General features: G+C 46.9%; 2 protein-coding genes across 6 annotated transcripts; one reads left to right on the top strand and one right to left on the bottom strand.

Annotated features, from left to right (window-relative positions):
• The first annotated feature begins 97,409 nt into the window (after window positions 1-97,409).
• Window positions 97,410-218,352, top strand: STX18 (syntaxin 18). Of its 4 annotated transcripts, none has more exons than XM_069495591.1 (11): window positions 97,410-97,660; window positions 169,733-169,800; window positions 185,589-185,704; window positions 187,375-187,452; window positions 187,618-187,684; window positions 199,672-199,787; window positions 202,060-202,148; window positions 212,727-212,785; window positions 214,284-214,353; window positions 216,972-217,052; window positions 217,788-218,352. In XM_069495591.1, exons 1-11 carry the CDS (start codon window positions 97,493-97,495, stop codon window positions 217,881-217,883), a joined length of 1,008 nt encoding a protein of 335 aa, XP_069351692.1. In that variant the 5' UTR covers window positions 97,410-97,492; the 3' UTR covers window positions 217,884-218,352. The 4 variants fall into 4 exon arrangements, with proteins under 4 accessions (XP_069351692.1, XP_069351693.1, XP_069351691.1 ...); XM_069495592.1 differs by lacking the exon at window positions 212,727-212,785 and adding an exon at window positions 193,740-193,792; XM_069495590.1 differs by having other exon boundaries at window positions 97,439-97,660; window positions 187,375-187,473.
• A 1,381-nt stretch (window positions 218,353-219,733) lies between these two features.
• NSG1 (neuronal vesicle trafficking associated 1) lies at window positions 219,734-245,552 on the bottom strand. Of its 2 annotated transcripts, XM_069496040.1 has the most exons (5): window positions 245,480-245,552; window positions 244,940-245,093; window positions 241,239-241,355; window positions 228,801-228,911; window positions 219,734-220,428 (listed from the first exon to the last, which is right to left on the bottom strand). In XM_069496040.1, exons 2-5 carry the CDS (start codon window positions 245,066-245,068, stop codon window positions 220,228-220,230), a joined length of 558 nt encoding a protein of 185 aa, XP_069352141.1. In that variant the 5' UTR covers window positions 245,069-245,093; window positions 245,480-245,552; the 3' UTR covers window positions 219,734-220,227. The 2 variants fall into 2 exon arrangements, with proteins under 2 accessions (XP_069352141.1, XP_069352142.1); XM_069496041.1 differs by lacking the exon at window positions 241,239-241,355 and having other exon boundaries at window positions 219,736-220,428.
• Between the last annotated feature and the right edge of the window lie 42,806 nt (window positions 245,553-288,358).

Raw genomic sequence — 288,358 nt, 5'->3', positions numbered from 1 at the left:
ATAATGTCTGTTCCCCACCCAGCGCAAGGCTCATGGCTGACACCCCATAACAAAAGATCTATTAACAAGAAAAAAGTGCAACAATTTATTTAATATAAGTTTTACGTGACATGAGAGCTTTCAGAAGTGAAGACCCAAAGAAAAAGGAAAACCACGTATTTTTATGCTTGGGTTTGATAAAGAGGGGACATCGTGTGACTGGACAACAAGGGGCATGATCTAATGGTAACAAACTGGGGGTGGGGTGTAGCCACAGGACCAGACAAACTGGGTCTACTCTGTCGCCAACAAAAAGCCGAGTTATCTTGCAGGTATAGCAGAGCCGAGAATTACAAGTCTTGTAGCCTGGGCATGAGCAATAGGAAAAGCTTTGACCTCTAAAAACACCCAGAACCAGTGATTTTTCTCCTCAGAACCAAGAAGACCAGACGTCGCCAGAATCTTCAGAAGCGAGGAGCCCGCTGGCCTGGAAGACGGGAGCTGAAGTCTGCCTCAACACACCTTGCTGCAAATGGTCACATTTGAAGGCCTCTGATCAGACTCTGCCAAGCCAACAATCCTAGATCCCTCCCCTCGCCCTCTGAGCCCAGAACCCTGCCCCAGCCTCCAACCTGGGAGACAGACCGAGCCCACCTCCGGTCTCCTTGCCGCTTGGTCTCGCAGTAAAGCCTTTCTTTCCCCCAAAGCCGGGGCCGCAGCATTGGCTTCTGCGCACAACGGGCAGCGAGCCCGTGTTCTCGACTACAGGGGACTCAGCAACGCCTTGTAGAACTAGAAAATATTGTAAAGGGCTAACAGCCTATTTCAGCTTCTGTATCCATGGCTTGCTTGCTTGTTGCTTAGCTTGGCATAACAGGCTTCAGAAAAATTGAGAAAAACAAGGCCCCAGGGAGGAGACCGCAAGTTACTTCCCGATAGAGGACTAGGAGTCCTGGGGCTCCAACGGACCAATTAGATAAAAAGGGCAAGGCATGATCAGTGTGTGAACAGCTTGTGTGAGGCATGTGTTTCCCAATATCGCTTGTAAACCAGGGACCAGAGTCTTGTAAACAGCAGAGAGTATAAAAACTCACCTTGTACCACAAGGCGGGGTCCTTGTCTGTGGAGAGGCCACTGCATTGGTGCTCTGGGACTTGGACCCTAGCTCGAGCTAGCAAATAAACTCCTTTGCCTTTTGCAACCTTGGTTGTTGTGGCTTCCTTGCTCCACGGGCCGAGGGGAACCGGCTCTAACAGCCTGTGTGTTCAGCTTCCTCTTGGCATCTGTGTCTTCATTTCTTTCCTCTGCGTCTAGGGCAGGACACCTGTCACGTGAGTGTCTTATGACCTGCTTTCAGGGAGATGGGTTGGCGAAGTCTCGCATGGCCGGCTCTCACCCAGAGAGTACCCTTCCCGCTTCTGCTGTGTTCTCAGTTTCCAAGGTGACACACTTTGGGACGGCTGCACCGCAGCAGCATCATGGAGAGTGGGGACAATGTCTCCCAGAACTTTGCACTCACTCTCGGTCAAAAGTGAGTGGCCACCTCTAACACACTTTCAAGACCCAAGTCCAGGTAGAGCTCCCCTGTCCCCCACCCAGCCTGTCTCAGGGCCTCTTTGTGTCCTCCAGCCCCTCACATAGCATCTGTCATGATGTGCTGTCATTGTCACCTCTGGGCACCCAGCCCTTTGCCGGCCCACAATGCATGGGATGTGTGTTGAATGAACAAACGCCTCAACAAATAACAGTGCATCCCAATGCACCCCTAAACCCACACCCCATACAAAACTCAACTTCACCTCCAAGGTCATAGATAGCCCCCACACAGGAACAGAAATAGGAGAAAAAACCAACATGGCCTGCTGTCCCCTAAAAGAGCAAAAGTAAATGAAGAGGAAAATCCCCATGAATTCCCTAAGTTGGGCCCCCTTTAAGCCAGACATACAGTGTGAGCCTTTGCTCTTTGGTGTGTACGTGTAAGAAAAACATATTTTGTCTAGTTGTAGAACGTTTCCTCTTTCATGGGTTTCCAAAGCCACCCATCAGCCTGCGTTTTTACTGTTTGTTTTCCCTCGAGCGAATATTGTTGCTGGCAGAAGTGGAGACGCAGTTAACTCCCCGAAGGCAATTGGCTTGGGAGGACCAAGAGGGACCCACTGGAGAATGCCATAACATCAATTCTGGGAAGAAAGTTCCAGGTGCAGGTTGGTGTTTAGCTGATGGGAGGATATCACCAAGTCCTGAATCTAGCAAGAATCTTTCTAAAACTTAAACAGCCAATAACTTAATCTTTCCCCAGTGACCACAACCCACCCGAAAGGGAAAGTTGGAACTGACCTTGTTCTCTTGGGATAAAAGTCACACGTTTGCACTGAACTCGCTGAGCCTCAAATTTGCTGTTCTCTCATTCCTTCTGCCTGAAACTACAATCCTACCTGCCTTGGCCCTGACACCTTCCCCTCCTACTGGTCTCAGCTCAAATGTCACCTCCTCAGGAGGCCTTTGAGCCCCATTCCAGCTCAGCCCTCCTGCAGGCCCCATGTTGGTGGGTCCCCAAGTGAGGTGACTGGATCTGCCCTAGCCACACCACACCCCAGCACCCAGCACTGCACCTGGAACAGAGTGAGCGCTCAATATCCGGAAAGTTAAGCAACTTGGCTGTCTCCCTGGAGCCCCTGGCTTAGTGAGAGGCACACACAGACCTGAGAGCAGAGACCAAGTATCGCCAACCATTCGGTTTTGGCTGCTCTAAGAGAGTCCCAGAATAATAGTAGCTTAACAAGATAGAGGCTCATTTCTCTCTTATTGGGGATCAGGCTCCCTCTGTCTTCTTGATCTGCCCAATAGGAAACTTTCACCTCATGGCCCAAGATGGCTCCTTCAGCTCCTGCCCTCACATCTACCCTCCAGCCAGTGAGAAGAAAGGGGGCATAGGAAGGACATGCCCTGCAAGACATACACTTTGCTTCCGCTCTTGACCCATTGGCCAGAACTTGATCACATGGCCACACTTGGCTGCAAGGGAGTCTGGGAAAGTAGTCATTAGCTGGGCAATCACATGCCAGCTAAGAACTCCATCACCATAGAAGAAAGATAGAATGGGCGTGCGGGGACAGTGGGCCAGCCCTGCCCCCTCCAGGCATCCATCATCCTGAGTAACTAACTCTCACTATTCTCTCCTCATAAACATTTCTCTAGCCAGTCACCACATCCTTGCCCTTTGAATTTAACCTCCCAACGGATTGCTCTGGCCCTGCCTTCACTCCCTGGGTGGAATGCTGCAGTTTCTCCTCCCGCTCTGGTCCTGCCACGTGCCACGGCCACGCCCGCCCCCAACCCATCCTCCACATCTGAGAGTCCCTGTGATACAACCTCGTCGTGGGCGATTTGGAAATACCTATCAAAATTGCACATGCACATAGCCTTTGACCCAGCAGTTTTATTTCTGAGAGGGGGTCCTTCTGTGCTGTTTGTGTGCAAGCAAACCGCCGCTCTGCGCGCTGGTGGTGGCATTCACCGCAGTGCTGTTTGCGATAGGGAGTGACCGGAAACAACCCAGAGTCCACTCCCACGAGGCTGCGACTAAGCCCTGGCACACCTGCACACGGACCCACCTACTACTTTAAAGAAAAGAAAAGAAGCGTCCTGCATTCTGTTAGGAAAGGGTCTTCTCCGTACGCTGTTAGGAAGGAGAGTGGCGGTTGCCAGGGGCTTGGAAGCAGGAAAGGCAAGAGGGAGTGACTGCTCGTGGGAACATGAGGATTCTTTTGGAGGTGACAAAAGTATTTTAGAATTAGACAGTGGTCATGGTTGCACAAGTTCGTGAATATACTAAAAAAAACCACAGAACTATATACTTTAAGAGTGAATATTTCACTGTCCAGTGAAAAATCCAGGTGTAAAACGGCACATAATATTTTGGGTAAACAAGGAAAATAAGAATCTTCATTTGTAATTAATTGCTTCACGTGAGCTCTGAAGGGCGACACAGAAAACCAGCTGGGAGGCGAGTGGCAGAGGCCGCGGGAGTCGGAGACGTTTCACCCCTCGCATTTCGTGCCTGTGGGTTTGCGAGCTACGTGGTCGTAGTGTCGAGTCAAATGTTTTAACTTCAGCAATGAGCCATGCGGTGGCTCCCCACGGCCTCCAGGGTCCAGTCCACGCTCTCGCGGCCCCAGAACAGCCCGGTCTCTGTCCCGCATCCTGCACAACCCCTGTCCCCTCCCCACACGACCGCACTGTGTTATCATTCTCTGTCCCTTTGCTCCCCCCGTTTCTTCTAACCTGAATGCTCTTCCCCGAGCTGTCACCCCGAGGAGCCCCCAGGACGGCCACAGCTGCAAAGTGGGCGGCCCCTGGCTCGCCCTTCATGGGTCGGAAGCCAGGCTCTGCTGCTCCCTGGCGGGTGATCCCCGGCGACCACCTCCCTGAGCCTCATTTGTTCGTGTGCAAAACCACATATCAATTTAAAAAAATAGAAAAATAAAAAGAAAGTAATTGAGAAAGTCTTTTTAAAAAAATGGGGACAATGAATGCCACCCACCTCGTGTGAGAAGCAGTGTGTGCCCGGCACATGGCCAGGGCCCCGCAGTGGCGGGCCTTGCTGTTGGGTCCAACCGCAGCGGTAGAGAGAAGCAGGGAAGCGATGGGAAGAGCCTCTCCTCTGCCCTCTGTGTTTCTTGGGTCTGGACACACTAGACACTTGTCTTCTAACCTCCTTTCAGGTGAGGCGTGGCCAGGTGGAGGCTCCGGTTGCCACTTCCGGTTATCTTTCGGCTGGTGTGGAGGGCCCGGTTATCCGCCACCGCACAGCAAACCACCATAACTTGGTAGCCTAGAACGGCCTCTTTAAGTTGCTTATGCTTTTGTGCGCCGGGCAATTGGGAAGAGCCCGCTGGGTTGCTGTTTCTGCTCCATGTGGCCCCAGCTGGGAGACTGCGGCTGGAGGACCCACCTCCAGGACGCCTCCTCACCCCCATGTCTGCAGCCTCAGAGCCCCTGAAACCCCTCCCTCCTGGTGGCTTTTCCTCCGTCCAGGCTTTCTCATGACATGGCAGCTTCCAGGTAATCTGACTTCTTGCCAATAAGAGGCAGGAGATAGAAGTTGTTGCCGGCCAGTTAAGGGCCACACTTGGAGCTGGCACACAAGCAATTCCATTGTATTCTAAGTAGTCATAGGCTCTTCCCAGGCTCAAGAGCATGGAGAAACAGCCTCCACCTCTTGGTGGGGGATTGTCAAGGGTACCTTGCATAAGAGCTTGTGCGATGGGAGATACTGTTGTAACTACCTTTGGAAAAGCATAATCTGCCACACTGGGCAGCAGGCTTTAGGGGATTGTGGGAAAGCTTTGACTTTCCCAATGAAAGGCTCCAGGTGTTGCTGGTGCCGCACCATTTCCCCTTTCTTCCTTCCTTGAATAGGGATGTGATGGTCAGAGCTGCAGCAGCCATATTGCAGCCATGTGGAAAAGGCTAAGAGAAAAACAGGCATGGCAGCCCGACTCCCTGGAACTGCTAAATCAACACTAGTAATTACCTGCCTCCAGGTTTCTTGTTACATGAGAAAAATAAATCCGTTTATTCCAAACAGAATTCTAACTGATACAAGCAAGAATTTTGAAGTAAGACAGAATGAGTTTGAATCTCAGCCTTTTTAGGGGTGGGAATCTTTGCTTTCTCTACTTCAGTTTCTTCATCTATAAAGTGGGAGCAACAATACCCGCCTTCAGGACTCTCATGAGAACCACATGGGAGACACATGTGAAAATGCAGGCCCTGGACCCCTTCCATCATGCTATCCCACCATCTTAGCAGGTAACTTGCAGACTCAAAGTCATCTCAGGGTGCAAGAGGGCTGCGGAGTTCCAGACATCACATCTGCATTCCCAGCATCTGGAAGGAGGAAGGAAGGAATGGTAGATAGGGATGAGTCAGCTTCATTTAAGAATTCTTTCTAGAAGTCCCACTGACATTCCGCTTTCATGTCATCGGCCACATTTACTACAAAAGAACCCAGAAAATAGTTTTTTAGCTGGGCACTTTGCGGCCCTCAATTCATCGTGTCCTGTTACTAAGGAAAAGTGAGAGAAGAGATGTGGAACAGGCAACAGTCTCTGCCAAGTGCTGTGCATCGCCATGAGACTGTTTTATCCACCTTAACTTCCTCTCCCACTGCCTCCCGCCGCCCTGCAAGCTCCACTCCAGGCAGGCCTGTCCCCTCACTGTCCTGCCCGCCTTGTGCCGTCCCTTTCCTGCCTGGGTGGGCTTATCCCTTCCCTCCTGGGGGCCCCAGCGTCTCCTCTGCAAAAGAACTGGAGAGGCCTGCTCTGACTGAGCCCCCACAGCCCGCCAGCCAGCGGCAGTTCCCTGCTCCCTCTGCCCGCCCCACGCGGCCCCTTCCCCCGTGCTCAGCTTCACGCGCACGCACGGCTGGAGACTGGCCTCCATGGGAAACCAAAGTGCCGGCAGATGCTCTGCTCCCAGCCTGCCTTGCAACTAGGAGCCAGCCCTTCTACCAGGTCTGCTGACGGAGTCCTCGGTGAATGTTTTCCAGGGCCAGGGGAAGCGTCTGGAAAACATTTTCCTCCCTGAGGAAAGAAAGAGGTGCGTTCTCTGTCACCTGCTTCCCGTTGTACTGCTGTTGGGTGAGGAGGTGATGCCCAGAGTCAGGCAGCCACCTGGTGAAGGTCAAGAGAAAGTCGGAAGAAACCTAGAGAGGCCGAGCCAGGGCCTTAATGAGTTCGGGCGCTTGGACCAGTCAGCACCAGGGGCTGCGGCGTATGAGCACTCAATCACCCTGCCGCACGCATCTGACTCAGAGCGTCTTCACAAAGTCCGTGAGGTAGACAACACTATGACCCCCCTTCACAGATGAAGAAACTGAGGTTCAGTGAGTACCCAGGCTCACGTGGCCCACAAATAGGAGAGGTGAGACCCAAGTTAGCCAAACACCCAAGCTCAAGCTTTTAATCATTGAACAACTCCGGAAAATGGAAATTCAAAGACACAAATACATCAAGTGATAGGTCTGGCCACTGTCAACATGCAGACTGTAGTTATTGTCATTGTTAGTGCTGGCACACGGCTCCGTGGCGGGAGGAAGGTCAGACAGGGGCGGGTGCACTCCTGCGAAGCCTTCTGTCTTGGTCTGTCTCTGCTTCTGTCACCCAGCATCCGACACGGGGTAATTTACACAGAACGGAAATGTGTTTCTCACAGTTCTGGAGGCTGGAAGTCCAAAATCAAGGCACAGGCAGGTTCAGTGTCTGCTGAGAGCTGCTCTCTGCTTCCGAGATGGCACGTCGTTGCTGTGGCCCCCAGAGGGGACGAACGCTGTGTCGTACGTGCTGCAGGGAAAGGGAGGCAAAGGGGAGAATGCCGTGGAGCCTCTTTCATGAGGCACTGAGCCCATCCCGGGGGCGGAGCCCTCACGACCCAATCACCCCTGAAGGCCCCACCTCTTACTACAATCACAGTGGCCACTGAGTTTCAATATGTGACTTCGGGGGATACGTTCGGACCAAAGCATCTTCTAAGGCCAGATTACCACTCGGTTACTAAGACCCACACTGGTTTGCAGTTTCATTCCCTTCCCTAGACCCCCTGCCGTTGTGCCCACCCTGGACAGTTCAGCCTGCTCCTGTCACAACAAGCTCTTCCACGTGTCCCTACCTTCGCTCACCCTGACCCCACACTGCCTGCACTGCCCTGCCTTTTTTTTTTTGTTGTTTAATATGGAAACTCCTATGCATCCTTCAATTCCTAGGTCAAATGGCCCCCCTGTTAGTAGCCTCCCTTCACTCTCCCTCCCACTCCTGATATAAGCCTCCTGCTCCTACCGCCACCCCAGAGTGCCTGGAGAGGGCCTAAAATGTGAGTGCCTGTCAGGTCCAAATGTAGTTACTGCCAACCCCTGACTGTCCACCGGCTGAGACCCCTTTTCTGATTATAGAGGTGACAGCCCAGCATGAACCTGGGATGAGCCACCTCCCCAAGCAGTCTCACTAGTTGGGCCAAAGTGGAAGCCAGCCACCCTCCAAGCTGATCTGCTGGACAAGGGCCAGGGGCCCAAAGTCCCCCCCCATTATCACCCTGTCTTGGGCCCATGGATCCGCCCCCTCCTGTCAATCAGAGCTTACCGCTGCCTTGGAGCTGGGGTTCCAGAGGGAAGGATTAACTTAAAAACCAGTGAACACACCCAAACCTATATATGCTCATCTGCTTATGTAAAGACGGCACTGCGGTACTCAGGTGACCGGAGAGCCAGATACGGGGGGAGAGCAAGGCCGATCTTCACCTCACAGCAGACATCGAAATCCAGACAGCTTGCAGATCCAAGCGGGAAGGGTCAACGCAATGCTTTCGAGGAAGCATAGGAGAACATCCTCATGATCTCAGAGTATTTCCTAAACAGGACACAAAAGGGGCTAACTTTAAGGAAAAAAACCGATAAAATGGGATATACTAAAGTTAAGAACTCTACCTTTCCAAAACCAGCACTGAGAGTGTGTCGGCAGCCGACAGCATGGGAGAAGACATTCTCGATATACACACCCAACAAAGGAGTGGTGTGCAGAATATGTAAAGAACTCCCATAAGCAAATAAAAAAAAGATGAACAACCCAATTATTTAAATGGTCAAAAGACTTGAACAGTTACACAAAAGGGGATATGCAAATGGTCAGTAGACACGACAAGGCACTCAACTTTGTAGCAGTCATTAGGAACACGCGAATGAAACCACAGCCTGATGCCATCCCATCCCAGCAGCCCGGCCGAGACGAAAAGCAGGCACGATGCCAGCTGTGGGTGAGGATGCAGAATGAGCATCTCCCACAGCTGCTGCTGGACGTGGAAACAGCTGCAACCACTCTGAGGAGACGCGGGGAGACACCTGCCAAAGGCACATACTCCACGGCTCCGCAACGCCACGCCTTCGTGCGGTTGCCAGATAAAATACAACACACCCAGTCAAATTGAAATTTCAGATAAACAACGAATAATCTTTTTAGTGTAAGTATGTCCCAAGTTTAACTTGCTAAATCTGACAACCCTACTGTTAGTTCTATATCCAACATATATATGTCTGCTTGCCCAAAATTGTGTACTAGATAGAACATTCACAGGAGCAGTATTTGTACAGCCCCCACTAGCAAGCACCCAGATATCATCAACAGAGTGACGCAGGCGTCCACACAGTGGAATTCTACACGACAAGAAGAGTGAGTGATCTACAACTGCACAAAACAACATGGGGGGATAAATCTCACAAAACAACGTCCAGTGAAAGAAGCCGGACCTGGAAGAGAGCGTTCTGCACAACTCCATGGACACGACACAGAGAAGCGGGCAAAGCAAACCCCCGCAGCTGGAGGTGGGGACAGCGGCCGCCCTTTGGGGTGGCAGGGACACTGCCCGCCGGAGAGCCCGTGGGGAGCTCTGGAGTGGGTGTGTTCAGTTAGTGACGTTAGAACCGGTTCCCCTCGGCCCCAGGAACAGAGAGGCAGAGTCACCGAGGCTGCAAAAGGCAAAGGAGCTTATTGGCTAGCTCGAGCTAGGGTCCAAGGCCCAGAGCGCCAACGCAGTGGCCTCTCCACCAACCAGGACCCGAAGCTTTTCTACTTTTCAGTAGGTTCCACGCACTGGGCACACCATCCCCCTCCCTCCCTTAGTTCATTTGCTCCTTCAAAAGTGGCTGATCGTGTTGGCTCCTGATTGGTTGGCTCCAAGGTCATGTTGGCTTCTGATTGGTTGGTTCCAAGTCCGGGGACCTTTTAGTTGTTATCAGCGGTATTTCCGGGAAGGGGAGGACCCCAGTCGGAAACCGAAACTTAGGCCCATTCCGGGAGGTTCAGCCTGTCATGGAGTCACTCCTGCTCTCCTTCCTGTTCTACAGTGAAAAGTCAGCACACTGTACACTTCCGGTATGTGCACCTTTCGGTGTGTATATTTCAATTAAAAGGCTTTTTGTAAGTAAAAAAAGAACCCTGCTTGTACAACAGGCTCACAAGTCCTGAAAACTTAAGTTTGCACAAGGAGAAAGACATAAGGAAAGGACAATGAACCTTAGGGGCACCGAGGTTGTGGGCACAGGGCTTGTTCGATGTCCTTTCGACTCATTCATTCCCCTTAGCCTTTTCTGTACTTAAGTGACAAGGCTGGAAGGATGTGGGCAGTGAGCACCCGGGCACCCCCTTTCCCACCGCGGCCTGGGGCAAAGGACGCGGACGCTCGCTGAGCACGCTCAGTTTGACTGTCAGCGGCCGCATTGTCACACCACGGCGCAAAGCAATACAGTTTTATTAGCTCCATTTTACAGATGAGATGTGGAGGCTCAGGGAGAGAGAAAATAATTTGCCCACGTGCCGCGGCAGGTAAGTCTGTGGCTCGTGCCTCAGCGGGTGCTCCCCTGATCCAAACATCGCCCACCTCACGCTCTTCCGCTCTGTGCAAGGTGCGCAGGGAAGGGGACGGGAGACCTCGGGTCGCACAAGTCCACTCTCAGCTCACACCCATTCCGAGGATCCTCTAGGTGCTCCGCACCCAACAACAAATGTTTTTCATTCAGCAAATGTTTCTGGATTATCTTTCCAGGTGCTGTTTTAGGTGTGGCGCCTGCGAGGTGAGACCACGCCCTGCCCTCGAGGAGGCTGCCCGGCTGGAGGAGGTCGGCAGGAGACAGGAGCGGGTGGAACACAGAGGGGTGAGATGCGTGGGGCTCCGACTGCGGTGCCCAGAAGGCTCCTCTGACGCTGTTACTGGGAGCACCACGGGTCTCTGGGAGTGACGGACCATTCCAGGTAGCTAGGACAGCAGGTGTAAAGGCCCTGAGGCAAGAGCGGGTTCTCTGTGTTTGAGGAAGAACAAAGAAGTCGAGGGGGCCAAAGCAGAATGTCAGAGGCTGAGCACAGAGGGGCCGGGCCTAAACCCATCCCAGGCCGTGGCAGGGACGGTGCTGTATTCTAAGCCGATGAGAGCCACTGACATTGAGCACTGGAGTGAGGAGTGTTGGAAACTGACCCAGGGGACTGGATGCATTTCTTGAAGCTGCCCTGACAAATGACCACAAACTGGGTGGCTTCAAACAACCCACTCTGACTCCCTCACCTTTCTAGAAGCCAGCAGCCCAGCACTGAGGCAATGGCGGGGCTTGTCCCTTCTGGGGCTCTCGGGAGAGTTCATCCCAACCTCCTGGCTTCTGGTGACTTCCAGCAACCCTGGCATTCCCTGGCTTGTAGATGCATCAGTCCAATCTCAGCCTCTGTCTTCACATCCCTCTGTGTCCCTTCTCTTCTCGTAGAAGGACACTTTTCATTGGCTTGGGGCCCACCCAGGTAATCCAGAATGTTCTCATCTCAAGATCCTTCACTTAATTACATCTGCAAAGGCCCTTTTTCCAAATAAGTTTACCTTCACAGGTGTTCTTTGGGGACCACCCTTCAACCCACGGCACGGGGTGGCCAGAGGGAGCCCAGGGGGTGGGATCCTAGCACTTCGCTAAGGAGGAGGTACAGAGAATTAAGGAAGAGGGAGATGTTAGGGTGTCTGTCAGGTTGGGCTTAAGCAACTGAGTGGATCATAATGAAAACAAATCTTTATCCAATTCTATACCACAAAACTTACCTTTCTCCCCAAAAGCGATGACCTCAGTTCCAATTACCCCAGGGGCAAAGCCAACCTCTTCAAAGCCGGGTCTGGTTCTCTGCAGAGCTCCAGGAAATATGAGAATCTCTTCATGTGATTGCTAAGTAATTGCTTTTCAACTATAAAAGTAATTAAGAAATGGCACCAATTTCCCTAAGTGTAATGTAATTAAATCCACTGGCTTGGAAAATCATTTGTGATAAACTGAAACAGCAAAAGATTAAGTCGTGGGAATTAGGGAAATGTCTGACAGGACGGAGTGTTCCCAGCCTCTCCCCTGGTGGGCTTAGGACGCGTTGGCAGAGAAGGGGGCGCAGAGGATGGGGAGAGCAGGTGCCAGGGCGGGGTGTGGAAGCCTTACCTCGGGAGGTCCACGGCAGCTGGGACTCCGGTCAGGAAGGCGGCTAAGGAAGCAGGAAGGATGGTGGGGCTCAAGGAATGAGGCTGGACCATGAAGCCAGCAGGCGAAATCAGGTCAGGGTCGGCCAGGAAGTTGCAGACAGGTCAGGCGAGCAGTTCAAGACTAAGACTTGGCCAAAAGGCAGGGGTCGGAGGCCTGTTTTTAAATGGTTCTCGCTGCTTGTGCAGAGTCCGTTGTTTAAGGGAGCCTGGAATGCCAAGTAGACAGATTTCAGGCATATGCTGAAACTAGCCCCCCCCCCCCCCCCCCCCCCCGTTTGTGGGTGGGCGTGGCAGAGAAAGGGCTTTCGAGCCAGGCAGAGAGCTCAGGGTTTAAATCCTGACTCCCCTACTTTGGTATCTTGAGCCAGTTGCATAACCTTCCTGAGCCTCTGTTTCCTTTCCCTTAAAAAGGCAATCATCATTCCTAACAGGCGCGTGGCTGGAGAGGGTGCCTGTGGTGGACACAGGCCCGTGCAGACGTCCTCCTGGACTACTCGGATGGGCCGCCCCTGCTCCCTCCCTGCAACCTCCCTGAGGGGACTCCCCTCACACCTTGAGGCCCCTCTCTTTGCACTGGTTCCCTCCCCTTGAAGGAGGCTCCTGCTCTTTGAGCCTTGGTTTCCTCCAATATAAAAAGAAAAACAAAGTTCCTCTCTCATGGGGTGCAAGGAGAATTTAAAAAGCTAAAGCATGAAGTAGTGCTGAGAACTCAGCTGGCACAGAGCTCTGCTGGTCTGCAGGGGTGCTCAGCTGCTGTTACTGTATTATACCAAGAATTTAGAAAATAGCAACAAAAGAAGAAGTAAAAATCACCCTAAAAATCCCACCCAGCAGTAACTATTATTAACAATGGGAGAATAACCTTCTTGGCTTTTAATATTTAATAAATGCATGGAGCTAATTTTTTTTTAATTTTCAGGAGCTGATCATATACAAACTGAGAGAATCTGGGTTTTTTTTTTTTTTTTTGGTTTTGTCTTTTATTTTTTATTGAGATAAAATATACACATACAATTTACTATCTTTAACAGCTTTAAGTGTACAGTTCAGTGGTAATAAATACATTTACACTCTTTTCTTCCCTTCACCCGCCTCCCCTTCCCTCCTACCCTTCCTGGCCTCTGATAACCATATTCGACTCTCTGTCTTCATGTGATCCACTTTTTTGGCTCCCACATATGAGTGAGAACATGCTACGTCATATAACAATATACGAAGAGCACCTTTACATGTTATCACACTTTCTTGCGTGTCATCCTTTCAGTGGCTGCCAAGTCATCCGTGATATGAGCACACCATTGTTTAATCCATCAGCTATTCCATTGACCATCGGAAACTATAGGCTCCATACTTCCTTTCCAACCAATTCCCACCCTCAGCCCCCCAGTTCTGGCCCAAGTTTACCCCTCTCCAGTTCTGCCTACAGATCTTCATCAAGGTAAAATCTAGTTCCAAACACATCACTCTTGCACTCAAACACCTTCAGTGGCTCCCCAGTGCTAAGAGTTAAAATTGTATCTTCTTTCCCCAGCAGCCAAAGCTGTTTATAAAACGGTGTTCCAACCCTACTTAATTCCTACATCTCCTTGTCATACTCCACACACCACCTGAAAGACCCTTGTCACTCTTGCTGTCTCCAGAACTTATGAGGAACTTCTTCCCCCATATCTGCATATCTCAATCATATTCATCTTTCAAAACCCAACCCAAGTTCATTGTTTTCCTCAAAGTCCTCTCTGCTGCCCCATTATATCACTTAGGATCAGAGTCAACTGGGAGGAAATAAGACCCAATATCACTGTGACCCGAACAAGATAGAGGCTCATTCTCTCATGCATAAAAAATCATCAGAGATAGATACATAATCCAGGCGCTTATGTGGTAGCTCTCCAGTCACTGGGGACCCAGGCTGCTTCTGGCTTTCCTCTCTGCCATTCCTAGGGTGTACACTTATCCTCAGGGTCTAATGGGGTTGCCAGAGCTCTAGACATCACATCCACGTTCCCGCCTGAAGGTTTTTGAGTGAGATGGAAAGCAGAGTATATGCTCTGTTTTTCAGGCGGCTTCCCAGAAATACTGCACAAGACGTCTGCTTGCTCTCATTAGCCAGAACTTGTTCAGTTGGTCACCTGGCTCCAAAGAGGCTAGGGATTGTAGTGATGTGCCCATTACTAAGAAGGAACGGAGAGTGGACACTGGGAGAAATCCCAGCCCTCCACAACTAGAAATAACAGCGCCTTCTTCTCATGCATCTCACAAGCACCTCCCATAACACGGAGCTCTCACTCCAGGAGACAGTGGGGTAGAATGAAACACACAGGCTTTGGAGTCAGACAGACCCAGGTTTAGATCCTGGCTTAGTCACTTTCCAGCTGGATGACTTAGGAAAGTTACTTAAGCTCTCAATCTCTGTGTCTTAAAAATTAAAAGGGCAGTGGGGGCGGAAGGCAGCAGTTGGGAGAAGGTGCTAGAACAGAGTCTGTGTGTAGAGTACCAGGAAAGTGCCTAGTACAGGCCTGATAGACAGTCATTGTCATTCTCTTCTCCTTGGCGTTGTCACCCACATCCCTGTATTCTACCTGCAGCACTGAGTGTTCTGACGTCCGAGCACCCAGCATCTGGTAGGGCCGATCAGTAATATTCCCTGCGTTAAATTGAATCAAATTGGCCCCACCCTTCTCCTGGGCCTGGTCACCCCACCTGCGCCAGCGAGCTCATGGCCACTGGGATGCAGCGTGCGGTGCTGACTCCGCAGGTCTGCACGGGGCCCGGACACCTACATTTTTAATCTCTCCAGGATTGTGAATCACTGGATCGCTTGCCTAACGTCCCTCTACCTCTTATAAACTCTTAACAGTGCTGAGCACGCAGCAGGTGCTCAGTAAATGTTAGCTGTTATTACAGTGGTGGTTGGATTTACTGCACCTACCGTTGCTGAGTAACAAATGAACCCTAAAATGTAGAGGCATTGCACAACCATTTTATTACACTCATGGTCCTGTGGGTCAGGAGTCTGGGCGGGTTTGTCTGTTCCCCAACATCTGGGACTCGGCTGGGAGACTCAGCTGGTTGGGGGCTCCACAGCGGCTGGGGGTCATTCTCAGGTGTCTTCACTACCATGGTTGGCAGTTGATGCTGCCTGTCAGCTGGGCCCTCACCTGGGCTGTGGGTCGGAACACGTGGCCTGTCCGTGTGGGCTGGATTGGGCTCCCCGACAGCACGGTGGCAGGTCCAAGTGAGCACAAACCGAGGGAGCAAGGCAGACGTCCGCAGCATTTTATCAGCTAATCTCTCCTCGAAAGTCATAGTATGGCCTCTGCCACAGTCACGAGCCTGCCCAGGTTCAAAGGGAGGGAGTACAGACCCCGCCACTCTGTGGCAGGGCGTCGAAGCCACATTATAAGAAGAACCTGTGGAACAGGAGATACCATTGCAGCCATCTGCAGAAAATACTAGCTGCCACACATCATCGTAATAAGTAGCAGTAGGAGTCATCGTCATCGTCATCGTCATCGTCATGGTCTGTGACCACCCAGGCCAATACAACTCTGTGCTTTGGAGTCGAACAAATCCCAGATCTACCACTTCCCAGCCGGGTGACCTTGAATGAGACCCTTCTTACCTCTTCCCCTTTTGTTCTGAATTTGTGACAAGGGGGGAGACTTCTTCCCCCCCAGGGCTGTTATGAGTCTTAAAGTGAGAGAACGTACGGAAAGTTCCTAGGGCCTGGCGCCGGCACGCCTGGGGCTTCCTCTCGGCCCTGCATCCCAGGGCTGCATTAGAGCCGGCCCCGCCCGCAGGCCTTCTGCACCCCTGTGGGGCATTCGGTCAGGGTCAGGGCCCATGGGCGCGGGCAGCAGTGTGCGTCCAGGCATCTTCTTTAAAGGACCGTCACAGGCTCTGAAAATTCCTGGGATGGCCAGTCTTTGAAGTTACCGCAGCGGTCTGAATCTCGCCGGGCGTTCATTTCAACTTTCCCCTGAGAGTCCAGTGAGATGTTTGGTTGGTGATGTGGCCGGAAAGATCCACACGAGAGACGCGCAGTATCTTTCCCCCTGATTTCCCAGTCCTCCAAGGAAGGGCCGTGTTTGGTTTGAAAACAGAGAGTCTTATCATCACGCAGGGCCCGGACGAAATCTCTCCCCTAAAGCTGAGTAAACAGCTCCGGGCTCCACTCGCCCCCTGCTCCCAGCTCTTGAAACCCCTTATCTGGGTCCTGCCCGCCCTGCCCCCACCGCAGGCTGACCTGACACCCCTGCTCTGAGGCATATCCTGCTGCCCATAGGGCTGGGAGACCTGCACTCCGGGCGCCGGGCGCCGTCTCCTCCTGTAGGAAGAGGCAGCTGGGTTCCAGCCTCTTGCTGCTCTTTGCCTGGTCTGCTGGCCCGCAAGTGAGGCCTCACCAAACCGTGCCAGGGTTGGATGAGACGGTTTTATGGCAAGTGCTGGCACAGCCCCGCTCAGCTGAAGAGCGTATGGCAGAGTGGGATCCAGGGTTCGGCTTGGTTCAAAACCCGTACTGGCCACCACCATTACTGCTCACATGCTGGGTGACCTTGGGCAAGTTCATTAACCTCTCTGTTGCTCAGCCTCTTTCACTGTAAAGAAGTGATGAACAGATTGCTGCAGAGATTAATACAGTGCTTGTGTACTGTGCCTGACACATAGGCACTTAATAAATGGTAGTTACTTTTTGTTACTATTATTATTTTTATTACCATTATTAATTATTAATTCAGTACATTGTTCTATGAGGAATTTTTTAATTATTACTAGTATTACTATTATTAATTCAGTGCATTCCTCTAGGGCAAGAGCCAGGTCTTTAAATTCATTTATTCCGAACATTCCATGTATACACAATGATGCTACTTAATGTGTTTGTAGACGGAATCCTATAATTTTTAAAATTTGTTTCTGTTTTTTTTAACTGATATTTTTATGGAGATCATTGTGGATTCATGTGAAGTTGTAAGAAATAATGCAGAAAGACCCCTTGTATCGTTTGCTCGTGTGTGCCCATGGGGGCGCTGTACAGAGCTCTATCGTGACCAATATTGGCGCTGATTCAATATCCCAATCTTATTAAGATCTCCCCAGTTTTATTTGTACATTTGTGTGTGTATTAAATTCTATACAATTTCCTCATCTGTGCAGGGCTGTGTTTCCACCACCACAGTTAAGACGCTGAATGGTTCTAACACAAGAACCCCTTGTGCGGAATCTGATCTTTTGAAAGCTAGAAAGGCCTCTTGTTTGAGTTTATGAGTCAACACAGCACATAGTTTAAGAAGGGCCCAGAGATCTGCTGACCTGGGCTCAAATCCTTGCTCTACAGTTCACAACTGCGTGACCCCGGGCAGGGCCTCGGTTTCCTCATCTGTAAAATGGGAAAATAACAGCACGCACCCCCCAACAAAGTGTTGCATAAACTAAGCTGTTAGTGCAGCACTGAGACCAACATTCCGGAAGCTATAGTGAAGAGAGGCCTCAGGAGCAAAGATACTTGCCCAAGATCACACCCCAAGTTGGGGCCCCGCTGGACAGAGCCCAGGCAGACGACTGCAGTGAGCTTCTTGACCACGCAGGCCCGAGTGCAGCTCAGCGGTCAAGAAAGACAGGCCATGACCTTGGTAAGGACTGGTAGGGATTCAGTGACAAATACAGGTCGGGCAGCTGGCACACTAACAGCACAGGAAGTGTGTGGTTTTCGTTAATGTTGAGCCAGTTGCTATTACCAGTTAGTGGCTTGGTCTTAACTGATTTTTTTAAGTAAAATTATGGTAGGAGACCCTCTGGGCTAGGACAACAAGGGTGGCAGATGTGTCAAATTACAACAGAGTATAAGGGAATCGTGGAAGGTTATCACGGAATCTGAGTATGTTTTATTAGAACGCTAATAACCCACCAAACTACACACGACCTCAAACAACCCAGCCCTCCGGATCCGCTTGTGTTGTCAGCACAGGGCAGCATCTCAGCCCTCTCCACCAAGTCTCCTGCCTTCCGTGGCGGGATTAACTCACTCTCCAGCACCTTCCTTCCGTGGTGGGATTAACTCACTCTCCAGCACCAACAACTTCTGATCCTGTCCTTCGAGCCCACTGTTAAAATGTCTTTTTGAAACAAACACAGGTTACAATTTTCTTCTCTCTCTCTCTCTCTCTCTCTCTCTTTTCTTTTCCCCAAGATCAAAGGAGGCATTTGGGCCTTTAAGATAACATTCATTCGGAGAGAGATGGTAATATATAAGATTAATGAAAATTAACATAATCCCTCTGAGTAGAAGAGAGCCTTTGTTCAGTCGTTTGTCCTGCTGTTAATTATGCGTTAGGTGGTGATAAATGCCTTAAATCAAGCGATGCCTTGAAAACCATTTAAATGATTTTCACCTAATTAGGTTCCTTGCCTTGCTCTGAGCAGGGGATCCCTCCCCAGCCGCCACCCCTCCTTCGGATATGTCACGTGCCAGGCGGATGAGGGACCCGAGCTCCAGGAGGAATCTTTTCTGTCCCGGCTCTACCGACCCCAGTGGGCCCACTGTTGTGATTTATTTTTTCTGAGTTGCTTTGCAGCTCCAAGATCAAAAGAAAATTTATCAGTTTCTGTCTCTCTTCAGCCTATTCCAGCCAGACTTTGTGACAAGAGCCTATCAGCCTTAAAGTCGAGAAGGCCCCGCACGGAGAACAGACAGAGAGAGAGAAGGGCCCTGGTGAACTGTCACTGTCGGATTAGGCGGCGGAAATTGCTGTGTGGCACCCAGCCGGCCTTTGAAGGGGGCTGGGGTGGCAGCAGCTGGGAGGAGGGGAGAGCTGGTGTGTGCCTCTCAAAGGCTCAGGGGTCACAGATTCATAAAGGCCCCCGACTTTGCCTCTCCCTCTGAAGCTGAAATATCATCTCTGGTTTTAAAGAAATGGGTTAAAGGTGCACTGGCTATTCTGGAGGGAGGGGCTGGGATGGAGGGATGAGAAACAGCAAAACCTCCCAGAGAGCCCCAGTCCTCAGCCAGAGGCATTCCTGGGCCGGGGGTCCTGGTCACCACAGCGTAAGTTTGGGAAGTGAAGAAAGGAGCTTCGCGTCCAGCATTGAACTCCAGCATGTTCTGGCTCCAGCGTTTCTTGCCAGGAAACAGAGACATCTGCAGACAGCTCGTCCGGAGGCGAGGACACCGTCGCGGAGGGCTGGCCCCGCACAGTCGGTGCGGGGTGAGATGCTCCCCTCCACACTTCGCTCTCAGGCCCTTGGTCACCCTGGCCCTCGGTCGCCCAGGCCAAGCCCCGCCACACACACCTACAGAGTCCTGGTGTCTTTCTGTTCCCAACAGACTGCCAAATCACCAGGTCAAAAACCCTCTCTTGCGGGGTTTTAACCTCTTGCCACCCCCTCTGAAGCAAGAAGATACGAAAAGGAAAATGAAACAGAATTCCTACGAGACACCTCTTCTATGCTTAAAAGAAAAAGATCCAGTTCACACGTGAAGCTGGAATCTTTATTGGAGCTTTTCCCGCCTTTCATCCCAAGCATTTCATTCATTTACAATAGAGAGGTTTTCAGAAGCCCCCCGAAGTTGCAATTATTTGGACATTTTGGGAACGCGTCTGTTAATGATCTGTGATCCGGGGGACTTATTTGAATTAATTATTTTTTTAAAGGGCAGTTTGGTTTCCCATTAAGGGGCAGACCCTGAATGTCACAGCCTCTGCCTTTGTGGGAAATGAACTTTTTAGAGGTTCCAGATGACGCCTGGCACCAGAGCGGGCCAGCCAGAGAGGTCAGTTAGCCGGGATGGGTCCCCAGACCAGCCCCCATGTCACCGTGGCAGGAAGCGGTGCCCTCCCGAGTGAGGCATTTCAGAAATGCCTTTGAGACCCGAGGCCAGGCCAGGCCTCCCTGATCCCTCAGCAGGAGCTAGTGGGAGGCAGAGCCAGTCCCAGAGCCCCCAGAGCCAGAGGCTACTCCCCTAGTCCTGCTTCCCAGCCAAGTGCTCCGCCCTCCCTGAAGCCTTAGTCATTCTGCTCTTCCCAGCACTTTTTTCTGTTGTGGTGGTAATGTATACATAACATAGAACTTCCCTATCCAGAACTTTTCTCATCTTCCCAAACTGAAATTCTGTCCCTATTAAACACTAGCTCCCCATTCCCCCTCCCCCAGCCCCTGGCACCCCCCATACTATTCTCTGTCTCTATGGCTTTGCCCATTCTGGGGATGTCATACCGTGTTTGTCCTTTGGTGACTGGCTTATTTCACTTAGCGTGATGTCCTCAAGGTTCATCCACGTTGTAGCATGTGTCAGAATTTCCTTCCTTTTTAAGGCTGGATAATATTCCATTGTATGTATAGACAGACCACATGGTGCTCATCCATTTGTGGGACACTGAGCTGCTCCCACCTTTGGGCGAGTGTAGATGACGCTGCTGTGAACACGGTGAGCACACACCTGCGGGTTTGCTTTCGGTCCCCTTCGGTGCACAGCACAGGTGGAATTGCTGCAACATGGGATAATTCTAGTTTTAATTTCTTGAGGAAGCGCGGTATTGTTTTCCACCGTGACTACACCATTTGACATTTCCACCAGCAATGCACAAAGCTTCCAGTTTCTCTGATCCTCGTCAACGCTTGTTATTTTCTGGTTTTTTGATACTGCCCATCCTAATGAGTAGGAAGTGGTATCTCATTGTGATTTCCCTGATGATAGTGATGTTGAACATCTTTTCATGTACTTATTGGTCATTTGTATATTTTCTTTGGAAAAATGTCTATTCAAGTCCTTTGCCCATTTTTTAACTGGGTTGTTTATTTTTTTGTTGTTGACTTCTAGAAGTTCTTTATATATTCTGGATACTAGATCCTTCTCAGTTACATGATTTGCAAATATTTTCTTCCATTCTGGGGGCTGTCTTTTCACTCCATTGACAGTGTTTGATGTATGAAAGTTTTTCATTTTGATGTAGTCCAATTTATCTATTTTTTCTTTTGTTGCCTGTGCTCCTTAGTCACTCTTGCCTCAAAGTTTTTACCTGTTCTCTCATCTTGAAATACTCAACCTTCACCTATTAGCTGGACTAACTCCTATTTACCTTCAAGTCTCAATTTAAATGCCACCTTCTCCAGGAAGCCTTCTCTGATAGCCCCAGACTCCGATAGGTACCCTTCCTCTTGTGTTGCCATGGGGGAGGGGCTTTCCTCAATCACAGGACTTACCCTAGTGTTTTACAATTGTCTGTTTACATGTGTGTCCCTCCCACCAAGACACATATATGCCACTGAACTTGGAGTTCTTTGGGATAAGGGATTACATTTTCTAGTTCATTAACTAAGCACAGTGTTTGGCATATGGGAGCCTCTCGCGGTGTTGATGGAAATAAGCTAATTCTGTGGCTTCAGATATTTTTCGTTATGAAGACCTTCTATATAAAGTAGTTCACATAGCTTCACCTGATAGAAATTATAGTTTCACGTTTATGTTAATTGAGAGTATCTATAACAAAAACAGTGAGGTTTTAAAATAAATATGTTTCTACTTAGTACTCACAGCATCCACACTCACTCCATCCACAACAGGCCTAGGCTGGCATTGGAATCCTAAGACTCCCACAGATTGGGAACAACCACCTATTTTCCTATTTTATTAATGGAAAAATTCTTTTTTTCCTTTTCCTTTTCTTTTCTTTTTTTTTTTTTTGCCCCCCCACCCCATTAATGGAAAAATTAAGTGTCAAAAGTGGAAAGGGAATTGCCTCAGGGATTCCAGCAATGATATGTCCCGAAACACCAACTGCGAAGTCCTGCCCTGTTCTCTCCACAAGATAGCTAGCTTTGCTGGACTCTGGTCCAGACGTGAGATTTGAAAGCTGTGGGGGCTGTGGCATAGAAAGCGTGTGGCGCCACCAGTCACTTCTTTTCCTGGACACACCAGGCCCACACTTCCCAGCCTGGCTTGCAGTTAGGTGGAGAGTGTAGGTCTGAGTTACGGCCCATGGAATCTGGCAGGGCGAGGGTAAGCCACTCAGCCCTGGTCCTCACCAGGCCTCCTTGCTAAGCTCTGCCTTCCCCTTCCCTTCCAAGGTGAACTTGGCAGCCACGTGTTTACGATAATGATGTCCCAAGATGGAGGAAGCCGGGACCCCAAATTACCACTTGCAGGAGAGCACCGCCATGGGACACAAATGAGGAATAAACCTCCAGTGTGTCAAGTCCCTGAGGTTTCTGGTTAATTTGTCACCTTGGCACAGCCTAGCCTCTCCTGACTAATGCAGCTGCTCCGCAAACGAGTAATGTCTGCTAAGAAGGTGCCAGCAGGTGCCAGCCTCCCAGCCCAGTGCTCTTTGCAGCACACCACCTCCCTCGGCGTTAGCCAATCCGTACAATGGGCTGTGAAGGCTGCTGACACCGTCTCCTGTCCTCAAGCACTTCATAGTCCTAATGGGGGAGGCTGACAAGCAAAGCAAAGGCTCGGGCACAGGGACAGGAGTGAGCCAGAGTTCAGAGGTTACAGCGCAAGGGAAAGGCAAGTTCAAGTGACAAACCAGAAGGAGAAAAATCTGCCCAGATACTTGGGTTCTGGAGTCCCACATAGCTGGGTTGAATTCTTCCCTGAACCACCTGGCAACTCATGCCAAGTCCCTGGGCCTCAGTTTCCTCATTTGTAAAACAGGAAACTAATAATTACCAATGATACATATATAACACACCACTCTCTGTTTACTGGAAGAACTGAATGAGATGTGTACAGTTCTGGTCTTGAACTCCCGACCCCAAGTGATCCTCCCGCCCCGGCCTCCAGAGTGCTAGGATTACCAGCGTAAGCCACTGCGCCCGGCCGAGATGTGTACAGTTCTGTAAATTCTGAAGTTCTGTATATTAGTTTTGTAATTTTATGTCTCAGCTGCCTCCCAGCTCAGAGTGTGGGAACTAGAACCAAGTGTTAAGGAGCAAGAGAAGCTTTTCCCTCAGGAATGAAGAAAGCAAACTGTGCCCCACAGTTAAAAGTAGCTGTGATGGTCTCTATTTCATACAAAGAAACTCTGGCTCAGAAAGGTCCAATCACTCAGCCCTGATGACAGTTAATAAAGGAAGAAGCAGAGGTCCAAACCCAATGCTCCTGCTTCCAGGTGACAGGGATGAGGGGTCTCTGTGCATCCAACATTTCCCCCAATATATAGCTCAAAGGAAGCTCTTGGGGATGTTCGTTGAACCCCTTGGCCCTGGCTACCTTTGACTTCATCCCATTCCCTGCACTCCAGCATGTCCGCCTCCTTGCTCCTCCTCTAATATTCCAGGCACACGCCCACCGCAGGGCCTTTGCACTTGCTGTGCCCCCTGCCTGGAATGCTCTTCTCCCAGATGACCTCAGGGCTTGCCCTCTCACTTCATACCTGGCCCTGCTCAAATGTCATCTTCCGGAGAGGTGGACTTCCCTGTCTAAAAGACAAGCCCTCTCCCTGGCTCTGTGTGTTTGTCTTCATAGCTTTTATCACTATTGTGTGTATTAGAGTCATTGCAGTTTGGTTGACCTTCTGCTTCCTTTTCCTGCCATTTCAAAACAAGCACCTTCAGAAGAGAGATTTTTGGTCTCCTATATTCACTGCCATTTCCCTAACATACAAAACAGCACCCGACATGTGGCAGACATTCAGTGAACATTTTCCAAGAGAGTGAATAAATGAAATAACGACCAAATGAGCCAACTGAGAAAGGCTCTTGTCATGAGGCAGGTTCCGAGCTGCCTTCCCGGTGAGCAGTGAGGCAGAGAAGCTGAGCTGGCTCAGCTCGAGCTGGTCTCTGCTTGAAAGAAAACCGGCATTTCCTTCTCTCTGTGTGTGGTGAACGCATTGGGCCCCCTGGCAGACTCTGCCCCATTGCCTCTGGTTGGTGAGCTTGGGTTCTGGGTACAGTTGCTATCTTACACCCAACTGAGCTGCTTAATCTCCTGTCCCATAGCCTAAAAACAACTCCCCAAAGTGCCAAGAGGTCCCCTCTGTCAAAGAAACTAGGTAGGCATTATGTTTGGACTTGAGTACGCTAGAGGCATTATTTTACATTATCTGCAGCTTGAAAGGAGAAAAACTATTAGATGCAGGGCTCTGAGATTTTCTGAGAAGAGCTTAAACCATGGTGCAGCAATTGATTTGAGGCTGGTGAGTCTATTTGCAACATAAGTGAACAAGCTACATCTCCTACGAAAATACCTAGTACTTTAATGTGCAAATAACATATTTAATAGCTTGATGTGCAATGATATACATGCTTCGAGACTGATGGTGACATTCTAGAGAGATGTAGCAGGAATTCTGTATTTAACAGTGAATGAAAATCCAGAAGGAACTGGTAGTTACTATTTCTTCAGGAAGTTTCTGCCCCTCTCAGAAAATGTGGACAAAAGGCCTCTGTAAAATTCAGGGTGAACCGTCCCCTCCTGTCTGAGGAAAGCCCCTCTGCGCCCCGGGCTCCCGTGGCCATGGAATGTACACAGGCTCACCTTCCCAGCAAGACACTTGCAACTGCAAAGTGCTCATTGTGATCTCAGTCTTCTGTCCCAGGTGTACCCAGTTAAGTAGTGACTGCGTTTCTTTTCATTTTAACCAACGCTGAATCAAAGTATTGGGTCTCTACTTCCATTTCTGACTTTGAGAAGATCATTTCTATGAGTGCCGTTGAGTATAGGAGGTTGCTGCTTAAACTAAGCCAAGGGACAAGGCTCCATTAGCAATGGCACACTGATACAAACTTGTCCTCATAATCCCAACCCACCTGCGTTTCCGCAGGACTTGAACAGCAGCACAGAGCTCTCTCCTCCATTCCTGCATGGAACCTGCACACAACAAAGAGGTGAGCCAGAGAGGAGATACATGTGCTCATTTTGCAGTTATTAATTCAATTTGACTGGTGTTTACTGAGCACCTACTGTGTGCCATGTCCATGCCTCAAGGAGCCACAGGCTAGTCATAGGAAAGATACATACACGGACCCTGGCAACGTGATAGGAGAGAGAAGAGCTACCATTTGCTGAGCACTGTTCCAAGTCCTGCACGTGTGCCAGCCTGTTTTAATCCTCATGACAAACTGACAAGCTAGATCCTATTAGGACCATCTCCATCTGGCAGCTGAGGAAGGCGAAGTCACTTGAAGTCACTATTCAAATCCTGAAAGTCCATCCTGGAGCCCACACTCTTATCTACTCTGGTAATGCTTCTGACACAGGAAACTCTGCATGGCCTCTGAGATGGCAGCTCCCACAATCTCAGTGGGGAAGGAGCAGCCAGGAAGGCTTCCTGGAGGTGGGAGTCATGAGCTGAATTGTGTAGGTGGAGGAGAAGTCAGCCAAAGGAAGAAAGGTGCTCTGGGCTGAGGAAACAGTATATGCAATATCAGGGGGTCAAGCCACTTAGTGTGACCCCCATCTTAGTGTGACCTCTGCTGCTCAAGACAGAGGAAGGTGGCAGATGAGACATGGGCCTGCGTCCACTCGCCTGGGACCATTCTGGGCCACTTCATGTTCCTGGACCTCAATGTCCTCACTACTCAAAGGGAGTAGCTGCTGTACCTACTTCATAGGGACAGTGTGGGGATCAAATGATAAAACAGAGCAAAAGCAATTTTTAAACTCCATCTAAGCAATTTTTGCAAGTGGAAGAATGTTTGTTACCGTCTGCAGATTTCCACTTTTTGATACTTTCACAAAATATTGCCTTCTTGTACTCTAGGCAATGTTGGAATAAATTAATTTACTCAACAGACATTTGCTTCACTGCAGAAGGAAAGGGAAAAGGGGAAATCAATTCCATTTTCAATACCATCAAAAAAGAATAAAACGCCTGGGAACAACTTTAACCGAAGAAGTGCAACACTTGTGCACTGAAACTACAAAACATGGTTGACAGAAATGAAAGACAACCTAAATAAATAAAAAAGATAGTCAATGTTCATGGATTAGAAGACTTAATGTTCAGATGGCAATATTTGCCAGTTAATTAATGCCTATCAAAATCCCAACTGCCTTTTTTGCAGAAGTGGATACCAAAATTCATATGGAAATGTAAAGGACCCACCCAGACTAGCCAAAACAAACTTTAAGAACACAAAGAGAACTCACACTTGCCAATTTCAAAATTACTACAAAACTACAGTAATCAATATGAGGTATCTAGAGTAGTCAAATTCATAGAAACAGAAAGAAGAATGGTTGTTGCCAGGGGCTGGGGGAGTGAGGAATGCGGAGTTATTATTTAATGAACAGAGCATTTCTGTTTTGCAAGATGAAAAGAGTTTTGAAGATGAATGGTGGTGATGGCCACATAACATGTGACCGTACTTAATGCCACTGGACTGTACACGTAAAAATTGTTAAGAGGATAAGTTTTATGTTATATATATTCTACCACAATTTAAAACAAATAAATCAAAAAAAGAGAGAAAAAAACTATAGTAATCATGACTATAGGGTACTAATATGAGGATAGATATATAGATCAACAGAATAAAATTTCGAGTCCAGAAATGAATTCTTACATTTATGGTTAATTCATTTTCAACAAGGATGCCAAAACTATTCAATGGGGGAAAGAATGGTCTTTTCAACAAGTAGTGCTGGTGAAATCGTATATCCACATGTGAAAGAATGAATTTGGACCCCTACCTCACACCATAAACAAAAATTAACTCAAAAAAACAAAGACCTAAATGTAAGAGATAAAACTATAAAATTCTTAGAAGAAAACATGGGTATAAATCTTATGACTTGGCTTAGACAATGCTTTCTTAGATATGACACCTAAAACACTAGCAACCAAAGAAAAAAATAGCTGGGCTCAGTGGCTCATGCCCATAGTCCCAGCAACTCAGGAAGCTGAAGTGGGAGGATCACTTGAGGCCAGGAGTTTGAGACCAGCCTGGGCAACACAATGAGACCCCATCTCTAAAAAATAAGAAAAATTAGCCAATGGTGGTGGTATGTGCCTGTCGTCCCAGCTACTCAGGAGGCTGAGGCAGGAGGATCACGTGGGCCCAGGAGTTCAAGCCTGTAGTGAGCTACGATTGTGCTGCTATTCCCCAGCCTGAGTGACAGAGTGAGACTCCATCTCTAAACTAAAAAAAAAAAAAAAAAAGAAGAAGATAAATCGTACTTCCCCCAAATTTAAAACTTTTCTGCATCAAAGGATACTAACAAGAAAGTGAACAGACAACCCACAGAATGGGAGAAAATATTTGCAAATTATCTACTGATAAGGGTCTAGTATCCAGAGCACATAAAGAACTCTTACAACTCAACAATAAAAAACACTTTTTATTATATTTATATAATAATAGGCAAAGGATTTGATTAGACAGTTCTTCAAAAAGGATATGCAAGTGGATTGTGTAAATAAACACAAGAAAAGATGCTCAGCATCACGACTCATTAGGGAAATGCAAATCAAAACCATGACGCGATAACACTTCATACCCAGTGGGAGTGTGGCTGTAATCACCAAGACAGACACTAACAAGCACTGGTGAGGGTGTGGAGAAACTGGACTCCCATGCATTACTGCTGGGAACGTAAAATGGTGCAACTGCTTTGGAAAACCACTGGGCAGTTCCTCAAAAAGTTAAACATAAGAGTAACCATGTGACCCAGCCATTCCACTTCTAGGTCTATACCCAGGAAAACTGAAAGTGTGTGTTCATGCAAAAGCCTCTGTGTAAATATTCATAGCAGCATTATCCGTGATAGCCAAAAAGTGGAAGCAACCTAAACATCCGTCAATGGATGAAAAGGTAAATAAGACGTGATACAGCCATACAATGGAATATTACTCAGCCACAAACAGGAATGAAAATCTGACACTTGCTCCAACATGGATGAACCTTGAAAACATCCTGTGACATGAAAGAAGCCAGACACAAAGGAGCACGTATTGCCTGATTCCATTTATGCGGAATGTCCAGAGTAGGCGAATCTTCAGAGACAGAAGCCGATTAGTGTTTGCCGGGGCTGGGGGAGGGGGAATTGGGAGGGACTGCTAATAGACATGGGGACTCTGGGGGAGCGATGGAAATGTTCTGAATTACTGACGATGATAATACAGCGTGGTGAATAGACTAAAAACAACTGAATTGTACACTGTAAAATGGTGAATTTGTGTGTGTGAATTATATTGCAATGAAGTTTATTCTAAAAACGAATGTGGGAAATTGCAATACAGTGTGATTGGGGCGCTGGCAGGTCACTCAGGGGAAGAGCCAACTGAAGGGTAGAGCCAGCCAGAGGGCAGGGAAGCTTCCTGAAGCCGGTGACATCTGAGTTGCATTTTGAAGGATGAGTAGGAGTTTATCAGGCTGTGGGAACAACCTAAGCAGAGACATGTATGTTCCCAGACGTAGCTACTCAGCATGGCGGGGGAGGGTGGGGAGGGAGGGTGTGGCTAGAGCACCAGAGGGCAGGGAGGCCCACCAGAGGTCAGGGAGGCCCACCAGAGGTCAGGGAGGCCCACCAGAGGGCAGGGAGGCCCACCAGAGGGCAGGGAGGCCGGGGAAGGAGCTGTCCCACTACAGAGACCAGGGACACATCATCCAGCCCAGGCCTAACCTCTTGCTGGAAGCTTTTACACGCTTGTGATTTTTATTTAATTATTTGTATAACTCTGCAGTCAGGGGGTCTTTCTGCTAGACTGTCAGCTTCGGGAGAGCAGCCTGGGGTCTGTCTGTTCACCACCTTTGGCCCAGCAGCCAACCCAGTGCAGGTCGAGAGGGAGCCTGGCAAACTTTGGCTCCCTGTCGGCCTAGATGTTCTTTGGGCTCTCCTAGCCCCCAGTGGATCTGGGTGCCCGCACTGCAGGTCTGGCTTTGTTGGCGCATCATTAAGGCCGTTTGCTTCATGGAGGTGGACTCTCATTCCTAAGGCCTGACAGCACAGGGACTCTGCCGCAGGGAGCCAGCCCTGGACCCTCTCAGCACTTCCTAATATGCAGGCAGGAAGTGAAATTCTAATGGGATGCAAGAACAAGGCAGATGCAGAATTCTCTAAATCAAGCCACCGCCCCTCCGAGGTCAGGATCCCCTGTCCTCAGATTCTACAGCCACCTCCTGTTGAGCCACTCAGGGGGCGAAATATCCCTGACTTGTTCATGCAGAACATTTGCCTCCTAAGCAAACATCAATCAGGAAAAAACAGCCCAAAGTTAAGTACACTGACCTCAAGACAAACGTAAGGAAGCTGCTGTGTTTGGGTGCGTGGATGCTGCCTTTCAGAGGGAGGTAGGGAGGAGGCCCAGGAAGGTCCCTGCTTGCTGGATGCTTTGTCAAAGCCGCTGTTCATGCCCAGGACTGCTGGCTGGGGGCCTGGTGGGCTCACAGCTCAGGAAGCCCCCAGCCCCCACCCACGCACCGCAGGAGCAGGGCTGAGCTCGGCACAAGGAGCACCATCGCCTGCGTGGGCCGTTCCCTCTGCCCAGGAGTCTTCTGGGCCACCCGGTGCGGCCGGACGTTCAGGCCACCAGAATCTGGCCCTGCTCACTTAGTGACCAGCCCTCACTGAGCACAGGTCCCCCATGGGGACAGGGCCCACAGGGGAGCCAGGGCTGTGCTGTGCTGGGCTGGGGCCCGAGGGGAAGGGAGACTCAGACCGGAAGGGTTGGTTAGCATTGAGGGTGGTGTGGCTCCTCGGGTGCCGTTCCACCCCACGCAGACCCTGCCATGTACAAACAGCGACAGCTGCCACTTTCGTGTGTGTCACCATTGCACACCATGGCACATTCTTATGCCATTCTCCCACCAACCCTCTAAGGTTGGTGCTATTACTATTCCCACTTTTCATATAAAAAAACTAAGGCTAAGCAACTTGCACCAGGTACCACGTCCAGTAAGTGGATGAAGGGAGATTCCAACCCAGGTCTGTCTAATTCTACAGCCCCTTCCATCGACCACTAATGCTGCGCCGCCTGCAAGCACAAACCACGGTCCCGTGTGCCTGGGACTGACGGTCTGCCGGGCGCAGGACACTGTCAGTGCTAAGACGGGCAGCCCCAGGCACGCTGGGCTGAATAATAGCACACCGTCCTCCCTCCGCCCCCAAAGACGTCCCGTCCTAATCCCCAGAACCTAGGAATGGCAAAAGGGACTTTGCAGATGTGATTAGATCAAGAATCGTGAGCGGGGGATTATCCCGGATTGTCTGGGTGAGCCCAGTGTCATCACAAAGTCCCTCATAAGAGGGGGACGAGAGGGACAAAGTCAGGAGAAGGACATGTGACTCGGAGGTGGAGGTTGCAGTGATACAGTTGTGGCTTTGAAGATGGAGGAAGGAGCCCAGCCGGTCTCCAGAGGCTGGGAAGGTGAGGAACGGGTTCTCCCCGCGGCCTCCAGAAGGAACCGGCCCTGCCCACAGTGTGACTGTGGTCCAGTGAGACCCACATCAGACTTCAGACTCCCTGAACTGTAAGGTAATGAATTTATGCTGTTTTAAGCCAATAAGTTTGGGGTCCTCTGTTACAGCAGCCACAGGAAACTAAGCCAGACACCCCAGCTGCCTCTAGGCACTGGCCTTCCCACTCTGTTTTATTTCATTTTTCTAGGAGAAAGAGCAAAGGTTTGCATATGGTGTCAGAGCCTGGAAGACTCCTCACTCTCTCATACACTGTCCTCCGAACGCCTCTGGACAGCAAGTGTGGTACCTATTATTATGAAGACTGTTTACAGATGAAGAAACTCGGGGGGAGGAGATTAAGTGGGTGGGTAAACGCCACGTCCCTGGATCGCACAAGCCCCCAGTTCCCCATATACAGCTGGTCCAGCTCCGGTTCCAGAATTTCACCCCTGGGCCCCATCCTAGAGCCTGGGGTCCTTGTCCTCATGGACTGATCCTGCTCATTCATTCCTCCATTCACTTTTTCAGCAAACACTGAGCGAGCCACTTCTCGGTGCCAGAACAGCCCAGACACTGGGGACTCAAAGATGAGCACAATTACGTTTTGCCCACAAGAAGCTCATAATCTAAGAGGCCAATGGTCTCCAAGGGCGGGGGGAGGGGTGGAGGGAAATGCACTCCAGGGGACACGCAAGATGATGCACTGGGGTGTGGGAAATGTACAAGAACCTCTGCGTATGCTTATTTGTAGCTGATGGGTCGCAAGAGCCAGGAAAGCAAGCCACGCTGTATTGAATAAGAGTGTTGATGCTGGTCCCAGGAGCTCACTGTGTGTCTGATGGATTCACGTAAGCATCTGGCAGGAAGAATGAACACCCCGCACCCAGGCTGGGGATGTTGGGGGGATGATGGAGGCTCACCTACTAGCCTGCTCAGTGTTGTGTCCTCCTGAGGTGGGTGTGCAACTTTATATTATCTAGTTAGTTACATGGATGCTCAAGTGGACCCACAGCTGAACAAAATTCCTGCAAAGAGACCATGGATTGAAGACAATACTAAATATGGAAGCTAGAGAGGATGAGAAAACAGCAGATTTGATATTTCTCCTTCTCCAAGCATGAGCTTGTTGTGATCCCTTAGGTAAAAACATTGACAATCTGATCAGAAGCAATGGAAGTCAGAGAAAGAGAGAGAGAGAATTCATCAGGAAAAGGAGTTAAATATAGGTTCATACCCAATATCATTAACAGAAATCCTGTCCATAAATATCATTGTGCCTGGAGATATAAAATATTATATGAAGTAAGATATTTTTAAGCACCCAAAATATTATTAATAATTTTTGTTTTATTATAGTACTGTGAATGAATAAATTTTTAAAAATATGTTTTAGTATTTTTAAAAATTCTTTTTATAATTTCTATTTTGTGTAAGATTTATAACATTCATAATATATTAGCAGCTATGATATATATATATAATATAGAGATAAATGTATGGAGTGCATGCTAAATATCTTGATGGAGTAAACCATTCTTTAAATGGAACCAAGAGCAAAAGAGGATGAAAGGTATGTCGATAATGAAGCAGATAACAAGTTATAGGTCCCAGTTAAGCAATGCTAGCTATCTACTCTCTGTCTGTTCTTTTCTTCTTTACTAAGATAGCACTGATTTTTCTTTCTGGGTGTCAATGTGTCTGCTAAAATTCTGTATTCCCCAGCCTCTTTTGCTGTTAGACATTACCATATGGCACACTTGGTTTTCCATTACAATGCAACAAACCAACCCAAAACCTAGTGACTTAATATTTATTTTCTTTACAAATCTGAATGTGGGCAGGGCTCAGCAGGGATGGTTCATCTTGGCTCTACAATGGCATCAGCTGGAGCAGCTCAGCTGGGGCTGGAGGATCCATTTCCAAGACAGTTCACTCCTATGGCTGGCTGTGGGGTAGACAGTCTAGGGGCTTAAGTTCCTCTCCATATAGGTTTCTCCACAGGGTGACTTGGGGTTCCTCACAGTGTTGTGGGGAGGTTCTAAAAGCATAGATTCCAAGAGACAGACAATGGAAACTGTCACTTTCTTAAAGCCTGGACCTAGAAACTAGCATAGCATCACTTTTGCTGTATTCTGTTGGTCAAGTAGTCACAGAGCTCACCTATATTCAAGAGGAGAAGACATAAGCCTTACTCCTTAATGAAGGCAGTGGCCACCTTTAATCTACCATTACATGTAAATAGAGCTTGCCGGGGAGCCCTAGGAAAGCTTTCACATTCTTCTTTACTGTTGCTTCCTTGAGTCCTAGAACTCAAATGGGAGACGAGGGGTGGGACACCCATCTGGTAACCAGGAAGCAACTGTGTTAATGGTTGCCACATACTAAAGATGGTGGAGCAGAAAGACAGAGGGAGCCTGCATCTCTGGGAGCAGGAAGGAGCCACTATACTAGTCAGAACTGCCCATTTCTAGACTTCTTGTTATATGAAAAGGCATAGACTTGGTTAAGAACCTCTAGTGACATTTCTGTTTCATGCGGACAACCACAGTCCCTAACTCAGTGTGCAGTGTTCAAGGTGCACAAAGGAAAAAGGATGAAAGGACCTCATAGAGAAGTGGAGTTTGAGTCAAGTCTTGAAAGATGAGTAGAGACAAAAGATTTCCCATGGGCAAAGGCACAGAGGGGCACTCTCTCATTCTCACTGAATCACTGTGTGACACCCACCTTCAGGGACTCCGCACTTTTCTCGGGCCCCTGAGACTTAGAACCTGGACTTTGTCCGACTAAGTAAACCATCACCTTCTCCCACTCAATGCCCCCACGCCCACTGCTGCTGGGTTCACTCCCACCTCTTCGCCTCACCCCAAGCCTATTTTAGCAGCTATGTACTGGACAAGGAGTTGTTAGAAGGGATGGGGCAAGAATTGGGCACTGCTATGGTCTGAATGTGTGTGTCTCCCATTTCTGTGTTGAAATCCTAGCCCCCAAGGTGATGGTATCAGGAGGTGGGGGGGCTTTGGGGTGATTAGATCATGAGCAGGGAGCCTTCATGAACAAAATTAGTGCCCTTATGAAAGAGGTTCCAGAGAGCTGCCCTGTCCCTTTCGCCATGTGAGACCCAGCAAGAAGGTGCTGTCTACGAACCAGGAAGTAGGCCGTCACCAGGCACCAAATCTGTCAGCACCTTGATCTTAGACTTCTCAGCCTCCAGAACTGTGAGAAATAAATTTTTCTGGTTTATAAATGTACGGTATTTTCATTAGAGCAGCCCAAATAGACTAGAATAGTCACCTTCTAGGAGCCAGGCCCCAAGTTCTGTGCTTCATACTTGTTATCTCATTTATCCTTGCAACCACCTTGAGATAAGGACACTTGTCCCCACTTCACAGGGGCCAGGGAATGGAGGCTCAGAGAGATTAGCAACATATCAAGGCCACATAGCTAGGAATGGAAGCAGCTTGGCATGGAGTTCAGGTCTTCCCTGTCCTTTCAAAGCATGCTTTCGTTCCAGTCCCCCATTCTGCTTTCAGAAGCCTTGGTTCAACTTCCAGCAGAGACACCCCCACTCTATGTGGCTTAAATAAATTGATTTCACCTCCTTGAGCCTCAGTTTGTCCATCTCTAAGATGAGAGGGTTCTGAGGGCTAAATAGGAGCTCTCAAAGGAGACTTCTACCGTCAATATCCTTTGATCCTGTGCAAGCTCAGATAACATCAAGGTTTATAAAAACAAACCCTCACCAAACGAGCTTGGAATAAAATTCCAAAGCAACATAGAGGGGGGATAAGGGCTGTAAATCCACAGGATGCCAATTCCAAGTTGAATACAATTTACAAGAATATGGTTCAAATATCACAAGGTCAAAACAATTTTGATCTTTCCAGTATTTAGAAACATACCTCACTTCATAAACCTATCCAATCCACGCTAGGCCATATATATACAGGAGGGCCCATTTTAAAATGGCCCTATTTAATTTGATGTGGCTTTAAGTGAGGTCTGTTAGAAATGTGCTACTAATTTTGGACTTTTGTGTTTAGGGGGAAATGAGATTGAGGCTTAATCCAATTTTCTAACACCCGAAAACAGCTACAAGAAAAATAGGCATCAAGGAACAATGGCAACAGTTGCCTAGAAAAGGTTCAACGGCCACTAACTTGTCCTGCTGGAATGTTCCATACCAATAAAATGTTAGCCCCAAGCATGAGGGAAAGTCAAGCCATCAGCACAGCTCAAAATGCCGCAGGGAACTTCAGGAGTCAAGTTAGCTTTGCTTGTGCAGCTGTCCTCAAGATATTCTTTCTGGAAGACATTTCTGCTCTACCTGGCTGCAGGCAGGATTCTCAATATGTATTCACCTGATCTTAGAACTAGATGGCCAGTGATAGCAGCATTTGTCATTTGTCGTACAGCTCTCAAGGCAAATTCTTTGGGTTGCCTAAATGCCGCTTCCCCGCTCTTCCTAGGCCCTATCCCTCGGCACTCTGCTAAATCCAGGTAGGTCTGAGCTGAACGTGGTGGCCCCATCCTCCTTGTCACAGATTTGCTAAGAGGTAAGCGTGTGTGGCACGTGTGGCAGACTGTGTTTTCCAAGAGTGGTTGCACCAGTGTATATCCCACAAGACACATCTCCCATGGTGAAGTGGGGGTCTAGGTTGCCTCCCTTTGAATTTGGGTGGGCTTGTGTCTATGGAGGAAGAATTCGATGTGACTTCTAAAGCTAGGTCATCAAAGGTAATCCAGTTTCCACCTGGTTCTCTTGGGATACCTGTCCTCGGAACATAGCCACCATACTGCGCGGATGTCCAGGTGCCCATGGAGAGGAACACACAGAGAAGAACCAAGTCCTTGGCCCACAGCCCCAACTGAGCTCCCAGCCAAGAGCCAGCACCAACTTGTCAGCCATGCAAATGAGCTATCTTGAAACTAGACCCTCCAGCTCCCAACTGAGCCACCCAAGCTTATACGTGGAGCAAAATCAAGCTGTCCTTGTTGACCCCTAACCAAAGTGCAAATTTATAAGCAAAGTAAATGATTGCTGTGGTTATAAGTCACTAAATTTGGGATGACTTGTTATGACATAGCTATAGGTACTCAGAACAACATATGATCTGTTCCAGCAAATAAGAGGAAGACTGATAGGGCCCATCCTGGAAATATTTCTTTACTCTTCAGAAGAAATGTCCTTTCTTTGCCTCTAGACATAGGTATGTGAGAAGCTGATGTCTGGAGCCCCAGCAGCCGTCTTGCATCATGAGGTGAGCCAGTGAAAACACCAGGGGTGGCACAGAGGCAAAGTGGAGAGAACCCGGTCTGTGATAACGTGGGTGAGCTGCTGGATTAGCCAAGCAGGGGACATCACTACCTCCAGACTCCCTTTTATGTGAGACAGTAGTTAATTATTGGGTAAGCCAGTTGAGGAGGGGTATTCTCTTACTTGTAGCTAAATGCATCCTGATTCATGTAGTATGTACTTTATATCTTCTATTTATTTGTGACAACAGTCCTGAGATGTAAGTATTAATACCACCAATTTTTGGCTGAAGAAACAGGCTTAGTGAAGTTAAGTAGCTGCTCCAAGGTCATCTACCAGGATTGAGGGAGCCAGAATTCTCACCCAGGCGTGTCTGACTCCAAAGCCCGCGCTTCCCTGCCACTCACACACCCGTGTCATTGTCTAGTGGCACAGGCACTAACCTGGAAGTCAGCGTTCCCGGGTTGAATTCAGACGGTCCCCAGTCTCTGTGTGACTTTGAGAAATCACCTGAACTCTACGGGCCCCTGTTCCCTCATCTTTAAGCGTTGCAGGGCTGCTGAGAAGTTCAAGGGTCCCTTTCATTTGCTATGGCATGGACAGCATTCGCTCCCTTACAGAGATGTGCTTTCCCTCCCTCTGCCCCTGGGAACCAGCCTGGAGCGGTTCTGCTGTGCGGCTCCGGCTCCGGTCGCGAGAGCAGGAAGAGCGCGTGCCCTGGATGTCCTCGCCAGACAGGAAGGAGAGCAAAATGCAACCCATGTCGCTCTCTAAGAGGAGGGAGAAGGAGGTGGGACAGAGAAGGGACAGGCCCATGACCTTGAGGTCAAAGTATCTAAATAATGTTGGGAAAACTGGACATCAAGCGCATGATCTGCTTGCCCAGGCAGAGCCAGAGGAGGCTGCAGCCCTCGCGGAGAAGCCGCGCGTTGCGCTGGGTGCCACATCCCACGGCGCCGAGAGCGGCGGCGCGGCGTGGGCACAGGGCACGCCGAGATGGGGGCCGCGAGGAGGCGCTGCTCCGCCCCGTGTGCGGCGAGGACGCAGGTCCCAAAGGCCCTGGCGAGGAGAGGACCAGGGTGCAGGCAGGGTCCACGCGGGATAGACGGAGCCACAGAATGCAGAGACTTTGAGGGCACAAGTAAACGGCCAAGGCCCTTTGCACTGAGTGTCCGGATGAGGCCCAGAAGGCAGGGGGACCCAGCTGCCCCTCACAGGACCACACGCACAGGCCCAGGGACCAGGCCACACGAGCAGAGCCGAGAAGACCCAGGAGCAGCTGCTGCCCCGTGTCTGCCCCAGCTCCGCGGGTCGTGCAAGCCCTGCCCCCAAGCCCCGCTGCCCCCACTAACACAGGAAGAGAATCTGCAAGTGTGAGCACTTTCCTGCCAGAAACTTCCTTCAGCTGTGTCCAGTGACACACACCGCTCCCGTCTCGGCCACTCCCGGCAGCGCGGAAAACACAGATGCTCTGTTGTCTCTGTGCGTTTGAGGTGGAAATCTGTGACGCTGTTCCACTTATTCTTGCTGTACCTTATTATCTTCTTGTTTTTATTGTTCCATCTTATCTGTTCTGTCATCAAGCCCTCTGGCCAAAAGGACGACTCCTGTGAAAACCCATTTTTCAAAGAGTTCAAATGGAGGAGAGAAGTGCAGCCGAAGAACTGGATTTTCTCGCAAGCGTGCAGATACATCGGCATTTTAAGGAGGGGAATGGCGGAGGTTTGTGGTTTAGGGAAATCTGGAGGTGCAAGGTGAAGGCTCTGGGGAGAGGTCGAGATTTGAGGCACAGAAACTTATATGTGAAATGGTCCCCAGGACAGATGGCAAGGAGCCTGGACGCCGGCAGCAGCCCTGCGGGAAACAGCTAAGATATATTGCAACAGCAAGCCCTGCCTGCCCCTAGTGCTGACTTAGCAGCTGCTCTTGGGCAGGAACCATGCCCTCTCTGAACCTCAGTCTCCTCTTCTGTCCAATGGGGATAGTAATACCTATCCAGCAGAGATGTCAGGAGTGTTAAATGAGATCACAGCTAAAGCACACAGCACAATGTTTATCCCATTACAACTGTTATTTCCTGCCCCCAGCTACGTAAAGACTTGTTTTCAAACAGCAGTGGAGATGTCCAAGAGAGGTACACTTGTCTCTACTGCTGTTATGAAAACAAACAGAAAGCCTCTGTACTCCAGTTGGAGAAGAAATTACCTTTGAAGCAGCAAGTGGGGATCTGCAAGGCACAAGAGAATTTCATTACAAGTCTAGAAAAAGGCACTCAGAAAGAAAACCCTTCACACGAGGGGCCTTCCAACCAGACCCAGATGTGTCTTGAGAACAACGGGACTGAAGAATTAGGCCAGACCCAACATCACCAAACTAGTGCGTTTCTCTCCTTCCACCCAACCGTGAGAGGTCAGGCAGGCGCCTAACTTCTCAGGCCCTTGGTTTCCCCATTCCGAAAGGGGAAATGCCTTTCACGTTAGCGTGTTGCCGTGGGACCTAAGAAATCCTAGGCATGGAGTCCCCTGGGTGGCCTTGGGCAGGTGATTAATCATCTAAAGCCTCAGTTCTTCTCATCTGTTAAATGGGCATAGTACTTCCTTTCTGTCCTAAAAAGTTCATTTATTCTTCTAAGTCTGAAGAATAGAGCAAGTCTCTGCCAGGTGTCGGGCTCAGCTGGAGATGCCAGGTTTGCCACCAGAAACACAGACATCGCAGTTGCGGTCATGGAGTTTAAAATCTCAGGTCAAGTTCACCCGTGAGAACAGCGCAGACTCCACAGTGCAGAGACAGTTGGATGTTATGGGCAAAGAGGCTCTGGAGCATGGCTGCCCAGGTTGGAATTCTCATTCTACAACTAGCTGGCCAATTAACCTTTGGCAATTCATTTAACCTTTCTATGCCTCAACTTCCTCATCTGTACAATGGGGATAATTCTAGTTCATCAAACTGTGGTGAGAACTCGTGGAAGGCCCTTCAATAGTGACCTAAGTGTCCTCTCTCCCAGTCTGAGTTTCTAGTGTAAGGCCCCACACAACCTGGCCCTAGTCCCCTATCGTCTCATTCCCTGATCATTTCCAGCCATGTAGTCACCCAAAATCTAGTGACGCCAAGCTGTTTCAAGGATCCCCATTCCTGCTCAACTATTCCCTTCATTCAGATTATACATCGGTATCACATTCTACCTGGTGAAATCTCCCTCTTCCTTAAAGCCCCACTTAAGCATCACCTCCTCCAGGAAGGCCTCCCTGATTTCAAAGTCAATAGCTTCCCTCTCTCTTTCCATTCTACGGTTAGTGAAGGCAATCTGCAAATTTCTAGTGGGCACAATGTGAATCTTAGTCACCTCTGAACCTCCCTGGCCATTCCCAGGGCCAGGACATGTGGCTGCTCTGTCAGAGCTTAGAGAACAATGAACAGATGCAGTCATAAAATTTCTCATGGAAACATGGGCATGGGGAGTGTCTGTGAGGTGGGCAGGTGATTAGCTCCATGTTACAGATATTGGAGCTGAGGTTCTGTGAGGCTAAGATGTTTACAAATGCTGACGGTCGCGAAGTAGTGGAAGGACAAAGTCCTGGCACTCCTAGTGGTCAGCGCTGGAACAGCGGTATGCATGTCGGTGGGAGCCGCTCTGCGTCATTGCCCCTCAATCGAGCAGCTGTGACAGTTTGTAAATATCTTTCACTCCTTTTCCTTTTTTTTTTTATTTCAGCATATTATGAGGGTACAAAAGTTTAGGTTATGTATATTGCACATGCCTCCCCAACACCCTCCCACCCCCGAGTCAGAGCTTCAAGCATGTCCATTCCCCAGATGGTGCGCAGCGCACCCATTATGTAGGTATACACCCATCCCCTCCCCCACATCTGCCCGACACCTGATTAATGTTATTCCCAAATGTGCTCTTAGGTGACGATCAGTGAAACCAATTTGCTGGTGAGTACATGTGGTGCTTATTTTTCCATTCTTGGGATACTTCACTTAGTAGAATGGGTTCCAGCTCTGTCCAGGAAAATGCAAGAGGTGCTATGTCACCATTGTTTCTGATAGCTGAGTAGTACTCCATGGTATACATATACCACATTTTATTAATCCACTCATGGATTGATGGGCACTTGGGTTGTTTCCACATCTTTGTGATTGTGAATTGTGCTGCTATAAACATTCAGGTGCAGATGTCTTTTTTATAGAATGACTTTTGTTCTTTTGGGTAGATGCGCAATAATGGGATTGCTGGATCAAACGGTAGGTCTACTTGAATTTGTTTAAGGTATCTCCATATTGCTTTCCACAGAGGTTGCACTAGTTTGCAGTCCCACCAGCAGAGTATGAGTGTTCCTGTCTCTCTGCATCCACGCCAACATTTATTGTTTTGGGACTTTTTGATAAAGGCCATTCCCACTGGAGATAAGTGATATCTCATTGTGGTTTTGATTTGCATTTCCCTGATGATTAGAGATGCTGAGAATTTTTTCATATGTTTGTTGGCCATTTTTCTCTCTTCTTTTGAAAAACTTCTATTCATGTCCTTTGCCCACTTTTTGATAGGGTTGTTTGATTTTTTTTCTTGCTGATTTTCCTGAGTTCTAAATAGATTCTAGTTATCAATCCTTTATCGGATGTGTAGCATGTGAAAATTTTTTCCCATTCTGTAGGTTGTCTGTTTGCTCTCGTGACTGTTTCTTTGGCTGTGCAGAAGCTTTTAATTTAATCAGGTCCCATTTATTTATTTTTGTTGTTGCTGTGATTGCCTTAGGGGTCTTCTTCATAAATTCTTTGTCTAGGCCAATGTCTATAAGAGTCTTTCCCACATTTTCTTCTAGAATTCTAATAGTTTCACACCTAAGGTTTAAGTCTATTATCCACTGTGATTTGATTTTTATGAGAGGTGAAAGGTGTAGGTCCTGTTTCAGTCTTCTACGTGTGGCTATCCAGTTTTCCCAGCACTATTTATTGAATAAGGATTCTTTTCCCCAGAGTATGTTTTTGTCTGCTTTGTCAAAGATTAGATGGCTATATGAGGATGGTTTATATCTGGGTTTTCTGTTCTGTTCCACTGGTCTATGTCTCTGTACTTGTGCCAGTACCATGCAGTTTTAATAGCCACAGCCTTGTAGTATAGTTTGAAGTCCTTGAGAGAGCTATCAGGCAAGGGTGTCCAAATAGGGACAGAAGAGATCAAACTCTCACTCTTTGCTGATGATATGATGTTATATCTAGAAAACCCCAAGGATTCAACTAAGAGACTCCTGAAATTGATAAATGAATTTAGTAAAGTCTCAGGATACAAAATCAATACACACAAATCAGAGGCATTCATATATGCCAATAACAGTCAAACGGAGAACCAAATTAAGGACTCAATAACCTTCACAATAGCAACGAAGAAAATAAAATACCCAGGAATATATTTAACTAAGGAGGTAAAAGACCTCTACGGGGAGAACTGTGGAACACTGAGGAAGGAAATCCCAGAGCACGTAAACAGGTGGAAAACCATACCCTGCTCGTGGATCGGAAGAATCAACATTGTTAAAATGTCTAAACTACCCAAAGTGATCTACAGATTCAATGCAATCCCTATTAAATTACCAACATCATTTTTCACAGATATAGAAAAAATAATTTTACGCTTTGTATGGAACCAGAGAAGATCCCATTTAGCAAAAGCAATTTTAAGCAATAAGAACAAAATGGGAGGTATTAATTCACTCCTTTTTCTACGCACAAATAAAAATATAATACACACACAGAACTCTTCTTTTTAAACAATGGCATTGTATAGTTCATATTACTGGCCAACTTGGGGGGGGTTATTTGTTTGATTTTTGTTTGTTTTACTTAATAACATGTCAGGGAGAGCCCTCTAGATGGTTATAGAGAAATCTAATTGCTAAAAGATTAATATTCCCAAAATGTATGTATGATAACTTGTTCAACCTTTCCAGTCCCAATGGACTTGCAGATTTCTTCCAGGTTTTTGCCACCACAAACAGTGCAGCAATAAACATCCTGTTCCTATGTCTGCATGTTCTGGGGTTTTCATTTCTGTGGGATAGATTCCCAGAAGTGGGATTGCTGGGCCAAAGGGCATGTGTATTTCTGAAGGTTAATAGATACTTACAGATTACATTTTCAAGAGGTTTTGGCAATTCCTAAGGACCCAAACATGAAGTCCTGGTCCTGCAAATGCAATACGGTATCAGAAAGGACTTTCCTCCCTTCGGTAATCACAAAACCAGCCGGACGTCTGGAGAGGGGCCCTTCTCCTTTGAACCCAGATGGTCGGGTTTGCAGACAGTGTGGAGCATGCAGACGTTGAGGGGTCTCTGCCGAGTGGCCAGGGGCAGGTCACTCAACCTCACTGAGCCTGGGTCCTTGTCCACGGAAGGACCCAAACCCGGCCCAAATCACTTCGCAAGCACCTGGCTGGAGTGAGCAGACCCGGGAGGGCACGTGGCACCTTGGGCACCTGTTCCACCTGCTGGGACAGAAACCGCACCGACGTCGCTCATCTTCCTGACCACACTGCTCTGGGGGCTGCGGAGGCCCAGCGTGGGGCGGCTTCGGGCCACGTGGCGCTGGAAGGGCTGGGCAGGGGGCTGGGCTCAGCAGGTCTGTCCTTCCTTCCGCTCTGGCTGGGCACACCCTGCTCTTCCCACGAGGCCGGGCAGTGCGGCCCTTGTTGGGGCGCACTTGCTCTTCCCCCCTTTTCCCTCCCACCCACACCCACCGCACCCTTCCAAAGCCTGGGCTGTCATCCCATAGCCTCTCTCCTCCTGGTCACAGAGCTGGTGAGTCCATCTCTTCAGGGCAGCAAGATAATAATAATATTAATAATGATAATGATAATAACAGTGGCTAATGTCTGCTGAACATTTACCATGTGCCAGGCGCTGTGCTAGCTCTTAATGTGTATTAATTCGTCTACACCTCACATTAACCGGTGAGATCCCCTTTTGTGGGTGAGGAAACTGAGATTTGGCAGCTGGCTTGTGTCCTTTAGCTCCTGCTGTCTGGGTCAATCCCTGTGACTCTCATGAGCCCAGGACCTGCCTAGTGCAGGCGTCTGCGTGCCTGTGGGAAGAACCTGGGCTCGCCTACGTCCACCTGGGGAGGACAGACTGAAGCGGGGCCCAGCAGCCCAAGCAACCCAAGGGCCCAACGTGTCTGTCCCAGTCTGCCCTCCCTGGCTCCCAGATTCCAGACAGAGTCAGTTTGCTGGGCAGGTTCAGCCCCATCAGATGCCTGCCCCAAACCGTCCGTGCACGCGCGCCTGCTCACGGACGCTGCCGCCCGCCGGCGCCGCTGTGTGCGGGCACCGGGAGACGGGGCTGGGGTTAAGCCCGCGCCTGCCTCCAGCGAAGTCCAGAGCGGGAAGACAGTGCCACCACAATGCGAGCCCAGACAGACGCCCAGCCCGGCCCGGGAGCAGCCCGGGAAGACTTCCAAGGGAAGTGAGGTTCCAGGGAAGAGGCAGCAGGTTGGTTGCTCCTAGAGGAAGGCACAGCAAGAGCAAGGGCCGGGAACTTCCTCAGGAGAAGCCCGTTCCTAGTGGCCGGCCCAGCACTGGACGCGTGGCTGAGGCCCAAAGCCCCGAGCAGGTGCTGTGATTCCTCAGTGCCAGCCCCAGGCTCAGGGAGGGATGACGCTTTTCACTCCTTGAGCCTGGAATTAGAATTACAGTCACGGCTGCGCCTGACATCTGCTCAAACCAATTCGTTATCATTAGGAAATGAATCCCTAATGAATTTCTGCAGCCATTAAGTCTGATTTATAGTAATGGTGATCACCCTTGGAAGCACACGCTTTATCCCTTTAATTAATAAGCCCCACTTATCAGCAAGCCTAATGATCACGGGACAGAAAATGGAAGAAAGCCTCCGAACTCCAGCCCAGCTTCCCCGCCACACCTTTGGGGATGGGGAGAGAAGGGCCGGGTCCCCTGGAGAGGGCTTGGAGACCCCTGTCACCTGCCTGTGAGGGCCGGTACTGACCCTAACCCTCTACGTGAGCCTTCTGCGCCAGCCAGACAGCTGTGCTCCCACGTCCCAGGGCGCCGGCTGCCCCACGGGGCAGGCCCTTGTCTCTCTCTCTCGAGTCACCCCACAGCCTGCCTGGCCTCCCGCCTCCAGACTCACACTGCAGTCAGGGCTCCTGTCTGGATTCTAGCCGAGCTGAACAGGCTGCTCCCTGCTCTCATCCCCACAGGGGTGCATGTGTGCTCTCGGGACAAAGTCCCCGTCCCCATGCCCCTGCTTGTCCAAGAACCAGCCATCCCCACACGGCCAGCGTCCCTGCCCACAGCATTCCCCCTTCTCCCAGCCACCCGGGCCTGGCTCAAGTCTGCACCTCGTTGCGAAATGACCTTCCTCCCTTGGCCTCGTGCCCTGCTGCAGCGCTTCTCCTGTCCCTCTGCTTCCTCCCTAAGCAGCTTATGGGAAAGGGTCCGTCTGTGTATCTGGGCGGAGAGGCGGACAGTTGGACACACCAGCGAGTCACCCAGAACCTGATGTGAGATGGAGCCACCATCACATGTGTGAGGCACAGTGGGGACAGGGGCGGGGCACCAGCAGGTGCTTTTCAGATGATGGGACACCTGAGCTGGGTATCAAAGGTGAATGTTATGATATTAACGTGAATAATGGTGAATATCCACCATTATTAGGCATTCACTAGGTGCTGGGCACTTTAGAGTATCTCATGTAAGTGTCTCATCAATGCTGAGAGCTAAGTATTATTGCGCCCATTTTACAGGTGATAAGAACAAAGTCCAGAGAGATTAAATGCACCCAAGTTTATGCAGAGCCCAAGAGGGGCAGAGCTGGATCTTGGCCCCCGCATATCTGTCCCAGGGTACACACTTCCAGCAGTAAATACCACGTCTCACTGGTGTTAATGATGCCCTTTGTTCTAAAGCAGGACATGGTGAGGCTCTGCCTTCATCCTCACAGACACACAGATCAGCCGTATCAGGCGGCTCCCTGGGGCCACGACTGAGGCTGCTGCAGCCAGAAGCAACTGGCAGACACGCGTCTCCACCCACGAGAACAGCTGTTAGACTTCGTGTCTTGAAACACCTTGTCCCAGTTTGCTCTGGTTGCCATAAAATACCACAAACTTGGTGGCTCAAACAATAGGAATTTATTTTCTCATCATTCTGGAGGCTGGAAGTCCAAGGTCAGGGTGCCAGCATGGTCAGGTCCTAGTGAGGGATCTTTTCCTGGCCTGTAGGTGGTCACCTTCCCATTGTGTCTTCACACAGCATGGAGAGAGCGCAAGCTCTCTGGTGTCTCCCCTTGTAAGGGCACTAATCCCGTCACGAGGGCCCCACCCTCAGAACCTCATCTAAAACCTAACCACCTGCCGAGGTCCCACCTCCAAATACCATCACACTGGGGGTTAGAGCTTCAGCATATGAATTTGGGGGAGGCAGCCCAGCCCACAGCACACCTGAAGCCCGCTGGTGGCACCCGGGTGAGATCTGGCTTGCCTACAGGAAAACGCTGATAGGAGAGGGGTGGTGGAGCTGGATGAAGAAGCCATTTGTGGGATTCAAATCCCGACTCAGCCTCTTCTTCCAGCATGGTGGTGCTGGGGGGCCTCTCTGTGCCTCAGATTTTCCCATCTAGAAATGAGGATATCAACAGCGCCTGCCTCGAAGAGTCCTGGGGAGGACTGAATGAGATATTTGCAACAGTGCTTGGCCCATAAGAAGCATTTGGAGATGTTAGTTGATATTATATCAGCAGGAAAATCCTACCCTCAGCAAAAAGAAAAAAACAGGGAAAAAAACTCAGACTTGGGGGGCCTGAAGGGTGAAATGGGTACAAATAGATCTAATGAGAGAGGAAGGCAGCAGGCTGATTGGAATTTGAGATAATAACCTGCGTTTTTTTTCTCCCTATCCCTGTGATGAACCACCTGGTGACAGGTCCTGAAATTCTCAAGTTCCTGCTCCTTCTGGAAGCCCTGATTCAGGCCTTCCTCCGCACGTGCTTCAGGCAAGGCCCTGCCCAGCGCCCCGGCCTGCCCTCTGTGCCCTCCCCTCCACGCTGCAGGACCCAGCCGCACCCAACACACTCGCGCACACACACACACACTGTTTCCCTTCTCTACTTCACCAGCCCCAGCTCCAGTTCCCCACAAGGACACACCTCCAAGAAGCCTGCTTTGGCACCCCCAGACTGTGAGCAGCAGGTCCCCTGCCATGGGCTTCCGCAGCCCCAGTGCCAGCCCGTAGCCTTGAACTTACTGCACTGCACTGGCGCTCTGATTCGGCTGTCCAGGACGGTGGCTAGAAACACAAACTCAGAAACCCCACTGCCTGATTTGAACCGACTTCCTACTTTCTAGCTGCACTGTGGTGGGCAAATTTCTTTGAGTTCCTGTGCCCCATCCATAAATGGTGACATACACAGGGGCCTCTACACCGGGACCCTGTTAGGATGATGTGGGTTAATGTGCACACGACACTTAGAACAGTGCCCAGCATGCACCCCTGCGAGAGCGCATTGCTATTTACAAAACGCCAGCCCCGCTAACTTCGCCTGCACATCCGCACTGCCCAGCCTGGTGACTGGGACTCAGTAGGCGCTCAATAAATATTTGTTGAGCTGAATTCCCCCCACAAAATGGAAACAGAGCTTGGCTCACACAGAGAGCGATCACTCATATTACATATTAGGCAATTTTTCCAGAGTGCATCATGCCAAATATTGTACATTCTTTATTGCAGCGAGGGCGGTGATGTTCATTAAAGGGTAGCACAGTTTCATTAGAAACACTTATTTTGGGAATTTTATAACTCGGCCACAAAAATTTACTCCAGGCAAAATGCTAACTTTTGTCTGGAAGTAAATGGGTTTATTTTATAAATTTTTATGCATTTTCCACACATAAACAAATGGCCAGATAAACCGTTCTTTAAGGGAAGGGCTGCAAGAGGAAACCTTGATATCCTGGAGTATGAGACATAAAGACTGAAACCATGGGGGTGGCGTGGGGGGGAGCGTGTGGGCCGGGGGTTCTCCACGGGGACTCACGCGCCTCTTCCCTGAGCCTCCACGGTGTCTCTAATGACACCATGGCCACCGTTTTTGAGGGCTTCATCTGGCCAGCCGCTGTTCTGAGTGTTCTGTGTGTATTAACCGCTTCCTCAACTTACCTCTCCTTCTAAAGGATGGGTGCAGTGGGTTGAATAAGTAAGTGTCCCTCCAAGTTTATGTCCACTCGGACCTCAGAATGTGACCTTACTTGGAAATGTGTCTTGGTAGATGTAATCAAGGGAAGACGAAGTCACACTAGTCTAGGGTGGGGCCCATATCCAGTGGCTGGTGTCTTTATAAGAGAAAGGAGGAGGAGATTTGGACACAGGGACACACGGAGGGAAGAAGGCCAAGTGACAGCGGAGGCGGAGGCTGGAGAGCCGCAGCTACAAGCCAAAGGACGCCAAGGATGCCAGCAACCAAGGCCGCCGGGAGAGGCAGGGCAGAATCCTTCCCTGGAACACATCCCTGCTGATGTCTTGATTTTGGATTTCTGTCCCCCAGAGCTGTGGGAGAGTGAATTGCTGCTGTTTTAAGCCTTCCAGGTTGTAATTTGTTAGAGCAGCCACAGGGCACTAATTCAACAGGGAAACCAAGGCAAACCAGGGTCAGATGAGCTCCCTGGTTCCTCAGCCAGTCGGCAGTGCTGAGACTCACACACAGGCCGGGGGTCCAGGGCCCAGAGGCCTCTCCCCACTCCCCGCCCATCAGGGGGGAGAACAAAAGCAGACATTCGGACCTGCTCAGCAATGAACAATACTCTCTCAAACAACTTCATCTCCTCATATTTTCCTAAGGTCCTACAGTAACAAATAAAAAAAAGAAAAAAACACCAAAAAACCACAACAAAAAAATCCACTTGAGGACTTTTAATTCATACCACAGGCCTGTTTCTAACCACCCAACAGCTCCCCCTCACTCCTTTCTGCAGGTCCTTGCACACATGTAATATCAAGAAAACAAGGTCACAAGGCAAAGCTGGAACTCTGCCCTTTGTGCTCAGGCGTGTGAGTCTCGCTCCTTCCTTCCTGCACACCCAGCGGCAGGGCGTGTCCACGGAAGGACGGCCCAGCAACAAGAGACTCCTACGTAGCAATTTAAACAGTTGACATCAGCTCGTGATTATGAACAGGGAAAGAGATGCACCATACATGATAAGTGAAAATGCAGGTTACAAGATGGTATGTTTCGTGCACATCGCTCTTAATAGAAAAATAAACAAAAAGGGCATATATGGGTGTGGACGAGCACACAGGACAAAATGGGAAAAAGTTGGCACAATGTTAATAATGGTTAGGTTTGAAGACAATAAGGGTCATTTTTGCCCCTTTATGCTTATTGTCTGAGTCGTTTCCAAGGAATATGCATTTACTTTGTAATAAGAAAAAGTAACAGTTCTTTACATTCAGGGAGGGAGGGGAAGACTGCAAAAGCCAGCGTATGGCGTGTGACTTCTGCTTCTGCAAGATGGACACCAGGAACCTCCCCAGCTTGCGGCATGTCACCTAGCAGTGCCCCCGTGCAAGAAAAACTTCTCTTAAGAGTTTCAACGGCTCAGACTGGATCTGACTTCACCTCCCCCTTGGCTCCTGCACCTTCCAAAGTCAGCATCCTCTCCTATCTACAATGCAAATAAGTTCCTCGGAGTTAATCTGAACCTCCTGCCCTGATAAGCAACAGGAAAATGAAAAAAAAAAAAAAAAAATTTAAATATCTACTAAAATCCAGCTGAGCAAGTACTGGGGACTGAGCATGTACAGTTAAAGCCCATGAGAGGGGATTCTCGCTAAACTGCTGGAATGCTCCAGAAGGAGGAACAGTGTCAGGCAGTCACCCTTGCAGGGCAAGGAGACCCCGTGTGTGCCCAGTCAAGAAGGAGACTGTGCTGCCTTCCTGGGGCTGCTGCAACAAATGGTCACCTACTGGGGCTTGAAACAACAGACGTTCATTCTCTCGTGGTTCAGAAGGCCAGATGTCCGACCCCAGGATGTCCGAAGGGCCACACGGCCTCTAAAGGCTCCAGAGGAGAATCAGTTCCTGTCTCTCCCAGCTCCGGGCAGCTCCTGGCATTCCTTGGCTGTGGCTGCATCACTCCCATTGCTGTCTCTGTCCCCGCGTGACTGCCTCTCTCTGTACACCTGTGTCTCCTTCCATAAGGACACCACCACTGGCTGTGGGGCCCCACCGTATTCCAGGATGACCTCATCTGAATTACATCCGCCAAGACCCCATTCAGGTTCTGGGACACGAATTTTTAGGGTACACTATTTCACCCAGAGACATACCCAAGTTTCTGAGACCTTGGCTATTCTTGGCCCACGCTGAGATTGTCTATCCCAAATCCCACATCCTAACCGTGTCTGGTATCGGATCCAAGTGTCCCTCTGAGTAACTGCTTAATAACCATTTATTGAGCACGGCCATAGAAGAACCGAGTGGCATTGAGCTGAGACATCTGCCAGCCCATTTACTCACTCTGATGGCTAATTTTATGTGCCAACTTGGCTGGGCCCTGGATGCCCAGATAGCTGGTCAAACATGACCCCTGGGTGAGTGTGCGAGGGTGTCTTGGGTGAGACCAGCATTGGAGTCAGCAGCCTGAGGGAAGCAGGTCGCCCTCCCCAGTGTGGGGGGCCTCGTCCCGTCACTTAAAGGCCTGACTAGAGCAAAAGGCTGAGTACGGGAGAAGCCTTTCTCTCTGTCTGGCTGTCTTCTCTGGCCTTCGATCTGACTCAGACTGGAACTTACACCATGGGCTCTGCTGGCTCCCAGGCTTGGGATTCGGCCCGGACTACAGCACTGGCTCTCCTGGGTCAGGACCTCCCAATCCCACAGTCACACGTGAGCCGATGCCTTCCTTCATAGGAAAATATATAGGACATCATGTATGCTGGGACCACAGGATATGTAATACATAACAGAAGAGTCATATCCATTAGGATATGCATTGTGCATATGCCACTGGTGCTGTTTCTCTGGAGAAACCCGACTGATCACTCAGGCGTGAGGAAGACAGCCGTAGACTGCGGTCCCCAAGCCCCGGGCGCAGCCCCGTGCAGTCCGTGGCCTGCTGGGAAACGGGCTGCTCATCACCACCTGAGCTCCACCCCACCTCCCCCGCCCACGACACCCACTCCGTGGTCCGTGGAAAAACTGTCTTCCATGAAACTGGTTCCTGGTGCCAAAAAGTTGGGGAGCACTGCCATAGACTACTGCAAACAAATGCAAAAAACCTAAAAACCAAACCAAAACAAAACAAAAGAAAGGATCTAAAAGAGAAAAAAGTGGGGGACCTACAGACAATCTGGAAACAGCGAGTCTTGTTTACACATTTTTGGGGTAAACTGACCAGCTGGCTTCTCACAAGAAGTTGACCCCCGCCCACGTAGACAGATTGGGGGCGGCAGAAAACCAAGCCAGCTGTTTGCCGGATCCTCTGGACAGCCTTGGGTGTTTGGCTGCCGGCACAGGCGACAGGCAGGGCCGAATGGGGCCTCCTGCTCCTTGGTCTCCCCCTCCGCTGGGCCAGGGGAGCAGCACCCCTCCTGAATGAGCCTTCAGCTCCACCGCGTGCCAGGAGCTGGGAACAGTGTAGTGACAGCACAGCCCTCGGCTTCAGAACCGCACCCTCTAGTGTCTTGATGACTGTCACCTCAGTCAGCCAAAGCACTGAGTCTTGGCCCAAGTCGGACAGCGTCAGGTGGCAGAGTGGACAGCAGCACCCAGGACCTCCTGTCCTTGCGTAGCTCCTCTGGGGTGTGTGGCAGACACAGCCTGACCTTTGGCACCAGCCTGAGCTGGCTTTGAGCCCCAGTCATAGGAAGGCCCTGAGAAGTTTAGCGTGCACAGGTGACCAACTTATTCCACCTGGCCCAGGACGTTCCCAGTTTTGGCACTGAAGTCCTGTGTCCCGGGAAAGCTGTCAGTCCAGCCCACACATAGGAAGCTTATCACAGAGAGAGGGGATGCAATCAGGGTTGGGCAGCGGGAGAAGCTCAAGGACAAGGCAGGTGCAACCATGGCCTTGGGTGACCCTGGGGGCTGCTTCTGGAGCTGGGATGGCCCCTCAGCATTGTCCTTCTTTGAGCCATGCCAGCAGGGCCTGGACACCCTCCCCTTGCTCTGTCTGAAGCAGGCTGCCCTCGGAAGGGGTATGACCTTAGGGGAGGTGGCTATCTTCCTGCAAGGCACTGACCGTGAGCTGACAGCAGCCAGGGCCACAGGCCTTCACCAGGCAGGGAAGGGGTCTGGGCAGCTCATCGTGTCCATCCCGCTTTTACATATGAGCTGTGGATCTTGGGCAGGTCACCCAACCTCTCTGAGCCCAATTTCCTTAAATGAACATCATTTTATCATTTTATCTACTTCAAAGGGATGTGATCATGAGAAATCTAAAAAGTATAAGGAAAATGCTTGGAAGATCATAGGACTCGCAAATGGGGTCATTTCCCTTACCTCTGCCGGACTCTAGGACCTAAAGCGAGGACGCCAGTGAGCACGGTTGGACTCGTTTGCCACAGTGACGGCAACGGCAGCGCTGATCTTTCCGGGACCCTTACCTTGCACACCTGCACCATTCTATGCACTTTACCTAGAGCTCTTGCAACTCAACAACAAAAAGACAAAACCCAATTTAAAATGAGCAAAGGATGTGAATAGATGTTTCTCTGAAGAAGGTACACAAATGGCCAAGACACAGGAAAATATGTAACGTCCCCAGTCATCAGGGAAATGCAAATGAAAACCCACAGTGAAGTTCCACTTCACACCAACCAGGATGGCTATGACTTTTTAAACAACGGAAACTAACAAGTGCTGGCAAGGATGTGGAGAAATTGAAACCCTCCTTCGTTGCTGACAGCAAAGTGGATGGTGCGGCTGCTCTGGAAACCAGTTTGGTGGATCCTCAAAAAGCTGAACACTGAATTACTGTATGGCTCAGCAATTCCACTTCTAGCCGTACACACAAAAGAACTGAAAATAGGTGTTCAAACAAAAACTTGTATATGCATGTTTATAGCAGCACTGTTCACAATCGCCAAAAGACGGAAACAGCCCACGTGTCCATCAGCAGACGAATAGGTAAACAAAACGTGGTGCGCGAGGGCACTGGAGTACTACTCAGCCACACAAAGGAACAAAGCACTGCTGTGTGCTGCGACGCGGGTGAGTCTCGAACACACCGTGCTGAGAGAAAGAAGCGAGATGCAAAAGGTAACATCTGGCAGGATTCCATTTACATAAAATGTCCACAATGGACAAATCCATAGAAGAAGACAACAAATGAGTGGTTTCCCGGTGCCGGAGGAGAGAGGATGGGAGTGACTGCCTAAATGGTACAAAGTTTCTCTTGATAACAGAATGTGTTGGAACTGAATAGAGGTGGTGGTTGTATAACATTGTGAATGAATTGAATGCCACTGAATTGTATACTTTAAAATAGTTAATTTTACATTAAGTGAATTTTATCTTAATTAAAAAATAACAGGCAGCATTTGCAATGCCAGCTCTGATTTTGCACCCCCCCCCCCACACACACGCAGGGGTAGAGGCAAATTGGGGCTGTTTTGCATGGGGGAATGTTGGGAAGTCAGGAGTTAAACAATGATGAGAAAAGCACCTGGCTGAACCAAAGCCTCTTAGCCAAGGCCACCCAAGTGTGGTTGAACAGGCTGTGCACTGCACAACAGGAACCATTCAGCGGACTAAAATCCAGCTCATATCCTGTTCCCGAGCCATGTGCCCTGGGTAAGGGTGCATCAGCCCAGAGCTGTCTCCTTTTCCTAATTCTTACAGAAGTACCCTGCAAGCTGTGGCAGCCCTTCTTTTAGCAAGCCAACCTTCCCCAGCTCTGCCCCACCACCAGCCAATCAGAGAGGACTGGGGGAGCCTCCATCTGTGTACAGCCTGCGTTCTGAGCCCTGAGCCTCTCCCATTCCTCACTTCCAAAAATACCCTCACAGGCTTACCTAGAAATAATATTTGACCAAACATCTGGACCCCGCATGTTGACGCATAAAATTAACCATCATACCAGGACGGTTCTTGTCTCTCTTCCATAATTAATATTGAGACTCAGAGAGTGAACCCCCACCCCCATCACTCAACGCAAGCACACAGGTCACATGCTACCACTGCCTCCCAGGTACCAGCTATAAACGTGTGCAGTGAGAAACGATAGCCACTCCAGTGTGATGAGAACATGAAATGACATGATGTGCACAAGTGTCTGTCACTCCCTCACTCGCTCATTCACGCATTCCACAAGCATTTCTTGAGCATCTGCCTGCACCTTGCAGTGTGCTGGACACTGTGATAAACTAGAACTGTGTCCCTCAAAGTGGGATCTGGGGACCAGCAGCATCAGCATCACCTGGGTGCTTGTTAGAAATGCAGAATCCCAGAAACCCTGCCCCAGACCTCCTGAATTCGCATTTTGCCAGGATCCCCAGGTGATCCATTCACACAGCTAATTTCAAGAAGTGCTTCGTGAGGGAGGTGGTTCTCAGCCAGGGCTGCGCAGCAGAATCACCTGAGATGCTGTTAAAACTAGAGGTGCCAGCCTCTCTTCCTCCATCCCACTCTCAGATTCTGATTCAGTTTCTTGAACTGCCCGCCCAGGGATCCAGCTGTGCAGTTAGCATTGAGATCTTGCCTAGCTCCTGCCCTCTCAGCCTTCTGCCTGGTGGCAGACCTGGCTTTGAACTTGTATCACGAGAATCCCTAAACATAAGAAACAGGGGGGAAAAACTGCAAGAAATGAACCACAGGTTGTTCACCCAGAGCTTGGACTGTCAGCACAGACGCCGGGAAGATGGTTTGCATTTTACAAGTTTTTTCAGGTCATGGTGTAAGAGATGGAGTGGGTCAGGGTAAGGAAAGAGGGGTTAGGAGACTGTTGGAACAATCTGGGTGAGACTGATGGGGTCTGTTGGAGAAGAGACAACAGACCCCAGAAATGTTTAAGTGGTGACCCTCGCAGAGCCTGACATAGTGGAGGCAGAGAGAGGAGGGAACCATGACAATTATGACAGGTGACTGGGGTATCATTCCAGGGAGGGCAGAGGATAGTTGTCATGCAGACAGAGTTGGCACATGGACAAGTTGAGTTTGAGGGGCCTTTGGAACATCTGAGGGGTCAGGAGTCACAGGTAATGAGATAGGCAGGTCTGACCTTCAGCAAAGAGGTGAGGGATTGAGACGCACAGCTGGGAGCGTGAGGAAACGACCTCTCGAAGCATGGCAGCAGCAATCTTTCTATTGCGGATGTCGGGTGCCATGTTAGGCTACGCTCTGCAGGTGCACCGGTAGGGGTGAACTCTCACCCCTGTGTGGGCCACAGCGCATCTGGCTTCCTGGAGAAACAGCGTATTTCTCGATCAAAACCTTGGACCTGAGCAGGCATGCCCGAAGGGAAATCAGCAGACATCCTTTTTCTGTGGTCTGGAGTCTGGGAGGAAAGGGTGCCCTGGACAGATGCTTGCTGTTACGTGGTCACATGAAGTATGCACACGCCCATTGCCCGGGGACCCTCACCTGGGTGGAAACTCCAGAGAAACCCTCACTCAGGACCTAAAGGGACAAGACAGTCTTTGAAGCATCATTTATGGCAGGGGTGTTGGAGGTAATCTGGGTGACCAGCCATCGCTGGGAAGATGGATGAGAGAACACGGCAGACGCCCACCGTGGAGTGCACAGGTACCGAATGAACAACACGAGACACAGAACACGTTCTTTAGTGCAGTAACATTTATGAAAACTAAAAATCCACGAGCAGTGTAAGGTTTCTGGATGGTCGGCGCCAGAGAAAGAAAGATGAGCAGAGCTGAAAGGGTTAAGCAATGAGGATTTATTGGAGCGCTCCTGGGTGAGGGTAACAGGTCCCAAGGGAGGGGCCCGGGTGAGGTTCCCAGGTCCCGGGAGAAACCAGGGACTCAAGAATTCGCACCCCCAGGACTGAGGCAGGGGTTTTTATAGGGGGGAGTTGGGGAGGGCTTTTTCTGGGAACGGCGGCAGGTGCTATTTTCGGCCCAGTGTCTAGGTCACAGAAAGCAGGATGTGGTTGAGCCCGGGCTGGGGTGTTCAGCTAGCAATGACACGATGTAACTCTGAGGCAGGCTTCTGCCTACCACTGCAGAGAGTAATCTGCCTTTAGCAGAGCTTCTCTTATTTTATTGGGGAGGGGGTTCCACCACCAGCCTTACAAGCAGACCAAACAGCACCATGCACTTTATAAGTATGCGTCAAAATGCAAGGATACTCATCAAACATTTCAAAGCAATCTCCTATGGCAGTCCTGAGGGAGAAGGTACAAAAGAGAATTCAAGTATAGAATGGAGGTAAGAAGAGAATCAATGAATATAGCAAGAAAGAAGCCTCACATAGACCAAGGATGGAAGTATACCTCGAGTTGAGGAGTAAGATGAATTAATTCTTCACTTCTGATATCCAAAGATGAAACTAGAGAAGGGGTGGGGCCGTGCATGCTCTTGGCGAGCTAGTGCTTGACCTGTGGTTATGGGGGAAACCAAAAAGGAAAGGTCCATGAAAAGTCCCTGAAGTCCCAGGGACCCTCATGAAGTGGGACAGCCCTACCAATCCTCGAGAGTAAGTTGGCTCACATAGTAGCAGTGTCTAAGATGGTGACCAGCGATCCTCACCTCCCAGCGTTCATGCTATGTGTGGTCGTCACCATACTGAACCAGGGCTGCCCCTTTGTGACCAATCGGAAATGAAGGAAATGGAAATGTGTGACTTCTGAAGTTTGATTCAAGGTATTGCAGCTTCGGCAATGATTGCTGACTCTAGGGGAAGCCAACTGCCAAGCCACCGGGACTCAAGCCGTCCTGTGGAGAGGCCGGCATGCAGGCATAGGAGCTGAGGCCTCCAACCGACAGCCAGTAATAACTCAGCCATGTGAGCATGTCACCGTGGAAGTGGACCCTGCAGCCTTGGTCACACCTTCAGATGAGGCTGCAGCCCCAGTCGACACGTGAGTGCAGCAACAGGCAGGGTCTCCAGTGAGAAGCACCCACCCAAGGCCGTGCTGAGTACCTGACCCATGGGAACTGTGGGTAACATAAAGGATTATGTTATACGCTGTATTTGAGGTGGCCTGTCACACAGCAATGGACAATGCTTATGGCTCTCTCTGTGCATGCCAAAGCCAAGTGTTCACCTTCCCTGGTCTCACTGTGCTGTCCTCTTTGTGTGTCCCCTTGTATGTATGTAGCAACATACGAAGAAAGCTTCTTCCTGTCTCACGAGTGCTGTAGGAAAACCAAAGGGAAGGATTTTGTTCACTCTCAGTAAGTCAGACGTTTGCAAGAAAGCAGGTCCTTCCTGATGTGCCCCAGAGGAGGGAGGAGTTAGAAAGCAAGAATTTCAGAGAAAATACATCTCAGACAGGGACCCCATGGCCAGCTGTCCCCTCCCACCAGGAAATTCTCCTCTCAGCACTAACCTGGGAGATTCCTGGTTTTGTTTTATTCAGGGAGGTAGCACTGCCTCCCAGGTATCTCTGGCCTTACAGGGACAGAAGAAACCAGGTGGGCGGATGAACCCACCCGGGAAGACAGTGCTTCCAGCGAGCAGAAAGTTCCAGCTGAAGCTGGCGCCCCAGGGAACAGCAAGATCAAGGAATCCCTGGGGCCGGGGTGGGATGGAGGTCTCAGCAACAAAGGGAAAATAGTTTTAAAACAGAGCATTTTGTAACAGACAAACAAGAGGAATAGAATTGATTTACTCAAAAAAGACAAGTGTGGAGAAGACGGCCACCACTGCAGAGGTCCAGAGGAAGACGGAATCCTGCACGGGTCCCACAGATGTCCCGCCAGTCACGCTCAGTCCCTCTGCAGCTCCGCCGCAGCCCACCACTCGGCAGGTCCCTGCTTCACGAGAAGGCAGAGTCACTCCCCCGTTCTGTCTCTCGTCCTGGGGCAAGAGACATCTCTGGAAATTGCTGCATGCATGGTTTCAGCAGAAAGATGGGTTCTGTCTTCAGTCCCCATTTTCCCCTTCCCAGCTGACATTCCCTTTTGTCTCTGCCCACTTTGTCTTTGTGTGAACGCCGAGATTTCACCGAACATCCCCAAAAAGAAGGATTGCACGGCGACTCAGCTCACTGTGCTGAAATGTCCCCAAGGAAATGTACAATCATCTTCAGTGAGTAGAAGACAATGAGGAGGTGTCTTATTACATAATTGAGGAGACAATGTCCTTTATACTCAGTCTGGTTCACTTTTCACACTAAATTAATCTTAATAAGCATCTGCTTCGAGTAAAGGAAGTTTTGTGATAATTCAACCGTGACCTCTGTAGAAGTCCAAATGATTTCACTTTAGTCCCTCAGCCCCGAGTATCCTATTGAAATGGTCGTCTTTATTTCATGATCATCAACATGTTAACATGAGCTGATTAATCCCATCAACCTAACTACACAGATTGGACGCAGCCCAGGGCTACGACATCATTAGCTTTGGGACTGAGCGCACAGGATCGCGGGCTGGGCCGGTCAGCTGGGCCCACAGGTCATTCGATCCGGCATCCCTGTTTCTGAGAATTAAAAGCAGATTCTCCCTCTGGCTTGTACTCTGGCTCCAAGATCCAGGTACAATTGTCCCAACAATGGCCCCACCGGGACCACACGGTACCCGCTGAGCCTGCATCCCCACAGGAGCATTGGTGGCCAGACCCCCGAGCACTCGCCAGGACTTAGCAGCCAACACCCTGTGGGTCCCGGCGACCACCAAGATCTCTGCAGCCTCTCTCTGCCCTCCCCCGCTGGAGCACACCTCCCTCGCAGACCTGCCCCAGGCCGCCCACACTTCTTCCAGAGCAGGAGCCCAACAACCCAGACATTGGTGTCCCTGCCACTTGGCAACCATTCCCTCTCTCCACACTTCTGTATCCCAAGGATCTTTTAGGAAATTTCGCTTCCCATAAATATGCAGGCTAGGTGGGAAAGCCAGTCAAGGAATTCTACCATCTCTTAGCCCAGTGGGTCTCAAAATATGATTCCAAGGCCAGCAGGATTAGCATCACCTTGGATGATGCTAACCGTAAGAACTGCACATTCTCAGGCCCCTTCGCAAACCTGCTGAATCGGAAAGTCTGGGAGTGGGGCCCAGCAAGTGGCGGTTCAATAAGCCATCCCCCTGGTCCTGAGTAGGCCAGTGCCAGCAACAGGGACATGATCTAAGTGACTAGGTGGCCTCCGAGGTCAGGAGAATAATGGCTTCCAAAGATGTCCATGTCCCACTCCCAGGAACCTGCAAATACATTAGAATACGCGGCAAACGGGACTTTGCAGATGTGATCGTATGAAGGCTCTTGAGATGGGAGATTATCCTGGCTGCCTGCCAGGGCCCAGTGTCAGCTCAAGGCTTGCAACAAGAAGGCAGGAGGATTGGAGTCAGAGAGCTGTGAGGATGGCGGCAGAGGTCAGGGAGGAGAGAAGCTGCCACACTGCTGGCTTTGGAGAGGGAGGATGGAGCCAAGAGCCAAGGAGTGTGAGCAGCTTCTAGAAGGAAAACACAAGTAACAGATTCTCCCCTACAGCCTCCAGAAGGAACACAGCCCTGCAGACATCTTGATAAGGGTTAGGGTCAGGGTTAGGGTTCCCTAGCTCAGGGGAACTGACTTCAGACTTCCAACCCCCAGAACTGCAGGAGAAAGCATTTGTGTTGTTTCAAGTCACTGGTGTGTGGTAACTGGTTACATCAGCAACAGGAAACTCATACAGACACTTTCTCCCTCTCCTGGTCTTCAGTCTGGAGCAGAGGAGGCCACAAGGAAAACGGAGCCGGAGCCAACGGTGACCAGCATCAGCGTTGAGTTGCTTCTCTTGCCACCAGCCCACAGGCCCCAAGGCCCTGTCCTGGAGCCTGGTGCCTCAGCCTGTCCACCGGGCACCAGGAGCTGTGACACAGTCTTCTTAGGGCTTGCCCTTTGGCTCACGTTGGCCAGAGTTGGCGTGTGTTGCTGATAGCCAGAGGGCCTCACCTCTTGCCTCTAGAACTGCACATTTAAAAGACGATGGGAATAGGCAGTAGCTAATGCTGACTTCAGTGCTTCTAACGTGCCAGGCACCGCCTTTATCGATCTAATGAGGTGTCCGAGCTTTATCTATTTAATTCCACAGCAACCCACTAAAGTAGACAATATATGGTTCTGTAAGGGAAGAAAAATAATTTTTTCTTCAATCCTCATAAGTTCTTATTTGGAACAGACCCTTGTAACGAAAGACCGACTAACAAGAGAAAAACCAACGGAGGTTTAGTAGCATGTACATTTCATGCATGGGAGACACCTGGGGAATGAGCCACCTTGGAGAGATGGCTGTGAATTCCAGCTTACACAGCACCTTCCACAGAGAACAGCAAATGTTAAGGAAGTGACAAGACAAAGGAAAAGGACTTTGAGTCTCTAGGGGCGGCGCACCGGTGGGAGGCAAATTAACTGGCAGATAAAGGCTGGTTGGCAAAGCCAGAGCTGGCGCCACCTAAAAGGCAATAAGGGTAGGTGGCGATAAGGGTCTGAAGTCGTCTTCAGCGGTTACCCTTTGTTCCTCCTGGAGGGGTGGGAGCAGGACACCGTTTGTCCTTGTAACTCTCCGTCCTGCTTTTAGGCAGAGGGAGGGCAGAGGGCTTTCCCGCACCCACTGCTTCTTACTTGCCTTTGGCTCAGCAAGCTCGCAGGTGTTGGGTGGCATACCCTGGTCCCCTGTCCAGACAAGGAAACAGAGATGTTAAGGGCTTTGCTCAAGGTCACACAGCTCTCTCTGCTCACAGAGCGCAAAGACCACCCTGCAGTCGGAGCGGTTGGTGGTGTTTCTGGCTTGGTTGTTGGAGGCTGGGGGCCTTCGCGTACCACCTTCCTCCCCATAAGATGGGACCATGCTACTCAGGACAGGGAGGCATGAAATGAGATGCTATCGTGTGTGTGAAAGGGCTGGCAGAGAGGGGACTCCCAACGCGTGAGCAACCGCAGCCCAGCCAGCCCCTTGGCGGCCCCAGCCCCAGAAGGCTCGGGAAGCTTCCTGGCAACTTCAACCCGCGGTGAGAGCCCGCTCCTTTCATGAAAGCTGTTAGTTTTGTGGCCTTATTGTTTCGAACTCCATCCTAGAAACAGAAATGTTTTTTTCCTTAACATTTTAAGAACATTTCACTTTAATTTTTATTCTAAATTATGACTCAGATACGAAGACATGAGCTACTTTGGTCTTCCTTACATTTGGGATTTGAGGCTGGAAAACTGTGGTGTTAGTTGCAGAGACTTGGTCCAATTCTTTCAAGTTTTCTGTGCGCGCGTGCACACACACACACACCCCCCAGCTTCCAAAATGAAGCCAGGTGGGGGCATGGGAAAGTCAAGAGACCAAGCAAATCAGGTCTCCCCAGTGCAGCCCTGTCTCGCCGCCTCGGGCCCACGACCTGCCCTGCCCCTCAGGCCACCGGGGACCCACCGCACACACATGGCTTCGATTTCTCCTCCTCGGCCTGGCACAGAGATTTAAACACAAATATCCTGTAAGAGGAAATGAGTTGGTGCTAACTCCCTGACTCACAGATTTGCCCCCTTTTCTCTGATTTTAGCAGGGCGTGGAGGAGGCCCCCCAGGGGTAGGGAAGCGCACACTGGGTTTGGGGGCAGGAGACCTGAGTTCTTGTCCTCCGTCTGCCACCAGCTCACCACGTGATCACAGGCAAACCATCTACCCACTCTGGGCTCAGTCTTTATATCTAAGGAAGAGAAAAGTTATATATTGCACTTAGAGGAGATCCCAGTTAGAACCCCTGGGTTACTGCACCCCGTGGGCTATTCATTAACCACGTACTACGTAGGCACAGAAGCCACAGGTGTGAGGAAACACATCCTTCTAATGAGGAGCTCATCTGGGGCTCAGGGAGGCAGTGGGGGGTTGTCTCATCTTCGGCCTCAGTTTGGTCACTGACTGTAACCTTGGATAGCCCTTGTGTTCTGGGCTGCGCTGTGTCCCCCCAAAATCCATGTGCTGAAGCCCTGACCCCCAGTACCTCATAATGTGACTGTGTTTGGAGACAGGGTCCTTAAGGAGGTGATTAAGGTTCAGTGAGGTCCTGTGTAGGGCCCTGATCCAGTAGAACTGGTGCCCTTATAAGAAAAGAAAGAGACACCAGAGAACTCTCTCTCCACATGCACGCAGAGGAGAGGCCATGGGCGGTCTCAGCCAGGCAGGCAAACACGGCTTCCTGTCTTGGGCTGCCTCAGTTCCTCAGATCAGATCACTGGACTTGTTTGTTTGTTTTTGTCTCAAGGATGTTTCAGAAGTCTGACAAAAACACATGTGCAGGTAGACACTGTCTTTGCTTGCAGTTTCAGAGGCCTTCCCCGCCCACTAATGCACACCGTGAGAGGGTCCCTGGGCCCCCACTGGGCTCCGAACCTCCTCCAGTCTCAACACCTCCCCAGCCTGGTCACGCGCAAGACGCACTGCGCTGACACGGGACAAAAGGCTCCGCCTGTCTACTCTCACCTGGGAGCTTCCTTTCAGGGCAATTAGAACAAGTGCATGTCCTGAAAAATCAAATAACACTAGGGTGTTCTTTCCTTCATGGTCCAGACAAACCAGTAGCCTTTTCTCATCAGGGAAGAGAACCTGTATTGAGTTAGAAACTTTCTAAATGCAAAGTCCTATGCAAAACCTAATTCAGACTTTTGCTTCAAGATAAGTAGCTGGTATCAGACTAAGATAGTCATTGAGAACAACTATAAAAGCTGAAAAATTTCTTTAAAAGGGGCTGTTTGAAGACACCAAAATATATCCCAGGCAGACAGGACTTGAGGGATCAAGACCCCAGAGAAACACACTGAGGTCCCTGCTGTATCCCCTGCGGGTTTAACCCCTTGTGGTGGATGTCACAGTGTGCGTCAAAGGGGCCGCTGGAAGCCGTGATCTGGAGCGCAAGGCAGCGTCTTAGTAGGGTAAGAAGGATTGTGTAGTCCACTCAGGCTGCCATAACAAAGATCATAGACTGGCTGGCTTAATAACAAAGATTTCTCACAGTTTTGGAGGCTGGAATTTGAGATCAGGGTGCCAGCATGGCTGGGTACTGGTGAGGGTCCTCTTCAGGTTGCAGACCACCAACTTCCTCGTATGGTGAAAAGGGAGCTAGCTGGCTCTCTGGCCTCTTCTTATAAGGGCACCAATCCCATTCATGAGGGCCCCACCCTCATGCCCTAATCACCTCCCAAAGGTCCTATCTCTAAATACTATCATATTGGGATTAAGGTTTCAACATATAAATTGGGGGTGGAGGGAGCAAACATGACTCCATTGCATTCTCCAAACTCCCAAAATTCACGTCCTTCTCACGTGCAAAATACGTTCATTCCATCCCAAAAGCCCCCAAAGTTTGAGCACATCCCGGCATCTCTAAAGTCTAGAGTCCAAAATCTTATCTAAAGATACGAGTGAGATAGAGTCCAAAATCTTATCTAAATCAGATATGAGTGAAACTTAACATACAATTCATCCTAAGGTAAAATTCCTCTCCAGCTGTGAACCTGTGAAACCAAACAAGTTATGTACCTTCAAAATACAATAGCAGGACAGGCATAGGCCAGACATTCCCATTCCAAAAGGGAGAAATAGGAAGGAAGGAAGGGGTAACAAGTCCCAGGCCAGTTCAAAACCTAGCAATGCAAATCTCATGAGATCTTAAGGATGAAGATAATCCTCTTGCCTCAGTGTTTTCTCTCCTGCAGGCCCACTAGGGGAGCAGTCCTGCCTTCCAGACACAGTGGGGCAGAGCCGCTCCAGGACTGGTCTCTCCCTGCAGCTCTGCTGGGCAGGAGTCACACCCCCAGGGCTCTGCAGGGTGGCCATGTCCCCACAGCTTTGGGTGGAGCCACTCTCAAGGCAGTGATCCCCTTTCAAAATTGAGGAGGCAACCCTCATAATCTCTGTGTTGCCTTTGGGATCATTCTTTCCTTGTCTTTAAGAGTAGCACACATTCACAGCTGAGTGGCTCCATGGTCCCACTCTGTAAAATTCAAGAAGTCTAACAACCTTCCTTCACTTTGTCCCATCTCCTTCCCCTTTTGTTCAAACTGACAGTTTCCTGCTGGGGTGGCTGACCAAGTCCATGGCTCACACCCAACTAACCTCCTTATCAGAGGGTCACACAGTGACACCCTTAGTGCTCTTTTCCAAACATGCTTTCTCATTTTCTGCAAAATGAATAAACTGAGAATTTTTCAAATCCTTAAGTTCTACTTCCTTTTTGTTTCTCAATTCCATCTTCAAGTTGTTTCCCCCTTCTCACATTTTACTATAAGCACTCAGGAGGAAGCAAGCCACTCCAACACTTTGCTTAGAAATCTCCTCAGCTAAATGCCTAATTTCATTGTTCACAAGTTCTACCACCCACAAAATGCTAGAACAAAAAGGCGATTTAGCCAAGTTCTTTGTCACTTTATAATAAGGATTGCCTCCCCCCTCCGCCCGCCATTGTCTAATACACGTTCATTCCCATTGGAGACCGCATCAGAATGGCCTTTACCATCCAACAGTCTATAAATGATTATTTGTGCATTCTCTAAGAAGGTAGAGGCTTTCTCTGTAGCTGTCCTCTTTCCTATCTGAGCCTTCACCTTCAAAGTCTTTTCATGACAATCTTGACTCTAGCGTGTACCTCAAAACTCTTCCAGATCCACCCATTACCCAAAGCCACTTCCACGTTTTAAGGATTTGTTACGGCAGCAGCCCACTTTGGGATACCAGTTTTGGTCTTCATCATTTCAGGCTGCTACAACAGAATATCACAGACTGGGTGGCTCATAGACAACAGGAACGTATTTCTCACAGTTCTGGAAGATGGAAATCTTAGATCAGGGTACAAGGTGGTGGGGTTCTGATGTGGGCCCTCCTTTGGGCTGCAGACTGGAAAAGTTAGAGCTCAGGGATAGCAAGCAGCCATGACTGAGGGGACTAGATACCAGAGAGTGGGCAACCACAGAGAAGTGAGGACGACAGTCTGCACTCAACTTCTCCACAAGAAATATACTGCATCCTAAATATGTAACCACAGGGAGAGACTCAGAGAACCCTGCTAGAAAGAACTTCTAAGAGGCTAAAAGCCAAGTAGAGAATTTGGCAGTCTCAGGGGATTGGGGAAACAAAAATTGGAGTTCAGGGTAAATCAAGGGTGAGGGTTCCCAATAAACACCTCAGCCTTTCAGTCAAAACCCTACAAAGGCTAAGAACAAAAATCAATGCAAATAGCCCAGCTATGACTAGATAAAGATGATTTGGTCATACTCTCTCTGCCAGGAAGAAGAAAATTAAACGCTTTTTGAAAGAATATGATGCCACTCATAAGCTCTACAATTTTTCACATGTAATTTTCAGTATACAATACAAAAATTACCAGACAGGACACACAACATGATCAAATGTTAAAAATCTAGTGAAAAACAGAATAAAAACAGACTGCAGAGGAAACAGATACTGGGGTTTCCAGACATACACTTTAAAATAACTATGATTAATATGCCAAAAAATAGAGGAAATGATAAAAATTAGCAGAAACTGGCATCCATTTAAAAATAATCAATTAGAAATCCTAAAATTAAAAAAATATAATAGAAAGTAAAATTTCAGTTGTAGGTTTAGTATTTCTATCAAAAGAGAGTACAAGTGAACCAGAAAATAGGGGTATAAAAATATTCAGACTAAAGCAGAGAGAAAAAAGAATAAAAATATAGAATATTAGATGCATATGGGACCAGGTAGAAAATATGTAACAACATGTAATTTGAGTCTCAAGAATAGAAGAGAGAAAGACTGGAGCATTTGATGATTAATTTTGTGTGTCAGCTTGACTAGATTACGTGACACCTTGCTTAGTGCTGTGTTGTGAATGCTGTGTCACCTACAAAATTCGTATGTGGAAGCCTAACCCCCAAAGCAATGGTATTGGGTGAAGCCTGTGGGGGTGATTAAGTCGTGAAAGTAAAGCCCAGATATGGGGCAAGAGGGGAAGGAGGAGAGGAGGGTCTTGAAAGCTGTTAGTATCAAACATAAAGCTATAAAGTCAGACTCTTATCATAGCAAGTCGTAGCCAATACTGAAAACTAAAGACAAAGATAATCTTTAAAAGATACTTTATCTTCAAAAAAACCACAATAAGACTGATGACAGACTTCTCAACAGAAATGGTGGAAGCCAAACAATGGAATCTCATCTTTTAAGCAGCCAAGGAGAACTCAACACCCAGTGAAAATATCTTTTTTAAAGGGAAGGTTGGGAAGGACAGGGAATGGGGAAAGGGGAGAGATGTTGATCAAAGGGTACAAAGTTTTAGTTAGGCAGGAGGAATAGGTCTTAGTGATCTACTGCATAGAATGGTGATGATAATAGATAACAATGCACTGTATATTTCAAAATCGCTAGAAGAGTAGATTTTAAATATTCTCATCAAAAAATAATAAGTATGTGAGGTGACGGATTTGTTAGTTTGATTTCATCATCTCACAATGTGAACATGTATCACAATATCACATTGTACCCCATAAATATACACAACTTTTATTTGTCAATTAAAAATAAAATACAATGAGGTAAGAAAAAGATATTTTAGACAAACAGAAACTTTAAAAACTTGATGCCAGAAGACCAGCACTAAAAGAAATATTAAAGGAAATGATCCAAGACAGAAGCACAAAGAGATAAAAAGAAATGAGTAGTAATGGGAATGGTAAATATATGTGTAAATATAAGTAAATACTGACTAATGAAAACAAAAGAAACAATGTTCTCAGAGAATTAAAATATATGTAGTATTAAATACAGGATGACATAGCACAGAAGTCAGAAGGGGACAAACGGGCTTACTGTGTGTTAGCCCCTCGCTGTGTCCGGGAAAATAAGATCCAAAACTAAAGGAGGTGCAACAAGTCAAAGACAACTGTCCTACTCTCTGTGGGAACAGGCATAACCCCTGGATGCATAAGGAACAAGTCAGCAGAGTGGGGAAAATGGAAAATCTTCAAAAATTGTTTACTCATCAAAAAATTGTCAGATATTTAAAAAAGCAAAACCCAATTATATTGTGATTATAAAAAACATGTACCTTAAATATGAGGAATCTGAAAAACTAAAATTAAAAAAATAGGAAAAGCTGATGTAACTATATTAACATATATTTAATAGCAACATAATTATAACATATGCACAGTTATAACAACACATAGTTAATGACAATACATTAAGACAAAATTTGTTACTAGAGATGCTTTATAATTTAAAGAGTCATTAAACAAGATAATATAAAAATTTTAAATTTATATGCAGTGAAAAACAGCCCCAAAAACAACAAAAAAGAGCTGCTAGAGGAAAAGCGATATCATCAAATCTATGATCCTAGTGGAGATTTTAAGATACTTCTCTCAGTTATTAAAAGAAAAAGCAGACAGACACTCAGTAAAGACATAAAATATTTGAACAACATAATTAATGAACTTGAGCCATCAAAAATATAGAGAGCAGGGCTGGGTGCTGTGGCGTATGGCTGTAATCCTAGCCCTTTGGGAGGTAGAGGCAAGGGGATCACTTGAGGTCAGGAGTTTGAGACCAGCCTAAGCAAGAGCGAGACCCCGTCTTTACAAAAAATAGAAAAATCAGCTGGGCATGGTGGCACATGCCTGTAGTCCCAGCTACTTGGGAGGCTGAGGCAGGAGGATCGCATGAGCCCAGGAATTGGAGGTTGCAATGAGCTATGAGTACAGCGCTGCACTCTAGCTGGAGCAATAGAATGAGATTCTGTCTCAAAAAAAAAGAAGAAAAGAAAAGAAAAGAAGAAACAGAGCAACGCAAACAACTGCAGAGTACATATTCTTTTCAAGAGCACACAGAATGTTTACAAAAATAAACCACATACTGTGCCAAAAGCAAATCTCAACAAATTTGAAAAAATTATCATCATACAGATACATTTGCTGACCACAGTGAAATTAAGCTAGAAACCAATAACAATGCAACTAGGAAAATCCTAAATATTTATGTTTATATAAGTATTTATAGCAGCATTAATCATAATAGCCCAAAGTGGAAACAAACCACATGCCCCAGAACTGGATAAAAGCTAAACAAACGGTGGTACACCCATACAATGGAGTACGACACAGCAAGAAAGACCAAACGACTGCTCTGCACACCACATGGGGAGTCTCAGGCATCACGTGGAGTGAAGGAAGCCAAACACAAGCCAGAACATGCAGTATGGTTTTGTTTATTTACAATTAAAAGCAAGCAAAACGAATCTGCAACACAAGAAGTTCAAACAGTGGTTCCCTTTATTAGGGTATAATGGCAGGGGCAGATATGAAGGGGACTTTCAGGCATTGGTCATGGTTCATACCTTAATCTGAGCAGTGGTTTCAAGGGGATATTCATCATTTCACAGAAACTCTTGGAGCCTTGCTCTTAAGAGTTGTGCAAATTGCTATGTATGTGTTTTACTACAGAAAAAGTTTGCCAAAAAAAAGAAAGAAAGAAAGAAAAGTCATAGGCAGGTTAAAGTACAGACTTGGAGTCAGACAGCTTAAGCTGAAATTCCGGCTCATCCACTTATGACCTACGATTGGACTTATGACCTACCTTGGACTATGTAGCCTCTCTAACCTCAGTTTCCTCATTGGCAAAATGGGGATAATACTAGCACCTAAACTTAAGGGGTCGTTTTGAGGATTCATGAATTGATCCATAAAAAATATTAACCATGGTGCCAAATATATAGTAACACCTCAATAGATGTTACTCATTTATTTTATTATTTTGCAACCAGCCTAGAGGGCCACACAAGGTTGGGGTTAAAAGCAAGGACTTTACACTCTTGGCCATTTGTCCCAGAAAAAATGAAAACTTATGTTCACACAAACACCTGTACATGAATGTTTATGGCAGCGTTATTCACGATAGCCAGAAACTGGAAACTCGGACTTCCTGCCGTGGGTGAATGGCTAAGCAAATCCCTCCACACCGGGGGACACTCCTCGGTGATGAAAGGAACAAACTGCTGATATTAATATGCAACGACTCCAGTGAATCCAAAGGGAATTACGCCGAGTGAAAAAAGCCGATCCCACAAGCATATGCCCTGTGTGCTCTCATTTGTAGGACATTCTTTAAATGACAAAATTCTAAAGATGGAGAATAGATTTAGTGGTGACAAGGGTTAGGGATGTTGGCAGGAAGTAGAAGTGGTTATGAAAGAGCAACATGAGGGACCCTGTGGTGATGGAGCTGTTCTCTGCCTTGACTGCAATGGTGCGTACACGGACCTACATGTATGTTAGAATTGCATAGAACTAAATACACACTCATACAAGTAAACCTGCGGAAACCTGAGCAAGATGGCGGGATTGCGTCAGTGTCAACAACCTGGCTGTGATATTGCACTATAGCTTTGCAAGATGTTCCCATCAGGGAAAGCTGGATAAAGGGTGCATGAGAGATCTCTGTATTATTTCTTACAACTGTGCACGAGTCTACAATGACCTTGATGTCAGTCAGCCAAGGTCAGGTGATGTCCTGATGCCATCACTTACCAACTAAATGACCTTGGGCACGTAAACATCTCAAAGCCTCAGTTTCCCCATCGATGAAGTGAAGACATTTAGGGTTCCTGCTCCTCGGGGTAAAAATGAGAATGAAGTCACTGAGCATAGTGCCTGGACAACGTAAGTCCTTCACAAATGTCACCTGAAGGAAAATTACCCTGCTACAAATGAGAAGAGATGAAGTGAGTTCCCCCAGGTCATCCTAAAATGAGCCAGGATTCTGGTCCTGAAGCTGGGTTCTATTTGACCAGAGGGGAGAGGATCCAAAGTGAGAAATCTGTGTGTGTGTGTGTGTGTGTGTGTGTGTGTGTTGGGGGAGGGGAGAATGAGGAATGGGGAGGGGTGCATTAGGAGACAAAGGAGGAAGGGGTCAGAGAGCAGGCACCAAAAAAAAAAAATGCTAAGAAAATCAAAGGGCAGCTGGGAAACAATAGTTGAGGCGCTATTGTGCTCCTCCCAGACCCTTGCTGAGACTGAATGAATCCCCATCCGTGTGCTCCTCTCACACAGAGTGCCCGCAAGGGCCAGCTGGGCTCAAGGATGTGACAGCTGCTCTGGACAGCAAAAAGCGCTGCACAAATATTTGTTGATGATGAAGATGACGATGACGAAGACTTCTGTATCTGTTGGTTGAAAAGACCCCCTGGAATCATTTCACATTCTGTGTTGCCTAGTTAACCCAAATCTGGCAACTCATTTTTTTTTTTTTTGGTCACTTTCTTTATGCCCACTACCAGGGCTCAAGGTCGGTCCCTTCAGAGCCAAGAGTGACCTCAGAAGTCCTCTCAGTCCTTGCTACTCAAAGTCAGCAACTGCATCCACCGGGAGCTTGTTAGACACGCAGAGTCTCTGCCCCACCCAGACCTCCTGAGCCAGACTCTGCGTTCCAACAGGGTCCTCCAACGGGCTGTTTGAGAAGCTCTGCTCTAGTCCAGACTCCCGCTTTCCTGCTGAGGAAACAAAGCCTCCGTCCGAGTGGGTGAGGGTCTCACCGAGAGTCCAGCTGTGTTGTGCCGTAGCTGGAACCGGCACCCTGGCTGCTGGGCCCCCAGACAGCGAGCTGCCTTCAGTCAGAAGCCCTTGTCTAAAATGTGTTGAGGTGGAATGGGGCTGAGATTCCTAAGTAAGGAGGAAAGTTCTCCAACTGCTGTCCTAAAAGCTGTTGTCGTGGGAAAACTGCCCCTTGCTGACCTCATTCAGCTTGTGGTTTGGGTACAGGTAAAGAGAAAGTCCATCCAAATGCAGACATAAAATCTCTCCTCTTCCAGGGAAGGTTGTGCAGAAACATCATAGCAGTTGGGTTGCTCTTGCAATGACTCAGGCCTCTTTGTGTCTCAGTTTCCTCATCTGCAAAAGACAGTCCTCCCTGACAACTACATGTTGAACGCCTGCTATGTGCCAGGCCCCATGTCTGGTGTTCAGACATGTTACAATGGCACGAGATGTAGGAAAGCCACAGCAGTATCTGTTAAGGATGTGAGGAAAAGTGAGGGCAGCAGGGAAATCACACCTGGAAGAAAACACAGGGAATCCCAAGCATCCACTGGTGAAACATGCGTTTGATCCCATTTGCCAAAGTAGACCATTAGAGCCTTACCTTCCCACCATACGGAACTGGATGAAACCAAACTGCTTCCTCCATGAACCCACAGCAGTCCGAGAATGATAGTGCTGAAAGGAGCTTCAGATTGGAAATCTGCTGGTTCATTTTCATTTCCCAGAAGGGGAAACTAAGGGTCAGAGAGGGGCAGAAACGTCCTTGGGGACACACAGCATTCATAGCAGCACCGTATTATGGAATGAATGCTTGTGTTGCCCCAAAATTGATATGCTGAAGCCCTAACCCTTAAGGTGATAATATTTCCAGGTGAGGCCTTTGAAAGTAATTAGATTTGGATGAGGTCATGAGGGTAGGGTCCTTGTGATGGGATTACTACCTTTATAAGGGACCAGAGAGGGCTCTCCCCACCAGCCTTGTGAGGACACAGCAAGAAGTTCAGCTCTCTGAAAGCTAGGACGAGATCCCTTACCAGACATGGAATAGTGTACCTTTATCTTGGATTTTTAGCCTCCAGACTGTGAGAAAAAAATGTCTGTTGTCTAAGCCACCCAGACTATGGCATTTTGTTACAGCAGCCTGAACTAACTGGGACACGCCAGAGCTCCCACCTTTTCTCTGATACACTTGTATCTCACTCTGTCCGAGTTAGGCGGGTGATTGAGACAGGGTCACAATCACTCTGGGCTCTGGGGAAGCTCAAGCTTGGCAGGGGCTGAGATAAGGACAGTCTGCTCACTTGAAAGCCGGGACACTAGAAGGATGGGCGGTGGCCCCCCTGTGTGGACCTGACCATCCTAGGTCTGAGTACTGGAGGCAAAGTGTCTGGGTCTCCCAAGCTGGTGGGAGGGCTTTCCAACAAAAATGTTGGAGACCTGGAAAAGTCATTTTTGGCTCCAACAGGAGAAAAGCAAACTGCAAAGTCAAAACTAATAAATGTTTAATTAAATGTCTACAGAAGGTAGCACCGTGTCAACATCATTAAACTGCTAAATTAATTATTCCTAAAAATCTCATTACATGTGAAAATGATTTAGATTTTCTCACTTTGCAAGAATTTCCCAGTACACCCAATCATTCCTGTGAAATCACAGCCATTGTAAATTAGTGCCTTGTAGCCAAGTAAAAGCAAAATAAAAATTATAAAAAATCCTTTCAGAAATTATGTAATAAAAAGGCTACGTGTAATGTGTTCTTAAGAGTTTGCTATGATGAGGGCTACACGTTAGTAACTTGCGACCTTAACTCGCTCAGGGCTGGTGTCAGCCTAACCAGCCGGGGAACCTTGGGCAAGTCGTCTCTGAGCTTCAGTTTTTCCGCTTCTGAAATACCCAGGGGGTCCTTACCCCCAGCTGCGGGAGCTTGTGAGATCACAAGCCTCCCGTGCCAGGCAGAGAGGTGTGGGTAAGAGCTGGGCAGGGCCTCACTCGCTTGGGACGCAAAATTTAAGAGAGTGCCAAAAAACTCAATAACCAAGATAAATAATACTTTAATGTAATATTTTTTTTTAAAAAAATCGAAATAAGTTTTTTTTAAAACCGCAAGATGAACAAAATGCCAAAAATTAAAACAGGATGGGACTCGGAGGCCCTGCAGCCTGGCAGTATCACCTGTGCCTCGCTTCCTTCACCTGCGCAATGGGGCTAACCATCCCACGTGGGGTTACTGGGAAGAGAAAATGGGTTAATCGAAGCTAACGGTTTGGAAGAGTGCCTAGCACCCCAAAGGCACAAGGTGCAAGGAAAGTACTGTATTGCACTCAGAGGGGACGTCACACATTGTATGCACTGCAGGAAAAAACCAAGGTCACACTGTCAGAAACGAAATTGCGCCGGAGCCGGGGCGTGGCACAGGCGCGTTCCGGTTGCCCGTTGAAGAGGCCGTCCCCGCCCTCGGGGAGTCTCTTCGCGGATCGCGGGCGGCGGACCCGGCGCCGGGCGAGGGGAGTCAGGCTGTGCAGCCCCGGGTCCCCGCCGCGCGCCGGTCTCCACCTTTGTCCCCTCCGCGCCGCTGGCCGCGCGCTCCTCCCGGCGCCCTTTGTCTGCTCCGCGGCGTCGGGGCGGCGCTGGCGCTTGATCCCGCGGCCCGGCCCGCCCCCCATTAGGCGCGGCCGGACTTCAAAGCGTGCGCGGCCAGCCCCTCCGAAGGCGATCCCGGCGCGGACAGTCGGCTGGGCGGCCGGGCCGGACCGTGCGAGGGGCGCGGCTGCGGGGGCGCGGCCAACTTGTTCCTTGGGGGGTTGGGGGGGCTTCCCCAAAGGGGGCCAACAGTGAAACTCTTTCTGTCCGTTTCAGGCTCAGGCCGACTGCGTAATTAACTTCAGTTTTTTCGGAAGCGAAACAGCTCCTCCGCCCACCCTCACCTTGGCTCTTTCTGAGACCAAAGGAATCCTGAGGCGACAGGGAACAGTCACTCGCTGGGAGTGAATCTCGGGCCTGGCCGGATCGGCTCCGCTTCAGGGGGGAGTGTGTGTGTGTGTCTCGGAGGAACGTTCTCGAATAGAGAGTTGGTAGGAGGAAAAGCCCTGGGGTCCGAGCCCGCGCTCCAGAACTGCCCTTCCAGCCTCCTTTCCTCACCACCCCGACCTCCGGGGTCCTGGATCTCTCACATCAGCTCACACGGCTCCCTCCCCCCGGACGCCTGCCCGCCCAGGCTCTGCTCCGCTCCCTCCACTGGGAAGTCTGCTGCCTCCTTCAGTCCCTGCCTTGGTTAAGCTCAGGGTCTCGGGAGCCGCGCGTGGCCGGATGGACTCCCGGCTGGACCCCTTACCTGCCCTGTGAGCGAGGCAGGATGGGGGATCGGTACTGGGCTCGCAGTGTCTGCACCAGGTTCCCGAGATGCGAGATGCGGAGCCTCAGAGGAGAATTAGTGGGTGAAGGAGTGGACGAGGAAGTGCTCTCTGGGGAAGGCAGGAGGTGAGTGGAGGAAGCAGGTCAGGAAGGAAGAAGAGGCCAAGCACAGGCCTCCCTCAGGAGTGCCAGTGTCAGCTGCCAGGGGCACATGACACCTGCCTGGAGGCAGGGAACACGGGCTCTCCTGCTCTCCTGCCTGTCAGTCTTTGGCTACCACCCTGGGGAACGGGTAGGAGACACGCAGACTTCCAGGGACTGTTGGCTGTCACTGCCGGTGCAGAAGTGGCTCCAGTAGCCCAGGGTAGTCCCTGGAACAAGGCCACAGGTGTGTGTCAGGCTGCAGGTGTGAGTCATAGGAGTAGAGTGCCCAGGAGCTTGGGGGATGGGCACGCAGAGCCAATAAACTTGGTATCCAAGGTGTCTGGAGGGCCCTGGGCAGAGCACCAACAGTATCCACTGCAGCAGAGCACGGTGGGTGTGCCACATCTTGGTCCAGAAAACACTCTATTGCTCTTTTCATATGCAATATATGTCTGCCTCCCCCAGTAAACACCCAGCTCCTTGAGGGCAAGGAAAATGAGAAAAGATGCTGCCAGGGAATCAAGTACCATATTCTGTGCTTCCAGCAACGCTGGTCTTATAAATTTCAATAAATACTCATTGAACATCTTCCCTGCATCAGACACCAGGCCAGCAACGTGGGTTAGCATTGCTTGATCACTTATTGAAATCCCCCACTAGTCTGCAAGCTCTCTGAGGGAAGGAGGTGTACTCTCTTCTCCACTTTCATCCTCAGTGCTCGGAACAAGCTTTACCGTAGTAGGAGCTCAATAAATATTTGATGAATGAATGAATGACTTAGGGAGTTGGACTTCACAGCCTGGGAGGACAGGTGGCAACATGTTAAATAATTAAAAAGAAAAAGCTAAATGTGAAAACAGTAGCACAAAGAGAAAAATGATTAACTTGGGGTCAAGTTCAGAGTTCAAAGAAAGTTTCACAGAGTCAAAACCATTTGAAATGGTAGAGTTTACCAAGCCCAGAGAAAGCATTCCGAGTGGAAGAGACAGCTGTGCAAAAGCAAAGCGGTATGAAAGAAGCAAGTGGGTCCTTAGAATGGGGTCCTTTGAGCTCCAACATCACACAAGAACTCGGGGAAAATAAGTGATGTTATAACAATTTCATGGAGTATTGAAGAAACGAGTGATTTTCATTGTCTGCTCGGATTTCACTGTGGCCTTTGGAAAAGGCAGAGCCACAGTGAATTGATACATCCTTATAAAGTGGGGGGGGGGGGGCCTAAGCTGCCCCTGGGTAGGTGTGATACATGTTCTTCATTTTCAGTTGACAAGGTGGGACAGGTGGAGTAGGGACAGCATCCATCAAGGGTGGCTGGAGTGGCACGTCAGAACCTGCGGAGGCTTCCATGGAGGAGGGCTGCCAGCATGAGTGTTAGAGCCCTGGCTACGTGAAGAAGGTCTGCAGCAAAAGGGGTAGCTCAGTGCAGGGTGCTGGGTCCAGGGTGAGGAGGGTGACCCCACAGAGGTGTCAGAGGCCAGGCAGGGTGAGCAGTGTGAACAGGGTGTCGTTCAAGGAGAAGGCCTGGCATGGCTGTCAGAACCTCAATGGAGTGAGAGCAATATCCTTGAAAGGGAGGAAATGGCAATGAAGATGGAGGATTGTTTATATACAAGGGAATTGATCAGATAAAGGAGATTGATCAGATAAGCAAACATGTTAAAAATGAAGGAGAAAGATGTTTCGTTGTTTGGAGAACCAAATTACAAATATGGAAACAGCGAAATCTGGGAAGACTCCTGTGGGTTGGATTGCAATTAGAGGTATTGATAAGAACTTATACCAAAATAGGTATAGAAATAAATATGGATGGAAAACATGCATACACATATGTATGTGGGTATGTACGTATACACATATGTTCCTTAGCTGTGTCTACCGAGAGAACCTGAGGGCAGTGACACTCCAAAGGCAGTGAGCATACATCTTGCCCAGATTTTGGCTTCTAAATACCATTTTCAACCACAAGGAAGAAGGCACTCTTGGAGAAAATGGGCGATTCTGCGGCCGAGGCAGGGATGAGCCTAGAACATCTCGTGACCTGGAAAGTAATTGCCCAGAGAGTGACGGAAACCTGCCAGAAGAACACAGAAGCCGCATCCGGATGTCTCTGGAGCAACGTTAACATAAATAAATAACAAAGAGTTTTAAGTTATACGCTGCAGAATAAAATAGGAAACCAGGAGTCCATAGTGTTATAAGTCACTGAATAAATTAAAACTTGATGAGGAGCAAGATATTGATATAAAAATAATTAACTACAGAGGGAAAAACAGTAAAAATAGCAGCTTTACGGTGGAAGGGCCTGGCAGATGCTACCTTAACCAGGTGATCAGAGTGACTATCATCAGTGATGGGACAAACTGAATTCTTGTGCCTCTGATGGGACGCAATGAGGAGAACAGAGCATCATTTCTGTGATATTCTGCCAAAGATGCACATACTACATCTGAACACGATGAAATGTCAGGCAAATCCAGACTGAGGGACATTCTGTGCAATGACTGGCCTACAGTCTTCAAAAGGGTCGAGGCCGTGAAAATCGAGGGCAGACGGACCAAGGAGGCATTCAGTACGCAAGGAGTCTAAAGGGACTCGACCTCGGATGGCGATGTGTGATTCTACACTGGATCTTTTTGTTATACATAACATTATTGGGACAAAGGAACATGGTCTGAGGACCAGACGGTAGAAATGCATGTTGTGAACTTCATGATTTTTATGGCTGTTTTCCCTGTTTGTTGGAAATACACACTGCAGTCTCTGGGGGTGGCAGGCATTGCACTGGCAACTTTCAGATGATTCAGGAAAAAAAAATTCTTTGTAATATACTCGCAACTTTTCTGCAAATTTGAGATTAGATTAAATATGTGTGTGTGTGTGTGTGTGTGTGTGTAAAAATTGGAACATATTACTGTACTGCTCAGACCCTTAAGGCTTCCCTATTGCTTTTGGAATAAATACACGGAGTCCTGATCCTGATCCATGAGTCCTACATGACCTGGCCCATCTCCTGCCTGTGCCCTTGTGTCTGGCTATGTTTCAGCCACACTGGCCTGCTGGATGTTTCTGGAACATGCCCAGCACTCTCCTCCCTCTAGGCCTTTGCACTTGCTGTTCCCTTTGCTTGGAGCGTGGTCCTCCCAGATTTCCATGTGGTGCTCTCTGTTGAAATGTCCCCCATCAGAGAGGCCTTTGAAAATAGCTCCTCAGCCAGGCCAGTCACCTGTGTCCCTTTACCCGGGTTAACTTTCTTCATAGTGCTCTTCATGACTTGACACTTTAATATGGGTTTCCCCGTATACTGCCTGTTTCTTCACTAGAACATCAACTCCCTGCAGACAGGGACCTGTTATTCCCTCTACTCCAAGAGTGAGAGCACTAGGCAGCAGGCGAGGGCCTTCCCTCGGCACCACACAGCAAGGTGGACATACCTATGATTCCCATTTTGAAGGTGTGGAAGGTGAAGCTCAGAGAAGTAAAATGATTCACCCAAGGACACACAGCTAATACCCAGAGGAGTGGGATTTGAACTGTCAAAAAAAAAAAAAAAAAAAAAAACAGCGCTGGCAGAGGCTCCTGAAAGGTGGCAGGACAGATTTTATTTAGACTCCTACAGTGGGGGAGAGAGACTCCAGGAAAGATTGAGCTCCACCCCAGCTAAGACAAACAGGACTGGGGTTTTTAAAGGGAGAGCAGAGAGGAAACCAAGAGGGACTATGGGGAAGAGAAAAAGAAGGAAGGAAAAGGGCCTGGGGGCTTTGTGGAAAGGGAAATCTACAGAAGCGAGTAAAAGGAGAATTACTGAAAAGGACTTGGCGAGGGGGGTTGGTACGGTGCACATTTCCGGGTTTGGTAGCATTGTGTTTTCTTGAGCAGAGACTTAACTCTAGGACTGGGGTCACCTTCAGAGACATGGCCTGGTGCTGGTGGAGCGGGTGTTCCAGGGAGCACTTTTGCACTGCGTAGGAGTTCACAATTCACAGAACCCAAGCTTCCAAACTCTAGGACAAGTCCCAGGCAGGAGGATTTTGCAAATTATTTTTAAAAAGAAATCTCCGGGCAAAGGAGGAAGCTGTCGTCTATTTCTTTTGTGGCCCCTCCGTGACAGTGTGATCAGAGGCTGTCACAGATCCCTGCTGGGTGGTTGACAAGGTAGCAGTGCATAACTAGAAGCTTAACCGGAACATGCATGAGCTTGAAGCCAGACAGATGGAGTTCCAGTTTCAGCTCAGCCACTTACCGCGCTGGTAACACCGAGTGAGTGACTTAACTTTCCTGAGTTTCTAAATCGCAATAATAGTACCCACCTGGCACATCGCTCTGAGGCTTAGATAAACTAAAATGTGTAAAGTGCCTAGCACAGTGTGTGGTCACAGTCAGTACTCAGTAAGTGGGAAGATAAACCCGTTGCTGGCCGAGTTATGACACTGTCTGACCAAATCTAGGAACCAGAGCTTCCAAGGGGTGAAAAATCAGAGAAGGACCACACAGTCTCTGCTTGAAGCCTGGTGGGGGAGCCCCCAGAGAGGGAGCCCCCACTGACAGAGGCTAGATTCCAAAGCATCTTCTCTTTGATGTTGGTGCCCGTTCCATTAGTGTTTTGCACCCAGGATTTGTTCCCAGCTCCTGAGGACTGAGCCAAGGGACCGTGCTTCTCCCTCTCTGCTCAGGCCCCGCCTCCCTGACACACATGCCTTCTGGGAGACAGGCTTTCTCCTTTGGCCAAGGCAGCCGGTTCCACTGGGGTATGAGCTAGTCCACAGGCTGCTGGGTCAATGTTGGGAAACACAAAACCGTCTTGAAATGCGACTTTCCAGTTTTGATTTTGCCTGTTTATAAATGTATACTGTAAAAAAGATGCCATCGCCTCCAATCCAATCCCTTCCCTGGCATTTAATTACCTTTAGAGCATGAGCATCAACATCAGGAGGATGTTTTTTCTCAAGCCAAAGTGCAATTGGAAACATTTGATACCATTTTAGAAATTAAGGATGGGTAGGATGCAGAGGTTATAAAATAAGTACCTATCACTCTTTCCAATAATCCTTATGCCTAGCCAGGACATAAAGCTCCACCTTGCCATGTCCTGTCCAATTACCATCCATCCATTCAACAAGTATTTGTTAAGCACCTTCTCTGGGGCAGGCAATACTCTAGGTACTTGAGCCATTTATACATCAGTGGACACACAGATGATGATCTTGACATTGACACCCTGGCACAAGTGTTGCCCTCCTCCAGGTTCACCTTTCTTCTTGCTCTACCTGGTGTTTGGACTTATCCTTCAAAATTTAGTTCAAACCCACCACGTCTGGAAGGGTTTCCCAATGTACTCAGGGAAAGTTAATTATTGCTCTCTCTATGTTGTCATGAAACTTTGTTCATTTCCCTTTTATAGTACTTTATTATATTATCCTCTAAATTAATAGCCTTTATTTGGAGAGGGAAGTTTTAGGTTTCAGAAAAATTGAGTAGAAGGTACAGAAAGTTGCCATACACTCCCCGCCAGCCCCCCACCATATTATCATCTTGCATTAGTGTCGGACATTTGTTACAATTGATGAGTCAATATAGATACATTATTATTAAATAAATTCATAGATTACATTAGGGTTCACTCTTTGTATTGTACATTCTATGACTTTGACAAATATATAATGGCATGAATCCACCACTACAATATCATATGGAATAGTTTCACTGCCCTAAAAATCTTGTGTCCTACCTATTTATTCCTCCTTCCCTCCCCGAAGTCCCTGGTAACCACTGATTTTTTTACTGTCTCCACAGTTTTGCCTTTTCCAGAATGTCACATAGCAGGAATCAGATAGTATGTAGACTTTTTGGATTGACTTCTTTAACTTAGCAATATGCATTTAAGGTTCTGCCGTGTCTCTTCGTGGTTTTGATAGCTCATTTCTTTTTAAAGTGCTGAATAATATTCCATTGTACAGATGCACCAGTTTGTTTATCCATTCACCTACTGATAGACATCTTGGTGGCTTCTGTGTTTTGGTAGTTATGAATAAAGCTGCTATAAACATCTGTGTACAGGTTATTGTATAGTAAGTTTTCAAACTCCTTTGGATAAATACCAAGGAGAGTGCTTGCTGGATCATATGGTGAGAGTGTATTTAGTTTTGTAAGAAATTGTCAAACTGTTTTCCAAATTGGCTGTACCATTTTGCCTTCCCGCCAGCAGTGAATTAGAGCTCCATGTGCTACTTTTTATTTTATCTGTTAACTACTCTGTTCCCACCACCATCCACCCCTCAGATTGTGAGCTACCTGGGCACAATGGCCATGTGTTATTTATCACCGTATCCTCAGCATTTGGCACTGAAATGTTTATTGAATGAGTTATTTGTTGAGCTTAAATTTTTAAATTACAGAGCGATCCCTCAAAATGTAGGCTATAACTCTGGATGCTACTTCAGCAGTGGAGAGGGGACTTAAAAACATGGTGCTGTGGCCTATGGAAGACCCAATCTCTGTTCTATTGATATGGTATTATCTACGACATGTTGACATCAAGTTTAAGTAATGTTCAGAACTAGAGTCTAATCATAGCTTCCAAATAATTTATTCTTTATGTTCTCACTTTGTAACTTTGAATAATAAATTCTGCTAATAAACTATTAAATAATTGACCGCCTTGACCATGATAATGACAATTACCACCTCTCACCTGGAAACCAGGAAAGACTTCTGACACATCACAACCACAGCAGTCTTTTTGCAATCTACTGGGAAGAGAGACAACTGAATGGGCAAGGACAAGGAAGCTCACAAGGTGTAACAGAAGGATGGACTACAGACCATGGGTGCCCAAGGAACACTCCTCACCCAGGTTTGGATTGGGAAGGTATAATTAATTAGATTCTTGTTAAATAAATATTCACTTTTTCCTTCCCTCTCATGGGAAGAATAATCTTCCTTATTGGCCTTGGCCACATGACTTGCTGCGGCCAGTGGAACTTGGCCAGTCATGATGCAAGCAGAAGCTTTACATGTGCTCACAAGGTTCGGTCTTTTGTGCCTTCCTAATCCACCATGAAGACAGCATCCACTGGGTAGTTGATACTCCTTAGGTCAGGATCCTGGAATGAGAGACATCTATGCAGATCTGAACCCATATCCTGGACCAGAGCCACCTCAGCTGTCTTGCAGGCCTGCAAACAGGAAAGAAATGTTTATTGATATTTGAGGGTTGTTTGTCACACAGCATAATCAGCAATAGTGACTAGTGCAGAAAACTTCCTGGGGAATGAGGACCAATCAGAAACGTTATCCAGATGGATAAGGAGAGGTTAAGAGAAAACCTGGGTTAGTGCAGGGAGTTGTAAGTACTATGAATAATATTTACAACTGGCATGAGACCACTCGATAATTTGCCACTAATAAGAAGTAGATGAATGGAAAGGCAGACTTGAGCTGGGAGTGATCACTATGGTAATCACTGTTAGCGTCTAAACCACCTACTCCTTCCTGGCGATGGCTTGTTCCTGGTGTGCCGGTTATGATTATCCTGTTCCCAACTTGCCCAGCCTCTTCGCTGCTGGGTAGCCAGTGACCCAGTTCCAGCCCTAGAGACTTAAACAGAAATTTTCTCATGGATTTCTGGGAAAACTTTTTTTTTTCCTGATAAAAGATGTCAGATGAGATTAGAACAGTCTTTCCTTTTTCTCCTGGCTTGAACAGGGATACAATTGTTAGAGTTGTAACAGCCCTCCTGCATCCATGAAGGAATGGCCTGAAGAATTTCAGAGACTTTGGCCCTATCATCTTTGAGATGCTGAACCAATGCCTGCAACTACCTACTTCTGGACATCTTACTCTGTAAGGAAAATAACTCCTTTTCTGTTTAAACTACCATAAGGAGGGCTTTGTGTTGGGTATCATGTTCTGTATTAGCTAGCTTTTCTAACTAATACAATAGCTAACATTTACAAACACTACAAGCTTTCCACTGTGTTAAGCATTTTATAGCCATTATGCCATTTAACCTTTCTATTAATCCTATGAAAAAGTGGTATTATTGCCACATTAGAATTTTTTCCAGAGGTTGGATCTGCTAAGGGCTCTGCCGCTCCAGTTCTACCCAACTTCTGAGGTGCAAACCCTAGTCCAGCCATGCCTATCCCAATACAGTAAGCTGAAGTTTTACTCCACATGGGTATGGTCTGGGCAAAAAATAGCCTTGAGAAACAGAGATTTGAACCAAGGTCCTCCATCCCTTCCCGATAACCAAGGAGAAAGTTGTGATTTGGGGCTAGAGAAAGCGCTGAAGACCTTGGGGTTCTGGGGTTCCCACATTTTTGAGCTCAGTGAATCAAGTGGGTAACTGGGGTGAGCAGAAAGTTTGCTGAGGATTCTCTGAAGGTCTCGGGGTGCTGGCATTGGCCAGCCTCCTTCTCCAGAAGCTCCAACAGAGGAGATGGTCGGGTGACATATGGAAAGGTCTCTTTTGGAGTTTGCTGAATGATGCCATTTAAAACAAGCCTCCACTTACTCCTGATATTACAGTGCGATATTTCATCAATTCATTTAAGAAGCAAATACCCAGGGATAGTTATGAAGAGGGTGAAGATGACCAGTCCCTCACTCCTTCGTATGGATTAGTTTGCTTCAATTATCTTTGTAATACCTAGGCAAAAAGTGCTGAAAACCTAACCGTTTTGTTAGGGGATGTTGAATAAATGTTGCAGATGAATAAATTTGTGTATGAATGAGCCGTATTCATGGAAGAATGTTCAGAAACCTATGGGTGGGCTCCTCAGAGTTGCACCCAGGTGTGTGCATGCAAACACACACACACACACACACACACACACGCTTTAAAAGGGGATGCAGAGCTTTCTAGGTCTTCTTGGGTAACAGAAACAAGATTTAAAAGGTTTGAGAAGTTAAAACAAGGGGGCTAGTGTAACAAGACTAAGTTTAACAAGAGCAGGTGTTGGACTCTGAGCATTTGTCCGAAAGTGCCCCACACAGGGAGAGGATGAGGGAGGTGAGTCCTGACAGCTTCCATTGTGAAAACGCCTGTGTCCCATAGGTGGACAGCCTGCGCCTGTGCGTCAGGGCTAGAGCCTGGCTGCCAAGGGCATTAATGAGCTCCCGCGCTGCGTTAACAAGCTCAGTTTTCAGACGAGAGTCCTGATAGGTACAGGAGTCAGACCACACCTGAAGTCTGGGGCTCGATTCTGGAAAGAAACATGAGCAAACTGGTGACCAAATGAAAAGCCACGGGAGAAGGGACAGGGTGCAAAAGCAGGGCGGAAGAGGTAGCCGGCCCCAAAGGAGCTAGAATGCAGGGGTGCCTGGAGGGCAGGGGTGGTGTCCGCTTTGCCTCTGTATTCCCAGCGTCTGGGAGGTGTTTGAAGCTTTGTAAAGATTTGCTGAGTGAACAAATTGGGGCACCCCACAAATATTTAATACAAAGAGTTTTCCCATAAAGGAGTAAGTTCCTAACCCATGGGGGTATCTAAGTACAAAGCAGACAGCCCTTTGCTGGTGGTGTTCTAGAAGAGAGACCTAAGTGCCCAAGGAAGTCTTGGGAATAGAGGCTAAGTTCTGTGGAGTCTCACATATTTTATTCCATAAGGCTAGATATTAAAGCCCTTACCATGTCTATCTCTCAGACATCTATTTCTCTTTTATTGGTGATTTCCAAAGGGCAGGAAGGAAGGAAGGATGAACGGAAAGACAGAAGGAGGAAGGAAGAGGGGAGGGATGGAAGGAGGAGTGGCCGGTGCCAGGGTCGGGAGCCCCCTGAGGCTCTTTCCCCCTCTCCCCACCCCCACAGGGAGAGACCCCACCTTTTGTGAGTCCCTTCATCAAAGCATTCCTTGTGGCACATGGCAATTGTGTCTGTATGTCACATCCTCTCTTCCTGAGGCTGGGTCTGTCTGTTTGGTGCCACTTTGTCCCTAATACACAGTGCTTGGTCCACAGTTCCTGTTAGCACACATTTGTTGAATGAATGAATGAATGAATGAATGCTGCAGTCTTCAGACTGGGTTAGGACGTGCTCTAGGCTGGCAGGCATTTCACACAGTGTTCTCAGGCAGAGTTTGCATATGTTACCCCACTGGAGGGAAAAGGAAGCCAGACGGGGGAAAAAGACATTCTGGAGAAGTAAAACTACCCTTGTGGGTTTCAAAAATGTCTGGGATATTATGCCTGAAGCTGAAACGTCAGGTTGTATTTACTTTTTCTCTTCTATAAACAGCTTATATGTTTCCTAAAAGCAAAAAACAGACAACACAACCTCTTGTTACTTTTTGTGTGCCTTGTTTCCATGGGGGTTTTTTGTGTGTGTGATGAAATCATATGAGCATCAAATTCTGGGTCTCAATACTCTTGCTTTTATTTGCTTTGCTCTCCAAAGTTTAGACAAATTGTGCATTGATCTTGTGCCTTTTATGAGGGTTTAAATTAGCAAAAGTCCTGTAAGTACTTGAAGAAATTTTAATGAGAACAGGGCTAACCAATTCCCTATCATAGTTCCTGCAGCTAGGCACTCAGTAAATACTTAGAGAATGAATAAAATATTTACTGTCCACCTCAATAACAGATATCGATGAGCACATTATTAACATTACTAATTAATCCAGTGACACCCCACTGGTTAAGTGGGGATTCTGTTCTTCAAGACCAAGGAATAAGGGAAGGTACTAGGCAACGGTGGCAGCTGAATGCATCAGGATTCAAAACTGGTGCAGCCTGACTCCAAAGCCAGGCTCTCTCCATGTCACACGCGCCTCGGGGGAAGTGGCTGTGGCCTGTGTGAAGTTCACACTGGGCATCTTCTGCTCCCTGTCCAACCGCTTCTTCCCCTAGTTGTTCTTGGGTCCAGGTCTCTGGCCATCTTCTTCAAGAGCTTTTGAGAACAAGGTCAGATATATGTATTAAATGGATGGATGGATGGATAAAGAATGAGGTAGAGGCTGGAGGGGTGTTGGACAGTAACATCAGTGGATGGCCAGCTGGTTACACACACAGGCTCCTTCCCCTGCCTGTACCTACGGTACCAGCCTCATCATTTCAGTCTGGCCACACATCCTAGAAAAACAGATCAGCCTCTATCTCTTTCCTGCCAAGTCTTCCCCAGCTGTCTGCCCCACCGGGATGCTAAATGCCCTGAAGTCTTGAATGTGGAGCATACTTCTGTGCTGCAGTTTTTGCCCAGACCTCATTAATTCAGGAAGATGATACTTCAGCCAGTGGAAAGATATCAAATGCGTGCAAAAACTCCTTAATTGCGGGTTTCCCTTTGCTCCCTTAATAAATTTGGAAACTATTTTGTGTAAATTATATTCTTTGAATGGCACTATGGCATTTTCCTTCTCCATGAGCTGGAGCAGAGATGGGGCAGAGCAGGATGGAGGAAAACAACCGCGTGGTGAAAATGCTCCTTCCCAAGGAGACGGCCGTTGTAACTGCATTTGTTTTTCTGTGCTAAACCACAGTCCTCTGAGGGCTGCTGTGTGTACACAGGAGCTTCGAGGATGGGCAGGCAGCAGAATCATGGGGAGGTGGAAGTGAGTCCTTCTGTAGCAGAGGCTGGAGTGCAACAGGAATAACTGTAAAGGCAGGAGGTGGAAACCGAGTCTGGAGACTCCCAGGGAGGGACTGGGTGCATTTAATAAGGACGATGTGTGGGTGAGACAGTCAGCCAAGTGGACAAAGGGAGGAGATGCTGATGTGGCCAGCAAGGCGGAGCTGGAAGAGCAGCCCAGTGGGGCCAGGACCCCAAAGGAGAGACGGCCCCCTAAGCTCCATCTCCAAGTCACCTTGTCCCGGCCTCCGAGCCAGAGTCCCTGCAGCTCCTCTACGTTTCTACCTGGCTTACCCACAGACACTCTGGCCTGACTACTCTTCCAGAGAGGCCTTTAGACTTTGGAGCTGGGTCGTCTGGGTTCCACTCTTGCTCTGCTACTTACCAGCTGTGTGACCCTAACCTTTCTGTGCCTTGATTTTGCATATCAATAAAATGGGAATAAGAATACCTACCACACAGGACTGTGTCATTTATTCTCCCTCAAGCACTGGACACAGTGCCCGGCACCTGGCGAGTGCTGCGTGAGGATTGGCTATCATCATCGTCCCCTTCATCACCATCTTTTCCTATTCGCGACACCAGTCTCCCAAGCCAGAAATTTCAGATTATCTTCTGTGGGGAATGGATTTTCCACTACCTCCCATCCTCTGTTTCCTGGAACCTACACTCCCCAAGGCTAAGATAAAATACAAACTCAAGAGGAAAGCGGAGGCAGACGTAGCCTAGAGAAGGAGCTCGTGGAGCTTAAACTTGAAGCACAAATGAAAAGTCATTTGGTCATTGACCCAATCCACTCTGACGCCAGTACCTGGGGGGCAGAGCAGACTTCCCTGGCAGCCCTTGTCTGAGCAGCGGAAGCAAAGACAAATGACAACCCAAAGAGGGTAAGACCCCAGGGGACCTCCCAGGAGCTAAGTAGACCAAGGAGTTGGGGCAGGAAGAAGGGATGAAGAGAAGGAAGGTGTGAAGGGGGAGATCTCTGTGTGGACCAGAAGGGCAGCCCCAGAGGTGCCGAGGATCGCAGCGCTAAGGCTCCACGCTGGCCATGGGGCTGGGAAGGTGGCTGGTCCTAGGGCATCTGCTTGCACGTTGTTCTGAACTCTGCGAGGGATTTCCGGGAAAAGAGCAAGTCTGTTTGCTTATGGCAACTGTCACCCAGTCCTTTTGTAGTGGGAATCAAGTGCCACTAGTGGGATTTTTGTAGTGGGTCATCGGACCATGCCAGGACCGGGCGTGGTCACCAGCAGAACCTTGTGGGTGGGACGGGCGGCAGCCAACATGGGAAAGTCCTTTGATTACAATTAAGGACTTTGTAAATTAAATTATGGTAAATGAGACATTTTGGACAAAACAATTTGGGGTACATAGGGACATATTTGATATCTGCCAATATACAGCCTCTTTGTTAAAGCCTCTTACAAGTGATAGCTATTCAACTTTAAATCAATTTTAAAACAAAAACCTCACCCCAGCAGGGCTACTTTGGGGCGGGAGAAACCCCAGCTCTTCCCTATGATGCTCATGGTGACACCTTCCCGTTCGAGTTTGAACTTGCAGCTGCTGCCACTTGCCTGCCTTTCTTTTTTTTTTTTTTTTTTGAGACAGAGTCTCACTCTGTTGCCCAGGCTAGAGTGAGTGCCGTGGCGTCAGCCTAGCTCACAGCAACCTCAAACTCCTGAGCTCAAGGGATCCTCCTGTCTCAGCCTCCCGAGTAGCTGGGACTACAGGCATGTGCCACCATGCCCGGCTAGTTTTTTCTATATATATTTTTAGCTGTCTATATAATTTCTTTCTATTTTTAGTAGAGATGGGGTCTCGCTCTTGCTCAGGCTGGTCTCGAACTCCTGAGCTCAAACGATCCGCCCACCTCGGCCTCCCAGAGTGCTAGGATTACAGGCGTGAGCCACCGCACCCGGCCTCTTTTTTTTTTTTTTTTTTTTATTTTTATTTTTTGTTTGTTTTTCAGCTCATTATGGGGGTACAAAAGATCAGGCTATATACATTGCCCATGCCTCCCCATCCCCCCGAGTCTGAGCTTCAATTGTGTCCATTCCCCAGACAGTGCACATCACACTCATCATGTAGGTGTGCACCCCTCCCCTCCCCCCCCCCCAGTCAGAACTTCAAGCGTGTCCATTCCCCAGGCAGTGCGCATCGCACTCATCACGTAGGTATACCCCCATCCCTTCCACCCAGCCCTGACCTCTGTCTGATACCCAATTGGTGTTAATCCCAAATGTGCACTCTGGGAAACCAGTTTGCTGGTGAGTACATGTGGTGCTTATTTTTCCATTCTTGGGATACTTCACTTAATAGAATGGGTTCCAGCTCTCTCCAGGAGAACCAAAGAGATGCCATATCATCGTTATTTCTTATAGCTGAGTAATATTCCATGGTATACATATACCACATTGTGCTAATCCATTCATGAATCAATGGGCATTTGGGTTGTTTCCACATCTTTGCGATTGTGAATTGTGCTGCTATAAACATTCGGGTGCAGGTGTCTTTTTTATAGAATGACTTTTGTTCTTCTGGGTAGATGCCCAATAATGGGATTGCTGGATCGAATGGTAGGTCTACTTGAATCTGTTTAAGGTATCTCCACATTGCTTTCCACAGGGGCTGCACTAGTTTACAGTCCCACCAGCAGTGTATGAGTGTTCCTGTCTCTCCACACCCACGCCAACATGTATAGTTTTGGGACTTTTTGATAAAGGCCGTTCTCACTGGAGTTAAGTGATATCTCATTGTGGTTTTGATTTGCATTTCCCTGATGATTAGAGATGTTGAACACTTTTTCATATGTTTGTTAGCCATTTTTATATCTTCTTTTGAAAAATTTCTATTCATGTCCTTTGTCCACTTTTTGATAGGGTTGCTCGATTTTTTCTTACTGATTTTCCTGAGTTCTAAATAGATTCTTGTTATCAGTCCTTTATCTGATGTGTAGTATGCGAAAATTTTTTCCCATTCTGTAGGTTGTCTGTTTACTCTCGTAACTGTTTCTTTTTGCCTGCCTTTCTGATGTACAATTATGAAAACCAGTGTTTGGCTCAAAGGCTTCTGAAATCGTAAGCTAAAAACTTGGCTTTCCTGGGAGAACAGGCACAGCCGTGTGGTCGGTGCCTGTGTGTTGGTAATTCTGGAATTCTGCTGTGCTCCCTGCCTTGTGCCACAAAGCAAAGAACAGCGAAGACAAGTAATAACAAAGACCTAAAAATATATCAACAAAAATCAATGTGTTGTGAAGAAATTCCAAGCTTTATTAAATGCGCTTTTGGTGAAAGAAGCCCTACAGAGAATTTCTTAATAAATTTCAAAGAGGGGAGGTGTTTGGTCACTGAATAGCCTACAGAAGCAACTGTGGTATTTGCAAAATGTCCAACTGCAGATTGCCTGAGAAAATCACCCAGCTAGTACCTCAGTCATTTCTTATGACAGATCAAGGTCGTGGACAGTGGTGTGGGGTTGGCTGACACTCATGTCCTCGTGCTGGAAGATTCTGTTAGTGTCACGGACTCCCTGGCTTGGAGAGTTTGGGAGTGTAGCCATTCCTGCATGAAGCCAACACTTCCACACTTGAAGATCTGTAGCCAGAGAGACACTGTCTTTATTTCAAACACCTTGGTAACTCATTCCAAACTCCAACAACACCCACGTCCAGGAAATTCTTCTTAATGTTTAGCCTAAATCCCTCATGCTTCAATGTAAGCTCATTTCCTCTCATTCTGTCCAAAACAGAAATAGGGAACAGCTGCTCTCCATCGCTGGTTCACACACTTGAGGACCTTTACTTCATCCAACCCCTGAGTCTTCTCTCCTCCAGAATAAATATTCCAAATCCCAGGAACATTCTCTGAGACTTACCCAAATCACGTGGCCAATTACTTTCTGAGTGTTCCCTTTAATTCCAAGTACTGTCTCCGCCTTCATTCTTGAACAACACACGTCCGCTGGGTGATGTGGAGGCTGAAGGCAAACCAGGCCTCCTTCCAATACTTGAGGAAGATGCCTCACCACCTCCAGCTGCCCCAGCATCCCAGCCTGAAGTTTCATCTGCCTGCCATCATCCCCAACATCCTCACTGCTACAATGGCCAGATTTTTTATTACTAACTCTGTATTAGACACTGTGTTGTACACTTTCTATAGATCATCTCATTGAACACAACAACCCTGTTGGATATATTTTTATCCTTAATTCATAGATGAAGAAATAACTTCTAAAGATCCTGTTGCTAATAAGTGACTGGGATTTGAACCTACGGTTGTCTGACCCAGAGCCCAGGCCTTGCCACAGTGCCGGGCTAGGATCTCTTCCTGCTTCTTGGAGTCCCATCAAGACAAGGATAACGAAATGGTCAGAAACAGACCACCAGAGCAGCTCTGTGTCTGGAGTGCTGATCTTTTCCTTTCCCTGCAGAGTAGCTTTGTTATTTGCTATTTCATTCTTCAGAGGTGTCATTAAAGAAAAACAAACTCCATTATCACGCTTATGTTTAATTATAATTATCTCTGTAAACATTTGTCTCTTCATTACCCTTGACCTGCTCCAAGGTCAGAACTTTGGCATTGTTTTGATATTGTTAGCATCTAGCACAGGGCCACCTCGAGTAGACACCGGAAATGTGTTTAGAATATGACTCACCGACTGACCGAAGGGAGGGACTGGTGAATGAATGAATCACACACAAATCCACACTTATTTATTACTCCAATTCCCAAATTCAGAAGTAATTACAGATACATATGGATCTCTTTGCATAAATGCCGCTCTGCCCACACACCTACTGCCATTACAAAGCTGGTTTGGGGGCATTGAACAGTTGGCAGATGAAGAATCTAATCTCATTTTTCCCACTGACTTAATGTGTGATCTTGGAAAAGTCACTTGTTTTCTCCTCTGAAAAATGAGGGATGTTGGCCTGGATGATATTTAAGGCCCTTTCCAGTCCTAAATTTCCATAACTTTATGGCTATCTAGCTACCTTAATCAGACTTATCTAAATAATCACAAAAAACACAACTTCATGCTGGAGAAACACAGTCATAATAAACTAAGCAAAACCAAATGCCCTTCAATATCCTGTTGTGAACTATAAAATGTCCCTTAAAATCACATTTTCCCCTTGAAACAGGATGTAGGAAAAATATTTTCCTATTAAATCCTTTTAAAGTGCAAGGGAAAGCATTTATTCTGTGATTTGCTGTCCAATTCAATAAAAAGTAGAGGATTCAGCCATCTTAATTATGGAAGATACTGTAAAAAAGCAAAGGTGGTGGAAATTCAAGTTGGAAACCAAGATGCCATGCCAACAAAACAATGCACAGTCTTCTGGAGGGAGTTTCCAAGTGTGTACCGAGCAGTTTATTTCTGCCATTATGTTGGGGAAACCAGTAAATCAGTTTTTATGAGGTGATTTATGAAACTCCTGGGGTGGACGCAGTCAGCGCTGGGAAGAAGTTGCACCAACTTCCAAACCCAGGGTCGGGGTGGAGGGGGACTTGAACTTTGGTGACTGTTGATTACATTGTGGTGAGTTGAGTCCTTTAAGGTGGGTTAAGCAAACTGGGATAAGTACCTTAAGAGAGGTAGAAAGGGCTGGAAGATTTCAGAGGGACGTTGCCTTGTTCTTTGAATATCAGAAAGTCTCCCTAGGTTAAATCCTTTAAGGGCAGAGGTTCTACTTTCCTTATTTCTGTACATCCTCCAAGTGTTGCCAGAAGCAGGCCTATAAACATTGCTTGAGCAATGGAAAAGAATAGGTAGCTCTCTCTGCTAAATGATCACCCCCCCTTCTGCTGGAGCTACCTCCCTCTGGTAGGCAAAAGAGTGTCCTCCCAAAGATGTCCACGTCCTATCCTGAAACGTGCAGAGGTATGTTGCACGACAATGGGGAACTGAGGTTGTGGATGGAGCTACGGCTGTTGATCAGCTAGCCTTCAGAGAGGGAGATTATCCTGGACTGAGTGGGCCCAATGTAATGACAAGGGATATTAAATGTGGAGGAAAGAGGCAGAAGAGTCAGTGTCAGAGTGATGCTGTGTGAGCAGAACTCAACCTACCATTCCCGGCTTTGAGGAAGGAGGGTGGGGCTGTGGACCCAGGAATGCGGGCAGCCTCCGTAAGCCGCAGAATGGAGCACAGCCCTGCCAACTGCCTGATTTCAGCCCAGTGAACCCCTTGATGCTCATGCCTTCCCGTTCGAGTTTGAACTTGCAGCTGCTGCCACTTGCCTGCCTTTCTGACATACAATTATGAAAACTAGTGTTTGGCTCCAAGGCTTCGGAAATCGTCAGCTAAAAACTTGGCTTTCCTGGGAGAATAGGCACAGCCGCGTGGTCAGTGCCTGTGTGTTGGAACTTCTGGAGTGACCTCTGTAACTGCAGGATAACAAGTCTGCATTATTTTAAGCCACTAAGTTTGCGATAATTTGTCACAGTAGCAACATAAAACAGATATGCCCAAAGCCCCCAGCCACAGTGTAACCTGACAGCCATGCTGATGGGTGTGACTCTGGACACTGACGCACAGCTGACTGAACCAGGGCAGAAACTTGGGAGCTGAGGGGGGCTCGTGTTCAGCTATAGGAACAGAGAAAACTGATCGGAGGAGATAATAATTACATTGAGGAACAGAGGAGCAGAACGAGACAGAGCATTCCGGTAGTGCCCTGGCTTCTCGCTCCCCACTGAGGAAAAGCATGAGTCTGTAGAACACACTCCTCTCCCAGGTCACCGCCTCGCACTGGCTCAGGGCAAAGGCAAAGGCTCAGAACTGTTGCTAGACTGGCTTCAACCTGCCCAACAACCAGATGACTAAGACTTCCACGTGGGGATGTAAAGGGTACTTAGAGGGGAATCCCAATCCCTGCACACAGAAATCAGGAGTGGTTACTGGGTGTTTCTGCATTTTTCAGCCAGAGGCTCAGAGAGGTGAAGTAACATGTCCAAAGTCACACAGACAGTGAGTAGGGAAGTTGGCGTTCAAACCGAAGTCTTTCCATTTCTAAATCCCGTATTTTGGCTTTTGTTTCCTATTAGTCATCCTCTGCTAACTGTTGACTTCTGTTTTAACTAGAAAGAACTCAGAGATCTGATAAATGTCTCTATTAAAATACTCAAGGCTACTCAAAGCTTTGGACAATACTCACTGTCCAGAGAGGTGAAAAGTGAACGTTTGATACTGGTGAAGTAGGTCCAGGCCTCACGGTTTCTAGAGGCCTCCAGGCCAGATACAGTATGAGGGTTAACAGAGCAATAACTTCCCCTTTTTTCTTCCAAAGCCTTTTTTGTTCGCTATTGCTGCATCTGTGCAGTTGCAGGGGAGGGGACCCCAGCAGATAGCAGCCCTCAGGCCTCTGTCCTTGCCTGCTGGCTAGTCACAATTACCACTCCAGCTGGGACTCTGGGCTGCCAAGTGCCATTCTGCAGAGTCACAATAAAGGGGTGCTAATTGGGTAGTCTTCAGTTCAGGGTGGTCTTAATTCTGAGACATCACTGCTTTCTGAGCTGGGCTCTTGGATTGTGCCAAACTGTGTAAACATCAACCTTAGCACCCTGCCCTCAGGGGGCCCAGTACTCCTGAAGACTTGTAGCAGGAGACAATAGGAGTCTCCTGGGGGGTTAGAAGTAGTGGGGGGGAGGGGCGGCGGGGGGAGTCCCAAGGCCATTGCTGATGGCAGGAAACAACACAAACTGAGAACTAGCTAGTTAACCCTTGTGTCTCACCACACACACACACACACACACACACACACACCCTTGTCTTCCCACATGAAATCAACAAAAGGACATGGCTCAAGACAATGTTCTGAGTAAGTCAAGCTCCTCATGGTGATTGCCTGGGAAATGACTGGCAGAAGTTGAAACCACAGACAATGCCCTACCAACTTGGCTGTTTCTTACCCTGCCTCTTGGAATTTACTCACGTGGGCCAAGGATGACAAAAGAATCCTTGAGCACCTGCCACCTGTTTTGTCCCCATGCTGAGACTCTTACTGTCCAGTGGCTCCTTGTTCTCTTGGGATTGACTTGTTTCCTAACCGCCAGTTCTGGTGGCACCTTGCTGTTCGCTGATCCCAGGGCTGGTGTGGCTGCGTGGGCAAGCGTCCCCTTTCTCTCTCTCCACATATTGGGCCTGCTCGTAGTGGAGCGCCTCTCCAGATTGACAAGGACCACTTTTTGGACATAGACACTCCAGGTGCTACGAGTTGCTGCCAGAACCTCCAAACAAGCTCTCTCTCACATTCTGGTTTCGAATAGCTCCTTGACAGAGAAGTTGAAACAAGAGTGGAATATCTTTACCTTCTCTGAGTCATACATTGAGAGTGAAGCTTTTGCCACACGTTGGCCCACTGGACATCCTTTTCGTTGCAAATTTGACGAAAAAGAGCCCTTTTTGGTGTCCTTTTTGGCCAGATTCAGTTTGTCCTGGTCTCCAGACTTCCTCGTAGGACAGGGGGGCCTGGTTAGAGGTGACTCCTTAAGGATGGAGGATGAGGGGGAGATCAAAGAAGAGATGGGGAGTAAGAGAAGAGCGCTAGGCGAGGCGGCTGCAGGACTTGCTCAATCTCAAGAAAGATGCAGACCCCAGGCAGCGGAAGGCGGCTCACTGGGAGGGAAGAGAGCCCAGTGCCTCGGGACCAAGAGAGGAGCCAACTGAAGGAGGTAGGCCCAGAAAATGGAGAATAGGTAATGAAGGAAGGAACGGAGTTCGGGTGTGTACTAGTTTTCGATGGTTACAGTAACATGTGACCACAAACTCTGTGACTTCAAATAACAGAAATTTATTTCTCACAGTTCTGGAGGACAGAAATTTGAAATCAAGGCACCGGCAGGGCCACACTCCCTCCAGAAGCTGAGTAGAGAACGCTTCTGGCAGCTGTCAGCATCTCTGGGCTCATGGCTACATCTCTCCAGTATCTGCTTCTGTCTTCACATGGCCTTCCCTGTGTATCGCCTATAAGGATTCTTGCTGTTGGATTTAGGGCTCACTTGGATAATCCAAAACCACCTCTTTATCTCAGGGCCCTTAACTTAATTATATCTTTGAAGACCCTTTTTCCAAGTAAGGTCACATTCACAGGTTCTAGGAATCAGGATATAGATACACCTTTTGGGACATACCTTAATGCAAACAAGGCCAGGGCAAGGAGCTCAGGACCCAAGACGACAATCAGGTAAGAATGAGGAGGTGGCAGCTCCTCTTCTATGTGCTCTTTAGTGGGCGGTGGAGGGACAAAGGCAGCACCTCAAAGGCTGGACCACGATGATCTTACCTTTGCCCCCTTTTCTTCTGCACATCCCTTTCAAAGCTAAATTCATGGAAGAGCTCCCCAGAGAAACTCACCCTGATTTCTCTAGCTAGGTTCCGTCTTAGGAACAAAAGTTTCTTCTTTGAGCCTCTCATCCCTAGAGTCACGGTCCTTTCTACAGTCCCTGAGGAAAAAAAAAAGTTGTTTTCAATGGATTTCCTTAAGTCTACTTCCTAACATGAAGGTATCTGTTTTTGAAGGCCTTTCCTTGTGCATTATATGAATTCTACCATGGCACAGTCACAGTCTCCCAAAGTTTCTGTCACTCTGACATTGCCACCCAGGTCTTTTCCACTGGTTAGGTTTAGGCATAATATAGCCATTCCTTCCTCTCCATCCTTTACTCACTGATAAATAACACTGTAATGATGGTAAGTGAAGAATCTAATATTCTTGTTTTAGCAGATACCTGGACGCAAGTTGTATCAGTGAGGTCAGGCTAATTATGCTAGTTAACAAAATCTCACAAACCTCCATGGAGAAGAACAGTGAGGGTTGACTCTTCACTCCTAGCACATGTCCTTGGGGTGTGTTCCATGCAATCTTAACCCCAGGACCCAGGCTGATGGAACACTGGAACATTGTGGGTTGTCATGGCAGAGGGACAAGAGCAGGGTGGATCACATGTTAGCTCTTAAATTTGCTGCCCAGAAATTACATGTCAGTTTTCATTGGCTAAAAGGAATTATCTGGCCAAGTCAGTGGTCAATAGGTCAAGAAACTATAATCCTCTCCTGGGAAGAGGGACCCTGCATATGAGTGAACAATAAACACTACCTCAGAGGGCCTCCAGTTACTTTATTATTGTGGAGAGTCCATGACTCCATGGATCCAGAAAACCCTGGTTCCCCCAGCCCATGAGAATTCTCTTCCAGGCACTGGAAACCCTCCATATGGATAACGCCTGCTCATGCCATCTTTCCCCAGACAGTAGGGCTATAAAACCAACCCCTCCAAGGGACGTGACAATGACAAAATCTCAGTGCCTGACTACAACAGGGGTCTATTTCTCCCTCACAGCTCATGTCCATCATGGGTTGGGCATCTGGATGAGCAATTCACTCTCTTTTCGAGGGAGGCTGTATTTAATGACTTTTATGAAAGAGTCCCCAAATGATTCTGAACTGTCTACATCTGTCCTGCTTGTATGGGCATTGCTGTTGTACGCAGCTGTATTTGGAGATTCCAATACAATTGATCCTTGAACAATGTGGGGGTTAGGTGTGCTGATCCCCTGCGCAGTCAAAAATCCATGTATAACCTTTGACTCTCTAAAAACTTAATTACTAATAGCTTACTAGTGACTGGAAGCCTTACTGGTAACAGTTGACTAACACATATTTCGTATGTTATATGTATTATATGCTGTATTCTTATAATAAAGTGAGCCAGACAAATAAAATGTCAAGAAAATTATAAGGAAGAGAAACTGTATTTACTATTCATGAAGTGACAGATCATCAGAAAGGCCTTCATCCCTACTGTCTTCATGCTGAGCAGGCCGAGGAGGAGGATGAAGAGAAGGTGTTGCTCTGCTGTCTGTCTCACGGGTGGCAGGGGCAGAAGAAAATCTACAGAGAAGTGGCCCGATGCAGGTCAAACCTGTGCTGCTCATGGGTCAACTGTATATTTTTCAGAACAGTGTTTGGCCCAATGAAATGTTTGCTGAATGAATAAAGAAAACATAATTTGTGTACTACACCCAACTGGGCAGTTTGTAGTATCATCCCACGACATTTCTGTTCCTCGTTTCTATTCACATCCCCTCTTAGCTCTGCAGGGTTTCATATATTAGTCCACTGTCCTGAAATCACTTTGCTTTCTGAGATTAAAAGAGTAAAAACAAACAAAATAAAAAGACGCAATCCCATATCCCATGGTCTGTGGGAAGCCCAGTGGCTTCTTCAAGATCTTTGTGATTTTTCTAGGAATTCTATGTACTTGTGGCTTTAGACTGATTATTTTGAGCTCTTTGCCAACAATCTTCTTTGCTCTTGCAGATCCAGACAGAAAACTTAGATCTTTGTCCCTACCTACCTTTGTACCCCCCAAAAACCAACCAAAAAACCAGTGAGTGGTGCCTTGTGTTGGTGTGCCAGACACAAGGCACCACTCACTGAAGGTTTGGTGTAGCTTAGCCTCCTTCCCACGCACAAACTCTTCCCAAATTACTTAACTTCTACTTTCCTGGTCCTGGGTTTTGGCTTCCCCCCTCCCTTTCTCCTAATTCAACCCCCCTCACTTTATTATGCAAAGCATAATATTCCACCCCAGCCTTTACTTTTGCATAGCCAAAGACTCATTAATGTCTGGATAAAACAAAGGGTCATTTATGCAAGACAGAATCTTTGGCAAAGATTTTGTAATTTCTTTATTTTTCTTTCTCTTTCCCTCCGTAGGTGGAAGAAAGCTATATGGAAATTTATTTTCCTCATACAGGATGACATGGCTACAGTTTGGGTTTTAAATAATCTTTTCCTTCCTCCTTTCTGGTAAATATATACTTTCTTGACATCTAATTCTGATAAACTTTTTTAATATAGTGGTTCTCAAACTTTTGGTCTCAGAACCTCTTTGCACTTTTAAAAACAATTAACGGCCTAAACAATTTTTGTTATATGGGCTTTATCTATCTATATTTACCATATCTGAAATTAAAACAAAAACTTTTTGCATTTTTGCAAATCTCCTTAAAGTCTGGCTTAATAGAAGACAGCTGTTCTACGTTCAGTCTGTTGCAATTATCAGTCTCTGGAAAACTCAACCGTACACAACTCATGAGAAAATGAGAGTGAAAAGGCAAATAGCATCTTAGTATTATTATGATTTTTTTTATGTTGGTGACCATTAAAATCGCGGTTTTAATATACATTCTAGTGATGCATCCACTTTAAGAAAAAAACCCAAATTTGATGAAATTAATGAAATCCTGAACTAAAACTGAACCATGAACCAAAAATGCAGGAAAAAAACTCATTGGCTGACTTGCAGTCAATTTAAATAACCACGAAGCAAGATGGAACATTTAAAAACTATACATCAAGGATGAACAGAATCCAGCAGCTTTGGAGCTTTCACCTTTGTCTCCATCTGACAAATTCCTACCCATCCTTCAAATCTCTGCACAGATCTCTATGCTTCAAATCTCTATAGAGCCTCTTCCCTACCATAAAAAATAACGGTGGTGATAATAATATTAACAACCGTAACTAACATTTACTGGCCACTTACTAGGAGCCAAGCAAAACACTTTACAGGCGTCATCTAACGTTCACGATAAACTCCGAGTAAGGGGTTAGCTAGCTTCACTTTACAGAGAGGTGGCGTAGGTTGGAGAACAAAGGCCTCTGGCCTCTATCGCTGTGCCTCGCACACCCGCTCTGTCCTAGCACTTATTGCACCCAGATGGTCACCGTCCCCGTGCCTCTGTCCTGCTCAAGGTGACTCCTGGAAGTCAAAGGTCCAGAGTGGTACACCTCCGCGTCCCCCGCCACCACACCACCCCGGCTCAGCGAGTGAGGGGCCACGAGAAGGGAACGAGCCTTCCGGTTTCCCGATTCTCACGGCCCGGAGCCCACGCGCCCCAAACCAGCGCACGGGAGCGCGGGGAGTTCTCCGCGCGGCCAAGCCCGCCGAGTTTTGCTGGAGAAAGGGGCGCCCAGCGGGTCGCGCCGCGGGGTCCCAAATCTGCCACGCGCGCCGGCTGAGGCCGGAACCTTTCTTCTCGCGTCGCCGTTGCCGAGAGGAAGCGTGCGGAAGAGGAACAGTCCTCCAGGGGCCGGTTCACGCCGCTGTCGCCGGCTGCTGACGTGAGCTGGCCGGGTGTGGGGCTGCGGATACGGGTCGCTATGGCGGTGGACATCACGCTGCTGTTCCGGGCCAGCGTCAAGACCGTGAAGACGCGGAACAAGGCGCTGGGAGTGGCGGTGGGCGGCGGGGTCGACGGCAGCCGCGATGAGCTGTTCCGCCGGAGCCCCCGGCCCAAGGACGACTTCTCCAGCCGGGCCCGCGAAGTGGTGAGCTTGTTGCTATGGAAACGGCGGCGGGCTAGAGGGTGGGGGCGGGCCCGCGACCCCAAAGCGGACCCTGTTCCGTGAGCATTGAGTGAAGGAAGTGGTCCCAAGAGGGGGCAGGAGAGTTGACCTCGGAGAGCCGACAGCTGTCTTGGGAAAGGAACGGCCTTATTTTGAGGAAGGGGACGTTGGGGAACTCTAGGAAGCAGATTTTTCTAGGGGAGAGGGGAGGAGGCTCTCGGAAATCTCTTGTCTGCAAAGTTCACGGGCTATTTTGTGAGGTAAATGACTTCGCCGTCACTGCAGACTTGAATGCAGGGGAAACTTGCCCACAGTCCTTTGCTTTCTGTCGCAGCACTGACCACACTGCGTTTGCCTCTTCAGTTTACTTGTCTGCCACTCCTTCCCCCTAGTTGAGATCAAAGGCCACCTTCAGCTCAACTCTCCTTTCCTTTTGTCCCTGGCAATAAGTAGGACTCGGTACCTCTTGAGACTGGTTTAGGACAGTATTTCGCGAACACTGGGTGTTACAGTCATCTAAACTACTTTCTCCTCCTTGGACACAGCAGGCCTTTGTTATCTCCCTGAGAGTAGGAGCCTTTTCCTTAAGGGCAGGAACAGCCTTGGCTTCATCTCAGAATGCATTGCTCATAGCAATTGCATAGTGAATGTTTGTGGAATCAATGAATGAACAAATGGTTGTCTGTCTTCCCAGCTAAACAGGAAACTCCATAAAGGGAGAGATGTTTGTCTTGTTCCCTTTTGTATCCTTGGCACCAAGGGTCGACCTGGTTATCGTGGGGCCTAAAGCTTATGTAGTTCTGTCTGCCCTCTTTGAGAAATAGAAAATCACAAAAAAAGGTTCAGAGGTTTGGAAGGTGCAAGTGAGGGACCCTGAAAGCTTAAGTAAGCTTTGTTAATTTCACAGTAAATCCACCTCTGCTTGGCACACAATCCAATGCCTGGCACTGTGTAGACACTCAGATATTTTTCAGTGAATGTAGGTGTTCATGAATTAATGTGTGGCAGTTTGCAGAGGATGTTTGAGCATGAGAAGGGGGATTGGACCAGATAAATGCGTTCAGTTCATCAATAAACACCTATTCAGCACCTGTCTTCTGACCAGCACTGTGTTAGAGTAACACAATGCAAAAGTGGAGCAGACAGACATGCAAACAGATGAACAAGTACCATAAAGCCTTGCAGGTATGTAGGGCACAAAGGAGAATGTGATCAGTTCTACCTGAGGGTCAAGAAAGGCTTTATGAAGGTGATTATACTGGAAACATGTCTTGAAAGAGGATTATTTGGTTCCAGTGCAGACAAGATGGGGAAGGGCTTCTCAGGCTAAGAGAATATATGCATAAAGGTGTGGAGGTAGATAACTAACTGTCTGACAAGAGTTGGTTCAGTATCGGGTGGGGCAAAGGCAATATATGTAACCTAAACATTTGTACCCCTGTAATATGCAGAAATAAAAATAAATAAAATAAAATATAGTAAAAGAGTTCGTTCAATAAATATTTGAGTGTGACTGGAATGCGGAACACTGAGAAAACTTGGACTAGAGTGGCAGACAGGGAAGATCTCGCAGGGCCTTGTGTATCACCATTCAGAGTTTGAACTTTGCCTCTCAGGCCTTTAGATGTTATGTGGTAGAGAAAGCACCAGAGAAGGAGCCCTGCAGCTGTTAGCCATACCATGTTCTTAAGCAAGTTTTAGGACCTCAGTTTATTTACCTGTAAATGGTCCTCTCCCCTTTTTATTTTCTCAAACATAAGACTTTTTAAAAACTACATTGATCCTCCATATATAGCAGATCAAAGTGGGAGCTTCTCAGTTGAAATGAGAGAAAGGGAAACAGGACATTCTCCCTCCCAATACCTCTAGTTTGGCACAAGCAGTTCTTGAGGTTCCTTTTTTAGAATTGTGTGAAGATCACAGTTTTGGCTTTTGGAGGGCCCTTTCTAACTCTGAAATCACTGACTTCTTAAACGCTCTGCTAATTTTGAGTCCTGCTCAGGGATAGGGGATTTGGGAATGGTAGAGACAAGAAGCATAGTTGGGTTGGCAAGCCCTTTGGAGAGCCCTGTGATCACTTGAGCTTCTCCCAGGCTTTTGAGTTAATGAACCTCAGGGACAATAACAGTCCCTTGGGGTGCTGAGTTCCCTGTCACTGGAGGTAATTAAATAGAGGAATGACTGCTTGTCAGAGATGTATGAGAAGAACTTTGTGCATTTGTTGGGGGATGCAACTTCATGTCAGTTAAAGTTCCAATTCTCCTATTTAATGATGAGGGTAGGTGTGATGTGGGAAGACTTGGGGATTCTGTTAAGTAAGGACACCATCTGTGTTGTTTAGGTCCCCTGCCTCCCTTCATATAGGGAAAACATGGTTCTTTTGAGAAATTTTGATTTTATGTTGCAGTTGCTTTGTGTATTATATCCTGTCTTGCATCACTCCCCATTCCTTCTCTTGTGGAAAATTTAACTAGAGGAAGAGCTAGTGATAGGTGTCCCATGCTTTTACTATAATCAGATGTGTCAAAAGTCTGGCCATTACTTTGTTTGGCCTGGATTTCTTGTACATAAAAATCTAGTCAATACTAGAAGCACATATTCTAATTCAGGTTTAGCCCTGGTTGTCAGACCCAAGGAAATGTAGAAAGTTACAGTAATGTCTTTTGATAAGTTCCTTCCTGGAAGCATTTGCTGTCATTTCTAGGATGCATTTTACCTGGCTCAATTCCTATTCTTCCATTCCATTCCTCAAATATATGCCTGATACCAGATTTCTATCTCACTGAATTGCTGTAGAGGTTATATTAAGTGTAATAAAATTGTGTTGAAACTAGATCCCTGTCACTGGCCTAGTGTCTTCTGCATCATTCTTTTAAATATTTAACTTTTTTTTTTTTTTGAGACAGAGTCTTACTCTGTTACCCGGGCTAGAGTGCCGTGGCATCAGCCGAGCTCACAGCAACGTCAAAATCCTGGGCTCAAGCAATCCTCCTGCCTCAGCCTCCCTAGGAGCTGGGACTACAGGCATGCGCCACCATGCCTGGCTAATTTTTCTATATATATTTTTAGCTGTCCAAATCATTTCTTTCTATTTTTAGTAGAGACAGGGTCTCGCTCTTGCTCAGGCTGGTCTCGAACTCCTGAGCTCAAACAATCCGCCCGCCTCAGCCTCCCAGAGTGCTAGGACTATAGGTGTGAGACACCGCAACCGACCTAAATATTTAACTTTTATGCTCAATTTTGCTGAATTTATAATACATGTCTACCTGTCACTTTACAAATGGATGGTAATGACATTTTAGATTTTGGGGGGAGGAACTTATATTATTTGAGTAACTACAAATAATGATTAATATGCCACTTTGCAATGGAGCTTGATTAGTTAACTCATTTGAAGTGTGGGACTAATGAGGACCACGGGATTGGAAAGAGAACCAGGACTTGGATTCAAATTTGAGTTCTGCTACTTAGAAATGGGTGAGCTTGGGCAGGTCCTCTTACCTGAGTTTCATTTTCTATTTCTATGAAATGGACATGGTAATACCCTACTTAACTCACAAGCTAATTGTTAGGATCTTATGAGACATAAGTAACAATACTGATGATTATTGTTCCCCTTCACTACCTCTCCCCTTTCCCTGTAGGCCATTTAGACATATTTCTTCAGTGGCACCAAGCTATAGTCTCCAAACCACTTAGCTTGTACTTTCATTCCTTGCTTATAAAGGAGAGCCGAGTAAGTGCATGAGGGAATAAGTGGAAATCCTGTGCAGGTACAGGTGGCATCAATGGTGGAGCAGAAGTACTGCCTGCACTTATAAAAAACAGCAGCATTTCTGTGTCAAGGTGAAACTTTATCAGTGATGGCAAATATGTGGCAAGTATATAGCTGTTCCTCTCTCTTCCTTCCCTGTGACCATTGAAGCCAGTGCTGATTTCCTGTGGATCCCTGTGGCTCAGAATTCTTTGTAACATTGTACCCCAGGAGCCATTACCAATTGTTGGGCTTGACATTCAAGTTAAAATCTACTTGAGATCCTACCTGACATACAGTAAAAATAAAATATCTATACCTAAAGCAGAACCATGGATTTTTTTTTTTAAAGCACTTAAAAGGACCTTGAGTTCTTCTTGTTAATAGATGGGAAAATTAACACCCAAATAGATGAAATCACCTGCCCAAAGTCATAGCAGCTGAGGTCATAGGGCAGACCCAGAGGTAGAAGCCAGGTCCTTTGACCCAGTTTAATGCTGTTTGCCTCCCCCCCCCCCCAATGTCCTCCTATTATTTGTACATACTTATGGGATACACATGTAGTTTTGTTTCATGCATAGATTGTGTAGTGGTTAAGTCAGGGCTTTTAGGGTACCCATCACCCAAATAACATGTATAGTACCATTAGCTAATTTCTCATCTTCCACCCGCCTCCCACCCGCTCACCCTCCTGAGTCTCCATTGCGTATCATTCCACTCTTTACGTCCACGTGTACACATTTTTTAGCACCCATGTATGGGTGAGAACATGTGATGTTTGACTTTCTGTGCCTGGCTTGTCTCACTTAAGATAATGACCTCCAGTTCCACCCATGTTGCTGCAAAAGATACGATTTCATTCTCTTTTATGGCTGAATAGTATTCCATTATATATATATACACCACATTTTCTTTATCCATTCAGCCATTCATCCTATAATTTTTAAACCAAAAATTCTTCGGCTTTTGAATAGTGATGAGTTTCTTCTTCTTGAGTTTCTACTGAATTCAAACTGAACACTGAATGGAACTTGGGGCAGAAAGACTTGCATTTGAAAGCCTCTTGCTGTATGAACTTGAGCAAGCTACTTGATTTCAGTCCTTACATCTAAAATACAGTGAGTTATAGCAACTTATAAAGTTGTTAGGCAGATGAAATAAGAAAAGGGATACAGGTGTCTGCATGAGTCTGAATCCTTTTGCTTGCAAGTAATAGTAACCCAGTGTAAACTAACCTGAACAAAATGGGAATGTCTTAGCTTGTATAACTGGGTAATCCAGGGATAGAGCTTCTTTCTCTAGCTCTTTTCCATAAAACCCCAGGAAAGGACTCTAATTGATTCTGCTTGGATCCTGGGCTCATTCTTAGAGTAGTTGTTATGGCCAGAGGGATAAGGTTCTTCAGCCGGTCAGGTCTTATGTCCACCTCAAACTGTGGCCGACAGGTGGCTTGGATACTGTGGTTGCAGGCCCACCACAACCATGGAAAAGGGAGGGCTGTGTTTGGGAGTTAGGGAGTAAGGGATGTGGGACAGGCAAAACCAACAAAAATGTCCCTCACAGTGCCTGGGGCAGTGCCTGGCATGCCTTCACCTTACCTGCCTGATTGTCTTCAACTCTGTGGGGACTGAAAAACTAGAATTGTGGGAGTTTGTAATGACAGGCTTTGGGTGTGAGGACGGGACTGGAAATGCCTCATAGTGGCAGCTGTTCTCCTACTGATTTATAAAGGTTACAGAGGCCAGAGGAAGCTACCACGCAGGTAACCACGAGCCCTGTAAGCAGCTCAGCTGTGTGTCCAGGGGCAGCAAGAGCCAGTGAAGAGCACTGGGCAGGAAACCAGGAAGCCTGTGTTCTAGCGCAGGTTTGCCATTCAGTGGGTTGGCCACACAGTCTCTCTGGGCCTCACTTTCCACTTTAGCAAAACTGAGAGCCTAGACCAGATAACTGCAGAGATTTCTTATAAAACAAAGATGTTTTGATTCTAAGTAAGGTATAGTGATCTTGAATTATTGACAATTCTATTTTCAGATTAGGCATACAGAGGAGATTTTGTTCCTCTTTATCATGCATTACTTTTGTGAAAGCTAAACTCCATTCATTTATTTATTTTTTTTAAGGGATTGATGATTTTGAATTCCTGGCTGAAATCCAAAGTTCTTAGATTGCCCCAGAGCCAGAAGATGTGGTCTTGCTACCTCTCTGGCCTCACCTCCTCTCACTCTCCTATTGCTTACTATGCTCTAGCTACCCTGGCCTCTTCGATTTTCTCACACTCACTAGGCACGTTCCTGCTGTAGGGCCTTTGTGTTTGTTGTTCCTCTACCTGGAACACTTTCCTCCCAGATTCCTCATGGCTTGATCTCTCAGTTCCTTTAGGTCTCTGGTCAAATGTTGCCTCAGTGAGGCCTTCCTCGACTGCCCTGCATAAAGCAGCATCCTTTTTCTGTCCCTTACCCTGCTTTATTCTTTTCATTACCTAGCATATCATGTATCCTTTTATTTATTGTTTATCTACTGGCAGATATACTTCCTGCGAATGAAGGCTTTGTTTGGTCTGCACTGAATCTGTAGCTTCTGAAACTGCATCTACATGCCAATAAATAGTAGCCTTTATTTTATTTCTAAGATTCTGTTCCTCCCTCAAGGAGTTCATAGTCTACACAGGTAGTGCAAGAACTCAAGTGTGAGTGACAGCTGTATCTCTCTTAGCATTGATTCCCCAGGTCCTCCTTTATTTCCTCCTGAGAGGTAGTGTTGAACTTGTGTGCCAGTGTTGGGACCCAGAGGGTGAACTGGGACCACCTATATTATTATCCAGAGTAGCTGGAAATAGACTTTATCCAAAGATTGAGTATAATCATAGTTAAACAGGTGATTTCAGGTGAGGGAGCATGGTTCAAAGAGGCAGAGGTGCAATGGGTGAAAAAGTAGGAAAGACAGGAGACAGGTCCAAACAATACAGGAATAGGGTCAGGAAACAATGTAAGTTTAAGATACAGGCTGTCAACAGAGCATGAGTGTATTGAATCATGTAGATTTTTTTTTATTATAATATGGCCGAAACTTATTTGCAAATGAAATAAGGAGTAGTTTTGGTTAAAGCTGGGGGTGAGGGGGCTGGGAAGAGAGGTTCCTTAGCCAGCCTGTCCTACTACCAGCCGCTTCTCCTTGAGGAATCCTTAGGAACCAACTAGAGAACTCAGAGACACACAGTTTAAAAACCACTGCATTAATGCTCTCCAAGGCCTCTTTTAGCTTCGTGATGCTGTGTTTTTACGGATTGCAATAACCAAGTTGTATACTGTGAGCAGAACTGAGCACTGGAGACATTTCATAAGATTAATAGTGAACCCTTTCTGTGGACTGCACTTCTGAATTTTGCCCAGGACTTAGGAGGACTGCAGCTTTTGAAATTATATTTATTCAATAATTGATTTATTCCATCATCCAATAAGCATTGAACTTCTGTTGTGTGTCAGGCATTGTGAGGACATTAAAAACTAGGAGGCATATATCCCTGCTCTTTGAAAGTACAGAGAAAGAATAACTCAATCTCCTCGGGATTTAGGTGGGAACCTCAGTAGTATCCTCAGAGAGAAAGTGATCATCAAACTGGGCCTTGAAGGACAGAAACCATCCCACCAGACCTAGGAGGAGGGAAGATCACATCCCTCAAGGGGGAGAATGTGAGCAAAGGCAGTGGTACACAGCAGTAGAGTGACTGGGGGAGCAGAGGCAAGACTGGTGTGGCTGGAGCCCTTTTTTGGAGGAGGCCTGGGTGAGGGTGGTTTGGGAGATGAGGCTGTGCTGGAGTGGGTTAGAGCAGGGCCAAATCCAGCCCACTGCCTGTTTGTGTAAATAAAGTTTTATTGAAATGCCATCATGTTCGTTTGTTTACGTATAGACCAAGTATGCTTTCATTGTATGGTAGCAGAGTTATGACCTGCAAAGGCCTGCAAAACTTAAACTATTTACTGTCGGGTCCTTTAGAGAAAAAGTTTGCAAGCTCTTAGATTCGAGTATTGTCAGCAGTGCTGAGGAGCTTGGACTTTATGCTCTGGGCTATGCAGGCAGAGGCATGAAAGGATCATATCTGTGTTTTAAAATAATCAGTAGCAATTTTGGCGATGGGTTTGGAGTGTAGTGAGACTGGCATAGAGAGCTAGTCCGTGCAGGGATCCAGGTGAAAGCTGAGGAGCCAGTGACGGTAGGGTTGGACAAGACAGGGTAGATGAAGTAGGTATTTAGTGTTTAGTCAGTAGACTCAACAAACTTAGTATAAGTTAGTAACTAACTAGTGTGGTTAGAAAGAGGAAGAGGTAGAATAATTCCCAGCTTTCGGGTTGGAAAATTGTAGTAGATCACAATAACATAAGTCTTTCAGAGTTAGAGCAGGGTGCCACTTATTCATACCCTCTCCATTCTAAGCAGCAGACAGTGGGTCCAAGGAGCCAGTGGACACTGGAGTTTTATTAAGACAGCAAGTGGCGGGTAACTCCCCAGTAGCTGTGCTTCCTAATGAACCTGGATTGGAGATCATAGCTGGAACCCAGTGGGGTCCTTCAACTTTGCCATATTTAGCTATTGGGGAAAGTCGAGTACCAAATAGATACCTAGTACATATGTCCAGCCACCTGCGTGGAGATTCAAGCCTGCCTCACAAGTCCAGCCAACACCAGCTGGGCCTTTTGGTGGCAAGAAGTTCCAGGAGATAGAGACTCAGGAGGCCCGGTTTGATGCCAGGTTCTCTCCTGTTCTTCTCAGCTGTGCTTTCTGTGTTCTTGAAAGAAACTCATCTTGGTGCTAATGATCGTATCTCATGTTGCAGAAGCATGATTCTCCTCAGGGATAGCCAGTTGGTTTTCTCCTTCATTCTGAGAAGAATCTGGAATGTGTCAAAGAGTTCCCTCTTTCGTTACTTCCTAGTTAGCAGGTGACTAACAGTTCAGTATATCACCTAGGGTAGGGCTGCTGAAACAGGTCCCCTCAGTGTGACATTTTTAGTGAATTCTTCCTGTCCAGGGGCTAGTTTCATCTTGTAGGCTCAAAAACCAGATGTGTCTACATATTGAGGATAGAACCATCTGTCAGGGCAGGTATCAACCAAGCTCACATCAACTTGTCTTGTAAGTCAGAATACCAGTGTGTTCATTTATTTTGAGCACTGTAACTAATATGCAGGAGGATACAAATTTTGGAAAATCAATCATTTTTTGAGCTTCTGCTGTAGATCAGGAACTCTGTTAAGGACTTTATGTATCTGATCTTATTTAATTTTTCTCTTTTTTGGGGATAGAAATGTAATATTAAATGATTTTATAATATTGATTGTATTACGAATAACATGATTGTTGAATTCATGTAGACTTGATGTTTGAGAGTTCTTGTTATGTGGAAATCCATATGTGCTCCCTCTGGTGGGTAAAGTATCAATAAAGTCTACAAATGTTAATTATGGCTTAAGGTATGAAAACTTTTTATGTTTAAAACACATTAGGTTTAAAATTGGCTTAAAAGGAGGCCCCTTCAAAACTCCTCTAAAAGAAAGTGAATAAACTTTCTTTTAGTGAATGAAAGTATGATATGTCAAATGAACCCAACAACTCAGATATGAAAAGCTTGCAGCACAGTTTAAATTTTAAACTCAGTAATACTTTTTTCTTTCTGATTTTCAGATATTCAAAGTCTATAAATACTAAAGTTTGCCAACTTCTACTTATTACAGTGTAACATATGTCTGTTTGTCAAAATGTTCTTATCATGGAACTCACAAGCTATACTTAACCAAGAGAGTGAGTCTTTCTATTTCACAATGTTATAACATTTCTAATTTATAGTCAAATGATAAGAACACTGGTAACAGGAGCATTTGCCTTTTCTTGGGTGTCTTCTCCAGCAATAAATTTTATAGTTTAAGTAGAAGTGACATGCTGCAGAATATCTTAACTCAGAGAAATTGAGAAAGGAACTAAAAGGTGTAAGTTTTGAATTATGAATACTTTTAGATTTTGCCAATAATTTACTCTGTGATCTTGGTGAACTCACCTAAGCTCTCTGGATCTCACTTTTCTTATTTGCTTAATGAAAGATTTCGGCTAGATAATCTTTAAGGACCTTCTTAGTAGGATGGTTCTGTGATTCAGTACTCTTCTTTCTAAAATTCCCAGGATATATTTTTAAATGCTTTTTGCAATGATAACTGCCTACTGCTTTGTGACATTTCCCCCAAGTCCCTACATACTTGGAATTTTTTATCTAGATGAAAAAAATGAGGTTTTTTTTTTTTTCAAAGTTGGCATTTGGTATGTTTTCACAAATGTATTTGATTTAATAGTGATTATATACTCTTATAATGAACTATTAGCAGGGCACATTTTTGAAGTTGACTTTTAAAATCTGATTATCAAAGTAGTAAGTGTTCATTAAACAGAATAAAAAAGAAAATAGTTCACATTTAGTACTACTGGCCAGAAGTAACCATTATTATAACACAAAATGTTTAACTTTACAGACTTTTAAAAGTCCTATTAAAAACAGGACGTTTCTGAAATACTGTTATATAACCTCTCTCTCCGTACCCCCTTCTTACCTTTTTTACTTAATAATATACTTTGAACATTTTTCTATATCAGTACATTTTGCTCTTACCACCAGTTTATTTGGCTGCATATTTATTAAAAATAATATCACGTAATTGATTTACCTGAACCCCTATTGAAAGCTATTTAGGCTGCTTTCAGCTTATCACTATTTTAAACAGATAGTATATTTTTACCAAATTTGTTTCAAAGTTATCATAACCTCTTAAAAACACAAAAAACATAAATTGAGTTTGTTTTCTGTTCAATCTTTTCTCAAATATAAAAACTTAGATGTCCTAATATTGATAAAAGGAAGATTATTGCCAAATTATTTGAAAATATCAAATGTATTAGAACTTATTATTAGTGCTGGTTGAGTGAAAAAGGGGATGTAATTAGGGGCAGACTAGTCAGGAAAGCTTTTCCGTGGGAGCCGAGCCTTGAAGGACAAGTAAAATCGGATAGGTGGCAAGCATAAGCCCGGTGTGCCTTGGTGACGATAAGGAAACTGGCCTGACGAGGCCAGTGAGGGCTTCTTGGTCACTGGTGTGAAATAAGTTTGGGAGATGCTTTATATCCTGATAACAGAGGGCCTTGAGAGCCTTTGTACAAAATAAGTGGACAGACATCAATGGTGATTCTATTTCTAATGAATGACCATTAAAAATATAATCAAACATTTATAGTAGTAACAAAAAGCATTTCTATAATAGTAATAACCTTAAAAAGAAATGTAAATGACCCAGATGAAGAAAACTGCAAAATTTTCTAGACAGATATAGAAGATTTGAATAAATAGAAATATATATTATATACTTGGAAGGGAAGGAAAGGTATTGTAAGACATCTATTATTAGTAAATTTAATGCAATTCTGATCAAAATAGCAACAGACCTTTTTGAGAGGAAACTGAAAGTATTTCTGAAATTCACCTAGAAAAAAAGATGTGTGAAATTAGCTAATTAATTTTTCAAAAAAGAGTTGAAGGGTGAGTGTGTTGGAGTAGAAGGTACCATCCTTATCAGATACTAAAATATTTTAATATAATAATATATGCTTGTGTAATTGTTCAGCAAAACCTATCAGGCCACAGGTGTGTGTTTAAATTTTATCCATTCTAAAGGACACGTTGTATATGAGTAAGAAAAGGAAGGTTTATTCAGTGATGGTTTGAGGGATAATTGGTTAGCACTTTGGGGGAAAAAAAGGAATTTTTAGGTTTTATCTCTTACCATATACATAGTAAAGTAAATTTCTAGATGAACTAAAGATTTAATTGTGAGAGCAAACCTGAAGAAGGTGAAAATGAACGTTGACATACCTTCTAGAATTGGAAGGTCCTTCTGAGTTTAAAAGTTAGCAGCATCAGTCTTAATGGTAATAATGGTGATGATTTTGATGATAGTGGTGGCAGCTATCTCTGTGCTTTACACAGAGACACTACAGCATTATTCCCAGTGTGGAGAAATCACTAGGTAAATGTGGCATACTGAAGAGTAGGTCATGACATGAGAAGAATTATTTGTATTATCATGTTAGATTAAAAAGAAAAAAACTGCCAAAACCAGTTACAACTAAAACTATGTATACAAAACCAAAAATCTCTAGGCATGGAAATAATGACTAGAAGGGAATACACCAAAATGTTAACCATGACTATTTCTGGGTGATGGGACTATGGGTGATATATTAATATTTTTCTGCTTCTGTTATATTAGCCAGAATTTCTTTAATGAGCACATATTACTTTTGAAATGAAAAGCAAAACAGAACAAGTAAAACTCCTGACAGATGAGTTATTTGCTGTGGTAGGAAATGGAGAAGAATTAATAGCTTTTGATTAGAAAAATGTTATGAGTAAGCAGTATCTAATTATATATTAAATGTGCAATGGAGGGGACCCCTATTTAAAGGAAGTCTATGGTAAAACTTTTTATGAAGGGAGTAATTTTCCTGTAACTCAGCTGCATTTTCAGTCCATACTTTCTTAACCTGTACAAGAAAATCATCTTCAAATGTTGCATTGATGTCTTAGCTTTCTGGTTGTTGCTCTAAAAAATAGGTGATAATAATAGCTACCACTTGTTGAGCACCTACACTACCTGGCCTTGTGCTAAAAGCTTTATAATTTGTTTGACTATTCTTGCAGTTTAGGTCCCTTTACTCATGAAGAAACTGAGGTTCAAAAAGTTAAACCATCTCCCAAGATGATGTCCCTGGCACTGTGAGATAAGTGTAATGACAAATGTGTACCGCGTTCCTCGGGTTGCCTGCTGCCTCCCCAGGCTCCTGGGCACGCACAGGTGTGCCATGCGAGTGCCGTTGTAGGCTGTGGAGCTGCACTCCACTTGGCATTCCTCAGGCCAGGCCTCTGGGGATTTGCTCCTTGGTGTGTTGTCACATCATCCGCTGTTGTCTTTAGGAGCATACTTTGGTTTATAAATCACATATTTGAAGGTGCTTGACTAGCTTTTGGGGAAATACCAAACCAAACTTTCTTTTGCCACCAAACCAAGCATTTTTATCATCAATAATTATCTAATGACTATGCATTTCTTATAGATAATGTTGAGTCATGCCTTGGGGAAAAGGGAAAAAGGTTTGTAGTTTTAGTTAGTAAAATGATTGGAAAGGAGGGAGACCCAATTTACAGATTATAGAAACTGGAAAAATATAATTCCCTTCTTTCCTTGTTAGGACACTAGTTTTAAAATTCCTCTGTTCATTCAACAGTGAATCCCATGAAGGGCTCTGGAGCTGAGGTGGCACTTTAGAATTGCCTAGCTGAGCCAAAGGGCCAGGCCTTTTTGAAGACTATATTGGCCAGCCATTGGACATGGGCTTCTCCCAGGGAAGAACCCTGCGTTGGATGAGGCAGGCAGCTCCTTCTGCTTGAAAGACACTCAGCTGTGAGCCGTCAGCAGGCAGTTCTAGCAGTTGGGATAAGAGGGCCTCAGTCCCAAAGGTGCAGTTCTGCCACGCTACCTTTTAGGGTTGTGCAGATTGAGTAAGATGTTATAGTTAATGTGAAACTCCTGGCATTGTATCTGGTACCTTATAGATACTCATGAAATGACAACTACTTTATTACCACCTTAGATTTACTGGGTGTCAGTCTATGAGTAAGGAAGGCACTTAGATTGCTCTTTGGGATGGAATGATGAATGAGACTTTCATCCAGCTGTAAATCTGCTCACAATCTAGAAAGGGGCATTCAGTCAGTAAATATTTATTGAGCATCTACTATGGGCTATACACCAGTTTTTGACCCTGTCAAAAGAGAAAAGATAAGAGAGACAAAATCTGTGCTTTCATGGAGCTTATATTCTAACGGGAAACTTAGAGTAAACAAGGATATGTAAAAATGCTTGTGTCAAGTAGTGACAAGTAATCTAAGTAAACACATAAGTGTAAGACACATTCATAAGTAATTACAGAAACCTTCAAAAGAAGAACTTTGAAAATTCAGAGGATGGAGAGATTACTTCTGGGTGAGGTTGAAGGGAGACTTCACGGAAGAGGTGACCTTTAAATGGGCCTCTAAAGACCCATAGATTTTCCACAAGTGAAAATGCAGAGAGAGAGGCAGGCTAGGAACTCATGACAGAGGCTCCAAGGATGGGAAAGCATAGCACGGTAAAATCCACTGAGAAAAGCTCTACCTGGAGCAGTGTGAGAAGTAGATAAGGGGTGTGCTGTGTGTTACCCTTTGGCTCTTCTGGGCCCACTCTCTGTCCTTTCCACTCTGCTCTGGCCTCAGGGCCTGATCCTGAGGGACTGCATGGTGGGCTTTCCTGCCCTCTGGCTTCTGATCGTGTTCAGCTGATAGGAGCCTCCAGGAGGTGGGAGGGCTGTAAGAGAAGGTTGGTTTGGGAACTGGGTAGAGGCTTTGCATTCACAGCCTGTGACTCGGGTTAGGTGTTTGCCCACCAGCCCTAGAATTTTTCCCCTATGTATGTCCAAACACATCCTGTGAGTTAGGATGAGTTTAGCCAGTAGACTGGCACCAGCCAGCAGTCGATGGGGCTGCAATCCACTCAGGAGTGACCCTGAAAGACAGCAACAAAGGGAGGTCCTCCTCACGGCAAGAACTTGGGGCAGTTCCTCTCTGCCTTTTTATTTAAGGTGGTTTTTATATGAGGTTTTTTTTTCTCTCCCCTTCTTTCTAGCTCAGTATTACAGTGGGAAAAGTCAAGTATTTTAGGCTTAAACAGATTTTTCCCTTAGTGATGTGGCAGTTCATACTTTGCTTGTAAATATGACCTGAAAGATCAGAGGTGGTAAATGGCTCTGTGGCATGTTGACTGTAAATCTGAACTGAAATGGAATCTGTAAGCCATTATCAGATTCCGAATCAAGCTGCCTTGTGCTTCTCCAGTTTTTTCCCAGTGGAAATGTATGTTTTTATTCTGTCAATGAATAGTTTACATACCTAATATTAAAAGGGAATTACTTGATGTGAAAGAGACTAGTTAAATACTTCAACTCCAAGAGATTCCATTAAAGTAATAAGGAAATTACATTTAATTTTAAATAGTAGAAAGATTTTTTTTAATGTTATTGCTATTAAGCATTTATTACCCACACTCAACCCTTTTTTGCAAGTGAATTCCCAAAGTATAATTTATATTTATATAGGTAGAAAGGAAATATTCTTGCAAAATATGTAGTTTGATATCTTCTTCTTAACTGTGGAGAGAAGCATGCTTTCCCAAAGAATAGAATGTGATGGTTGATTGGAAACTTTCGGAGTTATAGGCTTTTAGCTCTACCTCTTGAAATAAGAAAATATATATAAATGGGTCCCCAGATGAAGGCGTGGGGGATACTTTATAGGCTTGATTGACTCCAGACACAGAGGCAGTGATTTGTAAGCAAGCAGTGACAAGAAGTTAAATCAAAATTAAATTAAGAGAAGGAAGAAAAAAGAAGAGCTACCAAGGAGAGGTGATGAATTTTCTGAAAGCTTCTAAATACTTAGCTATGGGGAAGTGACTGGAAATCTGTGATATATCTCACTTATGTCAAGAGATGAAATCTGGAAACATTTCAGTCCTAAAAAAGATCTTATTTCTTTGTTTTTTAGCAGTATTATGTATTTATTTTTTAGAGATAGGGTCTCACTGTGTTGCCCAGGCTAGTCTCAAACTCCTGGGCTCAAGCGATCCTCCCACCTCACCCTCCCTAGTAGCTGGGACTGCAGGCATGCACCACCATGCCTGGCTTCGGAAGTCTTTTTAATTACTCATTTAATTGGTATAATTCAATTACTACGGGCGTATTTGCTTCTATACTTTTCCGTTGACCCAACTGGTGATAAAATCAGTATCTCTCATGATGAATATGAAGTGATATTTTGGGAGAATTGGTTTTTCTGTTTACATTTTGACATTTTGTTGTTGTTCCAGCTTATATAAATAAAATTCTAGGAATCAGAGCTGACCAAACAGCTCCTGCTCACTGACTGCCATTTTTGCTGTTGTATCCCTTTTTCCTGGACTTCCCTATCCAGTTAATTATCAGGCCCAAGAAGATGGGTGCTCTGTTCCACTCCCCTTCAGCGTGGAGCATAGTTCAGCACATGGGCTTTGGAAATGACTCTTTCTCGTATAATCCATGGTGATCATATGGATTCACACCTTCACCATCTTGAGTCTGAGCTGACACAGTAACGTTCAGCCCTTAGTCTCCGTCTGAGCCAAAGCCACTATGCAGAAAATGTTGCTTTCATCAGTACTTTGGCTAAGAAGCAGTCAGTACTGCTCATTCCTCGTGAGATGGATTCTCAGTTATTTGGTTGGTGTTCAGAGGTCTTTACAAAGCTAGCCTACCCACTTTTCCAGTGTTACATCCCACCCTTCCCTGGGTCAAGCCACCAGCTTTTTTTTTTTTGAGACAGAGTCTCGCTCTGTTGCCCGGACTAGAGTGCCGTGGCATCAGCCTAGCTCACAGCAACCTCAAACTCCTGGCCTCAAGCAATCCTTCTGCCTCAGCCTCCTGAGTAGCTGAGACTACAGGCATGCACCACCATGCCAGGCTAATTTTTCTATATATATATTTTTAGTTGTCCATATAATTTCTTTCTATTTTTAGTAGAGACAGAGTCTTCCTCTTGCTCAGGCTGGTCTCGAACTCCTGACCTGAAGCGATCCTCCCACCTCAGCCTCCCAGAGTGCTAGGATTACAGGCATGAGCCACCGCGCCCGGCCTTAGCCACCAGCTTTAACCAAGCTGCCCTGTTAGCAATCTCCTCGGCTTGCTTGCCTTCTTTTTGGCTCCTGCTGTTTCTCTTGCCTAGGCTGCTTGCTCTCCTTCACTTTCTCAAATTCTGTTCATCTTCAAAGGCACATTCTAGCCTATACTTGTCTCCTGAATTCAAAGCATTTGCTGCCTGTATTAGTTTGTTAAGCAAGGAGCTAACTACCTGTGGCCTACGACACCCTTTGCATTATTGTTTTGTATTGTTATTTAATGATTACACTGTTGCTTCTTTCTAACTGCTGTTGTGTTGTCTCCCAAATGATACTGTGTACTTTGGGTCTTTCCTTTGGGTATGGGGGATGGAAAAGGAGAGAGTCGACTCTGTTTTGATGCTGCTTTGTATCTCCCACAGTGGGTCTTGTGTCTAGTTCTGCCATAGACAGGACAGACACCTCTCTTACTGGTCTTTGTGTTCCCAGTGTCTAGCATAGCACCTGGCTCGTAGCAAAGACTCGATACCTGGTATTTGAATAAATGTACAGAGGGCACTCCTCAAATATTTGTTCACTAGTTTGACCCCAGGCTAAAAGAATCAACATAGGTGATTTTCCATCTTCTCAAAGACATAAAAATCTATTTTTCCATCATTAATAGTTCTCCCTCAAGTGCTTCTCTTTTGCCTGCCTTCAGCTTCATACTGAAATTTAGATCAATTTCCTCTCATTCTGTTCCCTGTGAAATTGGAGAACAGCTGCTCAGTCACCTCCTTTTAAATAACCTTTCGACAAGTTAAATTGCCTCTAGGACTTGCTTTCTCCCGATTAAATTATCCCAAAGCCTTTTCTTTTTTCTCATAAAGTCCTTTTCAAAAGAATCATTCGTTATTTTTTTATTTCTTTTTCTAGCTCTTTATAAAACTTTATTCTTTTCATAAATATACCACAGGATACCCGTACGTGGGCCTGATTGATGCTGTCTGGAATGGAAGGCTTCTTTCCACATCTGGAATCCCATTCCCCTATTTGTGTTTTGGAGTATCCTGTTTGCTTTTTTTTTTTTTTTTTTTTTTAATTTCATATCCTGTCAGATTTAACTTGTGGTCCACTCTCACTCTCTCCCTGTTTGTTTCCTTTTGTTTCCTTTCCCTACGCATTTCTAAAAATGTGTAGCTTGATTTTCTTCCTACAAACACTAACTTGCTTGATCAGGAGTCTTATGGTTATAAGTTACAGAGAACTTAATTTAAGCAAATTAGCTTAAATGATCAAAGGACTATATTGATTTATATCACTAAAAGTCTAATGGTATGACTTAACCTCCTGCATGGCTAGACTCAGTGGACCAAACAATGTCACCAGAGAGCTGTAGCCTTGCAGACCTCACTTTCCCTCACTGCCCCATCCAGAGGAGGAGAGAGGCTCTTTCCTTGTAGTACACACCAAAAATCTTGGGATTCAGTCATTCTCACTGGCTCAAATTAAGACATATCCTTAAATCTACCCCTGTCTCCAGAGAAGGGATAGACTGCTTAGCTTGGTCCACTTGGTATTGGATGGAAGTGACACACTGCTCCAACTCCCACCCAATATGCCTGGCTGAGACTCAGGGAAGAATGGTTTCCGAAGGAAATTTGGGGAGCTGTTCCCAGAAGGAGGGGAGCAATGCATGTGGGTCGCCAACAAGAGATATATCTTGCAGTGAAAATTGTACCCCTTCACTCTGCTTTAGACAGATCCTTAACATCACTTTGAGCTGAGAGTATCTCTGAGGATGAATTCTTCATTCACTTATAATCACTCACAATTTATTGAGCATCCACTATATGCCAGGCGTGCAGCTAGGTATTGGGCATTGCTAACGTAAGTGAGACAATCTCTGAAATGAGAAACTCAGTCTAGTGAAAAGACAGACTTGTAGGCAAATAATTTAAGGATGCTGTAATAAGTGCTGTTATCAAAGTGGATAGGTGGCAGTAAAGAACTCAGTGGGAGGAGTTAAAGGGGGAGGGAATCACAGGAGAGGTGAATTTTGAACTGAGCCTTTAAGGATAAAAACAGATTCCCCTAGAATGGGAAAGGAATGGCATTATCCTGAAGGCCATGATAAACCATAAAAAGTTTTCAACAGGGCACTGACACGATCAGGTGTGTATCGATTCTGCTGGCCATTGGTGGGCTCAGTGGAGGTGAGGAAGGCTGGCAGCAAGGAGGCAGACCAGTTGCTCTTGCAGTAATCAGGTCTAGAAAGTCACAGGGAGGGCCTGAACTGAGCCAATGACCATAGGGATGGCGGATAGATTCAAGATATATCTGACAGGAACTGGAACTTGTCCAGGCTAGGAGATGAAAATCAGTGGTTATGATGACTTTGAGGTTTCAATTGTGGGTGACTAGGTGGGTGGTTAAGAAGAGTTCAGTTTTGTAGTTATTTGAGGTGCCTGCTAAACACTCAAGGGACACATGTTTACCAGGAGGTTGTAAATACAGAAATGGAAACGGACTGGAGGAAATGTTTCTAAGCCAGGGGTGTAGTCTGTGGAGATGTCAGAGTGTAAGTGTGGAGGTTGATGCCTTGGGGAAGGAGTGAGGTTGCCTGAGGGGCATTTCAGCTGGAAAGGAAAGGAGGCCTCCAGTAATTCCTGGGGAAGGACAGCATTTGAGAGGCTGGCAGAGGGTAAGAAGCCAGAAGAGGCACCTGTGGAGAAGTTAGGCCTGAGGGTCCCTCCAGGTAACACTTATTCTTACCTTGATAAAGGTAATGTCACCTAGGATGGTTTGTGACATGGTGGTTAAGAGGGTGAATTCCGGGCTCTACCACTTTCTGGTGGGTGATCTGTGGGCAAATTGCCTAACTTCATTTCCTCATCTGTGTAATAGGAATAAAGTAATACCTAATTTTGAAGGGTTCAAATGAGTAAAACATTTTGCAAGTTCTTGGCACATAAGTGCTATAATGTGTTTTGATAAATAAATACATAAATGAATAAATGCATGTCCCTGCTCAGCATTTATGCATTTCTGTCTCTCTGTGCTCAAACCTACTGGCCAGTTAATTGAAACCCACAATTAATTTATTTGGACTTAAATAATTTGCTCTTCTGAAAACTCTAGTGGTTTCAGTGCAGCAGTGCAAGTATCTGACTTCTGGAAGGTTGTCTAGATTATTTATTTGATTGTTTTTTTCTATTGACTATTAATTTTATCTCTGACTTTGTGATACGCTTTGTTTCATCTACACTTCACATATTTTTAAATTGTTCCTAATATTTCATAGCATACAGCTTTCTTTTCCTTTCTTTATTTACTTTCCTAGCCAGGTGTGGTAGTGCACACTTGTAGTCCAGCTACTTGGGAGGCTGAGGTGAGAGGTTCGCTTGAGCCCGGGAGTTCAAGGCTGCAGTGAGCTATGATTGTGCCACTGCCCTCCAGCCTGCTGACAGAGTGAGACCCTGTCTCAAATAAAATAAAATCAAATAATATATATAAAATTTACTTTCCCAGAATCATTCCTAAAGTTCTGGAATTCTCTGTAAGTTGTTCCCCTATGTTTCAGTCAGCTTCTGGCATGTTACTTTTAATCAGGCTACTTTCCTCATCCAACTGTAGAACTGGCAATATTTTCAACTCCTCTGCGTTATGGTCAGGAATATGAACTTGCTGTCTTTTCTTCCTCTTCTATTTTCCCAAGTAAATGTCTTGAACCACTGATTAGATCTGTGTGCCCACAAGAACATAAGCTGGCATGAAGCTTAAATCTGATTTTGAGGAGATTATTGTAGAGTCTATTATTCCATTAAATTTTTTTTTAGTCTAGATTAAAATAGAACAATATTCAAGATGTGAGTATGTTGCTGAATCTCTTAACACTTGTTGAACCAGACATCGTGTGTGTTCATTTTTAAATAACTGGGTGGGTCACTTTTTTATTTATTATGAACACAAACACTGATGCTAACAACTGACATGTGAAAGGAAAGCAGGCAAGAGTGATGAAAACCATTTAATGATTAGTGAGGAAACAAATATTGCTTAATGAAAATAAAAACCATGTCTAAAGGGCCTAATGCTGACTTTTGGAAATATAACCATGTTGTGGTCTTTTGTGTACCCTCTGTCCTGTACAGTAGATATTGTTTAAAATTGCTTGGGAACTGGAGCTTGCAATTGTGAGCCTGGAATGTCCTGCAGATAATTAAGTTGTGGTCAGGCTTTGGAAAAATAAAAAGTTCTCGAACTATGATTTTATAAACATGCTACAATAACATTTCTTTATATTTAACAGTTTCTTATAGAAAGTTGATACTCTCATGAGGCATTGATTAAAGGTAAAACATCAAGAAAGAAAAAATATTAAATTAAAACTTCACTTAGGATGTTGACAGTTGGCTTGTAATATTAAACAGATGTGTATGTTCCTGGGGATATTCTTCTTTCTGAACTGAATTGCTAAGTTGTATTTTTTTTTAATGACAACTACAAATTTTTGATCAGTTAATAATTTTAAGTACCCTTTCTACAATCTTCTTTATTCTAACTTAATCTGTAGTTTGAGCCCTCTCAATGATATAATGATTGGTGAAACCTTCGCTCCCTCTTCTAAAGTCTTTCATTTTCTTTCTTTCTTCTTCCCACCCCCACTTCTTAAAGCCTAACTGGGCTCTTCTGATTTCATGATGCATTCTTGGAAATTGATTCCTTGAAATAATTTTAGGATCACTGGGTGGAATTCTACCCTTGCAGATTTATGTCTGTAGTTTACTTCCATATAAGCTTCACTTTGGCATTTGAGCGCACAAATTGACCTACATTGTGGTATTGTGTTTGTGTGGTCAATTGTAAAGGCTTCATAATACATCTATATGGCCAGCCATGCAGATCAGCCTGTACCCCACGCTGTGAGGCCAAAGAAATGTCAGTGAGGGGACCTAAAGGAAACCAGGCCATGGAGTGAAAAGAGATTCAGTAAATTTTTCTTTTTGCTTACAAGAATTTTGCCATAGGCAGACCTTTGCATTCTAATGGGCGAATAACAGAGAGTCTAATAAGGGCGGTGGGGTGGGGTGGGATGAGGTAGAGGTGGGTGGGTGGACTTTGGTAAATGGACGAGAAGTCAGGTTGGATTTTGTAGGATGAGGTGAAAATATTTTGTGTCTTCAAAGATTCTTCAATTCTTTTTGCAAGACTAGATAAATTGTGCGTTGTTGTGTTTAAGCTGTTGAAATTTTTTTAGATTCTAAAGACCATTTCAATTTTAAGTCTGTGACATGTGGACATCTTATGTTTTCTGAAAGATATATTTCACTAGGCAGGAGTCATTGATTAACCTAAACGAAGTTTTGTTGCTTTGGGTAGATTTATTTATCTTGCAACTATGTATTGTTTGCACAGTCTTCTTTTGGGAATCAGTATTTTTTGCTCTGTAGATTCCATTCAGGAAGCTCTGATTTGGGGTCTTAAGTATATGGAAGGCATTTTCAATAAACACAAACAAAAGTGTGCTAGATGAATAGATATAACAACGTATTTTATCATACAAAACCATATTTAACCTTAAGAATAATGAATTCATTTTTAATGTGGCTATTTGTTCTTTATCATCTACTAGTATAAAAAGTTTCTTAGGTGTCCTATTTCTTAAAGTCTGATTTAGAAGCAAGAATATTTAAAGTAAATTCTTATTTGAAAGGATTTGATGAGTATACATTTCAAGTCTTCAACTTTTGTTTTCTCACTATTTTAGGATTACTCTTATTATTTTATATTTTGTGTGTGTGGAAGGAAGGAAAGCAAATTTCTGTGTACGATGTCTTAACAGATTTAATTGAATCACTACCATATTCTGGAAATTTGAGATGCTAATCAACAACACATCTTGCAAAGAATCGGGAACTTTGAGCTATGTAAAGATACCATGTAAATTCAGCATAATTTGTTACTCTAGAAAGAGCCATCCATTTTAACTTAAGAATTTGAAAAGCAGTAAATATACCTGTTCAAGTTTGTGTCAGCTTCTTTCTGGGCTTTATGTTATTTCATTCCAGTTCTATTCCGATGTTTTACCATGAAGGAGTGTTGCAAATATTTTAAATAGTTCCCTCTAACCAGAATTAGTAATTATGAACAGATTTAAGTAGAAAATACTGTTTCATTTTACCATTATTACTGCATCATAAGATAAATATTCTTTTATAGATATTTTGGCTTGGCTCACCGATCCTAATTTCAGTATTATGCCTGACTTAGCAATAAGCTGCTGTGATCAGCTACAGGGAATTGTATTAGGCAGGCTTTATTTTCTGTATCAGTGTGGTATTGCAGTTTCTTCCACCCACAAGTTAGAAAAGCATGTTTTTAGTATTGCCTTTCATTTTTATGGTTCAGTAATGCTACCATGGGGAAGGAAAAGTAGGAAGTTTTTCAGAGTAGATGATGATTCAACAGTTAGTTATACCATTTGAACTACTTTTGTGTTTTTAAAATTTCATTTGCTCATCCCTTTTTCTCTATATAGTGTTTAGATCTTCTCAACTGTTTTGCAGATAATGAATTTGGTTCTATTAGGGAGAAGGGAATATGTGCTCATTTTTGCCTCATGTTCGTTCTATTAACTATTCAGTTACTGACTTGGGAATGGAAGGCAATTATTGGTCCCTAGTGGTCTGAAATGGGAAATGCATCTCCTGAAAATTTCGATAGAACCTTCCATAAAACTTAACATTTGATTAGAAACAAAAATGTTAATAATTTTAGGTAGGTTGATTGGCTTATTTAAAGTGTTCTTTGAGCTACAGTTGAAGTTAATAATTTTCTTAATCTCATAAAAAACAGGCGAACTACATATAAAAATGTGGGTACTAGATTAGCACCTGTATTTCAAGTCACTTAGGAAATGGAGGAAAATCGTGTAAATGCTTGTGTGCTAAGTAGAGTGACAAAATTCTGTCAGGATTTTTCTCTTTGTCATCTTTTTGTCAGCTTTATCATGCTTAATTTTCAAGAAAATAATGTGTTTGTTACTGTGGTCACACCATGATTTAGCATTGGTTTATGTATGATATTTTATTGTCCCTGTCCTAGAAAATTATAGCAGTTTTATGAGGAGTGGTTTGTGGGTTCACACAACCCACTTGGAGTGCTATTTACTATAATTCTCTTCTAAAAGGACCATAAAGCATCATGTAAATTGTTTAAAAATGGAAAGACCTTTTTTGAGAGAGGCTAAGAAGAAATCTTTCTAGCCTTTCTTTTGTTTCTATAGTCATTTTCATGATTTTAAGCTCACAATTTATTTAGAGCATTAAGGTCATAAAGTACATGTGTGTATAAGTAAAGATATGAGCTACAGCTGGGCTAAAACTGGGTGTCGATGCAGATAATAAATGTCAAATTCATTATATTATAATCTTTTAAGACATGTTTTCTGTGACTTTGGAAATGAAACTAAAGAAATTAAGGAAGAAAGGAAAGCAAAGAGGGTGGGAAGGGGGGATGAGTAAGGAAGGAAGAAAGGAATTAATTTATAGCATATAAATCTTTAAAAAAAAAAACCTTATGCTCTCTTAAGTAGTTGTGGTGTGTTTATAATCTACATTAAGGGTTAATTTTTGGTAACCAGTCTTTTGAAACATTGAAATTCACAGATAGATTTACCTGAAGAAACTCCCCTCCCTTAGTAGTGTTACGATTTTGGTTGGCTTGTTGAGCTTAGTTTATGTACAACCACAGGAAGAAAGCACAGAACGGCACAATAACAAGGCCAAAGTTCTGTCACGGTTTCTATACAAATGCCTTATTTTGATATTATCTTGACTTTGTGCGTGAGCTCTATGGAGAGCAAGGACGGAAATTGTTAATAATTTTGTACAGCATTTACATGGTACTATGTGCTTTTAGTCACTTAATACAAGTATATCTTACGTTTAGCAAACATAAGAAAATCCATATATATGTGAAATATAAAATTGGGGCAGTTCGTTTTGCATAAAGATATAACATTTATAATGGACTTAATTTTAAAAACTACTTTCTTAGTACAAAACAGCATTTTATAGGAACACTTATAAAGGAAATGAGGATTGCTATATTCATGTAGATAGTGATATAAACATTTGTCTCTGCAAAATGTTCTACTCAGATTAGTGTGTTTTAAAAAACACAAGATTATTTGTGTGGTTTAGAAACTCCTTGGTTTTGTGACAAGAAGTTATAAGTAGATCACATTTTTACATCTTATAAAGAGCCAGTAAAATTGCTAAATTTTCTTGAACATGGCTGTAAATATTTTTCTGTTTTAAGTATAAATGCTTTCTACACGCATGTGTGATTTCATGAAGAATATCAACTTAGGTTTTATTATGTTACTATAAATTCCCCTTTTCCTTATGTGTGAAAACACGATACACACAAAAAACCAACTTTCTAAAATATAAAAACTTTTTGGAATTATTCCTTATTCTACGCTATTTTAATTTTTTTGGTATTGAGGTATAGTAAATAACTGAAGTGAATTTTGGGAATAGAAACTAAAGCTATAATTAGAAAGGAGATTTAAAAAAAAAATAGAAGCACCTAATGTCATGCTGTGGGTGGGAATGAGAGGAAGAATGTGCTGAGGATCCTGGCCACCCTGGCCTCCGCTAGTGCAGAACAGTTGTTCTCCGGGGGACTGTTTGATAGAGTTGGGGACTAAAGACTTTGACCACGTCTTTAGCCTGAGAACCACCTTTCTGTGGTTAAATATACTAAGCAAAGACGATTTGTATGTCATTTTAATGATGCTATTGAGTATGTCACAATTTTTCATAATTAAAAACTTTGTGAATAACATTATTGCATAGATTGTTTTAATATAGGAAGTTTGAAAATAGGATAGGTACTACACTGAAGGGACCAAATACTGAATTCTGCAAGTTAGGTATTATTTTCCACTATGAATGTAAATACATTGCTATATAATGACATCATCATTATTATAAAGTGTATAAATGCTGTGTTTAGCATTTTTCTTTTTTTAGATTGTGAAATAGTTCTACTTTTTTGTGTTAGTAGCCAAAATAATTTATAGTTATTAAATAAAAATGCATAGCATTTTAGCAAAGAATATGTTATAACGTTTTATGAATTATTCAGTTACAAGATATCTAAATTTATTTTGCTTACAACTTTATATCCAGAATGTTTCTGTTTTTCACTTAAATAATTTAGAAAATATTTTTCATGGACTAGATGACACTACATCATTTGTTATTACATAGGTAATTTTTTTCTTATGTGAAAATCTTCATCAATATTACCAATTCCTGTCGGAAAAGAGGTATAATTTTTCAATTTTTTCTCCCCAAACTGCAACTTCAGAAAATATGTAAGAGATGTAACAATTAACCTACATGCACATTTATAATACTAGAAAATGGGCAGCTAGTTACATTCAAAGACAGGATCTGATAGGCCCAAATTGCTTAAAACATCACAGTTATTGAAGATATACCCCAGGGAATTTGAGAAACCATTTAACAGATGAAAGTACATTTTGAAAAGTCTGACCTTACAGGCAATCATAAAATGAATCAAAACAGTGCTTTTTTCCCCCTGAAATGTACAGAGCCCATCTGTGTCTAATCCAGTAATTATAGACTGTGTTCAATTACCTTTTCAAACTTGGAGCAGACTGGAGACTAGGCAGTGAACAAACATAGGGTTTTGTCTAGACCTCAATTGACCACAGTCTAAAACTTGAATTTATATCTAATTTTATTTTTTGTTTCATTTGATAGTTCTTAAAGTATTCATTTTTGCTACTTGGTGTTTTCCCTTCTTAGATTTGAGATATGCCTTTTCTCATCACGAAAGCTTTTGTATCAGCTATAGTTTATGCTATAATCAGATGTTTGTTTTCTGAATACTTACTCTTGTCTGCAAATCGATAATTTGCACTGGAGAAAAGACTGCATGGGGGAGGGCGTGGATTTTACCAATGAGTAGTATTTTTTAAGGTAGCCTTTAAAGTGTTGCTGCTGACTATAAGTCTTTTTTTGTGTGTACCAGGAAAAAATAATTTATTTGCCTCTTAAACTTAGAAAGCTGTAGTTTAATTTTCAGATTTTCAGTGGTTTGTACACCTAATAAGATGTTTTTAAAAATACTTGTAGACTGCTGAAACAAACCTTTCTCTCTTTTGTCAAGTATGTCTTAGTTTTTTTCTCTTTACACATTTTTATTGCATTTGCTAATCAGATTGGTATCTATTATAAGATATTACTGCAGTGTATGGTACTCAAAATCCATTTCAAATCATTTCTCTTGGTAAAGTCAATTTATGATCTGATGAATCTTTGAATGATAATTACCATGAATTGCCATAGCCAGTTCAAAATATTTAAATTTTATCCAGGAACCTTGGAAATTCAAGTTTTTCTTAAAGCACAAAGCAAACAAAAGATTAACACAATTTTTAGAATCACTTATGCAATAGTCAAAACCTTTTTTTCCCTGATATTTAGTATTCACAGTCATTCACATTCTAATTAGTATTAGAAACAAATATTTTGAGGTATTTATTGAAAGTAATCATTGCATATTAAACCATGAATTTTTCTAGAAACTGTACAACCATTCCTATTATGTTATATTGTTTTTAAAAGTTGTATTCATTTAGGTCTCACCATCGTTTGGAAGTTTTAAGGACTCTATTGTTGGGGAGAAGCAGTTTTATTTGATTCCATGAATATACTTTCTGAGAATTATATGGGTAAAATGAAACTTAAAGAGGATTACAAGGCCGGGCGTGGTGGCTCATGCCTGTAATCCTACCACTCTGGGAGGCCGAGGCGGGTGGATCATTTGAGCTCAGGAGTTCAAGACCAGCCTAAGCAAGAGCGAGACCCCATCTCTTACTAAAAATAGAAAGAAATTATATGGACATCTAAAAATATATATAGAAAAATTAGCCGGGCATGGTAGTGCATGCCTGTAGTCCCAGCTACTCGAGAGGCTGAGGCAGGAGGATTGCTTGAGCCCAGGAGTTTGAGGTTGCTGTGAGCTAGGCTGACGCCATGGCACTGTAGCCCGGGCAACAAAGTGAGACTCTGTCTCAAAAAAAAAAAAAAAAAAAAAGAGGATTACAAGTACTTTATGTTGAATGTTTCCATGAGACATTTGCTCAAGAATACTTGGATAATATGATTTCCTTGCCTCCTTTCTGTCCCCATATTTTGTGAAACTATTATCATAATTAGTCTCCAATGGATGCTTCTTAGGATCTTCTTCCTAACTAGGAACTTGAGAGATCCTTTGGATCCTCTCTTATTCACCCCCTTGTCTAATCCATAGAAAGTGTTCTTGATTCTTTCTCCACCCTGTTTCACAGACCAGAGCTCCTTTCTTCTGATTCCTGCTTTCATTATCTAATGTGTGGGTACCGCCTTCCATGGTTTGAATTTTTACATTGGTTGATTAATCTGTTTATGCCACTTCCACTGGACTATAATCTCCTTCAGATCAAAGGCTAGAGGGGTGTTATGTACTCCCATTGTATTCCAGGGTCAAACACAGTGCCTAGCTTGTGGCAGGCACTTGCTCCTTATTGACTTAACAGAGACAAAGTAGCTCATCCATTACAGATTCTTAGTATTGAAAGATAGGAGTGAAGGACCCTTAAAAGTTAACAGAAATCTCATCTAAATAACACATAGCTCTCTCTTTTTCTTGCCATACCCAAATAACTAAAAGAGAGAACTTTATTTTTATTTCTCACTCTAAATTTTTAAAAATAGGAGCAATGATAGAGTAAATTTTATTCATGAGGTCTGTGAATAAAGAAGCTACATTATCTATTGTATTTGACAAATTGAAGCTACATTATGTATTGTATTTGACAAATCGATTGCTTAATTTATGACAACTTTTATGCAACTGCTTTTCCTGTTCCCAGTGAGATTGAGAAACACTATTCTGATTTGCATATCAATAAGTCTTGCTGATTCATAGAGAAGCCTTGCAGAAATATTCAATCAACAAACAGTATTGAGCACTTACTACTTTAAAAGTGTTGCTTGGTGCAGTGAAACCATCACATACAGGTCCTGGCCTTGTGGATTTTGAAGTCTGGGACTGGTCATCATGTCTCCTTTTAGGCCGGACTCTCTGCTGCAGTGGAAGGTGGAGTCTCATAGTTTTCTCTCCACTGTTGACTCTTAATGCATTTGTATGGTTCTCCCACCCCAGGCCCTCAATGTCTTTATCACACCCCTGCCCTGAGGTTAAAAGAGAAATAAATCATGTCATTTATATTAATAAAAGCAATGATGGAACATCATCTCATTTATAAGAAAAAATTGAAGTTAATGGTGTTTAATTGCAGTCAACTCATAAGTTGTTATTGCATTAGCAAGGAGGCATCCCAGACCTCTGGCTTTGCTGTGAAAATGGAGTGCTGGAGTACTTTTTACTTAGCATTAAGAATCTCACTGGTCATTCCTTTTTGTCAGGTGTCTGTTTAAAATGTAGGAATGTGATTTTGACTAACTTTGGGATTTTAGAGATTTTCAGTGTGCCACATTTAAGTTATCTACGTATGGGCTTTTAAAATATTGCTGTGCCTGTATGTTGCTTACTGGGGATTGTGGCTCCTAAAACCAACCATAACACCATGGGGTCCAAGAACAGAGCAGTGGGGGCCATGACCGGTAAACCCAAGCCCCCCATGAAGCAGATTGAGATGACTGTGCAGGCTGAAATCCTCCCCACTTTCCTTTACTTCTTCAAACATTTTCCTCCGTCCTTTGATTATGATTGGCTCTGAACTGGATAGAGGAGCGCTGCCTCTGGGATAAAGCTGTAATCAGGTGCTTGAGTCTGCTTTCTACTGCTCCTGGTTGGGAAACCCCTGTGAGTTCTAGCTGGCCTAAGGCAAAGCTGAGAGTTTAATATCCAGGTCAAAGCTCACCCTCTGTCTGATCTCCAGGGTCAAAGTACAGGTGCTGCTTTAATTAACATAGAACATAATTTCTGGGATTTGCCAAAGAGAGAACCAGGGAAGGATTTCCTGTGTACTACCTCCACTTAGTCTTTGCAAAGTTTTAAAAATTCTTAAATTAGATTGCTGCTTTCTCTAAATTCTGAATTGGATATATTCATGTCCATTTGATATGTATATTATCATATTCCTAGATTTTATTCTTGAGCCCAGTTGGAGAGTTTCAAGGCAAACATTTGGTTTTCTGTTAGCCCACAAATTGGGCAATGGTTATTCAATTATGGTCTTCGGTTGACTGAGGCAGAGTCTCGTGTTAAAAGTATATTTTATTAGTAGCCCACAAAGCATACCAACTGTCCTTTGTCGTATGTGACTGTGAGCAATATATGCTAATAATATTCCCAGATTTCATCTGTGGATTGCTTAAATGTGTCATCCAGAAGTTCACATTAAATTCATTAGTGAAAAGACCTCCAACCATAGATATGTACTCTGCCCCTTTATCCAAAAATTAATAGTGGTCTCCCAATGGACTCAAATGCTTCTCAGAGTACCTAACTCACAAACAGGCCTCAAATGTAAAAAACCAAATCCGGTTCAATATTATGAAGAACGGTTAATGTCTTGGCTATTTGCTGCATGTTGTGCCTTACCTTCTTCTTGTCCCCATATTGGAAGTATTGTCATTATTAACCTTTATTGAATGCTTCCTAGAATCTTCACAGAGGTGAAAGATTAACGTTCCTAACTAGGAACTTGAGAGACCCTTTGTGTCCTCTCTCATTAGTCAGTATTAAACGGTTGTGGATACTTATTATTCTTTGTCCCCAAACCACCCTTCTATCGGCAATAGCATTTTCCTCCTTTTGGAAACTAACCCTACCTCTGACTTCGACCAGGTGGTTTCAGCAGAAGCTGCTGTGTTTCCCTAACATCATCTACCCTATAGGTCACAGACCAAGGTTAGATACCAGACTCAAACAGGCCAATCAGCATCCTTCCCTAGGATTTTTTTTTAATTGGAATTAGGAAAAAGAGTCATTCTTTGTCCAGAGGCCTGAATTTCAACAAAGAAAACTCAGGAGCTGTTGGTGGCCAGTTTTCTTCGCTAAGCTGTAATGAGAGAATTAAAGCTAAACTTGCAGAGAAAATAAGGATTAGAAATTAAGGGAGTTCTAGAGGAGTTTTATTTTTATTTTATTTCTAAACAACGGAAGCTTATTCTCTTATATTTCTGGAAGCCAGGAGTTCAAAATCAAGGTGCCGGTTGTCAGGGCCATACTCCTCTGGAGGCTTTAGGGTACAATCCTGCCTTGACTCTTCCAGCTTCTGTTGGCTATGTAACTCCAATCTCTGCCTTCATGTGACCTTCCAAGAGGAGTTTTAAATATCTGGTTTCAGTTGTTTCAAAGGCCCAGCTGTATCTTTGCCCTCCCCATGTTTTGATCATTTAAGCCAGTGGCTCTCAACCGGGAGCTGTTTTGCCTCCAGGAGATATTTGCCAATGTTTGGAGACATTTCTGGTTGTCATAGCTAGGGGACTGCTACTGGCATCTAGTGGGTAGGGGCCAGGGATGCTGCAAAATATCTTCAAACGTACAGGACAGCTTTCCCTTAGACACCCTCCCAAATAATTATCTGGCCTAAAATGTCAATAGGGCTTAAGGTGATAAACTCTGAATTTTAACCCATCCTTCATATATTACCTTGGTGTCCATTCAAATACCTCCTCCCCCTTTTTTGGAAAGCTAGCTAGAATTTGTTTCTGTTCAAGAGGACCTTAACTAACCTAGGGGTACATACATAAACTAATTGTGAGTGTTGTTTGGTAATCGGTACATATGTGAGACTTTTCAGCTTATAACTGACGTAGTATACGGATATCCCATCACTTAGATTTAGAGGGACTTTTGGTTTGCCCACCATACAGGTTCAAATAGACATTTGTAGACTGTCTTGGGTAACTAAACAACACATATTCTAAACTTTTGAAGCAAAGGCTATTCATAAATTGCTACTAGGGTTGCGTCAAAATTATGCTGCCCTTCCTAAGACTTCTTGTAAGATCTACATTCAACTTGTATATCAGGGATGAAAACACCATTTTTAGGAATAACAATGATAAAAATCAAGTGTTCAACTACATGGAACAAAACAATATTCTTATTCAAGGCTTTGATAAAATGTTGCTGGCACAGGGAGCTGCCAGGTGTGCTGTAACGTGGGCTGGACAAGCAGAGCGTTTCTTTGAAACTGCCAGAATGCCTTGCACCTTTGATTCATCTCCCAACCCACATTCAAACCGTGGCATGGATTTCTGGATGGACAAATTGATGAAAAGAATGTTAGTCAATGACTTGGCAACGAGGATCTGAGACATTTAGCAGGGGCCTGCAGGTAATCACCTAGATTAAGAACCAGAGTTAAGATTATCCATATTTTGCACAAAATCTTTTATAGTTTTCTAACTTTATTTGACTAATTTTTTAAAAACTATGACTGGGGGTGATTTCTCAGTTTCTTTCCCCTGCCTTCCCTCATTGCTCTGGTTAAACTAGAGTTAAACTAGCAGAGTATTTTGTGAGGCCGAGTTTCTCTTTCTCTCTTTCCTTGGCATCCAGTTGACACATTGAAGACGCTCATTAAAATGTTTGTTCACAAAATGATGAGTGGTGATTTCCTCCAGCCCCATAACTCTATTAATAATATCCGTAGTCCAGTAACTGCCACATTTATATTTCCAGCTCAGACTTCTCTTTCAAACTCTACACTTAGAGACACCTGCAGATGTCTACCTACCTAACGTTTCTGCTTGGATGTCTGCTAGACACTCAGTCTACTTGCTGTTCGTCACAGGTGCTCGGTGCACACCTGCCTTAGGGACTTTGTACTCACTGTTCCCTCTTCTTGGAATGCTTTTCCCCAGATATCTGCCTGGCTAATTCTTACATCCCTTCCTTCAAACATTTTCTTACATGTCATCTTCTCAGTGAGGCTATCCTGACCACCCTATTGAAAATTAGAATTCACCTCTTTTTCCACACTCTACCTAGATTTCCCTTACCTTGCTCTACTTTTGCCTTTTTCCCCATAGCACTTACCACCATGTAGCATACTTTATTAACACACATATTATTGTTTATTACTATATGTTATTTTTAACATATTTCATGTATTTTCTGTTTATTATTTATCTAGAATCTGGTGAGATTGTAAGCAGAGTCATGATCATTCAGATTGGGGTCTTCTGACTGCAAGTTCAATTCAGTTTTTGTTACACACCATCTCCTTCTTGTTGACTTGAGAATAATTCTGACATTTTGGGATCTACCACCCCGATCTCCTTATGCTCTGGGCTGTCTTTGCATCAGAGTAACAAGCTATATATGTGAGTGTGTGTGTGTGTGTGTGTGTGTGTATGTGTATAAATAATTAAAGTGACATTTCTTTCTGTTTCTGACTGCAACACAAAAACTCCAAAATTTTCACCAAATTTTTGGGATGATCTCAAGTAAAATATAGGCTCTGTAGCATAAGTGGGAGGCAAGAAGATTCAGTCCAAAGAGGTAGGCTGTTATATTCCAGAGAACCAGAAGTGGGGAATATGGTGAGGCCCATATGACATACTGAAGACACAACAAACAGGCAAAAACCAAAAACAAAATAACAGTTGTTTTAAGATATGAGCCCCAAGTTGAAAGTCCTAAAAGCAGGTGCTTTTCACACGGGCACTTGTGTCTTATGCACCAGAGGGAGTGTCAGCATGATCCATTATTTAATGATTAAAAATTCTCCTGAGCGGTAATGGAAGGCCAGCTAGTATTTAAATAAAAACATCCTACATTTGGACTCAAAATACCTTTTACTTTTGTGTTAGGATGGCCAAGTCTTTTGTTCTGAGGTCAGGTCTTTGGCACAGTGGCTGGTAAGCACATGCTACCTATGGAATGCTGACTTTCTAGGCTGGAACATAAAGTGCTAGAAGACTCATTGTGCATCTTTTTAGTTAGCTTTTTAAAAAAATATTAATGTTATTTATAAATTAACATACAACAAAAGCAACCTTTTTTTTCAGGTACAGTTCTATGAGTTGAACATTTCGTGTACAGTAGTCTCCCCTTATCTGTGGTTTTGCTTTCCATGGTTTCAGTTACCTGTTGTTCAACTGTAGTTTGAATTTTATCATTCACATCACCACAAGAAGAAGGGTGAGTACAGTGTGATAAGATATTTTGAGAGAGAGAGAGATCACATTCATGTAACTTTTATTATAGTATATTGTTATGAGTTCTATTGTATTATTGTTGTTAATCTCTTACTGTGCCTAATTTATAAATTATACTTTATCATAGGTATGTATATGTATAGGAATCAACATAGTATATATAGGATTCAGTACTCTCTGTGGTTTCAGGCATCCACTGGGAGTCTTGGAATATATTCCCTGCTCTTAAGGGGAGAGACTACTTTGTGTGTGTGTGTATGTGTGTGTGTGTGTAACCATTCCACAATTAGGGTACAGAACAGTTCCATCGCCCACAACAAACTCCCTTGTGCTGTCCTTTTGTAGCTGTACCCTTCCCCTGACCTCACAAACTGTTTTCCATTGCTATAATTTTGTTTTAAGAATGTCATATAAATGGAATTATATAGTATGTAACCCTTTGGAACTGACGTCTTTTAGTCAGAATAATGCCTTTGAGATTCATTCATGATGTGTGTGTATCAGTAATTCCTGCCTTCTTTATTAGTAAGTGGTATTCCATTATATGAAGGTACTATGGTTATTAGTCACTGGTTGAAGGACATTTGGGTTGTGTCCAGTTTTTGGCTCTATTCATAAATAGAGCTGCTACAAATTTGTGTGTACAGGTTTTTGTGGAAGCATAAAATTTCATTTCTCTAATTAAAGTGACATTTCTTTCTGTTTCTGACTGCAACACAAAAACTCCAAAATTTTCACCAAATTTTTGGGATGATCTCAAGTAAAATATAGGCTCTGTAGCATAAGTGGGAGGCAAGAAGATTCAGTCCAAAGAGGTAGGCTGTTATATTCCAGAGAATATACCAGGGATATACTAGGGAAGATACCCAGGAGTAAGATTGTTAGGTTTTATGGTAAGGGTATGTTTAATGTTACAAGCAACTGCCTATATGTAAATGTTAATACCAGTATTACTCATAATGATTAAATAGTGAAAATAATCTGTGTCCATCAACTGATAAATGGATAAATAAAATGTATATCCCTACAATGAATATTATCTGACAGTAAAAAGAAATGAAGTACTAATACTTGTTATAATGTGGATAAACCTCGAAAACATGCTAAGTCAAAAAAGCCAGTCACATAGCACCACATATTGTATGATTCCATTTACAGACGGTCTCCAGCTTACACAGGTTCAAGGCACAACTTTGTAACTTTACAGTGCTGCGAAAATGATCTGCATTCACTAGAAACTGTACTTCAAATTTTGAATTTGATCTTTTCCCAGGTTAGTGTTACACAGTACAATGCTCCTGGTGCTGGGCATCAGCTCCCAGGCAGCCATATGATCACCGGGTAAACAACCTATACTCCATGATATACTGTGTTGCAAGCATTTTTTGGATATGATTTTGCCCAACTGTGGGCCAATATAAGTGTTCTGAGTACATTTAAGGTAGGCTAGGCTTAGTCTGCTGTATTAAATGCAGTTAGTGCATATTCAACTTATCATATTTTCAATTAACAATGGGTTTATTGGGACATAACCCCATTGTAAGTCAAGGAGCAGCTGTGCGTGAAATGTCCAGAATATGCAAATCCATAGAGTCACAAAGTAGATTGGTTGCCTAGTTCTGGGATGGTTGGAGGAAATGGGGACTGACTGCTAATAGGTATGGGGTTTTGGGGGTGATGAAAATGTTCTAAAATTGACTGGAATGATGATTACATAACTTGCAAATATACTAAAAAAAACCATGGAATTATACACTTTAGATGGTGAACTGTGTGCTTTGTGAATTAGATCTCAATAGGCTGTTGTTTAAAAATAAAAATTGCTAACTTGTTTTCCAAAGTGTACCATTTTGTATTCCCAACAGCAATGTTGGAGTTCTAGTTGCTCCACATCCTCACCAGTACTTTGTATTGTGAGTAATTTTTATTTTAGCTATTTTAATAGGTGATAAGTTAGTGTCATTGTTAACTAGCATTTCTCTAATAGCTGATGGTGTTGAACATCTGTGATATGCCTATTTGCCTTCTTTAGTGAAGTGTTTGTTCAAGTCTTTTGCCCATTTTTAATTGAGTTGTTCTTAGTTTTGAGTTGAGACTTCTTTATATATTCTGTATACAAGTCCTTTGTCACATGTGATTTGCAGATATTTCTTCTTAGTCTCCTATTTAGACTATCTTTTCATGCTCTTGAATTAAATACCTCTTGATGAGTTACAAGTTGTTTTCAGAGATTTATTATCTATTTACTCCTATATCCTAAGTGTCTAACAGTATCTGACACATAACAGATATTTATTTAGTCAATATTTAATGGATAGATGGATGAATTAATTAATTCTTCTTGCTGACTAGTAACATATTTTTTTTCTGAAAGATAACAAATATCAAAAGTAAACCTGATTTTGTCACTTCCCTGATTAAAACATTTCCTTCCAGTTATCTCTTTAGGAAAAATAAATAAATCTCTAATATCTAATAGATTATAAAACATGGTATGATATAGCAGATTCCTTGAACATTTTATGTTTTCCTCCTACTCCATAACCTTTATATATGCTATTCCCTCTGAAACACTTTTCCCTGTCCTCTTTGCTGGGCCAACTTATTTATTTATTTATTTATTTATTTATTTATTAGCTCAAACATCACTTCATTCGTGTCTTCTGTATCCTGGGATGTAAGAGTGAACAGGACAGAAGCAGTCCTTACCCTCTTGAGGTTAGCTTAGTGGCAAAAACTCTCCGGCCCCTCCCCCAGACTAGGTTGGACGCCTCTATTTGTGCTCTCATAGTATCCCTGTTTTTGCTTCATAAGACTTTATATGTAAATGCATGTTTAGTGTTTTTCTCCTTATCAAGACTGTAAACACATGACCTTTAAACATTTTTGTTCATGTATCCCCTAAAAGAATTTTGAAAAAACCAGTTAACTTCTCCCATATGTATTTCAAGCTGACATCTATTAATATAAATTTTAATCATAAGTTTAAATAGTTGCAAAGGATATAATCTCCAATGTACTACAAAACTTGACATTTTAAAGTGAAACTTAATTATTCTTTTATTTTTTTTTTTTTTTTTTTTTTTTTTTTTTTTTGAGACAGAGTCTCGCTTTGTTGCCCGGGCTAGAGTGAGTGCCGTGGCGTCAGTCTAGCTCACAGCAACCTCAAACTCCTGGGCTTAAGCGATCCTACTGCCTCAGCCTCCCGAGTAGCTGGGACTACAGGCATGTGCCACCATGCCCGGCTAATTTTTTGTATATATATATTTTAGTTGTCCATATAATTTCTTTCTATTTTTAGTAGAGACGGGGTCTCGCTCTTGCTCAGGCTGGTCTCGAACTCCTGACCTCGAGCGATCCACCCGCCTCGGCCTCCCAGAGTGCTAGGATTACAGGCGTGAGCCACCGCGCCCGGCCTTAATTATTCTTTTAAATGTATCCCATGGAATCTGAATACCATGTTTTATGTCCATCATCGTTTGTTGAAAAAAATCCTTGAAAAAACTTTATAGTCGTGAATTTTACAACCTTTCTTTTTCTCCTTGAACTCATATTTCCATTTCACTTTCCCAGCATAACCATCCTGTCTCTGTTTATGCTTGGAAATCTTTTATTGGTCATTCTAACGTACTTCTGTACAACAAAAATAGGTATGCAAGTTGAAATTTAATTTTTAAAAAATTTCCAGTGGTGACCATAAGATTCTAAGTGCTGTGTGTTGAGTTGTTCTGTGTCAGATTACCTTTGCAATTATTATTTGTGTACATGGATTAAAACAAAAAATACATTATTTTATCAGAAAACCCACTCAAAACAATAGAGAGGTTCATTTTTTTCCTATACAGGTTGTGTGCAAGTTGATGACTATTACCTTCTTCTAGAATGTGACATGGTTCGATACCAATTACATTCTTAGTTTTCATTTTCTATGGACGTAAGAGCTAAGAAAACTTGTTTACATAAATAAGTAGATAAGATAGGAAGTTTTGTTATACCACGGCCATTCCACTTAGTTCATAGAAATTCCTCCGAGTTACATGACAAAACTGTCATCAACATTTTATTTTAGTCATCTGTCAGATGACAACTCAGATCCTCTGTTAATTTTGTTGAATGGAAAAAATTGAGAGAGCCCCTGACTTGTGAAAGGATTTGTTGTCCAGTCGTTAGAATCACTCACTTTCTCAGCTTACTCAGGATTTCCAAGAGTCAGACATTGCAGCATAGGAATAGTCAGGTTTGGTGAGAGCTGTTTTTCTTCTCTGAAGTAGGGAAGGGAATTGAGTGGGGCGTGAAGAAAAGGGAACCAGGGAGGTGGGTCATGGCAGATTCTCATGCGTATCTGCTTTGGGAAGAGGATAGATGGAAGTTGAGGATCTAGACATCCATTCCCTTAGCATTTCGTGTGCCAGGAACACCTGAGCTTCCTCTTCCGGGGGCGGGAGGGGGTTCCCGTCCCTCCACTGTCCACTGTGTTGGCTGCTGCCGAAATCTACAACAGGGCAGAGAGCTGTGGGTTTGTTTTTTCAACCACAGTTTTCTCAGCTCAAGGCAACTAGTAAGAACACAATAAAGTTTTTTTCTTTATTGATATTGAATACAGGGAAAAATTTGTGTAAAATTTGACTCCAAATCTATGAACCTTTTCAGTTTCCTTTGAAAAGATATAAAAGGGAAAATGTTATTATTCTTGAATAGTCTTTTATGCTATGAAGTTAATTTTCAAGAACAAAAATATTCTTTTACAAGTAAAGTTTTTATTGACTCAGCAGCTTCTTGCTAACTTAATAATAATGGCCATTTTCCCTAAATTCTTTTTCTGTTTTCCCATTTACATTGTTTTAAGTAACTTTTATATTTTTCAAGTAATAAGGTTCTGCTCAAATTCTCAGCTAAAACAGTGCTAAGGGTATTTTTAGCACTTTTCATGCTAATCTTATTTTCACAAGATTAAAAAAAATAGTGTTGTCATGTGTTTTCTTTTTGCCTACAGTGCTTTTGAGGTATCTGGCAGATACTTTTAGGTATATATTACACCTAATAGAGGTCTTCGTGTGTGCACCAATAAGTAGGTTATATTGCTGGTAAGAAATATTGACTACAAATTGGCAGCTTCATCTTTCTGTTAATGTGCAGATTCTTAATGCTTAGGACTATCCTGGAGGTTTCTTTCTGCTGAAAATCGAATACAGACTTTAGATCGCCTTTTAAAGTGCTTCACTTCTCCAGGAAACCTTATCTTTAATATAGCATCTGGTTTTCTGTGAAGTCATAATTTTGAATCAGAATTTCCAGCTGTTTCATCTAGTTTTATGGAGCCTGAATTGAGAATCAAAAACTAGGCTATTTATTTAAACACCAGAAGTGAAATGTTATCTTTCTTTTTATAAAGCAGTATGGCAATTGTGTTTTAGTATTTCTAGTTTGCAGAGTTACTGTTCATGATCTGCTCCTGGAGAAACAAGATTGAATAACAGCTGAACAGCTGTAAGTAAATAGGTTCAGTTTTATTCTTCTCTTAGTGTCCTGTGAACCTAAACACTTGGTGTCTTCGCAGTGGAAGATAAGAGTCAGAAAATGCTAGAACTCGAACGGCCAGAGAGGTCCTTTATTCTGGCTCCCCTGATTCTCCAGATGAGGAAACGGAGGTCTTGTTTTGCCCTGTAGAGAGAAAGAGATCACTAACTTGAGGTGAAAGGATTGGGTTTAATTGTGTTAGGATAATCATGTTGTTTATTGTTTTAAAATGCAGTCATTCTAAACAGGCAGAGGGGGAGGTAGGATTGGCAGCTCTGTTGGTGAGTGTGGTTGCCAGCCTGGGAGGCTGGGAGCTGTGCTGTGAGGCACACAGGAAGCCATGTGGCAACATGTGTCAAGATTTTAAAATGTTTCCAACTTTTTACTTTGTAATTCCTCTTTTAAGACTTTATCTTTCCAGCTGTGTTTGACTATGTGAGGCCAAATAATAATAAAGACTTTATCTTGAGAAATCACAAAATCAGACAAAGATTTGATGTACAAAAGTACTCTGTTATGGTTTAGCAAAAAGATGTTCATTACAGCATAATTTGTTCTTGTGAAAGACCATAAGAAACAATCTAGCTGTCTAACAATAGAGAAATAGTTAAATTATGGTAAGTTTAAACAATGAGTTGTTACATAGCCATTAAAGGCAGTATTTTAGAAGAGTTTTTAATTACGCGAGGAAGTACTTATCATGGTGTTAAGTAAAATAAGTGGAATATAGAAAGCACATATAATATGGTTTCACTTATATGAAGGATATACAGTTGGCCCTCGGTATCTGTCAGGGATTGGCTCAGGACTCCTTGTGGATACCAAAGTCCACAGATACTCAAGTCCCTGATGTAAAATGGTGTAGAATTTGCACATAACCTACACATCCTCCCATAAATCATCTCTAAATCACTTATAATACCTAATACAATATAAATACTATGTAAATTGTCATACTATATTGTTTAGGGAATAATGTCAAGAAAAATGTCTGTACATGTTCAGTACAGATGCAACCATCCATATTTTTTTTTTTATAGTTTTCCATCTTAGGTTGGTGTATCCACAGGTACAGATGCGGAACCCATGGATGTGGAGGGCTGACTATATATGCATAAAATGGAAAGTAATACATCACAGTGATAAAAAGTTTATTTCGAGATGTTGTGAGCTGATTTTATTTCCTTTACATTTTGCATATTTCATAAACTTTCCACTAGAAGCAAAAAATAAGGTTATAAAAAAGAAATTTTAAATGGAATTAAAGAGGTAAATTTTTTCATAATACAAAATGATAGAAAATGCATTTTAAAATCCCATTGATAACGGGATCATAGATACATATTCTCTGATGCCTACGCTCACATAGTGAAACACAGCTGCCCCACCCCTACCCCCATGGTGATGATCCCCGTGTGGGGGACAGTGACCCACCTGGATGCTGAGCAGTGGGGTAGAATCCACCAGTAGCTGTTTTAATCAGCAGTCATTTTTTTTGGAAAAAAAAAATTTGAAAAGCCATTTTCCCCTTTTGAATGAACTTTTCCCTATTCTTTAATTTAGCAAACATTTTAGGGTACGTACTGGTTAGTTCCTCTGACTTGAAGGTAATATTCTGCCCATGATTGTTGAAATTTTCATAAATGCTTGCCCCAGAGTATTCTATTATATCGGTAACTTGACACAGTTCTTGTTCTCACTGTTTCTGGCTTAATAATTAAGTTGGGTTAGCTTTAAATAATGAATATCTCTTTGGAAGCCAGCAAGTGAATACTGATCAACCTGAAAATACTTTAATCAGTGTTGGGCTTGGTGGGATGCGTATTGCTGTTTCTGTGCAGTACAGCATGGTCAAGCAGCTGTGCCAGTTAAATGCTGTTTTTCGAAAAGGTAAGCTTTTCCAGAGCACAGGATGGTTTTCTTTGCTTTCAGAATTCTTTGAAAAATCTATGAGGTTTTTGAAATCCTCAATTCTACTTTATAATTTCAAATTAATAACTTCTTACTACTGTAATTTCATATGTTTTATACTACCCCTAAGGAAAAAAATGTATTTACTTACTTCAAATTTCTTATTGATTTCAGTTGGTCTCGTTCCACATTACAATTATGGCTTTCCATTCCACAAGGTATGACTTAGAGTTGTGTTTCAAATTTGAAATGGGTTGTGCATTAATAAAGCTACTGTTTTTAATTTGAAAGAAAAGATCCTTTAAGGGAAGTTTGTTAGGCACTGGGATAAATTTTTGAGATGTTTGTCTTATGTAAATTCATGCAGCCTCAAATTATTATTCCCCTGCTAAGAAGTGGCACTTTCAGCTTCTTCACTTGGCTTTTTGGCTTAGTTGTATATTTTGTTTCATATGCTATAACCAAGGAGTTGCAGAGCTTAGGTTATGCTGTCTAGGTGAATTTTCTGTCTTCTTGAAAAAATAATCCTAGACTCTATGAAATAGGTGATGCCTTAGAGGCCTTCAGAGAAGAAAATTCTGTAGTCTTCCCAGTGTTTAGCCTCTTTCACTGTCCACATTTCTCTCTGTCTCTCAGCCTCTGTCTCTGTCTCTGTCTCTGTCTCATGTCTAATAGGAAACTCAGATCTTTTTCTTAAAACTTAAACTGCTTTGCTATTTCCCTAATATTTTGGGCTATTAATTTATGCTTATATGGATATAATCCAACTTTTTACTATACTCCTTAAATATCCTGACTTGCCTGTATTAATAGCTGATGGTTTTGCTCTGACAATGATCTTGTATACTTGTAAATTGGTATCATGGAACTGTTTTCTTTGAAGAGATTATGAAGTGTTTGATTTTGGATTGGACCAATCATATAGATAGTACAATCACATGTACTTTTATATACCTATTCAACAAATATTTGTGGAATACCGACTGTGTGCCAGTCATTGTGCTAAGGATTAAAGAAAAAAACACAGATTAAGTGTTTTAAGGTATAGCAAGTCTAATAGGGAGACCTTTCTGATATATTGGCAGTAATATTATTTGGGGTTCATTATCATCATTGGTCTCATTATCTGGTACTATTTTACAAAGAAGTAGAAAAGTCACTGCAAATCTATTTGCTTCTTTTTGCTGGGAGTGCTTCCCTCCAGAGAAAAATTGTTCTAAAAACAAAAACTTCCAACTTTAGGGCAGACATACATAAATAAACTGTAAATTTCTGGTGAACAACAGTATGCACTGAGGTTCTGTGGAATAATTCCCCTTTTCTAGAAAAGAGTGATTAAGTTTGAGTTTCCTGATTAATATTGTTATTAAAGTCTTATGTGGTATTTTTTAGTAAGTAGGAAAACACAGCATTTACCCACTTATGGTCATTAGTAATCATACCTCTCTTTGACAGATACCATATACCTTTAGATGTTAGCACCTGTGAATACACTACCGCTGGCCAGAAGCATATTATTTTCTTACATTCTTGTGTCTTAGAAGATAAAGTTGATGTTAGTTTACCTCTGCAGGAACAGGACAAATTTGTTTTAGTTATAGTTGATATATCTTAGGAAGAACTGACAAGGTGATTCTGAGGACCAGTGAACACATGTTTTAATTGGCAGATCTTATAATTTGTATTCAAGACAGTGATAGCATGATAAGCAATGTAGACAGTAGTTAGGAGCAAAGATTGTGGAGCCAGATTAACTGAGTTTTAATCCAGTTCTGCTACTTACTAGCTAAGTGACATTGGGTATAGTACTTAACTTTTTTGAGCCTTGGCTTCGTCATGTGTAAAATAGGGGTAATGGGTGTAAAATAACAATGTGTAAAATCATAACAACCATATAAGGTCATTAATGAGAATGAAATGAGTTAATATTGGTAGGATAGTATAAGGCCGTGCCTAGTGCATAGTGTTAAATGAATGCTATTGAATGAGCAAATAAGTGTTTATCCATTGATGTTTTTGGTTTTAATCACAGAATAATGAAGTAACATGTTATAGTTCTCAGACCTGGTCAGTCAGTGCTTATTGAGTTGAATGATGACATTTTTTCTTCTCATCTCTCTCCACTGATGGTGCATTATAAACATTTTAGAAAACGGAAGTTTGTGCTCCTCATCGGCATATTGTCTGATAATCTTGGGAATTCAGCTTGAGCGTCTGAGAGTAAATCGGAGGTCAAGTCATCCTGAAGCCCTACCTAGGAGCCTTCTTGTGCAGAAACTGGGGTCTGGGGAGGTCATCTTGTCTTCACAGTTGCTCTGGCTCTGGAGCCTGAGGGGGAGTCCGGGCGATGTCCCCTCAAATCAGTGTCAGGGATTACCTGCTTGTACAGCCGATCTAGGGCCTAGATTCTGAGCCATCATCTTCAGAAATTGCTCTAGCTGAAATGCTGGTTTTGTGGAGTTCATTTCTGTGAAAAACACGCAGAAGCCGATCCTTACATTGTCTAAGCACTCTGGTTAAGTCCTCTTTAGATACAGGCTAGTTTATCGTGACATTATAAAAGGACCTTCTTTCTGCCTTCTGGAAAAGGCATGTAAGTCAATGCTTCCCACACATTTCCTCTAGCTATTTCAGGCATCTGTTCTTTTTTGCATCCTAAGTACTTAAGGCTCACAAGATTTTAGTCTCCTGCACGGCACCATGGCGTAACGTGACTGGTGGTAGTTTTTTTTTTTCTTCACAAACTCATGGTGCAACAGTTATTTAGCACGGAAAGGATTAAAGAGAAAATGTCAGTCTTTCTACCACAGTTGGATAGGGCAGCATCCTGAGTGAGGCTTGAGAATGACATGCAGAAGCTGCTGATTTAAAAAGAGCACAAATACCCCAGGCCTCAGCTTTTCCTCCCTAGTACTAAGGGTTGTGTAAGCATGGTGGGTGGCGTGGGAGGATGGATATTGGATCAGAAAGGGGCGCCAAGTGAGGAATCCAAGGGTGAGGCTGATGGGATACCAGAGGGGGTAGATGTAGGAGCCCTTGAAGGTGTAGACTCCGTAGGACCTGATGGTGGACTGGCTGTGGTGGTTCAGCAGGAGGCAGTGAGCAACTGTGAGGTGTGAGCCCGAGAAGACAGTGATGTTCTCATAACCAAGACACAGGAACTTTAGCCACGGGATCTTGCTGGGCCGTGTTTAGAGACGGGGTTATCAGGATGTAAGAAGAGGCTGTAGTGATTTTTGGAGGCTGATTCATTTTGCTGCTGAGGCCTCTCCTCTTTCTCTCACCTCAGCACTGGGGTTGCTACTTAGGAAATCAGTCAGTGTTCATCTCACGTAAGTGGTGGCCTTGGGGCAAGTCCCTCTGACTCTGTTTGTTCATTTTTAAGTGGAAAATCCTTGGCTTGGTCAGGTGGATCTGTTAAAAAAAATTAAAATGAAAAATATTAATGGAAAAATCTTATTATTTGCTTTAACTTTCTCTTAGGAATGTAAAGAATAAATGAAGAAAGAGAAATCTTGTTTTCGAAAGTGTATATGGCAAAGAGCTCTTGATGAAGATACATTATTTAAGGAAATGTAATTCAACTATAGGATAAAAAAAACTGCATTATCTGATAATCATAGATGTTCTCATTTACTTTCCCAATATTTCAGACATGAATAATTTTTAGAACCCTTAGTGTGACTATGGACAGATAGTACCATTGCTCTGCCATTCTATTTTGAACCCTCACATGCATTTTAACTTATTCCATTTCTTTTCACTAGGATACTGTAAGAACCTCCTTTAAAAAAAAAAAAAAAACAACTTAACTTTTAGGCCACCACGCCCGGCCTAAAAATGAATTTTATTATGTCATTTTCCTGTTTAAAAATGTGGTGTGGGGGCCGGCTGTGGTGGCTCACGCCTGTAATCCTAGCACCATGGGAGGCTGAGGCGAGAGGATCACTTGAGGCCAGGAGTTTGAGACCAGCCTGAGCAAGAGCAAGACACTACCTCTATTAAAAATAGAAAAATTAACCGGGCCTGGTGGTACCACCTGTCCCAGCTACTGGGAGGCTGAAGCAGGAGGATCGCTTGAGCCTAGGGGCTTGAGGTTACAGTGAGCTATGATGACACCAGAGCACTCTAGCCAGGGTGACAGAGCAAAACTCTGTCTCAAAAAAAAAAAAAAAAAAAAAAATAGAAAAAATTGGTCTGGGGATGAGGGGAGCTGGAGATGAACTAACATAAGATTATCCTTTTTATCTTTTCTTTTTTTTTGCATTTAACTGTACAATTTAAATATAAAAGAAAGAAAGAAAGAAGAAAAGCTGCTATCTTGTGTCACCATTTGTAAGAGAACATTTTAACACCATTGGCTTACAGAAATTGCTTCACTGGGCATGTGAGGCCTTTCAACATTGGCATAGTACTTACTGAGTATACCGTCACTTTTCTAGGCCCTTTCACTCTCACATACATGATGAGATATGTACTATTATCCCTCCCATTTTACAAATGGCAAAGATACCAAATAGCTCATGAATATCAGCCTGTATTAGATCCAGGCAGTCTGAGTCCAAAGTCCATGCTCAGCCACTTTCCTCTGCCACCTACATCAGTGGTTGTCAACCCTGGTTGTATATTAGAACAGTGGTCCCCAAACTCCGGTCCTGAGCTTTGCCTCTGCCCTGCATCCCCGCCATGGAAAAATTGTCTTCCATGAAACCATTGCCTGGTGCCAAAAAGCTTGGGGACCACTGTTTTAGAATCATCTGGGGAGCTTTTAGAGATGGGCGGGGGAGATAAAATAAATTTTACAGGGCCCTACATGAGATTAATCAAATGTTACCACTTCTCCTGCTTTCCTTGATTTCATGGCACATGTGGGGCTCCTGATGACCTTTGGCAATTAAAGACACACAGCTCTCTGGTGTAGCTCTGTAAGATGGGCGCCCCGAGACGGGAAGACTCTTCCTCCCTGTGCGCACCCTGCACTGTGCGCGGTGCAGTGTTTTACCCATGGTGTGGCGCTTGATTCAATAGATTGTTGTTATTTTGCATCAGGGACAAGCCCATGATGTGTGGGAAGAACATGGGTGGTCAACTGGACAGATCTAGGTTTGAATACTAATGCTAGCATGTCTGTGCCTCAGTTTTCTTACCTATAAAATGGGAGAAGTGATAATACTAGGGGACTGTTGTAAAGATTAAATGAGATTTGAAATATGGCATATGCTCTGTAATATAGTAGGTAATCAGAAATAAATGCTAAATCCTTTCCCTTGTAAATGAAGTACAGTATTCATAAGACTTGGAAATGAAAAATCACTTGAAAATACAACATTCAGTTTTCAGTAAAATGCAAGAAGCAGTGGAATTCTTGAGCTGGCCTGGACCCTAGGGATTAGGGAATGCAATCCCTTTGTTTTATAAGCAAGAATTGAAGCATAGAGAATGACTTGCCCAAGGGCATACTATGAGCCCAGATGTAGTCTTTATACAGAAACCCATTCTATACCATGTACAAATAGATGGTTAATAAATACCACTTACCACTGTGATTATTATTAGATTTTACTTCATAGCATTTGCATTCTCTGTCACCTCAGTGCACTCATGGATATGTTATTTAACCCTCAAAACAACTTTGCAGGCCACGATTACCTGACCCCCGTGTAAAGCTTTTGAGATAAAATCCTAAAGGATACCAGCATGGGATATGGGGTTAGGGAGTTTCAGGAAAAGAATATATATTTACCTCCTTGATTTTTCTTGCACAAGAGGGAAAAGAGTTAAAAACACTCAAACCATGTGTGGTTGAAAGCCCACAAACCTCTTTCCAGTTCTTTTGTTTCCTGTGAAAATGAGGCTTCTGTATCTTTCACAAGTTCTTGTATGTGTAAGGTCAGAAGCAGAGGGGAATGAAGATATTCCAACTATCCTTCTAATAGAACATTAACATTTTGTTTTTACTATCATATTGTAAAATTGTCCAAATGGCATTATGTTTTGAGATTATTTTTAAACCATTATTAACATTATTTTCTATTAATGCATTGGCATAGATTTTTAGATTTTGAGCATTATTGTTATAATTTGAATTAAAAGGGAAAATTTATTGACACATATTATGTATTATTTAATTTGAGGGCGAATTACTATGAAAGTGTGCAGCCTACAATGAAGACAAGATGCATCATTTGAATCAAAATTCTTGATTCCTGTCTCCCAACCCAACAAAAAAATGTTTGATTTTTTTTTTTTTTTTTTACCATAGAGGAATAGTTTTTAGGACTACCGAGTGAACATGCTGTGCTGTCAGTTAAATACAGTGGGAACTACCTTTTTTGTTTGTTTGTTTGTTTTGAGACAGAGTCTCTCTCTGTTGCCCCAGCTAGAGTGCAGTGGCATCATTATAGCTCACTGCAAGCCCCACCTCCTGGGCTCAAGTGATCCTCCTGCCTCAGTCTCCCAAGTAGCTGGGACTACAAGGAGTGTGCCACCATGCCTGGCTAATTTTTCTATTTTTAGTAGAGATGGGTTCTTGCTCTTGCTCTGGCTGATCTTGAACTCCTGAACCGGAGTGATCCTCCCGCCTTGGCCTCCCAGAGTGCTGGGATGACAGGCGTGAGTCACAGAACTACCTATTCTCACCCTTTACAGTTGCTCATCACTTCCTGTCCGGAATCCTGCAACTCATTTCATATACCAAGATGTCCTCATTCTCTTAGGCTTAGTGCATCTTTACTTTGCAGGACCGTGAAGCTAGCCATGGACAGTGCGGGGACGAAATGCCTGTGCTTTTCCCAAAAAGTGACATTGCTCAGAGAAGATGAAATGAACGCTTAACATTTTTAAAATTGCCCACTCTTGTGTGGAGAAACGCCTATTTTAGGTCTCTCCAAAGACTTTGATTGTCTGAAAGCAGAAATATTTGTAGTTTGGCCTTTACTTGGTGTTTACAATATGCTGTCTGAGCACTTTACAGATACTTAATATTTATTTTATGACACGATCAGCAATTTCTTTGTTCCTAAATATGAGAGTTTTTAAAAAATCAGGGAATCAGAATGTGGCTAACTTTTTAAATTATTTATTATGAAGAGAAAAGCCTGAAGCTACAAATTTTAAATCTCATGAAAGTTAATCAGATTTGGTAGTACACAGATTTCCTCAGATTCTGAATTTCCTAAGCCTTGAAAACTTCGACATTTTACAAATGTTTGAGGAGTTTGTCTTTACCATCCCTCAAATGCGCACATTCTTTCAGAGCACGGGGGAGGAGAGCGGCTAGGCAGAGCACGGTAGATTCTCCCAGACGTCCCCCTGGTTTCTAAGTCTGAAATACACTTCGTAGTCTTCTGGTGATAAGCACAGCTGAGAACATGTCTCCATTTTAGTGCATGTGAAATAGAAGGTGATAGTCATCATAAAATGAGATTGGATTTATGATGTGTTGATGGATCTTCATATTAAGACACAGTGAATGGTATTTTCGGTTTCCTAGTAAAAACAAAGTGAGTTCCACTGTGAGTGATTCTCCTAATTGTTATTGTTAAATTCTCTTCTTTGCCCTTTTTTTCTTGCTCAAGCTTAGATAATCTTCAAATACTGTTTGGATGCTGTGTGTTTCACTTTCTTTTCTTACGAAAAGTTTTCAGTGGATGTAGTCCCGGAGCAAATCTTTTCCAACAAAGTATTTAACTTTCTATGCATACAAATTCAAGAGTCAAATGTGTTTGATTAATTTATCACAACGAGTGCACCTTGAATTAAAACAATTCTACTCTGTGGAAAATTCTTTCTGTTCAAAAAAAGGTCCTTATTTCTGAAAACAGAGCTCTGATTTTAATTAAATAAAGAGCATTTTATGCAACTTTTCCCCAAAGCTTAAGATTAATTTCTATGGTTACTAGGGATATAAATTTCTAGATTGCTTTAAAACAAAGATTTTTGTTCAGAAGAAAGTTGACAGCTCCTTTTAAGAGAAGCTATTACTTAATTTTACTTTCCTAAGTTTAAACACATAAAAATATTTGTAATGATACCCCAAAGGCATCATAAAAATGTAAAATAATTGTACTCTAAAATATCTAAAATTACAGGAAATAGACCTCATTTTAGAAAATGAACTAGGATTCATGGCTGGGGAGCTGGGGTGTGACATACTTCAAAACCAGAATCTCTTGTCAGGAGACTTTTTCTTTAATGGTAAAAAAATTCTTTTCTGTTGTCAGTCATACAAACTCTATGTTCATTCTATTAGGAAATATTTCTTCTTAGTTTCATTACCTTTAACTCATATGGGTGCCCTAGATCCCCTTTGAGGACACAGTTCAGTCTCTAGAATTAGACAGCATCACTGGGCTTGTGGATTAACTATATTACAGATACTCTCCGGGCTGTTTTTAATGACTATTTTAAAAAATACATAGCCCAGTTTTCTAAGTAGCTTTGAACAAGGGCAGCATAAATAGTTTCCAGTGTTTTACTTACCCAAAGTATACTTCCTCTTTCAGTAGATAATGTTAACTGGTAAATTGTTACCAGGTTAAAGGTTTGTCATATTTTCATAAATGTAGTGTAAAATCTACAGTAGAGACACTTCAAGAAAAAAAATCCTCAACTTTTGTAGTAAATGAAATTAATACTTATCCTCTTTCTCACATTAGTATTATGGTACCATTTCTTTCACTGTTTGCATTTACTAAATTCCTAATTGGGCTTAATGTAGTAAAACATCCTCATTTTATTAGGAAAGGTGAAATTAGATTTATAAAATATTCAGACTGAAGTTTTGAAAGAATGGCATTTCATATGTAATATGAATGCTGTTGAGACTAGATGTGTTTGTAGTTTAAAACATGCCTGATCCTAGGAATGCTTTGCATTAAATGAGTTTATATTTTGAGAACAAAACAGGGGAAAAGAAGAAATCTACTTTTCCTCCTCTTTTTTTAAGAGACAAAAATTAAGTTGAATGCAGATATTCAAAGTGCTATAAGCTGAATGTTTGAACAACAAAAGTAAACATTGATTATTGCAAATGTGCATTTGGACAAATTTGCTTTCATCTTTCAAGCGAAACATTTCCCACAGTTTTTGTGGGTTTTTATTTAAGTTGGGAAAATTTGGAAGTTCGTGTGAAAGTATAAATAAGTTTGGGAAAATCATGATTAGAGTTTGATATAAACATATAAAAACAAATGGGAAACTCTATTAAAGTCAGATGTAACATGTAATAATGTTTTCTCTAAAAACTTATTTTCAAAAAGAACAGTGATTTACGTAGATATGGAACAAAGGCTTTGGCTGTAATTTAAAATAAAGGTTAAATGTGAATTCTTCAACATGGATGAGATTTTTTGTTTTTGTTTTTAAGATCTTTAGTGATTGTTATGGGAGTCTCCAAAATGCTCCTTTCCAATTATGGGCACAGAAATTATGTATGTATTCATAGATTTCATTTAAAAAACAAAACGCTTAGTTTCTAATAAAATTTAAACTATTTTTTTTAACAAAATAAGCATATATAGAGATTCTCTTTTTTGGAGAAAAAAATAGGAGGGAGAAAATTTTAGTTTGTTTTATTACTGAAACATACCACAATATAGAGTATAAATAAAGTTTTAAAACTTTAATCTGAAATTCGCTTTAAATCTCATTGTTGTAAGATTGACCTCACAATTGCAAATCGGCACTTTATATTCAGTTGCTTATACTCCAATTCTTGGGGAAATGTGTCTATTTTCTACTGTAGTAATACTTAAGTGTAGAAAGATATCGCTTTACCAGTTGTTACATATAGGCACTTTTGAAATAGTAGCCCAGCTAATACTGATCAGATACTGACTAGTATTGTAGAGCTTTCAGAGGATTTCTTGAACATTGTAAACTTTTCCTTTCCTTTGGTACACAACTATGTCTATCCCTTAAAAGTGTATGTATATTTGCTTGGGTTGTGGGGGAGTAGTGTTACATCTTGATGACAGTTTTTCTTACAAATTAATATGTGATTTTAAGTGAAATTCATTGCTGTGATAGGAAAGGAAATTTTTATGTGTGGTGTTTTAAATGGTTTATAATTAATGATCTGAAAAACTGTTAAAAGGGATTTAAATTGTGTATGCTGGTTTTACATTTAAAGCTCTCTGAATTCAAATACAGGACCTAAAATTTTTTGTGTCTAAGAAAAACAATAACTCTTAAAAGTAGAATGAAAAGATATAATTTGATTCTCAAAATCAAGATCTGTAATATACTGTTCAGGACCTAACCATTATTTTTCTAGTTGATTTTACACACAGATTTTTTTTTTTCCTAGCAAATGTTATATCATGAACTAATTCTTTTATGCTATTTTGAACACTTAAGTAACAATAAATTTTTATCAAACAGATCCTTATTTTGTAAAACTTAGTTGGAAATTTGCTATAGTTTCTTTAAATTCTAGAAACCACTGAGTTTTACATTTTAATTTTTTTCAGGCAAAGAGTATGTTAGAATGTTTTGTAACTTATTCCTTGAGATAACATTTTCTGGGGTTTTTTGCATGTGTACTGAAGTACTTTGACTTTTATGCCTAATTTATTCCAAAGAAGACCATAATGAGGGAAAGGAATCTATATTTTTGAAGACAGGGAGTGATGAAACAAGGCCCTGGATTTTGCTTGGAATTTGGACATCTGTATTATTGGTTGAGGCCAGCGTAGTCTGCATTTTATTCCCATTCACTCAGTTGAAAGATGACTTTGGAGGCAAGGCTGTGTATCTTGTTACCGAATCCTCTTTCTCCGAGCTTCATGATAAAATGAGCATTCCTTCCTTTGCTTTTGTTCTTACTAAAAGAGAAAAAATAAGTTTTAATAGAGTAAAAACACTTCTACTTTTGGGGTTTGGATGTTATCAAAGCAGTGTTCTCTGTTCAAAGTAAATTATTGGTATCTATCAAGCATTATAGAAGTTGAATGTATATTCTCACTTTGTGCCACTCAAAGTTGCGTTTGCTATTCTCTTTGCTGATGTGAAGCAGAAACTGAACAAGGTAACAGTTTTGATGGTGAGATTAGAGGTAGCCAGGCTGACTGTCTCCTGGCTTTTAGAGACCCTTATAAGCTCAGGGCCACCCCCGCCCCTTGTTTAGATATTACTTGCTCTTTTGAGTTTCAGATTACAGGAGCAATTGATCTGCATGACCTATCTTAAGAACCTTAACTTTGCAGTGGAAACTTAAACCAAATGTCTATCCTCAAGAGACAAATCATCTTAAAACCAGGCTGTTGTCATTTTGATGTACTGTACTGTTCTCTGAGGAACTGTGGGTGAAGAGCACCACCTAGTGGACGGGTCCTGCACTCGCTGCACTGAGTAGAAGAAGGTCTGTATTGGTGAAGCTCTTGCCTTAGGCTTGCACGGAAATGAGCACAGAAATTTTTATGTTGTTTCTCAAACATAATTTGAACCCAGGTCTAGAATTCCAGGAGAATGAGATTGAGAGCAGTCGTGATATTTCAGTTTTTTTTTTTTTTTTTTTTGAGACAGAGTCTCACTTTGTTGCCCAGGCTAGAGTGAGTGCCGTGGCGTCAGCCTAGCTCACAGCAACCTCAAACTCCTGGGCTGAAGCGATCCTCCTGCCTCAGCCTCCCGAGTAGCTGGGACTACAGGCATGCGCCACTATGCCCGGCTAATTTTTCTATATATATATTTTTAGTTGTCCATATAATTTCTTTCTATTTTTAGTAGAGACGGGATCTCGCTCTTGCTCAGGCTGGTCTCGAACTCCTGACCTTGAGCGATCCACCCGCCTCGGCCTCCCAGAGTGCTAGGATTACAGGCATGAGCCACCGCGCCCGGCCGTGATATTTCAGTTTTACCTGTGGTTTTCCTACTTCTGTAGGTGTTTGTGTTGGTCCTTGCCTTTTCCACAAACCTCTTTTCCTTATAGCTGATACTATAATTCATAGAAAACGATTTTTTTTTCATATTTTTAAGTGCTTTTGTTTAAACCTCAGTTCAATATTAAGAGATTACTTTAGATAGAACCTGTTTGCTGCCATAAACTTTATTTATACTGTACTGCTAATCGTTCACAAGGGGAGGAGTTGCTGCTGATCATAAACCGTAGGTCACAAATTGTTGGCTGCTTGTTATAGGGACTGTGTGCCTTTAGTGTATATGAAAATAGTTGCAAAAATTAGGTGATACAATTCCATATTTAAAAAAAAACTTTAACACTTCATAACTACCAGTTTTTAGGTATAGCTGTTCTTTAATGTTTATTTTAAAATGACAAATTCTTGATAAAATGTATCACTCATTCATTTGTTGAATGTTCCTAGATACTTGTTGAGCTAGGAACTATGCCAGGCTTTGGGGATCCAAAATGAACAAGACATAGCTCTTTGTGGACTTAAAGTTTTTTTTTAAATTCTTCACCACAAAAGGAAATGAACATATTCCTTGGATGTAGAATGCACAATGATGGAGTGTAAATGTGTTTATTTGCTTAGTATTTTTTGCCATGGATTAGAAGAATTTAAAAGACATTCATCAAATGCTTTTTAAGAGACTGATAAAATTGATGGGTTTGTTTTAATAAATTTGGTGTGTGTGAGATTGTAGAAGGCTGCCCTTTGGTTTGGTTCTTCAGCTCAAGTTTTATCCTTGGAGAGCTCCAAACACACACACACACACACACACACACACACGTATAGAGTGAAGAATTTAAGAGCACAGGTTCTGGAGTCTGTTTAGGGTACGGACCCTGGCTTTTCAACTTGCTGTATGATCTTGGACAAGTCTCCTCATTTGTTTTCTCATTTGTTGTGAGGATTAAAGGAGATAATCTATGCAACAGGCTTAACACAGTGCCTGACACATAGGAAACACTAAATATTCATTATGATTTATTATGATGATGATTTGGAGGTTTCTCTTCCATTTCGCCCCCATTCTGCATATTTGTAAGGCAGACTTATGGGTGGTTCTCATGGTATGTTCAGTCTTACCTTCACACCTGCAGGCCCCAGAGCCCCCCTTAGTGTGACTGGTTAGTGTGACCATGCAGACAAACTCCACCACTGATGGCCACCAGCTGTCTGCAGGTGCTGAGCTGGAAAGTTCTTCCTGAGGCAGATGATGTTTACAGAAAGGGTATTACCTCGTGTGTGTGTGTGTGTGTGTGTGTGTGTGTGTGTGTTGAACCACAGTTATGATCAGCGGTTCTTATCCTGAGCTCCAGTGAGCCAAGAGCCTCTGAAGCTTCAAATGATAGGCAGGTTTTTTTTTGCCTGTGCATATTTTCATTTTTTTTTTTTCCAGCTCATTATGGGGGTACAAAAGTTCAAGTTATATATATTGCCCATGCCTCCCCATCCCCCTAAGTCTGAGCTTCAAGTGTGTCCATTCCCTAGACAGTGCACATCGCACTCATCATGGAGGTATACACCCATCCCCTCCCCACATCCCCATCCCCCCCAGTCAGAACTTCAAGCGTGTCCATTCCCCAGGCAGTGCACATCGCACTCATCAAGTAGGTATACACCCATCCCTTCCCCCCAGCCCCCACCTCTGTCCGCTACCCAATTGGTGTTACTCAGCTATTAGAAATAATGGCGATATGGCATCTCTTTGGTTCTCCTGGAGAGAGTTGGAACCCATTCTATTAAGTGAAGTATCCCAAGAATGGAAAAGTAAGCACCACATGTACTCACCAGCAAACTAGTTTCCCTGAGTGCACATTCATTTGTTTTTTTTTAAGGAAGAGATCAGATTCATAGTTTTTGTCAGAGTCTCAAAGGCATCTGTACCCCATAAAAAGGTTAAGAACTATACTTTAGATGTTCATGACTCTTTCTGTAAGGCCACTTGAGAAACTAAAAATATGATTCCCTCCTAGAAAGTGAAACTCCAATATGAGTTTTACACTATTTATTTAAGATTCATGAATAATTTTAAGGATAGAGTTGAGATTTTAATTTGAGGAACTCAAACATGAGTGAAATGTTTTTTTCCTCTCATTCCTCTTATCAAAGCTCTGAAGAATTTCAAGAGCAAGGAAAAGTTAAGAGTACAGGCTCTAGAGTAGCCTTCCCTAATTTCAAATATAGGTCTACCACTTACTAGTGAGACCTTGAGCCAGTGACTCTGCTTCTCTCATCTGTAAAATGGGAATAATAATGGTACGTATCTCATAAGATTATAATGAGGATTAAATGGACCAATCTGTAGAAAGCTCTTAAAATTCTTTTTGGCATACAGTAAGTACTATATATTAATAAGTGTTTGCTATTATCACTTCTCAAAAACAATATATTCAAATTTGCTTATTATAATTGTAAAGGTAATTCTTTTATTGTCTGTTTTACCTATACCTTATTGACATGTGAACAATTACAAATATTTCATGACCAGACTTTCCAAAGTCCTGCGGCTGAATTGCTCTAAGTCAGATAACTTAATAAATGAGAATGCAGAGTACCTGGAGCCTTACAATGATGCTGGAAACTTTGGAAAGCATAAAAGAGAAGTGGAAAGAAACTGACAGGGTTTGATCATAGAATCTTTCCAGTTGATCAAACACCAAAAAATTATCTTGAAATTTCTGAGCTAGAAAGGACCTTGGGGATCTTCTCATCTGACCTTCACAGCATGCAGGCAAGTGAGGAATCGGGGCACAGAGCAGTGACTCTGAGGTCACCACGTGCCTGGAGCTGGCGTCCCTGTTCCTTGCCTGCATGCTGACTATCCGCTACTCCTTCTGTCTCCGACAGCGAAAGGGATATAGATTGCCCATGGAGTTCAAGTATGAGCAGTGGGCCCAGAATGTGTGTGGCGAATCAAAAGTCTGTTCCAGGGAGAGAGTATTGAGAAAAAGGAAGGCGTTGCAAGCAGCAGAAAAGCTAGGTGAGTGCGCTGGCGTGCAGGGTGGGGACAGGCTGCACAGCGCAGGCACGTCCTGCAGATGCCTGGCTGGTAGGAGGCTAAAGGTGTGCTTGGCAGGAAAAAACACCTGTTATCAGTGCCTTTTGTCTAGCCAGCCTGTGCAGGTGCTGGGGAGAGGGGGAAATGGGGCTTGTGAATCTGCTGGTCCCTTCATTGGTTTTGTTTCCCTAGGGCCCTTTCTAGTAACTGCCTAAGATTCTAGCGTTTAAGAATATGTATTTTCACTCTCATCATGTCTCCTGAACTTAAACCAGTCACTTCCCCTGATGCTCAACTGAAAAAACAGCAATCTATTCCAACACTGCAGGGGTCAGGTAGCTGCTTTGAACTTACTACAAGAGTCGGTAGGAATCCAGTGTGGCCTTTCTTAGGTGTCATTTGAATTGTGTGTGCTTTTCACCTTATGTGCTAAAGTTCAGCTTGCTTTAAGGTGCACCTTGTGGCCGGGCACGGTGACTCACGCCTGTAATCCTAGCACTCTGGGAGGCCAAGGCAGGAGGATTGCTTGAGCTCAGGAGTTCGAGACCAGCCTGAGCAAGAGTGAAACCCTGTCTCTACGATAAATAGAAAGAAATTAGCCAAACAACTAAAAATAGAAAAAATTAGCCGTGCACGGTGGCACATGCCTGAAGTCCCAGCTACCTGGGAGGCTGAGACAGGAGGATCGCTTGAGCCCAGGAGTTTGAGGTTGCTGTGAGCTAGGCTGACACCACAGCACTCTAGCCCAGGCAAGAGAGTGAGACTCTTGTCTCAAAAAAAAAAAAAAAAAAAAAAGTGCACTTTCCCTCATGGGTGAGAGCCAGACAGTGAAGAAGGGAAGGAAAAGAAAACTTAGAATGATTGAGCACCTACTATGTGCCAGATACAGTGTCAGATTCTTTACAGACATTTTCATTAACGACTTGTAGTCACCTTCAGTTATCATCGTCTCAAGTTTCTGCCCCAGAGATGAAGACTGAAAGAGGGGAAGTAACTGGCACAAGGCCGTGTCACTAGTAAGTGGCAGAGCTGGGATCTGAACCCAGGTCTGTTTGACTCTATAGTCCATCCTCTGCGGTGCCGAGACTGGGAAGAGCACAACACTGATGAGCGTTCACCACACACAGCCTCCAGACTCAACAGTGTTTGGACTGAATCTGGAAAGCAGTGTGGAGCCACGTCAGATCCTGGGAATGGAACTCCTTGTTCTGTTACCTCTCCTCCCTTCTTCACTGCTTCATTCCCTCCTTCCTTAATGTGCCTGGCCGATACTGGGTCTTACATATTTGTCAAGTGAACAATTGAAAGAAAGGTTTCCAAGCACACAGAAAGGAAAGCAGTGATGATTAACCAGCATAGATTCAGGAAGCCTAAACCATGTGCTCCCAGCCTCATTGTGTACTTTCGGATTGTGTTGCTAGGCAGGTAGGAGAGGAGAATATTTGATTCCAGAAGGCAGTAGTTAGCAGTTTCTTCATGAGACTTTTGTAGAGAAAACGTTTTTTAAAATAGAGTGTTGAGGCGTCATGACTAGTTGAGCTGGTTGTCCACCAACTATAGCTCTGTGCTTCTTTTCTCAGTCCTATTTTCACCACATTTTTTTTTAAATTCATGATGGTTTTTAGTTGTAGATGTCTTTAATGGCATAATGATTGGAATTACACGTAACAAGAGGCCAGGAAAAATATGACTATAGTGAAGACCTAGTTATCAGCGGCACTCACGGAAAAGACTCGGTCACGTGAAAGTAAGCATGCCCTTAGATGGCATAACTAGAAGCTCAGCGTCTGGAATAAGGGAGGCAGAGGTTCTGCTCTCTGCACTTCCTGCTGACACACAGAGTAGTAAGTCCATTCAGGGAACCACATTTGCTTTGTGAGGCCCCTGAACTGCTATATTCACTAGTAATAAGTATGGCCAGGAGCCACAGATGTATTCCACATAAAGAATTCTTGAGAGAATGGGAATGTTTAGCTCAGAGAAGAGAGAAGACTCAGGTGGGGGAACATAACAGCTGACCTCACTTCAGAGTAGCAAAGAACTTTGCTAGGTGAGGCCGGAGAAAGGCAGAGGATGCCCCACCATGCTGCTCTTCAGGCAAAGCAGGTGTCTTCCAGACTCTTGCTAGTCTCGGGAATTCAGGCCCAGAGATACTTACTTGCTTTATACCCTGGATGCCACCTAGGGTATGCTGGGGAAAGAGAAAGGTCAGATAAACTAGGAGTGGAGGAGTAGATAGAACTCTGGAGACAGAAGGAATGCATTGAGTAATGCCAAATAATTTGCAGTTTGGGGACCTAGAAGAATAGGACAGAAAATTTTTAATTAGATTAAAGGTATAAGAGAAAGTTGGGGGTGGGAGGAGTGAGGAGGAAGAGTTAGTGCATGATAGGCATTTGCTTCAGGTGTAAAAATCCTAGACCTGTTTTAAAATGGAAGTTGCATTGAGCTTAATGAGTAACTTAAGCTCCATATAGTGCTACTCAACTTTTGAAATTCAATCATGAGTTGTTTGGTTATGTCATTAACACTAAGGATCTACAATTTTATTTTTTTAATTTCTGAATTCCGTTAAAGAGGATGGGAGCATTATATTAGAAAGGAAGCAGTACTTTTCAGCTTGTTCTAAAGTCGATGGCTAATATCAGAAATTAGACTGCTAAATTCATTTATCTAGCGTTAATCACCCTTGTTCTCCTGTTTAACCAGCTCTGCTATCTGCTACTCTGCTACTTGAGACTCTATGAAGTTAAAAGGGCAGAACTAGAAAAATCAATCTCCTCTTGATATACGTGTTTTCTCTCTCTCTCTCTTAAAAAAACATATACTGAATTCTGGAAACTGTAGTCCAGTAAGATTGGTATTGGTTCTCAACAAAAATCCAGAACAGGTTATTTAGCTACTGATTACAATTTTCCTTAGATCAAGATGGTCTTATATATTTTTTTCTTCTGAGATTTTCAGACAGATGGGATAGAGTACCTTATCTATCCAACTAACATTTATCAGACACTTACAGCATGCCTCAAGGAAGGCTTTGTGCAGGGAAGGCAGGAAGTGAACCCAGAATGCCATATTTTAAAGCCTCCTTGGGTCCAGCACCTTTGAGTGGAAGGTGGCCAGTGGGAAAGCAGACATTCCAGGCTGCGAGGGGCAGGTGCCAAGTGCAGGGCAGAGGCTTGCTGAGGAAGGCTCTGCAGGCTGGCGTGCGCAGTGCGGGCAGGAAATGCAGGGAGGGGCTGGGGGGTGGGGGCCAGCTCCTGTGGCCAGTGGGTAACGGAGACTGGCTGACCAATTTCATTTGTGAGGTGAAAAAGAGGGAAGAGTCTAAAATGGCCGAGATTTTCTAACTTGAGGATTCCAGAGAGAGAGGATCAAGGCTTTCTCTTTGGGGCCATTGGGACAGGAGGGACTGGGAGTGAGCCAGAGAGTGAGTGTGAGTGGCTGAGTGAGGATGCTGTTGGGATGTGTTGCTTTTGAGGTGCCAGCGGCAAAAAGTGGCAGTGTCCAGGAGACAACTGTGTACACTCAGCAGGAACGCAGGAGAGAGGCAGGACGGGGTGAACATTTCACGTGGATAGTGAATAAAGCTGTGGATTGCAGTGAGAGGGCCTGGCAAGAATGAGTGGAGAAAAGAGCCATGGAAGGGCTGAACTTACCAGACATAAATTTCCGAGGTTAGCGAAGGCAGAGAGGGAATGAGCAAAGGCGAACAAAAGCTGTCAGAGGTTTCAGAAGGAACCTGGAGGGAGTGGTGTTCTGGAAGCCACAGGAGGCTAGCGCTTCAGGAGGAGACCGGGAAAGGGAGCTTGGTGAGGCCTGGAGAGGAGCGGGCCAGAGGCTCCCACAGTGACTGCCACCCTCCGCAGGAATTAGGGGGGAAGCTAGGAGATAGGCCCCGCCCATAGGACTGGCTTCCTAAACGATTGCTGAAAGACAAGAAAGCAAGAAAGGAACAGTTCATATACGTGTGGTCCCTTAGCAAACTTGCTGCTGTGGCCCAGAGCACAGTAGAATGCCAGTGTCTGTGGCAATGCCATGCTCTTTTGTGGGTACTAAGTCACTGGGAATTTTCTCCCCCAAGGGGACAGGACTCAGACAGCCCCCACTGTGACTTCAGGAGGGTCCATGCGCTCCAGAGCTGTGTTAGTTCTTAACTTTTAGCTCAGACTTAGTAATTGGTATTGATGCATTTTTCAATTCAGGCTGAAGGGAGTGGAGTCGGAATTTAGTTAGTGGGCTCTAAATTAAACTTGGAAACATGATCCTTGTGAAAAATCATTTTAGCTTATCAGTAGTTGGCAAACATTTATACAACAGTGGTTGTTCTGGCTGTGCCTTTGGCTGCATACTAAACTGAACAGCAAGCTATGTCCACTGATTGAATGAAAAAAATAATGATTTTGTGTTACAGGGAACTTTTTACAATATGCCAGAGGGACCTACTGGAGTCTCTTTAATCTTGAACAATGCTTGTTTCTTTCAGAGGCAAATTATGCAAATCGGTACTTAGTGTTTCATAATCAATCAGGTCTTTGTTGGAAGTGTTGAGTGCAGCCGAATAGAATTTCTGTCGTCCTGGGAAGGGAGGGGGTGTCACAAGTCAGACCTCTGCTGTGGTCGGCAAAGGACACTTGTCAACAGCTTTGAACTCTCCCTGCAGTTAAAGTGCAGTCGTTCTTTGAGAAGAATCCCACCATTTTGTACCAGGGTTTTGTTTTACAGTTTATCTTGCTTTTGATAATTTACAAAACACCCACGAAGGAGCAGCTAGCAAGGCTGTTCCGTGGGTGACACATTAAAAACAAAGCTGGGCCTGCCGCCTGGGATGGCAGCTGGCAGCCGTGGTCCGAGCGCCCTTTGTGTCTGAATCTGCCTAGAGTGCAGTATTTTAAAATCTTCCCAGTCTCATCCAAAGTGCACATGTATCTTTAAAAACAATGTCATTTCATCTTCAGCCTGCGTAGAATAGTGAACCTTTATTAGACCTTTGATTTCAGATCAAAAAGAAAGAACCAGAGAAATTTTAAAAGCCCTTGGGAAAAAAAATAGTGATATTTTTGAAAGAGGTCCTGTTATGACTACTGCTCTAATACTTGTGTTGCCATCTAGTGGATAGTAGGAAGTATATCGCTGCCTTACTATGGAGCTTATTTTACCCTATTTCTAATTCTTGAAGGAGGTAGAAAATCAATTCAATTTGGAGCATTAAATAATTATTGAGGAGCCACTTTGGGCTAGGGCCCTCAGGCATATGCCTGAGCAGCTTGTATCAGATAGACATGAAAACAATTCAAAACAAGACGGTGACGTCTGAAAGAAATATACATGCAAGAGGGGTCCTTAACCTGGCCTGGAAGCCTCAGAGAAGACTTTCAGGAGGTGAGACGCCTGAGCAGTCTCCTGAGCAGGGTGTGTCAGGAGAAGATGCTTCGGATTGGGAAGTGGATCTGGAGAAGGCAGTGAGGTCATGGGGAAGTTGATGTGCAGTTTTTTAGCCAAGGAATATATAGGAACATTCACCCTTTTTTTGTTGGTTTGTTTAAAAACATGTTTTGTCTGATTACAGAGATCATACATACTAATTATAGAAAATTTTTAAAGTGCAAAAGGTGTTAAGAAAGCGAAGTCTCCAAATCTTACTGCACAGACAACCGTCAGTATTTTCATGAGCAGTCTTTCAGACTCCTCGCTGTTTATGTGTGCAGCATTAGGTGTGCATTTCATATGTTCCACATAAATTGATCATGATGTACACGCTTTGAGCAACTTTGGTTTTGCCTCAGTTCTTCCCCATTCAACAATGTGTTTGTGGGAAAACTATCCGTGTCAGTAGTCCCTGGTGTTGAGTCCATGTCAACAGTATACATTCACCGATAGGACCAGATCTCACAGGTTGACATATTGGGATGTTTTTTTGTTGTTTGGTCTTTCCTAGCAAAATCTTTATATGTGCAAAGACAGGTAATATAAGAGACTCTTCTTATTCCTTGCCAAATGCATCTAATATAGGGACCACACTGCTATGTTTTATAATCAGTTTGCTTTCATGGTAGATGAGTTGTGTGGAGAATTTCAATGTCTTGGTGATTTGGTGAATTAGCCTTATTAAAATATAGCCAATTAAAAGTAAACTTGATTTATCTTTGCAGAAAGAAAGGGAGGAGTCGTATAAATGCTTGTAGTTCTGGAATGGAGTTAACTTGTTTGGTTAAGTATTAGCCTAGTGAAGCAGCGAGATCCTGACTGGTCCTGGAGTGTGGCTGTTGGACAGTCCCTTTCACCGGACCAGGTTAGATCTCAATATGTCCCATCTACACTTCTGGGAAATGCGAAACTTAATGTGCTCAGATGGGACAGCAAGGTCACCTTTGTGGGTACACTTGTAGGGGCTGTAGGCACACAAGTGCTTGGTTTGGGATACACCAGACAGTTTTCCATTTATTTTGAACCATTTATATGGAATGTGTTACCTTACTGTCTTCTCATCTGTAAAACTGGATAATAATGGTACTTACCCCAAAGAGTTGCTAGGAAAAGTAAGGGAGATAAACGGATGCATAGCATTTGGATCGGTACCATAGTATGCAGTATTCAATAAAAGTTGACTATTAACTTACGCTACTACTATTTTTTAAAAATAGTTTTTATCCCCCTCCCTTTGTAGTAAAGCCCAGGGAGATTAAGCAGCTTGTTCACAATTTCAGCTAGCAAAGGTTAAAAGTTTAGGGGAATTTATAAAATATACCTCTTTCTTCCCAGCCGAGTTTTGGAACTACCTGAAAGAAAAATACAGGAGTCAGAGCAAGGAAAAGCCAAGTGGAGAGCCTGGCTTTAGATTTATGGCCAAATATGGGTGGAGCATGGGTCAGAGTATGCCCTCTGCTGGCTGATGTGAAAAGAGGAGAGGACAGGGCAGTACGCTCATTCCCTTCTCCAAGTCATACATCAGGTAAGTCACTCCTCTCCCCTCTGAGAAGAATGAGTAAAGGTTGGGAGATAGGCCAGGAATATGAGTCAAGGCATAGGGGTGGGTGGTAAGGATTTCCTTCATAGGAAGTGGCCAAGCAGGGGTTAGAACTCAAGAATCGTGGCCAACTCCCTGGGTTTCTCAGCCATCTTCCTCTTGTCTGTGCTGGTTCACTCAAATCCCACACAGTCTTTTGCCCAGAGTTTCACCTCTGCCCTATACCCTATCCTAAGCTAAAGGGTGGATGGGGAGAAACTAATCCTAGACGCTGGTCTCATTACTTGTTCACACCATGTTTTGAGGTGGCTTGACGGTTGACACTCGGATGAGCTGGTGACCGTCACACTGCCAGTCCTGCCAACCATCCTCAGTCCCTGCTCATGTTTGTGGACCTTCCTGTCAATATTCCTCTGCCCTCACCAGTTCTGAGCCTCCCGTGTCATAGACACGGGGAACAGCAGCCAGCTTCAGAGCAGACACCATCAGTGAAAACATACCTTTCTTGCAGATCTTCCTGTATCTAGGGTAGTTAACAAACTTTTTTAAAATGAACATACACAAATACTCTCACGTGAAACCTAGCTTATATTTCTATGAAGAAAAACTCAAACGTGGTTAAGCCAACTATTAGTATTAATAGTTTATTAGTCTTTTGACAGTGTAGTATAGAATAAATAACATAGCCTTTGAGTCATACAGGTCTATGATCAGTCCCAGTTCTGCCACGTATTAGCCTGTGACCTTGCCTAGGCCTCAGTTTCCAAGTTTAAGTGTATTTGTGTAGGGGGAGAGGTGTTGTCCAATTCTGCGGTCTCTGACCCCTGGGCCAAGGACTGGTACAGGTCTGTGGCTTGTTAGGAACCAGGCCACACAGCAGGCGGTGAGTGGCGGGCAATCGAGCAAAGCTCCGTCTGTATTTACAGCCGCTCCTCATTGCTCGCATCACCACCCGACCGCCTCCTGTGGGATCAGCAGCAGCATTAGATTCTGGTAAGTGCAAAACCCTGCTGTCAACTGCGCATGCGAGGGATCTGGTTGCGGCTCCTTAGGAGACTCTGATGCCTGATGATCCGAGGTGGAGCTCAGGCGGTGATGCTAGCGCTGGGGAGCAGCTGCAAATACAGATTATCGTTAGTACAGAGGTTTGACTGCACAGTAAATGTAATGTGCTTGAATCATCCCGAAACCATCCCCTCCACCCTGATCCGTGGAAAAATTGTCTTCCATGAAACCAGTCCCTGGTGCAAAAAGGTTGGGGACCATTGGTCTAATTCATAGAATTGTTATGGGGGTAGAAGTAACAGAGCACATGTTAAGCAGTTGGGTACTGCCTGGCACACACGTGGCTGGTGCTTGGTAAGTACTGACGACTACTGGAGAAAATCAAGTGTGTAGTACATGGTTGAATATAGATATAATACAAGAAGAAGAGGACAGGTTGACAGTTGATATTGCTTACTTGGTTTGCTTTTCTCAGTTCCCAGGCATCCTCCTTGTGAGTTTAGTCCTGGAAAACTGTAATTGTGACCTGCCAGAAAGCTGTGTTTAACTTTGCTGGTTAAGAACTCAAGCCTCATAGTCACAGTGGTTGAGCTTAATGCAGGTCACCCCATGTGTTGCTGAGGAAATTACTTATCCTCTCTCTGACTCAGTTTTCTCATCTATAGAACAGACATGCTAATACTACATTCTAGGGGTTGCTGGGAGAAGTAGATGAGCCAATGCACATGTAGCTCTTGGAATTCTGCCTGGCTCAGAGTAAACTCTCAACCAAGTTTTTGTTGTTGGTTTTTTTTAAGCGGCATTGATCCTGTAAAATGGAATTTAAGCAGATTGCAAGTACTTAGAAATAAAGTAGCCGGAGATTGTTGGGATTTAGTTGTTGGTTTAAGTGTGAGTTATTACCAGTTTAATAGCAGAAAATCTGCTCTTAGAAGAAAGCACTAAATGGGAGGAGGGTTTTGGGTTTTTTTAAAGACAATGTCTCACTCTGGGCTAGAGTGCAGTGGTGTCATCACAGCAACCTCAAGCTCCGGGGCTCAAGTGATCCTCCTGCCTCAGCCTCCCGAGTAGCTGGGACTACAGGCACACATTACCACACCTGGCTAATTTTTCTAATTTTTTTGTAGAGACAGGGTCTCGCTCTTGCTCAGGCTGGTTTCAAACTCCTGGCCTCAAGCGATCCTCCTGCCTTGCCTCCCAAAGTGCTAGGATTATAGGTGTGAGCCACTGTGCCTGGCCGAGATTTTTAAAAATAACATTTTATTGGTTCATTTGACTGACTTCATTTGGTCATTGTCTCCCTTGCCTGGCACATTTCTAATAAACTAAGCTTGGTGTTTATTGTTAAAAAACAAAAAAAACCCCACATTTTTATTATGGAAAATTTTAAATATATATATACTAAATTATACAGAATAATGTAAGGTACCCCCATGTATGCACGTACCCATCCTCAACCATTATCAACTCATGACTAATCCTGTTTCATCTGTTCCCTCCCAACCCCTGTATTACTCTGAAGCAAATCCCAGGCATTTTATTAATGTAATTCATTTGTAAATTGTTCAGTATATATCTCTAAAAGATAAAGATTCTTTTAAAAAACATAATCATAATATATAATATCATTATCATGCCTAAGAAAATTCATTTTAATTCCTTAATATCATTAAGTATTAAGTGGGAAATTCTTTAAGCAGTAAAATAACAATAATATACAGTGGACATTAAAATGACTTTAATGTCAAATGAAACTAGAGAACGTACCCCTTAGTTTACCAGTACTGAGGGAGCCCGTGCCAGTTCAGCATAATTAGGGGTTCCAGTTCCAGCTCTGTTGGGAATGTCTCCTCTCAGAACTTTGATTTCTTTCCACTAAGAAAAATAACTATTTCACAGATTGTTGTCAGAATTAAATAAAATAACCCACTTACTAGCACAAAGAAGACATTAAATAAATATTGCATTCCCTTCCTTTTTTCCTTTTCTCTTTTGGCTACAGTTCAATTCTTGTTTTAAACTACAGTTTATGACAGAAATGTAAGATCCTCTATTTTTGTCCATACCCAGCCTCTCTGGCAGAGACATAATTAAGACAGTATGGCCGTGTGATCAAACCATACCTGGATGGTAGCAGCTCTTTTCCATGGCAGGCATCAGTCAGACGGCAGGTTATCCACTCTGTGGGGAACGGATGATCTTCTTGTGAAGCACATTAGGCTGCCCAGTCTCAGTAGATTTTGGTGATGCTGTGCCTTCTGAATGTACCTTACTGACTTTTCTAGGAGAACTATTTATTTGCACAAATAGCTGGCTTGTCCTTCTTCATTTTTCTATTCACTCAGTTACCTAAGTGCAGGATGTGTGATGCCTTTGATACCTTTTTGATCCAACTAGTACATCAGGGTTTATCAGATCTTGAAGCCTTTTCTGTTGGATTTCCTTTTCCCTCCTTTCTCCCTCCCACCCTCAATCACTTTAGCCCTTTCCAACATACAGGCACAGCTGAGATACAAAAATGAATAGGACAGAGATGCTGACTTCAAGGAACTTAACGGAAGTCTAGTGGGGGTCACAGATAAACACTTCTCATGTAATACAGAAAAAGCAAACAAGTATCTATAAAGTACTGAGGGCGTTTATAGATGATGTGAAGGCTTCATAGAGGAAGTGCCATTTAAGCAGAACCTGGGAGGACAAGCAGGGCTTCTTTGAGTGTATTAAAGGCTTTCCAGGCAGAGGAAGAGCAGTCACAAAGGTATGGAGCAGTGAGGATGGTGTGTCCCTTCTGCTGTCCAGGCCTGTGAGATGCCTCACAACATAGGTTTGACCCCGAAACCACTCCTCTTTGTAGCCCTTACGTCTTGTCGCCTACCTGGTCCCTCAGAGACTTCACCAGGAATCTCTTCCTTCCTCTCATGCCCTTTACCCTATACCCCTTCCCCGTACTTTCGGTGGGATCAAGACTATAAGAAATTAGAACTAGTTTTAGATCTTAAAGGGCAAATTCACTTATTTTACTCTCTTTTTTTAAATCAAACTTTATACTGGAATGGCCTTTCTCTTTTTAGAAGTGAGAGTCATTTGCATTCTCTGTTGGTATGTGCATATTCCTACTTTATCACATAAGTGACTCTTTAAAAATTAGCACTATATATATTATAGAAACATTAAAAATCCAAAGCATATGACTACTTAACGTCTCTAAAATTTTCAAAATGTGAGGGGCATGCCAGAATTGTATGAACTATAATATGCTGTCTTTGGCAGTTTATTCACAAAAATAAGACTAAGCCTGAGAGTAACAGATCAGAGCCTGGCTGAGAATCTTTATAAAGATGATGGTTAGTCATGTCACCTGACTGTTGCATCATTCTTCACAAAGATAATCTTACCATAAAATGTTATTGGGAGGCCGGGCGCGGTGGCTCACGCCTGTAATCCTAGCACTCTGGGAGGCCGAGGTGGGCGGATCGTTTGAGCTCAGGAGTTCGAGACCAGCCTGAGCAAGGGCGAGACCCCATCTCTACTAAAAATAGAAAGAAATTATATGGACAGCTAAAAATATATATATAGAAAAAATTAGCCGGGCATGGTGGTGCATGCCTGTAGTCCCAGCTACTCGGGAGGCTGAGACAGGAGGATCGCTTGAGCTCAGGAGTTTGAGGTTGCTGTGAGCCAGGCTGACGCCACGGCACTCACTCTAGCCTGGGCAACAGAGTGAGACTCTGTCTCAAAAAAAAAAAAAAAAAAAAAAAATGTTATCTGTCTCAAAAAAAAAAAAAAAGTATGCCGATTTAGATAAATCGTAGGAAGACCTATTGATTTTTTTTCATTGCTATAGGTTTGTTATTTTTTTTATTTTTTTTAGAAATTAATAGAAATTTCAGAACTCTCAAATGTCTAAAGAAATCTTATTATTCCTTTATTTTCATTCTTGGCATTTGAAATACGATTTTATACATTGTGCTTGTGTTAAGTATTGAGTTATTATACTGTTGTGTATTAAGTCAATAATTAACACCTCTTAATTTGTGAAGAATTCCATTTAATCCTGAACAGGCTTTACTCTGTTTTAATAAACTCATTTTATAGAAATTTGCCATTCATGTGAAGTTGGGATCACCTTTGTTAGACTTTAAGGAAAGTCTTGTAATTATGTTCTTGTGAGCTGCCTGAGGGGTCTGCTTGCTCTTGGCACTCAGCCCCAGGCCCATTCTACCCTTATAGAGACACCATGAGCTAAAATTGGGGGTAGGCAGCTGGATCTAGCCTGTGTAGATTCCCTTGGACTTTTAAAAACTTTTTATGGAAAACTTTATGACTCCTAAAAGAAACTGTTGTGGATATTAAGGCTCTTATAAGGAATATTAGTTTCTTATTGCTGCTGTAACAAATTACCACAAACCTGTGGCTTAAAGCAACACAGATTTATTATCTTACAGTTCTGTAAGTCAGGTGTCCAAAATGGGACTCCCTGGGCTTAAAATCAAGGTGTTGGCAGGTCTGTGTTCTTTTCTGGAGGCTCTAGGGGAGATCCATTAACTTGCCCTTCCCAGGTTCTGGAGGCTGCCCACATTCCTTGGCTCCCTTCCTCCACCGTCACATCCAGCCACGTTGGCCTGAGTCTTTCTCACACTGCGTCACCCGGACTCTCTCTTCTGTCTCCGCCCTCTACATTTAAGGACCTTTGTGATTACGTTGGGCCTACCTGAGTAACCTAGGATAATCTCCCTATTTTAAGGTCATCTGATCAGCAACCTTAATTCATCTGCTACGTTAATTCCCCCTTGCCATGTAACCTAACATATTCACAAGCTCCAGGAATTAGGAGTTGGATAGCTGGCAGGAGATGCAGAGGGGGGATGGGGCCAGGAAGGCATCATTCTGCCCACCACAGCAAGTGTAATCCTTCTGGGATTATTCAAGACCCACTATTTATTCAATATTTAATAAAAGTTGTGGGGCTCTGCTTTGCACCAGGAACTGTGTCTTTCCATGCTCTGGGAAAAGAGAGAGGACTCTCTACCCTCTAGGGGGTTGCAGTCTGGTGACGGGAAATCAGTCTGTGAACTAGTCCTTGTGGTCATCCAGAAGGAGCAGGTGCTAAAATAGATGCATGTGCAGCATTTTATGAGGGAATGGGATCTGGCTGTGGCTGAGAGTGTGGAATGGGTAAGAAGGAAAGGAGAATCTTGAATGAGAAGGAAGAATTTGACCTGGAGGGAATGGTGGGTAGGACATTACAGGACAAGGAGAACCATGAGTGTGCAGGTGACAGGAGGCCTTGGGACTTGGAGCCTGAAGCCTGGGGGGAGTGTGACAGGGCTTTTGGGGCTGAATTATGAAGCTCAAACTACAGCTTGAGTGTGTATTTGGAGGTTTGGACTTATTCCCATTGGTTAGGTCCTGCAATGACGCATTGGCTGCCCTTTTTCAAATCAGCCTGCAAAGCTGCCTCCTTTGGCTGCAGTGTATTTTAAAACCAGAATTCACCACTGCCAAACGTATTCCACCCATCCACTTCCTCTGCTTTAGTTGCTTATACTGTTTACATGTCCCCTAAGGGCAGCTGAGTCTGTGACCCCTGGTAGGCAAGGGTTGGGGTAAGGAGATGGAAACCATTGAAGGTTTTGAAACAGAAGAGTAACTTGATCAAATCTTGTATGTGATGCAATAAACACCTTGCTTGCACATCTTTTAAAATTTTTCTCGGCCGGGCGCGGTGGCTCACACCTGTAATCCTAGCACTCTGGGAGGCTGAGGTGGGAGGATCGCTCAAGGTCAGGAGTTAGAGACCAGCCTGAGCAAGAGCGAGACCCCGTCTCTACTAAAAATAGAAAGAAATTATCTGGACAACTAAAAATATATATATAGAAAAAAGTAGCCGGGCATGGTGGCGCATGCCTGTAGTCCCAGCTACTCGGGAGGCTGAGGCAGGAGGATCGCTTGAGCCCAGGAGTTTGAGGTTGCTGTGAGCTTGGCTGATGCCACGGCACTCTAGCCTGGGCAACAGAGTGAGACTATGTCTCAAAAAAAAAATTTTTTTTTTCCTCAACAGACTTAAAAGTCCATTTCATGATGTAGCTTAAGTGGAAAATAGGAACAAGAATGTGAGGAAGACAGCTGTGGTGTACTGGAAACATGCTGAATTTGGACTCAGACAGTCCTGAGCTTAAATCTGAGCTCATGTACTAAATATGTAACCTTAGACAGGGCACTTAGCTTCTACAAGGTTCACTTTCCCAAGCTGGTTACTGAGAACACTGATAATTCGTGCCCATGGCAGGGCTGTCAGGGAGAGAGAGAGAGAAAGAGACTGAGCATGTGAAAGTGCCTACCAGTGCCAGGGATATACGGGAGACTCTCAATTATCATTATATATTAAATAAATATATCATGGCCATACTTAATCTTTTTTCTTTTGTTTATGCTCTTAAAATGCCGTAGGGTGTTTTTCTGAACTGCATTTATAATAATAGTCCAGACTATGTGGGAAATTTAACTGAACCCTTACTGACCTACCTCCAGACAAACCTGAATGTTTCTTTGGTGATAAACACTATTTTGTGTTTGGGCAGGTACTCATTCCGCAATTGTTTATTGATCACCATTTGTGCTTCCTGTGCTTAGAACTGTAGGGAAAGCTGGACAGCCCCTCCTTGCGTAGTTCAAAATGCCACTGACAAAGAAGCATGTATATAAAAGTTAAGTCAAGGCCGGGCACGGTGTCTCCTACCTGTAATCCTAGCACTCTGGGAGGCCGAGGTGGGAGGATCACTTGAGCCTAGGAGTTCAAGACCAGCCTGAGCAAGAGCAAGACCTCGTCTCTACTAAAAATAGAAAAAATCAGCCAGGAGTGGTGGCACATGCCTATAGTCTCAGCTACTCGGGAGGCTGGGGCAGGAGGATCACATAAGCCCAGGAATTTGAGGTTGCAGTGAGCTAGGCTGACACCACTGCACTCTAGTTGGAGTGAGAGTGAGACTCTGTCTCAAAAAAAAAAAAAAAAAAAAATACAGTTAAGTCAGAGTACATGGCCATGAATAATTGAGTGCCAACTGGGTGGTATGCAGAAGTCCTTTTAAGTTTATAGCAAGAGTAAAAATCAGCTTGTGTTGGCCTTGACAGAAAAACTTTTATGAAGAGATGAAAGTTCAGCAGAGTTTTCAAGGCAGTGCCACGTGTTTGGAATGAGCACAAAGGGCTTGAGTAGGAAGCCAGGGGGAGCAGTGGTCAGGGGACAGGAGCAGGCCACTGCTAGTTAGGACTGCCTCCTCTGGAAGTACTTTTGTCCCTGTTAACTATGATCTGAGGTTTTATTCCTTCCTCTTTATTTTATTTTTTTATTTTTGAATCCCTAGCTTCATGCATGGTACTTAACACGTGGAAGGTGCTTTAGAGTAGGGTTTTATTGTGCTAGGAATGAGCCATCACAAGTACAGTGCTTTGTACCCGTGTCTTCAGATTCTTTGTGCTCATCCATGGATGCAGGCCGTAGGGAAGAGATGGGAATCTGCAGTGTGGGGATAATCAGTTGCTTCCTGAATATTTTTCTTTTTTTTAACTCTGCTGCTCTGCATGTGCCCTGTTTATAAAGCTGATGGCTTCAGCCTTAGACTCCATCCCCTAGACCATGTGGGAGAAGAAGGAATACTTGTCTGTAAAATTTTTGATGTAAGACACGTAAAGAAAGGAATTGACCTTATTGAGTCCATCCTGTGTAATTACCAGACATGCATTATCTCATTTAATCTCTAAGTTCCTTAGAGATCATCTATTCATAATGTTATAGATCAGGATAATCAGAGGTAGAAGGAGCCATCAATAACACCAAGGCCCAGCAATGTTAACAAGGTGGTAACTGTGCAAGAGTCTAAAATTAAGTTGCTCAGTTTGTAGCTTCAAAATCTTTCTGCAACCTGCGTTCCATTCTCTATTAATTTAAAATTCATTTCATGAGTATAACATATCTATCTATATAAACTGATTGCTTTTTTTTTAATTTTAGATATCTCACATTGGCAAACTGAGAGATTTTCTTCTGGAACACAGGAAAGATTATATTAATGCTTATAGGTAAGTGTACATTTTTTACCATGACTTTGGTGGCTATGTTCTGTTCCATGCCTATATTTCTTCTGAGCTTTTTGTCCTTACTTTTTACTTCATAACTTGGAGTTGTAATGGGGAAGATTAGTTTGGCAGTGGAAGAATACTCTGTGTCTTCAAAGTCATGACATCACAACAGCAATATCTTCTAGTTTGCTTGTACCTCTCTGTGTACCGTTATTTCCTATCAAATGAAGTTCACTCCATGAATACTTACTAGAGCAGTGTATGAAGTCAGGGACACGTATATTTGTATCACCTGAACTTGTGGAGGAATAAAGTTTTCATGGCTCTGCTAGCTATTTTTGCCCATATTTCATTGTCTCAGCCTGTGACACCAGTTTTGTTGTTGTGGTGATGTTCTCATGAGGATTTTTCAGTCCCCACCCTCATGTCACTAGATCACGTCTTCCTTGCCAATTCCCAGTCCTTAGTTCTGATGGCCATCTCCTTCTGTCCTTCTGGGCCTTTTGAAGCTTGCTAGAGACAGCCACAAGCCCACTTGGGCATGGCATGGCTTTCATTTCTTAGGGCGCCTTTTTTTTTTTTTTTTTTTTTGAGACAGAGTCTTACTCTGTGGCCCAGGTGAGTGCCATGGCGTCAGCCTAGCTCACAGCAACTTCAAACTCCTGGGCTCCAGTGATCCTCCTGCCTCAGCCTCCCAAGTAGCTGGGACTATAGGCATGTGCTACCATGCCCGGCTAATTTTTTCTATTTTTAGTAGACACAGGGTCTTGCTCTTGCTCAGGCTGGTCTCAAACTCCCAAGCTCAAGCGAACCTCCCACCTCGGCCTCCCAGAGTGCTAGGATTATAGGCATGAGCCTCTGTGCCTGGCCCTTTAGGGCACTTTTGATGAATCTTTTTATTCATCCCTTAATGTAACTCATGGGGACATTCCTCCTGGGAGCTAAGTCCAGTTTCTACTCAGTGTCAGGTGTGGCCCGGGTTCCTTCACTTGTGAAACTTTTCTCCTGGAGCTCATCTGCGACTTCCCAGTCACCAAATCCAGCGCCTTTTCCTCAAACCTGAATATATATGGAATCATATGGTGCACACTCCTGTGTGTCTGCCTTCTTTCACCAGACATCTTTTTGAGGTTTATCCATGTTTTTGTGTGTGCAGTAGTTTGTTCCTTTTTATTGCTTTATTATTTGTAATATTCCATTGTGTGAAATGACCACCATATGTTTATCCATTTATCGAATAGAGAATATTGGGTTGTTTCCAGTTTAGGGCTACCATGAATAAAGCTGCTATGAGTAGCATCTCTGCGAGTCTTTTTGTGGACATATGTGTTCATTTCCCTTGAATAAGTACCTAGAAGTGAAATTGCCAGGTCATACATATAGTAATAGGTGTGTGCCTAGCTTTAAACTAAACTGACAATCAATTTTCCGAAGCAGTTTTACTGTTTTATGCTCCTGCAGTTGCTCCACACCCTTGCCAGCATTTGGTGTTGCTAGCCTTTCATTTTAACCATGATAAGAAAGTGTGCAAGGGTATCTCACTGTGTTACACTCCCTAGTGACAATGCTGGTGAACATGCATGGCCTTCTCAGCTCTTCTTCTTTGCTCCAGCCTTTGCCCTGTTGATCACCATGAGTTTCTTGGAATTTCCTGCTCCCTTAACCTCCATTACAGCATCTCTTGGCTCCGCTCACACTCCTCATGTTGCCTCTGTGTCCTTCATCTACCCCGTAAGAACTCCAGTGTTGTGTTTGGGGCCCTTTTGTCTTATTCGTCTCGACTTTGCTTAGAAAAAAATTTCTGTCCATCATTACCTATCTACCCACTCCCTTCTCTGTCCATCTCAAAGGCCTCCTCCATGTTAGGTACTCTGATAAGCACTAATTAATATTTTGTCTTAATCAGTCCTCACAGCAGCCACATGTGGGAGACACTGCTATTAAGCCTGCGTGACAGTAGGAAATGGAGTGTAGAGATGAAGTGACCTGCTGAAGGCACAGCTGGTGAGCTGCTGAGCCAGGGCTCGACGATCTGACTGCGGAGTCCACGCCCTTCCCCACCACACTCTCCTACACATTGTCACAGTTCTCTCTCTCACCACTCTGCCAACAGTTCCTCAGTGCGTGCCATGAACTACAGGTGCCCTTAGTTCCCTGTTGCCACTGTCCTGCCTGCTCAGTGCATGCAAGCAGCACAGTCTCCACACACCGCTTCTGCCCACTCCTTCCTTCCCTGGAGAGTGTGTCATGCAGTCTTTGTCACTTGCCTGATCTCCTGGTTCTCAACTCCCTGCTCCTTGTTGCTCTCCTCCCCATCTGTCTTAAAGGCACAGCTGTCACCCTGTCCTTGTCACCCTGGTTGTGATCACCTGGTTCCCCTCCTCAGATCCCTTCTCTGACTGCAGGACGTGACCCATCCATACTTCCTAGATAAGCAAGACTTTTCACTGACTTCATCCACTCTTCCATCCTCTCTCGCCCTTCACGTGCCCTGTAGCTGCATTCAGAACAGACATTTGTTCCACCTCCAGGCCTCTAATCACACTGTCTGCTTGGCCTTTGCTCTTGACTCCAATCCGTACATGTCACATGTTCACATGTTCACATGCTTCCATTCTAAAAGTCCCGCTTCCCACCACCACCTTCTCACAGAGGCTGTCCTGGCCCCACCTTCCTGTCCAAAAGCGATCTCCCCTGCCTTTGAACTCTGACAGCTCCTTTTCTCTGCTTTTCTTTTGGTATTTCTCAGATGTGCCTGGTACAGTAGTTTGTCCGTAATCTCTTCCATCAAGTTTCTTGAAGTGAGAAACTATCTTACTCATCTCTGCATGTTTCACAGTGCCAAAGTTTGATCAGTTGATTCACTCATCAGTTCATTCATTCTGCAGACATCATTGAGTGCCTACCATGTGCTGCACACCATGCTAGGCGTGGAGTATAAAATAGTGAGCAAAGGCAAACATGGTTGTCCTTCATGGAGCTGTTAAAGGATTCATGCAAACAGGTAACACTGCAGATGTGACAGGTACGGCAGAAATAGAGTACAAGTAGCTTTTGAGGAATTCAGCCTTGTCAGGGAAAGTATCCTTGAAGAAGTGACACTTGAGCTGAGGTCTGAAGGAGTAGGAGTTACCCAGGTAAAAAAGGAAGGAAGAAAATTCAAATGCAGAAGGATTGAAAGTACCCTGCAGACAGTGTCTGCCCTATTGTGAAACATGCTGAGATGAAAAACACAGTTTCTCATTCATAAATATTTATCGAACAGGTGAAGGAATGATTTGAGTCATCTAAAATGCCATTCGGAAAGAGGTTTTGATTTTTAAAAAGAGAGAAAGCATTTTGACCAAAACTTCCAAAGTGGTTTCTGGAATAGCCTCCAGCTGTGCACAGACACAGGCACGTTGCAGTCCAGCTGTCTTGTCTGTGGTCGTCCCGCAGCTCCATTCACGCCTGGCTTTAAGGTGGCATTTTACTACGGGACTCGTCTTCAAAGGTATTATGTAAATAAGTGGAAAAGTTAGATTTGACAGAGATGAAATTAGGAGCATCTTTTTGGGATCTCATCTGTATAAAATAAGGGGTGCTTGTATTTCAGAAGCCTTCCTCTCACAAAGTTAATAATATAAAAGAAATCCTCAACTTTTTAAAGAACTTTGTCAATATATGCAAAAATGGAAATGGTTCACATAAATTATTCAACAGAGAAAAATAATTAAAACCCAGGTGAATCTGAATCCCTGATGCATTGTCTGCTTCTACTTAACGTGGGGGGAAGTTTTATACTTTTAAGTGTATTTCATTTGTATTATTCTGGAATATACTAAAATAATTGTTCTGATGCTTGGTACCAAGAAAACCGTACTTTTAAGTTCTCAGTTAAAATTATTGGTTAACACTAGATGGCAGTGTATATTTTATTTCTAAAGGCGTATATGCGTATCAAATACTAATTTGATAGGCCGTAAAAATGGAAGCTACCATGATTTTGGAAAAGTTTATAAAACTGATATAAACCTATCAATTTCCAGCTCCTTTCTGTGGTATCTGACAACTTTGGTTAAAGATGTGCTTATAGAGATCTTTCGTAGAAATCTGTTGTTAACATCCCTTTGCCTTGAAGAGGCATCCAGCAAGGCGAATGCTGTGAATGTTGGTTTGGTTCAAGCCATTCCTTATAAGCCATATGAATCCGAGAAAGCCATTTAATCTGTGAAACTTGGTGTCTGCCTCTAAGCCAGAGGTCAGCAAACTATAGCCTGTGGACCAAATCCAGCCTATTGCTTATTTTTGTATAGCCTGTTAGCTAAAAATTGCTTTACTTTTTAAATTTTTTTTTTTTTTTATTTTTTTGGAGACAGTGTCTCGCTCTGTTGCTCAGGCTGGCCTCAAACTCCTGGGCCCAAGCCATCTTCCTACCTCAGCCTCCTGAGTAGCTGGGCCTATAGGCACATGCCATGGCACCCAGATTTATATATTTTTAAGTGTACATTTAAATTTACATTTTTAAATGTTAGGGGAAAAAAGATTTATCACATGTGAAAATTATGTGATATTCAAATTTCAGTGTCCATAAGAAGTTTTATGGGCACACAGTCACACCTATTCATTTATATATTGCCTGTGGCTGCTCTTGTACCACAACAGCAGAGCTGAGTAGCCGTGACAGACTGTAAGGCCCACAAAGTCCGACATATTTATTATCTAGTCTTTTTCAGAAAAAGTTTACAGAGCCAACAACGGGAGTGATAATCACTCAGGAAGTAGTTTAGGGGTTTGAAGAAGACAATATAATTGAAATACAATGCAAAAAAACAATGCAATTGTATCAGGGTGCCCTTCTGTAACTTTGTAATAGTTTTAAGTTTTTGATTGTAATAGTGATATTAAGGCAGTTATCCTCAAACGGCGGAGCAAGGGTCCTGCGAACTGCTTTTCAGCATTCCCAGACTACTGCAGCACGGACTGCTGCCTCTCAGTACAGCAGGTGCAGGGCCTACACTTTCCCTTTCCCAGCCATGATGGCGGCAAATGCTGGGAGCAAGGACTAGAATCCATGGGGGCTAGTCCCAGCTCTGCCACTCACTAGCTGTGTGCCTCAAGCATCTCACTTATCCCCTCTTTGAGCATCAGGTAGAACTATGGCACCTGTTGCCAGCTATTCATTGCCAACTCCTATACTCTGAACTCTCCTCCTACCCTTGTTTTGGTCACTTTGAAAAAACATGGGCTTTGGCGTCAGTCACAGCTAAGTTCCAGTTCTGCCATGTATTAGTCATGTAAGTATGTACAACTCACTTAACCACTGTACTTGGTTTCTTTTGTATAAAATGTGGATGAAGTCCTCGTGAGGACTAAATGAGATGTGTGGGAGAGTTCCTGGCACATAGGAGTCCTTTGGTGAATTGAGCTGGAACCCAATTTGACCTGTGATGCAGTGGAAGGTGGTGGCGGGGGTGGTGGAAACAAAACCCACCTCTGTTTCCTGCCAGAGGGAGGTGGGAGGAATGGGGAGGGAGACAGACAGACTCAGGAAGCAGGAGTCGATCAACACGAAGACCGACATCTTGCCAGCTTTGTCATTGGTAAAATCTAGGTTGGCAGGCAGAGCACAAGTCTCCAGGCGGGTGCCCTTGCTGACACTCTGCTCCTGAATTAGACAGACTCATTCAGCCGTTAGTGCCACGGAACAGTCACAGTCCCTGGAGCACAGACAGCAGGGCAGGCCCCTGTGCAGCGTATGAGAGAGAAACAGAGCAGAACCTCTGCTGTCTGTAGGTAGGCACATCCCAAAGACAGGAGGGGGAGAGAGAGAGAGAAAGAGAGAAAGAAAGGAGTGTCGGCTAGATGCATGCCCCGTGCCTTCTGCCAGGATCCCGGAGGCAGGAGGTGTCACTCTGGGGAAGTAGGTTCACGTAGCAACATGGGGACTCGGGAACAAGCATCCCCCCATGCGCCACGTCTTCTCCAGATGGAGGAAGGCTGTGCGCATCGTCTCCCATCACGTAGTGCCTCTCAGAGGTGGTGGGCTCTTGCTCACAGCCTTTCTTTGTCACTCCTCCTCCCTCCCGATGCAGCGTGCTGGCCTCAGCCCACTTCTGGGAACATTTTATATGCAGCGTGATCATGGAATTGAAAGAATATGTGTAGAAATATTGCCTTCAGACCTCTGAGGCTTTGTTAGTTTGACATAATTAGGAAGCTGTAATTTTTTCCAGAATGTAGAGCTCAGACTTTATTGACCCATTTAATTTTTTTTAATAATGACATTTTACTGGAGCAGAACAACATGCAACCTAGATAGCCTCTGGCTAGATCTCTGAATGACTTTAATTAAAAATAATGTCTCTACTTCTGATAGATGTATCATTTCCGTAATGTCGCGGCAACAAAACAATACCACTTGGGAGAAAAACTTTCTTTGTTTTTATTGTTACTAACAGAATAACCATACTGTCAGTTTTCAATTCAGAAGGTTAATGTATACATATAATGTATCCTAAAGAAACATTACCTTTTAATTGAGTAATCAGTTTAATCAAATTAACCTTTAGACCTTTCCAATTTCACTGAGCTGAGTTTCCATTAAATCAAAATATAGAGTAGGAGGATGTTAATCTAATGCTCTTGGGATCAGTCATTTCTGGATCTGCTCTGTCTGCAGGACACACATTCACTTAGCAGTGAATACCTTTTCTGACTCACTCGTCCTGACCCCTTTGGCCTCTATTTCCCATGAGATGGTTTCTAGCAGGGATGAGCATAATATAATGCTCACCACTCTCGCTCCTCCCAGAAGCAGAGCCCTCACCTGCTGGGGAGTTGGGAGGAGGAACTGAGCTTGCACACCTGGCCCCTTTGTCTCATTTCTGGGTCTTCTGCCTCATTCTTGTAGTTACCATGTTAAGCAAAATGAGTTAACAGAACAAGATGCTAAGGAGTGCTGGGATAGACAAATACTTCCCTCTTACTCTTCAAGTTCCATTGAGGGAAAGAACGTCCATTCCCCAGGAGGCTGTGGGAGTCCTTCTTTTTCCAACTCTCCCCCAGAAAATGTGGAAGTGGGGTAGGGGAAGGGAAAGGGGCCACACCAAGGGAAGAGAGGGTGTTTGATGGTTGGGGCTAAGAGCCCCATGCCAAATGCATCCTTTTTCTCTTTTAGAGGGGCCTGTCGTCAGTATGGATGCATTCCCTGCTTATCTAAGCCCTGAGCTTTCTAGAGAAGGCTCTAGAAGGGGGATGCTTACCTGTCTTGGGGCTGGGGGTGTATAATTTCAGGGGGAACTTACTAGAGAGCACAATTGTAACTGTACAGTAAGCCACACTCTCCAGTGCAGGGTCATTCATTGATTCAGTTTATTCAAAAGTATTTGAGTATTGATTTATTGATTTATTAGCCTATTAAATGCTAGACATTGCTCTTGATGATGAGGATACAGCAGTGAACAGACAGGCAAAAGTCCTTGCCTTTGTGAAACTTAAATTTTTGAAGAGGGGAACAGACAAGAAATAAAATAAATAAGTAAAATATATAGAATGTTAGATTTGGGTGAGTATCTTTGTGGGGAGGGGAAGTGGGAAAGAGTAGAGGAAATGTCAGGCAGAGTGTAATTTTATAAAGGTGGGTGAGGGAAGGCCTTGTTAAGGGGGCAGCATTGAGTACACACCCTAAGAGAAGTAAGGGGTCAGTTTATGCAGATGTCTGGGGAAAGAAGGTTCCAGGAGGAGACAGCCAGCACAGGTAGAGGTCTGAGGTGGGAGTGTGCCTGGGTGTGTAAGGAACAGCAGGAAGCCAGAGTGCCTGGAGCAGGAGGGAGGAGCACAGGGGGAGAGGCGCTCAGAGAGATAGCCAGGCACCAGGTCTTACAGTTCCTGTTAAGGATCTTCTAGTTCTTGTAAGGCCCTTGGCTCTCACTCTTAGGTGGGAACCATGGGAAGGTCTTGTGCAGAGGATTAATGTGATCTGACTTGCTTAGGATCACTGTGGCTAGCGTGTTGGAATAGACTGCAGAGAGGCCAGGCAGAAGCAGCAGAGCAAGTAGGAGGCAACAGTTGCAGTCCAGGTAGAGATACTGCTGGCCTGGGCCAGAGGGGGAGCAGTGGCTGTGACAAGAAGAGGTCAGATTCTGCAAATATTTTGAAAGTAGGGTGAACAAGATTTGTTGATGGATTCCATGTGAGCTGAAAGAGAAAAGGAAGTTACGGATGACTCCAGGGTTTGGGGCCTGAGCAACTAGCAGGATTGGAATGACCGCCAGCACAGATGGGGACGGCTGCAGGAGGCACATATTTGAGGAGAGCTGTCAGGAGCTCAGTTTTGGACACATTTGCAATGCAGATTAATCTGAGTGGAGATGTTGAACAGGTAGGTAGATATGTATATCTCAAGTTCAAGGAGATGTCCAGTCTGTAAATATAAACCTGGGGCTTGTCAGTGTAAAGCAGATGGTTATAGCCATGAGACTAGATGAAGTTAGCAAGCGAGCAAGTGTAGATAGCAGAGAGACTCGGACACTGAGCCATGAACTGTCCGTCATAAAATGGTCAGGGTGCTCAGAGGGACCAACAGAAAGGCTGAAGACACCCAGCTGGTAAGGTGGCATCGTGCAGGACAGGGGAAGAAAACGAATCAAGGAGGGGAAATGATCAACTCCATCAAATCTAGGGACAGTGACTAAGGTGAGGACTGAGCCACTGTGGAGGTCATTGGTGACCTTGGCGAGCACTGACAGCAGTGGAGTGATGAGGATCAGTGCCTGTCTGGGCTCAGGAAAGAGCAGGACAAAGGAGACCAAAGTGAAAACGTTTCTTAGAGAAGTGTTACTGAAAAGGGGAGAAATTGAGCAGTAGCTGACAGGAGACATGGAATAGAATTGAGAGGTTTGGTTTCTTTTTTTAAATTGGGAGAAATGACACCAGGTTTTATGTAGTTAGGAAAGATCTAATAGGTGGGAATAATCGACATTAGTAACTAATAATAATACATATAGTGTTTACTATGTGCCAAGCACAATCTAAGCACTGTGCACACATATTCATTCATTTAAGGTGCAGGAAAGAGAAAGGAGAATGGCCAGGGCCAGTCTGGTGCCCAGGTAGCGGGAGTGGCTGTGCCTGGGAGATGGACAGTTCTTCCATAGAAGCAGGAGAGAAGGTGGAGTCTGTGTGCCCAGAGGTGGAGAAGTGGGGAGGTGAGAGCTTATCAGAGTTCTCAGAAAACAGGAAGTAACATGTTCACTGGCGCTGAAGATGGGGAAGGAGGTGTTGGCAGCTTGAGGAGAGTGGAGAAGACATGAAATGGTTGTCGGGAGAGGAGGAGAGCGAGTGCACACGACATGTGCATCATTACCAGGCACCGTCGGGTCACTTGAGATTGGTAATTGCGATAAAGCCGATGTTTTAATCTCCATCTGTATGATTCCCACGAGTTCCTAAACTCAGCTAAATAGAGAGCTGTTTGTTTTTGATTCTTGGTGTGCCACCAGCCTCCCTGGTCTCTCTGCCTCTGACTTCACATGGTTCTTCTCTCATTGCTTCTCACTCCTCAACTTCTCCCAGGGGCCAAACAGTGGCTCTTGGAAGATTAGGATGAAAACAGTCAGATAAATTAAGTGAGAACCAAGCAATCATACTTTTGAGACAATATATGAAAGCTGTCTGTTATTACAATTTTTAGACTGCACCAATTTTTTGCTTTCTTTTCTTTCTTTTTTTTTTTTTTAGAGACAGAGTCTTGCTCTGTTGTCGCCCAGGCTGGAGTACAGTGGCACAATCATAGCTCACTGCAACCTGGAACTCCTAGGCTCAAGTGATCCTCCGGCCTCAGCCTCCTGAGTAGCTGGGACTACAGGTGTGCCATCGTGCCCAATTTAATTCTTTACTTACTTTATTGGGCCATGGTGAGCATTTGGAACTATCCTCAGCCCAGCTCAGGTTTGTGGCCATTGTACTAAGTGTCACAGTGACTTTTTCCTTTGCCCTTAATAAATTGTAGAACTTCAGAAAGTGATCATTTTTAGTTTCTCAAGATTTTATCACAAAATAGTTCTAAGACCATTTGCCCTGGTTTCGTTTTTCAAAACAAAGTGTTGTTCATGGAACATTTGTCTTGAGAGCATTACTTCTTGTCTTTTTAAATTGCATTATAAAGACAAGTGTTAATAGTGATTTCTCTCTTTCATATTTCCAGTCCTTTGTACTCTTCCTTCTGTATTCTTTGTTTCTATTCATGCCTCTTGCTCACCCAGGCCAAGGTGCCAGGGTCTGATGATGCTTTGCCTCCAACACAAGGCTGTTCCTGATGGTTTTACGGCTCCTTCCCCTCTTTCCATTCCCCTGCCACCACCCAAGCTCTGCCATTGCCCCTTCTTAAATTTCAGCTCAAAAAAAATTTACCGAGCATCTACGTGTTACATGGTGCTGGGGAATGCAAAGGTGAACGAGCTGAGATGCTCTGCCTGATTTCAGTGCCCCAGGACCTGATCTTTCCTCCTCTGTTCCATGCAACAGGGTATGGCTGCCTATATCTCCATCCAGCTCAGCCTTTCTCTTGGCTCCAGAATAAAACTCCTTTGGCGCTGGAGGCCCGCGTAGACTCATGCCTTCCGCTTATGCTGTGCTATTCTTCAAACAGGCCCCTCCCGTTTCCATTGTTACTTACTCAGAGCATCTGCTCTTGCTCCCACAGCCACATCCTGCCTCTCAAGATTTAGTTCATAGATCACCTTCCTCCCAGTCAGCTATGGGAAGTAAGCCTCCCCTCTTCTGAACCCGCCTGCCTTGTAGGAAATTAGAGGTGCCCTAGGGTAGTGGAGAACAGCCTGGCCTCCAGAGCAGGCTGGCTTGGTTCACATCCCAGCTTTGCTCATTACTGGCTGTGTGGCCTTAGCAAGTTACTTAACCTCTCTGTGCCTGAGTTGTTTAATGTGTAAAATAGGTATCATAATATTACCTACCTCATAGAATTTTGAGAATTAAGTGGGTAAATATACATGAAACGCTTAGAACAGTGATTAGTGTTAATGCACAGAAAGTGTTATATAACAGGCCGGGCGCGGTGGCTCACGCCTGTAATCCTAGCACTCTGGGAGGCCGAGGCGGGTGGATCGCTCGAGGTCAGGAGTTCGAGACCAGCCTGAGCAAGAGTGAGACCCCGTCTCTACTAAAAATAGAAAGAAATTATATGGACAACTAAAATATATATACACAAAAAACTAGCCGGGCATGGTGGCACATGCCTGTAGTCCCAGCTACTTGGGAGGCTGAGGCAGTAGGATCGCTTAAGCCCAGGAGTTTGAGGTTGCTGTGAGCTAGGCTGACGCCACGGCACTCACTCTAGCCCGGGCAACAGAGTGAGACTCTGTCTCAAAAAAAAAAAAAAAAAAAAAAGAAAGTGTTATATAACTGTTAGCCTTTGTTTTATGATATATAAACATATACATAAGCCTTTGGTTGTCACCTACTGTGATATGACTTATTGAAACCAGGTCTGTATTTTGTTCATATCTGCAGCCCAGGCATTCACAGTTTAATGTGCATTGGACGGATGGATTGCACAGTGTGTGGGGGGCATATACAATGGACAAGGTACTGTGCTTTCCCATAGTACATGCCCAACATACATTATGAAATCAATCTGTTACTTTAGTATTTATACCAAAAATAAGATTGTAGTCTGTAAGTTTTGTCTATACCTTCTCAGTAACCTTTACCGCAGAATGTGAAACATTGTTACTCTCTTCTCTGTCCTCAGCAAGTATCTAGTTGTATATTGAATTAATAGAGGAATGTAATGTTTTGTCCTTTCTCAATATACTAATCAACTAAATAATAAAAATAAGTATTTCTGAACCAGTGAATAAACTTTACTACTCGGTTTTTTTTTCCTTTCACCCTGAAGTAAATTGACAAATCCAAACCTATACCTAACATAGCTTCTTTAATTGAATCTAATATTTAGATAAATTGAAATCTGTAATAAAAGTATTCTTCTGTATGTTATAAAAGAAATAAAAATAAAATTTGATAAATTTATATATGCATGTCCTATGAGGATTTTTTAAAATTATTTGCCAGATAGGTAACCTTTTCAAAAATGACTTTTTCAAATGCCCATTATATATCTCTTGCTGTTCTGAAAGTATCAGAGAAAAATAAGGCTTTGGACCCTTCTTCAGTTGCTCCATCTCATCTGTAGTCCCCTAAACTTTGCATGCCATCTTTGGCCCAGCGTTTTAAAATCTTTCCTTTCAGACCTCTGCCACTTTCCGTGTTCCATGCCTTGACGTGCGCGCACGTAAACCAGAAACTCATCCTGGGCTTCTCCTCATTTACCTGCCCACCTGGTCAGTCCGCTACCTATAGATGTCTCTCAGTCATGTTCCCTCCCTCCCCACAGGCACTGCCTTGGCCCAGGCTGTCTTCCTCTCTTCCTGGACTCTGACAGGGGTCTCTTAACTGTGGTTGAAGTCCCGTAGGGTCTAGTTCCATCTGCCCCCAGGCCACCCACCACAGAGAAACACAGGCAGAATGTGCATCCCCTGTTTAAAATCCTCTAGTTGCTGTCCCCGTTGACTACACCAGTGAGCCCCAACTTTTTACTGCCAGGACCTCATTCCAACTGATAATGAAATATCGGTATTTTGTATGATCATTATATTTTTGGAAAACCTATTGGTGTTGGAGAGACAGCTATCACAGGGTCAGCAACAATTTTAGATAAATGTGTATTTATCATAATACCATCCTGTGATATTATGAAACACATGTTTAGTCTTAGTCCAGTTTCCCGGCATACCACTCCTAAAATCCTTGGAGTGATGTCTTTTTTATGCTAAGGAGTTAGGGCTTCAGGATGGGGCTGGTCACTCCAAAGACCAGGCAGGATTAGAGGGCCAGGACTTTCAGCCCCACCCCTGACCTCCAAGGAGAAGAGAAGGGATGAAGGTTAAATTTGGTCACTAATGTCCAATGATGTAATCTGTCATGCCTAATAATGAAGCCTTCATAAAAACCTAGAAAGACAGTGTTTGAGGTGCTTCCAGGTAGCTGAATGTGTGGGGGTTCTGGAGGATGGTATGCCTGGAGAAGACATGGGAGCTCCACGCCCTTCCCTGTGTGTTGCTCTATGTTCTTCTTCATCCTTTATATATTATCCTATAATATCCTTCATAATAAACCGATAAATATAAGTGAGTTATATTTATGGAGTTCTGTGAGCCAGTCTAACACATTAATCAAACCTGAGGAGGAGGTCATGGGATCCCCGATTTTTTAGCCGGTTAGTCACAAGACAAGCACAACACCCTGGGGCTTGCAATTAGTGGCAGGGGAAGCGGGGACAGTCTTGTGGGAGCCCTCAGGCAGGTGGCCTCAGGATTGATTTGAATCAGAGGACACCCAGCGGGTGTCGGCTGCAGAACTGCTTGCTTATGTGGTGTGTGTGGGAAAATCCCGCACACTTGGTAGCAGAAGTCTTCAGTGTCCATTGCTGTGGAGTGAGAGTGAGGAAAAGCAGTTTGTGTTTTTTCCACTCAGACATCCACATTCATTTAAAACCCAGGGCGGACAGTGACCGCGTGTACATGACATGCTGCCCTCTTGAAGGACTCCAGTGAACCCCAGCGGCTGCAGCCAGGCTGCCCAGTGTGCATGGGACCAGCCTGTGACTCCTTTCCCCCTTCGCTCCCAGACGTCCCCTGGGGTGGACCACACATCATGGGGTCATTCTAACTATGACACACAGGTTAGGAATTTGTGCCTGTTCTTCTGCCACTGTCCTCTGTGTGGAGTGCCTTCCCCGCTGCCTGCCCAGCACCTTCCCTTTGCAAACTGACCACTCACCACTGTCAACTTCTGTACCAACAGCATTCACCCAGTTCCTTGTACTCCTGTCTCTGTGTCAGTCTCCCCTATAGTCAGTTCCCTCTGTGGGGATCAGAAATGAGCTTTATTCAACTATGAATCCCCAACCCTGGCCCTATGCCTGATATATAGGAAGGAGTTCAGTATATAAGTGAGTGAATGAATGAATGAATGAATGGTGAGGATAAAATAAGTAAATAAAATACACATAAAGGCGCTGAAAATTCCGTAGTATCTGACGTGTACTGGGTGCTCAGCTAATGTAAGTGTACCTGCTGTGTGCTCGGCACCATTTTAGGTACTGGGAAGCAGAAATGAACAAGACAAAGTCCCTACTTGCATAAAGTTTGCATTCTACTGGGAGGAGATAGATGTAAATATTTACTATCCAGAGAATAAATGCTATAAAGAAAAAGAAAGCAGGTTAAGGAATAGAGAGTAGCAGAGTATCAGTAGGATTTGGAGAGGCCCAGCTCCCCTATCACAAAGCAGGGAAGGGCAGCTTTGGAGCGGAGAGACAACGGCCTACTAACCAGCACAGGTGCTAGAAATCATCGGTGGGCAAGTGCTGGGGGCCGGGCAAGCCAGCGGTAGTCTAGGAAACCAGCCCTGAGTGGGCCCCTGGCAGAGGTGGAATGAAGAGGAAGAGTGGACATCTGCTGGGGGAGCAGTCCCGGCTGAGGCGGGAGTGTGCTCAGCTGGCTGGGGGGACAGCAAGGAGGCCAGTGTGGCAGGAGTGAGGTCATGGCAGGAAGCGAGGGGATGGGGGGAATGTGTGTGGGAGCGTGGAGGACCTTGCATTTTATTCTCAGTGAGAGTAGGTGGCCAGCCAGACTCGGGGGAGAAGATGGGATGGTTTGGGCCTGTGCGTCCTGTAAAGTCCCTGTCGCCTTGGTAGCATGTGATTCTCAAATCAAGATGAGCACGGTCGTAGAACTGTCCTATTTGGAGCAAGGTGCTATCTTACTGAAGGTGAACACCCTTACTAGCTCAGTCACTTTAGGGTTGTTTAACTTAGTATTAAGGGAAATGAAATTTGTTTCTAAAAGCTCTTTTATTGTAAGTTTTGAAGACTACTTGTCAACATTGAAAAATGGCAGCCTTGGCCGGGCGCGGTGGCTCACGCCTGTAATCCTAGCACTCTGGGAGGCCGAGGTGGGCGGATCGTTTGAGCTCAGGAGTTCGAGACCAGCCTGAGCAAGAGCGAGACCCCATCTCTACTAAAAATAGAAAGAAATTATATAGACAGCTAAATATATATATAGAAAAAATTAGCCGGGCATGGTGGCACATGCCTGTAATCCCAGCTACTCGGGAGGCTGAGACAGGAGGATTGCTTGAGCCCAGGAGTTTGAGGTTGCTGTGAGCTAGGCTGACGCCACGGCACTCTAGCCCGGGTGACAGAGTGAGACTCTGTCTCAAAAAAAAAAAAAAAAAAATGGCACCCTAAAACAGCTTCTTACATATATCTCAAGAGCTTGCAGATTGTGTCCCTGCATTATTCTCCTTGCAGCACCCAGGGTGAGCTTCTAGTGTAAGTCTAATTCAGTCAGTGTGTGGTGTGAGTCCAGCAGTAGCAGTCCCACTGTCCTCAAAGGCAGAGCCTATGTCCTTAATGAGCCTTGTGTGCCCAGCCCCTAACAGCACCTCCAGGCCCCTCCCTCTCTCCCTCTCTCTTCTCTTCTCTCTGTCTCCTTCTCTCTTATCTCTGGACCTGCTTCAGTTGTGTCTGGGCTTTCATATGTGTTGGTTCTGCTATCTAGATTGTTCTCCTGCCTCTTAGCTGGGCCAGTTCTTCCGAATCCTTCAAGCGTCAGCTTAAATGTCACTTTATCAGGGGAGTTTTTTCTTCCCTCCCCACCCACCCAAACTATATTATGTTGTCATTTGCTGCTGCCTCTTCCTTTTCTCTCCCTCTCTCTCTTTAGCCATATTGTGTCTGAATATGGGAGGATGACAGACACAGAACGAGACCAGATAGACCAAGATGCTCAGATATTCATGAGGACCTGTTCTGAAGCAATTCAACAACTAAGAACAGAAGGTAAAGTGCTCTGAAAGATGCAAACAGACAACCATGAATATATCCAGTAGTTAAACAAGAATCATATGGCACAACCAGTTAAAATTCGCTCTTATGTTCTTTAGAGTTAAGTTTTAAAACTTTAAAATTGTTCCTTTCCCGATCATAGTTTTAACCTAATCTGTTAGAAGTAATGAAAGGCCATTAGTCAAGTTAAACAATTGGGATGTTCAGAGGAGGGAGATGGAAAGAGCCTTTCCAAACAGAACCAAAAATTTACCAAGGGATCAGGGACAGAGAAGAAAAATTGTAAGTTCATGTGTGTATGTGTGTCTGTCTGTCTGCATTCTGTGTGGGGCGGGGACTAATAGCTTGTGGATAAGGGTGGAAGAGGATACTGAGCTTTCTACTTGTAGTATTAAAGTAAACTTTCATATCAAACCGCCATGGGTAGAAGGAAGGCTCTGGAGCCGTGACTGCTTAGGTATGTACCCTGCTCTGCATGTCCTAGCCATGTGGCCCTGGGCAGGTCACTTAAACTCCCTGGACCTCAGTTTCCTCATCTGTGAAATGCAGACAATTATAGGATGTATCTCGTAGGGTTGTCATGAGAGTTAAAGGAAATTCCTACAGCATGCTTAGAACCATGCCTGGTGGTTATTATCATCTTGCTTTCATTGACGCTCAGTTCTCCTTGAGACACTGGGATGGCTTCCCAAGTCTTGTCTCTTTGATTCTTCTCCAATTTGCTTAGGGAGATACAGAGTACATTAAATAGTATATAGAGCTCAAAGTTGTCAGATGGTATTGTGCTCGTGACACTGACTTTTGTTTGGAAAGCTTACATTAGAACCATGATGGACCACTTGGAGAGTCTGATGAAAGCTGTAGACATTCTTGCCAGAAATATGTACGCACATGCAAAATTGTATGTGCAATTTCACAGAGTCCCTGATCCCTCACATGAATCTCAGGTGACGCAGCCCTATGGTAAAGATATAAATCGTGCCCCCAGCTTTAGGGGCATATATGTTCGTTGAGATTCCTAGAAAATACACAAGAACATTAATAAAGCCAGCAATTAAATATGAAACTATGTGACCTTGGGCTACTTATTGCCTCTGAACCTTAGTTTCTGCATGTGTAAAACAGGCATAATCAGAACTGCTGTTTCGATTATTAGAAAGTACTAGCAGAGTGCCTACACATAGTTCGCAGAAGAAAGGCATCCTTGTGGCCAGGAGTCGTGGAAGGTTTCCTGGAGAAAGAGAGTTTGGCTTGTTGCCCAGGGGAGAGGACAGGGCCCTTCAAGCTGAAAAGCTGTGCAAGCTCAGGCAGGGAGGAGTGTGTGATTGCATTGTGATTTAAACATGTTTCTTGAAGGTCAGCTTGAGCCGTGGCTGCTGTTACTACAGATGGGGTCAGCACTCCAGAAGTGCTGCGTCAAATACTGTCCCTAAGTGCTGTAGTAAGCCGTAAAGTATTTGACTATAGTTTTCTATGGGTTTAATCTTTTACTCTTGTAAAGCCTAATAAATCTCACTCCTTTAAATCTCACTTGACATTGACTCATTTTATAGCTGTGTTTTTAAAAATACTTCCAATAAAGAAACTGTTCTAAGGAAGCTGATAAATTGTTAGCTTTAGAATAATTGCATAGAAGACCTCAATGCTGTCCTTTTCTGTTACAGCCCACAAGGAGATACATTCCCAGCAAGTGAAGGAGCACAGGACGGCTGTTTTGGATTTCATTGAAGATTACTTAAAAAGTATTTCATTTCTTCTTAAAGGTCAAATGTGGCATTTCACAATAGATGTGATACAGAATTTAGCTTTGCTAGCTGCAGATGATAGTACCTCATTATATTTAATGATACCTTTGCCTGTGAAGCCATTTTAAATGGTCTCTGTTCTGGTATTTTCCCCTGCAACAGGAGTGTGTAAACTGTACTCAGAACAAAGAGCCATCCGAGTTAAAAGAGTGGTGGATAAGAAAAGACTGTAAGTATTGCCTTCATTGATGTTTCTTAATTATAGTAATAGTAGTAATATCATAATAATGGCAACTAAAGTTTCCAGTACACTTAGCCTATGCAATGTACCATGCTTGAAATTTCTTCACAGAATGCCATAGCTGGTGCTTACGGAGCACTGCTTGTGCCAGGCACTGTGTGAGGCGGGTGCTGTTAACCCCCTCATTTTACAGCTGGGGAGGCTGAGGAACAGGTTTGATAACTCACACGAGGCCTCGCAGTCTGGAGGTAGCAGCGCTGGGATTTGAGCCTAGGCTGCTGGTCCAAAACAAGAGCACCTCTATGCTCGTGCCCATTTTGTTTCCTCATAACTGTGTGAGGCTGCTGTTTTACCTCTGTCTCTTCGCCCCTCCGCACCCTTCCTTATTTTCTCTGAAAGTATATTCCTGAGGGGAGGGCGAGGGCACAGCCACCATGCCCCCATGAGGCTTTGCTCATGTCACCAGTGGCATGTTACCTACCCTCCCACCGCCCCCCTACTCCGACAGAGACTTGCAAGCTGCCACGTGCTCTGGGTGTGCACTATACTCCAACCCCACCGCCCACTTCCAGCAGACAGGTGAGGACACTGGCACGCCAGCAGGTTAAATGACTCGCCCAAGACCACACAGCCAGGCAGCAGCAGAGCCAGACTTCAGTATTTCCCATGGCACCTGCCTCTTCGCCTGTCTTCCTTTTGGGGCTGCATGTGAGCTCCTAGAGCACAGGGACTGTTCACATGGTCGCTTCCCCTGCAGTGACCTGGAGAGTGAGTAAATCAGCTCATTTCATTCCCACAGCCACCCTATAAGGTAGGTACTGTTAATTTTCCCATTTTATAAGCAAGGAAACTAAGGCACAGAGAAATTAGGCAAGCTGCTCAGAGTCACACAGCTTGTAAGTGGCAGAGCCAGGATTCCAAAACAGGCTGTCTGGCCGCAGCGTCCGCGCTCTCAGACACTGTGCTGTGCCACTTGATTGTGCCGTTTCCCCTCTGAGCTTGCTACAGATCGCACTGATTTCGACATATTCTGGTTAAGTTGGCTAATGTTTCGTGTTTATACAGTAACACAGCCTGTCTCCAAGCTTCCTGTGAAAAGAGACTTTATCAAGTGCTTCTCTCAAACTTACCCTCAGTGCATTATATAGTAAATAGTAACTATTTGCTGGTAGACAACTTGACTGATCTACTTACCATCTGCCACAAACGCTTCTGTTTGTTGGCATTTATAATTTCAGACCTGTTTCACAGGTGTGTAGGAAAGAGATCACATAGCAGGCCTGAGACTGCTGTCTTTAAGAAGATCTGCTTGCAAGGTTAACCCTTGCCTGGCGTCTGAGAACTTCCATGTCAGGAGGGTTCATGCCATCCTAACTGACAAGAGCAGCTCTCTGTGCCTGAATTGTTTGTGCAAACAATGTAGTCCAATGCTGAAAACACTTGTAGTGAGTTAATAAATCATGACTTGTGCTATTATCTCAAATACCATTAAGCACTTACCCTGTGCCAGGCAGTATGTTAATTTATTTTATTTAATCCTCACAACCACCTTATTAATACATATTAGTATCCCATTGTATAAATGAGTAAATCAGGACTCAGCAAATTTGGGTTAGCTATACAGTGTCACAGCTGGGCTAAGACGTGAACCTCAGTGTAATGGGAGCAGATTTCTCCAGCAGTGGGATCGGTGTTGGCTGTAGAAAGAGAAATATCTAAGTGGGTTAGAGAGACAGAAATCAGTCCAGGCTCAGGGAGGAGTATGAGCTGAGTGTCTCAGACACAGTGGGACCAGTTTGCCCCGAGCAAGTCATGGAGGAGAAGGCAGAACTCTGATGACGTGTGATTTACCACCACAGTGGCTTGGTGGTCCCTGGGCCTCACACTCACGAGGGGAGAGAGATGCAAATTTCTGCTTCATTTAGGACACTCGAGGCTTTACAGGTACCCCAAGTAAAGGAAGAAGAGACTTTTGTTGCTACTTCCTTAGTTCCTGGTTCTCAGCGGAGGTTTTGACTATAATACAAATTTAGATCAGTCAAGTGGGAATTGTTCTAATTTAGACAGTGAAGCAGAGCCTGGTCTCCTGCCAGATAGCTGCCCTGTGCCAATTACTTGGAGCAGAAGGTCTCACGGGAAATAGCTGTGTGACCTTTCACAATGTAGTGCAGCTCTCTCCTTTTAGTGTTTTCCTCACCTTTGGGCAGAAGGCATCTGCCTAAAATGTCCATGCATTTTTTTCACTCCCTTTCTCCCCGTGTCTCAGAAAGGTTAAACATCACATGGCATTCAAGGCCCATAATGCGTGGACCACAGCCTTAGTTTCTTAGTGACTTATGCTCTGGCCGGGCCATACACGACTACTTTTTGTCCTAAAGAGGCTTTGCTCTTGGAAGCTCTTGTGCCTTAACCCTTGCTGCCTTCTCTGCCCAGAGTGCCTTTCACACACACTTGTTTCTCTTCTTCCCTCACCCCGCTCTTGCCTCGTTCATTTGGCAAAGTAAGTCTTGTTCCTCTTTCCAGCCCCAGTTAGCATGTTGCTTCTCTGTAAAGTCTCTTCCAGCTCCTGCAGGCAGCGTCAGGGGCTCTTCTCTTAGTGGGCTCCCCGCACATTGTTCATGGTCAAGTGTGACACACACATATTCTAATACAGCTGCTACTGGCTTAGTTGTCCCTCACACCACCCCGGCCCGTCATGTAGCACAGTGCCTGTCCCGTCTGTGGGAGCCGCTCAGGAAGGACTGTTGAATGAATGAACGGCAAGTTTCCTGAAGATAGTCTGACAGGAAGTGGAGTTTATTCACTGTCAGGTTGGATTGGTGAGTTCTTGTATTTGTTTTTGTGTTATTATGTTTTAGTTGGTGATGATGATTATTATTAAAAGTATTTCTTACAAATTGATTTGAGAAACCCAAGTGTTCATGTTTTATGGCATTTTTGTTACTATCATGTTTGTTTTGTTTTTGGTGAAAGAAAAACATTTGTTAGTTAAGGAGCAGCCTAATTGTTTACTTTAAATCTTTTAACAGTATAGGAAGAAAGATATTCTCTGCTGGATTTTATTTTCGTGGAATGATGATATCCTATTAATCTACCCCACTAAAGGGTTCTTATTCCAAACTGGGTAAAATGTTTTGTTCATTAAGCCAGAAATAGTCTAAGCTGGCCTTTCTGGATTTTTCCTACCATGACTATGTTTTATAAAAATGATAATACCCTCATTAAATGTAACTCTTTTCACCCATCTCATAGGCGTTTCACTATTTGAACACTGGCACCTGCTGCAAGTTGTCTTGAGCTGGATATGAGCGATGTTGATAAATATTATTGAGGTCTTTTTCCTGTAATAAGACTAGGAGTCCTTTGAAAGCAGGGACCACTGTATCTTTTTTTTTTTTTTTGACACAGGATCTTGCTCTGTCGCCCAAGCTAGAGTGCAGTGGCGTCATCGTAGCTCACTGCAACTTCAAACTCCTAGGCTCAAGCAATCTTCCTGCCTCAGCCTCTCTAGTAGCTAGGACTACAGGTGCACACCACCATGCCTGGCTTAATTTTCTATTTCTTTGTAGAGACAGGGTTTCACTCTTGCTCAGGCTGGTCTCGAACTCCTGGTCTCAAGCAATCCTCCCACCTCGGCTTCCCAAAGTGCTAGGATTATAGGCATGAGCTACCATGCCCAGCCCTCACTGCATCTTTTATCTCTCTGGTCCCAGTTCATTGTTCAGAGTCTGCCACAAAATAGGTGCTCAATTAATGGTTCTTGAATGAAGGAAAGAATGAACGAGGCACAGTTGCTTCCCCCTGGTTCATCAGCTCCACATAGGGAACACCTATACATTGGAAAGATTGTGGGCCAGTAACAGGTACACATGGGCACAAGTGGCCCTGGCATCACCAAAGGGTTGGAAATATGCCCTCTTATTCTCCTGACCACCTTAAAGCGCTAATATTTGGTTTATGATTTAAGTTGAAATAGCCATCAGATGGCCTTCTGGGTATATATACTCTAATTAAAAACCATCTGAATTAATCAGAAACATTTTCCCTTTCCAGAATGTGACCAGGTTGTATATCACGGGCTTCTTTCTTAGAGAAGAGGTTCAAGGTGGAATCTGGAAATCAGGAGTAACCTCTGATGCTCTTTCCCAAGGGCTCAGAGGATTTTCTTTCCGAAAGCGTAATAAACGAGACAGGAGGCCAGGGACAAATCCAACTAACAATATAAGGCCTTTCCCTCCAAATGGCTCTTTCTTACTTCTCTGGTGTGTGGGGGGCTGGGGGGTTGGTGACATCTGAGCCTGTTTCTACCCATGGCTAAGCTTGCTTTGAAGTCTGCTGGATTTGGTCCATTCCAACACATCACCTCGACTTGTACGTTGATGTTCTTAGAAGTAGAAACTATGGGCTATTTTTTTCTCTGTCTTGAAGGAGGGTGAGAAGAATAAAATTTATTAGTCTGAAAGATAATGGTTTCTTCTAACATTGGGTAGTTTACAAAACAACCAGATCGTAAGGCTGGGTGCCTTCATAGCACCTTCTGAGTCTATCAGTGTAGCTTGAAGTTTATTACCAGAATATTAGCCCATCCTATGGTAAATTCTAAAAGGTAATATAAGTGAGAATTTCCTAAGATATTCTGAGGAAATCCTGGTGATCTCAATAAGGTTTACTATGAAAACAGTCCATCAGTTTGAGAAACAGTGCTCAGCGTTCTCGGAGTCTTTCCATTGCCACTGTGCCTTGATCACGTCTTTCCAAGAGGGAGCAGGAGCCCTGTTCTCAGCCTTGCTGACCATGGAGCCCTTTCTCTTGAAACACCTGGCAGACACACTTGAGAAAATACTGCCTTAATCCCATGGCCAGGTATATGATCTTGAGTTAGTTATTACTTATTCCCTTACGTTGGTACAGAAGATCAAAATTTTGCTGCATTTTGTTTCTTCTCTTCCTGCTTTTTAAGAAAACATTGGTTTTCTTGTAACACATACTGTCGCCATACTTACTTGGTACTTGAAGAATGTACACTTACATTATCATGCATGATTCAGTTCTCTCACCCAACTAGATCGTAAGCTTGGTGAGGGTAGGATTGCATCTTTTACCTCTTTTTGCCCACAGCCCCTAACCCATTATCCTGCATGTAGTAAGAACTCAATAAATGTTGCCAATAATTAAGGATGATGATGATGATAAAGATGAGGGGAAAAATGATACAGTGTGATATTGGATCCATAGCAGTGGTTTTGTCTTACTCACTGGCTGGATCAGGGGTCTTGTTCATTGCCAAGAAAAGAGATGAGCAAACTGTTACCTGTGGGCCAAAGCCAGCCCTTGGCCTGTTTTTGTACAACCTTTGAGTAAGCATGGTTGTTATACTTGTAAAGATTTGTGTTAATTAAAAAAAAAGATAAAAGAAGAAGAATATGTGACAGAGACCATATATGGTCTACAAAGCCTAAAATGTTTAGCATCTGGGCCTTTACAGAAAAAGTGTTTGACCCCTGGCTTAGAACAGACTCCCTGAGGTTGAAGGACCACTTCTTTATTGTGTTTTTTTTACAGTCCATCATGGACTGATGTGTATTCTACCGTGCATGGCAAGTTCACAGCTTATGCCACAGGTAACTCGCCACAGTAGTCTGATAACATCTGAGCTGGTCTATGCCCTGTCCAGTCAGAGGAGACCATTGATGGCAATGTCAGATTGCTGTAAATGTTTCTAAATGCTTACTCTTCATTTTAGTTCTTACCTTGTAAGCAGACCAATAATAATAGACAGTATGTGGTCTGGTACCAGTGCATGGCCCATATTTTGAGTAGCTCTGGCTTAGAAAATCACTAGTATGTAGTAGATGCCCATTAAATATCTGTTGAATGAGTGACTGAGTAATAGTGAAGATGGTTTAATCAAGGTGGTGTGAGACATTGCCTGTTCTTTGCAGTATACAGTACTTGTGCCTGAGTGGATACCGTAGTCTGAAAGGCAGTTTTGAAATTATAGTACTTTGATATTATATATCAAAAATATCTTCTTTCTACCTAGAGCCGTTGTTGGGGGCATGAAAGAAGTATGGGCATACCTCAGAGGTGTTGCAGGTTTGGTTTCAGATACCACAATAAAGCAAATATCATAATAAAGTAAGTCACACAAATGTTTTGGTTTCCCAGTGCATGTATAGGCTGTGTTACACTATACTATAGTCTGTTAAGTGTGCAATAGCATTATGTCTATAAAAAACAAGGTGTATACCTTAATTAAAAAATATTTTATTGCTGAAAAATGCTAATAACCATCTAAGCCTTCAGTGAGTCATAATGTTTGCACTAGTGGAGGGTCTTGCTTCAGTGTTGATGGCTGCTGACAGATCAGGGTAGCAGCTGCTGAAGGTTGGGGTGGCTGCGGCAATTTCATAAAATAAGACAAAGTTTGCCACATCGATTGACTCTGCCTTTCACGGAAGAGTCCTGTGTAGCACGCAATGCTGTTTGATAGCATTTTACCCATAGTAGAACTTCTTTCAAACTTCAGTCCATCCTTTCAAACCTTGATGCTACTTTATCAACAAAATTTAAGTAATGGTCTAAACCTTTCTTGTCATTTCAATAATGTTCACAGGATCTTCACCAAAGTGAAGGAGGAAACTATGTCTCAGGAAACCACTTTCTTGGCTCATCCATAAGAAACGATTCCTCATCTGTTCAAGTTTTATCATGAGATTGCAGCAATTCAGTCCCATCTTCAGGTTCCGCTTCTAATTCTAATTCTCTTGCTATTTCTACCACAAATGCAGTTACTTCCTCCACTGAAGTCTTGAACCTGCCACCCCCAAGTTATTCATGAGGTTTGGAATCCACTTCTTCCAAATCCTTGTTAAGATTGATATTTTGACCTCCTCCCATGAATTGTGAATGTTCTTAATGGCATCTAGGGTGATGAATCTTTCCAGATAGTTTTAATTTACTTTGCCCAGATCCATCAGAGGAATTACTATCTATGGCAGCTATAGCCTTATGAAATATATTTCTTAAATAATAAAACTTGAAAGTCAAAATTACCCCTTGATCCATGGACTGCAGAATGAATGTTGTGTTAGCAGGCGTGAAAACATTAACCTCTTTGTAAGTCTAAATCAGAGCTCTTGGATAACCAGGTGCATCGTCCATGTGCAATAATATTTTGAAAAGAATCTTTTTCTGAGCAGTAAGTCTCAGTAATTAATCATGTTATAAATAGATGTTTTGTCATTCAGGCTTTTTTGTTCCATTTATAGAGCAGACAGATTAGATTTAGCGTCATTCTTAAGAGCCCTAGGATTTTTGGATGATAAATGGCATTGGCTTCAACTTGAAGACACCAGTTGCATTAGTCCCTAACAAGAGAGTCAGCCTGTCCTTTGAAGCTTGGAAACCAGGCATCGACTTCTCCTCTCTAGCTATGAAAGGCCTAGATGGCATCTTCTTCCTATATAAAGTTATTTGTCTCCATTGAAAAATTGTTGTTTAGTGTAGCCACCTTCACCAATGATCTTAGCTTGATCTTCTGGGTAACTTGCTGCAGCTTCTCCATCAGCACTTGCTGCTTCGCCTTGCACTTGTATGTTACAGAGACGGCTTCTTCTCTTAAACCCCATGAACCAACCTCTACTGGCTTCACAGTTCTCTTCTGCAGCTTCCTCCCCTCTCTCAGCCATCATAGAATTTGAAAAGAATTAGGGTCTTGCTCTGGATTAAGTTTTGGATTAAGGGAATGTTGTGGTTTGATCTTCTATCCAGACCACTAATACTTTCTCCATATCAGCAATAAGACTGTTTTGCTTTCTTATCATTTGTGTGCTCACTAGAATAACACTTGTAACTTCCTTCAAGAACTTTTTCTTTGGATTCACAATCTGGCTACCTGTTTGGTGTAAGAGGCCTAGTTTTCAGCCCATATCAGCTTTTGACATGCTTTCCTCAAGAAGTTTCATCATTTCTAGCTTTTGATTTAAAGTGAGAGAGGGTATGACTCTTCCCTTCACGTGAACACTAAAAGGCCATTATAGGGTTATTAATTGGCCTACTTTTAATACTGTTCTGTCTCAGGGACTAAGGCAGCCCGAGGAGGAGCATAACAGCTAGTCAGAGGAGGAGTCAGAACACATCCATTGTTTGATTAAGTTTGTTGTCTTATATGGTTGTGGTTCATGGTACCCCAAAACAAATAAAATAGTAACATCAAAAATCACTGATCATAGATCACCATAACAGATATAATAATAATAAAGTTGTAAATATTGCAAGAATTACCAAAGTGTGACACAGAGACACAAAGTGAGCACATGCTCTTGGAAAAATGGCACCAATGGATTTGTTCAGTGCAGGGTTGCCACAAATCTTCCATCTGTTTTTTGGGAGGAAAAAAGGGACACAGTATCTGGGAGGCAACAAAGCCAAGTGCAGTAAAACAAGGTGTGCTGTGTGAGAGCTGCACTTAACATCTTAAGTAGTCACTTCTGTCTGATATTTGCATAGGGCTTCATTTAAGGTTTGCAGAGACCTCCTACATATTTTCTTGTTTCAATACTAAAAAATCTGTCTCTCCTCCTCTTTTCCATCTCCTGTTCTTTTAAAATTTTAAATAGAATCCTGAGGATTTTCAAATAGGGACCTGGAAACAGATGTTGGCCAGGTAGAAACTGTGTTGATTGCAGTTCTGAAATGCTCAGCCTTCAGTTAGAGAAATGAGTTTAAATAAATCATGGGGCATAAACAGATCTTTTGATGACTTTTAAAAAATTGCTCTTTTTCCGATTGTCTTCAGCTAGTTAATTTGTAATTTCTCTGAGGATTTCAGTAGACATTCTGTGTATAATTAGTCTGTTTTTGTCACTTAAAAACAAAAACTCACTCAACTTTGTCTAAGCCTGCTGTACTGCAGTCTTGTAGTCATTTTAAATTGAAAGCTGGCACATTAACATAGTCTGGACACATAGGATGACAGACATTAAAGGAGCCCTTATTTAAAAGTCGACTGAGCCCTCTGCTTTCCTGAACAATTCAGTCCTGCAGCCATGAGGTGGGGTGGTGAGGAGGCGTCTGCAGTGGTGGGGGGCAGCGCTCTCACAGGGCCGCACCAGCGCCCAGCCCTGGGGGGAAGGGGGGTCCCCAGGGCAGGCAGAGTCCAGGCAAGGAGCGGGGCGGATCAGCATCAGGGAAGAGTCCTGGTGGAGATGGGGAGTGGGTTACATATATGGGAACTGAGCAGGTAGTAAATATAGAAGGATACTAGAAGCCAGGTTTCTCCCTATAGGAGAAGTGAAAGGTGAAAAGCCAGAATGAACCTTGTGGTCGTGCATTGGAATGAAAGATACTGGTGTGAAGTCATGGTTTTCAATTGCTAAGATCAACACAGCAATAAATATGGTTGTAAGTGTGTGTACGTGTATGTATGAACATGCATGCACTCACAAGCTCTGGCCACTGAGAAGGCCTGGAAGCAGTGACACCGCAATAGCAGTAAGCATCCTTCCACCAGGGTCTTGGCTCCTAGATACCAATTTCACCCCTGGAGACCCAGGCCTCTTGGAGAAATGGCTGATCTTAGGCTGCGGGAGGGAACATGTAAAATGAGCTTAGAACATCTGGTTATATCGCAAAGTAAAGAAGGGCTCTGATAATGATGGAGACATATCTAAAGGACACAGCAGTCAATTTGAAGGGACTTCTACTGGCCAAATTGGAGACAATCTGAGCATAAAAATAAATGATAGTAGCAGAATATATTCCATTGACTGAAACAGGACATTATGAGTTTAGATAGGAATAAATAAATGAATAAATTCAAAGTTTGAAGTACATACATAGTGTCAAAGCCCTCCCCCATACTTATTAATTACAAAGGGGAAAAGATAACTTTCCCGTGGGAGAGCCTGGCAGCCACCACCTCTGTCAAATGGGGAAAGAGAAATCACACACAACCCGATAGAATGCAACCAAAAAAGGGAAGCAGTATCGCTTTTGTGATTTCTGCCAAAGACGCATAACCTGAATCCAACGGTAAAGAAACATCAAACTCAACGTGAGAGACCTCTTGCAGAATAACTGGCACATTATTGTGTATCAGGCTATGAAGCTCAAGAAGACTGAACAATTGTTCCAGATGAAGGAGACTGAGGAAAAATAACAATTAGATACCATGTGTGATTCTGAACTGGATCTTATTGTTATGAAGGATGTTACTGAGATAACTGGTCAAAATAGAGTGGAATGTGAGAAAAAGATGGAAGTATTGTACAAATATAAATTTCCTGCTTTTGATGGTTATAATCTTGCCATGTCCAAGAATGCTCTTATTTTTAGGGAATAGAAAATATTTGAAGGTAAAGGGGATCAGGTTGGCAACTTGCTCTCCAATGGTTCAGGAAAAAAGGGTTCTTTGTACTACAGACTTGACTTTGCGTGATTGTTTCACAATAAAATAAATAAAAACCCACAAAATACCAGTTCACACTTACTAGACTAGCTAAATTAAAAATGGCAGATGTTGGGGAGGGTGTGGAGCAACTGGAACTCTCACACATGGCTAGTGGAAATATAAAATAATTCTGTCTTAGAAATAGCCAAATAATCCTCGCAGACTTATTTGAGCACAGAAGTCCTTTCCCATGGAACGTGATGGTTAGCATATACCCTACATGGAGCAGTTAAGAGTGAGGGGTCCAGAGCTGGATTCCCTGAGGTCATGTCCCAGCCCAGCCATTTGCTGACTATAATATGAACAGGGCAAGTTTTCTAACTTCTACATACCTCGTTTCCTTCTTTGTAAAAAGGTCTTTAATACTTGCATCTACCTTATGGGGATGCTTTGGAATTAAACAAATCTATCCATATAAAGTGCTTAGGAAAATGTCCAGTACATAAGCCCTCAATAAATGTTAGCTGCCACTAGTAATATCATCTAATATGTATTTACATTGTTCTTTTGATTATAGTCTCTCTGCCTAACAATATGGAATTTATCCTAGATGTTTTTAGCACTCTGTCTATAATTTTCGTAGTTACGTGGATTCTAGTAAAGCTGTTACAAGGCCTTCTTCATAACCAAATTTTTTCCTCTTATTAGCCATTTACTAGTATTTATAATGCATTAATTCATTCAACATATATTTTTTAAGCACTGAATGCCAGGCACTGATCCAGGATCTAGGGCTAAGCAACAAGCACAGCTCATAAAGCCAAAGACCCTTCTTACAGAATGTACGCTCAGTGGAGCAAAGCTAACAGTCGACAAATAATTAACAAGGTGTTAGAAACTGTGATAACTGTTGTGGGGAAAACAGGTAAAGAAGGAACGGGAGGGGCCTTTCTTGGATAGGAAAGTCAGAGAAGGCTTCTCTGAGTAGGTGAGATTGTGCCGAGCCCTGTAGGTGGACAAGGAGACATAGCATGGGAAGGAGCCCAGTGGGGAAAGAGGCAGGGGGATGTTTATTTAAGGACGTGTGCTTTCATAGTTACATTGTTGTAACATATTGCTTATGTATGTGTATGGGCATATATTATTGTGTGTGTGTGTATATATATTCAGTAGTACTTTTGCATTAGTGTAAACTACTGGATTAGTGTAAATCCGGTTTCCTGGATTTGATGAACATGCGACAGTCAGCTTTCACTGCCCGCGTGTTGCGTGGAGTGTCCAGTCAATCTGGGGGGGGTATGCAGCGTACTGACTGCACCCTCCCCGGTATGCTGGTCACTGTGCCCTGGCTGGGAATGCAGAGCAGGGTGCACAGTCTCTACCCTGCAGGCAGCAATGCCAGTACCTTGTAGTAAGTGCCCCGGCGTGTCCAGGGGGCCACTGGGCCCAGGGGCAGCAACTCTACTCCCTTGTAGAGAGGCACAGAGCGAAAGTGCAGGGTCACATTTGACTCCTTTCTGTTGTCAAAAAGGGATCCGTGTTATGGAAGTAAAGTAGTTGACTGCTGATTATTCATTTCTAGATCTAAGCTGGAACCGGAACCAAATACAAAAACAAGGGAATCCACATCTTCTGAGAAAGTGTCACAGAATCCTTCAAAAGATTCTGAAGAAAAACCTACCACTGAAGAATATCCAGGTATGAATTAAAATAAAAATACTGCCTTGAATTTCTTCCTTATGACGTGTTTGCAAGAATACAACGTAGGGAAAAAGGAACACAGTCCCAGGCATGTTGGGGTGTTTGTATTTGCGTAAAGCAAAGGAAGTGTAGGGAGGTGGCAGCCTTTTTTCTGTCACAGAGCTTAATGACTGCTGCAGAGGCAGGATGGGAGGATTCTCCAGTCACCTGGGAGCTGGCAGCGTCCAGAAGAAAGGGCCTGCTGGCGCTGTGCACAGGCTGCCTGGGGACTGGAGCCCCAGACTCAGGAGGAAATATCGGAGCTGCCTGCTCGAGTCCTCGAGTCCTCCTTGGCAGCAGTGCCCTGTGTCGTCAGCACTGCTCCCGTGTGGAGCCGCTAGGTCTGCTTCAAGGTGCGGTGTGCCATCTTAGTGGCCTTGCCCAGCCAGTCCAGCCAATGGGACAAAATGCAAGTCTGGGTTTATGTGCTTCCTGTCATCACGGATGCGAGATGGCCCATGACTTAGAACAGTTCCTGACACACAGTGGACGCTGAAGAAATACAGGGTCTCCATAAAGTCTGCACGTGCAGGGGAACTTGCATAACGTGGTCTTGGATGTCTTGGATGTGTTCTTTTATTTATGTTTGTGTTTTAGTTTTTCATTTTTCATTTTTCTTTAGAAACTTGCAAAGTATCTTAGACAAAATATATTTTGGCATAGGATGAGGTGGTTTAGTTCCAGGCAGAGAACAGTGTCTTGCCTGTCATACTCCTGTTTTAAAAAGCACTACATTTGTTATTTTTTTCATTGAGTTCGCAATGTTAAGCACCTCTGTGGTCACAACTGACCTCCTGTCCATTTCCGATGTTTAGGCCTTTGTCTTCAGCATTCCTGCCCAGCCAAGATGAAATCTTCTCGTACCCATTTGTAATTTGTTTCCTCACATCGATTTCCCCTAGCACTAGGATGGGTGTGATTGTTTGTGAATCTTTATCATCTTTTTTCTCAAGTGACGCGTGGTTCCTGCACTCAGGGAGCTCACAGTTGACGAGAAGGATAAGATGCCAGCCCCTGGCAGAAAGGAAGTAGTGCCCTAAGTGGGGGGCAGAGGTGAGAGGACAGAGTTCAGAGTTCAGGCAGAGTGTCAGGGCGACTTCAAGGGAGGCAGCACTGAGAAGGGAGTCTGCTCTAGACAGAGGGAACAGCACAAGCAAGTGCCCAGAGGCCAGAACGCAGGGAGATTGGAATGGAGTCAGGGAAGAGGACATCTGGGGGTTGGTGATGCAGAGGAAAGGGGCGGAGAAGGGGGATTAAGGTTGGAAAGGTGGGCCGGGGCCAGGGCACAGAAGTCCTTGAATGCCTGACCAAGGAGTCTGGACTTGGCTATGTTGGCACCGGGGCACTGGCAGTCTGGAGTGGTGAGCGCTGTGCTTCTAGCAGATTCTAACAACCAGTCAAGAAGGCTTCAGATGGCCACAGACTTGAGCATGTTGTAGAGCATGAGTTCTGCTAACAGAACTTTCTCATTCTAACTCAGAGTTAATCTGTGCTTGGTTCAGATATGAATAAGGTTTCTGTGTTTCTAATTTTGGTGTTTTCATCCTTAGTAAAATCAACAACAGTAAAAGCTTGTAGTGGGTACCATGGTGAGGACAAGTTGGAGCCATGAGCTCTTTGTGAAAAATAAGGCACTATACACACAAAACTATGTACTATTTCTGAGTTTCAGGAGTGAGCAGGGACTTGCGTATCTTTGTATGTGAATATGCTCAAATAAAGTCTATGAAGCTACATCAAAGCAATTAACTTCTAAGAGAGGAATAGGAGTGGGGAATGGTATATCACTTCCTGTATTTATTTATTTATATTCATATATACTTATATATATTTTTACAATGAAAATATTCATGTCTCTGCAGTCTTTAAAAGTAGAGGGAGGAGTGTAAGCATTTAAGTGTCTTGAAGTAAAACACTTTAAACTGGTTCTGAAGAATGTCCATTTCGTTTGCGGCCATTGCTGACATCAGAGCGATGTGGAAACTGTGCATAGGTCCCCCTCCCCATCACACACATGCACACACATGTGCATGCATAAAAGCAATTCAAGGCCTAAACATTGTGGAAGAATCACACTAGCAATGCCTGAATATTAGCGAATGGATAATCAAATATGGACAGCTGTAAGATTCTGTTCCATCTCATGTTTTTAATGTGCTTGCATCCTAATCCAACCTATTCTAAAGTGAACATTTGGTCTTCTATCTATCTCCAATATTTTTTTCAACAGAAAAGATTTCAGCCGAAGCACAACCTGAATTGGGAACCTGGGGAGAGGCCAAAGGTGAAGATGAATTATCCCCAGAAGAAATACAAATGGTAATGCTCTTTCTGCCTGATCATTTATTTCTGACTGGTTTCTGTAATATCATTTCCTTGAATAGGTGGTCATCCTAAATGCCCTTGATTTTTATACTGAGTTTTTAAAATTATAAATATATATTTTATATACACTTTCCTACTTGATTTCCTAATTCGTAGTATGCTTTTCACATGTTTTAAATTTAAGGTAGCATAATTAAAGAAGACACTGTCTTGGAATAATTTTACTAATAATAGATGTCTTTTCAACAGCAGTAAGATAGTCTCCTAGACTAAATGGATCTTTTATAATGGCCGCTATGGTGCTTTTTAAGTGTTTGAATAGCTAGTGTTACGGTAATGCGAAGACAGTGCAAGTCAGGACTGCAGAATCAAAAGAGTGAGTGACGCCTTTACTTATATTGCTGCCTTTTAGCGACCTGTCCCCTAGTTGCTGACTGCTATAGTTAATCATCTCTGGGTGTGTTTCAAAAGGAAACTGATAGGTTTGGCACGGGCTCCTGCCAGCGGGTGTCCAGTAGTGTGTGTGCAGCTCGTCTGGACGTGGGCGTGGTGGACGCCAGAGGGAGTACACCCCTGTGCCCGGGCAGGTGTTCCCCAGAGCTGCCCTGATGCAACACTGTCCTCTACCTAAGGGTGGAGAGCACGGCTCACACACCGCATGCCTTCCAGCGGCTGCACCTGGCAAATGACAGCATCTTAATTTGTGCAGCAGTTGACAGGTGACAGCCCTTTTTGGTACCCCTTTTCTCCATGATTTCTTCATAATCGCACTGAGAGGTGGTACGGCACTCCCATCTCCTTTTATTTATTTACTTATTTATTTATTTGCTTGCTCAGGGTAAAATCAGATCTCATCTCCTTTTAACACTGGCAAAAAAACAAGAAAAGATCTTGCCTAAAATCCCCTAATCAGTGGTAGAGCTGGAAGACAGTTTTTCCTCAGATGGCGGGGGATGTTTCGGGATGATTCAAGCGCGTTGCATTTACTGTGCAGTCAGACCTCTCTGCTAAGGGGAATCTATTTGCAGCCCCCCCCAGCGCTCGCATCACCGCCTCAGCTCCACCTCAGACCACCAGGCATCAGATTGTCGTAAGGAGCACAGCCTAGATCCCTCGCATGCGCGCTCCTCTGAGAGTCTGATGCCGCCAATGATCCCACAGGAGGTGGAGTGTGTGGCCTGGTTCCTAACCGGCCGCAGACTGGTACTGGTGCGGGGACTGGGGGTTGGGCACGGCCGCTCCAGAAGATACCCAGTGGAGCGGGCCGCGGCTCTGTAGGTGAGAGTGGGACCCCGCCTTTGCCCAGCCCTGAGCCTCTCACTGAGGCGTCTGTGGTGCTGATGACTGACCTGGAAAGCGCCTTCTCTCCCTACCGTCATGTCGTACAGGTCTCAGAGAGGCCTTCCCTGGCCACCCCACCTGAGCTGGCTCCCAGCCACTCTGTCCCATTATCCTGCTTTATTCCCTTACCCTCCACTAGAGCACAAACTCCATAAGAGCAGAATTTTTTTTTTTTTTTTTTTTTTTGAGACAGAGTCTCACTCTGTTGCCCGGGCTAGAGTGAGTGCCATGGCGTCAGCCTAGCTCACAGCAACCTCCAGCTCCTGGGCTCAAGCAATCCTCCTGCCTCAGCCTCCCGAGTAGCTGGGACTATAGATGCGAGTCACCACGCCCAGCTAATTTTTCTACTTTTAGTAGAGACGGGGTCTCGCTCTTGCTCAGGCTGGTCTCAAACTCCTGAGCTGAAGTGATCCTCCCGCCTCGGCCTCCCAGAGCGCTGGGATTACAGGCGTGAGCCACCACCCCAGCTTGAGAGCAGAATCTTGTCTTGCTTTCCCTGCCATATTCCCAGAGCCCAGAACAGTGTTTGGGAATTACTAGTTGAATGGATGAATGACTTTGAATTCAATAGGAAAGTTTAAGGTTGTTTTAAATGGTAAAGCAGGATCATGAATAGTAACTAGCAGAATGCTCTAGTGTTAAGTTAGTATTAGTATTACTACTTATACTTGTGAGTGTCTTCTGTATGCCAAGCCTTTTGTGTTACGCTATCTTGTTTAATCTTCATAACAATCGAGTGAAGTAGGAGTTGTCATGTTATGCAGTTAAAGAAAATGAGGCACAAAAACTCCAAAGCCCTGCCCAAGGTCAGGGAACCGGTAGAGCAGCTGAGCCAAGCTCTGTACCACAGGCCCTGGCTCCAAACCCTGTGCTTCTCTTGCTGTGTCATAGCTCACTTGCGTCCCCGGTTGACTCTGGTGCTCTAGGTGAGTGGAGCCTCACGGGGACAGCGTGGCAGACTGACCGGGCCAGCCTGCAAAGGAGTCGAAACAGCCACTCAGGCACACTGAAGTGTTGTCGCAAGCACAGGTGTGCAGGCTGGGAACCTGCAGGGCTGGCCAGGTCCACATGTGCCCTCGTGAGCATCGGCTGCCCAGGGCAGAGGACTGGCTTGGGATCCCCTTGCTCTCCACACTCACTGTTTCTCCTCCATGCCTGAAATAAAGGACTGAGGCAGGTTTCTCTTTCCTAAAAAGGCACGAAAAAGTGAAGACAAAAAACCCGGAAGCCAAGAGGTAGCACAGCCTAGTGGGAGGAATACAAGCCCTGCAGTTGTCCAGCTGGGACCCACACCCGGCCTCATCACTGTCACCTGTGCCCTCCCACTGCTCTAGGCTTCCATTTCCTCATCCGTGAAATGGCCACCTCACAGGTGGGACTAATGACAGAGTGAGCGCAGGAGATGCGTGCAACACAGTGCCACACACACGGTGCTTGTAAGATTGGCCTCCCCGCCTTTCCTCTAGAGGGTGACAGGTTATGAAAAAGAGGCAGGACGGCCTCTCTCTGTGCAGTAGAGACAGCGGTGCTCGGGCTCTGGGGTGGCATCTGCCCACACGCAGGGAAGTGCAGGGAGGCTGTGGCGTGCAGGTCACGCAGGGGGCAGCTGGAACTCGGCCGCATTTCACAGGCATTTCATACACGATACAGTTTCACACCCGCTTATCCCCTCTGAGTGGTTTCCCCTTGGAAACCATCACCTTAGAAATGTGAATTTGATTCCAGTGATGTGCTGTTAGCTGTGGCTTTCCTGGGACTTGCTTTGGGGGTGCTCCTTCGGACCCTATAGTATTTCTTTGGAATAATAAGCAGAGCTGTCTTTGTCCTTCATAGGCAGAAATAATTCTGAGCTAAGGAAGTAACTCAAACGCTTTAAAGTACGCTGTGAGGCCCCTGCCTTCCTCTCTAGCCTCTCTCGTGTTCCAGAACACACCCTCTGACTTTCATTCAGTGCTCACCAAACCCAGTGTGCATGGCATGGCGATGGCAGCAAGGGTTCCAGTCAGCCATTGCTGTCCAGTCCAGTCGAGTGACGGAGAGGGCCTTGGCCAGGGGCGCAATGAAGGCCATGTTGAGAGCTCTGTTGGGGGAAGTGGCCTGAGCTCTGGGGTCCGTTGGGGACAGGTGCGAGGGGGCAAGGAGCCTTGAGCTTTCTGACTTGGGTAATCAAGAGAGGGAGGTGGGCAGGCCAGGCCTGGGCAGGGGGTGATGAATTTCACTTTACACAGATGTGAGTGTGAGGTACCTGGGGGCCATTCACGGAAGGTGGCTGTGGGCATGGGGTCTAGGGGTTGGGCCAGAGACACGTGTGTAGGAGATGTCTTACGTCTGGTGTTTGAAGCATGGGCTTGGATGAGGTTCCCTAGAAACAACACATACAGGGGAGAAAAAAGGGGCGTGGACACCACTTTGGGGACACCCCACCACCCTGGAGGACACCCCACCGGAGGGCAGGCTGAGGCGGAAAAGTACAGTTGGATCATGTTCCCTTCTTATATCCAAATGATAACAAAAGTTTCTTAGAATCTCAGTTTTTTCATTAGTTTATACAAAATAATTTTATTAATGGAAATGATGAATTATGTTCCCCAAAATATTATAACATTGCCCCATTTCTTTGCTAGAGATAAAAATGTGTATAGCCCTGTCTCTTCATTAAGAAAGAATATGTTGGCCGGGCGTGGTGGCTCACGCCTGTAATCCTAGCACTCTGGGAGGCCGAGGCGGGTGGATCGCTCGAGGTCAGGAGTTCGAGACCAGCCTGAGCAAGAGCGAGACCCCGTCTCTACTAAAAATAGAAAGAAATTATATGGACAACTAAAAACATATATAGAAAAAATTAGCCGGGCATGGTGGCGCATGCCTGTAGTCCCAGCTACTCGGGAGGCTGAGGCAGTAGGATCGCTTAAGCCCAGGAGTTTGAGGTTGCTGTGAGCTAGGCTGATGCCACGGCACTCACTCTAGCCCAGGCAACAGAGCGAGACTCTGACTCAAAAAAAAAAAAAAAAAAGAAAAGAAAAAAAGAATATGTTTATATTTAAGGAGAATTTACCTTTCTGTGGTGGGCTTTTTTTAAATGCACTCCACCACTCCGCATAAAGGAACTAGCTAGAGTAAGAATAGAGTCAATTGCTTGTCCGAGGATTTTGCCTCTCCCCTGTAGGCACTGGTTAGCAGCAAAGGTGTTTTAACCTTTGTAGACGCGACTTACCGACCACGGAAGGTGGCCCAGAGGAAGGTGGCAGCAAGGATGTCCACGATGGCCTCAGGCTACAGTGCCACTAAGACATGGTGAAAGAACCTGAGCTTTGGGACTGGACAGAGTTGGCCATGATTCCTCTTCATACCACTTACTGTCTTAAGTTGTGGCGAGAAAATTAGCTTCATCGACTTCAGCTCGGTCAGAATCAATACCCTACAGCACTGTCGCAAGCAGGGGACGCAGCGTGTATGCAGAGCACAGGCAGAGGGCAGGGCACAGCAAGTGCTGGCTCTTCCCAGCAGAGAGATGCCGTGCGTGAGTCTCTGTGTCGCTGCACACCCTGCACACATGTGGCATGTCATTGAGCGACTGCAGGAGAAGAGTAAGTGTTCACAGAGTTAGCGTCTTCTTCCCGTAATGACTGGGGACGCGCCGTGCTTCCGTTTCATTCTGCTGGCCTGAGTCACCATCTAAAAACTCCCGTGACCACTCCCAGTAACACTGGCCATTTCAGCATCGTAGCATCAGTGACTGATGCAGTCAGAATCAGCAGAGCTTCCTAATAGTTACTGTGTCGCTGCCAGAGGTTTGGGCAGAAGGCCATAATGTTCAGCACTTTTATGACAGGCTGTTTAATGTTCCGTTAACTTCTTTCTTAATTGGGAATAATAGCTAAGTACCTATATCTTGTAGTCTGACTAACCCAAATCTTATTTAAAAGGCTTAACCCTGAACAAAGAGAAAGAAAAATACCACACTATTGGTTTTAAATTAGAAAGTACTGTGGCAAATTGTGGTCATAATTCATAATCACTGTTTTGGAATTTTTCCTCAGGGTAAAATAATGAATTAAGCCCCATAATGGCAATTTAATTCATTATTTCACCCAAAGGAACAGTTGTTACATATTCCAAAATTGTTTCAGGGTATTGTATGATTTGCACAATAAATTTTCATTTATAACTCATGATACAGGTATATTAATGCCTTTGAGTTAGCCATGTTTTGTGGTCGAACTGAGTAGAACCAAATTGTTTTCTGATGTTACATTGAGAAAATTCCACCTTTTCTAAGCAAAAAGTTCCTTTTATTTGCCTCATGTAAAGCCACCTACGTTTATTGATGTATTGTTTGGGATAATTTTTAAAGACATGAATGTGACTTCTGTTTCTTAAATCCACATGGAAGATGTCCCTGGCCCCGTCCCCTGAAATAGGCCCATGGAAGGCCCTGGTGGCCAGCTGGCAGGGCTTGCTTGCGGTCTGTGGCCAAGCACAGCTCACGCGTCGAGAACACAGGAGTTATTGATAGACTCTGAGCACCACATAGCAAGAGCTGCGTACAGACCCTGGGGAGGTTCCAGGTTCACAGGGGCACAGGTGGGGATCGAGGTGAGGGTCACAGCACAGGAGTGTGAAGGGGTGTGGCACAGAGACAGCACGTCTGGAAGAGCCCAGAATGGGCCCGAGCAGTGGGCCCCAGGGTTCCAGGGGCCAGATTGCTTTCTAGGACAATCCCACTGCGGGCTCCAGTTGGCTGTGCTTGGCTCTTTGCAATGCAAATGCTTCTCCTGGCCTTATTTTATACCCAAAGGCCTTTGTAGAGTGATTTTCTTTTAAAAACTATAATAAAAGGATTAGATTAGTAAGGATTTCTGTAACAGTATATTCACAATGTGGATTTGTATCCTTTAAACCAGACGAGAAACTGTTTAACAGGGCTTTATTGGAAAGTCTAACTGACTTCTAAATGGAATAAAGCAGTTAAATACTGATACTGCCTAACACACATGTAACACGCCGCTTGCGTCAAGTACCACACTGAGCACTTCAGCATATAATTTATGTAACCCCATGTGGGAGGGGTTGTTGCTGGCCCCATTTTACAGAGAGCTTAAGTTACTGGCCCAAGGTCACATAGCTCCCAAGTCCTAAGTCCCAGACTTTTTAACGTGATGCTGTGCCGCTGTGGCTGGATGTGGGGGCAGGGGGGGGTGGCGGGTGTTGTTGCTGGTCGGGCTGAAGGACAGCATTGTGCTTTGGTGAGAGACCTAAACAGTACAGAGCAGATGGCCCCGGGCGGGCAGCCCAGACAGAAGCTGGCTGCTGTCATGCTTGGAGGGCCCCACTTGCCCACCTTACCCATCGTCTAGGCCTGTCCTCTGCCTTTGCAGTCACTCACACGGATGGGTGAAGTATTTCTTGGATGGGGTTCAGGTTTGTCTTCACAGGCATACAGAGACCCCTGTCTGTTGTGCTGACTGTGGAGACCAGGCCTTTCATTCAGCACAGCACCTTTCAAAGTCCCTGTCTGTGTGGGGGGGTGACGCGGCCATGCAGAGGCAGACACAGTTGCTGCAGCTCAGCGAGCTCTGGACGAAGATGCTGCCCGTGCATTTCCCAGCGCCTGAGAGAGCGCAGTGGCGGGAGCCACAGCCGTCTTCTGGAATTTCAGACCTGAGAGGTAGAAGGGGCCTTCAAAGCATCGAGCCACTCCTTTTGCACATCCAGAATCTCCCAGAGATTAAATCACGATAATTAGCATTTATTGAGAGCTTACTGTGTGCTGTGCACTTTGGTAAACGACTTACATGTTTTAACTCAGGTGTTCCTTCTACCAACCCTACTACTTAAGTACTTTTATCTCCATTTTAGTGACAAAGACAAAGACAGATTAAGTTAAACGCCCAACATCATACTGCTTAGAAGGTGAAGGAGCTGGAAGCCCAGCCCTGGCTCTGCACCCTCAGCATCAGGCAGGAAGGATAAGAATCACCACATCTGTCCCTAAGAAATTGACAGGCCCCCTAGAAGCCAGTGACTGGCCCAGGGTCGCCCCAGGCTTCCCAGGAGGCCCCAGGAACTGGCTCCTATGTCCACCTGGCACAGCCACCACCTGGCCCTGCGTCCCGGCAGCAGATGAGAAGGCACGCAACAGGTTTGTCCTTTAGACAACACTGGAAGCCATCCCGACACCTGGTGCTAGTCAGTGTTGTCAGCGAGCTCGCTGTCACCTGCTCATCCTGGGCCCTGGCAGGACTTCACCCTTGTCAGGAGACAGGCCTGTTGTTTCGAACACTCCGTTAGAGCTCCCCAGCCATCAGCAGACCTCTCTTCAGCCCTTCTCACGTTTGATCCCACGAGGCACCTGTTTCTCTCTCTTCCTCTAGGGACTGGGTATTTGTTGGGTGGCATCAAGAACCCGTGGGGTAGAAGGAATTCAAAGCCAGAGTCGATCCCACTCCTGACCGCGTGAGGGCTGGCCTGGGGCCGTCAGCAGCCACTGCAGAGGGCCCCCGGCGCTGCACACCCGCCCGCAAACTAAGGAGGAAACAAAAACACCTTTGCTCCTAGGGAACATTCCAGTAATAAATCACCTCAGACCACCAGCTGATTTTATTTAGGAACAGTTTCAAAGCACAAAAGGACTGTGGATTTAAAAGGGCAAGGCCATATTTTGTCATTAGAAAAACTCAAAAAAAAATGCTCCTCCTTCTGAAGGAAGAAGATAGCAGGGGAAAAAAATGCTCCCCCTTCTCCCCACATAGCCCCCCAAGTAGTACCTGAATCAGTGTGAATTAGCACCTACATGTTGAAGTAATTACATGTTTTCCTTAAATATTGGACTAAGTAACTGCTGAGTTGACATTTAACAGAGCTGATACTTTCAAACTCAAAAGTGAAATATCGATTCTCTTAAATACCCTTGTTGATGCTGAATTTAAAGGGCCACAAGCAGTAGTACTGCGTCCGCAGCCAGCAAGGCAGCCGGCTGCGGTATGGGTCCCGGACGAGCATCTGTGCTGAGAGCTGGTGCCCTGGAGAGTGAGGCCTTGTGCCGGGCTCAGGGTCTGGAGGAGAGAGACGGAGAGGGACGGCCCCGCCCCCCACCCCCCACCCCCCAGGAGGGAGGACAGGCCCCTGGCAAGTGTGAGAAATGCCCAGATGGGCCTGAATACAGGGGAACTTTCACAAGGGCGAGGAAATAAGAGAAAGTGATCCAGTCTGCCCTGAGGTGTCGTTTCGCTAAGAAACTGCCTAGGCTGTGTTCTGAGGGACAGGCCGGGGTTCCCCAGCCAGGCAGAGCACCAGCCTGTGCAGGAGGAGTGAGGCGGGAGATGCGGCGTGGCCAGAGCCGCCCACCCGGTCTGGAGGCTGCGCTGGGGCAGGCCATCATGAGCAGTCTTACGTGACGGGCACTCGAGACCCTTGTGACCAAGGAGTGGAGCACAGGTTGGAGGCAGTGAGAGATGCGGGCGGAATGTGGGCAGTGGGGGCGAGAGCGGCGGCCACAAGAAGGGCGTGTGTGAGGAGCGCCAGTGTGGTGCGCGGGCGGTGCCCGGAGCCGGAGCCGTAAGAAGGCTGTGGGCAGGCCCTGCCCCCGGAGCAGTTTCTTCCCGGGGCAAGAGGAACAAGGTGGGGTGTTGCAGGATGCTGTACACGGGAAGTGCCAGCAGAGCCCATGGTGTCACGATTCCCATAACTATTTTTCCCTTTATTCTTGATTTCCTAAGTGGGTGATAAACCAGATATTCAACCAATTGCGAAGCCCCTGGAAGGCAAGGGCTTGCTTGTATATGTGCCCTGTACCCCCACAGTTTCTGGCACCGAGGGCCTCAAAATATCCATGGACTTGACGGCAGCTATAATAGATGTGAGAGAAAGAAAAAATAGAATTTTTTTTCAAAGTTGGGTTCCACAGGGTTCCCACCCTTAAGAAGCTCAGAGTCAGGCAGGGAGTTTGGGCCATGCACAATTTATTACAAGGCAGAAAATGATGACTCTCCTAGGATATTTTCAGAAAATGCAAGGCCAAGGATAGGAAAATGAGAAATAACTTGAACTCAGGGGCCAGGGTCTCATGGAGAGACTAGGCCTGTGGGACATGCAGGGTAAGAGAAGGGGGACACCCTGACTGTCTGTGCACTCAGGGACTTGAGTGGACACACTGGGACAGAGTTCTTGGGCTTGCAGCTGCGGCGACGAGATCCTCCCGGCCGCACTCCATGGTGTTTCAGAGGCGTCCGTCCTTGCCTGCAGCCGATTCAAGTTGGCAAGAATGGCTGGGAGAACAGCTTTCGGCTCTGCTGAGTTCACTTGGGTGTCCCTGGTGGCAGGGGGGCCATCCTCACTCAGCCTGAGCGCTGGGAGAAGCGACTCTGGCTCTGGAACCTCTGTCTCTGTAGAGCAGTGATGTGGCCCGAGAGCATGGCTAGGAAGTCTGAGGGTCCCAGGGCCAGCTCCGCAAAGCCACCAACGTCCCCCTTCCTGTCCAGACTCCCCAAACCACATCCTTCTCCCATTAAAACATAATGGAGGCGGCCGGGCACAGTGGCTTACACCTGTAATCCTAGCCCTCTGGGAGGCCGAGGCGGGCGGATCGTTTGAGCTCAGGAGTTCGAGACCAGCCTGAGCAAGAGCGAGACCCCCATCTCTACTAAAACTACAAAGAAATTATATGGACAACTAAAAATATACATAGAAAAAATTAGGCGGGCATGGTGGCGCATGCCTGTAGTCCCAGCTACTCGGGAGGCTGAGGCAGGAGGATCGCTTGAGCCCAGGAGTTTGAGGTTGCTGTGAGCTAGGCTGACACCACGGCACTCTAGCCCGGGCAACAAAGTGAGACTCTGTCTCAAAAAAAAAAGTAAAAAGTAGTGAAGGAGGCAGAGACAGGCCGTGAGGGGCCAGGAGACAGAGCGTGGGTAGATAACTGGGGCCGAGACGTAAGCTCTGCTGCTCTCACAGCTGCAGTCATTGAAGTCAGCCTGCGTCCTTTGAATGCAAATGAGCGAGATGGAAAAGTCAAGCCATAGGCAGCACAGCTGTTCTTTGGTGTTTATTCTTCCTAAAGCAGGGATATTTTTCACACCAATGCTCATGGTCTTCCAGCAATGCTGTGTTGTCCAGTGCTGGAAACGAGGGGCTTGGTAGTGATTCCTGGAGGGTAGATCAAAGTTTTCTTGCCAAGCTCTTGCCTAAGTTCAGTGTGATGTTATCTTGAACGTGTTTGTCTCCTCATCCTCACAGTTTGAACAAGAAAATCAGCGACTAATTGGCGAAATGAACAGCTTGTTTGATGAAGTAAGGTATGTATGTAGCTCCTTGTGAGCTGACAGCCTACTTTACAGCTTCTCCAGAAAGTAGGAACTTTATTTATTTACCGTGGTGCCTGGTATCCACACACAGCCCACCTGAGCCAGCTTGGTGCTGAACCCCACCGCCCTGGGCTTGCGGACCTTTGGGAGGTGACCGCCTGCCTGCGGCTGCAGGGCTCCCAGGGCCTCATGTCCCCAGAGGATCAATCAGTGATTGCCAATTACCTGGACACAGTTAACACCCCCGTTTGGGCTGCTTACATGTAATAAAAATGAAATGGGGGGCCCTGTGAAGGGAAGTGAAACCCCTTCCTGCAGACGGCTCCACTGGAGTCTGCCTTCTCCCTCATCCAACAGGGAGTCAGGAATGCAGAAGGCAAGGCCGTGGCCACACGTGTGCGACCGTTGGCCCCCCCCGGGGAAAGCACTCAGAGGCCTCAGGTTCTGTGGGAATGTATGGAGCATTCTGGAAATAAGGCCTGGGTCTTTGCAAAGCCTTGCTGCAGTGTGGGCATGTCCCCAAAACAGGTCCTGATGCTGCACCCACAGCCTGGAGACTTCTCCATGCAGGTGACAGCCCCCCGGGGGCTCTGGCGTTTTGCCCTCAGAGAGGAATATCTTGGCCCTCTCTCTGACCAGCCCAGCCCCACCTGGCTGTGCCTTCCCCAAGCCTGGACACGCGCTCCTTTTCTTTGGGCATCTCCTCCCTTCCCTCACCTCCACCGTGACGCCCCTGGAACCTCAGCTCGCTGCCCCAGCACGTTTAAGCTCCTGCCACTTCCTGTTGCTGGTTTGCACTAGAGCAGGACTTCAGCCTGTGCGAGCTTCTGTCCCCAGACATGTGCAAGTCCCCAGCCCACCCCCAGGGGTGAGCCATGCTGACCCTGACACAGGGAAGATGGCTCACTCAAGTGTTTCAAGTTGGACAGACACTCAGTTACGAAACCCAAAGGTGTTATTTTCAACCTGAATCAGAGTTTTTTCCTTGTGACGGGGATTTGGCTTAAGGGGTAAATACACTCTTTTCTTTAACCTGTTGAGCAGTAAGAGTCCGGTCATCAGGCATTCTGATGCTGTCTTTTGAATCCCACCACATCACTGTGGTTACTAGGCGAGGCATAGGACTTACTGGGGACTTTGTGTTTGCAACTGGGGCATGGCCGGGTGCTCCCTGATCCTCACGCGGTGACTCAGAATGCCAGGGGCGCTGTACACGCCCGCCTCTGGCAACTGAGGGCCCGCTTACGTGGTACAGCGTGTTTCCAAAAAGCCCAGTGCACTGGACCGAGCTGGGAGGCAGAAAAGCCAACCTAGTAAGTAGATCACCTTCGTCTGCCCACCTCCTCTTCCCCCACCCGCCATGGTGTGGCCCCTGCCCCTCTCCCGCCTTCACTTAGAAGAGATGATCTCTATAGAAACGTAATGTTCCAGTTAGATTACCAAGTACTAATAGTGAGTATGTAATCTACTGATTCTTCTTTTTACGAAGGCAAATTGAAGGGAAAGTGGTTGAAATTTCCAGACTCCAAGAGATATTCACGGAAAAGGTTTTGCAACAGGTAAAAAAAAAAAAAAAAGTAGTTTTGAGTTTTTACTTAAAGGGGGAATGTACTAAGAACTCAGGACATTTCTTCTGAAGGCATCTGATCTCTAACTGTGAGCAGAGCACTATGTTAGCAAGTGTGCATTTGCCAGGCTCCTCAGGGGAAACCCTCCCGGTACCCCAAAGCAGCCTTTGCACATACATGGTGGAGGGGGAGGTGGCCACCCTGTGTGGTAGAGCACACAGTGGCACCCGGGAGGACACCGCAGGCCTGGGATTCGGGGTGACCACGAGGCCCTCTGAGCTGCAGCCTCCCGCCTACGAGGTGGAGCGACTCTTGCAGGACTCTGGTTGGGCCCGGAGACGAGCTGCGGAGCCCAGCACGCTGTTCGGCGGGTGGCGGCTTTGCCGTCAGTAGTGTTACCAGAGCTCAGCTTTGGCCCTCTCAGAGTGCCGCGTCCATGCCACCTGGTGTACGGTGTCTTCATGGGAAACAGGCTCGTTCTCTTCTGTGAATTTTCATGTTATTTCTGCCTGCCTACAGTTCTGAAATTCTTCCAGCCAATAACTGGCAAAAATTTTAAAGACCTGAGAAATTTTCCCTTTTGTTTTCAGCACCCAAAGACTGTGGAAGGGTTTGAAAGACAAAATCATTTTTCTCCAGCATGTTCACGTGGGCTTCTTGGCTTAAGATACTTCACTCACAAAGCAGCTCTCCTAAACCACGCAGCCAGAGTAAAATCATTGTAAATGAGGCACATTCAGTCCAACAACAACTTGGAAATTCGGGCTCATAGGAGTTGTCCTTTTAAATAGCGCCTTAAAGGAATCCCTCACACATATGTGAGCTGAGCCTTAACTGAGAAGCCTGGTGGTTGGCGTGGTGTAGACTCTTCAGTCTGATGCGCATCAGTTCAGCCTCGTTACACAGAAAACAATTACGTCAGACGTCTCCTCTCAGAGCACAGACTTGGGTCCAGAGGTAGCAAATGCTCGGGGTCCAGGTGGAGTTAGACCTGGACTGCTGCTCCCGAACCCTGCTCCTATCTGTGAAGCAGGCCTCAAGTCACCCACCTTGTGGTCGGAGCCAGGAAGTTGAGTGAGTAGGAAGTTGCCTGACACACTCCTGGCCCGTGTCAGGCTCCTGACGCGTGCAGACTGCTGTTGACAGACACAGGCAGTGTCCTGCCGTATCAGTGCGACCAGTGGCCACGGCAAAGGGGATGTTGCCACAGTGTATCCTGCGTGCACTGAAGTGCACTAAAAGCAGACCTGTACCATTTCTAGGGTTCCTAGAGTCAGCCCCGCTACCGCGGAGGACCGGCTGCCGTTAGCTCGGTGGCTGAGGTTTGTAAGCAGCTGCTGCAGAGTCCTGGGACAAACCAGGCCGGGGGGGGGGGGGGGGTAGGAAAGAGCTGCTGGGGTCACTGCCCTGCCTCAGACCACCCCAGCGCTCGCCCTGGGAAGAGGTGTGCACAGCACAGGCCGGAGCCTTGCCCTGGCTTCTCCGGAGCGTCTGAGGCCTAAGGAGTGGGTATCTGTCTTGTCTTTCCCGCCAGTTTTGCGTAGTGGTTCATATCAGTTCTCTCATAGGGACGTTGGCAGTGGTCACTCAGCCCCTACTTTGAGATTCTCTAAAAAGATGTGATTACAGAACACAGCCATCCCAGTAATACTGATCTCTGGGAACCAGGTGGCCAAGGGTGGCTTTTGTCCCTGCAGTGTTGTATCAGTCGGGTCTCTCTAAAAACCCACGCTGTGTACGTTCTCCTCCCTGACCTGCCCGGCGGCCACAGGGTACATGCAGCGTACACAGCGTAGCTTCGCCTCGCCACTGCCAAAGCGAGGGAGAAACAGCCGTGCCTGCCGCTGCGGCTCTCGCCTGGGCCGCACTCCCGCAGGGGGGTGAGGGTCATCAGCCAGCGTCCCGTGTGCTAGGCCCGGAGCCCTTAAGAAGCTTTCCAAGGGTGTGGAGTAACACAGATGCTTATATTTTCTGCAAGCAAAAAGTCCTGTTTTTATTTTTTAATTTTGGCCTATTTTTTAGAGATGTAATGGTAAAACACAAAGCGCTGCTTTTGAAGCTAGCACGTGTGTTGAAGCTGGCTTCTGGGGACTTCGGAAAGAATCAGTGAGAGACTACAGGGAAAGCCCCAGGCATGCGGTGGCTGCCCCACAAACAGCAACTTTCAGGTTTCTGTCCTTGCCGCCAGGCCTGTGACACAGGAGAGATGGCAGGTGGAAGGAGTCCAGGCCCTGGGGTCTCATCCCAGTCCTGCCACTTAGTTGCTGCGTGACTTTGGGCAAGTTGGTAAACTTCTTTGAGCTTTAAGTTTCCCTTTTATTAAAAAAAGGGGTGAAACCTACTTCTCGGGGTGCTGTGCAGGTAAGCCCTGGCTCTCAGGAAGGGGCAGCTGCTGTTTGTCCCCTGATGCGTGCTGGGGTGGGGGAGGTGGCTGTGCAGGTTGACTGTCCCTAAGCTGGAAACCCGAGATCCTAAATGCTCTAAAATCTGAAACCTTTTGAGTTCCAATATGGCACTCAAAGGAAATGCTCACTGGAGCATTTTGGATTTCAGATTTGCAGATAAGGGGTTGTCAGCCTGTGTTTAGCGGACACTCTTTTCTTCAACAGGAGGCCGAGATTGACAGCATCCACCAGTTAGTGGTGGGGGCAACCGAGAACATCAAGGAGGGCAATGAGGACATCAGAGAGGTGGGTGCGCTCTGGGTGTCCGGGCGTTAGCGGTAGTGTCAGCCTCGCCAGCAGAGCTCACAGGGCCGGTCACACAGCTGAGGCCATGGGCAGGCCCAGCCGAGCCACATGTGTTCCTGAGACCCACTGGCCCCCACCTCCAGCTACTGCTGAGAGGCCAAGGCTCACCATGCTCCAGGGAGCAATTTGGGGGGGGGTGGGAGTACTCTTGGCAAGGGTCAGGCCAGCTCCCTAAATCCAGGGGTGGGCACCACTGGACAAGCTTGTTGGCCCCCACCCAGGGGCCAGAGACTGTCTGCTGTCTATGGCGGATACCACAGAGCCCCTCTGCTGAGTGGACTCTGTTTCCAGAGGTCAGTCCTCGGGGTCGAGTGACCACTGACATTGCATTACTAGAAAACACAAAGCCCAGGGCCATACTCTGCACTGAGACTTTAAGCCTGGGACAGAAGTGAGCGATTTCTGGAGTGTCGTGTGTCCTGGGAGAATTGTGTAGGACCTCCAAATTATGGCTAAACAGCAAGGGAAACACAACCCATCTGTCTTCTGATGGATTTTAAACCCACCATTGGGTTTTGCTTAATAATGAAGTCATCTATTCAATGTAAGTGTAGGATTGATCAACACACAGCCACAGCCTAGACTGGGAGAGGATGTGGTAAGAGTGGAGCATTTCGGGGCTTTTAAAACCAAAATCCTGTCGACGAAAACACCTGTGCTTCTGTCCCTGCCCAGGCCATTAAAAACAACGCTGGCTTCCGCGTGTGGATCCTCTTCTTCCTTGTGATGTGCTCCTTCTCCTTGCTCTTCCTCGACTGGTATGACAGCTAGCGTGGGGCACACCCACAGACTGCGCTCTCCTGCGTCTCCGGCGTTGGAGTGTCGTGGTGACCAGATTTTATCGCGGAGCCATTTGAGGAAGAGGGGTTGAGACAGACACGTGTACTCCCACGAAAGGGATGCCCGAACCAGTGCTGATGGCCTGAACACAAAAGCAGCGCACGGAGAGGGGAGAGGTCTGTGCAGACGGGATGGGGAGAGCTGGTTACCAGCTGCGCCTGGACTCGAGGCTGCCTGGGCAGGGCTTGCTCCAGGAGGAGCATCTCAGGGCTCAGAGGAAGTCACTGGCCTTCCCTGTCCCCACAGCCTCAGGGAAGAACATGGTTAATAATGTCTCTGCACAAATTATCACTTCTTTGTTTCCTTGTGGCTTCTTGTCTGCCTGAGTCAACCAGTACACAGACTCGTTGTATCACAGAAAAGAAAACTCACGTTTGCCTTGTTAATCTAATAAATACAACTGCAGCCATTTTGTGTATTGCCAGTGAGTCTAAGCTGAGAAAGTCAGTGGGCGCCCACCCACCTCATGTCAGGGAAGAAGTGCGGGGCCAGCGCCCGCCTCCCGGAGAGGGCAGCCCGCAGGGTGGGCAGGGGTGTGGAGGCCCAGTGTCCTGCCGCTGGGCCCACGGAGGTTTTGTTCAAAGAAAGAAGGGGACCTCAGAAGAATGGGCTGCTGCTCTCGTGCCCGCACACCTGAGCCCTCGGAAGTGTAAACAGGAACAGCTGTCTGTGACTGAAAGCTTGTGCGGCGGCACCCTGCTGTCCCGCCGCTGTGCGGGCATTTGCGCTGCTCCTGGCAAAACGTGTGCGTGTACAGACACAGGTGTCCTTGAGTGACACGTCAGAAGTTCCATGTGAACGAATTTACAGTCAGCAAAGCACGTGTCTACTAGAAAACACAAATGGGGTTTCCTGTGAACTGTGCTTACATGGGCTGCGCTTGTTTGTACTGAGATAGGCAGGGAAGGTTCTGGCACTGGTTTACTGCTCCCTAGGCATGTCCCACAGCTTAACCACGTCCTTCGTGGCACCTGCCTCTGTGATGCACATCCGCTGTGCTGAGGTCAAGGTAATAAACTCTATCTTATGTGTCGTGGAGCTGACCGTGATCACCAGGCTTGTTCACACCCAATCTGCACTACTTGTCATTTATTTCTGAGCTGCCGAAAAAACAGTGACACTTCTGACACGTCGGCCAGAAACAACACGTTCAAATAACATGGAAGAAACGCCTGGGAATGTCTTTTTTGTATTTAATCATCTCACACACTTAGTTTATCTAACTGGCAATTTTGTAAACATACACTTCAATGTCAAGATTCAACTGGAAACATAATTTTCGTACAGAGGTTGTGAACTGAAATGTCGTCGTGGCATTTGCACGCGCCGTCCGCCCGCCTTTCCTGCCTGCTCCTCCCCTCAAGGGAGTTAGCTCTGTTCCACACAGTAAAAATTAAAGTAGCCCTGGCTTACCTGCAATTACATTTTCACTTTCCCCTCCCAGCTCGTTTTTTGAAAACTAACTTGCTAACAAGGCTGCTGGTGCAAATTTATCCGTAACAGAAGTGAAGGGAAGGCCGGTGGGGCTCCTTTCCTACCGGGCACATCCCAGAGCAGACAGCCCCCTTACCGGGGGAGGAGGCAGTTCTGCAGCCTCGAGGCCCAGGGTCAGCCCTTGCCCAGCCCCCTCCCTCTCGTGCTCCACCACAGTCTGCACACTGGAGTGCCCCCCTGACCAACACGCCAGAGCCCAAGGGGACAGAGAGCCGTGTGGGGGCGCGGTAACACATCCACACCAAGCAGGCCTGTCGCAGGGTCTCCCACTCGGGAGTCAGCACCATTCACTGCAGTGCGCCTTGGCAGTCAGCACTGCTCCAGCCCATGGCAGACGGGGAGAAACATCAAGGGCCTCTTGCTCTTAGCAAAACAAGAGATCACCGTAGATACCGCTATGGAGTAAGGTTTGCAGACAGCAAGGTGGCTTAAAAAAATCAATTCCAGAAAATGCATTATTTATCGGAAGTCCAAACCCTTGGCATATCCAGTGTAAATTTATTTTTTGACAGCATCCAATAAATCCCAGTAAAGGAGCTAAATTAAGATCTTAACATGAAAAGTGGAGTCGGAGCTCTTTAGGCAATGCTGATATGCACTTCATTTTATGCCCATGGGTGGTCGGCAGCAAGTTTTATTTGCAAAGCAGCATTAGCAAACAGAAGCAATTGCACCGTAAATGAGTAACCTCTAAATTACCAGTGGTTATATTTAATGAAATGTCCCTCAAAGTCCCTTTGTTACCTTCAAGTGACACATTGTACGGAACTTGCCCATCCTGCTAAGCTGATTTCTCAGCTGCTTCAGTCTCCTGCTCGGACAGCTTCTCTTCTGACAGAACCGACATCCAGGGAGACACCGCGCGCGTGATGCTCTGCTTGGCCAGGTTGTAGTGGTTTATGACCGTGTAAAATTTCTCCCTGGCACTGGAGTCTTGCTCCGCATAGTAGCTCTCCAAGCCTTCTGGAATGCACTGGGTGTTCTGAAAGACAAGAAGCCATTGAGACCATGCATCGAAGCAGGAGGGATGCCTGTCTGTGTCTCCAGTTAACAAACAGCCAACAGATACTCCCTGAGCTCCTTCCCTGAGCTTGGAGCAACAAACACAGTGGTGTGCAAAAGCGTGGATCCTGCCCTCAGAGTGCACAGCCCAGGGGAAGCCTGGCCTCGACTAAACATTCACAGGATAGACTCTAACAGGTGCCATGGCAAACTGTGTCAAAGCGGGTGTCTGTAATAGGACAGGCCTTCACTAAAGCTCTTGCACTAGTTGTCATTTATTTTTAATCTACTAGAAAACAGTGACACTTCTGACATGTCCAGGAACAACCAATTCAAATGAGGACGGAAGGGAGGTGAGAAAGTCTTCTCTCGAGCCAGGTTCCCAGTGGCCTTAGGTGAGAGACAGGGAAGCACTCAAGGCAAAGGGACGATGAGTGGAGGAGTCTTGGGGCAGGACGACAAAATGACTGCAGGACTGAATGCAGGACCTGGAGCCCGAAGCAAGGGCTGGAAGACACAGGCGTCAGAGGGACCAGGCCTCAACACAGCCCTGAGGTCCTGGGAGGAGGCGTGACCCGCAGAGCACCAGAGGGCTGCTGCGGGGTCTCCAGAGGCGGGGGTCGGGGTTATGCTGGGAGCCACAAAACCTGGGGAGGCCACGGGCCCCTAAGATTGCATGTGAAATTCTGCTGGATGCGCTTTTTGATGGGAGACCAGTCCATGGCAGTCTTCAGCTTGTCAGGAATCTAGGACCCAAAAAAGGTTAAGATCCTGCACCCAGGCCTGGCTGCTTGTCCCCTGCCCCGCAGTCACGGCTGGTGCTGGCGGAGCACTAACAGGCACAGCAGTCAGCGTGCTCACACAGCTTGGAGACCCTGCTTGTCGGCCCCCCAGGAAGGTGTGCAGAGACTGCTAATGGTCTACCGTTTCCCTGGAGCTGAGCAGGGCATGTGTGCCCAGCTGAAGACTACGTTTCCCAGCCTGCCCTGTGGCAGGCGAGGCCGGTGCTAATTTCTGGCCGGTGGGATTCGGGTGGATATAACAGGAGCAGGTTCCGGACTGGGCCCTTAAGGGGGAGCTGCCTGGCCTCCACTTCCCATTCCTCCTTCTTGGCCAGCTCTGACCAGCAGAGGACGAAACGCTGGGGACTGGCTGGGGAACAAGAGACACGGAATCAGGACTCCAGGATGACTTCAGAGACCCTGCGCTGCCTTCCAGCCTGGACTCCAGTGTGAGAGTAATAAACCTGCCGTCCTGTCCAAGCCAAGTGACCAAAGCATTTCACTCAGGCCAACGGTCTCTTTATCAGATAGGAAAGTGAGACCGCAGTTGAGTCGGGAGTCTCTGGCCTTAGCCACCATCACAGCACCTGGGAAGTTTCAAAACTCCAGGCTCTCAGGCCCTCCCCCCTAAAAGTCCGAGCAGGTCTGTGCTGTAGTCATTGGTGTCGTGAAATATCTCCTGGTAAGTCTGAGGCTCAGCTCCCGAGTCCGGCAGCTCGCCCAGGGCCCCTTGCCGGTAAGTGGCAGAGTCCACAGTGCGCCAACCAACTCCTGGTCCTTAACGGCTTTGCAGCCCTGCTGCTGAACGTGTTTGGGTACCTTCCCCGTCCTGGGGAAAGCCACGGAAGCTTCCTTTGATGACTCAGCATCTTGGGGCACCTCAGGCCATCTCTGGGATGGTCCGTGGTGGCTGCTGTGCCAGTTGAGGGGCTGCTGGGAGACCCTCGGCCTGGCCCAGGGCACACCAGGGAATTGCTCCTCCTCCTCCTCCTCCCCCTCCCCCTCCTCCACCCTTGCCTGAGCTCAGGTTTTTCTCAATCTCTGAGAGCTAAAGGCAGGTGGCCCAGGCACCCCAGCGGAGGGCCTGCTCCTAGGTTGTCTGTGGGTCCCAGGCCCGTCTGCCTTTCCTGGCAGTGAGGCAGCGGGCTTCTTTCCTGCACCCACGCCCCCCACCGCCCCCCCAGCGTTCTCACGGTACCCAACAGTTTGTGAGATGCTTTTCCGGTACATTCTCTCACTGTGAGGTGAGTTCCATTAATCCCGTTTTATAGGTGGGGAGGTGAGACCCGAGAGATGAAGTTGCTGCCCAGGGTCACCACGGTGAGAACCACAGCTCCAGCCCGGGCCTGCAGCCGAGCCCCGCACCCCTCACACCGTGCCGCCTCCAGGGCCCCGATCCGACACTTCCCGCCCAACCCAGGGACCAGGGTGAGCGAAGGACGGCCTTGCAATGCGCTCCGCCCACGGGGCGATGGGGCAGAATTGTCCTTTTTCCAGAATCGACCCCTGGCAGTCTCCAGTTCAGCCGGCGCTCACCAAGTCCCTGCTCTGGCACACACGGACCTCAGGAGCGGACCCCAGCGTGTCCTGGCCTCCATCACCGACTGCGGGTTCCTCGGGTCCCCCCTTCAGTGCCCTCGAAGGCTCACTTTAGAGAGGGAGACTGAGCGCCCGGGGCTTAGACCTGCCCAGTACGAGTCCGAGCTGCAGCGGGGACCAGGGCTGAGGCCGCAACCTGCGCAGTGTCCTCTCTACCCAGCCCAGGGCGCCCTGCGCACTCTCGGGACCCAGGCTGCTCCGATGTGCAGATTCGTTCAGGGTTGCTGGCTGCTGCACGGTGTCCGCAGCAAAGGACGCGGCTGAGCAGGCAATTGGTTGAGAGAGAGAAGGGGATCTCGGTCACAGAAAAGCTTCCGTTTGAGCAGATTTAGAGGCCTGAGTGTAACTGGGGTGTCCGTTCTTTCTCTGAGCGAGCTGTCTCTCCACCTGGACGGTCCCTACACGGGTGCCTGTGTGCGTGTCTAGGAAAGGAGCACCGGGGTGAGGTTAGCAGGGGCTGCCTGTCGGCTTTACACTCAAGATGTCCCGGTTCCGTGCGAGGCACCAGGGCTTCCCAGACAGCATGACACGCCCAGGCCACGCGGCACTACTGAAACCACCCTGCTGTCCCCTGCCTCCTCCGTGGCCTCCACCTGGAAAACCCGAGCTTGTGCTGAGCCAGCACCAGGAAGCGCAGGCCTGTGTCGTCTCTGCAGACGGAGGCCGGGACCTGTCTGCTGTTGGCAGACCGCTGGGATGGCTCGTGGTCCGGCGCCCAGCACACACAGCGGCTCGGCTGTCACTCCTGGGGTCTGGGAAGACGGCGAGTGGTGGAGACGGGACGCGGGTTGGGGTGGCAGGGAGCACCCAGGACCTGGCCGAGGTCTGACAACAAGTGGGCCCCGGCCACACATCCACACGGCCCGTTCCCCATGGCGCAGGAGGTGCCCTGGGTGTTGTCCCCATGTGAGTCGCTGTAGCTCCGCCTCTCCTCCGAGGCCAGCGGCTCCACGGCCACCAGCTTAGTGAAGCTGTAAAGGGATCAGTCCCTGAGGCCAACCTGCCCCGTGGAGAACTGGTTCTCCTTCTTGCCAGCTCACTGAGCCCTGAAGTGGAGAAAGCGGAAGTATCTGAAAGCCCCCTGTGAGCACAGGACTCTGTTCAGAAGAGAAGTGACCGAGGAATGGAACGTGCTTGTCACTGACACTGTCGCTCGCGAGGCACTTCAGGAGTTGGCGCTGCAGAGCAGCTCAGCTTCGGAGCCAGGCCCACCGCGGCAGCTGAGCTCACCTGTGGGCCTTTCTGCACCTCGGCTCCCGCATCCCACACGGGCAGATGAGTCAGGCTGCTGGGCTGCTGTGAAGACGGAAGGCGCCGCAGGTGGCTCAGGGAAGAGGCCCGGATGTTGCACATCGGACAGAAAAGACAAGCCCACAAGGGCACCCCCTGATCACCAGCGTCTTGGTCTCAGCCCCACCTGGACGCTGGGAGGCCCCCGACCCTGCACAGCAAACGGGCACTCAGACTCCCACGACGTTCCTGGCCAGCTGAGCTCCGCCAGCCCCACTGCCGTCCCCTGCACACCCTCTCCGCCTGCTGCTCGCCACCCCTCGGCCACGGCGGGCCACACGCTACCGTCCCGCCCCAGTGCCCAGCACGGGGCCCCGCGAGACCGGATTCGGCCAACACCTGTGGAGCAGCGGCCCTGCTCTGGGCTGGCATCCGGAGACGGCTCAGAAGCATGGTGCCCAGCCCAGGGAGCAGGACAGGTGTGTCACCAGACGCTGTGCACACAACGTGACTGCAAGGAGACCGTGCTGGGAGGCCGTCCTGGGGCTGAGGGCGCAGGCACCGCAGGGCTCACGCAGGGCTCCCCCGGAGGGAGCGTGGAGCCCAGTGACACAGACGCACGGGCTCTGCCGAGGGAAGGAACACGGGACAGGGAAGGCTCCCTGAGCAGCTCCCGTCCAGCCCCAACTCAGCCCTTCCTCAGAGGGACTCAAACCCTGAGCCGCATGTCACCTGTGGACGTGCCTCGGGGAGCAGGGACCCAGCTGGGCCTGGATGTTGGGCTCGGGGAGGGTCCCAGACTTCTCAGGGCCTCAATCCCCGCCCCCCGCAGTGAAGCCAACAGGGCCTGCCGTGGGCCGCGCTGGCGAGTGCTTGTCACGTCTGAGTGCCACTGTGGAAAAACACTGGGGTGCGGGGCAGTTTCCACCATTATGTTTAAAACTTTTCAACGATACATAATGACTTCGTATTTTTTTTTTTAAAAAGCAGAGGTAGAAACTCAGTGTGTCCTCCCCAGCCCGAGTCTGCCTTTTAAATCCCTTCATGACACCCCTCAGCTTGGGACCACTCAGGGGTAGCCGGCAGGAGCAGTTGCCCAGCAAGGACCCTTCCGCCAGCCCCAGGCCGGAGCCGCCCGGCCGCCTGCCCTCGTGGCACCTGGCACCCAGCAGGCACAGTGGGACGAACCGAAGGGCGTGGCCTGGGGCGCTTCGGACAGCCTCGCTGTGCTCCACTGCCCCGCTAGGAAACGGTAGCTAGGAAACGGTACGACAGTCCCCTCCCAGGGGTTCTGGGCGCCGCCAGGAGCTCTTGGCCTGAAGCCCCTTGTAAGCCACGCAGAGACGCAGGGAAGAGGCAGGGAAAGGACGCAGGGGGAGCTCACGCCTCCCCTTCTCCAGCTTCAGCCAAGCGCAGCCGGGCACAGACCAGCAGCTCCCCGGCCCTCCCAGCCGCGTTCTCAGCAAGGACCCCCCCATTAAATACTAGTGGAAAATGCCCAGGTCCCATGAGACGCCACTCCGGTACGGCCTGTCGGGGACTCTAAGCCCCCGAGGCGGCTGTGCCCCAGACACCCGCGGGGCCTTTTCAACAGCGGACAGTGGAAGGACAGTGGCCCTTCCAACACTGCCACCGTCTGATCTGCAGCCCGGCTGGGGGCCAGGGTCACCTCCTAGGCCGTCACCCACCTGGACCAGGCCATCTAGCAGGACTCCTGCATGCAGGGAACTTGCCCCCGGCCCAGAGGGGCAGAGCCAGGAAGGCTGCCGGCCTGGTACTCGGGAGCAGTGGGTTTGGGTGGGGACATCTGGCCCCAGGTGGTTGTGCTCTGCACACCCCCGTTCCCACACAGGATACTGCTCCTGCGCGTGTCTCTGCTCCCTCTCCGTGACATCAGCCTCTCTGGCGTCACCACGCTAGACCAGGTCCTTCCCCTGTGCCCCTCCCCTGCCTCCCAGATCCAGTCAACCTCCCAGCCTGCTGCCACATCGGTCCCCATCCACCCCCAGCACTCTGACCTTCTCTCCCCGTCATCTCACTGTCCCGTCTCCCCCTTCCAATCTCCAGCCTCCCCAGGTGGCCCAAGGGACGGCATCACTTTCCCTCCCGCAGAGCCTTTGTGGCACTCAGGATGCCACAGGCTGGCCCCAAGCTGGCCCACCATGCACTGCCTCCCTGTCTCTACCTGCCGCATCTGCGCTCTCTGCTTCCGAGCTCCGCTGGGTCTGGGCCAGCCCTCCCCCCGCCCCCGCTCCCCTCCCCCCGCTCCCCTCCCCGAGCCCTCCGCCTCCACTTGGCTGCCTGGGACGTGTCCTCTCAGCCTCTGGACAGAATTAAGCTCTTCAGCCCCAGCCCCGGACAGGCACAGGGCTTGCTGAACGGCACCAGCACAGGGGTGTGGGCCGCCCTCTGCCAGGTGCCCTTCCCAGAGACCTGCAGACCCCCTCACTCACTCCCCCCCCCCGTGAGACTTTGTGCCAACACCAGCCACCCTTCTAGAAACGACAGCCCCTACACGCATGCCCACTCCCCTCGGCCTTCTTTTCTGTTCACGACTGACTTCGTGTCTCTGAGAATGCAAGGGAGTCTCATGGGGCCGGGGCTGGACCTGGTGGCCCTCGGCTGTGCTCCAGCACCAAGGACAGCAGTGGGCGCCTGGCACTCGGGAGGCACCAAGTAGGTGCCGGCCAGTGAAGGAAGGGCTGAGGCGCCAGGGCCCCGAAGGACAGCACGACACGGAAGGAGAAGGGACTGGGCGGGGAAACATGAATTCCAGCCTTTTCTGCTCTGTCCCTTCACATGGCGAAAGCAAAGCCCAAACCCAACCACCCAGCGACACTGACAAGCGGAGCTGGCGTGTGCGTGTGCTCAGCGCCGGAAACAGCTGGTTGCTCCTGGTTTATTTTAGTTAGTGCCAAACCTTGGAAATAACCATTTCACGTTGGCTCTGGAAAGTTCCGAACCAGATACCGAGTGCAGGGAATGGGAGTCCACAGCAAGGGCGTTATCTGTCAGGGCTGCGCAATGACACTTTGGTCAACGACAGGCGAAGGCACAGTGGTGATCCCATGACACATAGAGCTCCGTCACAACTGAGCTGAAACGTCCCTGTCACCGATGCCGTCATCACATGGAAATGCAACAGACCTACCGCTCTGCCACGTGTCACACAATTAGTTCCAGTGCACAATACTTGACAATGACAATACGTGACCACGTCGTCGGTCTATGTATTTACTATACTATACTTTTCATTGTTATGTTAGAGTGCACTCCTTGTGTTTGTGTAAAAATATCCGTAAAACGGCCCGGCAGGTGCTTCGGGGGGTCCAGGGCCATCGTTAGCACAGGGGGCGGCAGCTGCACGCCTGTCGCTGCCCCCGAGGCCCTTCCAGTGGGACAGGACGCGGAGGTGGAAGACGGTGACACTGAGGATCCTGACCCTGCGTAGGTAGGTCCAGGCTAATGTGTGTTTTTGTGTCTTAGTTTTTTAAAAAAGTTTTAAAAAGTAAAAAAATTTAAAAATAGAAAACGCTCATAGAATAAGGACATAAAGAAAGAAAATATTTTTGTACAGCTGTACAATGTGTTTGCGTTTTAAGCTAAGTGTTATTACCAAAGCGACAAGTTTTTAAGAATTAAAAAGTTTATGAAGTAGAAGAGTTACAGTTAGGGCTAACTTATTGCAGAGGGGAAATTTTTTATATAAATTGAGTGTGGCCTCGGCGTCCCGTGTCTCTGACGCGGCAACCGCGTCCCGCGAGCTCCGGCCACGGCCGTGCCCTACACAGTGCGCCACTGTGCGTTTTTACTGTCCTTTGTCGTGTCTAGAGTTGTTCAGACGCACAGACACTTGCCGTTGCATGACAGCTGTCTCCAGTCCGCACTCAGCAGAGTGACCTCAGCAGGTAGCTGAGGGCAACAGGCTGTGCCACACAGCCTTGGGGTGTCGTCCGCCCTGTGACGTCTGCACAGTGAAGCGAGCCCCTGGCAAGGCATCCCTCAGAATGTGTCCCCATCGCTAAGTGACAGTGACCATGCTTCCTGCAGGCTTCGTCCTCTGTCTCCGCGCCCCCTCCCTCCACCTCATCGCCCCTCCCTTTGCTTCTCTTTCTTGAATCCTGTTGTGCTGGGTGTGTCTGTGCCCCACGCGGGCGTTGGAGGCGGAGGCCTCTGTGAGCAAAGCGAGCACTTCCCCGAGCTAGACCCAGGGCCCCCCCCTCGGGGTGCTGCGGGGGTGGGGGCCGGCGCGCAGGCAGAGGCAGCGCTCCCAGCCCTGCTCCCAGACCCCGGTGTTGCCTGGGCAAGGGCTTCCCCCCGCTGAGCCTCGGCTTCCCCCAGCGTGTCCTGCCCTCTGTCTGTGGCCGACATGGTCCCTTCCCTCTCTCTCCCCTGAGCAAGGTGTCAGGAGGGAAACAGCACCTGGGCATGTCCCACGGCAGCCCCTGGCTGGGCCTGCCGTCCAACAGCGCCCTCCCCAGGCTGCCGAGGTCAGGGCCAGGGGTCCAGTCCGAGAGTTTCCTTCCAGTTGGTCCAACGGGGCCCTCTGCCTACCCGCCCTGCTCTCCAGGCAGGGCCTCCAGCAAGGATACTCCTGTCGCCATGCACAGAGCACAAGGACCCTGCTGCTCTAGGGCCTGTCCCTGGGCCAGCTGGGAGAGCCGGCGGAGTGGCCTGGCGTTCAGGGACAGAACAAGGAGGGGCAAAGCATCCCGGGGCCTCCAGGGAGATGGAGCTTTACCTTGAGGACGAACCCATCGGGGCAGGCGCGGTCATACTTGTACACCTTGTAGACGACCAGGAAGACGACACAGGTGAGGAAGGCCAGGGCGAAGAGGACCAGCACGGAGACCTGCAGGCAGAGCAGGGACGTCAGGGCGGCAGGAAAGGCAACCGGACGGACGTGCACGCCGCGCACCCGTGCCAGCATGTGCAGGCTGCCTCTGGACAAGCCACCAAGAACCTGGGCAGGGCAGCTGGGGACTGGAGGTCAGGGGATCACTTTTCACTGGGCAACTTTTTGTATCATTTTAATTTTTCACCATAGCCATGTTTCACCTTCATTTTAAACTGGTTATTGTTAGTGCTCCAGCCGCTCACAGAGCTCGGGCTGCAATGCGAGGGGGCCTCAGTCTTGCCCAGGGGCTCGCGGACCACTTGCACGCACACATGCTGGAACCCTGCTGGGGACTGAATCCTGTCCCCCTCGGAAAGATACGCTGACGTCCAGCCCCCAGGACCTGTGAGTGGGCCCTGATTTGGACACAGGGTCTCTGCAAATGTAATCGCGTTAAGATGAGGTCGTGAGGTGGGCCCTCGTCGAATCCAGGGACTCTGTGTCTTTATACAAAGGGGAAGTTTGGACACAGAGACCAACAGGCGTGCGGGGGGAAGGCCACGTGAAGAGGGAGGGTGGCACACACCACGCAACGCCACGGCTGGCCAGCCACCCCCAGAGACTAGGCGGGAGTCTTCCCCACGGGTTTCAGGGGAAAACCTTGCACACCTTGACTTTAGACTTCTGGTATCCAGAACTGTGGGACACATTTCTGTCGTGCGAGTCCCCGGCTGGGGCACTTTCTTGGGCAGCCCCAAAGACCAGGGCTACACGTGGGGGGCCGGGAGTGCTCCCCTCCGCTGAAGGTCTCCGTCTGCCATCATCCCTGTTCCTTCCCCAGCAGGCCAGCCTGTGTTCCTTCTCTCCTCCTTGCCCCTCAAAGCCCTGGCCAGCCCCCGTGCCTCCAGGAAGGCTCTGGAACATCCCAGCCTCTCTCTGGACGCCAATCACACATGTGGGCACTAAGTGACCCAGCATCTATTCTTTCCTAATTCAAGTTTAATAAGTCTGTCCCAGTTTGGAGGCTCATGAGCGTCTGCTCCCCCGACCCCATGAGATAATTAGGAATATTTGAGAACACAGGGTGAAATTACTGAGCCAGACATGTGTGTTTCCTTGAAGTACCTACTAGGCTTTCTCTACAATGACCCACCAGGACCATGAGCGTTGGGGGAGCCATGACCACCAGCGGCTCCACCTTTCAACCAGTTTGAAAATGCTGGGGTCAAAAAAGATGCATTAGCCATTCACCGCCTGGGACTAAGAGTCAGACAGCCCTGGGTTCAGGCCTGCTCGGCCACACACACGAGCCTGGAAGGGGCATGTGCCTCCCCGGCCCCCGGTTCCCTCTCGTCTGAGCAAGGGGTGCGGGGGGCACGCAGCAGACCCCGTGGCCGGCAGGCGGCAGGGCGCCGCGAGCCCTGTTCCCACACAGCGCCGACTCCCAGCAGGGAAGAAGCCTGGAGACTGTCCAGTGCAACACCTTTCTCTGCATGTGACGAAGGCCCAGCCACAAAAGGCAGCGCCCTCAAGTCGGCCGACAGGACAGCCAGGTGACCCCAGAGTAAGAGAAGCAGCGGCCATTCGCAGTGGCCCCAGCCTGGGTGCAAAACACCCCCACTGTGGCTGCCTGTGAGGGTCGTGGGAGCTTCGAAAGATCCCCAGGTCTGGGCCCACCCAGAGTAGCGACTGGAATATCGGGGGTGGGATCCAGACATCAGTGTTGTGGAAAACTGTCCGGATGCTGCTCATGTGCTGCCCACGCTGGAACTGGGGGGTCCACAGAGGCCCCCACGTCTGGGCAGGTTCTGCGGCCTGAGCACTACTGAGCCACCAAGCTAGATGCTACCGTCTCAGGACAAACTTGACTGTGCCTTCTGCCATCATCTGCACCACGGTAGGCAGTTGAAATGGATTCTGTGGACTCCTTAAGACAGCACCTGCCAGGTAGACCGCCACATTCTACAGACAGGGAAGCCGAGGCTCAGAGATAAATGACTGGCCCAGGGCAAGCTGGCTGTGGTTGGCTGAGTAATGGTCCCCAAGGATACCCAGGTCCTAATCCCTGGAACCTTCTGGGGTAAGGGACGTGGCAGGTGTGATCTAGCCAAGGGTCTTGAGGTGGGGAAACTGTCCCGGGTTGGCCAGGTGAGCCCTAGATGTCCTCCTAAGAGGGCGGCAGAGGGAGATTCTACCGCAGAGGAGATGACGTGAGCAGAGAGAAACCGGAAGATGCTACCCTGTAGGATCTGGAGGTGGAGAAAGGGGCCACAAGCCAAGGAATGCAGTTCTGGAAGACAGAAAAGGCTTCCACAAGAGCGTCCGCACAGAGCAGGGCACTGCGGACACCTTGACTTTGGCCCAGTGACGCTGGTTCAGGACCCCTGACTGCAGAACTGCGAGACGGCTGGATGCTGCGTTAAGCTGCCACGCTGTGCTCATTTGTTACAAAAGCCCCAAGAAACTTGTATATCTCCTTTCAAGTTCATCTCCCCACAAACGGGGCCGCAGAGCGCAGGGCTGTGTCACACATCTGGCACAAAGAAGATGCGTCCCGCATGTGCATGAGTGCGTGAGTGAGTGAATTGCAGACAACCCATCTCCCAACGAGCACTGACCGCCACCCCTGGCTCCTGGGGCCCCCCCGGAATAACGCCTCAGTCACACAGAGCAGGCGTTTAGTCTGCAGGAGCTGCTGGCTGTCTAGGTGAAGGCTTTGCTTAAATAAAGCCATTTCTTAAACAATCCACCTGGAAGGAGGTGAGACCCAGGGCAGCTCTTCCCTTCACTGCCCCAGGCCCAGAAAGCTGAGGTTGACAGACAGCGCCTGCCCCTCCACCGGGCCGGGGCGGGCCTGTGAGATGAGGGACGGGGCCAGGGAGAGCCCCGACAGGGAGGGGGGCATTTCCTTGGAAGCGAGGCCTTTGTTCCAGGGCCATGTCTCCGTCAGGCACAGCAGGCACAGTGCCTGGGCCTCCCACGCTTGCAGGAACCCATAAAAATGTTTTGATTTTAATTCTGTTTCAGAATTAGAAGGAAAAAATACTACAATGATAATGAATATGTAATAAGGACAGGCTGGACTGTATGCGACTTTGGACAAGACTGCCACAATTCTCTCCTTAATGAAGAAAGGGCCACGAAGGCCGAGTGCCCCAGGCCCAAAGGCCCTGCTTTTCTCCATCTCAGGGACCCCCACGTGGCCAGTGGACATTCGCCGGTGCTCTGGCCGTGGCTCCTGCGGAGGGTGCATCTCAGGAGTTGGCTGAGAAGCCTGTAGGGTTGTATGGTCCTGTGGCGTCACCCTGGCGTCACGTCTTCACCACACAGGGCGAGAAGGCAGAGCAGGCCCTGACCTTGCTTGGGAAGGCTGCTGAGAGGGGCGCCTGGTCCTCAAGGAGGAGGAGCCCATCAGGGCAGCAAGGGAACGGGGAGTCTAACAGGGAGCAGGGCTCTGTGCCAAAGGCCTGAGATGCCAAAAAACATGGGGTGCCAGGCCAGTGTGGCTGAAGCATCACATTCTGCAGAGACGGGCCACGGAGCGCACTAGAGCCTGGAGGTGGGGCAAGCCTGGTGCAGGGTTCTACCGTATTTGTGCCATTGACTGCTGGGACCCCCTCGTGAAGCCACAAATCCTCCTCAGAATGATGTTTTAAGTGCATAAAACACTACACGTAGGCTTGCAAAGAAAACTAATTATATTGAAATACTGTTATGAAAATGTTGCAAAAATATAAATTTGTGATGTAATAATATACACGTGTTTATTTATTAACACACTAAACAACAAAATCTTGTAAATACTGATTTCAAAGGACCAGTGAGTGTAAACACTACCCCAAGATCTTGGCAACCACTGCAGCATGATATGAAAAGGCCTGTGACCTGCGGGGCGACACAGGCGCAGGCACAGCAGCACCTGGCCCCTCTGCAGTTTACTGCCTGCGTTAAACAGCGAAGGAACTTGTACACTGAAAACTGGAAAACACTGCTGAAAGAAATTAAAGAAGACCTAAATAAAGGGAAAGATACCTGTGAACAAGGATTGGAAAACTTAAATAGTAATTATATTATATTAATATTAAGATGGGAATACTTCCCAAACACAATCTCTATCAAAATCTTAACAGACTTTTTATTTATTTATTTATTTATTTATTTTGCAGAAATGGAATTGCAAGGGACCCTGAAGAGCCAAAACAGTCTTGAAAACAGACTAAATTGGAGGACTCCTCTTCCCAATTTTAAAACTTAAAACTACAAAGCTACAGTAATCAGAATAGAGTGGTACTAGCATAAGAACAGACATATTAATCAATGGAATAGAACTGAGTCCAGAAATAAAATTATATGTCCATGGCCAACCGATTTTCAATAAGGGTACCAAGATCATTCATTCAATGGGACAAGAACAGTCTCTTCAATAAGTGTTGTTGGGACCATATGCAAAAAAATGGTGTTGGACCCTTACCTCACATGATATACAAAAAATAACTCAAAAAGGATCAAAGACCTAAATATAAAAGCTAAGCCATAAAACTCTTAGAAGAAAACACAGTGCAAAATCTTCATGACATTGGATTTGGCAACAGTGTCTTAGATATGACACCAAAAGCACAAGCAACAAAAGAAAAACTAAATGGTACTTCACCAAAATTTTAAATTTTTGTGCATCAACGAAACAATCCAGAAAGTGAAAAGAGAACCTACAGAATGGTAGAAAATATTTGCAAATCATATAAGGGCTTAGTATCCAAAATATGTAAGGAACTCAAACAACTCAACAACAAAAAGACAAACACCTAATTAAAAATGGGAAAGGACTTGAATAGATATCTCTCTAAAGAAGATATACAGGCCGGGCGCGGTGGCTCACGCCTGTAATCCTAGCACTCTGGGAGGCCGAGGTGGGCGGATCGTTTGAGCTCAGGAGTTCGAGACCAGCCTGAGCAAGAGCGAGACCCCATCTCTACTAAAAATAGAAAGAAATTATATGGACAGCTAAAAATATATATAGAAAAAATTAGCCGGGTATGGTGGCGCATGCCTGTAGTCCTAGCTACTCGGGAGGCTGAGACAGGAGGATCGCTTGAGCTCAGGAGTTTGAGGTTGCTGTGAGCTAGGCTGACGCCACGGCACTCACTCTAGCCTGGGCAACAGAGTGAGACTCTGTCTCAAAAAAAAAAAAAAAAAAAAAAAGAAGATATACAAATGGCCAACAGGCACATGAAAAGATGTTTAACATCACTAGCCATTAGGAAAATACAGGTCAAAACAACAATGAGATACCAGTTCACACCCACTAAGATGTCTATAATAAAAAAAATAATAACAAGAGTTGGTGAAAATTTGGAGAAATTGGAACCCTTGTACACTGCTGATGAGAATGTAAAATGGTGCAGCTCTATGGAAAACAGTTTGGCAATTCCACAATATGGTAAATATAAAATTACCACATGACCCAGCAATTCTACTCCTGGGGGTGTACCCAAAAGAATTTAAAACAGGTGTTCAAAAAAAAAACTTGTACATGAATGTTCACAGCAGCACTACTCATAATAGCCAAAATGTGGAAACAACACAAATGTCTATCAACCAATGAATGTATAAACAAAATGTAGTCTGGCCATACAATAGAATATTACTCAGCCATAAAAAGGAATGAAGTACTGACACATGCTACAACATATCAACACTAGGTGAAAGAAGCCAAGCACAAAAGGCCACATATGCTATCATTCCATTTGTAGGACATGTGTAGAATAGGTAAATCTACAGGGACAGAAAACAGATTCAAGGTTCCCAGGAGGTAGGGGAGGAAAGAGGGAATGAGAGTGACTGCTTAATGGGTATGGGGTCTTCTTTGGGGGAGATAAAAATGTCCTGGAACTAGGTAGTGATGATGGTTGGACAACATGGTCAATGTATTAAGTGGCACTGAATTGTACACTTTCAAATGGTTAAGTTTTGTATTTTGTATATTTTACAACAATTTTTTTAAAAACTGGTCCAGTGGCCTGGCATGGTGGCTCATGCCTGTAATCCCAGCACGCTGAGAGGCTGAGGCCAAGAGTTTGAGGCTGCATTGAGCTGTGATCATGCCACTGCACTCCAGCCTGGACGACACAGCAAGACCCTGTCTCTAAAACATAAAAACAAAAATATATTTTTTTTAAATGGGCCAGAGGAGGGAGGCAGGAGACAGGGTGTCAGACTACTGGGGGGGTCCTGACAAGAGATGGGGAGCCCAGGCCAGAGTCGCCCTGTGCGAGAGGGGAGAGGGATCTGAGGAGTGTTTTCTGGAAGCGAGCAGGAACAGACAAGCACAACAGGATACAGGCCTGGCCGGGTATATCATAAGGAGGGACCGTGTCTCCCGGATGCCCAGCACAGTCCTGGCTGATGGCCACGGCCTGGCATCCTGACTGCTTCGTCCATCCACTGCCACTCACAAAAGTGTCCCATTGGGGCCGTGAATTATATGGTCGCTGAGCTGCCCACAAACTGGTTCTCTGCCCGCTCACATGAGACAGGGTCAGCAAAATCCCATCTGACAGACAATACTTGAGCGGCATTTGGGTTCACTGTGCTCCCATCTGCTCTCCTGCCGGGGTCCTCCCGGGCCACTGCCCAGCTGGGAGGTGGCAATACCAGGATGCCTGCAGAGGGGAGAGTCACCCCCTAGCCCCCTGGCACTAAGGACAGCGTGTGGTGGGCTTTGCTGTGACAGATGGACGCGGCTCTAGTCCCACTTCCACCCCTCGTTAGCTGGCTGACCTTGGCCTGCTCCTTAGCTGCTCTGGCCTTAATTAGCCACCTACAAAATCAAGACAGTAAGGTCAGCCTTCAGAGACTCTAAGTGAGAGTGAAAGGAACGACGCTCGGGAAGCTCGGAGCTCAAGCGGGCGCTGGGTCGATGGCGCTGGGTGGCTCGGGTGGCTCTTCCTCGGCTCTCTCCCGCCTCCCAACCTCAAGGGGAGGGGAAAAGGAAATGAGCATTTCTGCTGAGTAATGCAGTAAAAAAAAAAATCTTGGAGAAAGAAGACAAATCTTGACATCTTAAAGCGTTTACAGCGCTAAATATTTTAGGTAACCCACACAAAAGTGCACACACAGACACACAGACTCCGAGATGACTCAGCCCACGTGGGATCCGATTCTGGGTGAAGCCCCCACTCTGCAGCTGGACCGGGAAGCGCAGACGCAGGCGCCAGAATCCGGCAGGACGCTCGGCACAGCTGAAGGTCACTGGGGGTGTCCGGACACAATTCTAGGGTCTCCAGCATCTCCCTGCGTGAAGACCCCCCCAGTGCCAAGGACACGGTATCACCATTCATAAATATTTAACAATCGAAACACACCAGATTACTGGAGACTGGAAAACAGACGGGCACAGGCAGCGCAAGGTCATTAAGATGTGAGAAGAAAATACAAACCACCCTCAGGAACATTTGTGACAGGCGGGATACAAAGAGACACCCCCACTGGAGTGTCAACTGCCAGCCGGAACGGCCACTCAGACGAGCCGGGTCTCTGCTTCGGAGACGTGCTCCCAGCTCTGTGCCGACCACGAGTGACGCTGGCGCGCAAGGCCAACCCGGGACCCCGCACGGCCCCGGGCAGCGCGGTGCCAGGCCACACCTTCCGCGCACGCGCAGAGAGGCTGTGCGGACCCCGGGTCTCAGCAGCTCTTCGTCATCGTGGCCACAAAGCACAGAGGGCGGGCATGAGCCCTGGTGGACCCTTCCTGTCACCGGCCTAACCGTGGTCCCTCCGCCTTGCGGGATGGGGAGGGCAGCGCGAAGACGCGGCCCCGCAGCTGACACGCCCCTGCACGGGGCAGCGGGAAAGCGCGGTGTAAGCGTGTTTAGGTTAGTTAATTTGAGAAGCGCCTCAGCCAGTGCTTATTCTCAGCATGGATACACCTCCAATTAATTAAACGACCGCCTTCCTCCCTGACACCACCCTCTCGGGAAGCCTAGGCCTTTGGCCGCCCTGCCCCGCAGAGCCCTCCAGAACCCTCTCCCAGTCAGCAGTCACCTAGCAACCAGCCTAGCAACCTCGCAGCCGGGAGATTAACCCGGAGTGGGAATCATGAAGTAACATCACAAAGACGGTTCCTTTCGAGGGTGCCATCCGAAGGCCGATGAGGATGAGGAGCTCCTGAACTACACAAACGAGACACAGAGGGGGACGGATTATTGACGTGTTGCTTCAACATCTGACAGGCGAGATTTCATTCCTGAGACTCACGCGCAGAGCTGGAAAGGACTAAGCTGACGGCTGGGCTAGGGCGCCTCTCGGAAGCTGTGCAGTCACCAACAGGACGAGGAAGACCCTGTCCCAACCACAGCTGTGACTGAGCCCTGGTGGGAGGGGTACGCACGGCCGGGAAGGGCACATCCTCGCCTGACCTTCCTCCGCACGCGCCCCCCAGCACAGCCCGCTCCGCACGCGCCCCCGACCAGTGGAGGCGTCCCACGGCAGCGGCGCGCCTCATGGTGCATGCACTCAAGGGCCAGACATAACTGGGCAGTAAAAGGCTGGAAGAACATTCCAGAAGAGCAAGCACTCGTAGCATTCTCAAAAGGCGCCAGCCCTTCTGATCCTTCCTGCACTGTGCTAGAATGCACCCCCACCCAGAAAGGGTGGAAACTCAGAGTACATTCGAATCCCCTGGAGAGCTTGTTAAAACGCATGTTCCCAGGGTCCAGGGTCCCTGTGTTAAAATCGAACTTGGGTGACTCTGACTCAGGTGGCCCCAGGCACTTGGGGAAACAGCACTTTCGAGGCTGCCCGTCACACACACACTTCACAGCAGGTGGGCCGGGAGCCGGTAAATCTCCTTCCCAAGGAGCCTCCGAGCAGGCAAAGGCAAGAGGCGCCCTCGGAATGCGGCTGTTCGTGGCAAGAGTGCGGCCTGTGGGTGTCCTGGGCGAGCTGGCCAGCTGAACTGGGGCGCCCACAGGCCACGGTGACGGGCTCCTGCAGCTGGGCTGCCCTGGCTCCCAGCCTGCCTCTGGCGTTTGCAGACGTGTGGCTTTGGGCAGGTCTCCTGCCTTAGTCTGAATCGGCAAATATCACCTGTCCAGGACTCACCCCCACGTGTGGCCCAGAGAGACAGCTTACGCCAGTGACCTTACTCAGCAAGCGAGGGACCCACAGGCAGACCCAGGAAAGCTGGCCAGGTCCCCCATTCGTGGGAGTCTGGCGGCACGATTAGTCATGCATTTTCTTATAGAGCTGTCACGGAGCGTGCACTGAGCACCAGAGAGGAAAAGCCACCACGGAGCTCTTATCGTAGCTGGCACAGAGCAGCCCATGAGTAAGCTCTGTCTGCACAAAGAGTCCCTGCACCTTCATTTTTGGCTGACATTCTTGGCTCAGGGGGTCACCGTGGCCTGGTTCCCTTCCCTGGGTCACCGACTCAGGTTGAGAGCCTTTGCTTCAAAGGGCCACCCCACTGGACCTCGCCAAGACACCTGCCACAGGCCTCATGCCCAAAGAGATGCATGGGCCATCCCAGACCCTCAGAAGAGGGCATCGTGGGGTCAGGGGGCTAGAGACCGGGCCTTACATGGAAGAAACGAGAAAAAGAGGGCTTACACGGGGCAGGGCTCCGGAGTACCCAAAGGCTGTGGGATGGGGAAGGAGGGTGTCGCATGCTCTGAGTGACTCAAGGCAGCAGATCGAGGGCCACAGGGTGGCAGTTCCTGGGAAGGGTTTTGAATTAGCAGAGGGAAAGGATTTGTAGGAGCAGAACAATCCAACAGGGGGTGGGTCACCCGTGGCTGAGACTCCTCGTGCAAACCTGCTCTCCAGGAGAGGCCAAAGGACCTCTGGTGCCACAGTGAAGAGCAGGCTCAAGCTCCCTGCCTCAGTTTCCCCTTGATTATAAAATGGAAATAGATAATAACGGTGCCTGTCTCGTGCGGTGTTCACAGAGATTCAAGGAGATAATAAGCACAACGGGCTGGCACGCTCCCTGACTCTCAGAGGCTGTGACTGCCTCGAGACAAAGGGCAGTGGACGCGCAGCCAGGGGGAGGCTGGTCACAACCGACGGGGACCCAGGAGGCTTCCCGGGGAGGTGCTGTCTGAGCCAGCCCTGCAAGGGGGAAGGGGTGTGAGGAGGTGTACACGGTGGGAGGCATGGCGGAAGGTGCTGGCTTTGCAACCAGCCCCCCGGGACCACTTGGACTCAACAGCCTCACCTGTTAAAGGGGCCAGTGACAGCCCCTTCAGGGTGGTCACGAATCACAGAGGAGGCCATGGAAACTAAGCACAGGCACACGCCCTGCAGGTCTGTGTGCAAGGCTAGGGAAATGGTGCATTCCAGGGCAACCATCTGCTGAGCAACTACTGTATACATTGCTCTCTCAGACAGCCAGAGGAGAGGCAAGACAGGACTGCCACCAGCAGCCAGTCTACAGGGACAGGCACAGGTGTCTGAGGTCTTCTGAGCCCTTGGGGTCTGGGTCCCAGCTGCAGCTGCCGAAAGCCCTGGTGACAAATATGCGTCATCCAAGCCTTAGAGAGACCTGGGGACCTGCTTCAGGTGATCGTGCAGGAAAAGCACAAATAGAGGATGCCACGGTGCTTTGGAAACTGCCAGAGGTGGGGGACAGAGCCTAGCACATGACACACACTCAACAGATAAAGGAATAGCCATTCCAGTACCACTCGGCTCCCTGCTCTGTGGGGGCCTGAAATGCCAGGGCTGCGGGAAGCAAAGGTCAGAGCAGGCGTGAGAAACCCGGACACATGCAGACATCCAGATGGTATCCAGCCATCAGAATGGAGGCCAGGGTGACCTTGAAATCGAGGTCACTCCTGCCTCAGCCGGGGGCAGCAGCCGATCTCAGGGCATGGACGGGGCAGGACAGGCCTGGCAGCAGACGAGGCACACGCTGACCCCACTGGCCAGAGTGGAAGAGAGGTGTTGACCTCGGGTCTGCCTGGGTCCGGGCCGTGAACCTCAAACACACGTGAACTGCTGAGCCAGCAGCCACCCAGAGCGCTCGGCACAGTGTCCTCACACAGCAGCAGAGACCACAGGCAGGGACTGCCCTGCGCCTCAGCCTCCCCTCTGCAAGACGGGCACTACGAATAGTCGCTACTCTCAGTAGGCAGGAGGTGGAGCGTTGCTAGGAGGATGAGATGAGCTGACACAAGTAAACCCCCCCAGACAGAGAAGACAACACGCTCGTGGGGGCCACGGCGCCAGGCAGGCCCTGAGAGGCAGTGTGGCGCCGCGGGAAGGAGCAGGGACCGCGGGTGAGACTATGCCCCACTTTGCCTGGCGCTCCACGGAGCCCTCACCCTCCCGCTCCACTCATCTGTTAACCAGGATGGTCCCCAGGCCACCTTCTGTAACTGACAAGGTTGTCACAAAGATCACACAGGACGCGCTGTGCCAAGGTGCTTTGGAAACTGCAGGGCATGGGGGGTGGGAGCCCCCGTGCACCGTGGCGTGAGCAAACTGCTCGCACATCCAAGTGGGGTGTGACCAGAGAGCCAGCCAGGGCCACTCTTCGAGGCCTGGAGACCCTCTCGTGTCTCTCAACTCGCCCCTTTAAACCTAGGCGAGGGCCACCATTTTATCTTCTTTCTAGTGTTTCCCAAAGGATGAGTTTCCAGAAGATGAATATCCAACTTGTTCCTCACCCAGCACCGCCTCAGAGGCCACCCCGCTGTGGGGGAAGGCTCCCCCCACCCGGGCCCGACCGGAGCCAGGGCCCTCTCAGCAGCCTTCCCGCGGTCCCCGCGGTCCCGTCAGCAGGGGACAGGCGGGGGGTGCACACAGGGCTCTGAGCCAGGCCACCTCTGGGTCCTGGCTCTGCCACGAGAGCTGTGACCCCTCTGCCTCCACTTCCCCCTCTGTAAGATGGGTTGTATGGTTCACCCCGACCCCCGACCCCGGGGAGCACTGTTTGGATGAGCTCACACAGGGAAAGGGCCCAGAAGCCTGTGCAGCAAGTAGCAAGCGCTGTGCGTTAACATTTCGTCATTGTCTGCTTCCTTCCTAGAACTGCTAGGTAAATATTTTAATGTTTGGTAAGTGTTTATAACCTTTGTCTAAAACAAAGGTTATGGGTGGGTTTTCCCTGTTATAGAAATAAGTAATAAGTGATCATTTTGGAAGATGAAAAGAAAAAAGAAATTTTAAAAAACCACATGGATAACATCTTGGTAAGTAGCCGGAAGCCGCCTGGTTTGTGCAGCTGGGACCAGCCCAGATGAACGGGTCACACCCTGTTTTCTGTAGGTCATCTCTGCAGCTCAGCAGACCCCTCCTGGGGGCAAAAGCAGCATCTCATCCCCCACTCCCACGGCCACTCACCTTAAACCTCTCGGTGACACCCTCAGTGATGCTGACGGTGAACTCAGCTATTTTGGGAGCACGTGCTTTCCCTTTCTTGCGGTCAGGTTCATATTCGGTCTTGGTTTTCACGACCACCTTTCCCAGGAAACAGAGAAGCAAAGGGTCAGTGGCACAGCCAGATGCATTAGGACACATCTGCCCCAAGAGGGGGTCCGAGAACTCTTATGTTCAAGGTCACCATTTCGCCAGGAAGTAATTCACAAAAGGAATGAGAACAGGTCCTACCTATTGGAGCTCTCCTCTTCCTGTGCCAGGACTTTTCAGAGAAATTACCCATTAATAATCCTGACAGCAGCCCCAGGAGGGAAATATAACCGAGGGGCAGAGAAGCTAAGCTCACTGGCCAAGGTCACACAGCTAATGGGTGGCAGGGCGGGAATTCATCGTGGCCTCTGACTCCTGACCCGGCAGAGCTCCCTCCACCCAGCAGGCTGCGGCCCGGGGAGTCGGAGACACACCTACTATGTTTTGGTCTTTATGTGCTGCCGTGGGCATAAGGACAGAAGCTCCGAGCACGCCGCCACATCCCTGCAGGACGTGGCTGAAGGAGCAGGCCAGCAGCCCATCAGGAAGGAGATCTGGAGTTGGCCTCCTCGTCTACACGCCCCGTCCTCTCTCCTCTGCCCCAGCAACTGCCCCCAAAGGGCCTCCTTGCCCTCACTCGCCCACCCCCACTGCCAGGTGGGAGCTGTTTTTCCAATATGGAAACCGACTCTCACCTCTGCTCTGCACAGACCCCAGGCCTGTGTCCCCACCAGCTCCACAAGGACCATGATGCCCCGTGTGGCCTCCTCCCTGGGACGCTCCTGGCCCTGGCCTCACTGGCACTGCCCCGTCACACCCTGTTGACAGGGACTGTTAACTTCTCTGTCCCCACTGGAGAGGGAGGTGTTCAGAGCAGTGTTGAGGAGTGACATAGCTCTGATCCCCAAACCCCACTCCCCAGAGCAAGTGCCAGGAGGGGCTGCTGGATGGGGAGGGCCAGCCACCCCCACTCGCTTCATCCCCAGTGAAGATGCCCCGCAGTGGGTGCGTGCAGTTTGGAGGGGACACCTGCTCTCTAAGGCAAAGAGAATCCAGACACTCAGATGGTTAGTCCCGGGCAGCAGCTTCAGGGAGCAGCAACGGGGGGAAGTGGCCCATGCCAGCTGTCACTGAAAAATGATCCCAGGAGCCAGAACCCTTGTAACCACACTCCTGGCCTCCATCCTTTCCACGCGCTTGCCCATGCTGGAGGACGGGTGCCCACTCTGCGAAGTGCCTGTGTCTTGAGGCAGTACTTGGGTGGCACTTTGCCATCCTCAGATCCCAGCTGTCCCCAACTAGCTGAATGAGCACACACTGGCCACCTGGAGCCACTTCAGTCGCTTACAAAACGGGGACAAGGCTATTTCCTCGGGCTACTGTGAGGATAAGGAAGCCTTGGAACCTTCAGCCCAGCGTGGGGACTTGGGCCATATTCTGTTGATCTGGGTTCTATCTGCATCTGTCACTAACTGGCTAGGTGGCCCTGGACAGGTCCCTTGAACTCTCTGTGCCTCCATGTCCACATCTGTATGCTGGGGGTCACGCTGGCAGTTGCCTCAGTGTTGTCAGCACATTAAAGGAATTTAAACCTGGAAAGCTCCTGGCTCAGAATAAACACGCACCCCCAAACATCAGGTGAGACCCCTGGTCCTGCTGCCAGCTCTGGGACCACCGCTGCTGGCGCCCCGTCCCCCCGCACCTCAACACTTGGTGCACATTCTCAGAATGGATTCTGTTTACACCCCCTCAGAAGCCATGCCACCTGGGACAGGTGACTTCGCCTCCCTGAACCCTGGCTGTTAGCAACACGCTGCTGTTGTTCAGGCTGAGACATCTTGTGTGAGAGACGTCTGGCTCCAAGCAGGGCGGAGGGAGGCACTGCCAGAAACTTCTGCATCCTGGAGGACTGTAACCTTCAGCCGAGTGACCTTGGGCATGGCCCGTAAACTCTCTGAGACTCAGTTTCCTTATCTGTGATCTCAGAAACCTTCTAGCCCAACCATCAGTCCCTGCTGGAATTCCCTTCTCTGGAACATCCTGCCGGATGGCCCCTTGGTTTGAATATTTCCAGGGACAGGACAACTCATTACCTTTGGGGGCTGCCTGGATTACCCCTGCTTGGCCAGAGTTTCATACCTGCCCAAATCCCTCCACCTTGCATAAACTCACAGTGCAGACGGTTCTGGAATGGAACAGACTGAGGGCGAAAGAGGAGGCTCAGGCCAAGCAGCGGGAATCACCTGACAGAGGTGCCACCTCCGGACACAGAATTCCTGGCACAGGCACCACGCTCCGCAGCTGAGAAGCTGAGGGGCCAAGGCAGGAGGGGGAGGTGGGGGCCGCCGGGCCAGGCTCGCCAACAGGACAAGTCTGATGCCTGGACAGGGAGGGTGCGCCTCGGGCAGCCCTGCCCCTTCTGCAAAGCCCAGACTGGACCGTAGTGCCCCAGAGGGACCCCATCGAGGCCTGGGGGGCATGGATGTGACCAGCTGAACCCCCTGTCTCTAAATGCTGTCAGCCTCTTCCCTCCCCTGCCTCCGCCCACCCAAAACACAGACAATAGAGTTGGGAGCTGAGCCAGCCTCTCAAGGGTCCACCCTGGGAATACAGGGCCCACCACAGGGGCTCCCCCCACACCCCCCTGCCCCTGGCCAGCAGCCACCCACTTGCCAGAGTGAACACAGAGCCTGACTCAGACCTCTTCACCAGGGACCAATGAGACAACAGACGTAAAAGCACTTTGGGCAATAAAGTGAGCTTGTTCGTGGCCAGGGTGGGTTTTAAGGCTTTTGAGCAACAAGAGGGTCAGAATGGATGCTGTGTTTGTGGTTTGAGATCTGAGTTTTACAGTACAATTGTCTAGACTTCCAAAGATGTATTTGCCTTTTTAAGTGTTAACTCGTGAAAATATTATTCTTAATGGATAGAAACTACTTGATTGGAAGCTGCAGTCAAGAAAAGATGAGATTCTTTAAATTCAGCAAAAAAAAAAAAAAAAAACCGCTTTGGGGAAGGCTGATGAATGGCTGGTCTCAGTCACACTAGTATTGAGCGAGCCCAGGCGCTTTATTTGGAGATTTCGCAGAAGGAACAAAGAAAAGGAGGCCGCGGAAGAGCCCACACCCTCCTGCACCCAGCGGTCCGGCAGGGGTGGGCAGAAAGGGCCGGGAGGACAACTGAGCCCGGAAGGAGGGCCCGTCTGGCCAAGGAGAGGGCTTGCAGCCTCCGTGGGGCAAACTGGGTGGAAATGCACCCCCCGGGGAGGCCCAAGGGCCAGCTACGCACCCCTGGGCTCACCCAGACCCAGAGCCCCTGGTGCCGCGGAGCAAGGGAGGAGCGGGCCGCTGGGGGGCCGGGCCACTCGTGGACAGGACTCCCACAAAAATCCAGAAGGGACCTTTCCCCACCGCGTTCCATTGTCAGGAAGAGGCCGTCATCTAGGGCAGGGGCCCCCAACGTCACCCGATCCAGAATCCCGCGCGGGCACCTTGTCCTCGCCCGGCTTCCTCCTGCTGCCCGAGCGCACCCCCACTTCGCGTCCCCAGCGCACGCGGCGCGTTTCTTTTGTTGCGGTTTCGGTCCAAGATTTAGGGGTGCGCACCCGGAGGGGCGGGGGCACGAGGGGCCCTTACCTTATCTGGGGGCGGGAACTGCAGTTGATTGACATCGAGGGGCGTCATCAGAGGAATGGTGTCGAAGCCATCCTCCAGCAGCGGCTGCTTGGCGCCCTTCTCCGCGAAATTGTTCCCCAACTTCACCATGGTTGCGGGGACCCGAGGCTGCAGCCTGCGGACGGAGGGCCGGGCGGGAGTCACCGGGAGCAGGACCCGGGCGGGGCGTTCGCAGGCGGGCTCCCCACTCCCTCCAGCGTCCCGAGCTAGTCTCCGCGGAGGGGTCGTGAGGACGTGGCGGTCACGGCCATGTGGGTGGGGGAGGAAGCTGAGGGTCTACAGACCAGACTGTCGTCGCCCGGGCGCAGGGGCGCTCCGCGGCTGGGGAAGGGGGCGCCGCCCCTGCACAGCCCGACTAGACGCGTCCGTCGTCCCCGGGCCGCTGCGCCCCGGTGACCCGCCCGTCCACCCCGTGCCCCTGCTCGGGGAGATGCGCATCCCCCAGGCCCGCTCCCCGGCGGGAAGGCCCCGGCCCCGCGCGGCTCGGCCGGCCGCACTCACCCGCGCCGGCGCCGGCAGGTCTGGCTGCGCGCTCCGAGCCTCCGCGCCGCCCGCTCCCGCTCGCAGCAATGGCGGAGGCGGCGCCGGGCGGGGCAGGGAGCCGGGCTGGGCGGCCGCCCCCTCCTCCCCGCGTGGCAGCCTCCCTCCCGCCGCCCCCGGGGGCTCCGCGCGCGGGGAAAGAGCGGGGGCGCCTCCGCCCTGCCGCAGCGGCCGCACAAAGGAGCGCGGGCCGGGGAGGGACCGGGGCGCAGGGGGACGGGAAAGGGGCCCTAGGGACTGAGCGACCCCCGAGGCGGAGTGGAGAGAGGTGCGGGCCCGCAGCCGCGCCGCGCCCACCTGGGTGGGGGTCCTCCAGGCGGCCTGGAGGCAGCGGGCGGCGGGGATCCAAGCTTGCCTCGGCGCGCGGCCGGGAGGGCGCGTCCCTGGTAGGGGGCACGCGTGGACAGGGAGGACGGAGCTCCTCGGGCTGCGAGGGCAGCGCTCTCCGAGAGCCGGGAGGGGCTGCCCCGGGGAGCGGGGCGTATTCAGGGCAAACAGGGCGCTCGGTGCGCCGCGCTGGGGCGCGGGTAGAGGTTTCTAGGGTCTGGTCCGAAGAGAGGGAGAGAGGCCCCCCACTGCGGCCGCCACCCAAGCACAGAGGGAATCGCTTGGGCGATACCGGGACCTGGAAAGGCGGCGGGGTCCTTCTAGCCTGACCTGCGCCCCTCACCCACCCCCTGAGCGCGGCCGCTGTCGTAGCTGCCCAGATGAGGGCCCGTTTTTCGGCCCTCCAAGCCGCCCTGCCTGCAGGACTCACCGGTGAAAGGCGTGTGGGAAGGAGGCGAGATGGGCGTGGGTCTGCGCCCAGAGGACGGCGGATGCTGCCCGCGCACCTGGGCCACACGCTGGGCACCGCCAGGGCAGAGGAGGCGTCCTCCGAAGTCGTTATTGTCACACCGTTTGCGCAGGTTTCCCCTTTGCACTGGCGAGGGTCTGAGGCCAAGCGTTTTCCATCAGCCAACTGAGAATCAGGAGAATCCGGGGAATGAACCGAGAAAGCCGAGCAGCCGCTGCAGAGCCTGAGCCAGCCCCAGGCCCACTCTAGGGATTTGCCATGAGTGCCCTGATTTTAAAATCCTCAGGAGGGCCAGCTCCTTTTGACAGGAGACTGAATAGCTCCTCTTAACTCGCCCAGCAGGGTCTAAGCTGCCTTTGGCAGCAGGTCAGCCTGGCGAGGGCCCAGGGTTGTGGCCACCCTGGGTAAGACCAGGAGGGCAGTTGTCTCAGGCTCTCGCCCCTGCCACAGGCCTTGGGGAACCACTGAAGCCACCTCTCTGGCACTTTGATACCTTCCTGCAGCAGGGAAGAAGAGTGGTTAGAAATCTGCCCAGGCACCAGTGTGCAGGTGACTTGCACAAGGGTCAGGAGAAAGAAACCCTGCAGGCTTAGGCAAGGGAATGGCTTTTTCCCATCTCAGACCCAAGCATTTTCTAGAACCCAACACACAGACACACACACACACACACACACACACACACACGGAGGAGCAATCTGGGGCCTCCCCCTGGAAGACTCCACCAACTGAGGAGGACAAAGGCAGGAGGACCCCGGCTGCGCGAGGCAGACAGTGGGCCGCCCAGTTTCTGCCTGCTCACTGGTTTGTGCTCCCTTGGGTTCTGACCGGTGCTGGCCGCTGGGATGCCGCTGTTTCCTTCTGTGTGGTTTACTTCCTCTGCTGATTATGTCTGGGCGCTGGGAAGGGCACGGGCAATGCAGAGTGCACCAGCACACTGCCTGCCCACAAGGAGCTTAGGGCCGAGGGAACTAAAACGGCAAGTCTCTGGGCCGAGCAGTGGGCCTGGGAGGGAAAGGCCACCTCTACTGCTAGTAGGGAGAGCACCAGGAGGCTGCGGGTGGAGTGTGTACCTCCCACACGGAGGCCTGAGAAAGGTGTGTGCAGGGAAGGCATGCCAGGTGGGGGAACAGAGCATGCAAATTGTATTAGCTTCCCGTCACTGCTAGAACAAGTAACCACAAACTAGGTGGCTTAAAACAAAAGAAATGTGTTCCCTCACAGTTCTGGGGGCCAGAAGTCCAAAATCAGGTGTTAGCAGGGCCTCACTCCCTCTAGAGGCTGTAGGGGAGAGCCTGTTCCTTCCCCTTCCACTTCTGGTGGCCCCGGGCATTCCTTGGCTCGTGGCTGCATCACTCTGATCTCTGCCCTCACACTACTCTAATTGCATCGTCTCTTTCTCTTCTCTGTGTGTCTCTGTGTCTCTTACGAGGACTCTCATCACTGGATTTAGAGCCTACTTGGATAATCCAGGATAAGGTCCCTTTCTCAAAATCTTTAACTTAATCACATTTTTGCCATATAAGATAACATCCACTGTTTCACCATGTAAGGTAACAGGTTCCCGGGATTAGGACATGGCCATGTCTTTTGGGGGCCACCATTCAGCTCCCTACAGGCATTAAGGCTGCCATGGCGTGATGATTCAGGGAACCCAAGTAATTGACAGGGGGCTGCAGAGATGAGGTTGAAGAGGCCACGGTCACATAAATGGGAAGGCTGAAGCTGTGACAATGGTTGTGGACACAAAGGTGTCAGGTATTTGCACAAATACAAATGTGCACAAAAAGTGAAATCATCAGGACTTGGTCTCCCCACTGGACCCGAGTTTCATCCTAACACCGACAGTTTGATTCCAAGTGTCACAAAGGATTTTTGACACGTATTCATTTTTCTAAATGACTCTTTTAGTGATACTTCCAGGGTTAGAGATCGCAGGGACAAACCCATCACTGCTTGGACAATTGGAGTAACTCCTTCCCTGACTCCCCTCCACAGGGCAGCCAGATGCTGCTTGGTGACACGCAAGGCCAACCCTGCCATTTCAAAGTCCAAGACTTTTAGCAACTTCTCTTGTCCCACTGGTCGAAGTCCAGACTGTCACAGCAAGAGGCAATGTGACACAGTGGCTAAGCCATGGCCTGATTTTTTTTTTTTTTTTTTTTTGAGACAGAGTCTTGCTCTGTCACCCAGGCTAGAGTGCATCACCATAGCTCACAGCAACCTCAAACTCCTGGGCTCAAGTGATCCTCCTGCCTCAGCCTCCCCAATAGCTGGGACTACAAGCACACACCTCCATGCTCAGCCAATTTTTCTATTTTTTTGTAGAGATAGGGTCTCACTCTTGCTCAGACTGGTCTCGATCTCCTGGCCTCCAGCGATCCTCCTGCCTCGGCCTCCCAGAGAGCTATCATGCCTGGTCCATGGCCTGATTTTGAATCCTCTGTCCCTCTTCTTGACTGTGTGACTTTGGGAAAATTGCTTAACCTTTCTGTGCCTCAGTTTTCCCATCTATGAAATGGAGATAATACCTTCATCATAGTGGTGTTATAAGACTCAAATGAGTTATTATTATATTTTTTTCAAAAACAGTGCCTGTTTTGGCTATTACTACTACTTTGACCTCTAATTCTGTACCCCTGGAGTCTCTATTCTTAGCAGCCTATACTGGAACCAGGGCAAGGTGATCAACATGTTTCATGGTTATATGGTTAATGCTCAGAGTGACAAAGGCGACTCTATTCCCCAGAGTCCAATGAGCCTCTTTGTAGCGCAGAGAAGTCCTGTGACTAGTCGCAGGTCCCAGAGTTCCCCGCAGAGGCAGGACAGGCTGCAGGCTCCAGTCAGGCTTCCCCACAAGCAGCCTAACACCTGGTACAGGTGAGTACCGCGAGGGGTGGGTGGCCACCCAGGGCCCTCGGCACATGGAGATCCGGTGGTAGCTGCAGGAATCAGCCAGACTTTTACAGCCGTGTGTCTGTAGCCGGCCATGTTGATCCAGGTGTGCTTCATCCAAATGTCGATTTTAAAACCTGAGATATGATTCACATGTCACAAATATCACCATTTTAGTGTACACTTCACAGTTTTTGGTATACTCACAAAGTTGTGCAACCATCACCACTAATTCCAGAACATTTCATCACCCCATAAAGAAACCCTGTACCCAAGAACAGTCACTCCCCACTCTCCCCTGCCCCAGCCCCCGCCAGCTCCTAATCTGCTCCCTGGGGATTTGTCTGTTCTATACTCATCCTCATTTCTGATGGTTGAGTTTCTCTGGTCTGCTTCTCAATTCACGGAGTCAACCGGCACACTGACATGGACCAGGGAGGGAAATTAGACTCCATCTTTCTGCACGTGGGAAAACCCATTTGCAATATGAAGAATCAGCCCATCTGGGTGGAGTCATCCCTGTCTCTCCCTGAGCCCCGTACTCTATCCAAACTCCCCGGTCCCCAAGCACCCACCTTTGTGAACGCTGTCTCCTTTGCCTGGAACGCCTTCCCCAGCCGCTTGTCCGTTCGGCAAACTCGTATTGATCGTCCAAAGCCCAGACCCGGTGTCGCCTGCTCTCTGAAGCCTGGCCTTTCTTTGTGCTTCTCTGTCCTGAAGTCCAGGTGCTTACATCTCTTTCTAGATCATGAGGAAATCCAGGCAGAACAACGTGATCCTTCATTTCTGTATCCTGCACATCTAAAACAGGGCCCATTATACCCTAAATAATCAAGAAATGTTTGTTCCATTGCATAGGCATCCACTTATTTTACACTCCCAATACATGCAGACATTTAAAGTGTAAAGCCAAGTTCAAGTGTGTAGTAAAAAAATTCATGGTCTAATTCACGCTGAAGGCAGGGTTGCCCATGACATCATTGTGACGTTCTTGCTCCTAGATTTAAGTGTACTGCAAAATGCTCATTTGTGGAAAACTCCAAACATTAATATTTAAAATACACGCTATATAAATGAAATCATAAACACAACCGCTAACGGTCTCCAGCGTCTTACTCCCCTCTGGACTTCCCGGCACTTGGACACACGAGGTGCTCAGTAAATGGATAAGGAATGGGAAGACCACATTTTTTTTTCTTTGCTTGTACTCATAGAAACCGAGTAAATACTATTATGGGACTCAAAGTCATTTGATGACCTGTCATATATTTAGACGGAACTGCGTGCCTGTGTTTTGTTTGGGGTTTTGGAGGAGGGTTGTTTGTAGTTGCTGACGCTTTGCCCTAGGGTGTTCATGAACCGCTCAGCAATTCATACCTTCTCCAAGTTATTTCTAAGATCCGTTTTTGCTTTGGCTGTGAAGCCCTTGCCCTTGGAGGAATGTGAGGGATTGCGAGTAATAACAAGGTGGCCAAAGGCTCTGCTGAGTGGCCCTCTATGGACCTCAGTTTCCTCGCATGTAAATTGACAGGAATGATCACATAGGTTTTCTTTCTTTGCCCCAAGATTTGATATGTAAGAAACGATCTTAAAAACGCTCCTCCCTTGGTTCTCATTTTTGGATTCAGGATCAGAGCGCTGCAGCAGGAGCGGCCCACGGATGTGGAGTCAGCAGAAGTTGACTTCTTTCCAGTTGGATCGTCACCTCCAAGATGCTGGTAGCTCCAGATTCCTGCTGCCTGGCTGTTTTCCTCTCTCACGACACAGGCTACTTTCCAATGTGCAAACCTGTCCAACCTGAAAATTAAGGCCATTAGAATAGGAAAATATTTAGGACAAGGAGCATTTCCCTGTCTAGCTAGAAGGAATCTGAAAGGACCTCCGGTGACTCTGACGTTTTCCATCAGGGAGGAGGGAGGGGGAGCAGGAGAAGCAGCCCCCCCACCACATAGGCCAGTCGGGAGGGAGCACGAGTGTACTACCAGGGAGCACCTCCAAGATCTCTCTTGAGGGGGCATCAAATTCAGAGCATAAAACTCTACGAAGTCCTCTGGGGGCAGGGCGTGGAGTGCAGATGGGGCGAAAAATTGTCTTTGGGTCAGGGGTTTTTCAGAGGTCGAGTAATCCCCTAGTTCCACACCCGCAGTTTACACCTGGGCCAGCAGGGAGTCGATGTGGTCACCACTCACTGGGCCACTCAGAAGAGCAGTGGAGCTGGGCGCAGTGGCTCTCGCACTACGGGAGGCTGAGGCGGGAAGACTGCTTGAGCCCAGGAGTTCGAGATTGCAGTGAGCTATGATCGGGCCACTACGCTCTATCTTGGGTGACAGAGTGAGATCCTGTCTCTAAAAAATAAATTATTTTTTTTTTAAAAAAGGGGGAAATGGAGCCTGTCCTGGATATGTGGCCTGTTCAGCTGCCCACAATGAGCAATGCTAGGCAGCTCTCAGACCAGGCCAGCCTCCTCCCACGGCCGCTCAGCCCCCTGCCCGGGCACCTGGCAACCCGGGTGCACCAGCGGTGCTGTGCGCCCCTCTGCCTCAGGCCTGCAGCCCCTGCCTCCGGGACAGAAGCTGACCCGGGCAGACTGTGGCCTCCGCCGTGGACTCCCATGCCCTCTGGCCAATTAGGCTCTGCTCCCCTGGCTGCTTCAGGCTGCCTCTGTCCCTTGAAGCGGTTCACTGCTCTTCCAAGGCAGCCTCTGCTCTTCCTGGACCCTGGCACACCCTCCCCCACTGCAAGCTCAGGCCCCAGACACCCCCTGAGCTCCTGCACGCTGGCCACGCCCTCGCAAACAACGCTTTGAAATAAACCTCCTCGCAGGACCCCATTTCAGCTGTCCCCTGTGACCTCCTGGCATCTTGACTGATACAAATGCCAGGGAGAACGTTTCTTGCTCCTAGAGCCCCAGGAGGGAAACCCTTCTCCGACCTCCTCCGGGGGAGAATTAGATGATGACGTGATGGAGTACTGTCCCCTCCGTTACCTTTTTGTTTTTAGCGTCACAAAAACTCTGAGCAGGTATCGTTACACCCATGTTACAGCTAAAGGAATAACAGTAACTGGTTGAAATGAGCATATTAATAATGATAGCTAATGCTCAGTGAAACCTGACAAGCACCAAAGTGCTTTCTAGCTGCTTCTCTCGGTCCCCTCACTCCACATTCTAGGGTGGTTCTCTTGTTCCACTTCTCAGGTGAGGCCCCCAAGGCGTGGGTGACATGTGTTTGTTAAGACGATGCTGGGGAGATGTTGGCAGAAGAGAGAAAACCAGACCCTTTAAGAACGCGGCGGAAGGGCCGAGTCCTGGGCAGAGGCAGCCCCGCACCCCCAGGCCTGGCGCCGCCCTCGCGCCAGCTGTCAGGAGGCCCGGCTGTGCTTCTGCTCCCCTCTTGACTCCAGTAAAGGGGGAAGGGGGACCCCCTAAACCTGAATGCCCCCTCTGGCCCTGAGTTTGTGCCAGTCCTCACTCCCCCTCCTCCCTGGCGAGAGAGTCATGCCAGCCCTGTGGCCTTGGCAGAGCACATCCTCCCACCTCGGTTTCCCCTTCCACGAAATGAGGGGCTTGGGCTAGAAGGATAACTTAATTCTCCTCCCACCCAGAAGTCCCTCTTTTATTTTGCTCACTGTCACCATGATAAGAAAGGCCCAGGCTAAATCAGAGCCAAAGTCAGTGAGGGCACATGGAGGTCTAGCACGAGGAATGAACTCCAAGGGCTGTAGAATTCCATGCAGCCGCCCCGCCCCGCCCCCGCCACGCTCACTGCACGGCCTCCCAGGGTGCCCAGTGCCTGCTGAGTCCCGGTTGCTGCCTTGTAGCACTAACTCGTATTAAATTATTTAGCCGGCAAATGATTATAAAAGCACTTTGCCAAAGTAAAGAACCACAGAAAGGCCAAATTCTAACAACAGTAATACCACCGTACGCTTGAATTAATTATTGAATTTTAAAAAGCCCGCAGATGGATGAATGCAATTCATTTCATGCCTTGTGGAGCCAAGGTCCCCGGGAGAGTGTCTGAAATTCACAGGCTCCCGGAGCGCGCTGGAGATTACACAGCGCTCGGCTGAACTGCCTTGCGGGCAGCCCGGCGATGGCCGAATGGGGCATTTCTGGCTGGAATGTCTCACTCTGGGGCTGAGGTTTTTGTGGTTGCAGCGCAGTGAAATTAGCATGCGGCCCCCTGGCCAACCCCGACCCACAGGCCCTGGGCTGTCCTGCGACCTGGCCGTGGTGTGATTTTTTTAACACCCATAATTTGTAACCTTTTCTCTCCTCTTTTCTCTGGCCCAGCTGGGGCATGGGGTGGGCTCCTCAGGTGAGGGTTTTCCAGAGATTGAATTTTGATCCCTCTAGCTCTAGCTTTTCTCATTTTGACCAGAGTCATTCTAAAATGCAAGGCACATTGTCCTGCCTTCCAAAACAGAGGACAGTGGAAAGAATTTAACCTCTTCCTGAAGAATCAGGTTAGCTTTAAGCATATCCACTTTCGAGCAGGGCCAGGTGCGAGAGGCTGGGGCTTCCCGCCCGCGCTCAGTGTCCCCAGGTTGCCGGGCTTGGGCAGTGCTCAGGTCTGCTTTCGTTGTGGCCACTGTCCCCGTCGGGGGCTGCAGCCACAACCCTCACTACTCACCCCCTTGCCCTTCCCAATTTGCTGCTTCTAATCTGCTGTGAGCAGAGGATCCAAATGGCCAAACTTACTAGCATGAGGTCTGAGAAAAGGAGTAGGGACGCTGCAGTGGGGGAATAGTGTGCCCTGCCAGACACCTGTCCACCTGGAACTGCCGAATGGGACCTTAGTTAGAAATAGGGTCTTTGTAGATATAAAAAGGCACAGGTCTGGGGGGAGATCATCCTGGAATCCAATAACTGGTGTCCTTATAAGAGGAACAAAGGGAAACACAGAGAAGGCCGCGTGACAAGAGAGGCAGAGACTGGAGTGCCGTGGCCACAACCCAGGAACGCCCGGCTTGCCGGAGCTGCCAGACACCAGGAAAGAGCCACAGCCGGAGCCTGCAGAGGGGGCGTGGCCCTGCTGCCACCTTGATTTTGGACTTCCAGCCTCCAGAACTGTAGGGCAACAGATTTCTCTGGTTTTAAGCCGCCCAGTTTATGGTAATTGACTACAATAGCCCTAGGAAACTAATATAGATGCTCTTTGATGTGTTATTTTACACTTTATGTTTTATATATTTCATATGTGGACATCACAGGCATTGTAGAGAGTTTTCAAAGTATTTTGCAAGTGTGAATTTCTGTGATTAAAGCTCAACAGAGTGAAGACAGGGGACCTGCTCAAAGCTGCCATCGGTACCTGTTGGCCTTCGTAGGACAAGGCAGGATTAGGGCTTGATGTCTGCTTGCCCAGACCCCTGTCTGTGACATAAGCTTCTCCCTTGAGTGGAGCACCTCTATTTTGGGTTTTAGGATCATAAAGATGCGTTTACAGCCAGGGTGGAGTCCAGGGCTGTGGGTCCCGGAGTCCTGGGACCAGCAGCACCGCCATACTAGGACCCGTTAGAGATGCAGGTTCTGACCCGAGCCCAGACCCGCTGCATCAGAAACCCTGTCTTCTCACAAGGCTTCTGGGTGTTCTGATGCACATCCTGTTTTAGAATCACTGGTTCTGGGTTTACAAACTGGGATTCTGCATGCCAGGCTATACTTTAGAAAATGCCTTTATTAGAAACATTTAAAAACCAGATTTCAAGCTGGGTGTTGTGGCACATGCTTGTAGTGCCAGCTACTCGGGATACTGAGGTGGGAGGATCGCTTGAGCCCAGGAGTTCAAGGTTACGGTGAGCTATGATGGAACCACTGCACTGTAGCCTGGGCAACAGAGTGAGATACTATCCCCGCCCCCCCAAAAAAAAAAAAAAAAAAAACACACCAAAAACACAGATTTCATAAAACATCCAGATTTCCTGCTTTCTTCTGAAAAATTAAGAGATCTGACAACAAAGACATTGTCATGTGGCAAAAATCAGTTGCACAAGGATAATGGCTGCCCACTTCCCACACCCTCTGTTCCCTCACCCCTGCCTCAGAGGGGTCTGGCTGCACTCACCTGGGGTACCTAATCTGCCTGGCCCTGTAGGCCCTTGGGTTTGAGACCCTAATCTAGTCCAATACCTCTTTTAACAGGCAGGGGACGCTGAGGAAGACGCAAGGCAATGAACAGCTTCCTGGGGCCCTGCAATGACACCATCTGCCGGCGATTCTGGCAGCTCGGAAGCCTTTGCAGGCGCTCGGCACAAGCACAAGAAGCTCACGGCGGGTCCCGCGCTGAGGAGCTCGGCTCTGGAATTGGGAACCTCTGGTGGGGCCACTGTCCAAGCAGGAGAAGGTGAGGGTGGAACAAGGCCAAGGCCATGGAGAAGGACAGGAGGAAGAGCTGCAAGTGAGGGTCAGAGGACAGCCGTGGAAAACGCCAGACAATAACAAGTGTGGACAAGGATACAGGAGATTGGAACTCACACACACACACACACACACACACACACACACACACGGTGTTGATGGGAAGGTAAGATGTGGCAGCCACTGCGGGAAACAGCATGGCAGTTCTTCAGAAAGTTGACATAGACTCACCCTACAAGCCAGCAATTAAGAGGATTAAAATATACATCCACAAAAATGTGTCCGTGAATATTTGTAACAGCATTTGTCATGGTAGCCAGAGGCGGAAAGAACCCGAATGCCCGCCCGCTGTCAGACGGATGGGCGAGTGCGGCCTGTCCGTGCGACGCAGTGTCACTCAGCCACGGAAAGGACGGGGGCACTGGCACCCACCGCAGCACAAACGAACCTTGAAACATCGGCTCAGTGCAAGAGGCCAGACACAGAAAGCCACATGTTGTGTGACTCTGTTTATATGAAATGTCCAGAAAAGGCAAATCCACAGGGACAAAAAACAGATCAGCGGTTGCCAGGAGCTGGGGGGGAGGTGACGGCTAATGGACGTGGGTTTCTTCTGGGGACAGTGAAAGTATCCTAGAATTAAATAGTGGTGGCAGTTGCACAACTCTGAATGCACTAAAAAACGAGTGACTTTGATACTTTGAAATGGTGACTGTTTTATGGCCTGTGAATTACTGTATTTCAGTATTTTAAACAGATGATGTGGGGGAAAAGGGTGGGGTGTGGGCAGTGGGGGAGGGCCAGTGACAAGGAGGGCAGGGCGAGGACGCCTCTGGGCCCTAGCACCCAGCCTGCCCTGGGCCGGGCCTGCACCGACAGCGGGGGGCGGGAGCGAGGCACCCTCACCTCATTCGCTGCATGTTGCCTGTAGGTAAACTGAGGCTCAGGAAGATCAAGGACTGGCTCAAGTTGCACAGCTGGGAAAAGGAGCTGGGGTTGGGTCGGTCTGTCTCCAGTTTCCCGTACCTGCTCCATCCTCTCGTCTGGCTTGGGAACTCTGGCAGGGCAGAAAGGGGGCTCATTCGTCCTCCCACCCCCAGGCCTGGCGTGGGGACTGTCCCCGCTCCCACTCCCCACCTGTTCCCTCAACTGCACCGAGGACACGAAATGTGTAGGACGTGGGGGGACGCGGGCTGCACTGCTCATTTTGTTCTCTGGGTCATCTCGACTTCCGAAGATTGTTTTTAAACCTCCAACAATGACCCTTAAATGTGAAATGAAAATGTTTTTCCAGCAAAAGATGCATCCGTCCGTGCGAAATGGGAGGCTGAGCTGTGAATGCTCAGGCTCGTGGTGCTCCCTGCTTTGCCCCATGTGGAAGGAGATGAGATTTATAAATGATACAGCTAATTGTATTTTTCTACAAGATTAATTTTATTGTCCCATTATCCACTCCTTCTGAATCCACTCAGGGGTGGATTATGTCTTAGCTTTCCTCTCTGGAGCTTTCATTAATAATTAGGTCACCTTTTAGCCAGGAGCCCTTGCATGCCTCAGGCCAAGGAAACTTCCAGTTGGAACGGAAACCCTCAGCCTGTCGCAGTGTTCTCCCTGCTGCTGTCTCCCTGTCAGGGAAGAAGTGGGCATGGCCACCATCCGCTGTCAGGAGTGAGAGAGTCTGTGTTTGGGGTTTACTAGGCTCCAGACACTGTGCTGGGAGCATTGTGTGTGTGTGAAACCTCACAGCACCGTCTGGAGGTCAGGACTGTCGGCCCATCACGCAGATGAGAAGGCTGAGTGTCACCTCTGCAGGACAGTAGAGCATGAAGTCCTCTAACCACCAATTTGAACAGTTTGCCCTATAGCCAATGCTGTCCCCACCCCATCGCGTGGGCAACTCTCACCCCAAGGTTTGGAGAATTAGAGGGTGGAGTTTCACTCTCTCTTGATCCTAAAGATAAAAGATGCGCCCTTCTAATAAGATGCATCCAACACATTGACTTTTGTTAGTTTCCTACTTTTTTTTGGTTGGTAGAAGATGGGGCAGGTGGTGGAGGAAAGGTTGGAGACCCCTGATTGAGCATCAGCTATGGGCCACACAACCTCTGTTTCTTATCTCTGGTCCTCACCATCATCCTAATGGGTAAGTCACATTTTCTTCTGTCTTCCAGGTAAAGTAACGCACGTGCTGGGGCCAGACACTGAGTGATTGGTTCATCCACTGCGACCCAGCAAGGCATGTTGAGCATTTAGGCTGTTTATGATTTTTCACAATGATGAGTAACCCTGTAATGAATATCTCTGGGCAGTTATTTGATAATAACTGTTGGTATAGGAATTCCCAGAAATGGAATCAGTGTACAAAGGGAATAATGCTTTTCAACAATTATCTCATAGAGAGGCTACAAAGCTAAATTTTTGGTTTTCCAGCCTCCCTTGCAGAGAGGGGTTCCAGGAGACCCCCATCCTGGCTGCTGGGCACTATTTGTAAGTCTTCTGGGGGTGCTTATGGCAAAGCTTTTGTTTTCTTCTTGAAGAGGGACATGCGTGTCCGGTGGCGTTCTTCATCTTTCTTCCTGCCTGAAATGCACAGCTGACGTTTGGAGCCACAGCTGCCTTCTGTTCGTGAAGCTACAAATCTGAGGGTGGAAACCAATCCTCAAAAGTGTGGTCGTCTTTGAGCTGACTGTGCTGTACCAACAACCAGACACTTCTTGCTCTGTGAGAAAAGTAAAGCTCTGTTTGCTTAAGCGTGTCAGGGCAGGATTTCTGTTCCTTGAAGCTGAGCACATTCCTGAGATGGCTCAGACAGGTGAAGTGTAGCAATCCCAAACCTCCATTCGCCCCTTCTTCTGCTGTAATAAACATTTCCTCCAGGTGCCTGTCTGCTCAGAATAAAAACCTCATTGTCCTGCCTCCCTTGCAGCTAGGTGTGGCCCTGTAGCTGGTTCTGACAGGAGGGAAGAGAACAGAAGTATGTGACCGCTTCTAGTGACCTTCTGAAAGGGCCGGTTGGTGCACACTCCTCACCCCTGTCTTCTTGTCCCTCCCCCTCCTGCTGCTTTGTGGGTAGCATCTTGGCCATGAGGGTAAGGGCCCACCTCGGACGGTGTGGCAGGGAGCGGGGAGGCACTGGGCCCCGAGGACTCAGGGGGACAGAGCCCCTCCCTCCACAGCCCTGGGCCACTCACTTCCAGACTTTGTATCCAACTCTCTTGCTTAAGTCACTGTTCGGGATTTTGTCACTCACAGTCAACCCTAATTCCAACTGTGTTAGTCTCCTATTGCTGCTGTAACAAATTGCCACAAACTGAGTGGCTTAAAATAACACAAGTGTCTTCTTTTACAGTTGTAGGGCTCAGAAGCCTGAAATCAGTTCCCCTGGGCTTAAGACAAGATGTTGGTACTGCTGGTTCCTTCTGGAGGGTCTGAGGGGAGAAGAATTTTCTTGTTTTTTCACCATCTAGTGGTCACCTGCATGCCTTACTTTGTGGCCCTCCCTCCATCTTCGACATGCACCCTCCAATTTCTGTTTCCCTCATCATGGTGTTCTTTCCTCCGCCGGTTTCTCCCGCCTCTGTCTCATAAGGACACGGTGATGACATCAGCCCCCACCCCCTGGCAATCCCGGATGGTCCCCCCAGCCCAAGAGCCTTGGCAGAACCGCATATGCAAAGGCCTCTTCCCATCTGAGGTGCTGTTCGTAGGATCTGGGTATTAGGGAGTAAACATATTTGGGGGGACATTGTTCAGAGCAACTCACTCTTATGAGCATGTTCGTGTCCTTCCCCCAAATTCACATGTTGAAGCCCTAACCCCCCAAGTGACTGTATTTGGAAACAGAACCTGCAAGGAAGTGATAAAGGTTAAATGAGGTCATCAGGATTGGGCCCGGATCTGCTAGGGCTGTGCCACTGTAAACAGGCAGAGACACCAGAGCTCACTCTCCCTGCCATGTGGGGACACCGTGGAGGTGGCCGTCCTCAAGCCAGGAAGAGCCCACACCAGAAGTGGATGCTGCCGGAGTGTGATCTGGGGCTTGCAGCCTCCAGAACTGTGAGAAAACACATTCCTGTTGTGTGGGCCACCCAGTCTGCAGTGCTGTGATCCGGCCGCCCTCACAAGCTAACACACTGGGCTTTTTTTCCCCAAACTATTAAGAGGGTACAGATGTTTTGTTACACGATTTGAGTCAGGGCTGTAAATGTGCCCATCACCTGAATAGTGTTCATGGTACCCGTGGGGTGGGTTTTTCCCCCTTCCCTCCTCCGCCCTCCCCCCTGCTTGATTTCCAAGGACTTTAACTTCCCTCTGTGCACTTTTGTGCCCGCTGGTTACTTCCAATTCATTAGAGAGCACGTGTGCTATTCGTTTTTCCATTCTTGAGATACTTCACTTAGGAGAATGGTCTCCAGTTCCATCCAAATTGTTGCAAAAGGCATTAATTCATCCTTTTTATGGCTGAGTACTCCTCCATGGTATACATACACCACATTTTGTTAATCCACTCATGAATTGATGGGCACTTGGATTGATTTCAGTTCTTTGCAATTGTAAATTGTGGTACAATGAACATTTGAGTGCGAGTGTCTTTTTGATAGAATGACTTCCAGAATAGAGAGCCTAGACATAAAACCATCTACCAATAGCCAACTGATCTTTGACAACACAGACAACAATGTACACTGGGGAAAAGAAGCCCTATTCAATAAGTGGTGCTGGGAAAACTGGATAGCCACGTGCAGAAGGATGAAACAGGACCCCTATCTCTTACGACTCACAAGAATTAATTCAAGATGGTTAAAAGACTTAAATGTAAGGCATGAAACCATAAGAACACTGGGTTTTTTAAATTACTAGTAGCTGTAATTTTGATAGAAATAGCACAGATTTTTATGTTTCCATGAGTTGGATGACTGCAATTATGCAGAAAATAGGACCCTGACTTGGAAGTCCATGGACTGCCATCACATACACCCCTGGGGGCGCTGGGAAGCATCATGGGAATCAGACAGGCCTGAGCTCAACCCCAGATGCACGATCCACTGACTTCCCAATGGTGAGCAGGTGTAGGGCCCTCGTCTTCTAACTCCTGAAGCCTAAAGTGCCCCAACATCATAACAAGGACTATGGGAGCTATAAAGCTCATAGGAGCAGTGGATGAAAACCAATATACGTATGATAACACCACAGTCACATTCACTGTGCCAAATGTTAGAACCAACACGATTCAACCCACAACATGTGCACTGTAAGCCAAGTGTCTAGACAGAACTCTCGATGTCCCCGCTTGTCCCTACTCCAACCCTGCCTGTGACCAAAATAGCAGATTATCTGGTCTCACTTCTGTGCCGACCTCCTTCTCATGTGCTCTCCTTGCATGGCCTGAGACAGGATCTAGGCAACTTGCCCCGTGCAGCTAAGGTTCCAGATGTGACTTGTATTCCATCAGTGTTAGGGGCTGCATTGTGTCCGTCCAAAATTCATATGTTGAAGTCGTAACCCCAGAAACTCAGAATGTATTTGGAGATAGGGTCTTTAAAGAGGTGATAAGGTAAAATGAGGTCATCAGGGTGGGCCCTAACCCAATATGACTGGAATCCTTATAAGAAGAGGAGATTAGGACAAAGAGACACAAAGAGGGACAATCATGTGAGGACACAGGGAGAAGCCTCAGGAGCAACCAACCCTGTTGACACCTCCACTTGGGACTTCTGGTCTCCAATACTGTGAGACAATAAATTTCTGTTATTTAAGCTGCCCGGTGTGTGGTTCTTTGCTGTGGCAGCCCAACCCTGTCGGCCAGTTGCACCTGCCGGAGACCTGGGTTTGGACTAAGTGGAGAAAGAGGCAACATCTCCTGAGGTCTTCGCTTTGCAGCGCAGTGTGTTCCCAGAGCCACCGGGTGGACAAGTGTCTTCCATCACCGTCTCCCAGGCTGTGGCTAGAGTGGTTTTACGGTGGCCCAGTTCAGCAGTGCTGTTCCTGAAGTCACTCCTGCTCCCTAGGCCGTTCAGACAATTGTGTCTGCTTCTGATTCCCTATTTTAAATCGCCCTCTGCCTGACCAAGCAGGAGCGAGTTGTCCTGCGCCTGAAAGCTAGTTGTGCCGCTCCTCGCCCTCTGCTCCACCCAGGCATGTCCAAGTCAAGACCTAAGAATCACCCTCGACTCCTCCATTCTCTCAGCTGTGGCCCAGCCAGCCCATCAGCAAGTCCTGTCACCTCTGCCTCCCAACACGGCCCATGCCAGCCACGCCTTGCCATGGTCGTCACTGCTTCCCAGCTGCCGATGGCCACCTGTGTGCACTCCAGCCCCTGCGGTCCATTCTCTGAATGCAGCCCGAGTGCTCTTTTTTCCTGTGATATAAAGCATGCCTTTGGTTTCTTTTAAAATTTATATACAAGAAAGTTCACTTTTCTAGGGGGTACCGTTCTCTGAGCTGTGTAACCACCATCACAATCAGAATACAGAGACAGCACCGTCAGCTCCAACAAGCCCCTCTCTTTGCCCCTTGTAGTTAAATCCTCTCTGTCCCCAACCCCTTGGCAACCGCAGGTCTGTCCAGTGCCCCGTGGCTTTGCTGCTCCAGGAGGTCATCTAAGTGGAAGCAGCGAGCGCATTCGCCACAGACTGTGCTTAAACAACAGACATGGGTTTTCTCACAGTTATGGCAGCTGGAAGCCCGAGATCAGGTTCTGGCCCATGTGGTTTCTGGTGAGGGCTCTCTTCCTGGCTTGCAGACGGCGCCTGCTCACCACGTCCTCACGGCAGCCAGTGGGGGAGGAGGATCGAGCTCTGTGGTGTCTGCCATTTTCCTTGGCAAAGTGTCTGTTAACATTGTGCCCATTTTTAAAATTGGGTTGCTTGGTTTTTTTTTTAATTTTTGAGAGTCCTTTTTACATTCTAGACACATATCCCTTGTAAGACGTGTGATTTGCAAATATTTTCTCCCAGTCTACAATTTGTTTTTTCATTTATGTAAAAGGATCTTTCAAGAGCAAAAGTTTTTAATTTTGATAAAGTTCAATTTCTCATTTGTTTATTGATTGCATTTGGTGTCATACCAGTGCTAGGATTACAGGCGTGAGCCACCGCGCTCAGCTGGTAAATATTAGTCTAGTAGTAACCCCTTCAAAGTGCACTTCGTCTGCCCCTGACATTTCTCTTTTCTCGGCATTCTCAGAATCTTCAACTGCTTTCACCTACCTTGTCTCTTCCTTGCTAACCTCTTACCTTCAACCCCCCCCAGCACCTGTGCCTGTTTGTTAATATCCCCTCCCAGTGTGGGTCCCGACTGACTCTGCATTTGGATTCTGCATGAGAGGTGTCCAAACACGGTGCTCTGGGGGTGCCTGGGAATCGCCACAGGTGAGGTTGCTCATGAACCCTCCAGACAAAGGAGCCTTGAGAAAGAGCACGGAGAACATTCCGGAAGGAGCAGGTCATTGGCACATCTGAGAGCGGCTAGGTGGGGCGTGCGCTGGAAGGTGAGGAGCTAATGCTGCCGAGGGAAGCGGAGCCCAAACCAGCTGTGGCGGCCGAATCACGGCCCCCAAGGGCATCCAGGTCCTAATGCTTGGGGCCTATGAACGCTACCTTAATGACAACAGGGACTTTGTAGCTGTGACTAAGTTAAGCATCTTTAGATGGAGAGTGTGTTCTAGGCTACCCAGGTGGGCCCTAAATGTGGTCACAGGTGTCCTTATAAGGGAGCTTTGACACAGAAAAAACGCCTATGTGACCACTGAAGCAAGATGCTTAGCTGCTGTCCTTGCGGATGGCAGAAGGGTCGCCACCACGTCACACAAGGAGGGCAGCTCCCAGAGCTGGAGCAGGCAGGAAATGGGGTCTCTCCCACCCTCCGGAAGGGGCACCACCCTGCCAACACCTTGATTTGGGCCCCATGAACTCGTCGCGGATCTCTGACCTCCAGAACTGCAAGACAATAAATTTCTCTTATTTTAAGCCACGGGGTCTGTGGTAACGTGTTCCGGCAGCCACCGGAAACCCACACCCCAGGCCAAGGAGTTTTCACTTTCTCCCAGCGAAGTTCTGAGCAGTGGTGTGTTTTAAACTGTGGTGTATTAATAGGAGATGTGAGGTGCAGTGAGGCCAACAGAGCAGGAGGCAAGTGCCACTGAAAGGCGGTTTGTTACTGGCAGTTCCCAAGAGAAGGAGGCAGCCGCGCCACGCCGGCCACCGCGCCACGCCGGCCACCGCAGGCTGGTCAGCAGGGGGAAGGCAGAGCTGCGGGCAGGAGCTCCCGTTACGGCCTCTGCCAGAAGGAATGGGAGAGGCAGGGCGGGGCGCTGTCTGGGGCCTGGCCCCGGGGTGACCGGGTAGGCGATATGGCCGGAGGGTGAGAACCCCGTAGAGGAGGTGGGTCGAGCGTGGACTCTGGAGCGGTTGGTCTGTAATTGAAAAGGGCGTCCGCCAGGAGGAGGATCCCCCTGAGGAGTGGGGCGGTGATGGGGGTGGCAGGAGGCCAGGCGCAGCGACTCAGGCACGTCACCAGGTTGCCCAGAACAAGGTCCATCCAGCACAGGTGTGGAGGGCAGATGCCAGAGCATCGCGACTACAGAAGCTACAAACACGGGGAACGCTGGGTGTGACGCATCCGGGCGTGTCCCAGCAGGAGCGGTGCCAGTGGGGTGCAGGAGGGACCCGCTGGTGGCTGAGCGGGCACAGGAGGCTCCGTATTCAGCGGGGCGTCCGTCACCCCTGCACCTCCTCTGGCCGGGAAAGCTCCTTTGCCCCCCCAGCACCTTCCAAAGCCACCTCTCCCCGCCCCCTGTGTCGCTGCTCACACTTTACTCTAGTGGGCACCCCCGGCCCATTTCCTTCCACGAGACCCCCCACCCACCCCTCGGGACCCCGTGCCAATGCCACTCTGCCCTCCGGGCAGTCGCCCCCAGCACCAGCTGAAGGGCTGTCCTGGCTCTAGCCGCCCACGCCCCGCGTGCCGCACGCTCAGGTCAGCGGTCGGCGCCAGCGCAGCCGCCAACATCCAGTCACTGCGACTTACCAAAATGGCAATTTAATAGGGTTCGACTTCGATCCTTCAGTTAATGCTTAAAATAATTGTACATGTTAGGTACTCTTTACAAGTGAGGAAACTGAAACTTAGAAGATTTGGGAATTCACGCAAAGTCAGGAAGCTCATGTGTTAGTTTCTTGCCATAACAAACACCTGTGGCAGGTAAGGAGGGCCACAACAAATGTATGGCCGCGTGGCAAATACCGCAACGGTCCCACAGTTCCAAAGGCCAGAAGTCAGAGTGTCAGCTGGGCCACCCGCCTCGAAGGCTCCGGGAGAGAATGGCTCCTCCCCTCCTCCGGCCTGCGGTGGCCGCGGCAGTCCTGGCGCCTTTGCTTTGTGGGCCTCACTCCAGTCTCTGCCTCCATCTTCACGTGGGCTTCTCCTCTTCTGGCCCAGGTCCCCCACTGCCTTTCTTGTGAAGACACTTGTCGCTGTATTTGGGACCCACCTGGATAACACAGGATTGTCTCATCTGAAGGTTCTCAACGGCACCATTTTTCCTTGGATTGAATAGCATCTGCAAAAGCCCTGTTGCCAATAAGGTGGCACCGACAGGTCCCAAGGATTAGGACGTGGACACATCTTTTTAGGGGCCACCATTGAACCCCCTACAGCTCATAGGGGGTGTCGTCGGGCTTTGAACCCAGGGTGTCAGATGTCTGTGCCCACACTCGGAGCCATAATGCTGGGGCTTGGGTAGAACGTGCTTTCACACCTCCTCCCCACCTGCCTTGCGCTGTGCTCCTGTAACACCCGCCAGGCGCCCGCGTGTGTGTGTGGACTTGGCCGTGGGCACATGCAAGACCCAGACCTCAAATCACCCAGCAGCCTCTCCCTCACTCTTCCAGGTATTTCTCCACACGTACACTAGACACCAGGAGATTTTTCTTACGTCTTTGATTTCTCTGCATAAAACAAGTCTAAAGATAAACATTCACTGCTTCCTATGAAAGGACTCTGACCAGCACCGTAGGAAGCTCGTGCTGATGGGGGCACGAATCTCGCTGGCAGAGCCCTGACCGGGCAGCTCCCACGCGCTGGCTCTTGCAGAGGACGCAACACCCGGGCTGGCTGATTCCTGACGTGGGCACTAGGCTTGTGAGGGGCGTGCATGTAACTGGCCCCATGAGCTAATTTCAATGACCTTTATATGTTTTTTTTTATAATCATCTCCCTCAACTAACTACTTGACATTTTGAGTTGTTTCCAGAAATGGATATTCAGCAAGACAAAAGAGCCGAGGTGCTGAAGACCCCTGGGCAGCCGCCAAGACTCACCATCCCCCACGACCTGCCCCCAAAGCACGTAGCCCCTGTTAGTTACACCACGACCTGCCCCAAGGCACGGCCCCTCCTTAAAAAGCCCATGGTCTCCGTTAGTGGGGAGACAGACTTGAGGCAGCTTCTCCCAACAAGGCATCTGTCATATTAAAAAATTCCTTTCTTCCTTGGCAATCCTCCTTGTCTCAATAATTGGATCTTTGTGTGATGAGCAGCTGGACCTGGATGGAAAGTACTCTGCGGTTTTGGCAACACGCACACAATCAGTGCGACCCAGGCAGAGGTGGTCACAGCAGGAGGAGGGAGAGATCCGAGGGAAACCACTCCCAGAGCAAGAACCAGCACCTCGTTTCCTCTTGACCTCGCCAAATCCCCTCAGTGCTCCTTTGCAAGAAGTATTCTTACTCCCATTTTAAGGAAGAAGAAAATGGTTCAGAGAGGCTAAGTCACTTGGCCAAGGCCACACAGCTGCAAATGGTGAAAGTGGGTTTGGAACACATGGCCCTGGACTCTTTATGCTGGCGGAGAGGAGGGGGTGGGCGGAGGCCTGGAAAGACTGTCGTGGAGAAGGTGACAACAGTACAGAGCTCCAATGTTCAAACTGCTCAGGTGTGCGGGGCTGGGCGTGCCGCCCACGTTTGAGATTAAGCGTCAAAGTCACAGGACATCCACACTCCTGGGGGATGATTTTGTTACCGAAAGCTTGGCACTTTTCCCCGAGGCCACTTCAGAAGAATGAGAACAAGTGGTTTGAGGAGAAGAGAGAGAAATGTATTAATTTGCCAGCAAATGAGGAGGTTGGCAAACTCCCGTCTTAAAGTGTCAACATCCTTGGCTGGGTGCAATGGCTCACGCCTATAATCCTAGCACTCTGGGAGGCCGAGGTGGGTGGATCGTTTGAGCTCAGGAGTTCGAGACCAGCCTGAGCAAGAGCAAGACCCTGTCTCTACTAAAAATACAAACAAATTAGCTGGACAACTAAAAATGTATAGAAAAAATTAGCTGGGCGTGGTGGCGCATGCCTGTAGTCCCAGCTACTCGGGAGGCTGAGGCAGAAGGATGGCTTGAGCCCAGGAGTTTGAGGTTGCTGTGAGCTAGGCTGACGCCACGGCACTCTAGCCTGGGTGACAGAGTGAGACTCTGTCTCAAAAAAAAAAAAAAAAAAAAAGTCAACGTCCTGCCTTTGAGCAGGAAGACAGAGTTTTTAGAGGGGAGGTTTTCAGCTTCAGGCTCTTGTTGTTCAGCTGCAGTTGATGGGTCTGATTCAGCCCGTCTTCAGCTAAGACAGTCTCCGCCCTCCACTGGTACGTTCCCTGCAGCCAGCTCCGGTGGCACAAAAGACCAGGGACAGTCCCCTGCCCCTCCTGACCCCTGGCCTGGGGCAGGGATGCAGGTCTTAATTCCCAGAAGGAGTGGGGGAGGTTTTAGAGAAACAGAAAACATTTTTACCCGTTTCCAGGCCATTCCCCCGTTACAGTTTTGCACAGTGGGTCGGCAGGCTGAGGCTGGGGTCTCTTCCCTGCTGCAAGCCCTGTGTTCCTGCAAGCAGGCTCTCCCCCTCCGCAGTATCCCACAGCGTTAACGCCTCACACACAATAAACTAGGGTCTTTAAACCACAAAATTGGCATTGGACTCTAGTCATGTGCAAAGGGCTCAGCTTCTGTGAGCTGTGAAACAAAGTGTCCTTGATTATGAATAACCAGGGGCGCTGGCAGATGGGGGGACGGTGGAAGGTCCCAACGCAGGGACAGCGAAGGTCCCGGGGAAGAAAGGTCGCCGGGTGCGGGGCAGTTCAGGAGGCAGTGACCTGCATGTTGGTTTATCTGGCAACACCGAGATAGCACTACCCTCGAGCACTTTACAAAGATTAGTTCCCTCAACCTGAAATAATTAAAAAGGGTCAGATTCCAATTTTAAAGAGTTTATTCAAGCGAAAAGCTGGGAATGGCCATTCTGGGAGAAATGGGGTAGTTCTCCAGCGTTACAGGCTAAATTCTTGCTTATGTAGGGAGAGGACAAAGAAATTGAACAAGATCACAGCATTCTCTATACAAGGCTGGTCTACAAACCACGACAAATTAATTACAGTTTGTTTCCTTTTCTGTGTGTTTTGTTTTCTTTTCTTTATAGCTGGTTTTCATTTCCTTTCCAATTTGAAAGAGTATATTTAACATTCCACCCAAGGCACTGTGATAGGCCCAAGGTCTGTGTGAGAAGGGTGAGAGAGGCTGATCCACACCAAAAATCAGTGGCAGGAGGGGGGGTCTTCCCTGGGACCCTTCACCATGTGCAGCATTTTACCAAACATACAGGTGAGGCAAAAGACTTAACTCAGTCAGAATCTTACAGCCGCCTCCCCATTGACTCAAGCTCCATAATTCACATTCCTTTAAGGCTCAAAATAATTCAGAGTTCCAACAGCTTAGATTTTGAATTACATTTGTGCACAACTCATTTAGTCCTCTAATACTCTATAAGGAAGAACAATTATCCCCATTTTACTGAGAAGAAACTGAGGCACACGAAGGTTATTTGGCCAAGGTTGTACAGCCAGTATGTGGCAGCAAGGGGACCCAGGTGGCCTGCTCCAGAGTTCCCGCTCTTACCCGGGGCTGAACTGGCTATTCATTTTGTGATTCTTTCATGGAGGCAGAATCACTCTGGGGCCCTTGAACTCTGGGTTAGGAGCTTGGCTTCCCCCACACGATGGGAGCCCCCAGACGTTGAAATGATGAAGTGATCGTAGCTGGCGTCTACTGACCTGGTCCTCGCACTAGGCATTGCCCTCCTCAGCAGTTCACATGCGCCCGTAAAGCCCAGCGCAGTCGGAGATAACATATGCAGCCGCGGTGGGAAGCAGTCTGGCAGTTTGGCAAAACATCAAGCATTAAGCATAGTGACCCCATGTGCCAGCAATTCTGCTCCTGGGTGTGCACAAGCAGGGACTCAAACAGACACCTGCACACTGCGTTCACAGCAGCACTACGCACAGTAGCCAGGAGGTGGAAGCAGCCCAGGTGTCCATCTGCAGATGGAGGGGTAAACAAAGGAAGGGAATTCTGACATGGCTACATCGACGCACCTTGAGGACATTCTGCTAAGTGAAATAAGCCAGTCGCAAAGGACACACAGCCCATGATTCCACTCATGTGAGGTACCTACAAGTCAAATGTGTAGAGACAGAAAGAAGATTAGGGTTAGAGGGGTCGGGGGAATCTTGGGGAGTTATTGCCTCATGCGCACAGAGTTTCTGTTTGGGGTAATACGAAAACTTTGGAAATAGATAGTGAAAGGCTGGTGGCGGGCACCCCTCCCCTCCCTAATGAAAAGAGAAGAAGCCCCTCCTATTCCTCAATACCCGCCCTAAATCTGAAACAAAGAAATTCCTCACTCTTCGAGCTGAAACCTTCCCTCCGGAGAAACTCCCGTCCCCCAGCCCTAAAAACATATATAAACCCACTCAGACTTCTGGGCAGGGTGACTTCTCTGGTCCACTCGAGGGTCCCGTGAAGCTTGCCTGGGTCCCTCTCTTGGGACTCGTTACCTTCACCCGGGAGTGTCCCAATAAAGCCTCTTTACTTATCCCTTTCGACTCTGCTCATCTTTCTTTCTCTGGGGCTGGCCAATCCAAAAAACCTTACATTTGGTGCCGAAACCCGGGAGAGGCGTTTGGCTGCGCCGGCCCGCTCTGGGGCCTTGGCTGTGCAACCCTCTTCCGCAAACTCTCACATTCCGGACCAGGACCTCCGCTGACTGCCTTCCAGTCCCTGATTGACAACCTCAGCCTGGGTGAGTCACCCCGTGTTATCCCAACCCGGATCCCCCACCAGGAGCCCCTGTTCCCTCTGGGAAGCTGTTCCCTGTCCGTTAAACCATGGGCCCACGTCGGAGGCTCCCCCGTTCCAGGGGTTGAGGCTACTAGAGGACACCTGAATTCCTCTCACCCCTTTCCGTGCCGGCACTCTAGTCTCGGGCGGAGACGTCCCCCCCCGACTTTTGCTGCCTCCGTAGCCAGGAACCTGTTCCTGGCTGTTTCCCATCCGGGTCGAGGCGACATGGGCAACCAAAATTCCCCGAGAGATGTCCCTGGGGTGTCTGCTGGCCGATCTGAAAGCCCTGGATTTAGACATCCGGCCCAAGCACCTCATTCTTTACTGCAATACTACCTAGCCAATGTATAAGTTGGACAATGGCTCCCAATGGCCTGAAAATGGGACTTCCGACTTCAATATTCTACAAGACCTTGATAACTTTTGTTGCAGGAATGACAAATGGTCGGAGATCCCATATGTCCAAGCCTTTTTCTGTTTGCGCTCCCGTCCTTCTCTCTGTCCAACCTGCCACCCGGCACAAGTCCTCCTTGCGCTGGATCCCCACCCTCCTCTGCCTCTTCTCCCTCTAACTCTCCACCGAGCATCTCTTCAGACACCCCTTCTGCTTTCTCTGATCCACCCGACTCCCTCAGCTCTCCCCCCACTCATCCTCCACCATACCTGGATGCACCCCCTCACCCTTCCAAGCCACCCAGCCACTCGCCGCCGACGTCTCCCATCAGCCATCACACTCGCTCCCACACAAACCCCTCAGACCAGCCCCTCCTCTGTCCATTACGGGAGGTGGCCGGCGCTGAAGGGGTTGTACACGTACATGTTCCCTTCCCCCTTCCTGACCTTTCCCAGACTGAAAAGTGCCCAGGTTCATTTTCTAATGACCCTACAGCCTACACCAAAGAGTTCTGTTACTTGACACAGGCATACGACCTTACCTGGTGTGACATTTTTGTTATACTGTCCTCTACCCTTGCTACTGATGAAAGGGAGCACGTCTGGGCAGCGGCTCAGAGACATCTTATGGACCGCTCTATGCCAGTCAGGACCGAGGCTGTCCCTCACAAAGAGCCGGAGTGGGAACACCAACTCCACACCCCGGCTGGCCAGGAGGGCAGGAAACGGCAGGACTGCATGTTGCAGTGTGTCCTTGCCGGCCTCCAGGCCGCCGCCCACCATGCTGTAAATTATGACAAACTCAGGGAAATCACTCAAAAGGCAGATAAAAACCCTGTAGCCTTTCTCAGCTGCCTTACAGATGCCCTTGTCCAATACACCCGCCTAGATCCTACCTCCCAAATGGGGACTACTGTCCTTACAACTCACTTTATTACTCAATCCTCCCCTGACACCAGAAAGAAACTCAAAAAGGCAGAGGAGGGCCCTCAGACCCCTATCCGAGACCTGGTGAATATGGCATTTAAAGTCTTTAATTCCCAAGACGAGCAGGCAGAGGCCCAAAAGGAGGCCTGTGTTTGCCAAAAGGCACACCTGCAGACCCAAGCCTTGTTTGCAGCCCTGCGGCCATCGGGACCCGCGAAGACATCGACCTTGTCTAAGGTGACCAGCCGCACTCCACCAGGCACCTGCTTCAAGTGCGGTAAGGAAGGCCACTGGGCCAAGAGGTGCCCGCAGCCACATCCACCCACCACGCCTTGCCCGGCATGTGGTCAGGATGAACACTGGAAAAGTGACTGCCCCTTGGGACAGAAGTCCGGAGGGTCAGTCCTTCCATCCCTAGACCTGCTGATGGCGATTTTGGGTCTGGCTGCCAAAGGCTGAAGAGGCCCCAACTCAATGACCCCGATCACCCTCACCAAGCCCAGGGTAACAATCAAGGTAGCGGGTAAGGCAGTGTCCTTTCTGGTTGACACGGGGCTACCTACTCTGTCCTGCCTTCCTTTTCAGTCCCTATTTATCCTTCCCAGGTGTCGGTCGTAGGTATTGACGGCAATCCCTCTCGACCCCCCACCACTGGTCCCCTAACCTGTCTAATAGATGACAGTCCCATCACCCATTCCTTCCTTATCATGCCCTCCTGTCCTGCTCCACTATTGGAAAGAGACTTACTAACCAAGCTGGGCACCACCCTCCACTTTTCCTCCAGAACTTCCGCCCTCCTTCTTCTCTCTCTCTCTCTCTCTCCAGATTCCTCAGCTCCGCCCACAGCCTCTCCCGCCTTACCAAGTCCTACATACCCCCTCCCACCAGAACTCGTAGACCCCCAGGTTTGGGACACCTCCACCCCAGTGGTGGCCACACACCACACCCCTGTCCTCATTCGACTCAAAGACCCCTCATCCTTCCCTTCCCGGCCACAGTTCCCTATTTCACCAACCCACTGCAGAGGTCTAAAACCCATTATAGAACGTCTTCTGTGCGAAAAACTTTTAATTCTGACTGACTCTCCCTATAACACACCCATTCTCCCAGTAAAGAAGCCAAATGGTTCCTACTGGCTAGTCCAGGACCTCAGACTCATTAACGAGGCAGTTGTCCCCATACACCCTGTGGTGCCTAATCCCTACACTTTACTCTCTCATATTCCGCCCTCCACTACCTACTTTTCTGTCTTGGACCTCAAAGACGCTTTCTTCACCATTCCTTTAGACCCAGCCAGCTACAATCTCTTTGCCTTTACGTGGGAAGATCCCAACACAAACATGTCTTGATAACTCACTTGGACTGTCCTGCCCCAGGGGTTCAGGGACAGCCCCCACCTCTTCGGTCAGGCTCTCGCCCAAGATCTTCTTCAATGCCCCTTACAGCCGAGTACTGTCCTCCAATATGTGGACGATTTATTACTCTGCAGCCCCTCATACTCTGACAGCCACACACACACTGCCTCTCTACTCAACTTCCTTGCCTCTAAGGGCTACTGGTTGTCCCCCTCCAAAGTTCAGCTGTCTAAGCCTACTGTCACTTACCTTGGACTTAGTCTCACTCCCACATCCCATCATCTCACTGTTGATCGCCAGCAGGCCCTTTGTGACCTCCAGCCTCCCACCACTGCTAAACAAATTCTGTCCTTCCTCGGGTTCATTGGTTTTTTCTGACACTGGATCCCCAACTTTTCTCTCCCTGCCAAACCCCTCTATGAGGCATCACATGATGCCTCCGCTGGCCCTCTGTTAAACCCTCAGGCTGTCTGCCGTGCATTCCTAAAACTTCTCAACTCTCTCCTACAAGCACCCCCTCTAAGACTCCCTCATCCGAAAAACCCTTTAACCTCTACATGGATGAGTGCCAGGGCCTGGCTCTCGGCATCCTCCCCCAACCTCTGGGACCTACTCTCATTTCCATCCCAGTAGCCTACTTATCCAAACAGCTGGACACCATGGTCCGTGACTGGCCACCCTGTCTCTGCGCCTTAGCCGTGGCCACTACTCTCACCAGGGAGGCCCTTCAACTCTCCCTGGGACAGGACTCACATGCCTCCTCCACCCTCCGTTTACAGGACTGTGATGTTTGTGCCTCTGTTAACCCTCAAGGGGGCCTCAACCCCCCTGTATCCGCCTATCAGATACGTGGTCTCCTCCCCAGACAAGACTGACAGGTCAATTTCACTCATATGCCACCTCACAGACATTTCAAACTCCTGTACAGCCAGCCTTTTCTCATTGACCATCATCTTCCAGCCCAGCCCCCAACTTTGGCCTCCTGTCTCCCATCTCTCTCTCTCTCTTCAGGCAACTTCATGCCCATGCAGACCGATATCTGCCTCAGCCGCCAGAACCGAACTCTAATGTCTCTAACACTGGTATACAGCCCGGCAACTCTGTATCATCATTTACCTAACCTTTCTCTTTGCCCCCTGTCTTTTACAGTTTCTCCAACATCACCTGCAGGAATTATCCAGAGTGGCAGTAAACCAGATACTTCTTCACCCCTACTCTCCCCTTCCAGTCACCCCTCCACCAGCCAACTCCGGCCCATAGCCCCCACTATGCCCCTCAAAAGCAGGAAATAGCCAGAAAGACCGTGGCACCCTATTATCACTAAAAGGCCGGAATGTAAGGCTGGGGGCAGGCACCCCTCCCCTCCCTAATGAAAAAAGAAGCCCCTCCTATTCCTCAATACCCGCCCTAAATCTGAAACAAAAAAATTCCTCACTCTTTGAGCTGAAACCTTCCCTCTGGAGAAACTCCCATCCCCCAGCCCTAAAAACATATATAAGCCCACTGAGACTTCTGGGCGGGCGACTTCTCTGGTCCACTCGTGGGTCCCGTGAAGCTCGCCCGGGTCCCTCTCTTGGGACTCATTACCCTCACCTGGGAGTGCTCCAATAAAGCCTCTTTACTTATCCCTTTCAACTCTGCCCGTCTTTCTCTGGCGCCGGCCACCCCAAAAAACCTTACAGACAGCGGTGATGATTACACAACATTGTGAATGAAATGCATGCTGATGAGTCAGACGCTTCAAATGGTTAAAATGACAACTTTTATGTTGTATATATTTTACCTCAATTCAAAACACCCAATGGAATAAAATCGATTGCTATCCCTATTTTATGGATGTGCACACACGGAGGCCCTGAAGGGTAACGTGCCCACGGCCACACAGCGCCCCACCTGCAGAGCACACCTGTCTCGGTTAGAAAGGTCTCTGCAGCTCCAAGTAGACCAGAGTGCTGGGAGAGTGCTGGGAGCAGATGGGCCAAGGCCATGAGGGGCAGGGAGCATGGGGACCAGGACATGGAGAGCTCAGTGTGGGACTGGGGGTGGCTGTATGTGTGTGGGGCGATGAACTTGGCTCTCCAGGAAGGACCCAATTTATACTCGGGGAAATTGTTCCTGGCAGAACGAGCTCTTACCCAAAAATCAGGGAGGGATATTTGTGGTTTTGCCTTCATCTGCTCAGATTGCCCATTTCTGAATCATAAAGGCTCGGGGGCGGGGGGAATAGAGACCACTGCAGGCCATTGCGACTTATTAACAATGTCACCTTTGACCTCACTAACACGGTGCTGCAGGCTGGGCGGCCATTTTTCCTAATTGTACGGAGAGACCCAGCGTCTTCCCACATTCCGCATATTCCTGAGGCCCTGGGACTGTCACCAAACAGTCACACCCTGTGTGGGTGAGGAGTGTCGGGATGTACAGGGCTTGGCCAGGGACCCTCTGAGGCCCTGGGAATGCCCATCTACCCTGGTCCTCCTGAGCCGTGACTGGCGGCCCACGTGTCTGTGTCGCTCCCAGCATCCTCCACCGTGGGGGAGGGTGACCGGCCACAGGCTGAGCTGTCTCCCGCGGCTTCCTAAAGAGCAGGCTCCTCCTCCTCCTCCACTGCACTCCTGTGTCACCTCTTCTGGAAACCCCACACGGGCCTACAGGGAGAGTTAGCTGCCCCCTTCTCCCTGTCGCTGTCTCTCTACTATGGTCACCTGGTGAGTGTGGGAACCACGCCAGTCACCTCTGGAACTTGTCAACCCTGGTACATGGCAGGTATAAAATCAATATTGATTGGAGTGAAATGGATTAAAATGAAACACCAAAGAGAACTGAAATTAATTGGAAGGAATTACAAGTACACTGGCTACAGGTGTATGTAATGAGTTGAAAGATGACCTCCAAAAAGAGAATTCCAAGTCCTAACCCCTGGAAACTGTGAATGTGACTTTATTTGGAATAAAAAAAGGTCCCTGCAGATGTAATTAAGTGGAAAATCTTGAGATGAGATCGTCCTGGATTATTCAAGTGGACCCTCAATCCAGTGACAGTGTCCTTTTTTTTTTTTTTTTTTTGAGACAGATTCTCACTCTGTTGCCCAGGCTAGAGTGAGTGCCGTGGCGTCAGCCTAGCTCACAGCAACCTCAAACTCCTGAGCTCAAGCGATCCTCCTGTCTCAGCCTCCCGAGTAGCTGGGACTACAGGCATGTGCCACCATGCCCGGCTAATTTTTTTTCTATATATATTTTTAGCTGTCCATATAATTTCTTTCTATTTTTAGTAGAGGTGGGGTCTCGCTCTTGCTCAGGCTGGTCTCGAACTCCTGAGCTCAAACGATCCGCCCACCTCGGCCTCCCAGAGTGCTAGGATTATAGGCGTGAGCCACCGCGCCCGGCCGACAGTGTCCTTATGAGACACACAGGACAGAGACAGAGCAGAAGGCCACGCGAAATGCAGGCAGAGATTGGAGTGATGCAGCTACAAGCCAAGAAATGCCTGGAGCTACCAGAGGTTGGAAGAGGCAAAGAAGGATTCTCATCTAGAGCCTTTGAAGGGAGTGTCAGCCTTAAATAATGAGCTTCAGAAAATATGATAAAGTCTAGAGGTTAATCGAGTCCAGAGCTTGAGGATGGCAACTCAGGAAAGCACGGTCTCCAAATGAATGGTGTCTGCATGTCCAAAGTGGAGAAGTTAAGGTTTCGATGATTTAGGCAGGGACAGAAGTTCCAGCAGGATCACAACTTTTACACACAAGACCAGGTGCACACATCACAGTGATGTGATTACAGACATTCCAAGGCCAATTCCTTTATCGCTATGTGTGGAGGAGCAATGATCTAAGGGGATCTTAGCACTGCTTGGTCTTCTTTATTAATAGAAGAAAAGAAGCAGAAGTTGCAGCTGTACGCCACAGGACTCAGGCTGCATGGCCACATTCCTCTCAAGGCTCAGGATAATTTAAAGTTCCAACAGCTTTAAGTTTCAATTATTTAATTTCACATTTCCCCCTTTTCATCAGGCTCTTTTGAAGAAAGCATCATAGATGAACTCAAATGGTTTTGGCTCCTTTTATGCTCAGGAACTTAGTCCTGCCTCGCTAGGAAGGCTCTTTGCTAGAGTGTCATGTCCCACGTTGTGGGGAGAGGGGTTGTCAGGCTATAAAGTTGGTGGGGTGCAGGCTGAATTTATGGCAACGTGAGGGAAGTGCCTTTGTGAACTGGGTCAGGCTACCTGGCTGCATTTTCAATTAATGCAATTCTTTAAACAACTATTCATTTCGTTTTTTCAGTTGTGCATGGACTTTACTGCAAACAGATGCCATAGCAGCAATGAAGTCAAAAACAGGACAAAACATAATAAATGACTATAATTCCTAGAATGAGTAACAGCTTTTGCCACCAAGTTCCCCAAGATCCAAACCAGCAGCTTAGCCAGTTGTTTAGAGGCAGCATTGGATCTGAAGGGTTATTTGGGTTTTCACATCAACCATTAATCTAGTGATGTTATCTGATTCATCTGGGATATAGACACAACACGAGGTTTTTATGGTAGTGCAGATTCCCCACCCCCCCGGGCTGTAGGGAGTATGTCCATGTCTAGATCCATGTGGTTCTGTAATACAGCCTTTCTCATAAGACAACTTCACTGTTTAATAATGAGACACACATGTAGCTATCATTTACCGCCTTTTTGTATAATTGTTTAGGGCCTCTATATTACAAATGATACCCTCCACGCCCAGTGGTGGTAGAAAGATGGAAGCTAAATGATCATACGAATGGAATACAGAATGACCCCCGCAAGACTGTGAATGAGGAAGAGGTGCAGGCTTTGAAAGGGTGTGAACTATTTGACCTTGTGCACAGGCATAACCCTGAGAGCACCATCCTAACCAGCCAGGGGATAGCTTGGTGCCACGCAGCCAAGACATTTCATTTGGAGCCAATAAATACCCGGTCGCTGGGCCCATGCAGTGGAACGCCAGTCTGTACTTTGTAACGTAAGGGTGTGGATGCACTCTTCCCTGCGTATCCATCCCATGCCTCCAGTGCGCTACCGGGCCATGTAGCACCCACATAGGGGTGAGCTGACTACGCCGGCCAAAGCAGGCAGCAAGCCGGGTAAAACCATCCCAGAACTGTGTTCTTATCTCTCAGTTGGGATAGTGCCAGTGTCAAAGCTAACGAACTGGTTTCTTTTACCATAAAGCTCTTCCCACCTTTTTGTAAAGTATAATGTTAACCAGTAACACACAATATCCTTAGTGTTAAGCACTGATGGCTGTTTTTAAAAAACACAGATATATTTCTGATATTCTGCCCTTGGCGAGGAGACACCCACCACGGCAGGCCAGATCCACCGGAAAAGGGGAGGCTGCAGACCCAGCACGTGTTTTCTCCAATCTATTGGCATTGCCTGAGCCCACTGCTAGAAGAGGTTTGCTTCGTGGGCAACGGCTGGTGATAGTAGCAATAAAACATGTGCCCCAGGGATAAAAAGAAAGAAATTTAGTGAGAACTTGCAAAGGAAAACCTTCCCCATCTATTAATGATTATTGATATTAAGCATTCATTTAGATACAGCTGGATCCCGTGTCTTGGGAAAGCTGACTGCCCGAGATGTTGTCATCTTCTCACCCTTTCTGGCTCTGGAGAATTCAATTTTAGATCACCAGTTTAAGATGAAGTCCAATTTGGTGAAGCAGCGTTCTTTAGATGGGTGATGAGTATCCTAGAAGTGATTCCTCTTAGCTTAGAAGTACATTTGGTTAGAAACACCTGATAATGTCCCTTCCACTTTGGTTGGAGAGAGTCCTTTAAAAGATGCCATTTCGCAGAAAGCCGAATACCACAGACGTGGCAATGACTGTACGAGCAGCAGTTGGAGAAGGCTTTCAAAAATATTGTTTTCCTTACACAATCATCTTGTCAGGGTCCAGTGGGTCAAATCATGTACAAAGGAAGATGGCAATCATTTGGTTAGAACTATGGGTTGGCCGGGCGCGGTGGCTCACGCCTGTAATCCTAGCACTCTGGGAGGCCGAGGCGGGTGGATCGCTCAAGGTCAGGAGTTCGAGACCAGCCTGAGCGAGACCCCGTCTCTACTAAAAATAGAAAGACATTATATGGACAACTAAAAATCTATATAGAAAAAATTAGCCGGGCATGGTGGCACATGCCTGTAGTCCCAGCTACTCGGGAGGCTGAGGCAGTAGGATCGCTTAAGCCGAGGAGTCTGAGGTTGCTGTGAGCTAAGCTGACGCCACGGCACTCACTCTAGCCTGGGCAACAAAGTGAGACTCTGTCTCAACAAAAAAAAAAAAAAAAAAAAAAAAAAAGAACTATGGGTAGACCATTTGGTCCATACCAGAGCCCAGTCTTGGAGGAGTACGTTCCCTCTTTTGTTTCCCAATTTTCTTGTTCTGTTTTTGGAGCTTTGAATTGAACTGATTCTATACCAAAATCAAGTGCTTCCTTAAAAGCTAAAATGAGTTAATTTTCTTGTAATGTTTAGGGCAGCCCTTTTGCTATACTCACTGCTGATTGATTTCCCTTGCTCTCTGTAGCGTCTCACTCTGAGTGACCTGGAATCCCATAACCGCTACCGATTTGGCGATAACATGACTTCCAGTAACACTGAAACGCAGCATCCACTGTTCATGGACTGACGGGAAGAAGTAAAAAGTCCTCTTTGTGACCATGGCATTCCGATGGGAGCTACGCAGGAAGTGTACTGCTCTCTGTGTAAGTATTAGCAGTTGCTCCTTTTGCCAATTGACAGGCTCTGGTTAATGCTGTTGATTCTGCTTGTCGAGCCGAGGTTGCTCCTGGAAGATAAGCACGTTCTCCTCTTCAGTCGAAGATGCCATGGCACAACCTGCATGACAAATTCCAGATTCATCTTTTAAGTAAGATCCATTTGTAAGCCAAATAACAGCAGCGTTCGTAAGGGGGCTTTCTCGAAGGTCTGTTCTCGGAAAGAGATGGTGGTCAATTAGGTTACGTGATCATGCAGTGTTTCATCTGAAGACCGGCAGAAGAGTGGCGGGACTTGGAGTATGACGTGTGCAGATTATCCTATGGGAGCAGACAGAGGAGCTTCGCGAGGAGCCAGTCTGCTAGCCGAGGAGTGTTGCGAGTGGAGCGGGTTTGGAAGCGCTTCCCCAGAACGTGGAGCGGAGGCAGCGAGGGGAGATTCACAGGCAGTAGCAGCTGCTGTTCTAGCGCACCATGGCAATCCTTTAGCCACAGGGCCCAGTTGCTAACCATAGTATCCTACAGGTCTGCTTTGATCTCCATGCTTTTGAGTCAGAACGCCTAAGGCTTTTCCCTGATTTTCATGAACAAACAATAAAAATGAACTATTATAATTTGGATGTCCTAATGCTGGGGAGTTTATAAGATTCTTTAATTTCTTCCAATGTCAACTGATTTTTCCTCTGTCCATTCCAGGGGATCTGCTTTATCTGGTTTTAAAAGAGCATATAAATTTGGGGTTTTTGTTGCCCAGGCTGGCAGGCAGTGGGGCAATCACAGTTTACTCCCCGAATTCCTGGGCTCGAGTGATCCTCCTGCCTCAGCCTCCTGAGTAGCTGGGACTACAGGCATGCATCACTGTGCCCAGCCAACTTTAAAAATTTTTTTTTTCATTTTTGTAGAGATGAGGTCTGGCTATGTTATCTAGGCTGGTCTTCCACTCCTGGCCTCAAGTGATCCTCCTCCCTCAGCCTCCCAAAGTGCTGGTATCACAGGCATGAGCCACCTTGCCTGGTCAAACGTTGGGTTTTTAAGAAGTTTGGAACCCAATTTCCACAGTATCCTGCCAACCTCAAAGATCCTCTTGGTTGTTTCTTAGTTATGAGGGTAGGGAAGGCCAATATTCCTTTGATTGTATGCGAGTTGATTTTAAAAAGGCATTCATTTCATATTGGTGACCTAAATATCTTACTTGTTTCTGACAGAACTGAAGTTTTTATTTTGAGACCTTGTGTCCCTTTGAAGCCAATTGCTGCGGTAAATACATTTCATCCTCTACGGAGGCTTGCTCATCCTCTGAGCAGAGAAGTAAATCGTCTATCTATGTGATGCGTCAGGGTGGATTTCTTAGGGAACTTGACATCCAAGACGGCTGCTTTTAATATTTGTGAAAAATAGATTGGGCTCTCAGTATGTCCCTGAGGTCCCTGTGTATTGTGTGTCTTCCCGAGTGATGGCAAAGAGAAACTGACTCTCTTTATCCTCAGGAATGTTAAAGAATGAACTAGCAGGTCCAGCACAGTACAGAACTCGCCTCCGGTTCGGATGACAGCCTACAGCGTGCAGGGGTTGGTATTAATACTACCAGATGTCGAGGGATGACTGTGTTATTATTAACTGTTCTGAGGGCCTCTGCAAAGCTCCACCTTATACCACTTGGTTTTCCTATGGGGAGGATGGAGTGTTACATGGGCTTGTAGAGGAATGATCAAGCCTCTTTTTACATATTCCAAAATTATAGGCCTCAACCCTTCCACGGCCTCTGATGTTAGATGGTATTGTTTGAAGTTTAGAAGAGGTTTTGATGAATCTATGTGGATTTTAATTGGCACAGCCAAGATAATTTTCCCAATATCAGCAGATAATTTTGACCATAATTGATCAGGTACTATTTTTCTCTTATTTATTTATTTATTTTTGAGACAGAGTCTCACTCTGTCACCCGGGCTACAGTGCCGTGGCGTCAGCCTAGCTCACAGCAACCTCAAACTCCTGGGCTCAAGGCGATCCTCCTGCCTCAGCCTCCCGAATAGCTGGGATTATAGGCATGCACCACCATGCCCGGCTAATTTTTTTTCTATATATTTTTAGTTGTCCAGCTAATTTTCTTTCTATTTTTAGTAGAGACAGGGTCTCACTCTTGCTCAGGCTGGTCTCAAACTCCTGAGCTCAAATGATCCACCGGCCTCGGCCTCCCAGAGTGCTAGGGATCAGGTACTATTTTTAACAGCTCTTGTAATTCTTTATTATTTAACAATTTAGTTTCCTTCATGGCAATATGAATTGCAATTTGTGAATTAAAAGGATCAGATTTTAAAAAAATTTTGACCCCAATAATTCTACTTCATCTTCTAATTCTAAATACATTTCCCTCTTTTGAGAGAGATGTGCATATCGTATAATTCTAAAACGTCTCTTCTAATCAAATGGCTGGGGGCTGAGGGAAGCAAGAGGAAAACAGATGCTCCCTGCAGAGGACACACCTGAAAAACTGTAGGTTGAGATTTCTAAACGGATATAGGAGTATTTGTTACACCCACTATATTGTCTTACTCTGAGGAGGGGGACCTTGTAATAGGTGGGATTTGTCACTGATGAGGCAGCACTGGTGTCACCAGGAGCTTGAGTTCATTCCTCGCTTAATGAACACTAAGGTGTCGGTGAGGAGAAAAGAGAACGTCCCCATGGTCCCCTCAGAGCCTCCCTGTTCTTGTTCCTTGGCCTGCTGTTGCTTTTTCCACTTTAGCTTTCCACAATCCCTTTTGAAATGTCCAGGCTTTTTGCAATAATTGCAAAGTGAGGCAGTGGGTTGGTTTGGGGACTTACTATGCTGTTTAGGGGTTACAAATCGGTTGCACAGTTGCTTTAGTTGTAAACTCATGGTCTGAGCTGCTCCTCCTCTCTGTTTAGCTTCCTCTCCTTTGCTTCCTTGGTGAGGGCGTGGGACGCTCGACTGGCAGGATCATCCTAGGGCATGATTCTGTGAGGTAGCCAATGCTTATAATTGCCAACTCTTTGTCTGCATATAAAGTTTGAGTTAAGGAGAGTATCATTTTGGTGATTAGCATAACTTTCTTCTGAGAGGCCTCAATAGCGTTTAAATGTTTTTTTCAAACCATTCGTAGTGTGGCATTACAGGCTCCTCAAGATTTGTTCAGCATCATTGTATTTTGTCCCACTCCGTTACTCTTTGGAAACTGAAGGATTGTCGTCTAGTAAAGATCTGGCGATGTCACGGGTCTGTTCACAATCTGCTTCAGAACATGTGTGGGAGTCCCCAGAGCACTTGTCCAGCGTCCCTTCATGCCCCACTCCTGGGCTTCACTGTCCGACACCAACATGTGAACCAAATGACATAAAGCGGAGCGTCCAAGGTCACAGGTTTGAATGTTTAATCTGAACCTCTAGCAAATCCAAGAGGGCCCTGAAGAGGATCCAGGAATTCTTTAATTCTTAAAAGTTCTGCTTTTGACCATGGTTGATAAACCAAGGCAGGTTGTCCTGTGCCTGACACAGGTGTTCCCAAAATGGGGCCAGAACACCAAGGGGAGGAGAAGGAAGGGCAGGTAAGTTGGGATGAGCAGTTTTGCCAAAGGAAAACAGGCAGCCCAAGGAGGGGAGAGATTTCAGCAGTCTGTTTCAATTCAGAAACTGTTGTAGACAAGCTTTTGTTTTCCTCTTGCAAAGAAATGACTTTGTCAGAACCTCTTTTAGAAGCTTCTAAGTACATTGAAAATAACTCTCCCAGTTATTTTATGTCAGAGCTGGCTTTTTCTAAGTGAGTATACAGATAAACCAGCTTAGGTATTTCAAAGGTAATCCATTTTGGCCACCGTAATTTGGGGTCTCCGTGAGTTACATGAGACCATTTTTCTAAATATTGGCATGAAGAGTTGCTGTAAGTATTAAACAAAATGCAGGTGGTGTTTCTAAAGGTGGATTTTTCCTTAAGGAGGAAGACTCTGTTTTAGAGGTACAATTGCCAGTCATTTAGCTTTTCCTTCCCGAAGAACCCGAAACATAGTGGGAAGTGTCTGAGACTGACATGCCGCTGGTGGAGTCGTTTCCTCCCTCTGTGCCTCTTGCTGATCCCAAGAAACGGGCACCGAGGCCCAGGGTGACGAGCGATTATGAGTGCCCGCCAGAGTGAGCAGGGCTTCCTGTGTGTTTCTCTCAGGGATTCCCTGGGAGAACATTCCACGGCCTGAGAGGTAAGATCTCAGTCGCCTGAGCCGAGGTGTCTTGCTCCTGGGAGGAAGGGGGTATCTTCGGGACTTACCTCATCCTCATAGAGCCTTTTATAATTTTGGTCATTCAAGAAGAAAGTTTAGATTTGTCAATTAAACAACCTGGCCAGTTTTTGTTTTTTTTTGTTTTTTTGTTTTTTTAATAAATAGAGACGGGGTCTCGCTCTTGCTCAGGCTGATCTCGAACTCCTGACCTCGAGCGATCCACCCGCCTTGGCCTCCCAGAGTGCTAGGATTACAGGCGTGAGCCACCGCGCCTGGCCTAGTTTTTAAAATTATAATTTTTTTTTTGTTTAAGCCACAAAGATTCACTTTCTCTTTTTAGAGAGAAACTGTTTTCTCCCTGACCAAAATTTTGAACAAGAGAAAAGGCTGAAAAACTCTAAGGAATAATTCCAAACAGAACCTTAACCTCAGAGAAAAGCGAAGACCACAAACCCAAGATCAGTAGACTCTCTGAGAATAAGAAACAAACCTCCTACCCTTCAGCAGAGCGTTAGGAGCGGAGCGCGTGTAGCCTGAGTGAAGTCTGACTCCTCAGCGGTGCCTGGGGGTCTCCCCGGGAGGGGCCTCACCAGAGATCCCCACTGACGCCAGCAAGGTCAGGGGAGCAAAGACGTTTGTGCCGGAACCAGGGCTCCAGCTGCTGGCAGAGTGACAGGGATCACTGGAGGTCCACTTCGGGTCCCTCTGTGATTGCCCGAATGTCAACCTTAAATCATGAGATTCAGAAAATGTGATGAAGTATAGAGTTTACTCGAGCACAAAGCTTGAGGGTGGCCCACCCAGGAAAGCACCAACTCCAGATGAATGTGTCAACATTTCCGAAGTGGAAAAGATATGGTTTCGATTAAATAGGCAGAGACAGAGAAGTTCCAAAAGGATTCAAGGATTACAACATTTTCCACAGAAGACCGGGTACATACACCACAGCAATTTGACTGGTTACAGATTGCTACATCCCAAGAAAGATTACTTTATTATTCCATGAGGAGGAACAATGATCTAAGGGAGTCTTATCTCTGGTTCTGCTTGGTCTTCTTTCTTTTTTTTTTTTTTTTTTGGTGGAAACAGGGTCTTGCTAGGTTGCTCAGGCTGGCCTTGAACTCCTGGCCTCTAGCAATCCTCCCACCTTGGCCTCCCAAAGTGCTGGGATTACAGGTGTGAGCCACCATACCCGGCCCTGGTCTTCTTAATTATGTATTATTTGTTTTATTTTGTTTTTAAAAGCATTTGCCACAGACGAAGAACAGGTTCCCTATCATAACAACAGGCCCTTCTTCATTATTAATGGGAAAAAAAGGCAGAAGTTGCAGCTGCGTGCCACGTAACTCAGGTTTCGTGGCCACATCCCACTCAAGGCTCGGGATAATTTAAAGTTCCAACAGCTCTAAGTTTGAATCACTTTAAGTTTGAATTATATAATTTCACAGGAGTTTGACCCTGCAAAATACTTGATTTCTGACTTCTGGCTTCCAAAACCGTGCAAGAATAAATTTCTGCTGTTTTAAGCCACCGGCTTTGTGATAATTTGTTATAGCAGCCACAGGACACTGATGCAGGTTTAGTAGAAAGAACACAACACGTTTGGATTCAGACAACACCAGATTTGCCTCTTGCTGTCGGGCCAGATTCCTTAGGCCCAATAGCCTCAGTTTCCCCATGTATTGAACGGGGATCCTAATTCCTACCACTGACAGCCATTCCAATGAGCAAATTCATGTGGAATGTGGTCAGCCACAAGTAATCATGCTCAAAAAATGACCAGTGGGCCTTTATTATAGGCTGGCTCTGTGCTGGGCTCTAGGAGCACAAGGTGAGGAAGGGACTGTCCCTGCATTTCATGAATTCACTGCCTGGAAGAAACAGGCTGCTAAACAAATCGTTACAGCTGAGAAATAAAAATAATATCCTAAACCCCGCCCAACTGCCTTGGGGTCCTCTTTTGGCCAAGGGGACTCCAGAGAAGCCTTGAACGCTGAGTGCCAGCCGTGACGGGCAGAGCGTGGACACGCCTCCTTACCTCCCCTGCCTCGCTAACCGCCGTCAGGCTCTCCCTGCTGAGAGCTGGGCAGAAGCAGCCCCGTGGAAGCTGCGCGCCACTGCTGGTCCACACGATGGCTGGGCAGCTTTTCCTCCTGAGAAGAAACTGCTGAGCAGGGACCGGCTCTGGCCAGTTTACAGAGGCTGAACACAAGATGCCTCAGTGTCCTCTGTTCTCCAGTCTGAAGCATAGAACCTAATTCTATTAATTATACATTCAAATGTTAAGTCTCCACCCCAAAGTGAACGTGAGACACATGAAACACATATGTTTACTTACTGCGTATACATGCATCTCCCCCTCATGAATATTCATATCTCCCCCTGTAACCTGTTATATACGTATACTTGGCCAACCTGTTCAGCTTAAATTCCCGTCTCATTGCTCCCTCCCTCCAAGTGTCTGGACCTTCAGTTTCTGCCACAGGTTCTACTTCCCAGCCTGCTGAGAGGCCAGCCTGCAGGCTGCCCCTGTACAATGAATAAAGCTTTCTTTTCCAAATTTATGAACCTTCTGATTCTTCAGTTGACCTGGTGTATGCAGGTGAGCCCTGGGATGGGGGATAAAACATTATTCAAGGCCTGGTGCAGTGGCTCACGCCTGTCATCCCAGCACTCTGGGAGGCCAAGGTGGGAGGATTGCTTAAGCTCAGGAGTTCAAGACCAACCTGAGCAAGACTGAGACCCCATCTCTACTAAAAATAGAAAAATTAGCCAGGCATGGTGGTGTGCACCTATAGCCCCAGCTACACCGGAGGTTGAGGAAGGAGGATCACTTGAGCCCAGGAGTTGGAGGTTGCAGTGAGCTATGATGACATCATTGCACTCTACCCAAGGTGACAGAGTAAGACTGTCTCAACAGAAAAAGAAAAAAAAGGAAACAACATTATTTGAGCAGAGGAGAGAACCTCCAGCTCACTTGGGGGCAATCAGAGCAAGGCTCACAGAGTAGGTGGCAACTGAATTGCGTTTTGAAGGATGCCTAACAGTTTTCTAGGAGGAAATGAGAAGGAAGTGGATTTGGGGCAGAGAGAGAGCATGTGGCTGGGGAAAGTGGGAGGCAGGGGAGAGGGATCGTAAACTGGCTGGGAAAGGGCCTCGCCTTCTAATCTGGGCTTGGATTTATTCTGCCATCAATGGGAGCTATTGAAAGTTTTGTGGCATGGGAGTGAGCTGATTGGGTTTGTCTGTTGGAAAGCTCACTCTGCCTGCAGTGCGGGGGATGGAGCCGGGGGGCAGGGGACAGGAGAGCACTGGGAGGTGTGTGTGCATGGGGGCGCTTGGGGTCCTGTCCTGAAATGCTCCAAAATCTCATTTCTTTTCAAGTGCTCCTTGTCTTGGGGTGTAATTTCTAGGCTGTGACCTCCCACCCCACAGGATCTGTAAAGAATAAGGCTATTTTTTCTTTCTACTCACACACTCAACTGTCAATGGAAAAGAACCCAAAATCTGTAAAATAATTTTAAAAGATTTATTCTGAGCTGAATATGTGTGACCATGGCCCAGAGAGCCACACCCAAGAAGCTTTAAGCAAGTGGTCTTGTCATGGTTGGGTTATAGCTGGGTTGTGTACATTTCAGGGAGACAGGAATCACACAAAAAGTCATAAAGCAGTACACTGAAGGCACACATTGGTCTGGCCAAAAAAGGCAGGACATCCTGAAGCAGGGGATTATAGGCTATAGGTGGGTTTAAAGAGTCTTTGATTTGCAATTGGTTAAAGAAATGAAACTTTCTCTAAAGTTTTGGAACATTTTAAGTTAAGATAAGGAAGTCTGTTAATCAGAGCCAAGCCACTGGACATATATGAAGACTCAAGTGATCTGTGGAATAAATTGGTGGCCTGACTTCCCCCACTTCAGACCCCCAATAAAAATTCCCATTTTGTGACCTGTGTCTCTGACTGACTGGCTATGAATAGGGGTTCCCACAATTCCCCTCTTTGGGTTCAATAATTTGCTAGGATGGCTCACAGAACTTAGGGAAACACTTTAGTACATTTACCAATTTATTATAAAAAACATTATTGCAAAGGATACAGTTGAACAGCCAGATGAAGTGATGGATAGGGGCTTGAGGGGGTGAGGAACCCCACATCCTGTCTGGGTACCCCACCCTTCTGGTACCTGCCTGTGCTCCACACCCTGGACGCTCCTCAAACCTCAAATCTGGTGGTTCAAGAGTTTTTGCAGAGCTTAATCTCCACCCTCCCTTCCCAGAGGCCAGTTCCTGCTCTGATTCCTGGCCACCAGCCCCCTCCCGGTCTCTGTGGCCCCTAAGCCGTCTCATTAGCATAAACTGGGGTGGGGCTGGGAGGGGCTTGTTATGAATAACAAAAGACACTCTCCTCACTCAGGAAATTCCGTGAGTTTTAGGTGCTCTGTGATAGAGAACAGGAGCAAAGACCAAGTACACATATTTAGTATTGTAGGAGCCAAGGCAAAGGTGCCCCTCGGCACACTGAAGGTCTCTGGAGAGGAATTAACAAACGCAGGCGAAGCAGAGGGAGAAGCAGATGCATTCGCGCGCACAGCTCGGCCTCCCGGAGAGGCCCAGAGGCTTCTGTGCCTTCTTCCCAGGGAAGGGCAGATGTGGCAAATGTGGCAATTTGGAGGGTAGCAGATGACTTTTAGGAGGAGTGAATGGACCCAGGAGGCAGTCACTATTTTGGTAATGACTCTCTGGAAATTGAATGGGACCAGGGAACAGATAATGGTTTGGGACAAAGCTTGCTGGGGCTCTAGGTGTGGTGTTTCATGTTCAGTCTCTTCTCTGGTTAAGGAAATTTCACAGAAGGGGTCCAAAGTGAGAAAAGAAACATGCCCCAGAGCGTCTGAGCTCTGTGAGGTCTGGGGCCAGAGAGACAAGAGCGTGGGACTCAAGTCATGCGCCACCCCCACACCCAGGCTTGGGACAAGTGTTTAGAG

Source organism: Eulemur rufifrons, chromosome 20, assembly GCF_041146395.1.
Source record: "Eulemur rufifrons isolate Redbay chromosome 20, OSU_ERuf_1, whole genome shotgun sequence".
NCBI lineage: Eukaryota > Metazoa > Chordata > Mammalia > Primates > Lemuridae > Eulemur > Eulemur rufifrons.
This window is presented reverse-complemented; position numbering and strand designations above follow the sequence as displayed.

Excerpts from the sequence above, each read along its gene's own strand:
- STX18 (XM_069495590.1), top strand. The coding sequence starts at position 97,493 with ATGGCGGTGGACATCACGCTGCTGTTCCGGGCCAGCGTCAAGACCGTG. Across the intron at positions 187,685-199,671 it reads GTGGTGGATAAGAAAAGACT|ATCTAAGCTGGAACCGGAAC; the intron begins GTAAGTATTGCC and ends ATTCATTTCTAG. Across the intron at positions 217,053-217,787 it reads GCAATGAGGACATCAGAGAG|GCCATTAAAAACAACGCTGG; the intron begins GTGGGTGCGCTC and ends GTCCCTGCCCAG.
- NSG1 (XM_069496040.1), bottom strand. The coding sequence starts at position 245,068 with ATGGTGAAGTTGGGGAACAATTTCGCGGAGAAGGGCGCCAAGCAGCCG. Across the intron at positions 228,912-241,238 it reads GTGTCACCGAGAGGTTTAAG|GTCTCCGTGCTGGTCCTCTT; the intron begins GTGAGTGGCCGT and ends CTCTGCCTGCAG. Across the intron at positions 220,429-228,800 it reads CCGATGGGTTCGTCCTCAAG|AACACCCAGTGCATTCCAGA; the intron begins GTAAAGCTCCAT and ends CTTGTCTTTCAG.